This window comes from Anomalospiza imberbis, chromosome Z, assembly GCF_031753505.1.
Source record: "Anomalospiza imberbis isolate Cuckoo-Finch-1a 21T00152 chromosome Z, ASM3175350v1, whole genome shotgun sequence".
Taxonomy (NCBI): Eukaryota; Metazoa; Chordata; class Aves; order Passeriformes; family Viduidae; genus Anomalospiza; species Anomalospiza imberbis.
Genome location: NC_089721.1, coordinates 63947439 through 64198276, shown reverse-complemented (window position 1 = coordinate 64198276; position 250838 = coordinate 63947439). Strand labels below are relative to the sequence as shown.

At 38.2% G+C, this 250838-nt stretch overlaps 2 protein-coding genes and 4 long non-coding RNA genes across 19 annotated transcripts; 1 reads left to right on the top strand and 5 right to left on the bottom strand.

Annotated features, from left to right (window-relative positions):
- Positions 1–53535: 53535 nt before the first annotated feature.
- LOC137464373 (uncharacterized) lies at positions 53536–93907 on the bottom strand. Of its 3 annotated transcripts, XR_010994209.1 has the most exons (5): positions 93618–93907; positions 64054–64287; positions 57038–57160; positions 54478–54627; positions 53536–53946 (listed from the first exon to the last, which is right to left on the bottom strand). It is a non-coding gene; the product is annotated as an uncharacterized lncRNA (long non-coding RNA). The 3 variants fall into 3 exon arrangements; XR_010994208.1 differs by having other exon boundaries at positions 53536–54627; XR_010994210.1 differs by lacking the exon at positions 54478–54627.
- A 1952-nt stretch (positions 93908–95859) lies between these two features.
- On the bottom strand, positions 95860–202819 carry AUH (AU RNA binding methylglutaconyl-CoA hydratase). 9 transcript variants are annotated; one of them, XM_068175739.1, is made up of 10 exons: positions 202511–202810; positions 194172–194239; positions 193987–194074; positions 160557–160643; positions 145606–145698; positions 144636–144692; positions 101073–101185; positions 99775–99825; positions 97946–97993; positions 95860–97047 (listed from the first exon to the last, which is right to left on the bottom strand). In XM_068175739.1, the coding sequence occupies exons 1-10, from the start codon at positions 202740–202742 to the stop codon at positions 96970–96972; spliced, it is 915 nt and encodes a 304-aa protein (XP_068031840.1). In that variant the 5' UTR covers positions 202743–202810; the 3' UTR covers positions 95860–96969. The 9 variants fall into 9 exon arrangements, 5 of the variants coding, with proteins under 5 accessions (XP_068031840.1, XP_068031839.1, XP_068031841.1 ...); XM_068175738.1 differs by having other exon boundaries at positions 101073–101260; positions 202511–202808; XR_010994220.1 differs by lacking the exons at positions 95860–97047; positions 97946–97993; positions 99775–99825; positions 101073–101185 and adding exons at positions 111393–111444; positions 113141–113340; positions 113422–113529 and having other exon boundaries at positions 202511–202811.
- LOC137464418 (uncharacterized) lies at positions 136508–139615 on the bottom strand. Its single transcript, XR_010994228.1, has 2 exons — positions 138842–139615; positions 136508–136900 (listed from the first exon to the last, which is right to left on the bottom strand). It is a non-coding gene; the product is annotated as an uncharacterized lncRNA (long non-coding RNA).
- LOC137464414 (uncharacterized) lies at positions 201355–237743 on the top strand. 2 transcript variants are annotated; one of them, XR_010994223.1, is made up of 2 exons: positions 201355–201534; positions 230724–237743. It is a non-coding gene; the product is annotated as an uncharacterized lncRNA (long non-coding RNA). The 2 variants fall into 2 exon arrangements; XR_010994224.1 differs by having other exon boundaries at positions 230672–237743.
- Positions 226949–229876, bottom strand: LOC137464417 (uncharacterized). Its single transcript, XR_010994227.1, has 2 exons — positions 229396–229876; positions 226949–228318 (listed from the first exon to the last, which is right to left on the bottom strand). It is a non-coding gene; the product is annotated as an uncharacterized lncRNA (long non-coding RNA).
- On the bottom strand, positions 235979–250474 carry NFIL3 (nuclear factor, interleukin 3 regulated). 3 transcript variants are annotated; one of them, XM_068175734.1, is made up of 2 exons: positions 250330–250474; positions 235979–239933 (listed from the first exon to the last, which is right to left on the bottom strand). In XM_068175734.1, the coding sequence occupies exon 2, from the start codon at positions 239738–239740 to the stop codon at positions 238367–238369; it is 1374 nt and encodes a 457-aa protein (XP_068031835.1). In that variant the 5' UTR covers positions 239741–239933; positions 250330–250474; the 3' UTR covers positions 235979–238366. The 3 variants fall into 3 exon arrangements, with proteins under 3 accessions (XP_068031835.1, XP_068031838.1, XP_068031836.1); XM_068175737.1 differs by lacking the exon at positions 250330–250474 and adding an exon at positions 249541–249571; XM_068175735.1 differs by lacking the exon at positions 250330–250474 and adding an exon at positions 248536–248633.
- Between the last annotated feature and the right edge of the window lie 364 nt (positions 250475–250838).

The window sequence follows — 250838 nt, the reverse complement described above, 5'->3', positions numbered from 1 at the left end:
TTGCATATGGCTGGCTAGAGTATATGTGTTTAATTTTTGTGTGAACAGACTATTCTTAGAGATGCAGTGGTATTTTTTTCTCTCTAGTAATTAAACTGTGTGAGCAATTAAATTGAGAAAGGGTGAAATAATTTTCATAGAAGACAGGACTATAAACAAATGTAGAAGCTACTGGTATTTTTTTTTTCTTTTTACTGAGTTTACAGTCTATTTGTTAAATAATATCTGGTGCCTTTTGGTAGTTTAGTCTTGGCTGTCCAGTGCAAGGCACCACAGGCTACTGGAAGATACTGAGTGTAATAGACTGTGCTTCAAGTGTGACCAAACATGACTTAAAGATTATTTAATTTTTGTTTTGTTTTTAAGAAACATTTTTCTACAAGACCAGCTTCTGTAGAAGTTACCCACAGTTATACATAGGAGTTTTTCGCTTTAGCTATATTGCAGAGAATTTGTTATCTCTACATGTGCAATTAGTACAGTTATGGGGATAATAGTTATAAACAAATTGCACAAATCTCTATGAACCAGTGAGTGACAGTACTCAGTTTTCCAGAATGAGAGCTGTATTGATCTCTATATCTCACTCTCTTTAAAAGTGATGTCTGATACAACAAACCTGGAGGATTATTTCTTCTCTTCTGAGTGAATGTCAACATCACTTTCTGGACTTACTTGATTATTTTTAACGTCACTATTACACAATAAAAGTTTACAATGAGAATATAAAGTATAGTGAAATAAATGGATTAGGTTTTAAAATTTTAATTAAAGATACTTTTACAAAATATGCTGTCTTAAAAAGAATCCTTTCATAATTACATGGTCTGTAAAAATCCTGATGCTGTGCAGTGTGTACATGTACTGACTTACTGTGATTGTTGTGGAAGACTGAGATTTTCTTACTGACAGTGAAAGGTACCCACCAGGACAGATAAGGCCATTGAAGCCTGGGCTGCTTTTGGAGCAATTCAGGAATAGCAGGAAACTCCCAAAATATGCACATTGTTGTTGCACCTAAGTCTTTTCAAAGTGATTTACAACAATATTGTGCTAAATCTGGAAGGATAGAGATGCCAGGAGTCAGTGCAGTGTATCAGCTAGCCAAGAATTTCTGCCGTATAGATGTCAGCTTTGCAAGATTTAAGTCACAGTATATGACATGGGGCCTCCTTCAGATGCAGTCAGCTGTTCTAGGTATTCTAAAACAAAAACAGCAACATCCTTGTCTTTCATTTAGCTTTTTCTGCATGCTCATGTTCTCAGGAAAGCTAAGGCTAGATGAGTGTGAATGTGAATTTGAATAATAAACAAGGCAGAACAATAAAAAGGTAGACAACTCTTCAAGCAGCTACTTACCTTCGGGAGGGATCAGTCAGTGACTGACTGTCTGTCCTTTTTGGATGTTTTCTTGCATCGAAAATCTGGCCTAACTGCTGCACCTTCCTACTTGTGGGGCTGCACCATCAACTGATATGAAGGGACTTCTTTTCTTTTAGCTATCTGGATCTGCTTGTCTATTTTCGATTGACTTGTCTCAGAAATGCCACTTGGTGGTGTAGGCCTACAGATGATTGTCATGACAGAGTTAAGGGGCAGAAAATTGCAGCATTTAGCTTGGGAGGCTGGTGTAAATGAAGGACTAGGTGCTAACATACTAAGAGAGCTTTTCACTGGAGGAAAACTGTGTATTTACACCTTTGGTCAGGGCTCAAATTTACAAAATCATGGAGTATGATTTTGAAGTATGGGAAGCATGTGGCTTTTTCCATAAAGACACACCCAAACATCTTAAAAGCCCTAGTCCTTGCTTCTAACACTGTGCAAAAAGTGAGTTTTTAATCAGACAGTGAGAAATACCCATAATTTTCACCCCTTAAATCAACAAAGTCAGCCCTGCCAGTTTGCCAAAGAACCCATCTGCAAGCAGCCTGGCCTGCACAGCCAGGTCGTGCACCAAGGCAGCAGTGTGTCCTCACCCCAGCCCTGCCAGGAGGTGGCAATGCCTGAACATGGTTGGAGTGAAACACTTGTCTGGGCATTCCTGGCACTCTGTACTCTGCCCTGGCTGTTGTTGTGCCTGCGTGTTACAGAGGACACACTCTGCTCCTTGCTGTGAAGCAATGTTGCATGTGAAGACGAATCATCATTTATTTATATGGTGAATAGTCAGCTGTGGATGATTAACAAAGACTTCTAAGACTTGGTGTCCCCTTGTTTTTAAGTGATCACAGCACAAAGAAAGATACAGACTACGCCCCACGCGTGCCTAGAAAGGGAGTGAGGGTGACATATGGATTGAATAATATAGGGAAACATTAAGCAAGCAGTTGTAATTACCAGCCCCAAGTTTAATGAGGACAGACTCAAGAAAACTTGAAGACTGCAAGGCATGCAGAAGAAGAAAAAAATAGATTCCTGTTTAAAAAACAGTCAGAGATGTAAGGCAAATCCTGAGAACAGTTCTCCAATCACTCAGAGTTCCCTGAAGCCAAGACAGAGCTGTGCATCTATGTCCAAATAGGTATTTTATTCTTTTCTGTCACGTATGTAATAATTAAGACAAAGACCCACTGGGTTCCTTGGCATATAATTAACTATGCATGGAGTATAATGACTGCTTCCCTGAGGCAGTGGAGGTGTGCACATTTCTTGATAACCAGAGAAGAGAGGTAAAAAGAAGCCGCTGGGGAAAAGCATTACACTACTGTCCATTAAAATTCATTATTTCAAATGTAAATAGTCCCTGGATGACCAGTCCAGTGTAAATGTGCAGAGATCATTAACCCCCTTGTCTATCCACCATTGCAAATGCCTTAAAATGTCACGTCAGGAAACTGTTAGGTCTTGCTTGACTGTGCCAAAGTGCTTATGGGGGGATGCCACTGCCATGCACCTGCAGCCACACTGTCCATGTAGCACGCTCCACGGGTCAGAGGTTCATTCAGCTGAGTGCCAGGCTCCCTGTGCCTCTGCCATGTTAGAAATGCAACACATTTCTGCAAGAACAGAAAAAGATGGAAAAAAATTTTGCAAAGAACTGTTCAATGACACTGTCCTGTTCCATTGCCACCTGCCAGTGGCTGCATTAACATCAACATCTGTTCTTCCTGCTTTAATAAAGAGAAATTGTGCCAGTTTCAGCAACAGCAAGTCTGTAATTGCATGACTGAGCAGCAGAACAGGTAGCAGAGAACTTTAATAGCTGTCTCTTGAACAGCTTAAAGACTTTCCTTTAAAAATATTACACACTTATGCACATATGCAAATATTTTTTGTCATTATTTCATACTTGAGTTCAATAATGACTTGTTTCTCAGTTGTTACTGCACAACCATTGTAGCTGCATCTTCATGTCTTGTTCTAATTTATGTACAGATTTCACCAGTTACCAAAAGTTTTCTCTCTGACTGGTGTATCAGGTTCCACCTCGAGTAATCGGAGGCTGAGACCAGCTGGCAAGAATTAATAATGTTGGTTTTCAGTGCTAGTTCTAGAAGATAACAAGAAAACTTGTTATCTTGTTAGATAACAAGGAGATGGCTGCAGGGAGCATGAATACATCAAGAAATGCGTGAGAGGTCCAAGCTCACTGAGCTTGTCAAAGAGCAGCACTTTGGGGCGTTTTTCCCACTCTACTTTGGAGCATATGTAAATTGACTGTTTGGCTAGCTTTGATGTTTCTTTTCCCAAAAGATACATATTTAGAGTCAACGTTTCCTTAATTTTCCCAGTAATGACACATCTTTATACCCATATTGGGTATAAAAACCTAGATTATCAATATCATTTTGTTTTAGAAATATTTTCTCTGTTGCCAGTAAATGCCCCAAACTGGGCTGTTTCTATGCATACAGCTACACACCTTGCACTCAGGAACCACCACATTTTTTGCACACTTCTACTACTGCACCAGAGCACAAAATCTTTTTTTTTTTTTCTTTTTCTTCTGTAAATGTGTTGTTGACTCTGTTATGGATCTGTCATGGATATCTTTGGGTATTTTAGAATTGTATATTCACTGGTATTACTGCTTCCCCAGGAGCATGAAGCAGAGAGGTGCTATTTTTAAACTCTTCAGTCAGCCATGACTTCCTTTTTGTCTGTCCACTCTGTAGCTGCCATAGGGAGTGAGCATGGCATTCCTCATCTTTTTGTGGTTTCTACTTATGAGGAATAAGCAGAACAAGTAGTGGTTCTTGTTGGTGCTGGCGTACTACACAAGTCAGATTACAGGAAAAAGCAAAGACTGAATCATGTCTCAGAAATTCACCCTCCAGTGTCACATTGTACCCGACTTAATGCAAACCAGAACTCCTGCTATACAAGCACAAGTACAAAGCTTACAGTTTGTTCCCAAAACTCCCACAGCTTTTTCCATGCCAGCTATATAAAAGAAAAAAAACAAAAACCTAACCAAACACCAAAACCCAACAACATTTAATAATATGACACATTCCGGTGTTTGTTTGCAGAAGTGTATGTGAGCAATTTTATGAGTCATTTAATTACAAGGAAGCCAAGGCCTGGACAAAGAAATGCACTCAAGGTTTGCTTGGATTGAGGACAGTCTCTTTCTTTCCCCCAAAATGAAAAGGTCCCAGTGTGTTTGAAATGCAGCTAGAAGGAATGGAGATATCAGATGCCACATCAAAACTGGACTCTGAGACAGCTGTGAGACTGGTGGCACCTGCATCTTTTGCTTGAAACTGCCTTATTTGGCGGTGGTGCTCTGCCAGGCTCACAAAGCCAGCATGTCCCATTGCTTGGCCCCCAGGCCTCAGCAGGGACATGCTGATTACCTCACATTAACAAAAAATTGTGGAAAAAACACCCAAATTCTGCACCCTCTTCACCTAACATAAACATCGTACATTGAAAATGTCATACAAACTGGGACATGTACTTGGAAGGGAAGGAGCATTTATGCCTTTAAATTTATTTATTCCAGTAAATGCAGCCAGTCTTTGCTCCTTCTTACGCAAGGAGCTCACCTGCTGCCAGCATGCTTGTGTGCTGGCTAGATGTTATTGCATACCTTTTGGGGGTCACCAGGAAATCAGTAACTTCAAAAGGTGGGGTGGGATGAGAAGGGAAGGGGGACAGACACTATACTCATCTCTTGCAAAAAAGCCTATGAAACACACTTTCACTCATAAGCTAAGAAATTTAGAGTAGCTGGAAACTGGGTCTGGAACATTCAGGTCACCAATAGGGCTCACCTTTCAGCCTAGCAAGTAGTACCATGTTTGTAGAGGCAACGTGATAGAGCACAATTTTACAAAGGTCTTTAATTTTGTAAAATCAATGCCTGTGTAAGATTAAATTCAATTATTTGGCTGAATTATTTATTTTCCTTCAGCTGTGCTTAGCAACATGCAATCATGTATAAATATGCCTTACTTCAGAAATATTTTATTCTCACCACTAATTAACAGGCAAGTACCTTCCAGTCTTGCTCTTGGTTGTGGGAAGCCCACAGCAGCAGGACAAAATTGGTTCAGACCTACTCATTTCAAGGAAGAAAACTTGCAGATCCTGCTGCATGCTCACTGGTCCTCTGCTTCTGCATGGCCATTTGTATCCCCATTGGGCTGACCATAACCATAATTCCCTTGCCACCCAGAGAAACTGCTTTGACTCTAGGTAAGTTGTGTGAAGGGCACTGGACAGCTGCCAGCCATAAGATACTTCTGTGGGAAAATGCTCCAGACAATGGTGAAATGGCAAAGAACACCTGGTACCACCTTCTGACACTGCTGGGGAACAGGATCTGGGATCCTGTTCTACTGAGGTGGCAACAGGCCTGGCACAGCCATGCAGCACAGCTGTTCTGCACTACCAATAGCTGCTGATGAGCCAGGGGCAGAGTCTAAGGATGCCAATGCAAACCTCAGAGGAAGGGCTGGTAGCAGTGCTGTTTCTGTCTTTTAGACAAGTGCTGATCAGCCTAATCAATTGTTTCCTCTTCCTGTATTTCAGATGGGCACTTTTGTGGCTCTCCAAGTAGGAATGCTAGTCTACCTGTCTGAGTAAAGAAAGCAAGGGAAGAAATGAGGCTCTAGATGTCATCACAGGAATGATGATGTGCCTAGCAAGTTTTCATATTGGTGGGCATCTTTTGTTATATTTTGGAAAGGTCTCTCTTTTCTGTGTCAGAGTGTGGGGTTTGAGCTGAGCTTTTCACCCACTCCATTTAGTTTAGATTGAAAAACACAGCTAGCTTTAGGTGACCAAGTGAAACTAAAGGACACAGAAAGAAGTCTCTTATAGTGAGTAGCCAAGTGCCCATAAATTTCAAGGTCTATTTTTATTTTTATTTGACCTGCAACTCAAAACCACTTCAAATTGGTTCTATGATGCTTATTTGCTTCTGTTCCTCACAGTCTGCATGTGACAACGAATAAACCAAAAGGTCACTTCCTGTAAAGCTCTCCAGGAAATGCTCCCCAGCCATAAACTCAACAAGGCCACAAAGAAAACCAGCTCAAACCAACCAAGTTTCCACAACTACCAAGACTGAAAGGGAAGTTGGGGCACACACCTGTAGATCAGAATGGCCTCAACAGGTGGTCTCATCCAATGTCTCTCTGACCCAAAGGACAAAACCCCCTTCCAGCCAAAGAGCTCTAGGGTGAAATGAGTGTGCAAGAAGCTAACCAGAGGTCACCGAAGTTTAACGAAAAAGGGAACTGTTATTTCTGTCTTTGTGTGAGCACACACACACACACAAACAAAGAGGCATCCCTGGTCAGGGATACTTACCAGCCAACATGCCTTATTAATAAAAGGCAAATAGCAAGACCTGATTCTGAAATTTCCTGCCTTCTCTATACTCATATTTTTCTAGCAAATCCCTGTTTCTGTTGTCATCTGCAAATTTAATTACAAGAAATTTTTCCTATATTTTCAACTCCACAGTAAAATAATGAAAAGGTATTGAGCCTAACATGAAATGTGTCAGATTCCCCTGACAAAGATGGAAAGGAAAAGCATCTCCTGTCATCTGTCACTTTGCAATCACAAAACTCATTTAACCTAGAGGAAAGGGTTTTAAAGACCCTAGAATAATAGCACAGAACTGACAGATAACACAACAAAATTGTTTTAATACATTCCAGATGTATTGCTTCAGTGAATTTAATACAAAGACTAATCTGAATCACTGCTCCTATGGTTGTCACTCTTCAATTCTCCCAGGGCTACATGCCAAATTTTTTCTTCTTTCAACTGCATGACTTTCAACAAAGTCGGGCCAAGGGAGTACACAATTTGGTCCCAAGTAACTAGTTAAGTATTTGAAGCCGTTGCCAGCCTTTTATGAGCTCAGTTCAAAATGACATTTAGGGAGGTCTGAAGCATCTTAGATAAGAAAGATGCTGAAGAATTAGAGGAGGACCATCAACAGAGAAAAAAAAAAAAAAGAGGAAAATCACTGCTACTGAAATAATAGAAATTACATATATAAACAGACATTTACACATTATTCCCCGATTGCCTAAGTAGGTGTGCACCATTAACAGAAATTTTCAAATGATGAAAGGATATGCAAAGTGGTTTAAATCCTAAACCTACAGTTGTAGGGAAGTGATTTATTCTGTATCATTAAAATGTTTAGCTGCAAAACAGAGAACAGAATTGAATGGTCTGTTCAAATACTTACCTAAATCCACAGTAAAGCTGAAAGATAGCTCTGGTACCATCTGAATGGAATCAGTGTTATTTACTTAAGGAAAAACAGTATTTTGAAAATACTAAAAAAGACCAAAAAAAAAATATAAAAAAGAAGTTTGGGCTATGGTAATGGTGAAGGAATCCAAAAAATCTCTGCAAAAATAGCAGAAATTCAGAAGAAAATATTAATGTCAGAAAATCTTTCGTAGGAAAGAATAATAACTTCTGCTGTTATGAATAAATGAATTGTAAATTATTCTTTGTCTGATGGATTTTAAGAAGTATTACCATAATCACATAAACTTCCTGTCTTTCATATAGAGCTATGTATAACATAAGACTTCCATTTCAGTGCCGTGATCAGAGAAACTGTTTGAATGAGGACATTAAAGCAGTGAGATTCCAATTAGAGTATGAAACACTCTAAATCTGTCAAAATAAGCTGCTTGAATTACTGCTTAACCCAGAAAACCCCAAATGATGGAAGATAAAGATGAACAGAAACTCAAATGTGGAGCTGTACCCATTCCACAAGCCCCTCTCCCCCCACCCTGTTTGACCCCAGATCATGTCTTTTTGCAGCCAAATTGTCCTTTTCCTGGTCTACAGGTAGATGAAGAACAAAGTTTTATTAAAAATGAGAGACAAGGGGAATATGTTACATAGCACAGGTTTGAAAGGCAGTGACTTTGTGTCTTGCTGAACGAGTATAATCTGTCTGATGTAGATGTATATGGAAAGAAGAGAAAAGAGCAATGTTGATGCCTGGGCTTAAAAGAGAAGTTTTGCATAATAGCTGAAAGAGCAAGATTCTTGCACTGAAAAATTTGAAGCTTCTTGTCAGAAATCAGCATAAAGCTAAAGAGACCTGACAAACTGCTGTTTCATGTAAAAATGTTTTATGGGATTTCTTTTCAATATCTTCAGTTCTTTACTGCATCTTTTATGTGTGTCAGGTATGCACACATACACAATCAGGAAATCTTTCATGGATAATTGTTGTTCAAAGGAGTAAATTAAGACAAATTTGTCAACCCTGCACTGAAGTGGCATTCTTCATGCCTCAGTGCATCCCAAGCAAACCCAAGGGTCTTGTCTATTACTTGAAAACAAACATATGGAAAACTATGTTTCTGCACTGTCCTGGGTCTCTGGTGAGCCACAGACCACTCAGTGAGCCCACAGAAAAAATTAAGAAATCATCCACTCTTCTTAACCACTGACCTTACCAAGAATATCTCTCTAGTAAAAACAAATATTTACAAAAAACCAGATTCCTTCTCTGTCTGTGAAAATCACCTGTTTCTCTTTTCAGAGGCCAAGAACCAATACTGTTGATGATTTCTTCTTTGACCTCTCCAGAAAATGTGTGCTGTGGGAGGCCAACATGAAAATGTCATTCTCCTGGGAATTTTTCTCGGCTGAATGACATTTTGCGGTTGTTGCAGTGGGAAATGCCTGGTCCTGGCAGAGCAAGGCTCTGTGCTGATGAGGGCAGGACCAATGTGTCCTCAGCAGTGACAGGATGGATGGCAGAGGACAGGCACCAAAGCCCACAGCACCTGTGCCAGGAACCATGTGGGAAAACTGCCTGTCAGGGCAAGTTGCCCATGTGGTTGCCAGATACTGTCTTTGCCTTCCTTGGCTGTCCAACAGGTGACACTGCAGCTGCTGCAGCCACTTCAGCCGTAGTAAGTCCAAAAAGGAGGAAGGCCTAGTATGGAGGAAAGGTAATGCTGCCCAAAGCAGTATTTAGACTGCATTTCTTTCACACTTCTTTCCCTTGAAGAAGTGAATTTCCTTCACTATTATTTCCTTAATAGAAACATGCACTCTACTCTTTATGTGTTTATAGGGGGCTGAAAAAAAGTGAAATAACCAATTTTCACTATCCTCCCTTCAGATGCTGAGTACTTATATATATTTTTCATATTTTCTCAATGCTGCTACTAGTCTGCCTAGTAGTCATACTGTGGGCCGGACAGCTCTTGGCAGCAGTAAGCAAGATCATGAGCAGTGCTTGGTAGAGACAAATGGTAAGCATGACCTGTGTCATCACTACTCTCCAGGGCTTCCTTGTACAGTTCCTTATAGTATCCAAATTTTATCCTAATTTCACTTCAATACACTCCCTAAGCTGTCTGTAAGAGGAAGTGGACTAAAAAAGTACATAAACATAAGCATAAACATAAACAGAAGGGTAAGGCAGTTGTCTTAGCAAGCTTCAGCCACCACTTTCATGTCTTCTTAGGTACCTTTTGGATCAATGTTCTGACTGGAACAGACCTCAGCTGGACAAAAAAATAAGATTTGCTCCTCAGGTGCCATTCCCACATAAAAGGATCTGGCACAACCTCCTCTCTCCATTATTGATCATAACATGTTTCCCTCCTTTGGTTTTCTCTGACAGTAATACCAGTGTGAAATCTTCTGATAGTCTAGATGCACCTCATAATCTTTACCTCTGTGAAGCTGTTTATTGGTTTAGATTGAGTACTTTTACATGATTAGTAGTTCTACACTTTATTTCAGGAATCGCTGTTAAGCCTAGACAATGTATTCTGGTCACAGCACAAATCTTAGTTTTAGGGACATGACAGCTGTATTTTGAAGCTGCTGTTTTTTATTGGGATATTAGCAGAATAATCATCCTCTCTCAAATTAATTCAGAACCTACCATGGTATATGATATTACTTCACAATGCTGTTGTAATAAGCAGGTGTGCCACTTTGCGGCACCTCTCTTAAGACTTTAAAAAAAATTCTTAGATAAATGCTTTTACAACGCACTAGCGAACTCATTAGGAAATATGGCATTTAATAATATCATAATTGAAAGTGATTACTAACATATAAAAAAGGTATTTTTCGTATATATTGAAAAGGTTGCAGTCATATATCATCTCCACATGAAAGTTGATTTATTTTTATATGATAAGTTGAGTCATATTTATTGCAGGGTAATATCTACCAATTCCACTGAAGCTATACTAGGAATTAATTTTGCTCATGACGTCTTGTGTTCCTATTTTGTATTAGCTACATTATATTATCTCCCTCCACAGGCACAATTGCATGTACGTCAAACTTGATTTGATGTAATTATTTAGGAATAAATTATCTTGTTTTGGCTTGTTTCAACAGCTTGGGCCATTTCCACCCTGTTCCCACAAGATTTTTCTGCCTGCAGAACTCTCTTGGCAGTTATTCAACTCTGATCTAAAACTCAGTCTGAAAAGGTACAAATCCTTTGTGTGTACCTACTGTACAAACACAGTTGTTGCTTTTTTTTTCCCCTACAGCATGTCACAGCTTTTGCAGGTGGCTTATGAGAAACAATAATGTAAAGCATTTTTTAGGACTAATACACTTGCATATGAAAAGCAAGAGTATCAATGACACTTCAGGTGCTTGTGAGAAACACACCTTTAGATATCCATTGCAGCTTAAGCTCCTAAATCGCTTACATCCTTATAGAAAAGCAATCCATATTTGTAAACTATCATTTGTGTGTGGTTGTTCAGACATATTCTGATCTACTGACAGAAAAAAAAATAAAAAGGGTTAGGTTTCTATCACTAGTAGGAAAACTGGCAACCTACTTCAAAACACCCTGCAGCTAGCAGAGGAAGAAGCTGTTTTCTTCACTGTCAGGCAATGGTTCAGACTTGAAACATCTCAGAGAAGGAAAAGAACAAAGACAGTGATCTGGGCACCCTCCCCTTTAAACTCCTCCACAGGGACGCTCTGTGTTGGCTAGCATGCAAATACACACTTCTGTTGCCTTTCTGAGGGTCTAGTGCTGGCAAGAAAAGTCTCAGTTTTGACTCAACTAACACCTTCTGGGCACATCAGGAGCAGAAATTAATTTGGCAGATACATCAGACAAAGCTCTGTACTTCATCTCAGGCCAGAGGGTGCTTCAAAGTGCATCATAAGTTGCTGAGAATGTAACAGGTACTCCTCATTTCTCTGGTTATTTTCTAACAGGTGTTTGTGAAACCTGCACGGTCTAGCACCAAATCAGGCATCCAGCAAATATAGAAAAGGTAAAGAATGGTAGGGGCTATCTACAGCACCCAATGAAATCCGCCTGCTCTTTTTCACTAAGTGTTCTGATGGCCAGCTCTGGTGAGTTGAGCTGCCTTTTTGCTGCATTTGAGCAATGCAGATCAAATCCAAGGTCTTTAGCTACTGCTGGACTAAAACTGATCAATATTATTGATATCCTAGAAGCCAGGAACTCACCTAGGACCAGGACCTGGTCCCAGCCTTCTGTACCATTCTAACCTGGAAGGAAGCTAGCAAGAACATCTGTTTAGTAGTACATATCACTGCTACATGGCACAAGACAAATCCCACTCCACCTTACATCTCTCATTTTCACATCAGTGCTTGGTGCTGACATGCAATGGGGGTTCCCTGTCCTCTCTATTCTTCCATCCTCTTGCAGTAGGCTGAAGAATGCCATCCCCTCACTCAGTCCTCATTTTGTGAAATGGAGAAACGCACCACCACAAGATGCTTTGTGTAACAGAATTATAAAGTTGCAGAAAGCAATTAGGGAGAGCCAGAATTTAAGGTCCTTAAAAGGTCTACTGAGGAAAGAGAGGCAACAACCTCCAGCATGGCAAGTCTCTAAGCTGGTTAGGAAGTCATATACTGGAGAATTCTCTAGGAGCGTGTGTTTTTTCTGGTCTAAGCTTATGTCAGAGACAAGATGTGTGAGTGGATGAATTTTTCTTCCGAACTCATGTGGTGTTGGTTCTGTAGTGTCAGTTTAGTTTTTCTAAAACTAAAGTGAGATATTGCGGGAAGAAAATTAGAAGGGCCAAAGGCCAACTAGAATTCTATCTGGCTACAGATGTAAAAGGGAATGAAAATGCTTTCTATAAATACACCAGCAACATAAGGAGAGCTAAGCAGAATATCCATCCTTTAGTGGATGCAGGGCAAAAACATAGAGACTAATGATGTGGAAAAGACTAAGATGCTTAATGCCTTCTTTGCCTCAGTCTTTAATAGAAAGTGTGGTCCAAGTACCCAACCCTCTGAGTTGGAAGAAAGCGATGGGGAGCAGAATGAAGCCCTATAATACCAAGGACAGTGCTCAGCAACATGCTATATGATTTTCATACACAAGACTGTGGGACCAGAAGGAATCCACCAAATAATAGTGGGTGAAGCTTTCACTGAGCCCCTGTCAACCAGTCCTGGTCAACCAAGGAGGTCCGAGGTTACGTACTGCAGATTAGAAAACGTGATGCCCATCTGCAAGAAATGTGGGAAGGGGCACACACGGAGCAATAGGCTTGTCAGAATGGTCACAGTGCCAGGGAAGGTCATTAAACAGGTAATTTTGAGCACCATCATGCAATATGTACAGGACAGCCAGGTGATAATACCCAGTCAGGACGGACTTAGGAAACACAGATCCTCATTGAACAACATGATCTCCTTCTGTGACAGGATGACCTACCAAAGGATGATGGAAAGGCTGTGAGCATTGTCCACACGGACATTAGCTAGACATTTTACACAATTTCACACTATTTCCCAGATATCATCCTGGAGGAACAGGCTTCCCATGACTTGGGCAGGTGCTCTCTTTGGTGACTTAACAACTGTCTGGATGGCCAGACCCAGAGACTGGTGAGTGGAGTTACATCCACCTGATGCATGGTCATTAGTGCTGTTCTCCAGGGCTCACAATCAGGGCCAGTCCTGACCTGCATGAGGAGATCACCCTTAGTAAGTTCTCAGATGACACCAAGTTGGATGGGAGTGTTGATCTGTTGGAGGGTAGAAAGCATCTGCAAAAGGATGAGGACATGCCAGATCAATGGGCCAAGACCAGTGGTATGAGGTTCAACAAGGCCAAGTGCTGGGTCCCACACTTGAGTCACAACAACCCCAGGCAGTGCCACAGACTTCAGGCAGTGTCTGGAAATCTGCCCAGTGGGAAAGGACCTGGGGGTGCTGGTCAACAGTGGCTGAACAGGAGCCAGCTGCGCCCAGGTGGCCAAGAAGGCCAGTGGCATCCTGGCCTGTGGCAGCAAGAGTGTGGCCAGCAGGACTAGGGCAGAGATTTTTCCCCTGACCTCAGCACTGGTGAGGCTGCACCTTGAATCCTGTGTTCAGTTCTGGGCCCCTCATTGCAAGAAAGATATTGAGTTGCTTGAGCAGAGAAGGGCAACAGAGCCAGTTTAGGATCTGGAGCACAAGTCCTTTGAGGACCAGCTGAGTGAGCTGAAGTTGTTTAGCCCAGAGAAAAGGAGGTTCAGGGGTGACTTTATTGCTCTCTACAACTCCTTGAAAGGAGGGTGTAGTGAGGTAGGTGTCAGTCTTTTCTCCAAGGTAATGAGACAGGGCAAGAGGAAATGGTCCCTATTTCCACCAGAGGAAGTTTAGATTGGATATTAGTAAAAATATCTTCAGCAGACAGGTTGTCAAGCAGTGGAATAGGCTGCCCAGGGAAGTGATTGAGTCACCTTCCCTGGAGAGATTTAGAAGACATAGGGCTTAGAAACATGGTCTAGTAGTGTATTTGACAATGTGAGGTTAATGGTTTTACTCAATAATCTTAAAGGTCTTTTCTGACCTAAATTATTCTACCACTCTATTAACCTATTAGTTTTTTCTGCCATTGCTCACACTCACTCTTGTCCAGTAGTGCTTCTCGTAGAAAATGGAAAAATCTGCTGTGGCTAAAGATTCTTCTGAAACAAACAAACAAACAAACAAACAAACCCCTGGCCTCTTCTAGGCTGTGAAGATTGTAAAAGCCATGTGCACCTGTGGGTGCAACACATTTGAACTTCAGAATAGGAAGTTCAGCCTGCCTGCAAATCAGGCGACAAACGTTTTGTCACACAGAAGCACAAGGGGGCTGTGATGCCATCAGTTTGCTGAGGAAGGTGCCCAGATACTGATTTTCTGAGTGTGGTGCTCGGCCCATTTTCACAGCTTAGTTTGACAGTACACATCCCATAAAGCCAAGAACAACAAAAACACCACAGCCAGATTTCAGTCAGGTCTGAAACCCTGCTGAACAAAACAAATGGCCTCTTCTGCCTAAGAACATCTTGTTTTTAAAAGCAGCATGTTTGCATGATTTCACTGATTTGAATAAAATTGGGAGAATTTGTGACATTATTTTTATAGTGAGATTAGCTGAAAAATATGTGTATGTGGTGGTCAGATGTGGTCACCATCTTCAAATTCTGCAAAGCACATCTCTGCCCCTGGCACAGCTAGGAAAGGCCACAGGTAGGAAACACATGACACAGAAAAGAGAATAATGACCAACAGCAATCTTGACACTAAAAATACTCTTGAGTGTGCAGGCTCCAAATTATCTCATATTCTGCAGTGCAAAACTCTCGTCTTCTGCAGCTCCAGATGCCCAGACAGTGTAAATCATCTTCCCAGTGCTGCCATCATTGATGTCTGCCAGCTGGCATCAGCTGTGGGTTTGACTATAGGTCTTTCTTTTCCTGAAGACAAACAAACACCCCTGAAAGTAGTCAGAAGCCTTAGACCTTGCTGTTTTCCTTCTCCTACCCCTCTGGTGGTAAACCTACATACCAGCAGCCTGCTAGGAAAATGCATGTCAGTTTCTAAAAGTACAAGTGCAAAAATGAAGGGAAAACTCCCACATATTTCTTTCCTTTCTCATTCCCACACAGAGGAACCTTGCCATCCCATGGAGAAAGAAGGCTTGCTGGACAGAAGCCCCAGCCCAAGTGGGATATTTCCAGCCACTCAGCGAAAGGTCCCATTGCTTTCAGGCCACAGCCAATGCACAAACATTTTACACAACTATTTTTGTGGTGGAATCTAATGGCTTGGTAGCTGAGACATCCACTGAAAATCAAACCCCCTTTGTGCACAGCTCAGCCAGCCTCACACTGCTGGTTGCTGAAGCCACAGCTCTGAACTGCTTCTCAGATTTTGTTAATGGCAGAACAAAACAACAAATCAGCTTGCTTTAAAATGCTATCAGTCATGCTTAGTGTCACTGTGTCAGGTGCACCTTGTGCAAAATCCAAAAACCTGCAACATCCACCACATGTCTCTCTACTTCCCCAAATCCTGTTTTTGAGAGAGGAGACAAACTAAAAGCGTGGTTATGGCAGGACATCATGACTTGCAGCCTCTTATTGTAAGGGAATCCTGACCTGAACTAACAGGAAAAACACCCTGCCCCTTTCCCCCCGACCCCTCCTCCCCACACACACAAATTCACACTGGCTTTCTCAAATACTAGATACTCAAATACTTGTTTTCCCTCACTTTAACCATTGCATTATTTTCATAGTTAATTCTTAAGGTCAGTTCTGTGATGTGAAATCCAATACTTGGGTCCCCTGTCCTAAACCAAGGTACCCATTCTCTTAAACCAGTATCTGTCAGCATCAATGGGTGCTCCTAGCAGAAAGCGTGGGCAAGGAAGCAGTAGATGGTTTTTCAGATTGACCCACTATAGTTTTGATGCGAGAAGGAAAACCTTGTCGCAATCTAATTGCTCTGCTTCTTGCAGAAATGGCACTTGTCACTTGTGCTAGCAGCGAGATAAAACACACAGACATTTTGTATTCAGAGCTAATGCTGTTTGAGGCTTTGAGAAGGTAGTGTGCAGTCAAGATCTGTAAGTCCTCCTGAGGTGTTTTGCTTTATCTGTGGCACATATTCTAAATGAAGTCAATGGATTATCTCTGTAAGAGCTGCAGCACCCAGGCCTGGCCTATAGGCCTACTTAGCCATAGACATAGTCCACATATGCATGTATATGTGCACTAAAGAAAGAATAACATTCAAATTCTACTCTACATTTCTACTCTACATTTTGTAAAATTCCTCAAGAAAGGGCATCCCAATATCTCCGCACAATTCTATTTTTGGAAAATGTGATTTAGCTTTTCAATGTCACAGGGGAACAGAGTGGTTCCTTTGGCTTCATGACTCAACCACTTCGCTTCAAGCGACAAGATTAAAGGGCAAAGTAAAATATGTTGCTTACCTAACATGAAAAGAACTAGCCTTCCATTTTTTCACTTGCTCATCTGCTGAGTAAAGATTTGCAGTCTGCGAATCAGCCAGGCTGAGGCATGAAGACCACCCAGATCACTCCATGGTTAATACCCTCCCTATGATCCAACCCATATGTTTTGTGGCTAAAGAGATGGGTCACTGAGCAGCTTCTGAGGGCCCTCAGCTCAAATATACCACATCTTTCCTTGGCAGGACAGTGGCATGAGATTGGTTTGTTCTTTGTTGAACTCTGAATCCAAATCCACATCCTTCATTCCAAATTATGGTTTACTGAAGGGCAGTTTAACAAGGTCATGTGCTATTTTGGATATGTAACAACAAAAATGTGGTTGGAAAATCAAAGAAAATGAAAAACAACTTGTTATACTCAAATATTCAACAACTACATGTGAGTCCTCCATAATACACAATTCATAAAATAGGAGAGGTTAGGCAGAAACCCTGAGAAAATGAAAATCACAGGGAATATACAGGGGCAGAGGGCTAGACTCTGGAAGAGACTTCAAGAAGCCATCCACTCATTTTTCTTAGGAGAAAATCACTATCTCTGTCGTTGTCTACAAATGTTTTTTCTATTTTAGGTGAGATAAGGCAAACATCAAACACCGGTAGTGGGGATGCCACAGCATCTCCAGGCAATCTGTGACAGCACTTTACTATCTCTGCTTTAATGCCTTGCTTAAATCTCTCAACCCTCACTTTGATTCTGTTCCTTCATGTCATAACCAACAGGGACAACAAAATGAGTAGAAATCCATTTAGAGAAATTGCACTGTGTTTTGAACAAGGGACAGCAAACAGTTTTCCTTTAAAAGTTCATTGTTTGTAAGTAGTTCTGGTTTACAGCTATGGGCTTTTTCCTTTTTCTTTTTGGGCCAAATTAATTTCCACATGCTGGCAAAATTATCTGCTTCAGAAAACCCATTAGTAACAGTAAATCCATATAAAGATGTGAAGATGGGTATTGATATCTTTCCTGAACCTATTTAATAGTGTTCCTGTTAGAGGTCTGAATCAGTAAGACCTAGAGGCATGCTGGGGTCTTCAATGGCAACATCTTGAAAGGTGATTTCATATTCTTATCTGTAAGGATATATACTGAAGTTTTTAGATGTATTCTGGCTTGGCCAGATAGTTCTCAGGCAATAGGAGTTTTACCACTGATGTAATTTGAGAGCTTTTAAGAAGAAACTCATAAGAAATAGAGTATAAGCGTAGGCTGTGGCATCGTTGCACTGCATTGCCAAAAAGAAACCAGTTCCTATGCAGCACACAGCAACTTTGCAATAGTTATGGTTTTGACAGCGGTGTTCTATTCCCATGGGAGGACATTAGTCACTGTGGATGGGCACATTCAGTTTGTGACACATTACCCATACAAAGACACAATTGCAGAAGCCAAAAGGCAGATCTGCTGCAGGGAATGAGCTGTCATAGCTTCGCCAACTTCCACTGGGCAGCAGTGAGTTCCATAAATTAAGAAACTTGTTCCCAAACATCTGCATGCTTGATTTCTTTCTCCATTTACAGAAATACTCTCCATTAAATATGCAGGCTCGTGTTAGCTCTTTTTGGATGTGTTCCTGAGCATCTTATGGCTGTTCAGCTTGGCATGATAATAAACATTTCAATACTGCTAGTAGGTACAGAACTGCCAGATCTTTAGCAATTGAATTAGAAAAAAAAAAAAAAAAACAACCCAATGCCTTACAGTCATATTAGTTCTGCATTGAAAAGAACATATTTAAAGTGGAATTACTACAGTTTATATGGAACGTTATAGCAAGTAAGTAGTGTGATGTAAGTTTTGGCATGGGTTTGACAGTCTGAAGTGGGCAGAATATCTTCAGATTTAATGTATACATTACATATCCAATGAAGACTAATAACACTTATACAAAGACTTCACATTTGATTTTATTGAGATCCTACTTAAAGACTTTAACTATGGCATAAAGGTAAGGCTGCAAGATAAAACTGCCAGTCTGCGTGCAAACCTGAGCACTTCAAATTTTGTAGATCAAAATTCTGCATATCACAAACACTCAGGCTGATGCGGCAAGGCTCAGAGCAGTTGGCAACTCTGCTTGCCAAAGCTTCCTGACAGAAATTGCCTCACACCACCTAACTCTACTAACCGCATGAAAGTTTGATGGGGCAGGATACAATGTGCTACCAATCCCTGATCAATAGAAACATGGAAGTACATGTACAACTTACCACCCATGATCAGATCATGTGTAATGTCAAGTCTGTTCACTTACACAACCCAGCCTGAGTCTGAGATTTGCAAGAACTGACTTTTCATGATTTGATATTATAAAGGCAACATATCCATCACCTGTATTGCACAGTATTTTCTCTGGACTGATATAAAGAAAACCAGACACTAAATAGGCCATTTTTCAGAAGTGTATGTGTCTTCTCTTCTCCACGACTTAATGCTATTACTTTCCAAACGTCTAGGGGCACATATCCAAAATCCCACAGCCCTGAGAGACTTTTCTAAGCAAACTGCTCCATGTTATTGTTCTTCAGCATATTGTCTCTGCATAGCTGGAGTAGAATGTGGCCTTGAATCTCTTACCTCCCATTTCTGTGTGTGATTCCTCATCAGTGTTGAAAGGTACTGTCAATGCAGCTTTGATTTCTTTTCATTCAGTGCTAGACACATTTACAATAGCAAAACCTCTAGATGCAAGATCAAATTGGCAAAAAGCCAATAATTGTCAACACAGACAAAAGAAAATACTTTATATTAAAAAACCCTTCCCTGTTGTATTAACAGCGGTTCTAGAAGAGGTTTCATTTTTCCTTCGTTTCACTACAGAACCCCTGTTTGACCACTCAAGGCAGCCAGATGCTCACATACAACCTCCAAGTTCCATGGAGAATCCCAGGCCTCGTGCCCATGCCCTGCTGCATGTTGCAGCAGCATGGGACAGCACATGCCCAGGAAGCCATGCTCCCCCAACCTGTGCTGCCAGAACGCAGACTGGGCTTGGCAGCTAAGGGAAGGAATGCCCAAAAAACCTCAGGGGGACTTCCCAGCATTGGTGAACCCATGGGAAGCTCTGCCAGCCTCCCAGGCATTCATAGCAACAGGCAATAGAAAGCCAGATCTAACAGCGTATTTATTATATTAACATGCAAGGTTTAATAAATGTGTTATAAGGAAGGAGATGCTGCAAAATAAAATGCATGTGTTTAGCTCAGTTTAGCTTGATAGGGCTTCTCTTTAAATTCAGACAGTAGTTCCCAAGCCAAGCTAATCTTTGAGACAACTACCAGAGCTCTAAGCAATATTAAAGACATAGACTTTTTTTATATTGCTCTTTTCTTTGGTAGTTTCACAAATGTGCCTGTTCACACATCCCTAGGGATTTTTTGTAATCCAGCTCCAACAGCTGATTAAACCAAAGCATCAGTTTGTATCTATTTGCCTTACTAATGACATCCCATATATCACAGCTCAGCCGGTGGTGGGAAAATGGCTTTTGAAATACATCTTCACAAAGGACAGGTGTAGAAGGGTGGCTGATAGAAATTTAGAGCTCATGTAAGTTTATGTGCATAACATCTCTGACAAAAACTTGTTATTTATAAACCCACAGATAGAATTAAGATAGACGCTTATTAATACTGTGTAATAGAGTTTAGACATAGGGCAAATAGCTAAGGTCTGATGAGTAGTATCATTGGAAAGATGATTTCTAGACATAATTTGCTTAGAAAAAATAGGGAACGACTAGTGAGTCTCCTTCCATGGCAACATTCTCTTTTACTCCCTGAAATAATCAGGACTTCCTCCCAGGAAACCAGAACAAGGCAATTTTTGACCCATGGACATTCTGGGCTGCTCCCTCTGCCCAGGTCTTAGTCACTACTCTTACTCAAAAGGCAGCAAAACATGCAGTTGCCATGTAACCATAAACATGAATGGTCTTGTATCAAATTACCTATAATTTGCTTTCAGGCTTTTCTTTTCCAGGTGTAATCAGGACTCTCTTCTAAAGTAATCAAATTAATTAGATTCGCCAATAATGTGAGAAGTTTTCTAATTAACCTTCTCCACAGCACAAATAAAACATCTTTCTCGTTCTGTCCCCATAATCCCTGCCCAAGAGGACTTCAGCAGCATCCTGAGCAGGTACACCTTGGGAGAGACATTGAACACCTTACTATAATTAATATTTTTTGACACTTTAACTGGAAGTCTCTGACTAATGGCATTAACTGCCATGAGCTAAGTGCTACAGAGAGCTAGAGGAAAGCTACATTTTGACCCAGGAAATATTGTTTATTCTGCTGAGCAGCAGGGGGTATCCTATAGGAGTCCTTGCTTATAAGGAAGAGAAATCAGAAGAGCAGCCACATAATATCTTGTCATTTGTCAATTAACAGATCACACTTGGATGTTGTTCCTTAAGTCAGAAACAAATTACAAATGTGCAAGACAGTCTGGGAAAAGCCAGCTAGCAGTGCCCTAGGGCACCCATCCATCTCTCCCTGTCCATCATCCTTTCCCCCAAGTGACACATCGCCCTTTTTTGATCTCTCCTCTGGTTTGGAAATCCTTGCATCATGTGTCTTCAAGAAGAAGGGCCCAGAATGGGAAGGGAAGTACAGGCATATCACTTCTGCTGTGAAGGTGTTCCAAGACATGAAGGAAGTGTCAGGCCTTGTCTCTTAGTTTTAAATTTGGGAGCGATTAAGAGTCTGGCAGATGCCCAAGTGTGGCTGGTACACAGATGCTCCAGGTACATCTGCCATGCCAGCTTTATCCAATCATTGGCACACAGATATATGGATTCCAGTTAACATTTCCACACTTAGCAGTACAAGAAAAAATTATTTTACTTCTGTGCTTACTGATCTTCACCTTCAGCTGGGTGTGTCTATGGAATAGAGTCCTTTCTAGTCCATTGTGGAAGACCCTGTCTACCTTGGCACCTCTATATAGAGAGCATTGTAAGTCCAGTCAGATCCCAGGTACCAACTCTCCCCGTGTTGTGTCAGCTTGCATGTAAGCAAAACTGACTTCAACACCATAACCCCACTAGGCTATATTTGCCCAAGCTTACAGGGATCTCCAATCCCTGAGCAGTGGCAACACCTGGAGCCTTTGATCTAACAGCTGCATAAGTTCCCATGTTAACATGACAATGAAGGCAAGGGAGTTTTCTCCAACACAGGTATTCTACAGAAGATTTCTATGCCATGAGTCATTAGCACTGTCACCATAACTATGAAATAAACTCATCTGCTGAATTATTTCAAGAGCATGCTTCCCCCCCTACACACCTTACTTCTAAGGCCAAAGTAAACTAGCTTTTAAGAAATACTGTTAATACTTCACAGTAAAGAGAGGTATATTTTTTCAAGGAAGTAATGGCAGCTTTCCCTGTGGCTGAATGAAAAAAACAATGCTACTTGCCTAGGGAACAACCTTGAAAGAACCAGTGTCTTACATGCAAAGATGAAAAAATATTGTGTAATATGCAGCTGTTCCTCAGCCTTGTAAAATTTAATCATGTCGTGTAGAGGGTGGCTGCTAATGTAAACTGTGAATAATTAATTGGAAGCAATTTATGTGAAGAGACCTTCCAAAAGTCTTGTGTGTTTTTTTTTCCCCTAGTCAGTGACACTGACTTAGACCATAACAGCTGTGCACAGGCTTGGGGTTTACTGAGCTCAGGAATTTAGGCCCAGAAGGAAGAACACTGAGTTACTGATTTTCAGGGGTCTTAAGGATGGGGCTCTTGGTGCATCACAATGCCCAACACCTCTTGGTATCAGTAACGATAGTTGATTTGGGGTTTTTTTCCACTTCTCTTCTAGCAGGGAGAAAAGTGCTAGAAGTCCTGCCAATTGGCCGGCTGCTTCATGCACACACATGCAGCAGTGTTGCCCTGATATTTTTAAGATTTTCTAAAGCCTTCTGAGTTTACATTCTTGTAGCAAACTTTCTCACACACTTTCTGTAAATAACTTATTTTTTTGCATTCCTTCATAGAGGCAGAGAAATTTGATGGACGGGTAGTTTGTCCAGTGTCATTGGAGAGGTGGCACGTTCACCTTCCAATCCACTGGCACCTTTGGAAAACTATAAAAGCTGGAGTCAGAAAAATAAACTTGTCGTTTTTACCTTCACAATAGCAGCGGCACGTGTCGTGTTTTCTTGTGTCCTATAGTGACATAGAAGTGCCATCTTCTACTTATCCACCCATTTGCCACAGCAGACAAAGCCAAACCCCGGCCATGCTGGCAGTACTGATAGCCCCAGGGCTGCGCTGTGGTCACCATAAAGTTGCTTCTATTTAGAGCTCCTCCTTGCTGTAATTACAAATAACTCTTTCTCTCACAAGCCCTCCACATGTGGCTGTGCTTGCCCTCCGTCACCAACAGAAGAAGATGCAGGCTGGTTTCAGTTCTCCTTCCTGCTGCAGTATTCATAACTGACGGCAATTAACGCCCCTCTGGAGCACGCCTTATTCATATTTCTGTAGCTGTAAATACCCAGCATGCAGGCAGGGCAGCTCTCACCTCATCGTTGCCTACAAACCTCTTAGGGTTTGCATTCTGTGGTCAGAGGAGAAACAAAGTGGGATTAGCTCTCCGTGCTATCATGGTTAGCCTAAACCTTCCTTGTGGTGACCATGAAAGCTCTGTTCCTAAAACTGGAGGTTTTAACAGGAAAAAGAGGCATATTTACAAACAGAGGTGGATATTTTAAGTTCCCCTCTTCTCCAGAGAAATATGGCCTTAAGATCTACCTTCCCCCCTCCCCAGCTTTTTAACCAACAGAATAAGTATTTATCTCTGAGACTGTGTTTGCTTTCTGGGGAGACACCTCATTTTTCATCTGTGCCTCAGCCTCCCCACAATGGCTGTTCAGATTTCTCAAAGGCTTTCCTGGGAAAGCACTCTCTGTGTGTCAAATATGATGGTAAAGGCTCTCTGTTCACATTCACTGGAGATCAAGCCGAGCACACTCGTCTTGTAGATGGTGCTGTTGATCTGCCTTGACTTTGGTCACCTTCCTTTAGCTTAAATCCTAGGCCTGAGTCCTTTTGTTTTCCCAAGAGATCTCATTTCATATGCAGTCTTTATTTCCTTATGACCAAAGTCTCAACCATACCAAGATTAAAAATGACATTTTAAAAGCAAAAATAATGATTTTTCCCAGCCATGGTTTAGCCCCAGTAGGCAACTAAGTACCACACGGCCACTTGCTTACTGCACCCTAAACACCAGTGGGGGAGTGGAGGTGGGTTTACATAAGAACACAAGTTTAATAATTGAAATAAAATATAATAATTACATAAATCTAACACTAACTGTATTTAAAAGGGAGTCAACAGAAACAGAAAGAGAAATAAAACCCAAGAAATATAAGTAATGTACGACTCAGTTGCTCACCACCTGCTGAGTGACACCCAGCCCATCTCCCAGCAGAGATCAGCAGCTCTCAGCCAACTCCCCCAGTTTATACTGGGCATGCCATTCAGTTCAGGCCAGCTGTCCTTAAGTCCTTGACTTAGGGTTAGCACTACTTAGCAACAACCAAAACATAGGTGTGTTATCAACATTAGTATCATAATGAATTCAAACCACAGCTACTACGCAGAAAATTAACTGTATCTCAGGTGAAACCAAAACATCTGCTGATCATTTTAAGCCTCCTGCCTGTGAATAATGCATAGATTTATAAGTTTCCCATTCAAAAGGATAGTTAATGGATATTTGATCCATTTTCAGCCTGGTGAAACTTAATCATGAACACCATAAAAGCTCCTCTACACCCCAGTATTAGGTTCATCAGTCAGACCTATTCTGACCATTTTGGCAGGTCTGTCCCAGATGTTCTCAAAAGGGTGAACTGCACCTCCCACCTGCCTCTGAACTGACTTGTTTACAGGGTGAAAGTCTCTGCAGTCCTCTCCTTCCTTCCATATTACATCCTCCTCCTCCTCTGATGTTCTTCTCTGCCTCAGTCTGGAAAGCGGCTACTCAGATCCCTCGGGCTGTGGCCTCAGCCAGGATACCCATCTGCCCAGGCCGTGCCAGCGCCTCTGTAGTAAGAGTGCAGGAGACAACTGTGGGGTAACCTCATTTACTTGACATGTTGGGTCATTCAGGAATGGAGAGAATTTTTAAAATTATGTTTATGTATATTTATATCTGCTGAAAGCAACATAAGAAGGATTCTGGCTGGAGGATTAGGTATGTAGAAACAGGCTGAGAGCCAGCAGGAAGAAATTGAGGGAACCTATGGAGAGGCAGAAGTGTAAAGACTTTTCCATTCACTGTAATGAGCATCCTCAATGCTTTTCTGTCTTAATTTCTGTGTATGTCTTAATCTCTAAAGCTAGAATTTTGGAAGGAACAGTAATAAACACTGTTAATGTTGGTTTACATATAAATATTTAAATTTAATATATGCAAGAGATATGTAAAAACAAGGTGGAAGCGTATAAATGTAATCTCATTTGATAAGATTAAAATCATCAGATCATCCTCAAAATTAAAGTATTTTCACTTTATCAACACTGCTGAGCTATGTTACAGACTGAACATTTCCAGCAGCAGAAAATTTAATTCTTTTAATTAGTTAGGAAGCATATCAAGAGAGCTTCAACTACAAATTCCTGCCATCTCAGATTATGCGAAAACTTTATTCACAAGTGTGACCAGAAAAAAAAAAAACAGTAATAATTTCAACTGATATTACTCTCCTGTATTATAACACTTGAACCTACGGCATGTGGTACTGACATTATGGGCAGAAAATAACCAGTTCAAGCCCAGATACTGCACTCCTCACCAGGCACCCTTTCTTTGATTTTCAGTAGTTTTAAAGGCCATAACTCAGCTTACATGAAGTGCTAATGAAGCTGTGTGCAACAGACCAGATTACATTTTGCATAAAACAAAATACTGAACCCAGCAGTGAGGAGAGGAAGAAAAGAAAGAGCAGGATCAGGAGGGAAACTTACAGCCTTCAGATAACGAGTTTGCAAGGAGAAACAAATGCTCTCCATATGCCTGCTCAGAAAGCTGCCAGACTTCCTGCAACATGGGATTGATATGAGGATGGCAAGAAACAGCGAAATACCACGAACGGGTCTAGAACAGGGAGTCTGTCCTGGTGTATGGCTCATTACCCACCAGATACATCAGCGGTACTGGGGTTAAACAATATGTAGTAGTACCCGGCACTGCCCTTACTCTGTTCCCTTCACAGACCTGATACTCTTTGCACTAGTATGGGGTATTTTCTTTGCCAGCATGGCTATGTCCTGAAATGTTGGTGCTCACCAGGGCAGAAAGCCCAGTGTAGAATAGCAAAACTATTTTGGGAGGCAGGGAAAGCAGCAGAAATCAGAACACCAGCTGACGGGTACAGCACCTATGCAGAAAAAAGTCTATTACAAGCATAGGCAAGGGAATAATTACAAAAGTGAAATAATTTAACATGTATAACTTAACACTTAATTCCTACCATTAGTGACAATGTTTAGAAATGCCAGTAAGAACTAAATATTTAGAAATAGGCTTGTAGTCATATTTTAAAAAATCTTTCTGCGTAAGAAACCAAATTAATTATTAACAGTGGAATTGGGTCAGTAGTTGTGATTTTATTCCAGTGGTCAGTAACTGACATTCATTGCTGTCTAGGCTGAATCTCAATTGCAGACAGCCATGCACCAAACTGTTGTAAAAAGCCGAAAGACTCTAGCAGACCCAAAAATGAAGGGAAAAGAAGACATGCTTTTCACACAAATGCAGGGATCTTGTTTCCACTCTCATTTCAGAAGATCACCCTATGTGCCTCCGGAACGAAGCCCTGCAGGGCTCCCTTTCCAGGAGGCCATGCCCTGGAGAAGGAGATGGATGTGAGGTTTGAGTTACTTGGCCATTAGCTCAACCCTTGCTGTCACTGGCCACACAGAGTTGTGAGCTCTGCGAGCTGCCTTCGATTTTAGCGCTGTTTCCAACCAGGTGCAGTACAGCACCTACGAAGCCTGAGTGAGGCCAGTGCTGCCTTTAGTCACAACCTTGCACTGCCCCTTCCCTTGCACTTCCATGAGGAATATAAGCAATACGAGCAGCTTCCATGAGCAAAATGAGCAACTTCTATGAGCATTGCATACAATCCTGTCTACAGTGCATGTGGAGACATTCACACTCCCTAGGCTGATTATCTACACTGTTTAAAAAACACACACACATATTCACAAAATCCTTATTTTTCCCAAGTACTGTATTCAAATTAAATATTCATCTCCCTTTAAAGCCAATTAAAGCCAATTAAATTTTACTTTAAAGCCAATTAAATTTTACTCTCTAGCAATTTGCAAATCTAAACAGCAAATGTAGAAAAATAATTAACATAGTAAGAAATAAGTTATTTCTCTAATAAGCTCATAAACCCTTTTAATTAAAGTCGCAATATTTTTAATTGCTAATGGGAATATTTTGTTTATCATAGCAAACATTTCTAAGTTTTAATTTAAGTTTCAATCTAATATTTTGATAACCGAGAAACGGCCTCCAGGGGGCAACAGTATCCACCAAACAAAATAACATGCATTTCAACTTTATCAAAGGATTTCCTTGCATCTATCTTCCTGAGACACAGGAAAGTTGTTAGCCTATGCAAACTCTGACTAGCCTCCTGTGAAAAGACACTGAAGGAAGCAATTGTCATTCATTCAAAACTCCACTTATTAAAAAAGATATTATTAACCAAACTACAAGAGCATGCTTCCAGTAACTTTATGCACGCAACCTAAAATTCCTAATAAAAAGTAAAAATGGGCATTATTTGGTTTTTAAGCTTTTAAACATGCTATTTTGAAGTCATCTGAAATATCGTGGAATTGCTGCATTGCGTCACTTTCCCTGTTGACAGCAACCCACTGAGATGCAAAGGATTTACGAAACTTTAGGGCTGACAGAGCTGGTGGCCTGATAGAGGCCACACCACCGTGTGCCCCAGCATAGCCAGTGTGAGGACAGGGCCAGCCACACACGTAGGAATGCTCGGCCCTCACACAAACACAAGTTCTATAGGTGACCCTGTCTCGTTCCCTTGCTGGCTAGCTGGGACGACCATCCCTCAGTGAGAAATGTACCAGTGTACACATACAATATGGATCCCTCCAGCAGGCGGCTCCTGGAGCAGCCACAGGGAGATGGAGCAGGGTCTCTCACAGAGTTCTTGGGGCTCACCACCACTCCAGCAGCACACTGGCCTGCCCAGTCAGGCTGAGGAGTCACACATAATCACATAATAAACCACATAATCTAACAAGGACCACATCCAAGCTGTATGTGTTGGATGACAAGAAGCATGTGCTAGGCCACCAACATTCATCAACCAGAAGATGGATTCTAAAAAACGGCATTGAGATTCTGCCAGGGGTACCTTGGAAACTGCCACTCCTGGGGAATTGATCACAAGGTGCTGCTAGCAGGCCACTACTTACTGGCAGCTTCCTGACAGTAACTTTGTAAAATGTTGCCATCTTTATTTCAAGTAACAGTCACATTAAAATCCAACTTTTCTATTACAGATTAAAAAAAAAAAAAAAAAAAAAAAGGTGTTCATTATTCATTATTTACTGTGCTGTTATGCTTAAGCACTTATTCAAGATCATGCTGCCCTTTTCTTTTTGGGAAAGGAATTATCCAAGAAAGCCTGTAGGACTGAAGGTAAATGCAGGTGTCACCTTGTAAAGCACTATGAGACATGAGGTTAGTAGCTGGGAAATAAAGAAAGGCATGAAAAGGAAAAAGAATATTGTGATATCTCCAGGTGCCATTTCCTAAAATATTAAGAAAAATGTAATTAAGCCAGAAGACTGAATATACAAGGAAATCACAGTAATCAAAAACCTCACATTCAAGGAGGGAGAACTCCCATCTTCCTTCTGGACACTATTCACAGAGATCTGCACTACAGGTACGTCATAGGAGGAGAGGCAGGAGACACACTTTAGTCCAGGAATGTGGTCAAATACTGTAATTTTTCTTTTGACTTTTCAAGATGCTTGAGCAATGATGAGATCCAATCAACAAATCAACTAAGCAATGTTACATTGCTTAGGTAACACTGCTTAGTTGATTTGTTGGTCTGTCTTGTTCTGTTTGATTTTTCTCTTCAATGTCTACATGGCAGAATACAGTCTTAAATTAACTTTCTCATATTTAACTTGGCAGTTTTATTTTTCATCTGGGGTGCTTATGGAATATTTTCTTTCATTTTGATCATAAAGAAGGAACTCTATTTTGAAACACGTTTTAAACTCAATTCATCATGTTGCTTTTGTAGTTTACCATGACCAGGCTTGACAAAGTGTTGATCAATCACCCATTGAGAACATGACTCAGATAGGAGAAAGCACAATGAAAGCTGTGTTTCTCTGACTGTAGATTTTAATAAAAGGAAACTGCGCTTTGAAGTACGCCAACTTTTTTCACCCTATAGCCAAAGGGACGTCCAATAAACCTTAGGAAAAAAAGTCAAAATAACTATCTTCCTCCACATGAACCAGTATTTCAGAGTCCATTCCAAATGCCTTTACCACAAATAATTCAAATTAAGTTGGATTAAGCATCAATTAGCATGGTGTTAGTAAAGCTGTCCTCAACAAAATAAACAGGGTTTTATTGTTGCCATTAGCTAGAAATGGAAGTATTTTCATTGTTAAAGGAGGGAAATTCTGTGTAATGTAATTATTTAAAATAATTTTTGCCTTTTAACATAATTCTGTGTAATAAAATACATACACTATTTGTCTTGGGAAAAAATATTCTGCAAAGACATATAAAGGTATAAATGCATTAAGAGAAACTTGGGAGAATAGAGTCACAAAATCAATATATTCCCATGTTATTTAATCAGATAAAACCTAAGGTAGCCAGTTTTTTCCAAGACCAAAAACATACTGGCCATTTTATTTTGAGAGGTATTCCATAGCTTTCTACTCTGGTAAATTGTACCCACTAATCTGTACTTTGGCCATTTACTTGTTCACAGGTAGTGTTTCTTGTAGCGAGTTTTGATGCGTACAAGATTTCACATTAAAAAAAAATAGGTCTTATTTGGGCATCAGCTATTCATGAACTCTTTCGTATAACTTCTGACCTTTTGTAGCCAGATAGTAAGATACATTAACATAGTCCTTAATAAATGCAATGAGAAAACCCACACTGTTAGAAGACTAAGAATCAAAGGAAAACCGAGCCTTGTCAACGAGCTAAGCTCAGCAGAAACACAAAGAAGTGCTGATAGGTAACAGAGAAAACCAAACACCTGAAGCTGTGTGCATTAAAGAGAACTTATATGAGAACACCTAGAGCTGTGAGGTCATTCTCTCACAACTATTGAATAGCTGAAAAGTGGAAGCTGAGAACATCTTTTGCTATGGCTGGGAGTGTGGGACTGCCTTGCAGGGCATTTCTGCACATATCACACATTAGTTGTCATGACAACACAAACTTTCCTTACATCAAAGTACACCATTACTGTGGGGTTTCCACCTGATTCTCACCAACTCAACATGTCCAATCAACTGTGCAACTTAAGTGATTTTCCATGGACATTATTAAAGTAGAATGTTTACTATAAATTCAGGTCCTGTGCAAATCTTTTCCTCTGGAGAGCCCCCTCATTCACATTATTCATGTTTATTAATTATACTGTCTCTCAAAGCTCTTATTTTCTTACTATTTCCTTATTTAGTAAATGAGCAATGTTGGATAATAGAATATGTCTCTGATCGTTTCCTTTTGGAAATCATTAGTCCAATTTAGTGGGTGTGTCCTTGTGTCTTTTTTTTTTTTTTTTTTTTTTAAGTTCTGGAAGCATCTGGATTTGTTCCTTAGCAACACTTTTTAGTTTGCCATTTGCTTTTATTCAGCTCCCCAAAGAGTGCTTTTAAAGCTACAGTAAGGTTGGCCATTCCAGAGAAGAAGCTTTTATTTTTCCTCTTGAATGAATGGTGAGATCATGCCCAGATATCACAGCCTGACAGGAACATTATCCAGTATATTAAAAACTGTCCATGAAACAATGAAATACTTTTAAACTGAGATAATAGGTGAATTACTGGCAAGAATACTGATAACTTTGTCTATTGTGCTTGGGAAGGGCACAAGAGGAAAAGGACAACTAATTACTTAATGTTCTGTATAGAAAGTTAATTTTGACTAAACGAGAGCTTAGACATTCATCGGAGCCAAAGTTACTTCTCCCTTTGTTCATACATATCTAGCAGCTAGCTTCGCCTTGACACACAGAGGGCAGTCTAGTTATCCAGCATATCACACAGTGGTGCTTAGATATCCCTGCATACTGGTAAATACCAAATCAACAGCACAAACTTTACATGCAGTGAGAGCAAATCACTTGAGAGTTGCCCCCTTTGGACAAAATAGGGACCACAAAATATTTATCACCCATACAAATAGTGAAAGTCCTTCCAAATAATTAAAAGTCAATATGTTGATGCCTGTCTCTGTACTTTGCTGTTCCACTCTTCATCACACGAAGGAGAGTTACACACTGTTTCAAAGGTGAAGTTTTTCACAGCATGCTCAGACAATGGTAAACCTGACTCTTTTAAGTTAATTTATAGGTAAATAATAAAACAGAGCAGAACAAAGAGTGCTACATTGGAAAAATTGTGCCAGCAGAAGTCTGTTCACCCATTAACTTCTGTGGAAAGGCCCTGAGACATACAATGGGCTGCTGTTTAAACAGAGACTCTGTGCTTCCTCGCTGCCCAGAGTCCCCAAAATATATGGTGTTCTCTTTGCTCCCTGGCACTCCTCCAAGTTTAATGGGTGCCATTACAGACTGATCAGTTTATCTATAAATAAATATATTCCAGGAAAAAAAAGTTCAATTTCTGTATGCAGGCTTCAGCACATTTCATGACCTAAACTATTTCTGTCCAAATAAGTACATTACCAAAACCCTGCAATAAACAGTCTCTTTGGCTAGACCCTTGTCCTAGTCTACTCCCCTTCTGCTGCTTAACCAGAACAAAAGCCACTTCACATTTCTGAGGAGAGATACTAAGTTTGCTGCCCACCACAACTCTTTGTGTAGCTGCTTTGGACGTGGTTTCTGGCTGCAGTGTGGAAATTCAGGCAATGAACTCCAGCATGACAAGGAGCAGCTATTATTGTGTGCAATGTGAAATGGCTTTTTGGCATCACTCTTTTGTCCCAACATACAGCATAGAGAAATGCAACTGGAGTTTCAACACACTTGGGTATCTATTTCTTGAATCAAACTGAAATTCAGAAAGTGGTAAGACTGACACAAATCTTCCTTCTTTAGACACACTCTTGAGTATGAACAGAAAATCTAAAGATCCTTCAGGAACTTTTAATCTACAGGTAATTCAGGATGAAACTGTCTTGGAGGGCATTTGACAACACCTAGCTTGTTTCTTCTGTTGAATCTCTGATGTTCATACACACAAGTCTCAGCCTTGCCCCCATGGCAGCTATTAATATGTTCAGCACTGGGATCAATAGTGGCAGAAGAAGGGCCAAAACGGAGTTGTTAACAGCCAGATCTGTAACATATGTTACCTATTAGGTGGTCCTGTGACACGCATCAGCCCTGCTAAAGAGAGATAAGGCGTATCATACCATCATCTGACACAGAACAGCACAGACACAGATAGTCCAGTGTCAACTCTGTGCACTCACTCAGAAGATAAGCAAAATGGAACAGAGAGACAAACGGGATGGATACCTAGCATTATCTTTTTTTTCTGCCCCTACCACAGATATTCCCCTTTATCACCTTTCCAGAGTTTGCTCTTGCACTTCAGTGGAATAACAATTGAAACTCCTCTTACTGTAACAGAATTCACTGCCTCTGAGATGTCTCGAAATTACCGAACTTGACGATGCAGTCTGGTTTTTGCTCCCACTAAAGACCTGGGCTTTCATATTCTGCAGGAAGACACTTGGTGGCACTCATTCAACATCGTTTTTACTTCCTATACCACAGATTCTCTGGGTTAACCTAAAAACATGGGAAAAATTCCCCTTAGTAAGTGTATCCTATGAACTCTGGAACTAACACTAACTTTTGTAGTCATTACTTACTTTTCAACTTAATCATTAATGATGTAAAGAAATACTTCATTTTTTTAAATTAAAAAATCCCTAAAGATCATTTTGTGATAGTAACTGATAACTAAATTTAAGCTGAGATGTTTTTGCCTACCAATTACTTTGCAGAATCTTTATGCTTCAACTTTCATGGGTACTTAAAATTTAGTCCCTGTGTAAAGTGCAAATTCTTTGTCCTTTAACATAACTGTTCACTGCAACTTGCATACAGCTCTTTGAAAACAAACAAGAGAAACAAACCTTGACTGAACCATCTGGTAACCAGGATAGTTACTCAAAGACAACTGCAAAGGAGGTTGAGAGTTTCACTGGCAGTACCCTGTAGCCCTTCTAATTTATACTTCTGAGTGACAGCCATTTGCAACCCAATATTCATACTGTGCTTCGAGAAAGGCATAGGGGAACCAGCAGCACTCTTCATTTAGATGAATACCTGTAATCTCTCTATAAAATCCAGCTTTTCCAGGAACTACCCCAGTAGTTCCTCAAGAACAGTACCCTAAAGTGCTGCCAAGGACCACAGCCTTATCACACACACTTGGCAGTTATTCTTATCAAGGCTGCTGAGAGATCTGACAGTCAGGAGGGGATTTATTTATTTATTACACTTAAGAGGAGGAGAGTATGACATTAGCTAAGGATAATCCAACACCATTAGATAGCCCAAAGCTTGACCGAAGGTGCCTCCTTTGTGGGAGGGGGAAGATCATGTCCAGATGTCCCTACAACTCTCCACTTACTACACTCAAAATAAAACTTCTGCGAAACAGATTACAAATAGGTCAGTGGCCGCTCAGTGGGAATGTGATAAAGCAATGGAGCACAGCTAAGCACATTCTCAAAACACAGATAATGCTCTCACCAACAGTATAAGTGGCCTTCCTCTAGAACAGAAACAAGGTTAGTTGCCCATCCCCACCATCCTTCAGCAACAGCCAAAAGAGTGACCCACAGCTGTTACTCCACGGTCACAGTGACCACAGAGTTTGATTACTCCATTGGCGCTCATTGGTCCTGAACCTATGAAATACATGCTGCTAGGAAACTCCTTTCCTAGCAGTATTACTTTTGTTCCAAGTTTCACCAGCTGCACCAGGGAAACTTCAGCTTTTTGGGACAAAGTGACCATGCCACTATCCTCATGTACTTGAATGCAATTTGTTTGTATACTCAGTAGAATTTACATACTCGAGGAAACACTTTGACAAGTTCCACAGTTGTCTAATAATCTTTACTAAAACCCAGGAGACACTTTTCAATGCACACAAAAATTTTTGCATGTTAGAAGGTGTGCACCCAATGCAATTTTTTTTTTTTTTTTTATTTCAGAACATTTTACTTCTGGACTTTCTAGAAAGAGTATTATATTTTAAAATGTGAGAGTATTAACTTCCTCCTTTCCAGACTTTTGTGCAGCTAAAGGGCTTTTCCTCTAATATTCTTCTAAAAAGAGCAAAAGACAATCCATTGTTTTAGCAAGAACACAGGGAGGCAAAGCGTAATCCAAAAGTGAGTTACAATTAATCAGCTGAATATCATACTGAGCACTATTTGACCACATTAAGCACATGAAATACAAAGCATTTACAATGTGCTCTTCACACCAAGCCAGTATTCAGCGTATGCTGTGTCAGACATGTTTTGTCACCATAATCATACAGCCTTTCCCGCACCAGGTGCCAAAGCATGAGCCACAAAGGGCAGAGCCTCTCCAAAATGCTTTGATGTCCTGTCCCTTGCAGGAAGGTGGGGCTGCATTGTGCAGAAATGCAAACAGCGGCATTTCTGTGAATTCTAGGTACTTCATTGCATTTCATTACAGTTATTATTTGTTTTGTTAAAGGTTCGTTAATGGGAGAAACAGGGGAGACTCACAGGGAGCCGAGATGACACCAGCTCCGGGGAAGCTTAGGGCAATAGCCCAGCGCGGCTGGTCCGTGTCCGCACACTGCCCAGTGGGTGGTGCTGCGGGCAAAGGCTGGTTGGAGGCCCAGCCCGACGAGCCGCGCTCCGCGGCCGCCGCATCCCCGCGGCCGCCGCATCCCCGCGGCCGCCGCATCCCCGCGGCCCCGGCTCCGAGCCCCAGGGCCGGCCGAGACCGGGGAGCCGCGGCTGCGGCTGCTGCGCTTCGAAGGGTTAAAAGCCGTCGAGCCCCATGCGCAGGAGGGGTCGGGGCAGTGTGGAGAGAAATGCAGAAAAAGTAGGTCAGCTGCGCCCAGCGGCAAGGCGGAGCGGGACGGGTCGGGGCGGGGGGCAGGGGGCTCTCCCTTGCGGGGTCCGCCGGCGCTCCCGCCCTGACTCCAGGCGCCTGCAGACAATTTGCTCCCGGCCATTAGCAGGTACTCATAGTATTTACAAACCGATAGCTCTACCGCTCGGTACACATTTGTATTTTGGTAAATACACAGACACATTCAAGGAATTTCGGAGGGGGAGGGGAAAAAGAGGGGGAGGGGGAATAGGAGGGGAGGGGAAGGGCGGTGGAAATTAAAAGTGAAGCACAATTTGAAACTCTGCCTACACCACAGCTTTTATAATCAGCTTGTGACATGCTTGGCACTAGACACTGTTTATGTCCACAATTAATGCAGTTAATACTAGGTTAGTAACTGTGGCAGCCAGCCACGTGCATCGCCTGGCACACGGGTGCCTGCTCCCAGCCGGGGAGGCAGGCTTTGCTCTTCAGCGCACACAGCCAGGCCAGATGAAGCACATCTGGAGCCAGTTTAACTGGGGCCTCCCTCCAGTGCAGTACTTAGCATTGCCAGTGTATTCTTTCGCACAAAATGCTATAAAAAGGAGAGAATGAATTAGGACAAAAATGGGAGTAAGAGAAGATTTAAAAAATGGGAGTGCGAGGCTCGTTCCAGGGGAAGCCACTCTGCCGCACTGGGCTTCATAGCCTGCCTGAACAAGACCCAGCATCAGGGAGCCCCTAACGGGGCCTCCAGAGCCAGTTTGACCAGTTTCTGTTTCTCCTATTTCTGCATGCAGTTGAACATCTCAGCGAGCATGACACACCTGTAGCTGCTGCTAGGCATCTGGTGTCTCCACCTGATGAGGGGCAGTGGCAGGGTTGTTCTTGATAGAAGGTGATTTACATAAGGATTGTATACCTACCGGTCATAAGCATGCAATCCCAAGTAAAGTTTTCCAAAAAAGTCTTTCTCAAGACAGAGTCACCACGTCGCAATGGGAAGATTTGATGAGCTGGTTGCAAAAATTCATTTGTACTTTTTGGGTGGGAGGTGAATTTTGAAACTGAATTTTTTAAAGCTCAAAAGCTCTAGCAAGACTTCTGCATCATGTTCCTTGGGAAATCCAGTATCTTCAACCATTGCTTCTGTGTCAAAGCATGTGCCTACGGACCTGCTCGCTAATACACCAGGCACACCAGTAACATGACCTGTTTTTCTTTTGTGGGCACTTACAACTCCAGTGAGAGCAGAACATACATGCAAATTGGTCACGCATTAAGTAACTTCACTATCATCTGTCACGTGTTTGTTTGCTTATCTGTTCCCCAAGGAGAGGAGTGTTTGTTTTGAGGTTTTACATGCCTCTAAACATTTATTCCAGTAATGTCAAGGTCAAAGAAAGGTGTTCTTCACTTGCAGTCGGAACTGGTGTAATCTGAGATAAGGTCCCAGAGGAATGGAAGCCTACTTCACAGTCACAGCTTGGCCATCGAAAAAAAATGCATTCTGCACAGACACACATCACTCTCCATTGAAGGGCTACCTCATGTTAGAAGAACATCCCTGTCAACCATCATGCTATAACCCAGTTCTTCTTATAGTATGAAATGATCTGTTATATCAATTCCTGTTTTCTTTGGCATGGTAGGAGGAAGCTCTGTTCTGTTAAAAACAAGTCCACAAGGACTACAGTCGTACCATCTTCAGTAATATTTTAATCAAAATTATTAGTATTCTCTTTTTGCTGAGCAGAAGGGAAAATTCAGCTTGTTTGTTTTGATTTTGTTTGGGGTTTTTTTTAATTAAGCTACAAATTCAATAAGGAAATTAATTCTTCACAGGATACAAAAGAATACAAAAGACCACATGTGTTTGCTGTTACTGTTCTCCAGACTTCTTTCCTTTATTGCATTCTTAGTCACCCATTACTGCTTTTTTCACCTGCTGCAAGCTGTAAGTGAAAGGGTAGCAAATTCATGGGAACATATGCTTTAAAGTGTGCTATTCTTTCCTGTTTCAAGGTTTTAGAAGTAACTTTAATGCACATGCCTCCAAAATGCAGCAAGAAACCCAAAATAACTGTCTTCTTACCAGAAAAAAAAAACCACTGAAAATTATCTTCAGCTGAGACACTTTTTATTTAGCCATGCTTAAGTATCACAGAATTAACACTGCATATAGGCAACAAAGGGTCACACACTCATCAGGAATTAAAAAATTAACATCTTGCAATGCAAAAAATGCAAATGTTAGAAAAAGGATTGTGTCCAAACAATGCAAGGATTATGAGGAAAGAAACTTCTATGCCCATTGAAGAGAAGTGGCATCCTAAGCAGTGTGCAATCATTGGGTATACTAGAGAGATATTTTATCTCCTAAATAATGAAGAAGGGGATTAGCTGTAGTCCTTGTTCATTGCTGAGTAAAACTTTTCACTATTTTTTCATCAATGCAAACTTTAGTGTTTAGGAAGACAGGATAGTGTATGACAAATATTCCCTCTACCTGCTGTTGAGCTCCTCACTGTAGCTCAGTGGGCTTCTTCAGGTGGGAAGACTTCCCCTGATTAAAATGTCTTTTCTATCCATTTGCCTACTGAGGATAATCAGAGTGTTTAAGCATGGTGCATAGCCCACACTCCTGGGGACAGGGATGGGCTGACCAAAGCCAATGGAGTTAACATTATTTAGTGGATTTATAAGTAGGATTCCTTGGACTCACTGCTATTCATTATATATTTTAAAACTTCAAAGATGGAAATGCACAAAGCTGAGAATGGACATGGTGTACACTGAGTCAAACCACTGTGTGTCAATTATCATGCCCATACTAATGAAGTTAGCCAGACAGCTCTTCTACCTGCAGCTGGAGGGCACAGATTGCTGGTGTAGCTCTCTTGGATAACTCCTAGTGGGAAGAAATGTGTGGGAAGCCCTGGTTTCAATACAGTGGTGAAGACTATGGAAGTCATTACAATCAATTGGCAGAGAGGTCATTTTAATTTATAGTGAAATCTGAGAGGAAGCCTGATGCATTTATGTGCTCACAGGGAGCCTTTTTCTCTGCCCAAGTGGCTGCAGCATGCTGTGTTTCTTAGCAGCATGTTCAGGAAGAATCAAAGAGTGGGACAGCAAGCTGGAGAACACCTAGGCAGTGGTCAGTGGAAGTGGAACGTAAATATGGAAGGCAAACAATAACAATGCCACCCCTCACAGCCAGCTATCAAACCTATGTGCAGCTATCAGCCCTCAGAATGAGCACTGCCTGTGGTAGTCAGTGCGCAGTCAAACCACATTTTACCAGCTGAAAGAGGAAGAAAGGAGAATTTTACTTACTTTCTACTTCTTCATCCTATTTCCTCAGATATGCAGGAGTTACGAGAGAAAGGGATCATTATAAGATAGTCTTTGACCCACAATATAGAATAATTGCCCTGTTAGTTACAGTTGCAACTGGGTTCTGCTGTACTGTGTGGGGTAGAGCTGACTAAAATGTGTGCCTTCAGTCATTTGTTGACTAACCCAGTCTTTGTGGCCAACTCATGCACGTTCCACTGCAAAAGCTTTTGATAATGCTGCTATAAAGGCTGGTGAATGTCATTGTAGGAGGGCAAAATATTTTGAGCTGCTCAGCTTCACTTTATAAATATTTTTGGAAGCCACCAGTGTGAAATGCTCCATTCACATTCAGCACTGAAAAAAATAATGGCTTCTTCTAAAACAAAGACACATCTGTCAGTGCAGTAGAGTATATGAATTTACATAATCTGCAGCACAGAAAAAGTACTTTCTCAAACAAATTAAGTCAAAGCAGGCAGAGAAAGAACAGCATGAAGCTCTCTATGCAATGTCAACAATAATTAACAGAGTACTTTGTAGTCTGCCAGTGCTTCCCGTGAATGAGGTACTTTCAGACATTTGGTATGAACAGGCTGCCCTCCTGTTTCTCTGCTGTAACCCAAAGCTGCAAGTCTTCACTTTTACTGGCTAGCCTATCATTAACTTTTAAATGTTGTATGCCACCCAACATTTCCCCTTAGAAGGACAAAGGCCAGAGGGCATGAAGTTTCTGTTGCAACTGCTACAGGGATTCATGGGGTTTGCTTTGCTGTACCATACTGGGAAATTCAGGGAATTTGCTTTTTTCTCAGATGCATAAAAAGAAAATTAAAAAGAAAAAACCAAAAAAGAATCAAACCCAAACGTGTGTCACCATGCACAAAACTTGTTAATCCCTTTATTCCTCAGTTTCCCTGATGATACCTAGGGAGAAGGCAGCTTTCTTGTTTCCCTCAAATGCACATAAAACAATTGGAAGTTTCCTTCAACTCCTACTGATTCTCCAGGGACGCAGACTGCAGACATTTTGAATCATGGAGTCTCTTGTCTTAGGCTGCCCGTGCACAAAATGCAGAGCTGACGTGAGGTTGCTTTTGTGCAAAGAATAGTATTGTATTGCTCCTGTACGTCTGATTTAATCACACTGCCTTTGCATGTACTTACAGATTAAATTTCCAGTATTGCCACAGAGGGGGACACTCCTGACATCTTTCTCTCTTTGCAAATGGTAAAACTGCAGCCTTGCCTAAAGCAGAGGGATTTCCACTATTTTTTTTCTTTATAGGCTAATTTTGACTGATTTCTTCCACATGTTAGAGTGCTCAGAAGGTTGTCAGGGAGACAACTGTTGACATAGCTTTACCCTGGTATTTGAAGGGCTTGGGCAGTTTAGTGCTTTTCAGCAGACTGTGCATTCATGCAGATGCAAGTACACTGGCAGACTGCAGACCTGACTTATTCATTTGCTGGTCTGAGCAAGCACTACCTCCAAACTATAGCTGTAAGAGGAGGCCAGCATACCTCAGTTAGTGTTATTTGAACTGGGTTGAGCAACAGAAAAAACCTGGTGACCAAAAGTCAAAGTCGAGTCAGTGTGAGACACAGGACTTATTTGGAAGGTTGGCCTGCAGTGTGTACATTGCTGCTAGTAGCTCAGCTGGTTGTTTAAACTCATCCAGACCAATATAAAACACTGTAATAATGCTTCTCTGATGCCAGCATCCTTTGTAAAGTACAGCCCTGAGCCCAGAAATTCCCATCAGCCTGCAGTCTGTGTCATTGCCTCCAGCTACTCTGTGGATCTCAGTGCTTTCTTCCTTGCCTTCCTGCAAGCTGTGACCAAAATTAAATCAAAACCAGCCATCATGTTCCATGAATTGGTGTAAAGGTTGAAAACAAGTATAATAAACTTTGCACTGACTGTGGCTAATTAGCACACAGGCAATCATTTATGATTAAGCCATATAAAATGTTTGTTATTAGTGAAAGAGCTGAATGCTTCAGTACACAGCAAAGGTGCAGGGCACAGAGAAGTTAAGTGACTTGCTCAGTTTGATGCAGCAATTCAGTGACAGAGGTAGAAATAGGCCACTCAGTTTTCTCTCTCAAAACAGGTCTAATCTCTAGATCATACTTTGATCTCCCTTTAGCAGCAGAAAATAAAACCCCTCTGTTCATGGTATAAGTCTTTACAGAAATTACTTTCAAGTTACAGACTCACCATTATCACATCACTGCAAGATCAAACAAAGAGAGGGGCAGTAGGAGAGGAAAAGAAGGGTTACTTTGTGTCATTTACTTCTACAGTCTGCTCAACAAAGCCAAAGAGGAAAAACAATTTTTTTTTTTTCAGACAGATGTCTTTTACAGCACATCAAACACTTCTCATGGGCGTATGTCAGAGACATTTTACTACAAAGGCTTTGTCCTTTTCGTTCACAGCAGCCCGGATGTTTATCAGGATTTTCCATTCCCTAAATTCAAGATCACATTGGGATCTGTGTTAAGATGGCAGCAGAAGTACATCAACAAAGTACAAAATCCTTAACAAAAAGAAAGCACGAACACAAATTGTTCCTGCACTAAGGCCATGGTGGGGGAGTTCCTGTCATCACTAAAGGAATGCCTAGAGCAGGAAACAGCTTATTTTCAATGCACTAGCTTGGAGAAAGTCAGTATGAGGGAACGATTGTCTTTCCTAATGGATTTACTTATAGTAAATATTTAAGTGCTCCATGCAAAGCATGTGGCTACAATATCGTGAAGACAACATCTCATTATTTACTACATAACATCTCATACACATATTGTACTCTCTGTGTGCCTTCAGCAATCCTCTGATATGTTTATTCATAAGGGCAGTTTGTAATTCTTGAAGTTATCTAGCACAACAAAGAGCATTACACACAGAGACAAACTAAATTTAACATTGCTACATACTCTTCCTCTCTTAGGCCAGGACTCAACGGCATCTTGCATTTCCTCTCTCCTCACCCCATGCTTATGGTGTGCGTAATCTCAGTCCACGGATTACTACAGGATCCTTCAAAAAACTCTTGTATCCTTCCTTGGTGAGGTGTTCTTCTTTCTAGGAACAAAGCAGGTCACTGAGGGTTGCTCTAAGGCAGTACTCCCAGCCTCTCTGCCAGTAGAACAGCACAGTAGAGGGTGGCGCATGTTCCCCCAGCAAGCTCATCTCCTCCAGTCTCTGGAAATGGTCATGTCTGAAGGTTTTTGAATCACCAACATACATCAGCAACAGCAGATAAACATCCAGTACTTTACTCTTTTCACTTGGGATGACACTGAGCTTCCAAAAGACATTCTCTTCTCTGGTACCACCATAAATTGAAATTTCATTGTAAGCCAGAAGGACAGCATGCTCCAGCACTTGGTGCAGAAAAAGAGCATAGGCAGAAATAGCAGAGCTGTCTGAGATCCCCTCTTTTGCTTCTGTTTGGAATACAAACAATCTCACAATTCTTCTCTATGCCAATCCTCTTGTAGGTTGAAGTAACTGTTTTCCTGTTTTAGTGATCCTAGTTTCTCAAGAAGGTAAGACATCAGGTAATCCTGTACTTTACTGTCTGCCTACCACCAGTGCTACTGTGTAGTCTCACATTTGTGCACTGCCCTTGCATTCACTAGCAAGAAATGAACAGATCCATCCATCAGGCTCCAGCCAATGTTTATCTGCAGAGAAGGGAACTCATGTCTGTTACTGGTAGCAGCAGCTCCTTTTCCAGTGAGTCTGAACAGCCTCTCTCTCCAGGTTAAACCAAATGGCTTTGGTTGTCTCTCAGAGATGTGAGTGAATGGATGTGCCACCCCAAAACTCCCAGCTCTCAGATCGTATGCTACTTATGTGAAAACAGTGGGTAAGCTTCTGGCAGCTCTTCCTGTTTAAAATGGACTGGGGAAAAGCAGCATGTAATTTTCTGGCAGCAACACTGGAACAGTAAAACTAATGAGTCCCCACAGCTATTCCCACCTGTTCTTACAGCAATATTATATTGGATATATACCCACACATGAGCCTATCTGTGATGTTAACTCAAATTATAAAAAAAAAAAAAAAAAAAAAAAAAAAAAAAAACCCAAAACAGCCCAATCCAGACCCCAGACTTTCCTGCATAGGAAAAAGGGTGTAAAACAGCAGGTGGATATTTCACCTGTTTTCACATCTCACTTAAGTTGTGTCTAAACTCCTTCCATAGAAGGGAATAAAAGCAGGACAGATGTGCATTGACCCAAAGGTGATACTGACCAGTAATACTGTAATATTGAATATGAAGCAAGATGAGGGTGAGTCAGCAGAAGATGTTTGTCTTCTATGCAGAGTCCTAAAATTTGGCTGTCTGTTTCAGGAAATTACACTAATACTGAATCACAGTTCTGTATGCATCATCATCATATACAGATGTTTTCCATGGTGAGGAAGTTGTTGTTAGGTAGGTTTTAAAATTTTAAGCAATAACTTTATTTCAAAATGTGTCCTAGAGCATCCACTTTTTCTTGTGCATGAAAGTATCTGCAGTATTTATGATTTCTATTCTCTTCAGTAAAAACTCTGACCAAGGATAGGTGCAACAACCCTTCCATATTCTACCTGGACAAGACAAATAGTTTGCAACTATTCTCTAACAAAACACACAGAAAAGAAGATGAAAGAACTGAAAATGATCAGTGGAATGCTCATAAAATGGAGATTTATCTAATGACAAATGCACTAGGATTGCCTGGGATTTTTCTGAGATATCTTTAATTTTTTCCATATGATTTTTTTGTTAGTGGATGTATCTTCAGAAGGAATATACTAATTTAAAAATGCTTCCATTATGATTAGAATAGGCAAGCTTTCTGTGCTCCAGAAACTTTTTTAAAAGTCTTGGGAAATAACTGTTAAAAATTCCCAATGATTCTAGAGGTTGACAGGGAGTAAATTCAACCAATCTATAGCAAAACATGTTTAAAATTTATTTCCTTTAATAGCTATTATGCTGACAGTGCAGTAAAGAGATATGCTGATAATAGAAAAATCATCCCTTTTGCAAATAATAACAGTAATAAAGCATTATTGCACAAGGGGAAAAAGAAGAAAAGCATTTCATCCTGGATACTTCTTCCCCTCAGAAAATATGGCCTTCAGCAAACTGTGATGTTACAGATCTTTAAATAGTGAAGTTTCAAAAAAAAAAAGTGTAAAAAAGATTTTAAGAAGATATATTTATAATAATGATGGAGCTTGGAAGAAGTCCAACAATGAAAGCAATTCTTTTTTTCTAACCTGGAGAACAAGCTTTCTATAAACACACAGAGTGAAGATTACTCCCGTAAAAAAACAAAGTATTGAAGTAAAACAGGGTATACGTACCATAACTGAAAATGTTTCAGACTTTCATATATCCTTAACGAAGATGTAAGCTATCTATCACAGATAGATTTGGGATGCAACATCAGTGGAAGTCTGTGGAGACAACCTTGCTACTATATCAATACAGCCCCAAATGATCCTACTTCCTCTCATAGTTACTTCTGGGTGAAAACAGTTCTACTATATTTTCAGTAGCCTGTAAGTCCACATTGCATACAGTGAAGCAGCTGAATTGCAGTTTTTCTTTTAGTGTTTAGTGTTTTGTTCTCCTGGTGTGTGCTGTTTTTATACATTCACTGCTAGTTCTCTGATTAAGGCTTTAGTCTAAATATAGGGGGAAAGGGAAGGACAGGTTTGGTCTTTGCAAAAGCCAAACCAAAGCTGCTTCAGTTCCAGGTCCCATTTTTTCTGAGCCCTGAAAGTTAAAGCTTGGATGGCTTGGATAAGTGCTTCTAATTCTAGTCTACCCCTATTTAAAACAAGAGGGAGGATGTGTTTTTAAGCAGCTAAAACTAGTATGGCCTGGAATGAAGTCTCTGAAGACATTTAGGGAGGATTCAGATAAACAATTCCATTCCTCTCCCCACCCCTTATATCTCTCATTAATTTTTATCCTATCCCTTCCTTGCTTTCTGTCTCTTAGATATTGTTTGCTTCCCCTCAATTTCCAATGGAGCTTGAAATTAGATTCCTCTTACCACCTTGCTAGTGAACAAAGATCTGAACCGCACATCCTGGTGAAAGTTAACTCCCAGACTGAGCCACTGAGTTATCTTTCACCTCTGTACCTGAACTGGCTGAAACCACACAAAAGAAATTGCTGTGTAGTTCTGTGTCCAACTCACACCATCATTATTTGATTGTTGAAAGGATAACTCTGAGTTTAGTTGGACAGAAATAGAACCACCCAATTGTAATGGATTTAGTCTCCATTTATGACAGCAGAAATTGGGCCACACTGTTACTCAAGATAGAAACAGCACTCATTGTCACAATTTATAACTTCATCAGGAGTTAACTTGGGAGCTGCAAGCTGGCAGCAATTATTCGTACATTACTGCAAACTGTATTTTCATAATTTCTGTTGATACTGGCAAAGTACTTGTTTTGGCTTTCTGCATGTTGCACTCATTAGTATAACATAACATAGCCACTCAGATATATTTAGGGGAAGGTCATTTTTATACAAATTATTACGTACTGGGAAGTTAAATAAACAACCAAGTTAAAGATATCAACAATCCCACTCCTTGATCCATGCCAAAGTGAATTTTAAACACTAGGTGGTTCAGTTGGGGGAAAAGTTATGCAGTGTGTATGTCAGTTGGAAGACAGAGGACATTGCATTTCGTTTTATTTGACTACTCACCTGGAATGCTACTCCTTGAAAATGGCTAAATACATCCGTAAAGCTAGAAGTGCTCAAAGACAAGCTAGAACACACTTGGTCACTATACCATTAGCAAGATTACTCATCCTGTTCATAATAATGAAAATTTGTATTGAGATTTCACTGAGCAGAAAGTACAGTATCCTGACTATTTATTAACAGCTCTTTGGAATGTGTTTCCAAGGCACAAAAGGACACTGACCTTGAAAATAGTGTTTGGATGGAAGTAAATGTCCACACTTCTCATTTTAGAAGTTTGTAGCCGTAAAAGTTACAAGACAAGTCACTTTTGAGAAGTACTCATCTTTTACGCTCATTAGATTGCAATCCAGCGATGACTGAACGTGATATTTAAACAGTAGTGTTTTTGCCAATGAGTTGCATGATCAACACGAACTGCTAATGTTTTCTATTCTAAACCTTCTCAAAATGTCAAGTGTTCTTGTCAGCTGAGTGGAAGTGGCATAAAAGTAACTTTTGAAGTTGTTGTTGATGAGATACCCTTGAAAAACTCAGTATATATACTGAAATGATATTCACAATATTCTCTAATCTCCCCTGCTGCAAAAGAATTAGGCTCCAAACTCACATTTCTATTGATGGTAATGTAGCACAGTCTGGGTCTTCCTTCCAAAAAAGACACTGAGCATTCTTAAATAACACAGGTCTTGTGTCCTGAATTTTCTCAAGTGGCAAGAAAATAAAAACCTAGATTGAAGAAATTAGTTTTGAAACCCTAGACCTGAAAACTACTTCTGTTACAACCCTCGTAATTCCAGCACTGTTAATTTTTAGGGTTTTTTTACGCAGCAGATTACTAGGACAGCACTAAAATTCACAGTTGTCTGAGTCATACTGGCTATAGCAGATTCACAGATTTCTTCAGTCCCAGTTTCTTCTGTGCCTATCAGAAAAAGGTAAGGAAACTGGTGCATTACCTAAGGTCCTTGCCGAGGATGGAAGACCTGGGCTCACTCCCTGCTACTTATGGTTATCATGAGTGAACCTGTACAATCCATACAGAGCTATTCTGAATAACAAACTGAGGCAGAACTTTGATGTGCCTGTTCAGAGGTCTCGCAGCCTCAGTCAGGTGCCTCCAGAGCTCTTTTGGTTCTTGCAGGGCACAGTTGCTTCTCCTTGATTACACCCCATTGCAGCAGGAAGAACCACAGGCTTCTAGGTTTTTGGCCCAAACCAATACTGATGATGTTTGTTACAACTTTTACAGCAAAAGCCATGAAGTAATTTGCTTCTAAAGTTGCAATTAAGTCAAGATCATTACTGACACTGTATTTCCAGTGCCGTGGGTTTCACGTGTTGCAGTTCAGGTGTTTCTTGGAGTCCCCTTTTTGAGTACCAAACACAATTTTTTTACTCAAAGTATTTCCCAAAAATTTAGTTAGAAAGGTAGAACTTTATGGACTACTAGCACAGGTACTGCACACTTGTGATCAGTGTTTGGTACTTTATTCACACATCAGAGAGTCACAGAATGGGTCAGGTCGGAAGGGACCACAGTGGGTCACCTGATCCAACTTCCATACTCAAGAAAGGCCATCCTAGAGCACATGGCACAGGATTGTGTCCAGAAGGTTCTTGAATAAATGAGATCTTCTCCTCAGAAGGTGCTGAAATGCCCTAAAGTCTCTGTTCACTTGTTGAAAAGCAGATTGGTATTTTATGTCGTTGTTCCATGCACATGTGACTTATTACAATAGTAAATAGTATTTTGGACAGGGAAACTCAGTTTTCAGTTTTAGCACACCATAGCAACTACACTGGTGCAAAGCACAAGCGTTTATAAAGATGAGTTTTTGTAAATGGCACTTTATGGGTAAAGTGAAAATATGCATAATCTAAAAGCAGGGTAGAATTTGGTATGTATTTTTATTATTTGATTTTGTATCTGCATTTTTTCACTTGACCTATAGCAAGCATTAGTTAGGATATCAGTTCCATTAAATAAACATTTCAGAATTTGAATGCTTTCAAATTGCTAACTGCTCATTTGTGATAATTTAGTAACACTCGGTGATGGTGTCTCTGTAACAAGCAATTCATGTCTAAACTGGCTTTCACACTGCTGAAATGTAAAAGTTCAAGCATGCTGGTAGAACAAGTTGGCCTCCTAAGAACATTTCAGGGTCATTTCACATGTTTGATCGCATCTGGTTTTGTAACTGTGACACTCCTGGATCTAAAAGCCTGTTTTCACCCGGGTAATATACAGTATTGCAGCCTCATTTGCATTTTATTCACAACCTTAGCAAATGGGTTGAAAAATGCACAGGGATATTCCGCAGATAGGTTAACCCACATCCAGAGATATCCAGAATGTGGGTTATGTACAGGTAGAAGAGGTGGAAGAGTACAGCTGCCACATCCAGGTCAATGAGATGCATCTAGGTTCCTGGCCCATCCTTGCCTCAGCTGGCTTCCTCTGTAAACCAGGCAACCGGGCCAGTTGGAGATGCTGCTTAGCAGCTCGCCCTGCAAGGAGAGCACTTTCACTATTAGCCCAAGCTGCTCACACAGTCCTGACAGCTGTAAAGCCCAGCCTTTTGCAATATTGACTCACTGTCATGAAGTATTAAATTAATATTTAGAACATAAGGTAGGAGCTTTCTTAGTTACTAACAAGGACCACAAACTCCTCAATGAAGCACGGAGACATATATGCAGCAAATAATATCCTACCAGTATGAATTTTTAACTGAAACATCAGAAGCCAGGGGACTGATTAGAAGCAAGAGGCTACTGGGTTTTGTATAAAGTAACAGTAACTTTAATGCTTATAATTTTCAGGCGATTTATTTAATCTTCACACACATCCATAATGAAGGAAGGCAAAACAATTCTGTCTGTGCTACATGGGGATGACAAGGTAGCAAGAATACAGAATCTGCTCAAGGCCAGCATGAGGAGTCTGGAATGCCTGGCTGCCAGCCCCATTCTCAAAATACATAGTTCCTTTCTAGAGAAAGCAGCTGTTTGTTCTCTGACACTTATAGAGCATCTAAGATTATTTCCATTGACGTTAATAATCTGTGAAGTCCAGTGAGAACAAAATTAGGTCATAGATGTTTAAACTGGCCCAATTTCACTAAAGACTCCTGGTAAACTCATGGTTGCACACAACTCTGTAATTATCAGGTTCAGTTTGGGAAGCTGAGTGGCAATAACACAAAAGCTGTGCACTCAGCTTTGTTCTGCCACAATCATGGCCAGTCTTTCAGCCAGGACAATTCCTGTAGTCTGAAATGAAGCTGAGGGTTGCATGCACTCTGTGTATCCTCCTGTGCTGTCACTAGAGGTGTGTACCTTCTGCAAGGAAAATCCAAGCATTTCCCCAGCCTGTGACCAATGAAGGCATGAGAGAAGTGGATGCACAATACCATGGGCAAAAAGGCTTCCTCTAGGATATATGAGCATCCATCTGCACTTCAGTTGTGTGATGGGCTTGTCCATCTCATGACAAAGAGGGCATTGTCCAGGTTCCAGGGAAGGTGGCTAATAAGGATGTATAGACAGGAAATTTGTCCCATCAAAGCAGGATCCAGGTTTGAAGTCTATCCCTAGGTAGGATGTCCTTGTTATGCTCTAGTGTCTTTGTGAGAACTTGGGCAAAATATAAGCATTCAAACTGTTTTCCACAACAAAGCTGAGGATATATATATATATATATATATATATTTTTTTATGCTATGTTCACCAAAATTTTAAAGCAGCAGAATTGCATTGAAGCTGGTGGACAAAACCTTGTGACTGTGAGAAGGACCTCAGTGTTCTGACTTCCATCAATTTCTGCACAAGCAGGACACACAAGCCAGGAGCCATGAGACACTGACATTTGTATATCAGGAACAGTAGCATTTAAATGAACATGTTCATTTCCATTGAAGAAATTTGTCCTTGTTACTTTTTTTTTTTTTTTTTTTTTTTTTGAGCTGTGGTAGGCAGATTGAAAATGGATGTCAATCTGACTGCTTATTACAAACTTTCTCCTGCTTTTTGTACCAGATTTGGCACTTACTATATGTCCAGAGGACATACTGAGACACTATAGGCATTTCACTGGGGCAATCCTGAGTTGCTGCATAGCACTCTGGACATCCTTACTGTCACTGAAGAAATGCAGGTAGCGTGAAATGATAATTAAGCCCACCTAAGAATCCCAAAGTCAAACAGCTAACACTGAGTCTTGTGTAATAACCTACAATTAGCATGTAATGCCCAAGCCATTTGCACATTGACAATATGGTTTAATCCAGTAATAAAGTAGGCTAAAATGATTATTTTAGCTAATAGTATCTTTAAAAGAAGTGAAAATACAGAAAAAAAGCTATAGAAACATATTGATTTCAGTTGTGCATCCCTGACAAGTCTGTATAGATTTTGTTATTTATTGTCCATTTTTTTCAAAAAGGACCCAAGGCAAATGTAGAAATCCCCAGTTGTATGAAATGGATGGTTGTGCATCAAAATGAGGGATTTGCATGTTTAACTGCCCATATTTGTATCCTTCTATCCAGTTTGCTTATGCAAAGGCAAAGATTGTTATATTTATCAGTGCATAAATGAAAGGAGAAGAGATAAATGACCTGGTTTGCAGAGGTGCTGAGCACATGCAGTTTCCATTTATTTCAACTGGAGTGTGAAAAACAGGCCCTAAGTGACTGGCTCAAGCTCACACAATGCATGATTGTCAGTGCCAGGAAGAAAACCCAGAAATCCTTCCAGTCTAATCCTCTCAGTCTAAATCCTCCCCAGTCTAAACTCTAGAAACAAGAAATAAAAAAAAAAAAAATCTGTCCAATAGCCTGACCACACTCTTATTCCTATCTTAATTTGCTAAGAGAATAAAAAAACAATGGGACATGAAGAACTCCTGCATAATCTTTAATGACTAGCAAATAATGCCAAGTAGGGCAAGTAAATATGTGTGAAGCATTGCTCACACACCCATCAACTTGCATGTGTGTCACAGATGGTTTTAGTGAAGAGCCAAAAAGAGAAGGAGAGAAAGAAAAAGGAAAACAAGTCCAGATAAAGAGTAAGTTAGAAAGAGAGACAAAGATATTCTCTGTTATTAAAAAAAAAAAAAAGGTAAAAATGCTACAAAAACTAATGATTTAAAAAAAAATCACTATTCCCTTTCCTTGATAACGTGTAGGCTAATCTCTACATAAATAGAAATAACAGCCCTTTGAAATGGGAATGATTTGCTTGGAAAACATTCATTAAAAACGTCCTGCAATTATTGACTCTATCATTATTTCTTGGCAGCAGCTGAGTCTCACTGCATCTTGTGTTGTTTCTCCAATGAAAAGCAGAGCATTGTTTGGGAAAAAAACCTACAAAAACAGAAACAAAAAAAAAATCAGACCAAAAAAAACCCCACAAGGACATCGTGTTTGAAATATGTGCTTGGTGACATGGAGCTGATTGCCCAAAGGAATCAGGATACATATATTTGTATTATTGTACACGTGAGTAGCTTGAATCATGTACTGCTCGCTCTCTTTGTTTGGATTATGCAGCTTGGCTGGGCAGCCATCCAAAAGATCCACATTAAATTCTAGCTATATTCAGCACAAAAGTCATCTAGCATCAGAGGATCAAAGTTACATCAACCAACAAGCACTAAGGAATTGATAAGCCACTAAAATTAGGTCATCTCCTAGCAGCTGCTTTTGATGGATGAAGTAGAATTTAGCCTCAGGTTTTCTATTTAAAGATCTGTTACAGCATCTTTTCCTGCAGCTACAATGAGAACACAACAAAGTATAATGCTTCTGATTAAATGTTAAATCATTACTCTTTACTCTTCTGATTGTTTCTGCCATGGCACAGATTTACAGCACATACTATTTGCAGCTTTCCTAGCCCTTTTGAAACTGACATTAGAACAGTCAGGATTTTTAATTCCTTAGTTGAAAAACCTAATAAATTATTTTTTAAAAATGTAGATAAAAATCTTTCAAAGCTGTTTACTTGCCACACTTAAAGATACAGACTGTCATTTATTGGAACTGAAAACAGATATCTAAGCAATTATCCCACCACTGTGCCCTCTGGAAGAATCACCACATCACTAGGAACTGTATGAATACAAAAGTGCATATCTGTGCATAAGTACATGGGGAGGCTAAGGAAATTCATATGTTTTTATGAATTTTATTTGTGGCTGCATCTTGGGAAATGATCTCATGAATGAAATTAGCACATACTTTTAAAAGTACTAGCTAGTGCACTAGGTTATCTTTGGTCATTAGCGACCGGCATTTTAATTGCTAGAGTACAACATATGCCCTACCAAGTCATGCTTGTGGTATCAGGGTAATACAAATAGTGCCATCATTATCATCATTAGCATCAAAACCACGAAACAGCTTTAGAAGAGAGCTCAAAAGGAAATAAACAAGAAAAACTGAATTAGTTCCAAATGCATAGAACCTGCCCTTGACCCGTTCCGAAGGTCGGCTGGCTGCAGCCTATGTAAAACACTGTTGTGTCATCATTTCACAAATGAAGCTAATGCAGGATTTCATTGTCAGGGTTTTTAATATCACATCTCTCATGTCTGTTAAAATCACTAGAATCTTATTTAAATAACCTTGAGAAACAGGAAGGGAAAAGTAACTGCATCCGTCCAATGTAAAAAATGAAGTAAATAGTCATCTGCCTTTTCAAGTAAAAAAATGATAGGGGAGAAAGAATGAAAAATATAGTACATGACAATGCCACAGAAAACACAAAACTTTCTACAAATGACAGACACGTGCATGCTGCTCTAAAGCAGTCATCCTCTGTGTTCCCTTCTGCCAGCCTTGTAAGTGGGCTGTTGCTGGGTAAGAGTTGTAAGAGGTTGAAACACGCTGTTGTTTCCATTCCAAATTTGGTGTGCCTGGTCTTTATTGCTTACGAAAGCAACATTATGCACTGTAATTCAAAGTCTAGATCTAGCTTTTTCCAGTTACATACCTCTTCTTCAACAGAAAGCCTAAACTGGGGCGGGGGGGGGGAAGAAGTGGGGGGAATGTGTATGACTGGAGTAGATGACACATCTGAAACTTTTTCTTTTCAAGAAAGAATCTCTACAGAAAGAATGTAAATTAGTTTGATTTATCAGTTCTGCTTAGTACTGTATTCTGCTTGGATCTCAAGCTAATCAGCTTTGTCTTTTGCTTGAGACACCAGAGAAAAAGCCAGCCAGGGAGCCAGCTTGTAGGTGCCTATCTGGCTCATGGAGTAGGACATCTGGTGAGATGGGGATGCTTTGATGCCACATAAATTTCTGACAACCTCAGCTGAAGGCTGTCTGTCATAACATCTGCTGTCTTACTGCACTATGGCCATGCTATGCATTGAGCATATCTGATATTCCACCATGTAAATCTTGGGATTTCAGTCTTGACTCGCCTAAGTAGAAGTAGGACAAAAATGCCTCTTCTGTGCTCTAGCTGGTCTTCTTGGCATATTTTAGGATTAACATCCTTTCTGTTCATTTGCTTACTAACCGTTACCTCATCACCTCCTAATAACTGTGTGCTTAAGGCAAAACTGGCTAAAGGTGCCAGAAAGCAACAAGAGTTTGCTTACTTTGTGAGATTGCATCTCTGCATTGATCTAAAGAAATAAACACAACGTTTTCTGTTGTTAAACAATATACCCAACTCCTTTTCCACTGAATAAAACCACATATTTTCACTAAGTCCACAAAGTTTGTTTAACTGAGGGTAGAAAAAAAGAATAATATTTTCAGGAGAAACTGTATTATCCTGGTAACTTTTTCTGGCAGTGGATCTCATTTAAAGTTAAACCAATTTCTGAATATTTCCTTCTTTCAAATTATTATTATTCTTGACAGTGACAAGCGCACATAAATGACAGTGGGAGTTTAGTTTACATAGTTTACTGAGTCTGATACTAATCTCAGTATGGCCATATACTAATCCATGGCCATATACTAAAACTTGATTGTTCCAAAATGGACCTGAGGCACTTCTGAAAAATCCAATGGGCCAATTTATCATTTGACAGTTCAAAAAATTACTTTTTCTATTATTGTTTAAAAAAAATCTTTGTTTTGCCTCTTTCTTTTCCTGGGGTCACTTGCTTCAACAAATCATGTGATGATCAGAATCTGGGGATAATCTAAGAAGGAAGAATAGCTGCCCTTCTCTTTTGTTCCATTACCAGCTTTATCCATTGTCAATATTCTTGATAAATGGAGATAGAAATAAAACACCAGAAAAAAATATATTAAAAAATAGGTCAGGGCAGTAGTTTCTCATATTTAGGGCATTTGGTATACTACAGTTCCTATTTTTTTTATAAAATGCTGTGTTTTTAAATATTAGATTTGTCATTGTGATTGTGAGAAACTGTACTTTGTTAAAAATAATGTGAGGAACTGAAAATAGATCAAATCACATTATTATGAGCTGTAGTTCTATTCAACAGGTATGAAAGCTCTAGTCGTGGTAGCTCTTCTTGCTTTACCACACATGGTTGCTATGCATTATGTTCCAAAACACCAATGCACAAACCTCCTGGCAAGAGTCAGTAAGAAGAGTAAAACTGTGGTTACACATCTTATTAGATGAAAATATCTGCTTCTTTTAGGTCTCTTTGCCTCTGCCCATGTCAGAAGAGTTGTGCCAGCCTATCCATATCTTCTTGGAAGGGCAATATGTCCTATTTCCACTTAAAGGTTGAGGGTTTGGCAAGGAACGTTCTGATCTTCTAAGAGTGAACAAACATTGTGCAAGATCTCATTACAGAGTTCCCAAGCTGCCAGCCTAAAATGCTTTACCAGGCAATCACTATTTCCTGGGTATGCTTATGTACCACAAGGAACTTGATATTTATGCAACTTGCAGTATGCTGCACATATAAAAATCAGCTACAAGAGGGAAAAAGTGTTTATGGAAGAAGAAGTTGGTATATACACTGACACATTTTGATGGGTTACTAATATAAACAAGCCAAAGCAAAGATTAAGCTGACGGTATGTGGTTCAGTTTGTGGTCATGTGTGCTGAGGAACCAGCTGTGCCAGTTGTCTTTCAGAAAGTGTTCACGTTGTTTTCCATACCCATGAACTGCACTGGAGAAGAAAACTGTGAAAAGAATAATTAGACTCACAAAATCAAGCCCTTGGACCCATGTAAATTAAACAACAGGATTAAGGTTTTTCGCTGCCTCTTAATTGAGCCCCCCCACCATGCTCTCCAAGCTCAGTTCCCGTGGCCAAGTTCAGTTACACACTTCACACCTATAGACAAGTAAATAATATAAAACACAGTCAGATATTCTGCTGGAAGCTTGCCTTCTTTCAGTGAATGGGCAGTTACTCAATACTTATGTTTGTCCTCCTTATTCAGCATGTGATCTCAGGTGTCATTTGCTGCATGCTTTTCAAACCCTACAAGCAAAACAGAAAATTTATTTTTCTCAGGCTTTTATCTGGCTTCTACATCATAATATGTTCACGTTGTTTCCTGTTTTGGTTTTTGTTTTCCCTCTAAATAAACCTGAATACATTTACTAAAAGTGTGATGTCATTAGTAGCATTTTTAGATGCACAAAACAATGAGTTTCAGTGAGAAAAAAGTTAAATTTGTCTATACTGTAAGCTAATTTGTGTGGCCAGTTAGAGTTGGCAGCTCCAATTCTCAGTACTCTAGAGCACTTTATATCTGCCAACTATGATTCTCACTGCCATCAGTTTCTGCTCTGAGGGTTTAGTATTTCTGCATATCAGATCAACACTTCTAAACATGGATATTCCTAAATCAAGAACCTACTGTTCTTCCCCAGCCATCTAGGTCCTTCTCTTCACCTGCTATTTCTCGCCTTTTCACTGATGCATTGCACCAAAGCTGCCATCTTCCCCTCCTACCAGGTCAGTAAGATTTGGATTGCAGCAAGGGTAGCATCTTTACTCTCGTGTCTAGTATTTAGCTCCAGATAACTGCTGACAGCAGCAATTTCAAGGGAAATTTGCAATGAAAAGTCTTCTCCCGTTTGTGTATGTGCATGCATGTGTGTGTGTAGCAGAGGTGACTGAAGTAGAAAATTATCAATTTCCCTTGTCTTTATCTAGCATCTTGTCTAAAAGCCTTTGATCACATCTCTTTCTCTATCCTGCAGCTTGTTGATGGAGGTGTAGAACCCAGTTTGGGGTGCTCTATCCCTTTAACCTTTCCACCACTGCTACCACAGAGGTTTGGGCAGGGGTTGCTTATCTCAGGCCAAGACCCAAAGTTATGAGTGGTTTAAAAGGTATAGTGAGAATAACAAGAAAAAAGAAGAATGTTCACTAAATAAAAAGGAAAAAAATTATCACACTCAGGAATTCATTTAAATCCAGACCTGACTTCTAAATGCAGTGGTGGAAGACCCACATCTCAGTGCTGTGAAATCAAGTGGACAAAACCCATTTTATGTGTGTTTGTAGTGGATGATTTGAACACATTGGACCAGATCTTTCCTGCTTAAGATTCCTAGAATTAAAGCTTATTCTTGTGATGCTTGCAGCAGCCCATGTAAGCTTTGCCTAGCTGAAGTGGTCAAGAAAGGTACATTCACAACTACATCAAGGCCTTTCCAACTTACTTGAAATAGCAGTAATGAGTATACAAAATATTTTACTTCCATTTTCCTTGCCATATATAGCAATTAATCTGTCATTCATCAAATATACACAAATTTCTTTTCATATGTAAATAGACCATTTGCTTCACAGTTCTAGCCAAACAGTTGTGCAGTTCTTTGTTAAGAAGATAATATATTTAATGACGGAGAGCCTTGTTTCCATTGTATGGAACAGGTGTTGTTTAATGGCACAGGCATTGTAACAATATATTCATTTATTAATATGAGTGTAACGAACACATTGTAGAGACATGAATGTACTGGTCCCATGGTTAGGGTTAGTGGTTTCTTATGATGTGGTAAGTGTAGGATAGTGGCTTAGATTCAGACTGCAGAGAAGTAGGAGATCCTTATAACAAATCCAAGTGATGTGGCTGGTTTTGGCCCTTGTTCACTTTTGAAAAGCAGAGAATACATGAAAGACTTCATTGAAAATGTGCAAGTTATTCAGTGTGGTTAATTCTACATTGGCTTCGCTCCCACCTTCTTTCAAGACTTTGTATGTGAACATGCTTTCTGAAACAGCAAAACCAATATGCAATGCATTTATGCTGCTTTTGGATACAGGCACAATCCGTAGTATCCTGTTTCATGAAGTAACCTGTCTTCAAATATGAGGGAAGAAGTCTGTAGGTGATCCACTAAAGCCATGAAACAACACTTGCTTGGATAGTGCAGCTACAGAAAGTCAGTCCTTTGCTCTTTTTCATACATGCTGCCACATTTTAAGAGTTTCTGCTCTGAGTGTTTCTTACCTAGAATTGCTGCTCAGCCAACTGGCAAGGTAGCTACAGCTGCAAAGGCAAATCAAGTGAATGAGTGAAGTAGCTAAAGTATCTGATATTTCTTATTATGTGAAATTACTCATGTAGTATCTGTCAGAGGGCTAGAATTGATAAATGCAGGTAAATGCCAGCAGTGTCCATTTGCTTTGTGGAACTCAAATGCCTGCTTCAGTTTGTTTGGACACATCTAATCTTTTTTCTCTAGTGCCTTGTGCTAACTTTGATGCCCTATATCACCATTATGAAGTGCATTAAAAGTATCTTTTTTTTTAACCTACCTTTTTGGAAACAATGCCTTTAAAAATCAAGGTATTTAATGAAGGGATTCTGTTAGAGTAAAGTTAATAAATGTGACTAAATTCTCACCTCTCTACCTTCTAATATATGGTATACCTTAATTTGTATTTAATCTGACAATTTAATAATCTTAATCATGTTATTTAGTATTTCATTTCAATCTGTAATGCTAATGGGTCCTTTTAGAGCACTCTGTATACATCAGCCACAACCACTTTTCTAGTAAAGCAAATGAACTGAACTCCATCAGTTCCCCAAGTTCACTTCTAGTGAAGGATCAACAAGAGAACAAGGTAGCTGTGAAATAAAGTGCTAATGTTATTCAAATATTTTCTTCACTCTTCTCTTGAATCCTCTTCACATTTTTAAAAGCAAATGACCCCATGAAGTTGCCCGGCTTTTCTTCTTGCTTAAACTGAAAAGCCCTATTTTCTTCTCACTAACACAATTTTTGCAATATTCCTTCTCCACTTGCAGCTGAATTTTCTTTACATTTACAACTACAAGAGGAAAAACAGATTCATCATCTGCTTTCCAATTTTCTCCCATGAGGCTTGGGATCAAGGCAGGGATTGTTCAATTCCAGCAAGAGAAGAAATCACCTCTGTTCATGGTCTGTCACAAACTGGGGAGAGTGAAAAGCCCCCACACATGATGGTCCTTAAGCCCTGGTAGCTCAGCCCAGATAAGTGTGGTTGAAAATGCCATGGGAATGTAGGACAGGCAAAACATTTGGTACCTTTATTTGAGCCACTTCACAGATTTGGTGCTGTATGTTAAGTCAGTTGCAAACACTGCCTTTGCTCTCAAACCAGGCTCGGCCCCACATCCCACACCTCATCGTATTTCATCCTCTTAACTCAGGCAACAGCATCAATCTTCTTGTCCCTCTCATTTCCCTCTCTCTTCTCTGAAGACCTGATTTCTTCTATGAAAACTGGTTTTACTGAGCCACCTCCCAAACCTACTGAAAGTTACAGAGAGCAGGGGAGTCATCATTCAAGGGCACATTGGTTCATTTTGCACTGTAATAGTGACACGTGCTACAGATACTCATGCACGATAGGGGTTCCTGTCTTGGCCATGGCCTATGTGGACATTGTAGAAGCCACCCTGAAATAGAGCCTCTTCTCAAAGCAATTTGTCTGCCTAGCAAGTAGGACTAACAATGGATTTGTTTTGAGTGGAGGCATGGGCAATTCACCTACTGTTACAAAACATGACAGAAAACTGGGAGCAAATGCATCTTTTGACTTCCAGACACAATACTGTATCTGACAAGCTATGTCAGGCTGCTCTACTTAAATAGTTTTTAACCAAATTATTAACCAGAACGAATTCTATAACAAGATGGGAAAAGTAGCCAGCAGCTACCTGTGGCAGACCACATAGCCTTCCTAGAAGCCTGGCTGCTGCTCATCCCTCTGAGGACACAGACCACAGCACAGGATTGATCACAGAGATTGCATTATCAGCTGTTCTTTTTACTAATACCTCAGTTTTGTCTCCTGCCACCAGAGACCTCAGGATCTCATACTTTTTTAAGTATGCCTGTCATGTAAATCAGATTTAAAAAAATCATGCTCTCCAGGGTGAAAATGGACAGCACAACCAGATTCACCTACCAAATCACTCTGCAACCTGGACTTCAAAAGGAGAGGCAGCAGGGACAGTTAAATCCATACATGGCCCTGAGTGGACCTTGCTCAGACATTTTTGCTACAAAAACTTCAAGGTTACATGACAGCTTTATACCTGAACTGGAACCAGAGTGGGCAAAGTAGTTCTCCTATCTCTCCCGTGGTAAAGATAGGGTAAAACTTTCAACAGCATCCTCTGAACTAGCTGTCCTATGAAATACAAACATAACGCCTTACATGCCAGTTAGACACATGAGGTATCACACTCAATTTTTCACAGAGTACACTTCTACCCACATCAGGAGATCATGCTGTTATCTGCAGCAAGCACTTTTCTTAACTGATGGAAAACTAATTTGATGTTGGCCAAGAGAAACACTATTTCTCTACATAGGAAAATGAAAAGAATATATTCTTTAATGTCAGCAATGTAGCTAAGAGCAAATTCTCACCAGTACCTATGTTGCATTTTATCTTTCTATAAAAAGAATTACTAGCATGCAAAGTGATAGCAAATCACAGCAGTGTAGCAAAGCAGGTAGGTAGAGAAGACAGGTGATATAAGGTTTTCCAGAAATAATTGTCCCTGAACAATAGAGGTTCTCTGTGCAAAAACTTTCTAGTGGGAAGATCAGTATCTTTCAACTATTATTTTGAAAGCACTACTCTTCCTTAATAGAAATAAACTATTAATATTGCCCTGGAGAACTTAAGTGACAATAAAGGCCTTACAGTATTTTAAGAAGAAATCCTCTGTCTCCAAATTTGTGTTTTCCACCCCAAAAGGAATAATATTATTAAAAATAATCAGTACAAACTTTCTTTTAGGAAATTTCTAATGCCTTTTCTTCAAAGGTTTATGAAGACTGAAAAAGGCTCAAGCATCTGTGTAGTGATTCTAGAGCCTATACAGCTGAGGGAGATGTAGTAATCAGTGAAAGTGTAATTCCCTCTTTCTAAAAATTTGACTGTGCCTGAAGTGATGTGACATACATGGGTACAACGCAGCTGTTGCATGGTCTCAGGCAGAATACAAGGTAGAGTCAAGTCATATGGGTGCTAATATGGTGTCACTAAACATAGCTATCATTAAATTATTTTTAAAGTTTTAACACGGAAACATGATACTACTAGCCAACAGTTACTGGACTGACCAGCTAGGGGGATCTGCTAGCAGCATAATTCAGGACATAGACATTCAAGACATTGCATACAAATCTTAAAATAAGCAAAAAGCAGGGTAGAATTCCAGAATTATTTTTAAAAACAATTTCATAACAACACTCTCCATCATGCCAGCGACTCAGTGCTTCAGGACACTCCCTGGTAACTGCTGTGGGCTTGCTATCATGATCTCATCTTGAATTGTCATTACATAATAAGCTAAAAAAAAAAAGTATCTTGTTATCAGTGCAGAAACTCCCCTTATATTCTAAACAGAAAATGCACTCAGAATTTATAGATATTAGTCAATGTGTTTTTTTCCATCAACTTCCTAAAAATCAACTTGCTAGTGACCTCATGCAGTTTAAATTTTCTTCACCGGTTGACAGCTGCTGGGTGGCATAGAGGCTAGAATGGATCAGAATGGAGCAAATGGCACAGCAAGAATTTCTACAGCAGCACCACACGAGGCACATTTAGCAAGGAAACTCAGAGAAGAGGTTGTGCTGTGCCAGCATGTAGTATGAGCATTAGAAGGTGACAGGACTCCAGAGCAGAAGGGTTTCCTTGCAACATCTACCATTTCCTGGAGCTACTATGATGTTGTATTGTGAGAACACTACTTAAGAAATACAGCCTTTCTTTTTTGTTGTTGTTTTTGCAGTGATAATAATCATGTTTACCCATTCTCACACTACAGACTTCTAGTCAATGACCTAATATATTCCTCAAATTATGCAACACTCCCATAAGATTTTTCAGATTACAAATGGATATTTTTCTAGACACTATATTGCCATCTAGCCCCAAATTATCAACTGACCTGCATTAATTCAGAACTTCTGAAAAGTCATTATGCAACGTAGCAACAGAGGTAAAGGAGCAGAGGTTAGTCATTACCAAGCCCCTAATTGAAGTGACAGCACTAAAAGCACATTAGGGAAGAATTTCAAATGGTTACACCTACAGTGTCTAAGTAAAGAATGTAAATGAAGTGTTAATTGAAAGTCAGAGAAGTAGCAAGTTATGAAAATAAGATAGTAAGAGTTACAGAGGAAAGAGAGACTCTGCTAATTGAAATTATTTATAAGGCCAACTGCTGTAATTCGGATAAAAAACCCTCCAGGAGGGTTATCAAATCAGACAATTTGATATTACCTCATCTATGTTGAATTGACCACCATGAGAGATAATTCCTAAAGATGCTAAATCCATACACTGGGAAACTCACCAGGGAAGGCTGACCGTGCCTGACATTTAGGATAAAATGCCATGAGGTTGCACTGTTCTTTTCATTTGCCCTCTCTACTCCTCCATTACTGCCTGCTCAGAAGGAAACCTGAGCTGCCCTCAACAGTAATGAAGTGCCATTGTGTTTTAACAGCATGCTAAACTTACATGTTTCAGTGTTATTTTTGGCAGCCATGTGATAAAACCCAAAAACTCTGTGTGTGTGCGTGCGCAAGTACATTAAATTCAATTCACATGAGCAGCAGGCATAATTCTGTCCCAGAAATGAATGTAGTATCAAGGCTTAAGTTTTCTAAAAGTGTTCTATCCTATCTGATGCTTATTTGGGCAAAGAGAAATCTGCTTGTCCTGCTGGGAGACACAGCAGCAATTTGCAGTAGTACATCTGCCTTCCCTCCCACCCCAGCCTTTAGAATTTTCCCAGTACTGCTGCACTCCTATATACAAATTAACCACAGTAGTGGAAGCAAATCTAGCCCTTGCCTCATGCCTCCTTTACCCCAGGACCCAGAATAGTCTACAATGGATCACTGGGCTTCAACACAGAGCTTCAGTGCTGCAGTAGGACTGAAGCAGTGTTCTGTAGGTAAGGGTAATGCCATTTCTAATGCAAATATAAGTTGTTTGCGAACCCATCTGCATTAATGCTGAGAAACCCAAGCTGTCACTTAGATTTCCTCCAGGCAGGGCAGCATCTGAAGAAAAAACGGTGTGTCTTCCATGATTACTCCTCTCCACGGTCTCAGAGTGTCCTTCACATGACGGATAGGTCAGGAAAGAAGAGCAGTATGAAAAAGCATCAACTATCAGCTGCCATATTTAAGGCAGGTGAACAGAGCAGGATACTACGGACAACCCCAGGTTAACTTCAAACAAAGCCATCTCAGGTATCAGGCTGCTTTGGGCCACACCACCTGGACCTCTCTGCAGGCTACTGTGCAATCCTTCTTCAGCAGCATGGCCTCATTTCTAGCAGAAACAAAACAACCAGTGGCATTTGGAAGATGCTTTCCTTGTCATGGCAACACAAACAACCTTTGTGGATGGCAAGAGATTGCTGGGCTTGAACAGGCAAGGCTCTCCTCTTCAAATAGCAACAGATGAAGATTTAAAGAACGCAAAGAGCAACATAAAAAGCAGGAATGTGGAGCAATGATGAGCTCCAGGGCCTTTGGGAAGGAGAATATTCAGCATGGCTAGACATATGGTGAGTGAAGATGTGTGTAAGCTGCTGGCCACATTGGCCTGAACCAGGGCAGTGATTGTCCTCTTATACTCAGCACTGGTGAAGCCACACCTTGAATCCTGTGTTCAGTTTTGGACCACTAACTCCAAAATGACATTGAGATGTTGAAGATTGTCCAGAAGGGCAGTTGAGTTGTGAAGGGTCTTGAACGCAAGTCCTGTGAGCTGAGAGATCTCTGTTGTTTAGCCTGGAGAAAAGGAAGCTCAGGGGAGACTTTATGCTGTCTACATCTGCCTAAAAGGAGGTTGTGGCAAAGTGGGGGTCAGCCTCTTTCACAGATTTTACGTGGCGGGCTGAGAGGAAACAGCTTCAACTTGCATCTCATTTTGGGGAGGGATTGTATATGGGAAAAAATGTATTCAGCAGAAGGGCTATCAAAGTTGGAACTGGCTGTCTAAGAAGTGGTTAATCACCACCATCCGTGAGGGTATTTAAAAGATGTGAGGATGTGGTGCTTAGGGGTATGATCTACTGGTGGGCTTAGCAGTGTTAGGGCTGTGTTTGGGCTTGATACTCTTAAGGGTCTTTTCCAGCCTAAATGACTGAGCAATTCTAAGCTACCTAAATGTCTATATGCTGTACCTGGTTGATGCTGAGTCATTTGGTGCCTTTGTGCAACTCTAAACTCTGTGAAGAAAGTGTCTCAGATTCTTCCCTCTGAAAGCAGAATAATGTTTACTTAGCCGAGTAAACCTCAAAAACACCGAAAGACTGTCCTGCACTTTGAAGCTCACAGATACCTTTTTTTTTTTTTTTTTTTTTTTACAACAGTCATTCCCTATTTTCCTGCTGCTGTTTTCCATATGAAAATGAAATTATTCCATGAGCACTGAAATGAAACCTGGTTACTAATGGAGGTCAAACCTTTGTCCCTTCAGATTTCTTTCCCTAGTCACCTGTGCACAAACCTGCCTTATCAGTCCTCACTGTGTTCCTTTATGCACAAAACTGTGTGTACTGTCCCATGTTGACTGCTGACAATTTCTTTATCTGCCTTCCCTTCTGCAGAGGTACTACCTCTCTTCTAGAGAGAAAGCAGTTTCTACAAATTTAGTCAAAATATAATTATTGTACACACTCTTCAAATTCAGCTGAAGACTGAACAAGTTCAGAAGCTGCTTGTGAGGGTAAATAGCAGACAGACAGACTGATCATAAAAAAAGATTGTGTAAGCATAATTTTCTTATGAAACCAAGCTACAGTAGAGTTAGGAGATTCAACGTGATATTCCGCAAGGACTGTAATTCGTTCACCTTAAACACTTTATTATACACTAAAATTTTTCATTTCACAGAGCAACACAAAATATTACACAAGAAAAAGAAGAGCTGATCCCTCATTACAGTTGTTCTAGGGGTCATGAACCTCATTATGGGTTTTGCAAGCAAATATGAAAAGATTAACTACTGCATTGAAGAATTTCACTTAGACTTAAAACCTATGGAAAGGTGAATAACTGGGATTTGGATTTATCATCAAATCAGTATAAGGCTAAGCTACACTATTTTAACTAACTAAAATATCAATGAGTCACAGACACTTACAGGAATACTAGTCACCTTTCTAAATTTCAGTAGATACATCATAGTCTTCCTCACAAACAGTCATGTCTGTATACCTTAATGTGGTTCCCACAGCTGAGCTCCGTTCTGCAGCTGTTTTGCAGTGGGGTACGTGATTTATATTTTGGTATTATGCACACTTCACTCTATAATGTGTGAGCTTTCTGTTTAATTTAAGTTCCTCATTCCATTTGTGGTTGCCATCAAAGTATTTACCCTTGTTTAAAACTCACAGAACTGAAGAGCTACCTCAACAATATTGAAGCCCATGCCTTCCTGATGACCTGCATCCAGCCATTTTAAATCAACAAACAATGTCTTTTCCCTGACCCTTTTGAGCTTTTGTTCAAAAGTTTGAAGGCTGCTTACTGACAAGTGATTTGTTTCCATTAGAACATGCCTCATTCCAGCCATCCGTGACCATTTTGTACTTAGGGCTTTATAACCAGCACGTCTCAACATTCCTAAAATCCCAGAGAGGATCTGAAAATAGAATAAGAAATGAGCATTTAAATTAAAAGCAACAGCACTTGCATGAAGCTGCCAGGTTTTTATGGTAGATAGTGTCTTTTTGCCCACACCCCGCTCTATCTACTCCCCCTTTTTCTCAGGGTAGTAAGCCATGTTTTTCATAATATTTTGCAATGCCACCTAGGGTTACATTCCCTCTATTTATAGGGGCCTGTTTTAAAGTGAAACAGGTGTCAGATTGAATGAGGCTGTTGTCAGCATACAAGTCCTCTTAGGGAGGGGATGGGAGGTTTACTACTTTCTGTACTTGGGGAATTTACAGTCTGATCACTAATCTCTCTGCAGGGCTCAGCAGGAGGAGGGGGAAAGGCAGAAGAGCAGTGGAAGGAAAGGTTAGCTTTCTGCTGGAGCTATGCACTGCTGCCTCTCCTCCAGATCTATGCAACCAGACTTTTGCTTTTTTCATGTGCTGAAACTGATCTGAGTGTTTGTAAAAGGGGCCAGACAGACAGCCTGTCTTGAGGAATGAAATCCTTCCACCAGACATGAAACAGGCAGAACTCAGCTGAGAACAGGGCCACTGAAGACCCCTGTCCCACCTGTATCGCACCCACCCCTTTCTGTTGATTACACCAGACACCAGTTCCAGGGAATAAAGATCAGCATAATGCTTCCACTCCTCTCCAACTCATGCCACCCTTGCTATTATTATTTCATGAATAGCAATCCATTAACATCACAATCAGGAACGCTGCAAGGACACAAGCTACAGAACACTGTGCTAATAGTGTGTAGCAGTAAATACCAGCAAAGAGTCCCTGGGACACTGTGCTCAGAGTCAGACCAAGAAGGCAATGAGTATGTGAATACTTGAAGGGGGTGGCATGGGAAGATGAGGTAACACTTAAAAAATAGCTTAGAAAAAATAAGTCACAGCTTGTTGCTCACCTTCATTTTGCGGGATGACCATGCTTATTGCCAAGACCACTAAGACATCTGACACAGACCAGTAGCTGTTCAGTAATTGTTGAAACTATTAATCACTACCTATATCAAAATCAAGACACTGGAACATGCCAGACATGCTACAGTGGCAAGGAAAAGAGTTGCTACTAATTCATCCAAACTGCAGAAGTCAACTTGACACATAGAAGTCAGACAGCTGACATGAGGAAGGAGAATGGAAAAAGAGAAAGCATGAGTGGATTTTCTTTCTTAGAACATTTAATGCAGCAATGAGTGCCTTTTTGGCACAGTATAGAAAGCAGGTCTTTGGAAAGTGCAGGAATTAGAATCTCACAAATGGCATCAATGTGTAGGGAGAACCTGAGAGATGTGCAGCATCAGTGCCAGAGGCATGGTGTGCATCATGAAGACTGGAAGCAGAGCTGCCAGGGTGAAGACAGTGTGGAAAGGCAACAACAGAGACTATTTGATAAGATGACAGTGGTGGCAATGATTTAGAGGTATCTTGGACTTAACTGGCATCACCAGTGTACCAGTCTGGCCATATGATGTACATTTTTTAAAGTATTCTCAGGTATTTATCAGTAATTGGAAGCTAACAGCTTCCATAACACCTGAAACTGAGAGGATCTTTAATTATTCCTCTCTTCCAGATTATTCTTGAATGTGGGTTAGGCTACCATACTGATTTCCATTGCAAGAAATTAATCTGTAGTTCTTGGAAAGATGTAAGTCACGTAAAACTGCCATATTTATCCAAGGAACAAGGCGTTAAGGCAAATGGATTTACATATGCAAAAATCCCAGTTCAGCATGTGTTTGTGGATTTATTGTGATTCATCATTCATGTTAATTGGCTATACAAATAACAACTTACATTTTAAATTTAGTAATTGTACTTGGAGTTATCACTACTGTATAACTCATCATGGTATTTGTGTTTTCTGTTGTGTACTTATTTATGAACACGTGGGGTTTAAATATAATGAAAATCACAAAATTATGAACAAATAATCACAAAAATATGAAAATCCCATTGCATAGAAATGCAGTGGGACTCTTGCAGAACTATTTAGTTTTGTTTATTAAGCAAGGAAACAAACTCTGAAAATAACAAAGAAAAAATACCACATAACTTCATGGAAAATGGGACTGGGAGAAAACACACAAATACTTAAGTACAAAAGGTTACATTTTCAGAAGAGCTCACCAGCTTCCATTCCTGAAAATGAACACCAGACTCATTGGATGCTGAGTGCTGTCAAAAATCTAGCCACTTCACTGAAGAGCCTAACTGGGAGCTGAACTGTATTTGTAATCTGATCCCATTTGGGAGATGTGGCATACCAAATTCTTTGGAAAGAACTAGATCTTATCACTTCCATTCCTGAATTAATAGAACACAGTTGATAGAGCACTTTGTGCAATATAAGTAATTTTAATAACAAATTTGCATACAGCAAAAACAAACAAGCAAAAGAAAAATCTCTGAAGAATCTAAGTGGTTTTAGCAGGCTGTTCTTACATTTGATAGGGAACTTCAAAACAGGCAGCTGGATAAATCCCTATGTGCTCAGAAACCCTGGGCACAACTTCACTGGACTTTGCCCTTCCCAGACCTCCAGGGCTTCTGTCTTTTCTTATGCACAAGAGCAGAGGGAGAGTGCTGGGGACTATTAAAACTGCCATGGCTCTCTTGTCAGCTGCACTGTCTTCCAAAGGATAGTGCAACCATTTCTTCCATTCCATCATCTCTAAAGCTCTTGTGCCCGCCCCCTCCCTCACGGCACGGTTCAGGTGTGCAGCATGTTCATATGCATATATGTTTATGTATATATACAGATGAAAATACAAAAGCTGAGATATTGCAGACAGGTTATCCATAGGGGATTACAAAGCCATTGCTTCCTCTCCCTGAAAAATGTTTGGGTGTTGAATTCAGCTGTAACAATGGAAATGCCTTCCAGGTAAGGTCTACTACCAGTCTCCTGCATCCCTTCAGCTTTTGTCAGACCTCATACCTTTAAGGAAATGCTCATATCTTGAATTACAGGAAACAGAGATGACAATCACTGTAATCTTTCTTGTCCTTCTTAGGTTCTTATCCCCAATATTCTTGGCAACTGATCACTTCAAAATTATCACTATCAAACTCAGTAAATCTGCTGTCTGCTCGCTGTAGCTCTTTGTTTTGCTCTACTCTCCTACAGAGTCACATGATTCTGCATTATATTTCATTGTGTGACAGGCCTGCATTCTTAAGGGTCACCAAATCTGCATTTGAAAATTCCTTGATGGCTAGAGCAGAAGCTTGTACACCACTCCTTGTGCTGTAAAAGAAACAAAATAGTAAAAGCATCACTGTGCAGCAGGAACATCACATTCACCTTTCAAAGGGTTCGCCACCCTTATGGAGTTAATTTACATTAACATAAATATTCCATTAGTAGAAATGTTTATAACATACTTCTCTCTCAAGAGGCATTCTGCAACAAGATTCTTCCACCACTTATGTTTAACTAATGTGTATCACATTTGAATAATATAAAAAGACAACTGAGTTAAGTGATTGAATGCCTGGAGAAAACCAATGTTAATTTCCACTAAAAGCAAAGCATATTCCCTTCATTTTGCTGCTTAATTACTGCAGTATTTGGCCCACAAATAAAAAAAATGGTTCAAGAAGTCTCCAATAATAGCTTGCTGACGCTTATTTTTGCCCTCCCACATACCTCTAAAAAGGATTTTCCATATGTATTATTTCAAGCCTATTCCTGTGACCCCGAGCAAGGCTGGTAAGGTTGAATACTTGCTTTCCAATATGTTGTTGATGTAATCTGATAACCTTGCAGGAACTTGGCATGGGGTGGCTTCTGCATCACAGGCTACATTAGTGCCAAAAATCCACCCAAAGAATACGGAAAATAATCCTCTTCTCCTCAGTTCTGATAGGATATTCTCCATGGTTCTCTGGAATTTTTCCAAAGAAGCTTTATAAGCAAACTTTAGCAAAGAACTGATCCCCATGCTATTCTGCTACTGTGACTTGTTGGCCATGTACTTTTAAAAACAGTAGCAATGACTTCTCAAAGGTAGTTGGCTAAGATGAATTACACAGTTTCACATAAATTTCAACTCACTGATATCCAAAATAGATTGGGTTAGTTTTCCAGCCATATAAAAGGCAATATTTAAAAAATTCCATTAAGATGAAGAGAAGGCAAAGGCAAGTCAGTAAGTAAAGAATGTATTAAAAACCTTAACCAGCCTTCTAGTTTATGCAGAGAAAACATATCACTTGCAAAGTTCAGGCAAGCTCAGAAGAAACTCATGGCCATGAGCAGGATCACTCCTTTGACTTTGGTAGGATGAGGGCAATTTACTTTATCTGGAATAAAGCAGTGTACTGATGTCTTACATCATTGCTCAGTGAAGTTGTAACCCAGATTTCTACTTCAGGCATCTGGAAACTTATCATAAGAGTCACTTAAAGTGTAATTATTCCTACTTTATCATGGTTATAGAAAGTTAACTTGTTTTTTAAGAACTTCTGTGAAATTTCTAAAACCCAGTCACTAAAAATTTAGTTCTAGAGTCTGATTTTCAAGCAGTCAGATCAGCATGCAAGAGAAAAACTGAGAAAGATTAATTTGAGCCTTGTAAAGTTTTAATTATTTCCTTTAATGCTTTGGCTGTTAATTATTTCTTTCTGTAAGTAGTAAAATATTTGATTCTTTACTAAAGTATATGAAAAAATCTGCAAAATGGTATTAGCAGGAAGCAAATGTTTAATTTCAACTCAAGCTTCAGTGACTTTTAAGAAAGAGGGTATATTTCCATGAATAGAACATATGATCTTGTGTGCTCAGCCCACCCCAATTCTCTAGTCTCTTATCTTTGTGTCTACAGTGCACACAAGTGCATTCTACAAAGAATTCACAGGACCACCCTTTAATGCAAGTGGACATTCAACTTCTGGCAAGACTTTGAATTCCTGATACTGTATGTGGTACATTGAGATGGCTGGCTTAGATTATTGACTTCTATGGACAATGTATATTGAGAAATGGCTGAATAGCAGATCTCAGAGAGTTGTAATCAGTGGCACAAGGTCTAGCTGAAGGCCTGCCGCTAGTGGTGTCCTCCAAGGTTCCATACTGGGCGCAGTATTGTTCAGTTGTCAGTGATTTGGATGAAAGGGCAGAGGCCTCCTCAGCAATTTCACTGATAACACAGAGCTGGGAGCAGTGGCTGATACCCCAGAGGGATGTGCAGCCCTTCAGAAGGACCTCGAGGCTGGAGGGATGGCCAGAGAAGAAACTTCTGAAATTCAACTAAGATACATGCAGGGCCCTGCACCTGGGGAGGAACAACCCCAGGCACCAGCAGAGGCTGGGGCTGAGCTGCTGGAAAGCAGCTCTGTGGAGAAGGAGGGGGGTTCCTGGTGGACAACAAGCTGTCCATGAGCAAGCAGTGTGTCCTGGGGGCTAAGAAGGCCAATGGGATCCTGGAGTGCATTTGGAAGAGCATTGCCTGCAGGTTGAGGGAGATGATACTGATGCTCTACTGTGGCCTGGTGAGGCACATCTGGAGTGCTGTGTCCAGTTCTGGGCTCCTCAGTACAAGAGAGACATGGAGCTCCTGGAGCAGATCCAGGTTATGAAGAGATGATCAAGAGACTGGAGCATCTCTCTTTTGAGGAAAGACTGAGGGAGCTGGGCCTGTTCAGCCTTGAGAAGAGACAACTGAGATGGGACATGATCAATGTCTGTCAGTATCTGAAGGAAAGGTGTCAGAGGATGGATCCAGGCTCTTCTCAGTGGAGCCTAGCAACAGAACAAGGAGCAGAAACTGATGCATGGGAAGCTCCACCTGAACTTGGGGAAGAACTTCTTTACTGTGCAGGTGACTAATCACTGGTATAGTTTGCCCAGAGAGGGTGTGGAGTCTTCCTCACTGAAGTTATTCAAGAACTATCCGGACACAATCCTGTGCCATGTGGTCTAGGATGGCCCTGCTTGAGCAGGGGGGTTGGACCAGATGACCCACTGTGGTCCCTTCCAACCTGACCCATTCTGTGACTCTGCAATGACTTAATGCAGCATGGGTATAAAAAAGTGCACAAGGATAACACCCATTAGGGACGAAGGACTGATGAGAAACAAAGGAATTAATGTTAAAAAATAGATGTAATTTATTTTTAAGAGCCTCCCATTTCTGATATCTAATATTTGAGGTCAGTTTAATACAAAGGCACAGGCAATTTGGTTATTTGTCTGCTCATACAAGGGGTTATTCAAAGCAATCAAGCAGTGCTGAGAATAACTACTATGCCCATGTAGAGATTGTCTACAACTGTGTGCAAAAGGGTATTTATGCAGTTACTTTCAATTATAGCTTTTGTGTGTGTGAGTAGGAATGTTTTTTCTAATTTGCAGAGGGTTCCACAAGTTCAGAGATCCTTCTTATTTCCAGATATCATACCAATTATTATCTGCTGATTGAAGCAGATTACTTATTTTCAAGAGCTATTGAAGGAAACTGTTATATCTTATATGACTCCTACCCAGTATTTTTGTCTTTGGGCATGTCAATTGGATTAAAGACCAAACCAGTTTTGCTGTTCTTCTGAACATCAATCAAACAAGGAATCTAAGTGTATGGCTGATTTTACACATGTAAGGATATTGATGAAATCTGCTCATATTTTTGAAGCTAGACAGGTACTACAATTCCTCACATGAAACCAATTTCTTAATGATGGTGGACTGAGACTAGACCTTGGAAGAAAAACTTGGGGGTGTTCATGGATGAAAAGCTCAATGTGATTCAACAATGTGCACTCACAGCCCAGAAAACCATCTGCATACTGGGCTGCATCCAGAGCAGCGTGGCCAGAAGGACAAGGGAAGGGATTCTGCCCCTCTGCTTTACTCTGGTGAGACCCCACCTGGAATTCTGCACCCAGCTTTGGGGTCCCCAGCAGAAAAAAAGACATTAATAGATCTAGACAAGAGCCACTAATTTTTCAGAGGTCTGGAGCACCTCTCCTACCACAGAGAAGAGAACACTCTGGGAAGACCTTAGAGCAGCCTTCAAGTACCTAAAGGGGACATACAGGAAGGCTTGAGAGGGACTTTTCACAAAGACATTTAGGAAAAGGACAACAGGGAATGATGGCCTTAAGGTGAAGGAGGGTAGGCTGAGATTAGATATTAGGAAGAAATTCTTTACTGTGCAAGTGGTGAGGCTCTGGAACAGGTTACCCAGAGAAGTTGTGGGTTATCCATCCCTAGAAATGTTCAAGATCAGGCTGGATTGGGCTCTGAGCAACCTAGTCTAGTGGAGGGGGGTCCCTGCCCATGGAAGAGAGAATTGGGACCAGATGATCTTATCATTCCTTCAAACTCTAACCATTCTATGATTCTAATTAAATTTTTATTCTTGTGTATAAAGCTCATTTAAGTATACTACCATAGACAATTCGAAAGAGTAGCCGCATGTTTCATGGCACTTCTGCAGACCCCAGATACTTCCCATCTGCCAGCTAGGTAGTAGAAGAATACTTATTTTGCAACTGCCTTATTTTGCAGCTGAAAATATCTCTGCATTGGACAGCACACGCAGTTTCTTTGTTCTAGTGATTACTGGAGTCATTAAAATGTTGCCATTGAAGAATGAACAATGCTGCTTGCATCAAATGCAGGATAGCACTGAAATAAAATAAAAACTGTGATGTGTGTTAATGGAAATAAGAATTGGGTTATAGAAAGAAAGAAGTCCTCAATCTGATTTGGTAAAACACAGGGCAGAGTGGAGGGATTTCTGAGTGTTCATGGAAGTAATCAGCATGAAGCTGTTGTGAAGAACTTTCGATGCCAGCAGGGATTTCTAGCATGGATGGAGAGGATGCACATCAGATCAGGAAACATGATGGCACAGCAGAGAGCTGGGGGGAGATACGTAGCAAGGGTCTGAAGAGCCATGGGCAAGAAGACCTATGTACCCACCTCTGCACCATGAACCACATTCCTCCTTTCTGGGAAAACTAACAGTGAGCTCCATGCCACAGTCACAGCATCATCCATCAGACGTCAAAGAAAATCACAACTGAAACACATAACCACAAAATAAAATAAAACAGCAATTCTAGCACTTAAAGAGTACTGACACTTAATACTTCCAAACAATAGACCCTGTGCAGCCAGATGTTCACGGTACGCTTGATCATAAAGAGCAGAGAAGCAGTGTCAAAAAAGATTAAGCCTTCCAGCTTCTTTGTAAACAAGCCTGGTGAAGGACACCTGTCTGATAGCTATGTGAAGGATTTAAGCCTCAAATTTATTTCAGCAATGCACAGAGGTACACTGTTCTGGAAGCTTCACTCTTCCCTGGATGGTAGGAAGCAGAAGCTATAGCTGCTGAAAGGACTACACACACTTGAATCTCACAAATAGAGATAGATAGGTAGATAGATAGATATAGATGTGTGTGTATGCTTCCCTTTTTTCTGCTCACAAAAAGGGAAGCATAGAGCTACCTGGCCTTCTCTTTACACATCATAAACTCTGACACTGGAGAACCACAGCCTTAGGAAGAATCACCAAAGTGCCCTCTTGGAGAAAAGTATCTATGAGGAGACATCACCAAGAAGCAGCTACCTTCCTAACAGGCATATTTCTTTTTTTATTTTATAGGAGAAATATATTCTTAGTAGTACTTATTCACAGTAGTACTTTCTCAAAGACAGGTTATATAAAGCGATACAACACACACACACAGAAGCACACAAAAATAAAATATGAATGACTCACTGCACTTATGCAAACTAAGTTGCGTAAGCCTGTTTTTCTCAGCTCTTAAAAAACCCCAAAACAGTACATACACAACCCTACAAAATGAGCTGAAATGCTCAGTTATGAAAGCTAAAATTGTTGAATAAAAGCAGAACTCCCTCAGCTTCTCTGGGTCCTTCACACCCACTTCTGGTATAGTGTTTACTAATGGATAAAAATAGAAAGTTGAAACTTAACAGACTCTAACATTTATCACAGTATTTAAGAATCTAAACAAAAAACATCTAAGTGGCATTCACTTCTCGGGCAAAAGAAACCTAAAGAGGGAAAGATCAACAGCTGCCTTTTGAAAGGAATCCAGTTAACTCTCACTGAAATTCTACCCTCTAGGTACTTAGCAAGGACAAGCTAGAAAGAAAATAATCAACTGTACTTCTTAATTTCAACAGCTAGGTAATTTTAATGTAACCTAGAAAGAATTTAATTTTTTAAAAAATCTTGCAGGAATTCCTCTAAAATATTACATGCAATCTGTTGTTGGCAGATGACCCCACAAGACTTGATTTCTTTAAACATGCACAAAATGCATTTTCCTTGCAAAAGAGCAGGTTATTTTCTTATCTGCCAGAACCAGCAGATGACAACATGAATGGCAGAGGTGGGACATGAGTACATGGGTCACTGTTCAGGGATTCAATAACCATTATCTGTCCCATGAGCAAGATATCCCTAATCAGCCCATAAAGCAATAGCTGTTCAATTGCAGATTTGGAAAGGTTTGGCACACCAACTTTGAAAGCTGCCAAATCATGCTTTTGAACAGATAGTCCACAACATTTAGATAAAATAAGCCCTGGATTAAGGAAGGTGTAGCATGAAATGAACCTTCTCATGTATTCTCATAAGTGTGATCCAAAATAATAAGAGAGCTTTTACAAATAATCCTTTTAAATTGCAGTAGTAGCATTACTTTGGTGAATTATTCAAATCTATTTCTGATGAGAAGATGTCAGGCTAGAAAATTGTACGAAACAGCTAACTCGCTCACAGGATCCTGTTCTCTCTGTCTCCCAGACACAGTACACAGATACATAGCACACAGGTGGAGCATGCCATTGATTAGCCATTGGCTCCTATGAGCACCTGAATGTCATAGAATCACAGAAGGGCTTGGGTTGGAAGGGACCTTAAAGAACATCTTGTTCCATCCTCTCTGATATGAGCAGGGTTACCTCTTATTAGACCAGCTTGCTCAGAGTCTTGTCCAACCTAGCTGTGAACACTTCCAGGGATGGGGCTTCTCTGGAAGTGAAGAGAACCACTGGACAACCACTTCTCTGGACAACCACTCTCACAGTAAAGAATTTCTTCCTAACATCTAATCTAAACCCACTCTCTTTCAGTCAGAAGCCACTCCCCCTTGTCCTGTCACTACAGTTCCTGAAGAAGGATCCCTCTGGCTTTCTTCAGTAGGCCCCCTTCAGATACTGGAATGTTGCTGTGAGGTCTCCATGGAACCTTCTCTTCTCCAGGGTGAACAGCCCCAGCGTCCTCAGCCTGTCTTCACAGAGAAGGTGCCATTATCAACTTTGTGGCCTCCCCTAGACTTGCTCCAGCAGTTCCACGTCCTTCTTGTCTTCGTGGTACCAGAACTGCACAGGTGGGGTCTCTCTGGAGCAGAATAGAGGAGAAGAATCACCTCCCTTGACATGCTGGTCACACCTCTTTTGACACAGTCCAGGATCTAGTTGGCTTCATCAATCAACACCCCCAAGTCCTTCTCCTCCAGGCTGCTCTCAATCACTTTGTTCAACCTGTAGATGTGTCTAGGACTGCCACAACCCAGGCATAGGACCTTGCACTTTGCTTTGTTAAACTTCATTTAGTTCAGGCAGGTCCAGTTCTGAAGCATGTCCAGGTCCCTTGTCCAGGTCCCTGTGGATGACATCCCTTCCCTTCCATGTGACTGCATCACACAGCTTGGTGTCAAACTGGCAAACTTGCTGAGGGAGCAGTCAATGCCAAGTCTGTGGCGCTGCTCAGAGAATGGGCAGGTGGCAGACCTGAGCGTACCAGTGTCGGTGCCAATGCTGAGAAGAGCTGTAGTGCCAGGACAGGCAGACCAGGAGCACCCTGGACGTGATGGGAGAGAATGCTACAGTGGTAAAGGACAGCAGAGAAGGGAACAGAGAAGGGAGATGGCAGGATGGCTCAGGAGGAACCTGAGGCTGGGCAACAAGAATTTTTAAAGGTGAGGCTGCTTTACAGAGAATACTAAGCAGGCACTAGAATAGTACATATTATATGTAGGAAGAAAACACTTACCACATCTTGTTGCATCTCTGTCTCAGGATTCCAGCATCTCCGTTCCAGCCCTGTGACTGCAGAAAAAGCCCCTGATGGCATCCTAGCCTCACAATTGAAAGAGCTGCCTGGTTTATTTTACATGATACATGGGACACAAGTCCTGGTTCTGTGCCCACTGCCTGTTACTTATTCAACATGACAGACACATAGAAAACAGAACAGAGTATATTTAGAGGAAATAAAAGCCTAGACTTCAAGGCCACAAGCCACAGCTGATTGGTTTTGTAAGATATCTTTAGAAAAATACCATTTTCTGTGTTGTGGTAAATTAAGAGTTTCTATTTGAAGAAAATATTGATTTTTTTTTTGAACTGCAGAGTTGGCAATAAAAAAAAAAAATCTTGCTCTCTGTCACAAAAGCAATCAAAGCAACCCTGATTTTCAGAGAGCTCATGGATGACCAGACTTCAGTTTTAAACTGTTGCCAGTACATCAGCTTTGAAGTACAGGTTTCCAGCACATTGGTAACCCAAAAATCTGCCTGCACTACTGCCTCAGCCACAAAGACAGACAGCACTCAGGAACCAGTTCTGTCTGGTCTGGTAAGACAGCCTAAGGCAGAATCAGCAGTTCCCCTGCCTTCAAATTAATCTCACTTAACACTAGGAATGCAAAGAACACCTACATGGACTCCACTGTTTCCAAGATGCTTCTGGTGCTAGAGCAAAATGTCCTTCAAAACTGAAAACTAGCCTAGGTTTAGTTATAGAAAAGAGTCCCAGGTATCACACAGTGTCAGCTGCTGCATGACTCTGCCTTCCACTTCAAGACACTTTGGGTCACTGCAAGGTGAGGTTGATCCAGGGCCAGTACACCATGCTAGGCAGCAGCAACACCAAGTCAGTGTCTTGCTAAAGATCTATCAGTAAAACCCTGATGAACCGTATTTCAGTAATAAAACCACTGCAAAATATTCCATTCTGGAGAACCAGATGAAGGCCAGTTTGTACTGCTGACTGCTTTAACATGTTTTAAGCAAGTTGTCACAGGTATCAGAAACTTCTAGCACTGCAACACAGAGTTTTGCGTCGGTCATTTATGATACAATGTGCCACGTAGATCAGGTCCAGAAATTATATAATCTTTTCAGCTAAAACAAACAAAAAGTAAGTCCTTCTATTAATGGAACTTAAGTGCATCATCACAGATAAATCCAGCTTGACTGATATGAACAATACTATGGTTGAGAAAGACACAAGGAGGAGCTGAAAGAAATAAGGTGACACAAATCTAAGACCTATCCTCTAATCTTAACTCTACCCATTCTGTCCTGTCAGAAGTCGTATAAATTAACTTTCAGATCTTAAGATGCTTTTTAATTCTGGGGAATTAAACAAAGCAGAAGAAAGTTCTCGTCCTACCAAGTGGGTGGTTATTTTATTTCCACAGTCTGTCAAGTCACATAAAGTCAAATCATACATAAGTTTTTGCATAACACAAATTTTCAGTGTTAGGCTTTTCAGAGAAGGAAACATTTTGAATAACTAACACAAGCCAACATATTGTGCATGTACAAGTAATACTATTTCAGTATAATTTGATTTCCACTCAACTTTTGTCTTTCAATAGTGTCACAAATAACCAAATCAGTTTATTTCCTTCATTCTGTCTTTCAAACATTAGAGGACAAAGACAAAATGCCCTGTGAGACAGGGCAAAATTCAGTTTTATAAGAATCTATTTTACTGAAATCTGCTAAATATATACACTTGGATTTCACAACTTCATCCTGACCAATGACAAGGAGTTCAGAATTCCAGTGGAGACAGAGAAGATTACATGCTGGTACTCCATAGTGCTTACACTGATAAATTAACTTTATTTTTAGGAAGTACAGACTTTACTTTCAGAAAGTACCACCACCACTACACCCAGGTTCTATTTTTAGGGCCAGGCAAAAATCTACAAATTCAAACCAGACAGTTATGCCACTGATTCAAGCCAAAGGTAGGGATTTTTCTCTGTGTTCTTTACCAGTTCTTCCCATCATCCTGATCTTCCTTCCTTCTGAGCAGGAGTATAAAGAACAGGAGTATCATTTTATTCATTGTGAGACTACATGAGTGCAAAGAAGCAATGATGACTGAAAAAGGAAACTGACAACAGCTCAGAAATTTTGTATTCCATATTTACCGTGGACAAAAGGATGCTTTCTCTGAAAATGACAGTCCAGCTTCCAGATTATGCACTGGGGTTTTGCTGAGGCTGTAATTTGAGTAAAAAGGAGCTGACATCACAATTACAAATGCTAGATGGCTGGCCCAAGTCAGAAGGCAGACACCCTAGCCCTGAGAAATGTCAGTCTGAGTGAAGCCCGATAGCTGGAACTTACTAAGTCACACACACAAGGTCTCTGCTGTTCCAATCCAGCCAAATTAGGTAAATCAGTTCCTGACCAAAAAGCATCACTGCTGGGCACCCTTCTCAAGCAGACAAGCCCAAAAGTATAATGATGGGAATTAAACTTTTTTCCAGTCCCAGAGGCAGGGCTGTGCCACACTGGCAGAGCTGCTCTTCAAAGCTAGAATGACTCTGGTATTGCCAGTCTTGGTGTTGATGGAAGTTGTTGGGCTCGGCAATTACACTAGACATGTCACACATGATGTCCAAATTCACTTCCTGGTCCTAATCAGATAGTTGAAAAGTCTGATACAGAGGCTGTTTTCTTTCATTAAAAAAAAATACAGTATGCTCCACACATGAGGGTATGATAAGCACACAGATATATATGTGACTACATTATTACATATTCTAAACATATAGAAGTATAGTAGGTTTTGCACATGTATTTCACAGAATTACATATCACTCCCTTTTGTAATCATCACCTCAGTGCACACTCAGTTAATGCTCATCTGAAGAATGCTTGTGCCCATTCTTTTGAAAATTTTAGTGCTAAAATTAAGGTATACTTAATTTTTAATGTTAATTAAGCCATTCGAGATATTAAAGCCACTGATATCTGCTAAAACTATCAAACACTATGTACCACACAACATTTATACTGTTTAAACAGACCCTTTATCTAAGAGGAAGAGATATAAATGAGACCCATGTATCCAAGTACCCAAGTGCACTGCACAGGATACTCTTCAGAATATTGCTAGCAGCTTAAGCAATGCCACACAGCCTAGAGCTGCTTGTGGCATTGCTGAGTGGTGTAGAGAGGCTGCAACTGAGGAACAATGACAACAGAGAACCCACCTATAGTTTAATAAATTTTTTTTGTGAAACAGTATTTGCTTAGCATATAAGCATAGTTGAGTCTATTTTTTGCTGTGCTACCTTAAGCCAGTTACAGATGCCTAGTAACTTACCACTACAAACTAGCACAAGAACTATTTTCACCCTTTTTATAACCTGATGAGTAAACTTTATCTGTGAGTTCATCGTAATTCCAATATAAAAGGACTTGGATAACAAAAGAACAGCAACAGTTTGTGTGAATTCCGACTTTACAACTATGAAATAGACAGAAACATATATGCATTGCCCACAGACAGACGGTATATTATGTGACATCTTTTAATATACACACCTATTATAGTCTCATTTTCAGGGATGAAAATTCTGATAATATAAACAATTATATGAAAAGGTGTCATCTATTTGATTATTCAAACAGTTGACAAGTGCAGCCCTACAAGTCAGTTCAAAGAATACTGTAAGGTAAGCCTCCTCAGAGGAATGGTAATGAAGTGGGTATGTGCTGGCACATCATATGTGCTGTGTAAGCAAGACCCCCTCTCAGCTGCTGCATCTCTAGCTCCCTTCAATCACTCGCAAATTAAGTCCAGTTGACTACCAGCTGCAATTGCAATTGCAAGTTCTTTATAAAGACTTCTCTGTTAGTAGCTCTGGGTAACTTGACCAATCTGGGAGTTTTTTCTTCTCTCCTGTCTGCAGAGGTATGCTTGTGTTTAGGGTAAGTAAAGAAAGAAAGATGTGACAGACCAGGCCTGAACAACAAACAGGTCAGACATGGTACACCAAGTTACAAGTTTGATCCACCTCTACCAAGTGAAAATATGTCTCGCATGGTCAGACAGATGGAAGCCCTCTGACTTCTGAATGGACAGCCAGTGAAATACTGTCTTGCAGCTGGCTGAGATGTGGGGGCACCTGGAAGGAGCTTTGGGAGAAGGGTACATGGAGACCCACAAGGCAGCAGTTGTTTTAAGATACAGATCAGAGGTGTGGGAAATATTTGGATGGTGCTAGCTGCCACAAAATCATGCAGAACTTTTAGTTGTGCACTTCTATAATAACATCTTCTGATGTGTTTCACAAGAAGCCTGTGTTATGTGGAAACAGGTAAATGAGGACAAGCACAAATTATTTCCCAGCACAGCCCTGCTAAAGCAGTACGTACTATCTTTCTTTGAATTAGAAAGCCTTAAGATGGCATAGAGGAATTAAGTCCTGACATCCTGGGGTGAAGTATTACTCTTTTTTTGCATATGCAATGGAACAGCAAGCACAGAAACATCATTTGTGTCCTGACTGCTAGTGTCACTCCTTAAGCTCTAGGCCAAATCTACAAATCATAAAGACCCCTCTCTCAACAGATAATTCAGCTGGAGGAGAAAGATGGCAGCAGAGCACACATTTGCTCCCAGGTTGCCTTATGACACTTGACCAAGAAGGGACTTCCTGACCTGTGAGGGGAATTCCTCTGACTAACAGTAAAGTTTCCATTCCACCAAGCTAACTCCCCCGTTCCAGCTCAGCAGGTGAGAATTTAAGGCAGTGGAACCCACTGCCTTAAGGTGAAGGCACCTTAAGGAAATCACCTTAAGGAAATCACCTTAAGGAAAAGGTGATTGCAGACAGTGTCCTCTTGGCAGTTATCCAGAGCCTGGTTTGCCCTCTGAGAACACTCCCTTGTGCTGGTGTTCCATGAAAGGGATAGAATGTCCCAAAAATGGCACAGGATAAAGGGTCTCAAGGAGACAGGGACAGAATATCCCAAGTATCACTTGTTTCTTGGTTTGGTTTTTTGGGGTTTATTTTTTAGTTTCACTGTATTAATGTAGAATTCTGGAGAGAAGAATAAAAAGCCCTAAAGGCACTTAAAAATATATTGTTCAGACCAGATGCATGTTTCAACTTAAAAATCTTGAGGGTCCATTGCCACAATGTGCTACATCTCCCACTGGTATACCAGCCATCACTGTCATCTTCTTGCAGAGTTCCTTGCCCTTTGCAGATAGTATTTTGTATTATATTTCATCCCATTAGGATCACAGAATCACAAAATATGCTGAGTTGGAAGGGACCCATCAGGATCATCTAGTCCAACTCCTAGCCCTGTGTACGACAACCCAAGAATAAATCACACCATGTGCCTGAAAGCATTGTCCAAAAACTTTCTGAACTCAGATGGCCTTGATGCTATGACTGCTTCTCTGGGGAACCAGGAAATTGAAAAATAAGCCCTATTCTATAAAAGAATTAGGCCTAAGTTTGTATAAAACCCAGTATTTTGCAAATCCCATTTGTTCAAGCAAATTCTGACTCTCTGAGTCAATAAAATAACTATGTATCCATGTTACAATCCTCAGAACTAAAAACCCCAAAATGCTCAGCCCTAGTCTTGTCCACGAAAACACCTGAAGCCTTACAGGATTGTGTTGGATTCTGCATTCCAGAATAACTTAAAACTGTCTCAATCAAGCTGATTAGACACCTCATTCATGCCCAAGTCCTTATCTTAAAACATAGAAGCCAGGTGTTCCTCCTATTAACCCTTGAAGAGGTTGAGTCCGACACACATCAGTGTACATCTACTCCACTCATTGTGTCAAGCTGGTACAAAAAAATAATACTCACTACGTTCTTCACTTTCTTTTTCAGCACAGCTGCAAGTGAAATGCTTTTTACCCTGGATATCGTATAATCATAAGTCACTGCCTCTTTTCCTGAAGTGCTATAGGTCTTCATTTCACAGGAAAGCCTCTTGAATGGTGCCTCAGCCTAGAGGGCCGAATTTTCAAAACCACTGAAGTTGCACTAGTGACCAGCAAATCACTGGTGTGGGTATGGGATATGATGAACACATGTGGAAAAAAATGAGCCTAGATGTATAGGACACCCGCCTGAAGGTGATGAGTTCTCCATTTTGGTCACTAAATGAAGTATGGAAGCAATCATATGAGCAGGAACAAGAACACAGGTCTTCTTCTCACCAGTCATGAAAAAAAACCCCACCGAAATTCTATACACTGAAAAAATCACCAACAAGGAAAGGCATAGTAGCCAAGTAATTGTACTATTGTCATTCAGCAAGAAACAAATGTGGATTTGAACAGAGGGGACAGGTAACTGAATTAATTTGTATCAGAAGCCAGTAATCCACTTGCAGTCTAGAGAATGCATGTTTAACACCAATGTCTGGATTCCACTTGGAGACCCAAATATGTGCTCTTCACCAAAGTCCTCTGACTATGCCTATGATAATCTTCCACACAGCTGCTTTCCCTCCAAAAGAGCTGCTTTCCCCTTGACTTAAGTGGTCAACATCAGCCCAGTAAGCTCATTATAATCAACCGTGCTGGTACTTCCTGCATGACTTCTGAGATTCTTGTCTGTTGAAACTCCTCTGACCTTGGGGCTGTATCCCATGGATCCTGCTTTAATCCACCCCTGTTTTTCCATAATGAGGTTCATATAGCCCCACACAACAAATACAAGCACATATACAGACATTGTTTTAAATAATTAGTAGTTTTCCCTTAAGGGTAAAAATGTTCTGTAATAGTATTTCTTTTTGTTATGAAATAATGTAAATGATCTTGGTGTGGTAATATTTTGTAATATGTCTATGTTATGCAATTAAGGCTGTAGGATTCAGTTGACTTACGTGCACCTGGAGATACTGACAGATAGTGGAGACTTGGAGCTGTTGAAAAGCACTTACATATCCTTGTGCTTATATAGATACACAGATAAACACACAAAACAACATACCTATCATCAGTCTACATCCTTTTACCAAAAAAAAAAAAATTGGTACAATAAGGTCTGTGTAGTTTAATTTCTGCTCATTTACTCTTCTCTTCAAATGAAGTCCCCTTTGTAAATCTTAAAACCCAGTATTTGTGCCTTTTTTTGGGGGAGGTAGATCTCTTTCTTGCCTTCTCTACTGCTAAGACATGTAAATCTTGTTGACTTCAGCTAGGCCAGGGCAACTCAATATCCTCAACTTTCGTCAGCTTTCAAATCAGCTTGAAGAGAAAATGTAGAAACTTGCCAAATGTTCATGTTTGCAAAGAAAATCATACTGCCAAGAACAAAACAGTTTGTTTGTTTAGTCACTTCCTTCCTTCTAAGATCATTGGGTTAAGGTGATCTGAATGACAATATTCGCATGAAAAGCAGTTTCACACTTCCTCTTTAATTTCAGCAAAGACAGTGTCTGACTGCCTAACCAAAAGTTTATCTCAAAATCATCACAGACCATGTGGTCGTGCCTAGGGAAGTTAACCCTTAAGCACCAGTCTGCTTGTTGCCTCAGCACATGCATCACAGTTAATCACATGCCTGTCGTGGCAGCAGGCATTTTTTCACACTTTCCATCATCCCATGGATTCTCTCATCTCAGGATTGTGGGATAGCAAATCTGTGTTGGAAAGGTAGGTTTTTAATATTCACCAAAGAGTTGGTGTGAGAAAGGAATTAATTTGTTACTGCAGGGAAAGGCAACAGAAATATCAGTGTTTGGAGGCTAAGGAAGATGATAAGAAGGTTTAGGATCAACCTTAGTAAATAATACTGAGACAATGATAATTGTGGTCAAAAAGTGTCAAGCCTGTGCAAGATTAAAAGGTAAAGAAAGGCTTTCTTAGAACAAAATTTTACTCGTTCACAGCTCTAAAAAGAAATTAGACTGTTTCCGTGTGGTTTCTGTTTTCCCCCCTAACTCACAATCTGTCCCACTTAGTCCTAGGGTTCTGCGTAGGGCCAGATCCAGGTCAGGCCATAGTGTGATTATACAACACATGCAAACACACAGATGTGTGTGGCACCAATTACTGCACAGTTATAAATCTGAAACACAGAGCAACAAACTGACACCTGAGTATTTATATATATATATACACCATACCAGATATGACCATTCCTTGAAATGGTCTGTAATCTACAGCACTTCCATCACCCTAGCACACTTTGCTGATGTCATGCATGTACAATCTACCTGTCCTTGCAGCAAGCAGCATCAGGCTCCTCTGGGCAGGATCTCATACTGCACTGTACACTCAGTGTTGGGCAGTGTGAGATGGATCTGAAAGCTGAAGCCATAGGTCAGGACAGAGTTCAGGGTCTTCAGCACAGCACCTACACAGGAGTGTACTCCTCAGTGCACTACAACAGAGTGCTCTGAGTGTATCAGAGACTCTTCTCCCACCTGTCCATGACAGCCTGCATGCTCTAGAACTTCTGTTCAGGAGTACTTCAGTCAATTTGGTTTCCAGCCCAATGGATTCCACATTGCAGTGCCATGGCTGCCAGCATTACTGATAATATATCTACAGAGAAAGCTTTTCCAAATGAAACACTGCGGCTGAAGTTCAGGGGCCTTGAAGAATGGTCTGCTACGGAGCATATGCTGAACTCTGACAAGAAGTGCCACACTGCTTGCTGTAAGCATGTAACTTATGTGTGAATGAGGACCAAACTATGGGGCCTCCTCAGGAGTCAATGGAAAGGAGTTGATACTGTCAGCAGGGATGATGCACAATTACATCGATCCGAGCACCTCCAGATAGACAGTGAGCATTCGCAGCACTGAATTAGTAAGATAAAGTATTGATCTGGGGAATTCTTGATATTGCCAATCTCCAAAAGATAATAAGAATTCTTAATACTTCACAGGATTTGGCTCTAAGGAGCTGTACCTCAGAAACAAATGCTGCCAGCCAAAATATTTTGCACTGAGACCACTAAAATGAAATACCTACCTTAGAGAGCTGGTTTTGGTTTTCTGCATCCATCCTTTTAGAATACATTCATGTGACATAGAGAAAACAGATACCACATTCTTTTACCTGTACCCTTATATTTTATCCTTATGCCAAGAGTTATGCCAAAATCATTTAATACTGAAAATACTTCTGAAAATACTGTACTCTCAGTCCCTTGTTATGTCAATCACCTGCACAGGGAATCCAAAAGTCTTATTCATTTCCCATTCAGTAACTTTGTCAAACCACACTTTTAATACAAGAAACGTATTAAATGATAAAGTAAACATAAGAGCTCTATTTGACTCAAATGCATTACCAGTGGTTTCTTTTTTTTCTGCATGAATAACTGTCATTTTCATTTTCATTTTCGTAATTACAGAAAATGGGCTGATTTTTAATGTTCCAGCAGAGCTGAAGATGTTGATTTCAGACTGATTCAGACTTTAAAGTCTAATTCATGCAGTTGATCCACAAAATGAACCAGAGTATAGGTTTCATCAATTTGGTAGAGTGTCTTTTATAACAACAGATGGTAATTTTTTGATATGTAAAGCATTAAATGTACTCTGTTACAAAACCACTTTAAATGATTTCTTTTCAAAAAACCACCAACCAACCAAACCAAAACTCACCAGGAAACTACAAAAATTGCTCCCCCCACAGTGCTCAGATACTTTAACCCAAAGAAATTGCTGACAGATTTGTTTTCAGCACAGCAAAGAGCTGACAACTTATTTTTTTTTTTTGCTGGATATGGTAACCTAGGTCTATTTTTAGGGCCTTCTTTCTTTTTTTAAAGTACACCAAAATAGCAGTGGGCTTAAAAATCACCATCTGCTTCTAGGAATTAAATAATTCTCTGAAGAATAGATAATAGGCATAAAAAGCCTACTCCAAACTCTCAGATCTTTCACAGCAGGATTGAAAGTCACATGTTACTTGTAAACATAATTTATTTCATCAAACAATACTGCAGGGTCACAACACCCCTGTAAGTGTTCAATATACCTATTTATCAGTTATCACCAAACATAAACTGTTTACATTCTAGTCATGAATAAGTGACTAGCAAGTGCTATTGCTATGGCTTTTATGACTTAGAATAAAGCTGCTGATATTTACAGCACAGTAAAGACTCTCCCCATTTCTTTCTTTAATTTTGATTTAGTTAAGGTGGAAAAGATTCTAATTTGTAGGGACTTTTTTTTTTTTTTTTGTATTGCCCATTAGAGCTATTCTGCAATTAGCATGTTAGCCTTATTTGCAAATGCATGTAAAGAAATCCGAACTTGTTTGCATCCGGCTAGTTTGGATCCTGCTTACAATGAATCACTATGTCAGTTCAAGATGGCTCAGGACCTGGACACTTGTTCGCTGGCTGAAGCCTGTCAGCAGTTTCCCCATCCTCAGCATTTGTGCCTCTGACAGCTTGGATGACTTAATGCTCAACAAGATAAAACGTGGCCCCTATCTCCTATGCTCTACCTATGCAGCAATAGCCTTAGAAAATAACATGGTACCATTCCTATCTGTCAGTCCCGACCCTTGTATCTTTTGAACTTTACAAAATGTAAACTGAGCTTGAAAAAGGTGGAAAAGGAGGTTCCATTAGTTTTCCATGAAAAGTGGTTTGATGAAAAGAAAACAGCTCATGCTAAAGTCCCTGTTCCACTTCCTTTCTGAATTAAAACTCCCGCAACTTGGTCATCACACTTTCTGTGAGGGCTCCAGACACAAACAGCACATACCCAAGGTTAGATGGCACATATCCCCTCTCCTCAGCAAGGAATACTGGGGAAGTGGGAGCAGAGAGTGTATGAAAGAATGGTCAGAAGGTGGCAAAGGCTAAAGAGGAGGAGAAAACCAGTTTCACTAGTATGTATGCTGGTGGGATAGTGTTCCCTAGTTCAGTAATTTCAGTAAAGATGACAGATGTTCAGTTGCAGTAATTTCAGTTTAAAACATTTCAATGTTTTGAACCACAGAAGAGCATTCATCTTTTTAGTATAATTTTCAAGAAATGCGGTTTGATTTGTTTTTTTTCCCCCCATGATATTCCATTAAAAAAACAATGTCTTTTTCAGAGAATAAGACTAAATCTTCTAAAATAGAAAATGAGATAAGACACTGCAAGATACTTTAAATGACACATAGGATGAGTAATAAACAAGTTTACAAAATGAAGACATTTTGGAAGTAGTAGTATTTAACAAGTATCATTTTTTAACAGGTTTGTCTTACTGTAATTATTTAAAAGTTCACAACAGAAACAGTTCAAAAAAGGAGACGTCCATTATTCATATTTATACTTGGTAGATTATAATTTTTGTGAAATGAGTTGTCTAATATTTAAAAGGCCTGTTAGTGACCACTGTAGCAACCGTATTTAGACTAACATTTTGACAAAAAGAGAGCAGAAAAATCATGGAGAAACATATGCTTTGTTGGTATATCCTGCTTTGGCAGGGCAGGAATTCTTCAAAGTAATGTGCAAGAACCACCTATTTCTAGTAAACAATTAAGAAATATTTTATTTGTGAGGGAAAGTAATTCTTATTTTTTTCTGAGTTAGTAGTCACTAACTAAAGAAAGAAACTTTTCCAAGAAAGAGAAGAAAAAAGTAATTAAGGCAAGCAGCGGGTTTGAAAACTTTAGTGTTCTTTGGACATTTTCAAAGGGGACCCTCTTTACTGAAGAACAGTTGCAGAAAAAAAAGAACAGATTACAAATAGCCAAGCTTCTTAGTGATCTCACTGGGAATTACACATTTATTTGGAAAGCATTAAAGGAATAAGATTACAGAAGCAAGATCTGATCCAAATTCCATTATGTAAATGGAAAAAGAAAATTTTGTTGTCTTAAAAGGAAATTGAATTGAGCCTTTAGTTCCCAGTTAATGAGATACTAGTAAATGTTGAGAATTGCAGGGGAAGTGATAAAGGAGAGATGCCATTTTGGGTTGGGTTAGGGTTTTTTCATATTAAATACTTATTTAGGTTGTGATTTACTCAAAATTTATCATCATAAGACTCTTCCTCCTACTGACTACATCTATCTAAAGTGCTATTCAAATACAGAGGAAATGGGGCATACCACAGATTCTAAATGTTTTATTAGAGTCTATGGGGGAGCAAAAAAGCTATTTAACCTGCATAGGATCCTTTCCTTATTCCAGACAATTTATTCCTTTCTTCAATAGCATACAGTTATTGTTGGTTCTAAAGGTATTACCTGGTTTGAAACAAACACTTCATAGGTTTCTCCTTCTTTTACAGTTGGGACACTTTTGTGATTTGTTTGATTCCACTGAAGTTGCTTTTGTTAGTGCATGGAATCACCTAAATGAGTGACAAGGCTGCAAGATCTCACAAACAGGTTTTCCCACCACTGCTAAGAAACACTTAGGCCAACTAGGCTCGTACTCTGCACACATGTCCTAGAATCTGAACCCAACTCCAGCATCAAAGATTAACCTTTTGTCCTGCAAGGTTCTCAAAACTCTCAGCTTTTCCTGGACCCAGAATAAGTTCAAGGCACTCAGCAATTGAGTCTGCACAGCAGGACTGTTCTAGTAGCATATCAGAGGCATGAGACTTTTTGTTTCTTCTCTGAAGTTATAGGTATACATAGGGGACTACAAATATGTCAATTTCAAGAGAGAAAAAGAGACATTTTGATCTATTTTTCTTTAAAATTAATAAATTCAGGCCATGTATAAACTATCCAGTCATATCCTTTAAAAGTTTAAACAGTGAAACCACAAGGGAAAATAAACTAACATCTCTTCCCTTTTTATCTTAAAAGTGTCTGAAATGAATTGGTTGCTAAAGAAACCTGATATAGTTGTGACAGAGTGTTTTGAAACCCTTAGTGGAGTTCATCTGAAACCTCAGCATAACAAGTGGCCTCTTATCTGCATACTATTCCAGGAAGAAATGCATGGCATTTCGTCATCACAGCTGAAAGAGTAGCTGGCTCTGCACGTAGGCTAAGCGAGAATAAGAGCCCTCAGCTAAAATGAGGGCATGCTGGTAGCTAATGCTTAGTCAGAGGCCATTTCCTTTAGCCTTTGCTACTGCTTGCAGGAGTTGGAATGCAGGAAAAGGCAAAACCTAAAGTGAACATACTGAAGGTCAATGTTTACCTCTGTACTTTTTCTCAATGACGATTAATTCTGAAGACGTGGCACATATGCATTAATGTGGTGACATCTTAAACCATCTCCCCCACTACAAGGACTTTAAGTAGCTTTATTTAATGTGGCAGTTCATGAGCAGAATTACTTAAAGGAGAGAGAATCATAAAAAAACATATGTCTTTTTTTTTTTTTAGTCTGACATTTAAAGGCAAATTAGTAAGTGGGAGTTTAATATAGATATTTCCTTGTGAACACTGATGTTGAATTTCCAAGCAGGCAAACTGACTTTCTCCTCAATAAAGCTCTTGAAACATGGATAACTTGTAGCAATTACTTCAAAACCAATTTTTTAGATAGCTTGTAGCTATTACTTCAGGGATGAATCTTTATATGTGAGGGAATATGGTAAGGAACATTTCTTTTTATAGTCTTTTCCTCTTCTGTACATCCTGAAGATGATAATATGAGTGATGTACTGTCGTGACACTTTTTAACATAGGAATCTGCATAATTTGAACACGGAATGATTAATCATTAGAATATGAAAATGTTAAATATGAATGTGTAGCAATGTTCAGGCTGTAAGTTTGCAAGACATTTCATTCAGGACCACATTTTGCCTTCTTACTCTGCCTGCAGGAAGATCAGCAATTATTGTTATTTAATGAGCTATCACTATGCTAATTTAAGCACACAACTGTATGTACTGTACTACTGAACACACTGGACTGAGTCATTTTACATACATGCAGTTGCTGGTCTAAATAAGGGCTAGATTCGACTTGTTCTGTTTAACTCACTGGCTGAACTGAAAATAGTTGGCACAGATTTTTCTCAGGAAATTCAAACTTACACAAGCAGAGGAAAAACACAGCAAATGAGATGCTGCTGTGTGCAAAAATTCATCTTTGGTAAAACTTTAAACCCTAGAAATAAATCTTGTTTTCAGTTCTCACAAATAGGCTTTTCTATTCAACTCTGAAGGTTTAAAGTAGTTGTTAATCAAATACTGTACACAGTACTAAGCAGCAAAGTGTTCAGTTCTTTCTGAAACACATTATTTTGAGGCTATGTTTGAATCTTCCATATTTATGTGATGAGAGTTATGTCACAAAGTTAATCATTCCCAGGATGCTAGCATTCGGGCTAATGAAAAACTTCTTGTGCAAGCAGTCATTAATCAGTGAGTCTAGCATTGCATAATGCTTTCTGAAGCATGTGTTATGTGATCAGAGTACAAGGCTGCATAATACAGCAAAGTGTTTATGCCATATGCTGACCTTTTCTAAAGTAGAAATGGAGCCATGTGATGTTCTGCTTCTGCCAGGATTTGCTTATTGCCAATAATTAAGTTTGATGATATGAAGAAACACAAACTTGTATTGCTTTAGAGTTCTAAAAGGAAGAAGCTTTGAAGTTTTTGGCACTGTAAAGCACAAAGATAGCCAACTTGGCTTGGATACACTACTGTTGTCCATTATAGGCACCGCCCATCAAAACTGGAATCAAGTGCCCTGCTCAAGTGGTTACTGGCATTTGTGTAAAGGAAAACATGTGCATCGTTACAGGGCTGCTGTACTAACCAGAAGAGCATAAAGGTCACAGAAGCAAAGCAGCCAAAAGCATGCTCGGTACCTCAAATCTCAGAACATCATTATTACATTTGATGTTCTTGTGCAATAGTGCTAGTAAGCAGCTATTACTTAATCTCCTACCAGTATTACACAAAAGTATACTTGCGAAATACTTCAGATAAATATGCTGTAATTATATGAAATATAAAAACATGTATAGGGCAAAATGTTTTTGTAACTCTCAACACACATACCTGTGGGGATGTGGTTTGAGTGAACTATTTTAAAAATTGAATCCATGCTTGAAAAGCTTCTATGAATAACCTTAAAACTATGTGCTGGAAGAAGAGCAGACACATGGACGTATATTTTATATCCTATACACACACAGAGAATGTGATCAAAAGCTCTGTCCTGTATACAGCTACTTTGTGTCTGTTGGCTACTGAGCTGTAATAACCAGCTTCATACAGCTATTTTAGCACAGCCAACTGTAGCTATGCCACTGTTGTTCCAACATCACTTCTCCTTTCACTTGCCAGTGTTTCCTTCTCTCCCACTGATGTCTGTCTTTTCTACTTTGGAGAGCTAGTACAGACCGGGGTAGTCAGTATCTGTAAGTATTATCACCTGTTAACAGCAACTCAGTTCCATGATGTGATCTATGATACGGTACCAATGTCTGAAAAGTGATTTCTGATATCCCTTGCTTACACTGAGGAAGTATTTTCAAGCTTAACTAAGAATTCTAAAGAGTAAAGCACAATCACAAAACTAAGACATCTCTATACAGACACATAGGTGTCCTAGTCCAAAATTCAGATTCTCAAAATTCCTGCTGAGATTTTGCATTAGGAAGTGATGATATTAGGCACCTGCACTTAGAAAGTGCTGTATCCAAGGCCTTTTGGGATTAATGAATTAAACCTTCCACACCTGAGTCTGACTCATAAAGGATCTTCATGTTTAGCAGACAGGAGTCTGTACAAAGAAGATGCTGGGGAAAACAGCAAAGTAAGCAGGTCTCCCATCCTTGCTACAGCATCTATTATAAAACCAGTGTGGTACTTGCTGCATGAGGGAACTGCAAGGCAGACCTTACCTCTATAAACTATTAGGTGGATGTCATTATCTCTACATCCCAATAAATTAACTTGTAGAATAAATAATTAAAGTAGAGAAATTTCTTCTTGTGTAACTTCAAAGAATACAGTGAACGGGTCACTACTGTAGGAAATTCTGGCTCAGGTCAATTAAGTGAAAGGACAGAACAGAAACTGAGTTCCTTTGGCGTTTCACGACTCCTTCAACTACTGAGCAGTTATGCAGATGGAAGCACGATAGCATATTATCTTCATTTTTTCAAAAAAGGACTGATATCAGCTAGGATTTCTAAAATCCAAAATGGAGACAGGAATTTCATTCCACCCAAAGTGGAAAAAACCCATGTCCATGTGTTATTTATGAACTAGTAACTTAGAAAGAATCCTTCTTGCTATGCTGTTTTTGTGGCTCCCGCCCCCTTTCATATGTTATACAGACACTATGAATCATGTTTGGGGGTTACAATCTCTACTAGTCTTTTGGATACAGAATTCAGGAGCTGTAACCAACCAATACAGAAAGATCTACTTTGTGTCGCTGCTCTTGAAGATACTAGAAATGACTGTATTGAAATTAACTGTGACCTAAGTATGCAGCCCGAACCCACCCTACAAAACCTCTTTCATATACACTCTTCCAAGACCCACTGCTTCTTAGAAGCATGCCCCCTGGCTCTTCTCCTTACATCTCTGCTTGGACAGAGTGGCCAAAAGATGACAACTAAAGGACAACATGAACCATTCACCTGAGGGTTCACCAGCTGGGGATACTCACATGCATTTATAAAAATACTTCAGCTTTGAAGACAACAGTCCCAGCAGCAAAGACTTATTACACGAAAGATGCAGAGTCAAACTCTTTTCACACAAGCCTACAGATGTATTATTAATATTTATAAGTCATGAAAACACAACCTTCACAACTCTATGCTCACAATTATATTTCTTAACTTTGTCTTTCTAAGCTGCATGGAAGAGACACATTTTAAAAAAACTTGTACAACTGGCATCAGAATTTTTAACATACTGAAAAGAATTGAGCCAAAGATGATATCACAAAGTCCCTTATGCTTAAGGGAAAATGTTAAATCAATTAGCAGTTGCCAGAATAAAGAAGCAACAATTTGATGTGTAAGTTCCTCACAAAAATAACAAACTTTCCATGTTCTTCTGAAAGTGGTCATATTATGCAATAAGAAAACTTCACCATATTCTCAGCTCTTTAATGTTACAAAAGCTTTATTAGCATACGCTTTAGAAATTATAATCAGAGGATTGTACTCACTCGCCAGAACTTTGAAGAGTTTATAAACATACATGTACAGACTATGCCTTTAGAGGGTTAATGTACTATTTTGAACTCAAGTATTGCAAATAGGAGTTAGCTTTGACACAGAATGTTCACACCCTCTGTAATAAATTCTTTTAACATACTTCATATTTCTTCTCATTTGAATGAGTGTCCTTGGAAGAATTATCTACTAGATAAAAGCTGAAGATGAAATCTAAGTCTAGACTTACTTAAAGGGGGTAGACACTGATCTTATAATCTGTGACAATGGCTGATTAATGAGCTGTTCATGATTGCTGCAGGCCTCTCCAAACTGCAGAAGCAAATGATATTATAGGACCGGGAAGAATGTGCTATCTGGGTGCCACACCTTTGTTGAAACATAAGAACTCACATTGACTCGTACTACATTTATTCTAGCCTTGAACTACCATATGTACATGACCAGATACAAGGTAACACATGTGCATACTGTGTGCTTCTGCAGCAGAATTTCTGTGCTACAGAACACACAGTAAGTATGCCCACTTGTAGCACTTGGTACGTGCTGTGTGGCATCCACTTTTTTATTTGTTGTAGTCTTGCATAAACAAATTAAAAACTTCCTGAAGCAGAACAGTAGTATCACATCCTGAGGGATTGATTTGGTCTTGCCTGACAGTCTGGATAATTTTATTTACATGTACACACTTACATAGGTACATACACATACACATGCATGCATATGACATGCCAGTATACACACACACATACTATAAAGCATAATGAACACACTGTGTAAACACAGCACATTCTGCATAACTAGAGAAACTTATATTCAACTGTGTTCCAGGGTTTAAACAGAGCATGATTTAAATATATAATAAAAAAGGCATATTACCTAATCTTTAGTGATAAAACAGTAATTTCTGATTACATCTTTCAAACAACTTTCAGCAATTTTTTTCCAACTCGACTAACTTTGCTTATAAAATACCAATGTTCTTAAAGTGAAAAAAACCCATACAAAATTTTAAAACTGTTCCCTGCACATTTATGTCCGAGACTTAGAGGAAAGAAAATCCAACAGGAAAAAAGGGCAAAATAGAAAAAAACAAAAGTCATTTTAATCCCACAAAGTAGACAAGAGAAATTTTATTACCTTCAGCTGAAAACAACTCTTCTTTTGGTTTATCTGCTTGCCATTTTTCTTTTTCTCGTTTTTGGAGATAGTTCTCTTTCTAGAAGTGTGCAGAAAAATAACATCTTAACCACATCATCATGAACTTTATCACACCTTGAGTACACAGACTGTATCAGCCTCAGTAGACAATGAAGCCCTATAGCTCGTCAGCAGTGCCATTAGGCTCGAGAACAAGGCTAAAATTCCAAAAATGAGACATGAAAGCACATCTTGCTCAATGCACACCACTCAAATGAACAATGATTTTTTTTTAATTGTAAATAAATCCCCTCTCTAATCTCAGCAGACATCTTTTCAGGGATTTTCTTGAATGAAAAAAGTGTAAATAAAGACTGTGCAGTGATAAATTAAGATTTCAATTACTCTTTTCACTTTGCTATGAGTTGGGTTTGGTATGTGAAGTGCCACTAGTGCCAAAACCCCTTACTTTACTCCCTAAGTTTCCCAAAACCAGATTCCAAGTAGCATGATACTCTGCCCTCTCCTGTGGTGATGACTATGATTAAATGCATCAAAGAGCAATGAAAGAGTGAATGATCCTGATGTTTACTATTCTAAATGTAGCTGGTTAAAAGCAGTTCTAGAAAAGCATTGACATGAACGCTGATGTAGGATTATGACTAATTGAACATAAACTGACAGAATTTCAATGAATGCAAATGTCATAAAAAGGTTCCATAGAAAACATCTCCAAAAGCACTTAACTGTATCATTAATTAATCTTAGAATAAATAAAACACACCTTTTTTTCATTACAGGTGAGCTACTCAAAAGCATTGAACTGGCTAGAGCCATGCAGATATTTAGTATTCAGAAATTTAGTAAAGCTACTAAGAATGTGAGTTACTTTATATTGAAAATATAAACAGTTTGCTACATTAAAGACTAAAATTATATGTGTTATATAAAGTCACACATTAATTTCTGCATGAAACTGAGAATTTCTAGGCAATTCAGTAAATTGAACTTAAAAATGTTGAGAAGTTATCAGCTGATAACTAATAATGGGTAACGGAACTACCTGTGATATAACTTTTCAATATCCAACTCAGTGAAGGGCAGAACTCACTATCCACTTGAGCTCAGAAGAAGCAGGAGAAAAAGCTGCTTACGTCTAGGGACCATGAGATAACCTTTAAGAAAACCAGTGGAGACCAGGGCTCACTCATCCATGAGGTACTATGGAGAAAAGCATGGCTTTACCTGGAACTGAAAGAGTTGAGCCGAAGTGCTTGAAGGAGGATTTGCCAGATTATACCTTTCATAAGGAAAAGTCAGCCTTTTATATGAGCATTTTTGTTACAAATAACCCTCTCACGGAAGCAGAGTTCTAATACTACTATTAATTATGAGCACTGCAGCCATCATAACATGTTGCTTAATAAATGAGATAGTAAGTGGTTAACACATCTTTTGCTAAAATATTGTTCCTCCAGAATTAGTTCAACATCACTCTAAAGAGCCTTTAAAAACTGTCCTACTGATACTCACTTGGTAATACTATTCAAACTGTTCACTTCAAAGATGGAAGTCAAATTGCTATGATATGACAATATCTTCTCCTGAGAAAAAGAATGCAGAGACCACTGTGACAGTAAAATTATTTTCTGAGATCAAAACTGCTACTTAAAAGCATGAATCTATACAGTCATACGCCACAGTATTTAAAGTTATTAGACGTTTTTAAATAAACATTCACAGAAGCTACTTAATCAGTGCTTGGTAGAAACAGAGACAGCTCAATAACCACAACATATATCAAAGTTAAGCAACTGAAACCCATCAGCAAATGCTTAATATTTTTTTTCCGATTAACATAATTATTTTGTAGTCAGTAAAAATGAAAATGACATGATAGCATTTCAAAAACATGAGAAAATGACCCTTTAGGCTTTATACAACTACCAAAACAAGTACCAATATTTTATTTGCAAATTATTGTGAAAGAAATGATTGACTCAGCAAGTTTACCAGTCAACAAAGTGTGAGCTCTACCAGTCATAATCAATTTACATGTAATGCTATGTCTAAATATGAATTTAAATGAGTTCTTGTCTTTTCATGTTGATGAGCTGCTTTATCATCATAGATATGGACAGTGACCATAGCTAACATTGCAGAAACAGCAAAGTGTGCACAAGTTTCATGAGCCAATGGTAACCCAACACAAATAAATTTGTTTTCATATAAAAAGACAGCCTTGGACTGCTAAGCCATGTTTATTTTCCAGTCAAATTAACAAAAATACTTTCTACGAGGTTATTTCCAGACATTTGCTGTATATGCTGCATCCACTTCAATAACACAGTATGAATCACAAGTTTTCTTACCTTGAAACTTACTGAATTTCTCTTGCAATGCATGAAAAGAACTCTGAGGCCAACACAAAATAAAGAACTTTTCAACATTTTCCCTGCTGTATATAAATATACATTCATAAAACTAGCAAAAGGAATATTCTGGAGATTAAGATAATTCTAGGTTCTATTACAGCACATTGGTCATATCCCCGCACAACCATCTTTAGTACAATCATCAAAAATTTAAAATAACTGGGGCAAATGAAATAAAGCTCCATTACAGTGCTGATCAGATGATATGTTGGAAAAATGCAAGACAAAGACAGGTTTAACATACAAGAATATATAATTAAAGGCTGGCCTTGAAATGTCTTCATTTAATACAATTAAATGAATATAATGGCAACAACTTTATCAAAAGGACACCATTAAGTGCTAAAGTGAATTTCATTTTGCTTAGGATAAAGTAACATAAACAAAGCTCAGCATTTTCTAAATTATAATCCTTTTCATTTCCCCTAGCTTTATTAATAATATAGATATTCTGATAGAATACTCAAATATAATTTTTACTGATATACAGAATCATTTAAATGCATATTTGGTACAATTTCTTATTTTTGGTGTTCAGTAGTTGCTATTGTTTTGATAAAATGATATAGCAGATTTATGCTTAACATCACAGATACATTTTGTCTATGTAAAGAATTACAGAGTTTTTTCAATTGTGGAATGGTATGTTTCATACATGTGAAATCTTAAAAATGCTGCACGAACCTGTGACTTTGGCATTACACAGATCAACCATCAGAAACTGTAATGAGCATGAGCTGACACACATTTCTACCTTGGCTTCGTACAAGTATGGACACATTCAAAATGTTGTAATATCTGTATGATTTGCTGTTGCTTTGGTGATTGTGATATTCCAGGTGTGGATGCAAAGTGCACCTTAATGGTCCTCATAGAAGTACTTTTATCCCCCTGTATTTTAAAGGCATCAGATTCTTTTATTCTCCCTTGTAGCGCGGAGGTCTTTTCTCCTTAAATGCAAGAAGGCCTTCAATTCTATCTTTTGTTGGGATAGTCTGCAATGAACAGAGTAACAATTCATTACTGACACCAAAAATAATACCGAGAAAAATATTTTCATAAAATCTTAGTTCTTCAATGCATCCAAGATGCATCAGAAAAACTATAATACAACGGAAAAATTAAAACTATATCGTCAGATATAGGAATGTTTCAGACACTGCAAGGGCATGACAAAAGGCTGATGAAAGGGTGGAGAAGGAGAGTACCTTTTCTTCAAGCAGATGAGTTTAAAAAAATCTGTAGGGTTTGAGGTTTGTTGTGGTATTTTTTTTGGGGGGGGAGGGGGCGTAGGGAGAGGAGAAAGTGGAGTTTGAGTTTCTTGGGGTTTTTTTTGTTGGGTCAGTTTTGGGTTTTTGAGAGGGGGAAAAAGGTTAATAATCTGATTACCACATCTTAAATAAGAATATAATGCTAATGCTTCTATTTCCATCATAAAAATCTTGTCTCAAAGTCCAAGAACATATAATCCCAAACATCATTCCCATGTTTCACTGGCAAAGAGGTTTGTCTCAAATTTTTATTGGTTAGCATATATGCCATTAGCACACATGTTAGTGAAGTGTCCCTTGTGTAATTTCACGTTAAACCAAAACAAAGCAAAAGCAAGGCAGTCCTTGGACTGGCATGGTAGTGTATGACTGGCTAGGTATATGACTAGTACTGCTTCAGTACCTTCACCCTAACAGTACTGGTACAGATGTCTCCCGAACTACACCTCCTCCCTTAAATTCCTTACAAAATCAGACCAAGTAGATGGAAGTTTAAATAAAATGCCTAAAAGTTTGCAGAAGAAATCACAAAGCAATTTCTAGTTAAATTTCTGCATGTTTCATAACAGGCATCAACAAAGCCTGTTTTCTGTGTTTTCTTCATGTAATCATATTTACATACCTGAGCATAACAAGCTTCTTCAATTGCTAAACCTGTTACTAAGTCGACCTGAGGAAAACAATACAATGGTTTTTACAAGAATTTTAAAATTTATTATATATTATTTATAATATATAAATCACAGCTCACAGCTAACATAAATATTGTGTTTTGATATGCCACATATTAAAATACTTCTGCAAAGTTCTTCTACACTACTTCAATATGGAAATGCTACACTGACATATGGTAAGAGTGGTTATTTTTGTAACAGACTCCTGATTTAGCCATACAACTAGCATGCACTACACTCAAAAAATGTCTGCTCTTTACTATGAGTCATCTGGTTAGGTAAAAACCATTAGCTACCTGCACATTTATAATAATTTCATTTACTACAGAGGAAAAGATGCACTGTATGATTATGTAAAACAATACAATTATGTAAAACAATTTCTGAAACAGTGTATCTTCAAAATGTCATATAAGAACAGGATAGCATGCCACAAATCCAAGTTCACAAAGATTTAGAACAGAAAAATAAAGAGTCCTGCATCATCATCGTCATCATCATCAATTTTTAAAACATTTAGTTTCTTTGTGAGCTGTCCTGAATAGTTGAAAAGGCTGAATTTTGGCCTCACTATTTCTCCATCTGTCTTAAGCACCAGATGCTACAGCATTCACTAACTCTCCACTAGACTACTGGAAGGACTATGGCTATGCACCACAAGCAGTTTTCAAGGGAAGATAAGTTATAGCATAAGTTATCAAAGGAACCCTGAAGAAATCTGTGAAGTCTGTGCCATGGTAGTTTTGTAACAACAGCTGGGATAACCATTTGGCTTGATTGGTTTTGATATAGTAGATCTTGTCTTGAGCCTCAAGACTGAACTAGAGATGATCATTCAGAGTCCATCTAACCCAATCATCCCTAATTCTATAAACACCATTATTTTGACCTTTCAATCCACTCTATCTGGTAGTCAGATAACTTAGCTTGTAGTATTTTGAACCTTGGATATTGAAATAAATCTCAAATTCCACCATTACTTGCTGTGGAAACCTAACATAGTCTGTGCAATGGCATCTGAGTTTGATTCTCAGGCCACCACTTACTGGTGTTATGCTTTGCTGAGCTCACTAGTTGCTTTTGTGACTTTTAAGAAAAAAGGACAAATTCATCTTGGATTCAGATGCTGTACGTGGTATGATCCTCTTTCCCTTGTACCAGATGGAGCTACAAGGTGTCTTGGTGAAGAGCCTGACTTTAGAAATGAACAGGCCTGCTGAACTCAGCATTAGGATATGTACACCTAAAGTAAAACACATGTCCAGAGAGGATTTTAAATGAGCTTTAGAGCCAGGTCAATAGTGTTGCAATGGAGTGGCAATCAGAATCAAACATGAAATCAGGTTCCAGGTACAATTTTAACACTAACTACTACTGAACTATTAAAAAAAAAAAAGAATATGTCCTTCAGCCTTTAACTTTATTAGTTAGTAAACACTGAGAGCTTGACAAACTTAACAGAGTATGACTTTGATCATCTTTCCCACCTGAGATTTGACACACAATTTGTTCATAGTAATTTATGCTTACTTTCTACTATTAATAATTAGCAGAGTACACTAGTCTTGAGGTTACTAAGCCTGTTACAGAAATCAGCATCTCAGGAGTCTGAGATTTAAAAAATTACATTTCATTCTTTAGAAAGTTTTGACCAAAAAGACTTTGAAAGACTACACAATGATATAATAAAAACAGTTCTAGAAAAAGAATTTCACCGCAGTACAACTGTTGCCAACCTGACTTCCAGCCTACTGTCATGGACAGCACAGATCCTTACCTCCATTCCCTGATTGATAGCCAGTTTCGCAACTCTCATTGCTACTGGTCCCTAAAATGAGAGAAAAAGTTTATTGACATGTCATCAAAACCTGCAAGATTTGTAATTGAAGAGTCTGCACATCAATAATCTTATATTAGGACCATCTAGACTTCGGACTTTTGTTAAATTTACAGTATATAAGTCATAAACCCTAGTTTTTATCATTATAGTAGACATTGCTTCTAAACTGATAGTTTGAATATTAAGAAAAAGTAAAATATACTATTTTCAAAAGAACCTAATTATTGTGTTTGGTTTATGTTTCAAAGGTGCTGAGTGTGTCCACATTTGTCAAGCTTTATCAATTTCCTTCAAAACAAGGCTCAGAATGGCCACTTTAAGATACATCATTATAGGTCGTTGCAAGGTCCCTCCTATATCCTACTATTGCACAATGGAGAAATGTGAAAATACGTAATCATGAAATAAAATTAACTGATGCAGGCTTCAAACGTACAGTATGCTATTGCAAAGCCTGTTCCGGTCAAGTGATGACACTCTTGTGAGTGGCTGAGATTCCCAGTAAGCAGAGGGATTCCCACACTCGCCTGCCAGTTTGCTGCAGAACTGCAAGACATCTTTGGGAATCATCTCAGTACTGTGCCTATCCATCAGCATCAGCTTCTGGATATTCAGGACTACTGATATGGGAAAACCCAAATGCTTATAAGGCAGTACTAATAAGAAGTTGCAACCATCAATCAACTTTCCAGAACTTTTACTGTACTTTTGATTGTCTTTCTATCAAGGTGCTCAAGACACAAATAACCACCAATAAATGCCATACCTAAGCTATAACATTTTACATTTCCAATGAAAAAATTTAGCTGTTACACTTGTGATCCAATAAACTAGTTCACTAGTTCTGCCTCCTATGAATTTTCTACCCAGGATCTTTTTGCCTCTGTTCTGAGGAGTTCCACTGCAACAAAGTAATCTATTAAAATATATAATTGCTATACTAAAAAATACAACCTGTATAATTTTTTTTTCTTGTTTAGAAGTTGAAAGCCAGCATATATAATGAAAACACAGACCAGATCATGGCAAAAGACTGATGGAGGTTTTATCCTTCACTATGAATTAATTACCAAATAACATTATTCAATGCAAGAGAGAAAAATTCTGATTACTTGCTACATAATTAGCATGGCTTTTTGATACATATGTTTGTGACAGTTCTCTTTAATAAAGCTGCTTCTTTTTCAGATTATTTGGTAAAAACTAAAAAACGAAATAAAAATAATTTGTTATACCTGAGGTAAGAATTCTCTTGCCAGAGCTAATGCTCTTCTGTATGCAGCATCCCCTGCTTCATTCTGTTCTACCACATGGCTAATCAATCCTATTGATTTTGCTTCCTCACCATCTACAATGCGTGCAGAGAAGATTAATTCTTTTGCCAATGACACTCCAATTGTGCGAGGTAATCTTTGTGTCCCCCCTAGAGTTTGTAAAAAGACAAAATACAAATATTAGTTTCCCATGTATCTATACCACAAATGTAGATGCCTTGCCCATTTTAAGTATTTTCATTTTAAATTCCATAAACAATTACATAGACATACAGAAATTCAACTAGTACAAATGCATTATTAAGTACTTTCTTCAGTTTTTCACACTACATCTAAATTGAAATCAATTGCACTGTTTCTTAGAAAGACATGTAAATAACTGACTATAGGTACTATTAATAGAGATTCTGTTCTATTACAGACAAGTTACCTTACTTGTATCAGCCAAAAGCTGAACAAAATCTACTTGACGGTAATTAACATATCCAAACCCTCTGTTTCTTTTTAACACTATATATTTTAATGATATAAATCACCCCTTCCAAAGATATAAATATACCTTAACAAGTCCATTCTAAAATTTGCACTATAGGGACAATATTAACATGTAAACTAAACTAAAAGAACTACTAGACAAGGTCTCTAAGAAGCCATGGTTTTGCCTTGTCTTACTCCCGTATAATTGATGCAACCTTAAAGTGTGAATACAAAAACTAAGGAAGAACAAGGACAGGTGCAGATCAGCAGAGAAAAGCATCTAACTTTATAACAGTTAGCATTTTTAGCACATTAAAAACTTCTTTGATGAAGTTATGAGCATTTTCAGAAGGTCAATAAGCAGTAACTACATTAACCAGAAATGAAGATTGCTTAGCTGGACTAACAATTAACTTTTGAGAACTAACAAACAATGAGAATGTGGGAATAATCGTTCTGAAAATGAAAGATGTAGATTTAAATCACTGAAGCACATCTTTATGAATTAAGACAGTGGAAATGGCCTTTATCCAGGAAAAAGGATTTTGAAAATCACAAAATCTACCATTTTGACATGGATCTGAAACAAATACTTAATTTATACGAAGTCTGTAAGCAAAAATTTCTTTCCAAATAGTTATTTCTGCAAAAGTATGCTAATATATTTAAATGCAAATATATGTACATATGCAAGAGGAATATTTAAAGGAGTTGTTCAAAGTGGGGTGGTATAACACTGTGCAAATGTGTGTTCAACTAACAAAATATTTTAATTTCTACTACATAATGTGGACTAAACCACCAGTATTTAATCCAAACCATTCAGTTCTCTTACTGATCTTTCCTGAAAATACTTTCAATGTATTATGTGATAAATAAACTGACTGGAAACAAACTAAGTTTTTGTGATTTAATGATTCAGCTTTCAACTAGTACTTTTCTGAAGCACAACCTTCAGTACTACTGTATTCTTTTCTGTAAAATCAGATCTGCCTTTGAACACCTTATAAAATACAAAATTGTAGATGATTTGGAGAATTTCTGCCTTATGCCTTTCTAGAATAGTATAACATGATGGCCTATAACAAAAACTGAGTTACATTTTCCAGGCAAAAACTAGAGGAATAAAAAAAATATTATAACAAATAAAATAAAATTTGTAGAACAAAAGCATTAGTAAATACAAATAATGTGATATTCTCTATGATCCTGCAGTGCCTGAGGGGATTTTATCAAGTCAGACTTAATGGTCAAGGGCAACAGATATTAAATAGATTCTGCTAATTCTGCTAATTTCTAAAGCTAGCCAGTGATAGTGCTAGGGGTAAAACTTTGCTACCAGCACAATTTAGAGACATTTTTAAGAAAGAGGCAAGGGATGCACATATGTGAAAGTAACCCCACACTGGATCCCGAAAAACACTACAAACCCTGAAGCATAAGCCTTCCCTTCAGCCTTGGCTTGCCTCACTGGTGACATTCATGGAGAATGACTAAAGCTGTATGTATCAATTTTATATCAGACCAGCATGCCAGAAAAATGTGAGCTGTGTTTTCAAGAAACTCACTGCTTCTGATACTGAGCTGTTCACCACCACCACCCCTACCAAACATTTATTGGATTTTTTATTTAAACACTGAATGTCTTTTAATTTCTCATCCAAATAAGCTGTCACACTAATCAACATCTATTCTTATATAAATTTTAAGCACACATTGGAATATAGCAAATGTCTACCTTATTCTCCTTAAGAATATTTTAGTCACAAATTATTCTTTTCACAGCAGCCATGGAATCTAGAAATGCGTCCAGTTTGGCTTTTGATTAAAGAAAACTATTTGTCCAAATCATAAGACCTGAAACCATATGATGCTGTGTTTACTGACTCTGCATCTCCTGCTTCTTTCTTGTATGTATTCTTAGTATTTTTCTTTCTTTAATTATCTGCCCCTTCCTTTACTGTTTTATCTCTTCTATTACTGCTTTACCAGGAAATGCTGAAAACAAAGTTTCATTGAGCAACAATATTTCATAACTTTGACCAAACAATGGATATGTTGAAGCATGAAATAGTCTTTATAGATAAAAAAAAAAAACAAAACTGTTCTTGCCAGTGTCTTACACAATAATGATTAAAGAGCAAAAAAAAAAAAAACCCAAAAAAAGCAGACTATAGTTGTTTGGCTGCCTCCTACACTGAAAAGCCATTAAGCAGAGGAGCATACTCTTTGATTAATATTTACAGAACAGAAGCCAACAGTTCACGGCATCAATCATATATATTCAGTAGTAGGGGTAAAAAACTTGCACACACAAAAGCTATAAGACCAAATTAATCAAATGCAAACAATACACTATAATACATCCAACACACTGAAGTTGCATCCATTTATGAAGAAAAGATGGAGTATGCCACAGATAGACATTCTGTTTTGGTAATACACAAAGAACACATAGTGTCTGCCAACTATAATCAGAGCTAAAGGAAGTAACACCCAGTCTTCAAAGACGTTACTTAATCAAGGCATTTCATCCAAATGTAGTGCAGAATTTGATGGGAGAATAGTTGTTTCATCTTCACAAATTTAATGACATGTTATTTCAAGGACTAGTGATCTGGTATTACTCACTGTGCTGATAAAAGTATTTAACATACAGTTGCAATGTAAATGTATGCTTACCTGAAATGGTATAGAGTCAATGTTGTAATAATTGTACATTATTTCATATTTAAAGTTTGTTTACTGTGAAAAGACACAGTAAACAAAAGACTGCTAATTTCTGGTACAAAAACTATTAAATAGTGTTTTTTTTAATTTAACAAATAGTTGATTTTGTATGAATATTTATTTACTATGAGTAATTCATCATTTACAAAATATGTACACAACTGGTTTGAATTAAGGGAATTACGTGATAAATGCCCAAGAGTATATGCAACAAGATGAAGCAACCAGCTTACTGGAAATAGAGTCATCATTCTACAGTCAGTAGTTTCTCATAGCTGATGGCACTGTCAAAACATATTGGAAAAAATCGTGTTCTGACAAAAAAAATCCAAAATTTAATTCAATAATAATCCTGTTTACTAAATCAAGTAAAAACCAGTCTTCCTATCCTATCCTATCCTATCCTATCCTGTCCTGTCCTGTCCTGTCCTGTCCTGTCCTGTCCTGTCCTTTGTTTGATTCACAGCAGATGAATTTAATTGACAAATTTATAGCTTTCTTCTTTTAAAGAGTACTGTGCACATCTTATATTTTATTAATAATCAGTGGTAATACCAAAATCAGTCATCCACAAACCTTCTTGTGGTTCTTGAAGTAAAATGTATCCTTGTGATTTTTTTGGTAGAAAACTCTAAAAAGATTTTTCACTCTTCCATCAAAACTCATAAAAATATGGAAAGCAGAAAGCTACTGTTTATAATAGTGAATCCTCAACAATGTAAATCCATAAAAAACCTAATATGGATAAAATTATTATTTTAGTATAACACTTTTCAGTCATGTTATGTCCTATTTTAAAAACCTCTGTTACAAACATAGCTTCCACTTTTAAAGTACCTGCCATCTGTTGCTAAGTTAAGAAGTTTTCAAAATACAAAACATACTAGAGGTCTAAACACTGTACCTAGATAACATTTAACACCGATTTTCCAACAGACTATTTCCAAGATTAGGTCTTGATCCTGAGAAGTTGTATATGCTTTAGTTAATTTAAATCCAGGTATAAATCTTCATGGGCTCAGGCATCCCCAGTTTTATCTCAGAAGAAAACATGAAGAGCCCTTCTCCAGCACAAACCAGAGAACCGACTTACAACCAGAACCAGCTTAGACTGGGAAAGACATCCATAAAGATGCAAAAAGATGGCAGGGTGAAAACGTGATGGGGAAGAAAAGAAACAAAACACTATTTCTGTAAGACAAAAAAAAGCACTGAAATGACAATGAGCAGGCGGTAGGTAAGGCCACTCTTATATACGGCCATGTAAGTCGTTGTTTGGAAGAAGACTGGAGATCTGAGGAAAGAATGAGACAGTGGCCTGAGGCTGCCTCAGAGGTTGCACCAGTGTGTGTATTAACTAAGGAAAGAAGTTTTTTGAGCAAAATTTCATAGTAGAGGTTGCCCAAAGGGCTCACACAAGTCTGGCTTGTCAGTCAAGCCAAAGAAAGCTCCACATGCATGTCAGACACAATCTCCCTAGCTGAGGTCCAAGAGGCAGGACAACTTGCTGTCTATGCCAGCATGGCTGTGGCAAACCCCATCTCCAAAACAGCCCACTTAATTTGCAAATCAGTCCTTAACTTTCACAATCTGTTCTATTCATCTGCATCTGTGGACTGGTTTATTTAAAAACCTATCTGAAAAATACCTAAACCAAACCAGCATGTGTGGGTGGCTTGAAGATGACAGCTTAAATCAGAAGAATGCAGTACTTGGCTTGAAGATGTATCAATGCTTAAGATGCATGAGAGGAAGTGTAAATATACGTTAAGAATTCACTAGCAGTTAAATAATTACAGCTTTTGTACTGAAAGATGACATGGTCATGTAAATTAGAAAAACTAATTTATTCTCAAAATAAGTAATTGTCTTGTAGATTGAGAAAATAGAAGATGGTTTCCTAGCAGATGGCTGCATACGTGAAATGGATGGAACCAAAGAAATGCATTTGGAACCCAAAGTTTATAAAAAGGACTCCACTTCAAAAGGGTTTCTGCACCTGGCAGAAGGAGCTCACTCCACATTTCACTCACAAACATGGTACAAACAACTCCACTGTCAGACAAAACATTGTTTGAGAAGCACAGATCTGTGTTATTCCCCATGGACTCCCAGGACTTGCGGCTCCAAGCAAAGCTAATGCACATGTTGACAATATTATTTGGTTTTAAACCGAAATTAATTGAGAAAAAAAAGAGAGAAATGCCAAAGACTGTTCATCTACTTATTAACTTTCACTTAAGTGTACACAAGTGCAACAAGCATGAGCACACAGTAAGACCACGTGCCTTCCTATTACTCCATATAGGAGCTTGCTATTTTGTTTGATGATGCAATTAGTCACCTTAAACAAAATTCAGAAGTAGAAACACATTAAAACATAAGTCTTCTTGCTGCAGATAGATATTAATGGCCCATAAGAAGGCATTTTCCAGTTTCAAAATTACACCCACAGATTTATGAAGTCATTACTCAGCTGTAACAACAGGTAGGAGGTTTAGACCGGTGCTGCACTGTATGATCATACTTCATAAATCATGTGGGATTTATGTGTAATATTAAGTAAGAACTTTTATTTAACTTGTATTTTAAACAAATAATTTTACTAGTCCATATTCTTATTAAAAAAACAGACAAAGCAAAAAACAGACTAATAAATCTGAAGTCTTAACTGCTTAAAAGCAAGTGTCTTGAACGTTTTCCTCACTTGCGTGCTCTTCTTACAGAAGTCTTCCATTTTATTCTTCCACACAGCAAAGAAATCTCCTAAGCCGCCCAACCAATTCCTATTCCTTAACTCTATTCTTTCTCCCATCCTGACTACTATTAAATTAATCTGCTTTCACCTCTTCCAGAGTAATGGGTTTTTAAGAATTGATGTCTGAAATTATTCATCCCTGAAATTCTGTGACTTGAGCAGCACTAAAGAAAGAAGAATTGGTAGCTAATACGATGGAAGCTAAGGGAAAAAGTCAATGAGACAGCAGGAGGACACAGTCTCACCTGGTTCAGCCACCAAATCCCAAGAAGGTAGAGCACTCTCTCTACTGATAAATATATGCAAAATTAACTTGTACATACAACGCACATCTTTCATCTTAAGTTAAATGTACTCCCAGCAGAGGAAGCATACACTACAGCTATACTGCAGCTAGTACTTAGGCTATAACCTAGTATCTACAACAATTTGGCGGTGGCTTTGAAAACAGAGATTCTACAAGAAAACTGGCCAAATCCTTCAATACTGGCATGCATTAATATAGCAATATGCAATGCAAAAAGGAAACTCTTCCATAAATTGGACTATGAGATACATTGGTATCAACATTTCAGTTTAAAGCCAGTTCCTGTGCAACAGTGAACCTACTCCAATAAGCACAAACTGGTATTGTAACACTTAATTGTCTGGGACTACTCAAACATTTTTCCTTAACTTCAGCTCTTCCATCACTTTCTTCATATTTTTAATTCTTGAAAAAAAAAAACCCAGAAATCAGTATGTGAGAGAAAATCAACAAATAGACTAAATAAGCAATTATTCCGAGTCGTCATCTGTCAGATGGTTACAACACTACAGGAATGAAATACATTAAGAAAATACCTTCTATGTTCCTCTTGCCTGCTGCTGTGACATACCAATACAGGACAGAAGTCACTGTATTTATGGTTTTAGCATGCAATGCAACATGTGCAATGGCAAGTCTTTCCCCCAGTGATGAAGAAACTAGTGCTAATTATATTCTTCTGTCACCCACTCAAGCACATGTGAGTTGGATTTAATGGACCTTTATGGTTTTAAGGATCAACAAATTAGGCACTAATTTTGCTTTCTTTACATCCTACATCCAAATTCCAGGAAGAAAGACATTAGGGGCTATATAGGCATGAGGTAATGAAGAAATGAACCCATATCAACAGCAAGAGCTAGAATAGCTGACCTGCATCTGTGGGGCCCTGCACTGTACTTATTAAAAAACTTAAAAATATATTTAAATTAATATAAGTAATTAAGAATAGTTCGTATAAAAAACAAGATAGGGAACATCACTCATTTCTGACTAGCTGGCTTCATCCTGCTCTTCAGGCAGGACTGTTCTGAAGTGAGCAGAGCCCACTGCTGAAAACTTTGTGCTTCTACTTGTGGCTACAGCCCAGCTGCTGGCTCCTAGTTTCTGGATCTCTCAGGGCACTCCTACATGCAGATCCTTTGACCCTTTTCTGGCAGCAATCCATCTGCTTGACTAAAGATTCAGTGCTAGAGCACTCCCAAATCCTCAGCAGGTTAGGAACATTTTACTGGAGTCTGGAGACATCAAAAGCTCTCTTACTGCTTAAGTCCTTCAGAGAACACATGGCATTTGAGCAATAAACTAAAAAAAAAATCTTTAAATAAAGGACACTTTTCTCTTGAAATCTGAAGAGAATCATGGAATCTTTGAGGAAAGAAAAAAAGACAAGCCTTGTAAGAGTCCATTAGCCTGCAAGGCCAGAAATTTGATGAGCAAGTATGAACCCACATCACCTTCTTGGCCTCAGTCTCTTTTCTCTTTCTTTCTCAGATAAAATGGTATTTTTTAACAGACCTGCTACTTTTGTTTCATTTTAAGCCTGTGATGTGTTTCACCCTAGTTAATGCCAGCCTTCTTCCCTATCCAGACTCAGCTGTAACATTTATTCTTCTTGGAAGTAGACCACTGAAACAGCTCAGAAATTGAAAGCATTTATCACACCTCCATTTTTAATCCTAGTCAAACAGGATTGTATCTTATGTGCACATGTAATTGAAGGTCACCCAGAGAGCTGTAGGTGTTTTGTGGAGCTATCTGGTGAAATACCAAAAGTAAGATAAGCTTGCAATGTGTTAGCATGCCTTTTTACGTTACAAAACATAAATATTATTTAAGACATAGCTCTCTCAGTCTCTCTCATCTATTTCCTTGTCATACGTCTCTATTTCTTTAGGTGTTTTTAAGATTCTAAAACAACATTTCTGGTGAAACAAAAAACCAAAAAATTAATCTGATACAAAACATTATAGTTTTACAACTGTTTTCGGTTGACAATTAAGTGGAGGCATTGAACTGAACCCTCCAAATGTTAATAGTCCTACCTACACCTGAGAAAAACTTACTAAAGTGAATTTATCCCTCCCTTCTAGCCTGTTGCTTGTATTCAAGCCACGTACTAATTCATACCAGTGAGAACTTGTGTGAATAAAATCCCGGTTTTTATAATAATAAATAAATATAATAATTTAATAATATAATACTAATAAAATATAATTAATAAAAATCAGACCATTAATGTGACAGTGATCTTACATGGTACTCACACTGAATGTGTGGAGTATCCTCGAACAGAAGCAATTTTAATTTTTTTCCGCAGATAATTGCCCAGCCCTGGTAATAAGTATGTCCTCTCCTTATTGGTTCATAACAGAACAGAGGGCTAGGTGCAGCTCTGAGCTCAGGCTGCTACGTTTGAATCCCACAATCTCACCCGCCTTCGACTAAACACAGTCATGATCCCCTACAATAGTCTGGCTTAGGTCCCTAAATATGAGAGCAATGGTGTTTTCTTGCAAACATGCTGAATGGGAAAGAAACAACTCAAAAATTAAGAAACGTTTTCTGCAAATACAAACTACACACAACTGATGCTCAAGGCACACAGAAAGGAAGGCAGGGTATGGGGCAAAAGACATTTTTGAAGAAAAAACACTGGGAAATTGAGGGTAGGGAATAAGCCTGAAATTGCAGGGAGTTAAAATAGATGACTGTAATAGGAAGAAAAATTTTCAGTGACCCTGTACAGAGCTTCTAAATGTCTCCTTTTTGTGAAAGATCATCACTCTATTTCCTTTTTTCCTAGGCAAATAAGGTTTCCTTTAGCTTGGTTGTTTTCTAGAAATGTCTAGAAAAAAAGTCCTAGGAACATCCAAATTCCTTCTGGCCAATAAATATGTCTCATCATTCTGCATAGTCAAGGAAGCCAAGAAGCTATGAGGACCACATAAGGCCCAAGACAAGAGGAGAATTTCACTCTATTCATAATGAACTAAGAAACTCAGTCAGGTATTCTTCATATTAGCATATTGAACTAAAAGGTCAAAATTAAACTAACTTTCTTCATCCTTTTTAGTTTAGATAAATCAAGTTTCAAAGTAGTTATTCATATTTCTTGATGCTCAGATGCAAAATAATATCAAAATATGCACCAGTCTCGGCTTCTGAAAGACTGAATTCTTAAAACACTGATGTCTATGTCAAGTACGTTGCACTCTGTTCCAGTTTTCTTTACAGTTTCACAAAACTGCCAGAGCAAGAATTAGCTTAGAATTACTCAAGAGAAAAATTAGATTAACTTAGCCATCTGATTAACACTGTCTTCTCAGATCTCAATTTCTTATTAAAATAAAAATAATATTAATATAGAGTTGTTAGCATAAAGTTACAAAGGATTAACCGCTTTTGTTTTGATGATAAAAAATGGAGGTAAAGAATGAAGGACAGGAATCTACAATTTCTGGAATTCAGAGATTTGCAATAGTTGGCTCAAAGAAATCTCCAGAGCCAGAAAGCTTCTGTGAAATAATTGAGGAAACAGTACTCCATAAATCATTTTGTTCAGCTTGTTTTGTGGTGAACTAACTTGTGCAGCTGTTCTTCTGAGGCAGACTACACAATCGCCATTTCATTTGCTGAATTTTCTGTATGCTGAAGAAAAATGCCAGACATAAGAGTGAATTCATTAGGAGTTTGGAAACTATTTTTCTTTCTCATAGAATACAGTCATAAATGAATATGAAATGGAAATAATTAGACTCTATACTCTTATTCAGTAATGACAGATCTTCAAATAAGTAATCTATTCAATTAAAACAGAGCTACACAATTCATACTAATATAAAAGATATATTTTTAATTTCCTTCAAATTTAACATTGACCATAAGTAGGCCAAATGTAGTGTTTTGTCTTACGTTGGCCTGACACATTGATGAGACTTACTTCACAGTCATCAATCCTATGGTAGGGGGCAGTCTTCAATCCTATGGGGCCAAAACAAACTAGAAAGCTGTGCTCCCATATCAGAGATGTCAGATGTTTCATTATATCTTTACATTTCCTAGCTGAGAGATCAGGAGATTGCTTAGTTGTGTTTTCCAAGTACCCTTCAGTGTTCTATAATGCCGTGATGGCAACCATAAAATATCATTCAAATATTTTTGAACAACTGCATTTAATCTGTTACAGGATAAATGATGCATAACTGTATTTTGTATGAGTATCCTAAATTCAGTTACTGTACCTCTGAAACACATATGTTTGATTACCTTTTAAGCTTAATCAGGTAGTTTTGTTTATTCATTTTAGTAGATACATATATAACTTTTGATCTTCTGTTCCTCAAAACACTTAAGTATTTAAGTGTTATATATAACACTTATAATGTAATAAAAACAAAACTTTAGCCTAATATTTTCTATCTTCTATGCCTCAACAGAAAATGTCCACTTGTAATATTCATAAATGAGTAGTTGTGAGGGTTGCTATTTTTAGGTATTTATTGACACAAAAAAGTGCTAAAGCTTGTATGCACTAACAAAATCTTTTTTACTCCCCATTTCCTCCCACTGAGTAACAGCTCATACTCTTACAGTTCCCTACATGCAAAGACATGGTTTTCTTTTGGCTAAATTTTCGAATTCAAACCAACTGCTCTAGAAGTATAAAATAGGTTTAATATTTTCAGTTTGCTCTAACACATTATATACATATCTGTGAACAAGGGAAGTGAGACACATCAGAATCTGTTTTGCAGCCTCTGTGATTATGACTAATCCAAGTCCGGTAATCACTGTGTAAAGGCTAAATTGGCTCTTCTAAAAGCAGAGGGGTGGAACCCTATATGATAGGTTACAGCAGATGTGGAAGTTTTAAGTTTACTAATCTGATTACACCTGTTAAAATTTACAAACTACCCAAGAGAATACCTCAGTGCATCACAAATTGACTAACGTGAATTTATTTAGAAAAAGTGAAGATTAGTGTTTTTGTTGCCCACTTAAAATTTTGTCTAAAAAGTCAGAGCAATTAGGGGATGAAGGAAGCTGTTTGCTGGATTTTCACCTTGTTAACAAAACAAAGCTGTTTATACTTCTTCACTCCACAGAAGTTTTGGAAAAAGCAAACTTCTTATCATCACCACAACACAATTTCCTCATAGATACTACTGAAATCTATTTCCATAACATTCCTGTAGGATGAAGCATTATCACCTTCATGTAATTTTTACATAGAGAAATGAATAATTGTTTTCCCAGACCTAGGCTAAAAAATGTAAAGGAAAGAAGGAATTATGTTAATTTTACATAAGCAGGAAATATAATATACAAAATATTGAGTATTAGATGATCAAAGGAGAAACACTTTATGAAGGAGGGGGGTCAGTGAAAAAATGTATAATGTTTTATAATGCTTATGCACAAAGGAGATAATTTCAGTCAAAAGGCATTATAGTGACAGTTGAACTTGTTACAGTTTCTCCAACTATCATTAGAAAATGTGAATTTACCAGTAAGTGGAGTATTCAGACATATTTTTCTTTGAGCAGAACACAGGTGGGTTTTCTGTAAAAGCAGCTCTGCTTCCTATCAGTTAATGTGTGTAACTCATTTAAGTTCACCAAACTCTTCATTTGAAGGAAGCTTAGCCAAGATGATTGTCTGGCCCCACGCTGAAGCATCAGCAAGATTATAGCTCTGCAGTGGTCTGGCCAAGATAAATATGTTAGGTTTAAGAAGAAAGAAGTACTAGGCTACCCGGACAGGTGACTGCAGTACACCAAGCTCTGGACAAAGTGAATACCCAAGGCCATTAGCCAAAGGAGAAAGCTGGCCAAGAAGCCTGGCAGCTCTTCAGGCTTCTCCTAGAGGAGGGCCCAGGATCAATGGCTGCTACATTAGCAACTCCAAGGCCCCATTTAAAATAATTCTCAGGCGTTAGATGTGGTGAGGAAAATCTATGTATGAAGTAGAAAGGTTGCATAAACATCTAGCCAAAAGTCTAGAAACCCACAGACTTCATACAATTAATTTCTTACCTTTTTATTTCATTTGCTTATTACTAATTCCTGCCTTAGCTTAATGTGTCAAGAATTTTCCTACTTCCTTCTGCCATACCAGCTATCATTCTTAGACTCTTCAGTTGTCTTTATCATTCACCACAAAAAAAAAAAAAAAAAAAAAAAAAAAAAAAAAAAAAAAAAAAAAAAAAGCCTCCAGTGCATTATACACAGCTTTGTTTCCCTACTGGAATTACTGTCCATTTTGTTTCACCAATCTGATTTAATTATGAGATTAAGTTTCCTTTGTAAATTTAGCAGGTTTAAAGTTGAGTTCTGCAGATTTGTAAGAAATGGGCTGAGGCAGCATTTCACACCCTACTGCTCAAACTCTGGAAGTGAATATGAAACCTGTATATGGGGATCAGGTAACAGTAAGAGAGTCTGCGAAAGAGTAGATGTTAATTATCTCTGGCAGGAGGAGAAATAGCTAAATGCTACTTGGTTCAATTTTCTAGTACCCCCCCGCAGGTTAATACAAAGGAGTAGCATTTGGCTTCAAAGTGAATGGCATATATATCCTGCCTAATTAAAATGAAAATAAGACCAAAGGCCTTTTATGTTGTTATTAATATTTAATAAAAATTTTCTAGGCTTCTGTGTGAAGAGAATACCAAAGGGAGTTCTGACTGTATTTCACCCATCTCCTCAATTTCAGAAAATGATAGTATCTTTTGCACAATAGCATAGTACCTACTATTATTGTTGGGATTATACTTAATAGTCTTCCTTGTTTTCAGTTTCTTTGTATACATATCAAGTTATCCAGACTACTTACACTCCTTTGGTCAAAGAGATAACATTGACAGTTCATTTAATTTAGCTACTTCAAGTGCAAACTAATATTTCTAAGATAAATTCAGGATTCAAAATAAATATGGAATTCTGTGAGCTCTCTGAACTAAGGTGCTATATTTTTCATTTCTTATTGCATTGTCTAACAATCTTGCACTTTCTACTATTGCACAATCAATTTTCATTTCACACTCATATTAATTTCCTTTGTATGAAACAATAGTGGAAGCAGATAATTACACATCTCATATTTTGTAAGTGCTAAAAAAGTTAAAATCCATTTAAAAGTTAACACAATATAAAGAATCTTATCGTTATAATGCATTTATAGGTCTATTTCTGGCAGTGCTGGTAGCATCACCTATATTATTATAATATAAAATTTTCCAATACAAAATGTTATTTTTATTTGAGCATAATCTCTCAAGTTTTTTAAAAGCTCTTCCCGTCATTAGTATTATTAAAAAATCCAGCAATCGGTTCATTTTGCTAGACTGGTCATCGGTTCTCCTAATTCAGCCAAGAAAGTTCAGCCACACCTAAGGATGAAACTCATTGGAAAATGTGACTTGCTCAAAAAAGAAAGGAAATAAAGAAAAGGAAAGGGAAGAAAAAGAAAAGGGGGGGGGCGGAAGGGAGGGGAGGGAAAAGAAAGCCTTGTTTTGAGTCACTGTAACATTTTTACATTGGAATAGAGAGGTAAATTTGGCTTGACTTTGGTAGCAGTGTCATTTGCAAGCAGAACAATATATTTGGGGAACCTTCAGTCTTCAAAAATGTCTCATTATTAACTGCACCAGTATATATGCCCATGAAATGAAAGAATATACAGAATAAAGAATGAAGAGCTGGCTTAAAACTTTACAAGCTATATTGTACAGTTTTGTGCAAAATTGCATCTAAGTAGCTAATTTTTTGGGTGCTTCAATTTTCAGTCTTTGCCAAAATGCATTTTACATCTGTCTGTATAATCTTCAAGGAGTTGTACCTGTTTCAGTTTTTTCAGAATCTGTATTAGGAACAATGTCGCCCTGTTCTTTTGAAAGTTTTAAAGTTCTTTTAAAAATTTTAAAGTTCTTTTAAAAGTTTTCTGTGCCTTCTGATGTTTACATATTTCTACTGAAGTTTCTCACACACTATCATGTAAATAATGATTATTTTGCATTCTTCTTTGTGAGAGGAGAAAATTGATAGACTGTTGGTTTGACCAGTGTAGTTGGAGAGGTGGCAATTTCATCCTCCAATCCACTGCCACTTTTAGAATTCTATATATTGCGAGGTCAGAAATAAAGTTCCCTCCTTTTGCTTCCTTTTGCTCTTTTGATCTAAGTGTGCACGCGTGAGTTATTTAGTGTTGTAGTGCAACAGAACCATATAAAGTAGACTTTTTGAGGAACCATATAAGGCATATTATCTTCACCTGCAAGGTCCCGGATTTCTCTGCTGCTAAAAGGGAACAGTAAAGTTTTCCTACAGCAACACTGAATGCCATGTAGAGCACAGTACATACTGCAGTTGGGACTGCTGATGACAGAAGAGTAATATAACCTGCAGGATGACTGTATGGGAGCATTCAAAAATATCAGACTGATTTATATTGAACTAAGGAAATTCAAAGTTAATTAAATAAAGCAAGCTAAGTCCATTCTAACTGAAATCATCCACACAGCTTAAGTAATACTTAAAACAAATAAATTTTGAAGTGACTCCTCTCTTCCAGCATACTTAAGTCTTCAAAAAACACTAGCTCCATACCCAGCTCCATAAGATTGCGTTTTAGCAGGCACAATAATCTCTGGTATGTTCCCATCCAAATATTTTTGATGTACCATCTGTCCATCTGGACACTCTGTGCCCTGCTCTTTTCCCATTTCCTTGCTGAGTTATCAGGCCCAGTCCCCTCCTCAGTGATGTAGCTGTTTAACTCCCTCAGCTTTTCTCTCCTTCAGCTACTAGTTCCTTAAAACCTTGTCCTTTAAGTTCCAGGATCACCTACCAATTTTCGCCTCCTAAAAAAGCGAATGTAACTCCTCCCAAAACCCCATTTCTTCTCCAATATATCTTCCTATTGAAGTACAGTTTCCTGCTAAAAAGCTCCGTCTTCCTTCCATACAGTCCCTAAGAGCTGTGAATATCACTGGGGTGTTCTGCATTCGTCCATATGCTGTAATATGGTGGGCATAGCAAAAGGGTAACCAAGAGCACAGGCAAAAGCCTAAGATTTCTGCCCTGGCACCTGACTTCAACCTCTCTATGCAAGGAAAATAATGCTCAGGCCTGGACAAAAACAAATAAATATCATTAGGAAGCAGCAGAAAAATAAATAGTATGTAAAGACTCAATTTTTTTGCTTCAGTCTTCAGTGGCAGCCTCTCTTCCCACACCTCTGAAGTGGACACAACACAAGACAAGGACTTTGGGGACCAAAGTTCCTCCACTGCAGGAGATCAGGTTCATGACCACCTGAGGAACCTGAGCCTACATATAAGTCTGTGGGACCTTATGAAATGCTTTACAGAGTCCTGAGGCAACTGGCTGATGAGACCCTGAGACAAGATCAGTTGGTCAGAGCCTGGTGCTAGTAACACCAAGATTGTGGGTTCAAATCTCATATGGGCCATTCACTTAAAACTTGGTCTTGATAATCCTAGTGTGTCCCTGTCAACTCAGAATATTCTGTAATTCTCTAATTCTGTAGTTGCCAAACCACTCTCCATGGTATTTGAAAAGTCATGTCATTCAGGTGAAGTTCCAGGGGGGTGGGAAAAGGGGAAACAATGTACCTACTGGGGAAGTAGTGACCCAACAGCCTCACCTCTACTCCTGGGCGGGTCATGGAATGGATCCTTCTAAAAGCTCTGAACTCCCTGTGGGACAGGGAGGTGATTCAAGACAGCCAGTACAGCTTCATCAATGGTAAGTCCTGCCTGACAAACCCAATGGCCTTGAATGATGGAATTACTCTGTCAGTGGACAAAGAAAGCTATCATTTATCTGGACTTACGTAAAGAATTTGACACACTCCCCTTATACATCCTTCTTCCTAAACTGAAGAGATGGATTTGATGGGTGGACTGTTTGGTGGACGAGGAATTGGTTGGACAGTCATATCCTGAGGACACTGGCTAACAGTTCAATGTCCAGATGGACATCAGTGACAAGTGACGTTACACAGGGGGTCTGCATTGGGACTAGTGCTGTTTATTATCTTCAGCAATGACACAGACATCAGGATCGAGAGCACCCTCAGCAAATATGCAGATGACACCAAGCTGAGTGGTGCTGTTGACACACCCAAAGGTGCCATCCAGAAGGACCTGGACAAGCTCAAGAACTGGACTCATGGGAATCTCATGAGGTTTAACAAGATCAAGTGCAAGGTGCTGTAACTGGGCTGTAGAGACCCTTGCTCAGGCTGGGGATGAGCAGATGGAGAGCAGCCCTGAGAAGAAGGCCTTGGGGGTGCTGGTGGGTGAGAGGCTGGACATGACCCAGCCATGGGCACTCCCAGCCCAGAAAGCCAAACGTGTCCTGGGCTGCATCCAAAGCAGTGTGGGCAGCAGGGCCAGGGAGGGGACTCTGCCCTTCTGCTCTGCTCTGGACAGAGCCCACCTGGAACCCTGCATCCAGCTCTGGGGCCCCAGCACAGGGAGGACATGGACCTGTTGAAGTGAGCCCAGAGGAAGGACACAGGAATGACCCAAGGGCTGGAGTACCACTCTTATAAGAAAAAGCTGAGAGAGTTGGGTGGGAAGGCTCCAAGGTGATTTTATTGTGGCCTTTAATTACTTCAAGGGGGCTTATAAAAAATATTTAGTAGGGTCTGTTGCAGTAGAACAAGAGTTAATGGCTTTAGACAAAAAAGAAAGTAGATTTACACCAGTTATAAGGAAGAATTTTTTTTTTTTTTTTTTTTTTTTTTTTTTTTTTTTTTTACAGTGAGGGTGGTGAGGTACTGGAACAGGTTGCCCAGGGAAGTTATTAATATATTACCACTGAAAGTGTCCAAAGCCGGCTGGACGGAGCTTTGAGCTCCCTGTTTTAGTGGAAGGTATCCTTGCAAGCTTTCCAAGGAATCTCATGTCCTCCTCTGAATATATTAAAGTATTCAGAGAGAGGTAACATCCACTCAAGCTGTTCTTTGTATTTTTATTTCTGTACAGAGTAGCTCTTTATCACATATCCAGTGTTGTTTCTTGCAATAATCTGACTTCTTTAGAGAAGAAATGGAACCACACAGCAATCTCTCTTCATCACACACAGCACTGCAACCAGAATCAGTGTCACAGACATTACTCTGTCAAACAATTCAACTCATATATATATTTATTTCATCACACCATTTTAATAATTTCAGATAGAAAAAGTTAAAACTGAGTAAATAATAAGTATCTTTAATTTATTAAATTTAAACAGGAGATTAGTCAACTTGTAGTGTACTTTTTCAAAATCAATCTTGAAACGCCAGTGCCATTGAAACAATAGAAAATCTAGTTTGCTTTCTAACTGCATATGTCTGTCTTTCCAAATCAAGAAAAATCACAGCTGCAACAAATATATGATATATATACATTATGCATATTCACATATTTGAGTCACTTTGAGATAGCATTACCGATTACATTTTACAGAGCTCCTTCTGGCTTTCTGAAACTCTTTGTGCCAAGAGGAAATTATAATTTTTGTTGACATTCATAAACAAACAATGGCTTATGTTTAAAGCAAATTAGTGAACACTACATAGAGAAATGTAACATCATATTTGCACTTGTTAAGAGCTATTGCCCTTTGCATTTGCAAAGTACATCAGTGTTTGACATGAGATGTTGGAGATGCATAGATCTACATCTCCAGGAAATCAGTTGGTACCTTATATTCAAAACAATCACTTGCCTTAGCAATTTGTTGAATTGAAGCTTTGCAACTTTTCACCCTCAAGAGCACCAAAGTAAAACTGACTAACTGCTTCAAAATATGTACTTTTTAGACCACAAAGGGTCTCAAATGCAAAATGAGGAAATTCCAACTGGAAAACTAAAAATATGGCAAGAAATCCTGAATATAATGATCAATTCCTTTTCCCTTCTGAGCAGTCCCTCAGATGGTTTCTCCAAAAACCTTAATTAAGAAAGGTTCACTTTTCACCACATAGAGATTTGTATCTATCGAAGTGTTTCACTTTCATTTCTGAAGCTGAGATATAGCAAAATTCACCAAAGTTTTGCTCTCTCAGTCAAGACAAAAATAACGCATGCTAACGTCATACTTAAATATATCATGACCCTAGTACAATCTTGACATATGTTTATGTAAAAAACCCATGTACCTACTGGTATGATAACCTTTCATGCTTGCATTCTCTATGTGTCACAGAATTTGTCAGCACTGGGGGCTTTCCAGTTATTTTCTTATTAAAATGAATGGAAACGGAAACTTAAAAGGGCAAGCTCAACATAACTGTGGGCATAGTGATGCATATGTTAACAGGAGATACTAAATATCTTCCAGAACAAGCTATACAAAGTGCATTTTCCTATTCAGTACAATCTGCAGCAACACAGTTTGATGATAAAATGTCATCCATCTGCATGCTTCTCTAAATGCTCCAATATCCTCCTGCATGTCAAACACCTTCTCTTCAAACTTTTAGCTTCTGTTGACACTTCATTAGGGAACATTTTGAAAATCCCCTTGATTTTAAATATATGCATTTTGAATGCCTCTGGAAGGCTTTTAGCAATTCTTTCTTAGTTTTGGATATGAAGTTTATCTTCCATCTTTTAACTCTAGTTTTTGTACACTCGAATAATACAAAAGCCCTCAAACAGCAATTCAATGAGCACTCTAGAATGCTCCTAGTCTCCTAGCAATTCATATATTGATGACAGGGCTGAACTAAGGACTTTAAGGCCTCCAAAATTCATTCCTCTGCAAAGTCTTGGCATACAGTTTTTAGGCTGAGACATCAAATTAATTCAAACTCCCTGCCGCAGAGCTAAGAAATCTTACAGACTCTACTATGAATTTAAAAAGCATGTAGATTTCAGAAGGAAATTATCTTAGTCAAGCAAGTAGGACACCTAAACATATAATGGTGGGTATTAGCTCTGACCAGAAATAAAAAAAAAGAAAAAAAATTAAAAAGAACCAGCATCATCTGGTCTGCTACGTTTCAATCCAGTTCTGATTAGGATTTAATTATTTTTACTTGCATCAGCCTTGCATGCCATTACTCATCTCAGAGCTCAGTGAAGTTGTACAGGAGTGCTCCCCTAGCAGCACAGTGTAGGTCAGGATGCTCATGCTACACAACAGATACTCTGTTTGCCCTGATGTTCAGGCCAGGAATTGTCAGAATCCAGAACTCAAGAGTTGTGCTAAGAAGTCTAAAATTTTGATGCAACTGGTCCAGCACTAGTTTTCAATTCTCTGATAAATTTGCTGCAGTTTTTTTCCAATGCCACAGATAATTTCTGAAATTCTAATTGTAATTCTGACACATCATTACTTTCCCCACAATCATTTAAGATTTTTAACAGATACACTGCACATATTCATCTACTGACTACATAAGGGTAGTCCCTGTAGAAAATCAACAACTGAAAGGATATTTTAGATAACTGGATATTATTTGTATTTTCTATCTGTTCAAGATTTTTCTTCTGGTCATTACTATCCTAGATGTAGTGTATTTTATATGTCTGAATATAACTTCTAAAACTATTCCTATAATTCACAGATGAAAGTAAAGTGAAAAAGGATACACTTTTCAAAAGTGACAGGACTAAAAGTATACAAACACCAACTGGAATTCCATAATGGCAGATGTCAGTATTTTATCATTCATTTATCTCCTAATTCAGAAGTCCCTGACCAGGTGACTGAACAGTAATATTTTTGTCATCAGTTTCTTTCTTATTTAATCTCTAAATTAACTTTCAAAAAAGAGATTTTTGTAGTACTTAAAAAAAAAAAACTAATAGAAGAGGCTTTTGACCTCCATACAAGTAACTACATCTTAGGTTCAACTAGAAGCTGAAAAATGAAACAACATACTGAAATTCTTCCTTTGCTCTTGTTACATGTCAAATGCAATTTTCTACAGTAGTTACACTGTGACTGTATTTTGTTCCTTTATCACTGAAAGATCATCAGGAAGCGATTTCGATAATTAGACTAACATACCTGTGCTTTAAGTAGATTACAGAAAGAACAAGTAATTTAAAAGCTTCAAAATATAATGTATCTGCTTCTTTATTAAAAAAAAAATTGTATATTTCAATTTCAGCTGATTATGAGGGTAAGGTTAACCATTAAAACATTAATTACTTCAACTGCGAATACAGTGCAAAAGTTGTTTCACTTATTCCTACAGACTTCCCAACATGTAGCACCATTCAACAAGTTACTAAAACCATCATGTTCTGAACCACAAGTGAGTCATCACACACATTCCATCCCTGAGGATCAAAGCTGAAATTTTACTTTGTTCAACATGAAGTCACCAGAGTTCAAAATTAATTTTAATTCACCACATAAAGCTTGAAGCTGTCACTGAACATCCTACATGTCTGTAAACTATTAAATCAAACCATTTGAAGAATATGATCCATGCCTTCTAAATTGCTCTACACCAACAGTGCAACCTGCCTTTTCAGACAAGTCATCATCTCATAAGACAATATTAGGGAATGTGTTCTTTTTAGGAAGGGCATGAATAAACAGCTTTGGATGCAGTTAAACTAATTTAAAAAAACACTGAAGTTGCCCAATTTAAGACATTGACAAAAAAAAAATCTCTGTACTTCTTCATACATCATACAAAATGTAAATACACAATTACTGTACATGATAAGTGCTGCAAACACAATAACATTATGAGAAAATTGTGATGAGCCCATTAAACTGGTTAGTGAGCCCTGAACTGTGTTAAACACATATCCATTAAATCTACAGATAGCAGTAATTAAACTTTCTGCATTTTATTGCCATAACTCTTCATGAACAGTACAACATTTTATAAATTTCTTTCAGTGAAATAAAATTAAATATATATTTGCTAATAAAGCCATTATAATAAGGATATTAACAGCTATCTTTCAAATTCTCTGAATTGCTGTTAAAATAAATTTACTTATCACAGAATGATTGACTGATTCTTTAAAAAAAAAGATACAAAACAGGTATTCAGAGCTGCTGATTTTTTAAAGAAATGTCTCAAATACTGAAAAAAGAAAAGAGATGGAAAACTGCTTAAATATGCACTTGAAACACCTGAATGTCACTCCTAAGGTTTGAACAAGAAGACTTACCTTACAATTGCCTTTGTCCATTTTATGAGCAGACTAAACAGAAACAACCAGTCTAAAAATCAGAAAAAATGTTAATCTGATTTTACTATTCTATGTAAATTGATAATTATTATATGTTTTTGGACTGTACCCTAGCTCTCATATTTCAGAACATACTTCTAGTATCACATTCCCATATAAGTTAGCAGCAGCTGCAATTCCATTATGGAACACAGTCAATTACTCATGAGAAGAGACTTCAGGTTATTGAACTATTTGTTCAAAGGTAAGCATTTCTCCAACTGAATGCAACAAAATTTCAGCAGCAGTCATCAAGTAGAAAAATTGGGCATGCAAAAAGCCTCATGAAAAATTCCCTCTGCAAATATAAATGCAGCAAATACAACATCTCAAAGGAAAATGAGGGAAAACCCCAGAATGTCAGAAAGTGTATGTAAAGTGGAAGTGGGAACAGTCCACTTAAGAACAACACAGAAACATAACCACACGAGCACAAGTGGAAGCAAGAGCCGGAGTTAGAGGGAAACAAGAAGATCTTCTCTAAGCATGTTAACACCTTAAAATTTTGAACAAAGTAAATACATGGGTCTCTGGTGAATAAAGCATGAGATCAAGCAAAAAATGACAGGGAAAAAGTACAGCAAAGATCACAGAAAGGTTTCGATATTATTCCGTGCTTTCTTCACCTTGTTTTTCATTGATCTGCTCCCCGGCTCATCAGAGTTCCTCCTGAGCATCACAGTGGCATCTGTGGGACTGAAGTACCACACACAGTAGCGGATGACTGGGTCAGGGACCAGATGAGCAGAATTGGGAATTTCCAAGTCTCCAGGGACAAGACAGAATGCATCCAAGGGTGCCAAGGAAGTTGACTAATGTCACTGTGATATGAGTCTCTTCTTCCGAAGGTCACAGCAGTCAAGTAAAGTATCCTGGAAGTCATTTGTATTTCACAGGAGAGGAAGTGCCTAACTAACCCAACAGTGAGATGGTTGACTCAAAAGATAAGGGGAAAGCAAAGACTGTAATTTACAACAAATTTAGGGAGTTTTTGGCAATCTACCACAGTGTCCTTGTTGTTATCCTCAACCACCTAAATGATAGTTATAGAAAAAACAGAGACCAACTCATCTCAGAGATACACAGCAAAAGACTCAGATGGCAAAAGCACAAATTGCAGCAAATTAAATTCTAATAAATAGAAGGAAAAAGGTCTTCACAAGGAGGGGGATTAAGCCATAGAACTGGTTGGTCAGAAAGGTTGAGGAATTACCTATCTTCATGATATACCAAATGGCAACACAAGGCCCTGACTAACCTGATCTAACTTCAGGGAATTGATCTAACAGGGAACTGAAGCATATGTCCTCCAAAGTAACTCTATCATTCTAGAACACACAAGAGAAATTCATCTTACATGGCATCAACCTTAGTCAACCTGACAGGTCCAGCTGTTCCAATAAAAGAGGTTACTGCTTCTCTAAATGCCCATGAAGTTGCTTCTACAACTGATCCCTGGACTCAGAATCAGATTCTCCAATTGGTCTGGACATCTTAAATTGTAGCTCTTTTGTAGACTTTTTTTTTTTTCTTTACTCTCATAAAGAAGAATTTGAACAGGCTGTTCTACAAGTACATCTAAATGGGTGATGACTTCTGGCAGGAGGGCAAGACATGCAGCTGAGGATATGACAGCAAGCAGTAATCTCTTGACACAGCTGCTTGTAATATGCTGACACCCCTCCATGTAACTCTTCAAGTTGTTTAACCAACCACATCAGGAAAAAGTGCATCATGACTAGGTTGCCAGAGCTAGCATTCAACAAAACAACTGTTCTTTGTCAGGTAACACAGACTCAAACAAGCTAGTGTGAGTGAGGTAAGGAGCAAGGAGCAAGAGAGCAGGAAATCAAAAAAATGCATGAGTTTTGTCAGTACTTCTCTTACTGCTCAGAGAATCCACAGTTGCAGGCATTGGCAATGATGTAATGGTCATTTTAAAAAAAGTGGTACTTAGATCATTCAATCAGTTAACTATCAGGTCACTGTTACAACAGAATCTACAGATCCCTCTGTGCAAAATCAGCTCAGCAGCTCAGTGGTACAAGTTCTGAACAAAGCTTGTAACAAAGCAGGGGCTTAAGGGGAAGAGAGATCAGAGAAATTCATGGAAGCAAAATCCCACAAGAGTTATTAAAAATATGTAAAACTCATCCAGCTCAGAAAACCCTGAATCAAAAAAACAGAGACTGGGAAAGTAATAAAGTGAAGTTTCATTTATAGACGCTTGCCCTGTGGGAGACAAGACATGAGACCAGTCAGACCTTTGGGGTATGCAATACAATCTCTTTGGTTCTAAAGTCTCACTTGCTCAAATAAGCCCTATCCATAAGTGGAGAGTCATATGTGGAAAACTATAGCCTCTATTCACCCTTGTACTTGAAAGTTTAAATCTGAGCTTATGGACTTCAACTAGTTCTTAAACTTCTCTGTGAACCAATCAACTGTTGAGGAATGTTAGACTGTTTGTACATGAGAAGACAAAATATTTAACTCAAAAACATTTAGTCTACTGCTGTTTCTTTAGCAATGCATTTTAAATTTTGTTTGGTTTTAAATATTACTCTTGTTGCAATATAAAGAAAACAAGAAAAGTGTAAAAAATTGTAAATCTGTGTCAGAAACCAAAGTTCTAATAATATCTTCATCTGTGCCCTAAGGGACTCATTAAGGGATCAGATAGAAAAACGAGGCTATGAAATGGTTTACACAATCACCTCAGCCAGTGGAGATTCATAGCTCAAGCTGTATTTACTCAATCAAATGTAGTCTGATTTCTTTTAGTAGTTTCCTATAAGTCCTTCGCCAGTTCAAAATGTTGTTTCCATACTTCCACTGTGCTTCATTTGCAGCATCAAAAAACTATTCTTCAGGTTAAAAGGTTTGTCATAAAGATCATAAGTAATGTATTGAGAGAGTATTGAAAACAGTTTATTTTTTCTCCACCTAGAATATCTTGGGAGTGTCAGAGGCATTCTTTCCTAGTCCTGTTGAAAGATACAATGGGTTTAGATTACAGTATCTTTTTACAATTATCTTTAACACCTCTGCTGATCAGTGTATGAGGATGAAACTTCAGCAAATTCTTCATTCTCTAAATGTCAAAGACAGGATCTCTGCTCTGTTTCTGGTCCCGACATTCTCCTCTTTGCAGTTCTTGTTGACTCTACACTGCTTCTATTCAGTAAAAATATCAACGTAATGCTTTTAGTTTTCCATTTTATCTACCCGCGAGGTCTCATTATGTACTGTGAGATTTAATCTGCTCTTTGAACTACAGGAGTAACTCCCGCCTTCTTCCTTCACACACCTCCTGCTGGAGAGTAGTGCGGACACAGTAACTATCATCTTCAACTCAGGCCTTAAATTTTCTTCACTCCGATGCCTAAAGAAAAACTGAAGACTGAAGAGATTCAAAACATTACCTATCACACCTATTCCAGTCTCATGGTTTCCTTATATTTTGAGACAATATATTGCACCTTTTCTACATTTATGCTTACACACATAAATATTTTCCATCTAGAGCAATCACCTTCCTCCACTTTGCAGCTTGCCTTAAAATACAGGCTTCTAATCTTTAACCAGGCTATTATTGTGCTACAATAGTAAAAATTAATGATATCAAGTAATTCTAAATGTATTCTTTGATATTACAGATTTTAGAAAATATTCAAATTTACTTAGATCTATTCTTAGTGTGTTAGATTTACAGTTATCAGAAGAAAATCTATCTTTTTTTATATAAAAACAAATGGAAAGTTCATTTAAATCCCTCACCTAAATACCACAGAGATAAAGTAGGACATGCAAATGATTTGTGTTTGGGTAGGATTGATTTTTTTTTTAATAATCATATTAAAAATTGAAGTAGTTCAATGAACTTTAAAGTAAATGGCAAATGAACAGACTGCTGGCATTACATCATTGCAGAACAATTGTCCAGGTATAAATATGTAATTTTTTTTCCAACATGTAACACAACAGCCTAATTCTACTGCACTGGCTTCATGGTATGAATAATATAATATCCAAACACTGATTCATATGACTATAAAACAAGAGGCTGCTGTGGATCACAGTTCAATGAGCTTTTATTCCACTGAGACAAAGTGATTCATATAATAGACATTTTCTAAACTTCTGAGAAACTATGCCACATTAACTCTTCCATAAAAGAAGGATTAAAGTATGATACAAAGCCTTAACTGTGCAGAAGGCTTGATACAGAGATGTTTGCTGGGGTCAAAGAAGTGCTCTAACACAAAAGGTATTTAGTAAAATCTAAACACTTTATCACTTCTCATTCTGCCAGTCATAAAAAGACTTTTTTGTTTTCTTTTTTTGAATGAGAAGAAAAAAGAAACTGGGATTGTAGTAACAGTTTATTTAGGTCACAGAGTCAAGTTGGCTATGTTCCACTGATGGACACATCACTGACAATGTTTCACTTTTCACAAGTTTCACAGAAGTTTTTGAGCTCCTCCATTTCAATATACAAGGTTTCATCTATAAGGGCTTCACAAATATGAGAAAAAAATTTTATGTTGTTTATGAGATTACTATAAATCCCTTTGAGCTTCTCCCTTGATGGTGTTCAAAAATTCCTATTTTATCTTTCAAGTGTGATAACAGTTGTAAGGTGACTGCTGGTGCCTGGTCAGACCAGGCAATTGATCTCCTCCTTAAAAAACCAAACTTTGAATAAAATGTCTCAATCCTGAAGCGGGTACAGAAATGTAACATCACTGGCTTAGAGTGATCAGTAATAAATGTGATCACTGATATAGCTCAAATGAAAACAAACAAGCTGCATATCGTAATAATGGAAATACCACTACTAACATCCTGCATGCAACAATGAACACCACTATCACTTTTGCACCTATTTTAGGTTTGAAATTTTCACAGGTAAACTTTTAAAGAAATACAAATATCACATAGCACTAGTCAAAACCAGACACTTTTCTAAACTTTTTGAATGTTTAATTGTCAAGAAATTAACAAAGCATTTATTTATACTTCTTCATTGTCAATAGAAGTTAATAATGGTCACTACAAGCCTCTGCTGCCTAAATCTATTTTCTTTCCTAGCAAACAGATACTTTGGTAGCTTACTCTTTCCCAAAGCACTTAATAAGAATTTTGGAGTTATTGTCATTTAGATTTTTCAAAATAGTTCCACAAACTGTTTCTAAAACAAAAAATTCAAGCTGGAATTATGTTAAATTCATCTACAAAAATAGAAGTTAAGAAAGAAAAAGAAAATTGTGGCTAGTGAATTAACTAGCTACATTCACCTAAAAGCATGAGTGTATGGATGCATGCATGGGTATACAACACTGCACAAGATGAAAGCAGAAATTATTTTTCTGTTAATTCTTACATTTACAATAAGTGCAAGGGAATGGCAAGACATACCTTTATTCAGAGGCATTACAAATTTAAACTTCCATATATACAAAAAAAAATATTTTTTATACACTCTGTCCTTCAAAGTGAATACTATTTCTAAATGAATCACAATATATTATACTTTCTTTTCTGCACTTATCACTTTTATATGTCTTTACTACAATAAATCATTCAATAGTAAATAACCACTAGACTTGATCTTAAAAATCTTTTCCAACCTAAATGATTCTGTATTGCACCATTCACCAAGCATTCACTGAACTACTTTTCATCACCTCTACTTAAAGTCATTTAAAAGAGCAAGTACAATAAGCAGTAGTCTGTAAAATGAGCTAGGCATCCTACGGCATGACCCTAAGACAGGGAACACTTGAAATTAGAGTACACTTCAACTAAAATTACTTAGATATAGTGTAATATTATGGGTATATATATATATATATATATATATATATATATAAATATATATATATATCTTCTTTACTAAGTTATCTTGTAAATCTACATTTAATTAGACTCATGAAAATACAACAACTATGGTATCAGCTTCTACATTTTTAACCTTGGTTAAATAGTTCATTGGAACCTCAGTTCCAGGTAAATTATAGAGTTCTTAGTTGTGTGAAATTCCATTCTAATTACTTGGAATCATTTGAATTTGCCTAGCATCACAAGGCAAGCTCAGTGATACCAACCACAAATAAACAGTATGTACTTTTTAGTAGATATATACATATATATATATATCGATAGATAGATAGATAGATAGATATAGATATAGATATAGATATAGATATAGATATAGATATAGATATAGATATTCTTGTTTATCTTACCTACAACGTTCTACTGACAAGTTTTAATGATGCTTCAGATGTCTGGTTTCTAAGCAGAATGGAAGTAGAAGACCAAAAGTACACTGAAGACTAAAAGTATATATTTTTTAATGTTGTAAGCATAAACTGGAGCTAGAATAATTAAATAAGTAGATGACTTCTAGCAAGCTTCTCCATTTTCTGCAAGCTGTAGGATTTTCAAACTGATTAACTATTTCATTGGTTATTTTCTGCTTCTGCACTATTAAACTACAGGTATCATGGCAAGGCATTATGAAATAGTCTTTGCAATAACAAAACATTACCTACTGTATGAAGCCAGATTCCACCTGGTTTCATATTCAATATCATGTTTCTTCCCCAGAAAGACACAAAAAGGAGTATGGTGCATCATTGAATCAATGTGGATTTTCCTTAATTACACGTTGTAAAAGATTGATTTAGCAATCAGTCAAGACAGAGAGGTTTGTAACTTAGTCTAAGTATTTGGGAGTCTACAATACAACAAATAAGTAATTTTTTTTAAATCTTCCTAACATCTAAAGAAAATAATTTTGTAGAAATAAATACCTTGCTTAATTCTGATTGTGTTTAGAAGTGGTAGATTTTAAGATTTTGACTTAATCAGACACATACTTGATTATGAGGCTAAGAAATGTGCAAATCAGCCCTTTTTACCAACCATTAAAAGATCTTGGTAAATCATAGTGAAAGATGACAGATAAATCTGCCAGACTGACCATGGAAATAACTAATAAACAAGTGCTAAAAATATTTTATTCATCATATGATGCAATGAAAATCAGAATAAGGCGTATTTTTTTTTTTTTTGGTGTAGAGAAACAAAAAGTTAGCAGGCCAATACTCAAGAGATGGAATAAAAAGCAACTTCTCACAAAGAATGTCAAGAAAAATTAAAATATCAGTCATATAGTGGTGTCTTCTATTTAGATGAAATGATATTCAAATGTAGTTAATTCTTGGGAAAAAATTTCCTCCTACACACATTCGTAAAGCTGACTTTTTCATTGTGGAAATGATTATGACTATTACATTACTTCCATATTTCTACATTGCCATCTCAGTGATTAATGTAATTTACTTTAATCAGACATTCAAAAATCAATAAGCTACACTGTGAACAGTTCATGTTCCAATATCCCAATTCTGTGGCAGTGCAGGTTAGTCTGGAGTTATTTTACATTTCCAAGAATAGGCATAAAAATTCTGACTCATACTTTACTTCACACATATCTGAAGATCAAAAATGAATCAGTAAAATTTTTTATGCAAAAAAAAAATTCAAGTTATTTAAAGATAAAACATTTTTCATAACTATAATATTTAGAACAAAGTGACTATGTCATTATACTTTGTTAAAGCTGCCCTGTCATGGCTTAAATTCTTCAAACATATGTTCACCTGCTTAAATCTCTATACAAAAAGGAAGTACCAGGAATAAAAATCAACATCACTTCAACTTTTCCCCAGAAATTACTTCAATTTCAGTGGGCATCACTATTTTGAAGAGGAAAGGGAAAGTAAAGACCATGTGTACAGCTGTGGAAACTGCCAGACCTGTCTCAGTAAATGTCAAGTCATGTTTGGTCACGTAGAGTCACCCAACCAAACTCCACACTTGGTCTGTGCTTACGATACTATTACTAGTCTACTAAAAATGTATCATTAGTGTAACCTTACCATCTGTTCAGCTGTGCACTAAAGATTAACTGTAAAATATTATCTACACTCGCCCTTTCAGAAACCTGCGATCTGATAATAATGTTACAGGAATAACAGAAATATTCATTATATTATTAAGTATTCATTTCTCTCAGTGACAAAAAATCTACATCATCACACAGAGAAATGATGGATCTATGATTTTGAAAATGCACGTCCCCTAAGCTAAGTGCTTATTGATCTGTTTATGTAAATGCCTCACAGTAACACTGTCCCTGACAGAATTAGACCATGTACACATAAATAAGAGATTACTCTTTTAAGCAAGGAAAATTTGACACTTGCGTTAGTTGTGGGTTTTTTAATATCTGTTTACTTTGGCATTCTTGATGGATTTCAGTCACAATTCTTTAGGCAATGGAGAACCTTACCTCTATCAATGGCTACTTCAGAGAATGATGAAAACTGCAATAGCTAAATTATAACCCTGATAAGAATAAATAAATAAAACAAAAAAACTTCTCATTTTTCTCCTGAATATCAAAACAAAGAAATTATCTCATAATTATTTTCAAAAGATAACCTTTTAGTTAAGATCATTCCATATATTCTTTGCATCTGCAGAGGCACTAGACATATGCTAAAAGAAAGATTCTTATTTGGTGTTTGGTCCTACTTAGAAACAAATCCTAGAACAATCTACCCAATGAGACCCAGCAAAACCTGGAACAAGTGTCCCAAGGCAACTCAGTCAGTAACGTTAGACATGCTAGAGTACAGTAATGTTAAGTTCAGATAAAGACCTATTACTCTAGAAATTGACCACCAGTCTCAGAGTCCTTCTTAGCAGCCTCTCTACAGTCTGATGATACACTTTGAAATTAACTTCTACAATTTGATCCTCACATCTATATCCTCATAGACACTTAAATCAAAATTGGATAAGGTGCTGTACCAAGGTATCTCCCCATTCCTTTTTATATATTCTGCTACCCTCTGGGTCAATAATTATTGGACCTTGTGAATCTCTTGTTCTTTAAATGTGACTGTTCACAACAATCACATTTTCAGTAAGATACAGACATTTTTGAGATAATCTCAGAACATATTTCACTTTTAGAGCAGGAAAAGATCTTCAGCTAAACAGTCAAATTCATCCCAACCTTAGCTGTAGCAGTATTATTATTTCACTACTCCACATTTATTTGTAAGGATAACTTCTTTTCCTTCCTCTTACTCAAGCTGGCTTCCTGATGTGACAGCTTAAGCCAAACTCCCTTTGGCAGCAACTCAGTAACTGCACTCATCTTACATACCTTATCCTTGGTTACGTAGGAGCACACTGAAGATCTGCATCAAGCCTCTTACGATCAACAGAAGAGCAAGAAAGTGAGTTTACTGTCCACATCACACAGAGTAAGAAGAAAGAAGGTAGAAATCACAAAACACTCATTTCAAAGACTAAAATTCCTTTCTTTGAAAGACTAAAGTATGAATCATACATGTAATGAAACCTTTGGAGTGGGAGTTTTGTCAGAAGTAATAATATGAAGTTCTATTACATCAGGAAACAAGAGAATGAAAAAAATAACAAATCAGAAAAATAGAATGAGACTGCAATAATATTGTGTTCTTTGAACAATGTTTTCAGGAAATTCAGTGACTTTTCCATTGACACATCATACTTCACCACTGTGAAGCACTACTTCCCTTTTCTATACAAGCATCAGGGGAAAGATAAAAAAACAACCAGATTTAGACTCACATACATATTTAACATGTTACTTTATGTTGTACTGAAAAGGAAAGATGTTGATTCTGAGAAATAAAAATTTAACATGTATTTCACTATTTTTTGATACTTCACTGAACTGCTAAAATCACAGAATCACTGAACGCAAAGGAAGGAATCTCTGGTGATAACTTTGTCCAATATCCATGAAAGGTCACCTAGAAAAGGTTCAGGACCATGTCCAGATAAAGGAATTCTGAAGATCTGTTTTTTCTAATGCAGTAGCTATCTCCTGGATGACAGGAAAAGCTAGCAGACATCTACATAAATCTGGTAAAATATATGGCACATGAAAAACATACTAGTGTATATTAGTCTGACAATTATTTTATTTGGCCTACCAGAACAAGAGATGCAAAACATAATTTTCACTGATTTTTTTTGTCCTTTTTTAAAAAATAAACACTTCTTTTCCTAGAGAAATAAACACTGGGGGCTTGGGGGGGCTTTTATTACAGGGGAGTTTGGGTGGGTTTTTTCAAAAGGAAATAACTGAGAAATTTTGTCACTATCATTGGTTCCATTATGTATAATCACTTCTTCTCTAGGAATAGTAAAGCATATGTCTTTGTAGATATTCAACCATACCAAACTAAATTCAGGTTTTAAAAATAAAAAAAGGTATTGTAAAGATAAACTTTTAGTAAAGGCCAGAGTAGAGTATACCTCTCTGACCTGGATAAAAGGTGTTGTCTAGAGACATTACATATGTATTGCAGGTAATTCCAGAGTATCAGAAAATCTGTAGCTACAATACAGTCTGTATTTACATTCCATACTCTACCTCTTTTACAAAAAATGGAAACAATTTACTTGGAGTTTAACCCCTTTTAAAATGGAGAAGCAACAGAACTGACAACATTATCAGCCTTTTTCACTATTTGGAACTTTGGCATTTCCAAGACTACCTTAAATCCTTCTTAATTCACAGAGGCTTATTTTTTCCATATGAACAATGAGTAAGGACAATAGCTGCTTCCTATGCTGCATGTACTATTATTTTTGTACTCACAGTGTTTCTTTCTTCCTCTGCATTTCTCACTTCAAGACTAAAGAAGAGAATAAGCTTTTTAATGGCAACAATATTATGCTCTGGGTGACCTCCTATTCTGTTGAAGAGATGGATATCCAGAAATCTAGCACATCTAAGGTGTTCAGTATGAAGAGTTTTGATCATCTGGAGTAGTTATAAAGCTGGCTAGGCATAACTGCCTTTTGAGCAACTTAACTATCAAAATTTAAACACTCATTTCTGCCTCTAATCTTAGATAAGCAGTAAGAATTCTTTCACTGCTATAGGTTCAGTCCTGTAGGAAGTGATAGCCCAATATAACTGCGTTAAAACTGTCTATTAATTTCCTCAGGTGAAAAAACTTTCAAGAACATGCTACATATTGCCTTGCTCAAACTCACAGCAATTAGTACACGCACCTAGTATCACACTTAGGAATTTCAATAAAAGACCAATAGCTACCAGCTAATTTTCAGACAGAATTATCATAGCAGAGAGCATTTGGTCTTCAAATGATCACATTTCTCTTCCACATTGGAAGCAGTCAATTCTGTATCAACTGTTTTCTTTCTGACCTTTTTTTAATTTTATATAAAATAAGACTGAAATGGAAAACAAAATAATAAAAATATGAACATTTACTCTACTTTAATGGCTTATTACTTATAAAAGAGTTGCTACAATCTTTTATGTGAGCTTTTATATACCAAAATTCAGAGGAAATAACTGTCTACAGCCATGCAACATACACTTATTAAATATTTATTCTGAAGCACACTTTTTCCTTTTGGATTTTATTTGGCATATTTACAATGGCTATGTGCAGACCTATATTATACTTCTGTACCTGCATGAGTTTATCAGAGCAAATCATACACACAAAATTGTATACTGCCTGTCCCTTTTAAATATAGAAAGAAATTAAAAAAAAAAAAAAGAATCCAAACCCAGACTCATCCATTTGAAAGAACATAAAACCAATTTGCTCTTACATTCTATATTTTACAAGAAACTCCCCTTAAAGCCCTCTGTGCTTGAAGCCTTTTAACACTGAGATTATGCATGAGATTCAACTTCAGACATCTAAGTCTGAAAAGTGCTTTTGGATGTCACAGTATCTGTAAGCTCCTGTACTGACAGCAAGACCACAGAAGTAATCAGAGGCCCAACAAGACATTCCAAGGCACAGGGACACCATGTTTAGGGAACTGAGTCCCACATGCTATTTTCCACTGGTGAGAACTGCCATTTTAGGAACTGCCTGAAGGAAAAGGTTGACTTCTACTTCAAGGCATGAAAACACAGAAACGCTTAGGTCCTTTTGCTACTGCGTACCTTTCAATCTCAATTGTCCTGACAATTAAGATTAACCTAGTTACTGGATGTCTGAATTGAGACTTGTCCAACCAGGTAGCAGGGTACATGGAAAGAAGCTTTAACTTTGGCATGCCTATGTTTGACTCCAGGTGTGGTAGCATGCTAATATTCATCCAGAAAGAGGAAATTATACAGAAAATATCAGCTTTCCAGTCAAAGTAGCTACCCTTCACTGATCTTTTCTAAGAGGACTACTTCTCCCATGTTTATTGCTACACTGAGACTGACTTCACTACTTCCACTACAGAAAAATGGTGGGGAAGTCTGTGATCTAAGATGAATTTACCAGAATTTTTTTTCTTCTAATTCTGCTAATATCCACCAAGAATCACACTAATTCATATAGGCTAGAAGAAGTGACTTGGGAGAAGTTTTAATTTTTCTTTCTGTTTAGAAGACATGTGAATTCACTGAAATTTCAGATGCAAGGCTCCTGAGAATGGCTTGATGATTTTGAAGGCAGAGTTACAACAATAAAGTCTTATAGCGTACAGTGAAAATTCCACACCTAAAATGTTCAAACCTATGAAAATTTCCAATATTTTTAATTGGTTCTAATTCATCTGCCTTCTGCAAGACCTACTTTTACTCACCTGCTGACTCTTTACTAGAAAACAGAGTTAAGAGAGAGATTTTCCAAAGAACTTTCCCCAGTAAAAAAAGGTGAAAAAAGTGACGTCATGACAGAAGAGGAAAACTGCATTTAGTTTGTGTTATTGGTAAATGCAGACATTTGGCAAAAGTGGCATAGAAACACATTTGAAACAGTCAATAAAGCAGATGCCAAGCTCAGCAAAATGAAAAACTTCTGTCACAGTAATGACAAAAAAGCCACCAAACCCTTAGCATACTGATATTTTCAAGAACAACATTCATACATATGTTTAGAAGATTAAACTGTTCCATTTTACGTATCTTACAATACAGGTGAACTAGTGATTCAGGCTGAGGGATTTTCCAAACATGCCAGTTTCAACATGCCAAAACAACTGTGAGTTTAGAAAGTCACCAAACATTAACATATTTCTCCATTTCTTTCTGAAACAAAAAAAAAAACAACCCCTCCCCCCCAAAAACAATCATGTGTATCCTGACCACACTATGTATTAGTAACGTAATAGTATATGAACATTATAAACTAATAATAAATAAATAATTTTCCTAAAAGTAATTTAAAAATTAATACAACCAAAAAAATTTCAATAGTATGTTTTTAAGAAAAACACAGGTCTCAAACACAGGAAGATGTATCCAAATTATTTTCATTTGATCTACCTAGCATAAAATAGTAAGTATGTCCTGCATCCATGTGATTTACTAGATCAGAATGTTCTTTCACATGGTTCATCTCTGGTTTTTGTTTTATGTTTTATCACATTAGAAAATGAATCACTAATAGTTTACTTTGTTTTTACTCTTTTTTATTACAAAAGCTTTGGGGAGCAGTCAGAAGATACAGGGAATAAGAGAACAGCTTAATTTAGTGTCACTTGAAAGATTCTGAAAACAAAGGAGACATCAAAACATGCATTAGACCAAGTCATCAGAATTTGCTAGCATTCCATACACTAAAACATTGATATTATGCAAAGCAGCCAGACCTTTCTTTGTTCCATGCAAGGAAATCATATAGTTAGCATTCTGATAAGATAAATATCACAAAACAGAGGAGTATGCAGTAGCTACTGCCCTTTATACGAGTCTCCAGTGAAAATACTGGCTTTAACAGGAGTCAATGAGAAAGCTACTATTTTTTGCCCTATTTTGCCATTTTATAAATTAAAAAAAATGCATTTCCTATTAAATTACAGAAAAACAACTACCCTTTAAATTGGATTTCATAAATTCTCTTCCAGCACTACAGAGGTGCTGGATAATACTTCAATGGATATAACAACAAGATGTTTAGCACCTCAAGAGTGTTCAGGTACACTGTATAAAGTTGGAATTTTAAAAGATACTACATTTTTAAATAAAAGTTATTGTTAAAAAAACCTCTTGTGTTTTTCAGTCCTTAAATGCCATTAAGACATTTCAGGAAGACTTGGAGAAAATCAAATTAGAAATAAAAATAGCTATTCACTTACACCACCTTTCCAAGGCACTATGAGGAAGGTTTCAACTATCATTGCTCAGCCATGAAAGTTCAGGCCACAAGTTTAATCTGAAAGTAAAACTTCAGAAAAAAATCACTACTGATTATGAAACCTCAGACCAAAAATATGGCCACTCTTTCCATGCTTGCAATAGCAGTGATAGCAGATCAGCACTATGCTATGCTGTATGTTCTGTAGGAAATTTAGTATCTCAAATATCACAAGAAGTACCCTAACTCAGAAGCTCCTCAGCTGTATTGAATTACACATCAAAATCCCTCAAAACCACAACCCTCCCATAACAAAAACAAACCAAAGAAACAAAAAATTAAAAAAAATCCTACAAAAACCTTTTTCATTATTAAGCTTTAATCTGTGCCCAAAGATCAGTTTGGTACGAGTCTAGAAAAGCTTGTCCCCAAGAGCAGGGTTTACTACTTGCAGTGATGATGCCTGATACTTTAATCAGAGCCATCTTACTGCTCTAGGCAAAATTTAATTTTTAAAGATGGTGGATTGAGGGCCAGGATGCTGTGCAGCTTGTACCGTAGGGAATGGTAAATGAGGAACAGGAGAAATATTCAGATCTAAAGTAAGGTAAAAGGCTCAGAGCTAGGATGCTCACGGCAGGGTGTAGGGCGGGATTCCTGTAGAGCTAGGTTTGAAGCTTCTCTACAGCAGAAACAGAAAAATTGAAGACAGCAGCAGCATTGCTAGGAATTGCTAGCCAGCTGTGTTACTGCACAGTAAGAACTGTTTTCTGACCACTGAACTCTTCTCCCTCACCGGCAGCATCAAGCTTGTCTCTCCAGGGCTCTGGCTCATGTGAGGTAGAAAAGGGCTAACAGTTATTTTGCTCTGCAGAGTAACCCACTGCCACAAGTGACCGTCTCCCATGCCTGCGGCAAAAGACAATCCTGATTTCAGCAAAAACATTGTAGAGATGGGGATGAGAAGAAACCTTAAACATCAGGAAATTCAAATGACTAAGCTTCTTTTTATTTGACAATACTGCTACAATGTGCTTTTCCAAAGAATTATATTTCATCTAGAGATGCTGAATTTCTGTACTTTTTCAAAGGTAACCAGCATAGTTTTCAGACACACTGTGGTTTAATGTAGGGTAAAACCACTATTTCAATCTCTCTCCCATATTTACTAATTACATGTATTTTCCTTTTGATTAAGTTGCTGGTTTGTTTTCATTAACACTCAGACTCTTCTGCGTGATCAAAACCAAAAAATATTACATTGAACAGCAGTCCTGTAACTGATCACCTGGTAGGGTGAGCATGACTATTTCCAGACACTTCCTCAGCCTCTGTTAAGCCAGTGACAGATTGCAGTTATTAACAGGTCAGTGAATAAATTAATTCCAGGGCACTGAAAATGATGTTCATGAAATGAAAAGTGGCCTTGCTGACATTGCATCACTGTTTCTAGACAGTGTGCTTGAACACCAAATAAATCTCACAACTTGGATGAGTGCCAAAAACTAGTGACCTGGTTTCATTAGTGTGGGAAAAAGACTAGCAATTGGCCCTATGAGAGCAGATTACCAAAATAACTTCACACAAAAACATTCCATAAAGAATTTTCTTTAAATCAGACATTTTCCAATCTAACAAGTCACTGAAAATCCCGTCTCCCTTGAAATATCAGTCTGAGATCCATTAAATTCTAAAGTTAAAATGCATTTATATTGCTTATGCTGACATTCCTATACAACATCTCGATTAAACAGAATAAATATTATCTTCTTTCCATCTCATTATCTCTTTCCATCTCATTCATAATAATTTAATACTGTTTTAAATCAAAACAGCTTTTGAATTTTCAGTGAAAAATGTAACACTTCAGGCTTAAACAAAAAGTTTTACTAATAAAAGTATGTCTATTTTTAAGCACACAGTAATCTACTCAGTAATCTTCCTTGATTAAAAATTCCTTGGCTTCTCTTCAAAAAACACACTGAGTATAGATGAGCTCAACAGCTGTCAACATAATTTTTAGGAACTTACCAAGTATTGTTGCATCTATACTAGCCCCCATTTATACATGCCAGCTGGTCCACCAGAGCCCCACACTCCCAATCTTTCACCTCCAGTAACATCTATATTGAGATGAAGACATTTCGAAGAGGGGAATCTTAATAACAACACAAAGTAAAAAAAATACTTCATCTACTTTTCATCTTTCCAAAGCCTGCTCTTTCTGAAAACTGCTTTCCATTCACTAATCCAGCAAAGTGCAGAAGACAAACTGAAATACTGTAAGAAAACTATTACAGCACTGGTAAAAATCCCAGAACATTCTTTCATAAGTCAGACTTGAACATGACATAAGTAATGCAATGCAATTAATTTCACCCAGCAATCCCTGCTTACAAGTTCTTACTAACACATGCCAATGACAAAACTGCAACTGTTCTCTTCATGCCACGTGCAGTGAGGGTCACTTGCGCAATGACTTACACAAAAGGTCTAGAATTTAGAAGGCTGAAAAAAATCCCTGATCATTTAATCTCCTCAAAATGTTGAGTTTTCTTTTATCCTACGGATTTCCTCTGGATTCATGGCTACTGAAAAAATCCTAAAGGATGATCATAGCTTTTGCAAGCTTTACTGTGGCAAACACTCATGGAAATTTTGAGTAAATAATGTCATGAAGACTGGTGACTGAGTTTTGGAAAGACATACCAATCATTTAAATTTCAAAAATGCTGTGGGAGTACCTAGGGGAAAAATAAACAGAATGAAATCACATACTAATAACTTTCTTCTTAATAAACCACATATGTATCAATAGGAAAGTTTCAGCATCTTAATTCTTTCTCCTCAGTTACTAAAAACTTTCAAAATCCTTACGTAAGTGTAAGTGTAACAATAGGAAAGTTTCAGCATCGTACTTCTTTCTCCTCAGTTACTAAAAACTTTCAAAATCCTCATGTTTTTATCTCAAACCCATTTTGTTTATCTGTCAACAACCTCCTGATCAGTGTGCGTATTTTTTTATTCTTTTTATCTCCTACACCTCCAGTCTCTGTGTCTATGAATAATGTCTTTGTAGACTACAATCCCAGCTATGCATACAGGCTGTGGCAGTATCATAACTAGGTGCTGTCAGCTGTAGACTTAAAAAAAATAAAGGGCAGACATGGGGACAGGGGGATGCACCAAAGAAGCTGAGTCACTTTAAACCTCTTAAAAGTGGCTTATAAAATGTTTGATGCCAATTTATGAAGGTTGCTTACCTCAGCCATAAAAATCATGCAAGTCTTCTACACATACTTTTTATCTCACAACTAAAATGCACGTTTGGTCACAGAAAATGACCAAGCGATATGTAATATGATCAGCTACATGGGTTTGCATCCAGTGTCCCATACTCAGCATCTTGTACTAAATTGTGTCTATCATGGTGCAGATTAACAAGCTTCTTCACAGTACAAGGAGTATTTTCATCACCCCTTTTACACATCTCATTTAGTGATGCATCAAGAACTAAAATAAAGAGTCTGTTTCTAGGGCTGTCAGTGCAGAGAGACAGGATAGGCACTAAGCCTCCCAAAATTACCTAGATGAATAATCTTCTTTACTCCTTTTATTTTGCTGTATTCCACTGCCCTGGTATGTTTTTCATGCATTTATACCGGTAATTTGGTAATAATATATATCTGCTTAATTCTATACTAAAAGATAAAATTAGATTTTTCCCTCACAACCTCAAGGTTTTAGAAAACAAATTCCAAACCCAGAATAAGTTGCTTATGCATTTTCATCTTTATTCTTCATTGATTATTTAAGATTAATAATTTTCTATACTTCACCTGCCCATTTTTTCTACCTCTCTTAAAACTACTAAGGAGTTTTTTCTCCTTACTACTTTTGCTACCATAGAGAGAGGAAGAATACAGAAAAAGTTGCTTTAGTTTGTAAAATAAAGTAACTGAAGCTGCAGGAAGAAAGGACACTATTGAGACAATATTTAATCTCTGACAACAAGCTTAAGTAGCAATGAGGCTCTTTATAGAAGAACTTGGAAAGGTAGTCAGAAAAGGTAGAGAACCTTAAAATTCAGACTATAGAAGAGGCTGAGCCTAGAAATCTAAGCTAAAGGTTTTTGGTTTAGCCTCTAGGCTACTAGAAAGAGTCAAGTCTTTAATTTGTCCAATATTTCCTTCCAAAATGAATTTCTTTTTAATTTAAAAACAGAAGAAAACAACCAAATCATAAATTTTTAACAGAAAATTTCATGCAATTCTGTTTTCCATGTCCAGGAAATTTTTATTTCTCCCATGCCCCATTTTTCCCCAGAAACATCAGCTACTATTACTTTGTCTTCCTTTTGTTTTTGCATAAGCTTAGAAATAGGGTAGAATAGAAATAAAAAAAAAAAACCCTTCAGATGAAAGAGTGCCATTAAAAGTTCCTATTATGATTTTCAGTGGACAAGAGAGCTTGAGATAGACACTAGATTCTGGTTTAGAACATGTCTAGGGAACAAAAAGGGTGGTCTTTTACAAAGTAAAAAAGTGTGGTCTTGTACATAGGCTTTGTACATCTTTTAAAATTAAGTCCAAATTTAATGCAAGGGGAAAATTATTTTATCAAAGGCATTCATGAACTCGGATCGATTTGTATGAGTCAATAGAAAACTCATTTAATTGATTATGTGGAAGTCTGTACACAGGTAATTTTTATATTTTAACTGGCTTTGAAAAAAATATAAAGTTCCTTACCTAGCAACATTTTAGATCATTCTTTTCTCTATTTACTTTATTTTTTCTGTGTCCTCTTCACTTGAGCACCCCAAGTGAATATAACCTACTTTGCACCTATGTTATGAAACCTAGTGTGAATTTCATTCATATTGTTACAGTTGGCCTAGACCATAATTTCTATTCAGTGTCATACTATTTTAATTTCAGTGGTAAGAAGAACCAAGCTGCAAAAGCAAAGTTTGTGTTTGCTTTGTTTTCAAAGGTTCACTGCGTAGTTCCCTGCAGTACAGATATGGCCTGGAAATGACAGTACCACCCACGCTCAGTGAAAGAGTACCTGAATGCAGCTTAAGTCTACATTAGTTAAGAAGAAAACAAATAACATGTTGCACTTTTTCATCTTTCTGGCTGTCATTCAAAAATGAGCAATCCATTAATCTCAGAAAACAATTTTCCAACTCATGAAAGCTTTCTTACAAACCCATGATAATTAGGAAAATAATTAGTAACATTGCTCAGGTTGTAACAACAAATTTTAGTAAAAATAGCACTCCAAAATTCAATCTTGATATACCACAAATAGTAACACTTTATTTTTCAGCATCAAATGCTATTCCTATTACTGATGAAACTGAAATACAGAAATATAAGGAATATCCTAGCAGTCCATTGTAATGTGCATTGGATTTCAAGTTGAAATTGACATTCAATTTAACCTTTATACTTGGCTGAATTGGACAACTACTGCTGTTAGCAAGGAACATGTTCTGTGTGAGTTTTTCCTATGCAGAAATTCCCTTGACATCTTTCTCATCCAAAATAGAATTTTTTTTTTTTTTTAGCTTTAAAGTATGCACTGCAACAGAGACCATAAGGATGATTTAAAAGCAAAGAATTAAGGCAAATATACTATGATTACCTAAATTTACTTTTCATTCTTACACTGGTTTTCTTCCTATGCAAAAAACCCCTAATATTTCAGTGTTCCTATATCTTATTTTATAGTCTTTTAATCTGCAAGCTCTGTAAGTCTCCAAATACAATTTGAAGTCTAGAAAAACAGCCAAAAATATTGTTACCAAAGTAAGGGAGAACAGAGAAATGCTGTAATTCAATCTCTCCCTTCTTCTACATTTTAAAGACAAAACCAGTCCAGACTCCTACAGCTTGAAGCTTCAGTTTCACCTTTGGAACATAGAGTTCAAAGCAACTTTTAGATGTAGAAAGAATATACAGCTTATTTACAAAGACCTTCTTAGAGAGTTGTAGAGTTTCTTTTTGTTTCCTTCCCTTTTTTTTAAAGTCTTCTTCATAAAATATGGTTTTCATCTGAATGCTCTCAAGGAAAGCACAATCAGTTACTACTAGTATGACAAGAAGCAAAAAGGAATGAAACACTGTCATTGCTCAACAGGACTGGTGTAAGCACAGGCTGATCAGGAAGAAGTTGTGATTTAGAAAGGCTGATAGGAATAGGGGAAAAAATTCATCACTGAACATACCCCAAAATGTTGTAAGTTGAAAAGTCAATGTAACAAGATCAAATCTGTCACATTTCCAAGGACATACACCTGAAGACATATACCTGAATCATTATTTTAGGATGAGGAAAAAAAGACTTTTTTCAAACCTCAGTCTTTGAATAGCAGTAAAATATTCTGAATGCAACTTATAATGAATCAGTTAACTAGCATTTTAAGGTTAGAGCACAGAAGCTTGAAACATCTATAATTAACTGAAGAAAAGGAAATAAGACAACCTCAAAAAGTTGAATACAGAGAATATATGGAAATTTTGAGCTGAACTTCTTGAGCTGGAGAGTTTTCAATACTATCCTACAGAATTATTTGGCAAGGAGGGAATGGGAGGACAAGGAGCAAAAACTGACAACAAAGAGAAACAACATAAACTTCTTTCTTTTTCTTCACAGGGACTTATTGCCAAGGCATATTATTTTATGACAGCACCATTACCAGTAAATACATCTTTAAAATACATCTTTAAAATCATCTGCATTATTATCTTTATCCTACACAAAAAAGAAACCAGACATCAATCATAACTGTTTTCCTTATGTAAAATGTAGCTCTGACCACAGAAAAGTGTTGATTTAAATCACATCTCAACAATAACCAAAATAATATAGCAATTGAAATTGTACAAAAATTGTCCAGATTAGTCATAGGATGGGACAGTTTTATATACAAAGTTCATACCACTACTGCCATTATGGTTGATTTTACTGTTTTTTTTTATGTGACCTGCAATGGTATCCACTAGAATTGGATATAGTGCTTTCAAAATAGGTTCCATCCATTAGAAAGAAAATGAGAGCAAAGAAACAGTATAAAGTTCCCAAGAAGTCCCAGAAATGAAGGCAAAAAATCACATGGATGCACTTTTTCCCCCAGCTACTGCCCTTTTCCCAGAGCAGCAAATACATTAATTCAAGTAGCAATGATTTATACATAAAATAAAAACATAGGTTTTTAAAAAGTTTCATAACAACTTCTTGAAAATTATTTATTACCTAACTTTCATTCACCTTGAGTCTATGAAAAGCAGGTCAATTGGCCTTCCAAATAAAGAAGTTTTTGACTCAAAAAGTCTTGGCAAGGTAACAGATTTATTCAGAGCTACACTTTCCATTCTTAAACTCTTTGCAACCAATATACAAGCAGCTTAAAAATAGAATTTCAATCCTAAAGTACCAAATGTTATGTAAAAGTGGATCTTCATTCAAATAATTGTTTTTGCACACTGACAGCTAATCCTTCTTCCTCGCTTGACCCTTTACAAAATTATTCAGCCTTCAGATCAAGACATTAAATGTCACTTACAGAATCGCTCAATGTTGACTTGGTTAATAAAGACTTCGCTTAAAAACATAATATACAGGTGACTGTCCCTGAAGATAAGAAATACACTTTTAAAATAATTTTGGTAAATAATACAAGCAATAAGCAGTAACACATGCTATAATACTTAATCGACATATAAGAATAAGCAGGAATCCATAAACAATTCAAAACCTAATACTAAATACATGTGTTATTTAGTTATCTGTGGTAGCAAAAGTAAAACATTCATACCTGCACCTGGAATGATCGCCAACTTTGTTTCAACTAAGCCCATTTTAGCAGAAGATGCTAAAAAATAGAATGTAAAGGAGTTCTTACTCTAAAGCAGAAGGAAAAAAATCTGTGGAAAATACATAATGATGACCTAGAAGTTTGCTAATATATTAAGTTTTCTTCAAAATGAAAAATAAATCATTTTTAAAGCACTTGTTTATTAAAAAAACAGATTCAACTGATCTGCTTTTAGTGAAAGATCCAACTACTTCCATCAAGGCAAATTCAGTACTTTATTAATTTTCACATAGCAAGTAAGCAATAACAGTGAGTAACAGAGACTTGTTTTCAAATGGAAAGTATTAAAAGGAAATGGATATTATTGCTTAACATCTCAGAATGGGGTAGAATTCTGTATCTGATTATTTAAATTCTTTAGGTGACAGAACATTCTCAAAAGCCAAATAACTTTTTAAATCCTAACTTAGTGGCTCATAACCAAGTTTCCATTTACTTTCCATCAATAGGCTTTACAGTTCTGGCAGCTTATTAGCTCAAGGTTCCTCTTTTCAAGAGTTCCTGTCACTTTTATAATTTAATTTCTTATGTAACAATACACTTATTAGCAACTTCGTTTTTTCCCCCTGCACCATGTTTAGATAAAATCAAGTCTCTGCCTTGAGCACTTTCAGATGCACAAGAATCAAAAAAAATGAAAATAATTGCATGACCCTTTGGCAAGACTGATAAAATTAGGGTCAGATGAATCACATAAACGTTTAACAAAACCAATCCAGCTAAGAGGGTTAAGTTGTTATAAATGAAACATTAGCATGTACTTAGACAGGTTTCTGCTAAAACTTTTTAAAATAATGGGTTATAAACAATGTCAAATATAAAGTATTATAAGACTGTTGCCAACAGACAGATTAGTCAAGCCAGCTATAACACTAACAACCCTATATTCCACAGCAGTATTCAGACCTACCTGCCACCCGTATATCACAGGCTAATGCAAGTTCTAGGCCACCACCTAAGGCAGTTCCATCTATTGCAGCAATAGTAGGTACAGGCAGATTAGCTGAAAAAGAAAGTACCAATTAACACCAACCTCATAAAGAACACCTCTGGAATGTGATTTCATTACATTTTGCTCATTCCATAGTCATACATTTCACAGCTAGAAGTGAAATGTGTCTTAACATTCTCAGACCACCACTGGCAATAATGGCCACAACCATTGCCCCTTTTCTCCTGTAAAGCAGAAGCTAACAGCTTAATAAAGGTGGGAAACTCTTAAGTTTGACAAACAAATGCACATACTGCCAGCACACATGACAGGTAGCAGGGCTCCAGAGGCCTGTGCAACCATAGCATGGTTTGTGTGTAATTCATCATCGGTGTTCTGACACAATAAAGTCATTTAAACAATCAGCCTAAAGTACTGCTTTTCACCTTCTGAAAATTCAAGTTCTCTTCATCCCTATTCACCAGAAACTCAAAGTTTGATGAAAAATGCATTTTCATTTTAGAAATACACTTGTATATTACAGCTTTAATTATATTTAATGTAACAGTTAACACAAACTATCCATTTTAAAATATACTCCAACAGTAGTCCAGTAGTACATTGTTGCTACTAAAGTTTCAAAGATAGCCAAAAGCAATTCATTAGCTGGACACTTGGGTGTACAGCTTGTTGAAATGTTAAATCAGCTCTTGACAACAACAGCTTTTTTTGTAGATGTTAAAAAATATTTTCTTTGTTTTAATGTTTCAGCTAATTTAATTCAGCGACCAGTTCACTCAGTTTCTTTAGCCAGAAATAGAAGAGAAAAAACTCTTCTGTCAACATATAAATTAAAATGATGCATGAAAGACTTTAAAAGACTTATTTCATTTTAAAATCTAGAAGGGTAATATGACAAAAATTATTACTTCAATGTATTAATTAGAGCTTTTCCTAGTGAACTAACTAGTTCTAAATTTAGAAATTGTGCTACCTAGCTTACCTTTTTCTTGTCTGATAGCTAAACTTCCAATAACTTCATTCAACAAAAGAAACAATTAAATATTGGTATACATCAGCCTGACAATTATTATAAGCCCGTAGTCTCTCATTGGGTAATAAACAAAATACGTAATTAAACAAAGTTTATTTTAGCTGCAAAATGACCCGCTTTTATGATTAACAGCTAATGAAAATGCAATTGTCTTTAAAAAAAAGAACAAAAACTTAGCAATTATTTTCAAGATTCTAACAGATGCTTTAAAACAAAGTCCCTGGGTTGCTGCTTTAGATCATGATTAATAGTGATTATCTGAATCAATTTCAGTGCCAAAAGAGGCTAATGATTAGTGTTTTCAAGAGCTCTTTCAGTGACTTAAAAGAGCTCTAGGTATCCATTATACCTGCCATCTGCCACAGAAGGCATAGGAGACAGAGGAATAGTAGAAAAATCTGCTCTTTCTCTGTTTACTTCTTCTGAGATATATGGAAAGGCAACTCTCATTTCCAACAGGGCACGGTTGCTGACAGAAACTTATAACCCTGTCAACACAAACAATTTGCCAAACAGTCTTGCAATGTTGCTAGCTGACACAGCTAGCCTTTCTCTTAAAGAAATATGCCTTTGCCTTGGGTAAATAAAAAATAGTTTGCCTGAACATGAAGGCACATTGTTAACTGCAGTTTCCAGCAGTTACTGCCTGTATGAATGTTCCATTTATCAGAGATTAGCAAACAGTATCTTGAGCACTATTTGCATGGCTTTTGCAGTACTCCAAGGCAGAATGCTTTCCTAAGATAAGCAACTTCTGGAATTAGCCATGGTGCAATTCAAGTAGACTATTACACATGGAATTGGAAGTTAATGAATGAGTATTATAAAACAGCTTGGTTTCAATAATTACAGCAAGCTCCTACCATGAAATAATAAAAAATCACAATTCAAGGGGATAAAAAGCAGTTTGATAATGTTAGAATCATCACTTCCCAAGGATATTAATTTGAAAGGATCACCTGACTTGAGTTGACAACGAATGAAAGGCAAAAGACAAATTCTCTGTAATAGCCTTGTGTGTATCTCTTAAATGAATTTAAGAAATTAATCCTTTTAACATGTTCTCATGAAGCATCAGAAAAACTAGCATAGAAAAAAGTTAGTAATCACTTGGGATTGTAAACTGTGTTTCCAGGCTGCTAGAACTTTTTAACAAGGGTAAAGCAGAGATGATGTTTGACAAATAATGCCCTGTAGGGTTAATTGAATTGTATGCACTCAAATTTTAGGAACAATAAATTACATATATAGACAGGTCAATCTCCACAATGATTCTACATGAAAAGGCTCATTTGCTATGAGTGATAAAAAAATATTTAAAGCTTTGCCAAGAGGCCTAGTGGTTTTATACTTTAACATTCTACATTTTTGTTACAGTTCAAATAACAAGATATAAATTTCAAGCAATTGTACTACTACTCATTAGTCCTAAATTCTAGATGTGATACAGGTTTATCTGGGTGCAATCATGAGCTGCATACTGAAATAAAAAAGGAGTTTAAGATATATATAAAAGAAACAGATTAGCTAAACTAAATGAGAGAGTACAACACAGAGACAAGAGTAGACCATGTATACATAAAGATTAAAGTTGTTAGAAGTAGTTAAAAGACTAAGTAATGAGCAGCATTAAACTTTAGTTAGAGAATTTCACTGAGTTACCCTAGTATATCAAAGTGAGGACTATGAAGGACACTAAATAATAAGGTAGTTCACACAATTAATTCAGAAAGGATTACTTCACACATATATTCTAATGTAAAACATGCTGCTTATTCTGTGAATGCAGTTGTATTCTGCACATAAAACATGTCCCAAGTAAATGCCAAGTCACATCCTAATGTAACATCAATGCTTAATTATATTACAGAAAAGTAAGGTTCTAAGTAAGGAAAGAAATAGAAGGGTCCAATTCAGTTTATGTTATGTCAGCAACAGAGCCAGACCTAAGACAAAAATACATCCCTGTATTAGAGATCACAGGAGCAGACACTTCTAGCTAAAGAAAAGACAAATGTGAACAAAGAAATCACAATAAATTTTATGTATTAAGTTGTTTAAGGAATAATCTCTTAGCACAGAAGCTGACAAAACCTGTAAAAAAGGATGTTTATCGGCCATTCAAGACATGATACAGATAGAGTGACCAACAGGTAAATTGAGGAACTTCAATAAGAGAAAATAAACTCAGTAACATTAGATACCTCAACTAAACCCATAAACAGCTCAAACAAAATAGAAAATATGACATGCAGGAATATAAATATATACGGCTTCCTACTCTGCAGTAACTGTGAACTTTCAGCTCAACTTCATAAATACGTCCCAGGTAAACATACATGTCACATGTAGTTTTAGATTAGGGGGACGAGCAGCATCTTGTAGTCTTGGGATACCGCCTGTGACTTCATTACTGATAGGTGTAGAATAGAGTAAGTGAACTCTCCCACAGTTTTGCCATGAGTACAGAATGTGACAGGGGGAGCACTTTGCGATTAAGTACATAAAAATACATGCAATGTGTTGGAAGTAATTTCAAGTTGTTGCGAGGCAGGTAATTGTTATTTCATCTTCAAGTGACTTTCCACATGATGTTTACTGCTGCTGACTAACAAGGTATTTCTCTTCTGCTTAGAGACCATGATATGACAAACAACAGGCCAGCATATGAATACATGCACCTGGTCTGGAGGATTTGACCATTAAATAGTTTCTCAGATGTGTGCCATAACACCTACACAGCTGATTCATCTACTGCAGACACTGTCATTCCCCAAAATGAAAGCAGAAAATGCCTGGATTCTACTGACCTGAATCATAAATTACTGTTTAATCTTCTCACTAATTTATTAAGGAAGTTCCTATAAAATTACAGATATGTAAGATAATAGCTGGGAGGAAACAGGATTACATGTGACATTTTCTCAGTAACCCTCAAGCAGTCTTTTTTTATTCCTACACAGCCTCAGTTTCTCATTACTGATAAAAAATAAATGGCCTGATCAACAAGAAAAACCTACTTTCCAATTTAGTAAGGATGAAGGAAGTAGGAAGAATTAATATATATAGTAAAACCAAAATGGCAACAATTCACACATGAAAGTAGCCTTGTTTTTATGAGACATTATTATACAGTAGATTTCATGTAACAGGCAAAAAACCACTTTCTTTACCTGGTGTCCAATTACTCAAAGGAAGGCCTATTACTAATGCTGATCCCTTACTGTGAGTTCTTGAAACAGGAAGAGGAAGAATAATATGGTTATCCAGAATTCCAGACTGATTAACACAAAATATTTAACACCCAGAAAAATAATTACGAATTCAGAATATATAAAACTCAAAAAGACCAACCTTCTAGGAGTGTCCTCCTTGCTTGCTAAACAAATTTATACATGTAAGATTTTCTGCAAGCAACTGTACCACATACTCTCATAAACAGAAAAAAAAAAAACCATTCCTGAGCTATACACAAGATTTTGAGATTTAGACTGTTAAAGTGCCAATAAAGTATATGAGAATCACCCATTTGTAGCCTGGCAGTTGTTTCAATCAACCTGAAGAATACCTGCAGTACTACCTTCCTTTAGCCAAGATGTAGGAGTCATCATTAAAGAACTAAAATCTAATAGACATGGAATTTAATTTCTCTAAAATAAAAGGTCTGCACTATTACTACAGTACCACTTCATGATTCCCATAAATCAGAAAATTCCATGGAAGTCCACTCAAGCCCTACAATGCAAAAATTCTACACAGATATAATTAGATACAATTAGATATAATGAGATATAGATATAATTCACTTCTTATATCTTAGTTAACTTAGATATAATTAATTTCTACTTTTGAAGTACTTTTTACATATTAGAGCAAATATTTTCAATTTAACTAATTATAGCAGTCAGAATTTGGTACCTACAAACATTCAAATGAAGCCCCAGTTTAAAGCCTGCCTTCTTATGCATTTGATACGAAACATTAACGAAATAAAAGACAGTCACCTTAACTTCCCTTGCTATTCCCGTATTTTCCTGTACCTGGACAATGTTCAAAAAAAGGTCCTTATTGTTCCTTTCTCATCTTAATTCAGTGACCTCTGGCAACCAGTCTTCAGAAAGAACAGCTATTCAGGTATTAACCAGAAGCTTGTCACTATCTCTAGTACCTACAGAACCAGATTCAAAACCCTGACTTGTCTTTAATTATGAACAGAAGAATTCTTGTTACCCAGAATGAAACTGAAAGTAGTGAGCATACTCTTCCTGCCTCAAAAACTGTATCTAAGACAGCAGTAGCTACAAAATTCAATTTTAAATAACAACAAAACTGAATTGCCACAGAACAAAGAAACAGATTGTCCAAGCTATTTATTCCACATGTGCATTTTTGATTATTTGACAGATTAGCTTGATTAGTGAACAGCTTACTAGGACAAGCAACTTCAGGGGGCATTTCCAGCAAGTAATTTTTCCTTCTGAATAAAGGATTTCATAAATCATAAAGCCAGGAGGATGAATTGTATAAAAGTATCTTGCATACTGTCAGTATTACGTGGATCACTAGAGGAAAGTATGCTATAAATTGAGGAAAAGATTAACAGTTCCACAATTTGTTATTTAACTCTAGCAAATTAAGGAAGTGTGGCAAACATCTGCCTACGTATGTCTGCAGCAGATGGGAAACCCTTAAATCACAGAATAGTTGAGGCTGAAAGAGACTTCTGGAGCTCACCTTGTCCAGCCTGTCTGCTCAACCAAGCATCACCTTGAACAGGTTGCTCAAGCTCATGTCCAGGTGATTTTGGAAGATCTCTAAGGAGGGAGACTTCAGTACCTCCGTGGTAACCTGTATCAATTCTCTGTCCCTTCATAGTGAATAAGGACTTCCTGATCTCAGGAAGAATCTCTTCTGTCCCATTTTGTGCCCATTGCCTCTGGTTGTGTCAATAGACACCACCAGAGATAGCCTAGCTTAATCTTCTAACACCCTCATATATTGCTGACATCACCTTGTGAGCCATCTCTTCTCTAGTCCTAGCCTGCTCAACCTTTTCTCGCTGAAGAGATGCTCTGGAGCATTCATCACCTTCAGGGTCTTCCACTGGACTTTCCAGTAGCTCTGCCTTTTACTGAGGAGCCTAGAACTGGCCATAGTATTCCAGCAGTGGCCTCATCTGTGCTGATGAGAGCAAAATGATCACCTCCCTCAACTCTTGATAATACTGATCCTAATACAGCCCAGGATACCACCGTCTTTCCTTGCCACAAGGGCACAGTGCTATCTCACATTCAACTTGGTGTCCCACCCAGACCTGTGGGCTTTCTTGTGCGGCTGCTTTTCCTATCATTACCCCCATCACGTACCTGGTGCATGAGGTTGTTTGCATCTTCCTTTGTAGAAATTATTGATGTTCCTGTTAGTTTATTTCTCCAGCTTGCTGAGTTTCCTCTGAATAGTACCACAACCCACTCCTTAAGATTTTACATCATCAGCAAACTTGCTGAATCTACATTCTACCCCATCATCCATACCATAAAAGATGTCAAACAGGACTGAATCCAGTGTTGCCCCTGGGATACAGACTGGCTAGGGGCCTCCAAGCAGACTTCATGCTGCTGATGCACAGTCGGGACCCCTTGATTTAGCCAATTTTCAATCAATTTCACTGCCTTTTCATCCAGTCCATACTGACCAGTTACTCTACAAAAAACTTTACAAGAGGTACTGTCAAAAAGCCATACTGAAGTCAAGGTAGACAATATCCAGGTTTCTCAATCTAACAAACAATGTTTCTCATCTAACAAACTTCTCATTTCATCATAAGTTGTCAGACTGGTTAAACATCATTTTCCTCCTCTGACTCCACCTTACGACTCCACCTTATGACTTTCTTGTCCCTTGTGTTCCCGGTAGTAGTTTAGTTTCCATGTTTAGTTGTTCCAGAACCTCTCCAAGGACAAATTTTAATCTACAGATAAGAAAGCTCCCTCCCCATTTCTCAGTACATTTATTTAAATTTAGTAATAATGGAGACTTCAAATTAATAAAAAGTCACATGCTCCCAAAATGTTTAAATACCACTAAGTGCATATGTGTAGATAGATTTCATGATTGAAAGTCACCCATTAGGAAAGCAAGAAAGAGGAAAAGAGAGTTCTATCTTAAGAGTGAGAATGTCAAATAAAGAATTACAAATTTTAGTCTTGTTATTACAAAGCAAGGCACTTATTTACATGCCATTTATCTTTAGTTTATATTTCAACTAAAAATAGCTTAAACCCATATAATACTGCAAGTCTATGGGCTGATTCCTACACTAGCATTGAAAGGATTGAGATCTGTTACTTTACAGACTTTCTTTATGAACCCAAAATCTCCAAGTTGTCTGGTTACAAGTTATAACAGAATTTTCAAAAGGTCACAGACATAAATAGGAATTTTTAATCAGCAGTAATGATTATTTGAAACTACATCCTAGCTTGCATAATAACTGGGAATGGATTTTTACTTTGTTTTTAAAATAATTAAGTTTATACCTAAATATTATTATTTTGTAACTCAGAATAAATTTCTCTTCCACCTCTTTACTACCCAGATTCTTGATGTTTCTTGGTGATGTGTCTCTTGTTTATAAAAAATAAGATCTTTTACCTTAAAAAAAATAAAGGGGGGTGCATAAAGGGCATAAGCTTTGCCCCTTGACTGGCAATTAGAAGCAGTCCATGTGCAGTTCTGATAACTGGAATACTCTTTATACTAGGAACATTATGTTCACAAAATTACATTTAACATATTAAATAATTTATGTCATAGGAAATCAGGAAAAAAATTACAACATAGCACTGTATCTTGATTTCATTTTGGGGCACCTTTTCCTGAAGAACAACATTGTGATGGCATATAACCTTTGTGATGAGTTTTGTTTCAGGCAGTTACCTTGCCTTGCAAAATCTGTAATCAAGACAGTGACTACAACAGTTTGCTTTCATTTTCAGTTGCAAGCACTACTGTCAAAAAAAGATTAATCTATAGGGAAAAAAGCTAACAGAAACAAAACATTTCAACAAGTACTTGCATCCATTCTGTAACACTAAGAAATCCAACCAGTGTATGCAGCAACACTTGAAAGTGGCTGAGAGAGACTGTCAAATCTTCCCAGATGAACTTCAGGGTAAAGAAGATTGGTCAAACCATTCTTGCACAGGGCAAGTAATCAAATGTTATAAAGCTTTACCTCTCATAAGTGCAAAAATAATGATAATGTGATTGTTCAACTAATTTATCTCTGTATGTTTCAAAAATATATTCATCTGCAAAAACGACCACACTTTAAAGTCTGAATACAGAATTCTGTGCCATACATTTGCTTGTCACAACCGTGAAAGGCTTTTAGGTATCCTCTAATTCCTGCGCTTTAGATAAGAAGCTTAACAAACTACAATTGTTGATAGACTTGAACATTACTGTCTTTGCTTTAATACCTTCAAAGTTCAGGCAGATAATCAATAACAGTAAAGAGCTGCACAAGAAAACCCCATTCTTTTTAGTATTTGTAAAGAAATTTTGCTTTTTAATGAAAATGGTTACTGCACATTACAGCTGATTATTAAGCAAAAGGTAGTAATAAAGCTTTTCTTCCATTTGTTTTGACATAGGCTGAAGCACCTCACTCAATCCTATTAATTTCCCAGTTTCCTTCTTTAATCATTCACTCTCATATGTGACATAGAAACAATGGTTTTTTGAATTAAAAAAAAAAGTTTTAACTTTAATAGAGGAATATTATATTCTTTATTTTTAAATTTTCTATTTGGTACTTTATTATGGACAAGTAAGAGAGACGGTGTGTTCTACATTCTTGATAATAGAAACAGAAACTGAGAAACTAATGGGAATGAGAGGTGGTCTAATTAAACCCTTCAGCTACTGTTTTCTGTATCAAACTCTTCCATTATTTTCTTGTACCATAGAAAATCACTTGGATATTTCAATCATCTCTCAGTCTGATAAACAGATTCTGCCATTTCTTCATATTTACTAACATTTTGTCTTGTAGTCTCATTCTGCTCTCAGTAAGACAATAATGAAGTAAAACCTAGATGATGGAATCGAATTTCTGTATAAATGAGTGAAAACTTTGGATAAACGAAAAATGAAAATTATTTATTTTATTTTTTACTCTTACTAAATATATTTAAGAACTTATTACTCACACAAAAACAGCACAGTATGTAATCAAGCTACCAGTCTTGTTTGACACAATACATTGCCCAGTCTAGTGCTAAAATATTTTATTTCTAAATTAGCATAATTTACCAAGTAATAGTTTCAAGCCGGTTCATTCACAGAACACTGCAGAAGAAACACTCCCTAACATTTCACAGTAAGCTTCTTTTTTTTTTTTACAAACTAGCTTAGTAATATCATCAAGTCAGAACCTACCAAGGCGAAAGGGGTATTCACTACAAGACTTGACAATTCTGAAGTCAAAGCCTTGTGCTTGGCCCAATCAGTGAGCTCAGGATTTCTTCAATAGAAGATCAACATTATGCTTTCAGCACCATGTCAGGAGTTGCTACCCTTTGAATACCAACTCGTTCAAGGAACAGAGCCAGAGACCAAGACAGGCAAAGCAAAGAGCTAACAAACTTTTGTTTCTCATTCAGCAATTGAAACATGCAATTTCATACCTGAACAGGGTGAGGAAAGGATAGTGTTACCAAAACATCAAACATGCACAGTGTGGCTCCCAGGGGAGGGAATGGAAGCCCTGGACAGCAAGTGATACTGGAGGCTTGTTTTAACACAGAGCAAACTGGCTATATTGATCTCAATAAACCATTTGAGTGAGCAGCATTCTAACTTTGATACAGTTACCTTTGTGGAAGAAAACTTTAAGAGCCATGTCCAAAGCATAGGCTCTTGTCCTCCAGAACAACATTAGGAATTACTACCAGAAGAAAAACTAAACTACTGCTGAGGTTATGTCTATTTTATTCACTGCTGTACAGCAGCACCAGGATCAGACAACAGTTAGTCAAAGGCTATCTTAAATTAATTCGATATCAAGAGAAGAAATAAATCTACCATTGGAAAACAACAAAGAACCTAGCAACACACTCAGAATGCTTGCACTCAAGGACTGTATTAGCTATGCTGTAAACTTAATCAAACAGGCAACATCAAAATACACAAGCAAAATACCGTGCTAAAATCTGTATTTCACTGTGTTAGCAACACAGAAATGATGGCAGAGGCCAGCTGTTAAGCATGGCTCTGCTAGCTGTAATTTTTCCTTTTTCAAATTTGATAGCTATCTGAAATTTCATTCATCTTCCTGGTAAACACAACTCATCGCCTGTATCTCTCTTTCCCAAGAGAGAATTCCACAGTTCTTATCAAATGATTTCCAAATTAGAGTACTACATTTTTGATGGCCAGATCTACTTCCAGCAAACACAGATGGATTTGGTGGATTTGGTAAATTTTGAGTGTTCACTCCTAAACCAGGATTTAAAATGCTAACTAAACCTCCACAGAAGCCTCACAGATTCAAATAGTAAAACAAGACACAGCACCAATCTCATCATGGATAACTCTTGATTCTTTTTAAGCCTTCACAATGGAAAGGTGGGGTAACAGCAGACCAGCAATCAAGTGAAATTTTTTTTAGTCTTGATACCATTCTTGGGACTTCTGAAACAAATTTTTGACAGCCTGCATCGAAAACCAAACCGCAGCATATAATGTGGCATAAAAAAATGCGTGTATGTGCCATCGTCAATAGTCAAACTAGGAGCTTTTTTGATAAGAGGATGTTTGTCTGAAGGATGAACAAGTGTGTTCTTTTAGGTAAATTAAAATTTTGGTGATGACTGAAAAGCCAGAAGGACAGAAGAAATGTTAAAGAAGGAAAAAAAAAACCCTGTAAATATAGAACTGCATCTCCTTTAATAAAATAAAAAGCACACAATAAAAACACAAATGCAAGCAACTGACCACAAGGTGCTTTCATTCCAGATGATCTTATTCAAAGTGAAGTATGTTAAAACTAACCATATCTGACTGAATTATGTACAAACAAAGTTACTAAATATCACCACTTATTAAAGTTGTATCATTTATAAGTTAGCTTATGCATAAACACTAATCAAATAGTTTCAATAAAGACCTGTAACATTTGTTACAATGCAATAAAACCAAAGAAAACAAAGTAACTTTAGTATTTTATTAAAAAATCATTCTTAACTTAGTCCAGCTCTAGGTTCCATCAGGCCATGAGTAAGGTGTTCTGTCTCCAAATGTCAAATAAAAATCAAGCCTGACCACATGTAAATTTTAAGAAGTAACCAAGAAAGTCAGTTTCCAATTTTTATTCCCTGTTTATGAGATTTGAGAACTTACGCCTACATTCTTTGGAAAAGTTTTGCTAGTAAATGACGTTTCTCACTTAATAGAGGTTGGAGCTAAATGTCAGTTTGAGTAATTACATGTAATGGCTGAGTTGAAATTCTTTCTAGAGGTTCAGTTCTTATTTTTATTAAATATGGTGTCTTTATTGAGGAATATGGCTATTGCATTCAGCTCCCTACATAGCCTCAGTCTGTTTTGCAACTGAAATCTCAAAAGACAACATATACACACTATCACAGCTCTGACACCATAGCTAGCATAAAGAACAGCATGGATTTAATAAAAGGCATACTATAAAACACATATTGAAGATCTGACCCACATTGTTGGCCTTTTTTTCCTCCCCAAAGCCTCAAAAACAAGGCTTCTGAAAATCATTGTCATTTGACTTAATTTAGCCAGGCCTGTCTTGTTTTGGATGGTTACAATAAACCTATTAAGGCTTTTCTTTCCCAATTTCTTTAGGGTAAAGACAGCCTTACTTCAGTAACGAAGCGCTTCAAGGCAGAATACAGTAATGGACAAGTAATCTTATAATTCTTACTATTAAAAGAAACAACAACAAAGAAAAAAGTAGAAAAAAACCCAGACACATACACACAAACCCAAACCCCAAAAAAACCTCCACAATTTTGGTATAATTTTAGCAAAAGCAACCACTGCTAAAAACAGAGGCCATTTTCATTTCCCCCTCCCCATCTTAAAGCTCCAAGTGCCACAACTAATGGGGTTCTATTCCATTTTTTCAGCTCTTTTTTTAAGCATTTATTTATAAACAAAATCATATTTATTTCAGTCTTACTTCTTCACCCAAATTTAGCAAGAAGCTATAAATTACTCCCATATAAATAAGTGCAGTATGCTTTTAATTTCCAGAAAATTCCCTTCTGCAGCTATATTCCAAAATGATACTACAGCTTTTTACAGAACAACCAGTGTAAGGGTTTTAAATGCAATGACATCAACAGAAATTAAATAAAGCCAAAGGATGTTAATTCTAAAAAGTTAAATTTATCCAGTTGTTGAAGACATAATTAACCTTTACTGTAATTTGTCTATAAAGGTAACTTAATGGTCTTCTTTCTGAAAATATAGCTAAAAAGATGTAACTCCTTACTAGGTCACACATCTGAATATAAATGCAATTATCAAAACATGACCTAGTTCTGAAAAGCAGTAAGTAGAATATATTTTAAATGAGATTATAGTATTAAACTCAGACAGAAAAAAAAAAACAAAATAGGAGATTGGAAAAATTGTTCCCTAGCTACATTACATTATGCAGTGGTAAATATTAATTTGAAAATTGTTTCCCCTCTTTAACTATCTCACAATATTCTAGTTGTTGCTGGGCAAGAAAAATACCATAATTCTTTTCAATCAGATTAATTGCAGTGAACAAATGCAAATACAATGTCCCTATATTTCTCTATAAATTACATTTTGTAATGACTTGCTGTAAATTAATATTCCCTTCTATTCATATTCACCAACCAATCTAACCTGTATATATTTTTCTGATACCATCTACCATTTCCTGATGTAGGGAATGGCATAATGAGACCCCACCTGGGGTAACGCATTCAGCTCTGGGGTCCTCATCACAGGATGGACATTGACCTGCTGGTGTGAGTGCACTCTGGAGTGAGCCCAGAGGACAGACACCAAGTTGATCAGAGGGATGGAGAACATCTCCTATGAAGGCTGAGAGAATTGGGATTGTTCAGCCTGGAAATGAGAAGGCTTTGGAGTGACACAATTGCAGCCTTCCAGTACCTGAAGGGAGCCTAGAAGAAAGATGGAGAGGGCCTTTTACAAGAGACTGTAGCAACAGGACAAGATGAATGGATTCAAACTGGAAGAGAGTAGGTTTTAGGAAGAAATCCTTCACTGTGAGGGTGGTGAGCAATTGGCATAGGCTGCCCAGAGAAGCTGTGGATGCCCCATCAATGGAAGCGTTCAAGGCCAGGCTGGATGGGGCTCTGAGAATGGTCTACTGAAAGTGACTGAGGCAAGTAATTCACTGCACGCCTTTAACATAACACTGAAAATTTGCTTACATATTCAGTAGTTAAATACTCTCACAGGAACTTTAATGAAGATGAAAACAATCAAACATTTTTCTCAGGGTTTCTTCAACCCTAAGGCTAAACAAAGCATCAAATAACTGAACATTTTCCAGTCATTCAGTGAAGAATGCCAAATTCAAATATTTCTTCAGACTTTAAAAATATTCTTATTTACAAATTTGAAAATAATTGATTAAAAAAAATCCTACTTACTAATCATAGGAAAATCTTGAAACCAGTTGCTCATATTTAAACACTAATAGCAGCTTAAAGGATTTCCAGTAACTTCAAGCCAAGGAAGGCTAAAAAATTATTATTTAATGATAAGTAAGCCTCCCAAAATTCTTACAAAGAAAATGCATGGAACAACTTGTTGCCACTTGCTTGGCATTCCAATAAAAAGACAAGTACTACCATGACATATAGTATCAGCTGCAGGAAATTAATGATCTATTCACGTCATCTAGGTATTTTACAGATTTCAGTTATTTAAACAGCCTTGAGTGTCTACTTCACTTCAAAGACATGACAGTCATTTCAGGACATAAGTATCTGCATGAATTACCTAATCAAAGTTTCATTCTTCAGCAGGTGGTCATTTAACAAAAAAAAACCCTGCTATCCTTTCATAAAATTCTGCCAAATCAAAATGTTACAGTGTTCTTAAGGAAATGCATCTAAAAATATTTTAGAAGTTAAATGCAGAAAATTAATTCCTTAAAACATGGAACACTACACTTCTCTTTTCAACAGATCATATTGGCAATAACCTGTTGAAAAGTAATTATATTTAAACTGATCAGCAGAGATGTAGAAATATAATTACTTGATAGTGAATTCTTAAACTAAAACATACAGAGAAACTGCTATCCTTAAGAATTGGTACAAGTTGATTAAAACCAAAAATTATTAACAGGTTTTACTACACCAAGACATATTGAACAAAAATGCTTAGTAGCTAAATTTCTATTAGCAGCTGATGTTTAACATGCTTCTAAAATATATTAGACAGTCCTAATTATAGAAACCACAAGAATGGGATAGTAAAAATTGAATTCTAAAGCACTTTGATGTCACTGAACAATCCATCCTTTATGAAAACAGCAGGGCAAATCACCTCCATTTCAGCTGATATTTAGCCTCTCTAGCATTCTTTTAAAAAGTCTAACTCAGTTTGGAACATTTTAAAGGAATAAATGCACCATGATTCATATTTACAATATACTCCTTAATCCCTATACGTTCTTTCCAATTCAAGATCTGTGATGTGATACTACACAGTTAGGGATACTCTACTACCTGTCAAGAATTAACTATGCATGTTTATGTCATTCCTCTGATCTAACATTCTCAGGTTAAAATAACATTTTTCAAAGGAGAGGGTTACTTACCCAATTCATTAATAGTTGCTCTTGCTCTGGAGACAAAAGAACTAACTTCACTTGAGTGCATTTTTGCCCTTTCCTTAAGGTCAGCACCTGTAAGTGACATTTCATACATATGTTAGGAAACTAAACAGTATTGTAGATACATTTTAAAAAGTAAAATATTTCTTCATTTATAAAAATTTTAAGTCCATTTCTAAACAAGAGTTTAAATTGGTCATATAAAGTTTCCACAGATTTCAAGGAAAATATGAATTATTTATCAGGAAAGAAAAAAACAAAACAAAAAAGCCCAAAACAAACAAACAAAAATGAAATTATCCATAACCAAATTTTCAGTAAGTATATTCTTCCCAATGACATTTCTTTTTCTCTTATTAAAATAGTTTATGAACAGTAGCATTTATGCTTATAGTTCATCTGTCATACTGTTTTATTTTCCCAACTGTGTCACAAAGTCTGATAAATATGTGGTTTTCATATTATATTTTTGTTATTCTCTTATTGGTAGATCATACAGTACATACATTACATGGTTTTACATTAACAGGCTATATATCTAAATTAAAATGCTACAGTGGACCAATTTTTCAGTTCACTTTCCACTCATTTACTTATATTTATTTTGGAATAAGTTACATACCATCATTTTTTGTTTGTCAAAAAAAAGCCACACCTCTAAAATGTTTACCTATTTCTTCATGTGTATATAAAAATTAAGTTTGTTTAATAAGCATACTATAGCTAGATATGGACACAAATGTATTTTTAAAATCTCACTTATAGGAAAAGCTGACATTTTCTCTCCTGAGTGTGTAAAAAAGAAGAAAACTAACAGTAATAGTAATAATAATAAAAAGAGCTAAATATAAAAGTCTGTCTTTCTTATAGATGAACAGTACATTAAAAAGGCAAAATCTGCATAGACACATTCTCTAAAGATGTGAAACAGTCTCAAGTGTGCATTTGTTTTATTTGGTAAAAATTAATCTCTTGAGCTAGTCTCTTTGCATGCCTGAAAAGGCTAAACAAGACAATAAAAGAAAAATTTAAAAAAATATTTATTTTTCTCAACCTGGAGAATACTATTCATTCAGGAAAAAGCACTAAACCCAGATAAAGTGAAGACTGTAGCTCAGAATTTTAAATTATGCAGTCATAGGTTTCATTTCACCATTTAACTTTCTGGACTTAATCCATGATAGGCCATCCTGACCCTCTTCATCATACATAGTTTTAGACATACTTTTGCTGACAGCATTAGTTGTAATGCTAAACAACTCTAGGCTAGCTCTGTGAAAATCAGTATCTCAATCTGACATTTTCTGATAGACAGCCAGTTGTTGCTTTAAAGTATCATGTCTAATAATGCAACTCTACATCTTTCCTTCTTCTTTTGTCAAAGAGAAGCTCCTCATTTAACTGTGATTTCTCCTCTCCTTCTATATATGTCAATATAAAAACAATGAAGCATCAGTCCTCACTGCGTTTGCATATTTCCTGCCAAGTAACGTTAAGCCTAATTTACACTACCAGGCACTTCACAAAAAACTTCCAAACAACCCTCTAGAACGTGCCCCAACGGAGACAGTAGGACAGGCCAGTTGACCAGACAGTACAGAACAGGAATTACTTAAGTCAAGCCTGCACTTTAGAAAAATTGCAACTGCTACCTTAGTAATTCACAATCAATGCATAAAGAAATTTTGTCAGGAACCCAAAAAGCAAATAAAATTTGCACCCATAAACCTGGATAGAACTCCAAGTCAAATAAAACTGCAAGCAACTTTCACAAATCCATTTACATATAGAGTTCTGGAGCTAAAAGGACCTTTTGGAATGTCATGTTTAAGAAGCTAAATGGTAAATTGCTGTAGAAGTCACATCAGCAAGGATGCAAATGAAAAAATATCATTCATTTGATATCAGTTAAAGTCTGGATCTAGCATCTTCAACTCTGTTCAAATCACTGCCTAACTAAGAAACTGTATGCTTTATGTATAAAAACCTGAAATCGTGCTCACTGGGCATTCCCTTGAAAAACATTTTAAATAAAATATCTAGCATTATTGCAAAGAAAATCTTCCGTCAATATAAGATTAAAGCCATTTTTAGGGTTGGATTTATTCAGACTAGAATATATGCATAGTAAAATGGACTCAAACCAAAAGAAACCAACTCTTCTAAAACAAAAAATACACTGTAGACTTCTTCCTTCAGTTAGAATACACATTTCCTTGAAGGCATTTACATAAATTAATTACATATTTACCAAAAACCTTGTTTAGGAATGGATTAAAATATAGCTGGTAATTTAAAATTAACAATACGGACTACGGTAAAGAAATTTCAAGAACATAGCTGATCTTAGTGCCTTAACCAACTTTTGTAAACTAACATTTCCTTTTTTTATGTGTTTCTCCCGCACAAATGTCAAGGAAATGGAAAGAGCCCTTTTGGTAGCCCTTTTTCTATTTTAGCTCTCCAAAGAATAGAAATAGTAACTGAAGCTTTTTCAGTGGAAGAATTTTAGTCAGAAGCTATTCACTGCACTCCAAAAGAACATATGCCTTGGTATCCTCTGGGTCACAGGAGATGGACCTGCTACCAACTTAACACTTTTGTTCCTGTTATAAGATTTGACTGGTCAAAGAATTATTGATGAATTCTGACCCACACAGCAAAGAACTGTTCACATATTTCTTCAAAATCTGTTCTTAAGTCAGAAGGAGAAAAGGTTTCATTTCTGAAGCTAGCCATGAAGGAGAATGCAAGTTGAACCAGAGAGTTCTGCTCTCTCAGCTACTAAAACCAAAGACCCCTCCTCTTACCCCAGGTTTTCTACTTCAAAGTAGCTGAAAATAGTCTTTGCTTAACTGCTGAGAGCAACAAAGTAGCTATGGTTTGCAAACCACAAAAAGTCTGACACAACAAAACTGCAATTTTTCTATGGGCTACAGCTGAAATCTGTGGACAGTTTGACCTATCTGTGCCCCCACATCCACTCCCAATAGACTCCAAGGACTTTACTGTGGGTCCATTCCTTCCTGCCACACCGAACACAGAACCCTCTAAGACCTCCTACCCGAGAAGGAAACAGGCAAACCTAAGGTACTAGGGAGTGGAGGCATATGAACTGTTGCAGTTTTGATGGTACACTGTAATTATGTCCCCACATCCATCCAGTTTGTACTGGAGCATGAATCGTTGTTTTCCCCATGTTAAGCTTCCTGGTATCTCGATGCTTTGTCCCAGTAATTGATTTTCATCCACTCAGAACAATAACAGAAGCTGTGATTTTAGGAGTTATGCTCCCCAGTTCTCACCTCACTGCTCCCAGCATTTTATGAACGACATTTTAAAGACTGTGAAATGCCATTTTCAAATTACTTGCTGCTACTGCAGGATAAAAGAGAAGTGCCACAGTGAAAGACTACATTGACAGTACCATCAACCACTCCCTCCTACAGCTGTGTTAGTTAGCATTCGGTCAGGTACTCTCCACTTGTGAATAAGCTCTTCTTGAATCAACTTAATTCACAGAAGTATCACTTCAAAATTTACACAGCAAACTGGTAGAAGAGAACTTTTCTGATGACTTCCAATGAGAAGCTGTGCTTGAAAAATACCAGTACAAGCAGATGTTGTTTAGCGGTCAGCTGTAATCTGGTCTTTCCAGATCAATTCTTGAAACTGATGTAAGGAAGATGCATGCCGTTTTAAATACTACCTACACTTGTATTGAGGTTGGTCAATCCAAAATAAAATCTCTGTGGGATTTTGATCTATCATTTCCTCATTTTCCTCCTTCTATATCAGAAGAAAATAGGAAGGTTAGTTTGTTTCCCTTTTTTACCTTACTTTCCCTAAATATGAAAACCCTGTCACAGTAACTCTCTTTTGCATGGTTTCAAATATTCAGCTATTCAATGGTCGGCTGTAATACACTGTCAGCTGAGAGAATTATCACAGCAGGTGCCTGTCTTCCATTTCACAATGATGCCAGAGAAAATGTTTATTTGAGAAAGCCAAGGGCAGTCTAGCAAGATAGGGATATTGCTGTTATTCACTAGAATTTTCCCCCTACACTACGAGCCACTTTGTATGTATGACAAGGCTTTTAACTCAGGGAACACACCAAAGGGAACCAACTTTTATAGTGATTACTCTGACCCCATGCCTCCTGCCTTATTTGGATATTTTTACAAACTTGCTAATCAGAATTTATACACTGTTGAAAAGCTGTATGTTGTGTTTGTAAAATATGTTCCAATAGAAGCCTCACTTTCCAAATAATATAAATGCCTAGAAATCTTCTTGTACAGACTATTCTATGCAATTTAAAAAACACACCTCAAAATCTCTAACTGAAAAAGGCATAAAATGTCAAGGTTTGTATGTGATACTTAAAGAATTTACCTTTATTCAATAAATACTTTGTATTAAAAAGTAGGTGTTTTAGGAAGCTGGCACACCAAAATTAAACAGTGAAGTTATTCTATCAAGTGTCTAAAGGTGCTTGAATTGTCTTTTGTCTGAGAAGAGGAAAGGAAGTGACACATGCACAGGCATTTTAGGTAGAATAAAGTATTAAATTCTTAGCACAGCGGTGTTATTGTGAGCTTGCCCTTTGATCTTACCAAAGATCGATCATTTCTGTCAACACACCAAAATTTCACTAAGGAGGTGACATTGGGTAGTATCAGAAGATACTGTCTTGCATACTATATCCTATTATTCTGTATCTTGTCAGCAAGAGCTAAGAACACTACAAACAGCAAAACACAAAGGCACCGCCAATCCACTCAAACAAGTTAAGGAATTTATGAAGGAAACTTAAAATGCATTCAGCTAGAAGTACAAAACACACACTACCTCACTGATTAAAATGCTATGAATACCTATGAACCTAAATCTTATTCCCACACAATGCATTTAAGCAGACTGTGAAGTAATATTCCTCCTTCTCCATACATACGGAACTAAATAAAATACTGAGGGCAAAGGGCCAACTTTGACATACATTATAGATTAACTTAAAACCACTGAAAAACAAATCCACTAAGGTGCATGGAAATATCTTTATTTAAAAGCAGATGTATGCAACTTCTAGAGAAGCCATTCCAAGAAATCCAAGAAATCATTAGCAGAACACAAATAAACTTCTACAAGGTTAAGAATACCTCAAGAGGAAGCTGTACATACATGTGAGGACAACATTACAGTCAACTTACTTTCAAAACCAGAAAGAATTATCCACATTTCTTTTTCTCCAAATTGCAAAGAACTTCAGAAAGAAAGCTTTTAGCCTCGAAATCTATTTATGACAACTTAGCTCACAATTTTAGAACTACAGTACCTCATGAAATGTTGTAGTTCAGACGGACACACGACATGACACTCGAGGTTCATGCAATAACAGCCAACTTTTATTGAGTTCTCTTTATATGGTTTTCAAAAGCGTACACAGTTGCCCCTGACTGTCTGAATTTAGTTGCCACTCAGCTTACTGGCCATAGCTGTCTGCATCCCCAACGGCCTAAACTGGCTCCCCAATGGCCTAGACTGGTCAAGTTATATAATCAGGGTTATCTATAACTGTGAGGCCTCCAGGCCAGCTGTTAGCCACTACAGTTCCTCCTTTTTGTTTTGAAATACAAAGGCAGTGTCTGTCTTCCTCTGCAGAACCCTTGCAGACAGGATGACAAATTCGGTACATGATGCACAATGTACAGAATAATGATGATGACACAAATAATAAGCCTAGGTCGAATGAAGATCTTTACCCAACATGACAAGTCTAACCTTACCAACCACTGGTTTATCCCACATACCTTCAAGAGATTTTACAAGCATTTCCGGAAGCCGTCAAGCACAGCTTCACAGTGTGGTATGCCACAGTTTATTTACATCTATGACCTAATTACACAAACTTAAGAAAGTTACAAACAAGTCAACTCAACTGTCAGAGATAACATTCAAGAAACTGTAAGAGATAACATTCAAAAAACTATAAGGGGTAACACGTCTCTGTCTTGTTTCCACTATAAAATATGTATCCTTCTACTCAGTCCTGTCTTTTAAATGTCCGATTCTTGAAGTTAAAGGAAGTCAAAGGCAAACTGTCACATCAAGGGCATATATCCTTCTACTTCATCTTGCCCTTAAATAGTTCGACTCTTCAGGTTCAAGTGAAGCAATGGGCAAACTTTCCCACAATTGCTGACAATATCCTGCATTTGACAACAGTCAGTTTGGTAGGCCGTGATTGAGAATTTTAAGAACATCCAAGGCTTTCATGGGGGTATATACTATCCCAACACACCCCCTTCTTTGTTTTTTAAACATGCATTTTAAAACGTCATGGGCATGCTCGACAATGTCTTCCTTTTAGCTTCTACTGGAATTATTTTCTTGTATTCTTTCCAGCAGCTCATACAAGAAAGAACTACATGTTCTCATGCTACTCCATTTTTTATATAAACAATTCCATAGCTGCTGTTTAGTAAAGCCTGGTTTCTTTTAAACATGCATTGTGATATTGTTCAGCTGTCTCTAGCACTCATTTGTGGTACATAAATCAAGTTGGACTGAATTAAGTTCGGGTAAAAGACCAGATCTATAGCGGTAAGGCACATTAATTTACTGCTTAACTATTTGATGCCATATTTTTACCAATAAAATTCGTAGTTCTCACAAAAAGAAGAGAGTTATATGCTAAAAACATTAGGGCAGATATTAAAATTAATTTAAACTCAGTGATAATTTCATTACTTTTTAATTACCTTTTGCAGATGCATTAAATAGATCCTCTTCAACTGCACATCTGATACATGCAGACCATTAGTGCATGTTCAAATTTAACCAGAATTATTATAATTTAATGGTTTTCAGTGAATCTCCTCTAACTGAGTTCAAGGAGCTGCCCACTGTAAACTTTGCCAATCAGTTTTTCTGACATTTGGATCTTACTGACCTAAACTTGCTGAGGCTGAGAGACTGATGGCACGGATTGTGATGGACAGTCAGTCTACCAAAGAGAAGAAATAGTTAATGCTGTCCATTGCAATCAAGGAGAAAATAGTTCACAAATCAGAACTCCACTGATGTTTTAGTTCTTTGACAATTAAGGCAATTACTATAAAAATTCAGTTCAGCTTCAGTGTTATAGGTAAGGAGATTCTCCTCACAGGTAACAGTGTCAAGGCAGCTGTTCCATGCAAGTTCAGCTGCATAGTCTGGTCCAGGTGAGTTAGTGATAGCAGCTTACAACAAACAGTTTGGGCTACTGAGATAAATACATGTGATTTTTGGTCAAAATTCTGTTAGTCAGCCTCACTGATAAAAAATTCACTGGATTACGGTATCTTTCGATAATCCTTTAAGAAGCCTTAAACTTACATCCAAGATGAATGCTGGCTGTCAGGCTGGAGTACAATAGTTTTTTTAATAGAGTAATTTAAAAGGTTTCAATGGTCATGCAGGCCTTGACCTGGTGAACACTAGTCAATCATAACACATATTTGTACATAGTGCCACTTAGATGTTTTCAGGTTATCAGTACCCACTTCTGTTCTCAGCCTTAATAATTATGATATCAACATAATTCAACCTATTAAATTCAGAAGGGTGTTCAGGATAATATGCACCGATCCCATTATGGAGAGTAAAACAGTACATTCAGCAAAATAATAAGCATCACTGAACAAAAATACCTACAACTTCCTAAATGTTTACCACTACCCAGGGTCTGCCATAGCTGGGGAGCCCCTTTTCCTAGCAAGGACTTGGAAAGTCCCTCCTGGGAAAGGTCTCCAAGTCTACCTCGAAAAAGGGGGTCCAGTTTTTATAAGACCAAATTTACAATTCAAAATCACTTGATTTCATTTTTAGAACAGAAACACCTGGGTTTGATGGTATACTTCCCTTGCCAGTCAGGGTCATGGCTTGGCCAGAGCCAAGACCTTGGCTGGGAGGTTTTCCCTAACATATCTTAAAAACAAACCTCTATTAATATCTACTGAAAATGTTTCTTAACATAAATAACTTATGAATAATCAAAGGAATGCACACAAGTAACATTAAATATGTTATGGCTGGATCCCAGTGTGTGCCAGGCATTGAGTTTAAAGCTTAGCAAAAATACACACTTAAGAAACAAGATGATGTTCAGATTTTGATTTCAATTTCGTCAGATGTTACTAAATTTTGCAATTGTGTCATCAGTATACTTAACAAAATCCCTCTCTGGAATCTGCAGCTGACATGATCTCTACACCAATTCCAAAAAGGCACCCTTAAAAACCTTTAGCTTATTTCTTTAGCAGGGTCTCCCAGCTGCTTGGGCACTGACAGCAGCACTGGCTGCCTTGGTGTTCTCTAGGCTTCTCGAGCCCCGACTGTGGACACAGCAGAATGTGGTGTTCCATGGTTCTGGGTGCCAGCAACCTCCTGTCAGCACTTCAGGGTTTGGGCGCACACAGCTCCACGTCAGCATTTCCAGTGCTGGGCGCCGCTTGATTTCCAGGCTCTGCCTGCACACCAGGCTGTAAGTGGGCATGCCAAGCAGTGGCTGGGCTGCCCAACCAGCCGCAGGCAGGGGCATGCCAAGCAGATTGACAGTGATGCGAGGTGTAAAGCAAAGTTCCTATGGCTCCAGCAGCCATGACACAGGCGAGCCTGGGTGCTGCGTGTGCGCACTTGTTGCCAATGGCAGTGGTTTGGGCGGCCACAGCACAGTCAGACCCACACACAATGCAGACATTGTCGATAGCGGCAGCAGCAGGGGAGCACTGGCAGCACAGCAAGGCGGCACCACAGGGACAGGGAGCTTGGATAACAGTCGTTCCCCCTCAGCTTCTCACCCTTCCTCACTGCCTGCATACCTGAGATAGCATTCACTCCCCCCGCCACTCCGCTCTCCATCTCTGCTGGAGGTTCTGGTGGGCAGCGCCCTCAGCTGCGGCTCTCACCTGTTTTAAGGAGTCCAGCACCAGCCAACAGGTCATTAAAAGTCTTTATCTGTTGTGTCCAGTCCATGGCTCTCCCATCATGACAGCAAGGTTTGTAGGGCCTGTTTGTATACACATTTTATCCCCCGTTCACATAGAAAGAGGGTCCATATCTGTACCACAGCATTTTCTTCAGTGGAAACTTGTGTCCCTATGTCCACAGCAGCTTTTTCTATTTATACAGTCTGGATCTTTGCTACTGCTGGCAGCTCTCCCCAGCTGCCCTCCTCCACTGGGGTTCCATCTCCGCTGCTATCCCCATGGCCTGGCTATTACCAATTACATCGAGGTCACCACTTGCTGAAGTTGAGATGGACACATGACACGACACTCAAGGTCCATGCAACAACAAGCAACTTTTATTGAGTGCAGTTCCCTCTACATAGTTTTCAAATGCCCACACAGTTGCCCCGACTGGCTGAATTTAGTTGCCACCCAGCTTACTAGCCAATAGCTGCCTGCGTCCCCAATGGCCTAAACTGGCTCCCTAAGGGCCTAGACTGGTCTAGTTATATAATTAGTTGTATAATTAGTTATCTATAACTGTGAGGCCTCCAGGCCAGCTGTTAGCTACCACAATGAAACAAATACATTTATTTAAAGACAGTGTCAAGTCTAACACAAGCTGAACTTTGTTAACACAGTAGTAAGTAATGAGAATTATTCTGTTTATATATACTTCCAATTTATATCCTTAAAATACCTTTAAAAGCACACAAAAGCATAATTTAAATTTGATCATAATATTATTGCCATATAATGATTTTTACTTTGCTTTCAACTAACGTTTTTCTGCGTATAAAGCTACGTGCTTGACAAATCACAGTACAAAACAATGTCAGTCACTACTGAAATCTCTTGCCCATGTAAAACATTTTATGCTTTGCAGATAATATACGCATGCATACCCGTAATAATTCCATTGCACCTCCAGCACAGCCAGACCCAGGATACTCAGACCATTAATCTGTAACCATTGGGGCTATTACTGACTATAACCCTGAACATAAATGAGTTCAGGCTGCTCAGTTAAGGACAGGCAGAATGCATCATAACTATTGACACTCTGGAACACATTCCACGAAATAACAAAAAAATATATCACCTATTTGATAGAATAATAGACAAGTCTAGCCTGGAGATTTTATTTTTATCTTCTCAAATAAAATCTCTAGAAATGACCTGGTCCAAACTTCTATCAAATGCACAGCCCTAGATTAGGTTGTCCGAGGTCCTTCCAAGTCTTTAATAATGTTGGCAAGGGAGATTCCACCATTTCTCTGGGAAACCTATTCATATGATTAATTCTTAATTAATCTTCTCACACTGATTTTCTTTTCATTTGGATGGTATTTCCCTAGAGCAACCTGTGCCCATTGCCTTTTCAGTCATTGTACAAATTCTTGTAAATGCAGTATTTTTCTCTGAATCTACCTGGCACAGGAAGACCAGTTATGTCTCCCCTCTCAGCAACCTCCAAGCCTCTAATCATGTTATGCTGGCCTATGAAGTGCTGAGCAGAATAAGCACATGCCTTGATCCACTAATGATTCTCTTCCTGATGCAGTCCATGACACTGTTCGCCTCCTTTACGCTGTATTATACCACTAGCTCATATTAAGTTTGCCTTCCCCTAGAACCCACAAGTGCTTTGCAGCAGAGCTATACCTCAGCCAGTGTGTTCCCAGCCTGTTCTGCCACTTAAGTTTATTCCATTTGAGATGCAGTTCCTATTTATTTTTGTTAAAACTCATGCAATTCTTGTTGGTCCAATTTTTCAGCCTCTCAAGGTTTCTAAAAACAAATGGTGGCCCCTCCTTCCCAGACATCTCCCCCTCTTTCCATTTTGAAGTCATCTGTAAACTCAGGGATGGTTCAGTCCTATCATTAAAATATTTACAAATATACTGAATCGCATTACCAGATCCAGCATCAACTTTCAAGGAACTCCACTTCAAGGACCACTAACAATTTGACTTTGAGCCACTAACATCACACTGCCCTTTGATCTCTAGTGACATGACACCTTTCAAAGTCCATATGTCTAAATTGTAACTTACCAACTTGTCTACAGGAATACTGGGGCAAACATGTCTAGTGCCTTTTTAAAGTCAAGGTACAGAGCATCTGTAACTCTTCTTTCATCCACAGAATAAGTGGTTTCAACAGAATGCATCATGTTGGTAAAGTACAATTCACCCTTGGTAAATCTGAGCTGGGCTTTCCCAGCCATTTTCTTTCTTGTCCTTCACATTCTTGGAAAAAACTTCCACAAACACTTGTTCCACAACTTCCCCCAAAAATGTAGTGAGACTGACAGCTCTGCATTTTCCCAAATTTTCACTTCTGTAGATGGGTATAATATTTGACTTTCCAGTCACATAGGCCTTCAATGACCTTTTAAATAAGATAGATGGTGGACCAATTCAGATGCATCCCACCAAATCCTGTTCATATGTATGAGTCCAACTGCTACAGCTGGATCTTTACTTAGTCCTACTCTAACGGTGTTTTGCTGTTAACTTTGTTGCTGCTTCATGTCACAGAAACTTGAGACCTGAACTTTCCCATGCAGACCAAGGCAAAGAGAAAACTGAATACTTCTACCTTTACTGTGTTGTCCATAATTAATCTGTCAGACGTGTGCAGCAGCAGGCCTACATTTTCCTTGACCCTATGTTTGGTACTAACATACCAACAATTTTTTTTGTTACTCTTGACACCTGCCAGTTCAAACTCCAGCTGAGCTTCTTCCATCCTAAACATATTTCTGCCGCACTTTGGAAGTCCGTCCCATTTTCCAAGGGATAAACATATAGATATAAAAATCCAAAAATATAAAAAGGATATGCAAGAGATTAAAATACAAGATTTTTTTTTTCCACAATAAAAATGAATATTCAAATCTAAATGTTTAAAATATAAAGAATACACAAAATAAACTTAGAATGTACTGAGTGTTCTGTATTGTATTCCTAAATATTTTCAAGATTTTAGATTCAAACTGACTCTCCCAATACTTCTAAATCAGTTACTATCTCAGAACATTAAGAAATGAAACATCATTTCAGAGAGAGATCTGAAAATTAAGGACAAAAAGTGAAAAAACATTCCAAAGTATCTACTAAAAAAAGAACTGCTAGCAACTTCCTTCTGAGGATCAGCTTCTTTTAGGAGTACAACTGAAAAGGAAGATCTTACAAAGCAGTACGACTTACTCTACATTTTCTGTGCTCTAAGATTTTATATTTAGATTTGAAATCAAATGTGCATGTAACACATAAAATTTATATCGAAAGATCATTTCCTCAAAGAACAATCTGTAAAAGAATAATGTATTGTTGTTAAGACCTGGCTTTGCATAACTTTTTGTTTGGTTGGTTTTGTTTTGTTTTCTAATTCCTTAAGGATTGATTAAAAAATAAGATTCACATTAAGTTTGCCCATGCTGCAGAGTACATTGAAACTTTTAATGAGGAAAGAATCTCACAACATTTATTCTAAGTTTCTTCAAGCTCTCACATTTTCTCATATGTAATTTTTCCTTTATATTTATTTCTTAATTTGAAGTTAAACAGACATGAACACCACTTCTATGTAGCAAACATGACTTAGGTCTCTAGATTTTAGTGCATTTCTGTTGTGGTTTAAACCAAGTTGGCACCTAAGTATACCACACAACCACTCACTCACTCCACCTCCCTTGCCAGTGGGATGGGAATGAGAATCAGGAAATGAGTTGAAACAAAGACAATTTAATAATAAGAGTAAAATAAGAATAATCATCTTCATAATGACAACAACAACAGCAACTGATATAACAAAAAAGAGAGAGAAAAATTAAGGCCAAGGAGAAAAGCCACATGATGTACAGTGTGCACCATTCACCCCGCCTGTCTTCCAACAGCAATCAGCATCGCTCAGCCAACTGCTCCCAGTTTATAAACTGGGCATGATATTCCATGGTAGGAAATATCCCTCTGGCAATTTTGGGTCCTGGCTGTGATCCCTCTCAGCTTCTTGTACACCTGCAAAACCTTTGGCTTAGGGTAATCACTACTTAGCAACAACCAAAATATCAGTGTGTTGTCAATATTATTCTCATACTGAATCTAAACAACAGCACTGCTACAGCTCCTAGGAAAAAAATAATTCTGTCCTATCCAAAACAAAAACCACATCATGATTTCAACCACGTCATTGTTTCAACAGGAAACAAAAAACACAATGATAAAGACATCAGTAATATACCACCACAAAATATTAAGCAAGTGCTTAAAACCTCATATAAAATGGAATGGAGAACCTCAAAAGTTACATAAAAGTATGTGGAACTCAATTTTCCACATGCACAAAATTCTTAGAAAGTCAGCAACTCACAAAGATCCAAAATTATTTGAAACTAATATAAGTAAGGGCACATATGTTCACAGGCATTAGGAAGATATTTGAGTATGCAACACATAAGGAACCAAAAAAGTAAAACCAGAGCACTAACACAAGATTCAGCTTTAACAGTGAATTAATATACTAAGATCAGGCTCTGAAGTGCCTAAGAGCCATAAACAAACAGTCGCTGGCTAAAAACACAGCCCTTGGCCCTATGCCTATCTAACTGGGTTATGTCTCAGTCTTTGGTACTGTTACACAAACATACTAAGGAGTTTATAACATATTTTTAATAATTGCCTGTTAAATATCACTATATCTAAGAAATTAGTTCACAATATATGGTTAAAGCATCTTTCATAACTTAAGAGAAAGAACCTTTCATAACTTCAGTGTAACCATCTCCTTTCAGTTGTAGCCATTTTCTTTAAGAGCAACCATCAATTTCGTTGCACACCTGTACAGACACAAATATTTGCAAACACTACTAGAACTGAGTACAAAGGAATATGAATTTACATATAATGATAATAAAAAGCAAGTTGTATTCTAAATTTCAAACCAAAATGGGAAAGATGTTCACTGCACTATTGTAGTGGACAGAAAAACAGTTTGACATGAAGGCTGCCACGTATATTTCCTACATAAGAAAGCAATTTAAATTAATAAAACCAATCTTTTCATTATATTCCTGAAGTTATCTAAATGCAGATATATGATTTTTAACCCAAAGTGGATATTGATATTCTTCCGTGTAAGATTAGCTATCATAATTTATTAGCATGACTTGATATTTGCAGTTTTTGTACACATGCCCTCTGTGTTACAGAAACATTCCTGAGAACCATCCAACTGTGAAAAACAAACAAAATGTCTGCAATTCCTATATATTTAAGCCTGTGGCAAGATGCCAGTCCTAAATATTCCCTGTGGTAAAATGGCAGCATTATAGCTCCACTCTAAGTTATCTTAAATATCTTGCAATAATTTACACGCAGATCAGCATATTTAAAGTACTATCTGCTATATCAGTTCTCTTAAATAGGATATTTCAAAGGACTGAGGGGGAGGGGTTGCCTATTTTTTTTCTTTAAGCTTTTGAATTTTGAGACTTTCTGAAAGGCCCAGGTGATATTTCACACCGGTTTCCACCTAAAATCCAGGAGTCCTGAATTTAAACACGTAACTTCATATTTAAAGGGTCGACAATCTTCTTACAACACCTATGCAAATTCAGACCAGCCATAGATTAAAGTCAGCTGACTCTTTTTCCATCCTGTGCATCCAGCTCTAAATTTAGACATCTACAGCAATATTCCTCCAGCTAACCTCTTCAGCTGCATAAAAAAAAAAAAGACAGATTACACCTCACACATATTTTCTGAACTCATCTTCACTTGCAGAAGCAGGGGAAAAAAGGAATCATTATAAAGACACAAATCTCATCTCTTAAAAATAAAGTCAATTTTTTCCCAAACACTAACCAGCTTTCTCTGTGAAACTTCCATCATCCAGTCACTCCCCAGTCCCTATTCTCTTACAGCTCTTATTACAACAGGACTTCCTAAAGTTTCCCCCATTAAACATGAAATAGACCAGTTGGTTTTGGCTGGGGTACAGTAATATTTTTTTTCTTTTCAGCTTGAATGGGGCTGTGTTTTGGATTTGTGCTGAGCACAGAGTTGATAATATAGAGATGTTCTTGTTATTGCTGAGCAGGGCTTACACAGAGCCAAGGCTTTTTCTGGTTTTCCTACTGCTGTGCTGGTGAGGAGACTGAGGGTGCATCGGAAATTGGGATGGGACACAGACAGGACAGGTGACTACAACTGACCAAGGGGATATTCCAGACCATATGACATAATGCTTAGGATATATAATGTGGTGAAAGGAGGAAATGAAGAACATTTGGAGTGATGACATTTTTCTTTCCAAGTCACTGTCACACTTGATGTGGCTCTGCTCTCCTGCCGAAGGCTGAATGCCTGCCAGTCCATGGGAAGTGGTGAATGAATGCCTTGTTTTAGTTTTCTTGTGTTTCTTTTGATTTCCCACTTACACTGTCTTTATTTCAGTCCATAGGTTTTCTACATTTTACTCTTCCAATTCACTCTTTAATTCCACTGGTGAGAGCATAAGCAAGCAGTTGTGTGTGCTTAGCTCCCAGTGGGGTTAAACCACAACACCAGTACAGGTGGAAAAGTATGATGATAGGACAGTTACATGTTTCCAAATAGTAAATTAAGACATTATTTTTGAGTCTGTACTATGTCTCAGTTATACTGATTTCTGTCAGGAAGGTTAACAAATCAGGACAACCTGAAGACCAGCACAAAGGCTGCATAATTTTTGACTCTCAGATGGATACAGAATCAATGGAGAAGATCCAGAAAGAGAAAATGGTGGTAGTAGTAGTGAACATCAACTGATAAGTTGCTAGGACCCCCATCCATGGGCTTTTAAAACAACCAAATCATGACAAACTTGTGTGCTTCCATCTTAAAGTAGTATCTTATAAAATATCCCAGTTACAGGACAAGATCATGAGTTTACAACTCACATAATGGTAAAGATAAATATCAGCATTTAATAAAAAACAATGCATGTTGCAATCATGCAACAGAGCTTTCTCTTTCAAAAAAAAAAAAAAAGTAAAGCTTTTTCCTACAACACTTGTATTTCTACATTATTTTCACAACAAGCATTACAGAAGTACTGACTACTTCTTTAGTCATTGTGGTAGTCTGAAAATTCAACTTCAACTTCCCCAAACAACTTTTCATTTTCAAATTCAGCCTTCACTAGGCAAACTTCTACATTAAACATAACTGAATTCTTATACAGAATAGCAAAGTTTAAGCTAGACAACCACAACCAGCTGTATTTTTACCCTACTCTTTACCTCCAAACTAATGGTGCAATTATTACTTGTGATTTCTATTAATACTACATCTTCCAAAACAAAATCCTCTGAAGAGATCATCACCAAAGTTGTTTTTTTAAACAAAAAATTTGAAATAATTTACTTAATAGAACAATCATATATGGCTATTCTAACAACACTACCACTGAAAAAAATAGCATTAATGTAGTACCACATCTCATCTGTATAAATTGCAACAGCTTTGCAGTAAAGTCTGCTAACATCTAATCCCTACAGTAAAAACTGACACACAGTTTTCTATCTTCTGATTCACAAGAAAACATTCCCAAAACTTGCTAATGGTGAGACTCTTCATCTTTCTTCTCAAACCTTAAATGAATATTCAGACCAAATATTCTTAGTAAATACTACTAAGCCTTTCAACTCAAAAAAAAACTATGAACACATCCAAAATTCTCAGCAACCTGTTTGCTCCACTTTTATTTCTAGTAAATTCAGTAATCAACAAAAAGACATTTCATAGCACTATCACAGATGACTGACTCAAATATTTAGCATATACTGTACATCTGAGCATGGCAGATATGGGGTTTTAACATTAAAAGGAATCAATACTGATGGGTCTATCTTTTTTATTAGCAATAAGTACAAAAATAGTTTACTAACAGCACACCCAGTTTTATGAGCTGTAAACAGAAAAGGAGGAAGTGTGCTATGTGGAAGAGAAAGAATTTCTTCTAAAGAAGTCCTGAAGTCAGTATTCTAGCATAAATGCTATTTAAGAAAGAAGGATCTTTTCCTGATAAAAACCATGGTTTGAACTGCTAGATCATTTGAATGCAGACAAACACATGAATGAAATTATTTTTCTTCTTTTTCACTACTTTTCATTCCTTCCCTTGATTTTGCAGGCATTACCCTGTATCTCTTTTTTTCTTCTCAAATGATCTGTATTAGTCATGATGGTATATTAGCAGTAAACTTCCCAAAGGTCATGATTCAATGTCACTGAATTGTGTGCTGCTATGCAGCAAGTGATACTTTCAGTGGAACATTTAAAGAAGCTGGTAAATAATACATACAGTATATGAAAATACAGACACCTTCTAAAGAATATCTGCAACAATAATCACATTCTGTTATCCTCAAACAGTTGTCCCCAAATTACAAAATAACCATTCTCTGCACACATCAGACTGCAAACAAACTTGAAGAAAGACTTGAAGTAATGGCCTTAGAAAGACTACATGAGGTGAAAACTGAGTTTGAATGGAAACCTTTTCAAGCCACACTAGGTAAGAAGAACATGGATTTTTGTGGGAAAAATCAAATGGGAGAAGAAGCACCTTCTGGGTTAATGATATAGAGCTCAGCTTTGGCCACTCTAGGCCTACTCAGAAAACTTAAATCTTGGACTCAAAAAAAACCAAAACACAAAAACATTAAAATTACTGGCATTCCTGCAGAAACATCTCTGGCTCAAATTAATACTGGGACAGCACTTAAGGATAAAGTCTTCCCATTATACACAGCAAAATGCATTCTTCTGGATGAAACTAAGGACAAGTAAGTATTTGAGCCATGAAAAGGAACAACTCTTAATTATCCTTTGTTCACACAAAACTCAGACATAAAAACAGCAGCTGCAATTCTATTTGTCAGTACACCAAGTTAAGCAGTTCACAAGCAGTACTTCCCCTTACTCCCAGTGTCCCCAAAGGCTTCAAACTGACTCAGAAAAATAAATCAAACAGCTTGCAAATAGCAAAATTTCCCATCCACTGAATATATTTTCAGCATCAATATTACAAACTGAATTATATTTTCTAAGGACTTGTTATTTTAAAATACTTCAGAGATATTTGATCTCTTCTATTTATGAAAGACCATCCAATAGACTTGTCAGCAAATTACTTTAGAGAAAGAAAAAAAAAGAAAAAAAAGAGAAAAAAAATGGAAAGGAAAAGGAAAAGGAAAAAAAGGAAAAGGAAAAGGAAAAAAAAGGAAAAGGAAAAGGAAAAGGAAAAGGAAAAGGAAAAGGAAAAGGAAAAAAGGAAAAAAGGAAAAAAGGAAAAAAGGAAAAAAGGAAAAAAGGAAAAAAGGAAAAAAGGAAAAAAGGAAAAAAGGAAAAAAGGAAAAAAGGAAAAAAGGAAAAAAGGAAAAAAGGAAAAAAGGAAAAAAGGAAAAAAGGAAAAAAGGAAAAAAGGAAAAAAGGAAAAAAGGAAAAAAGGAAAAAAGGAAAAGAGATCCAACATGGGAGTATTACTTGCTATCTGGAGGGATTTAAGAAATTATACAGATGGGTGATATTTGCACCCAGAGCTCAACCACGTAAAAACTATGTCCATCCATATGCATTCAGTAAGTTCCAGCTGGTGACAAGAACCCCACAAAGAAATATTAAAATATAAAAAAATATTATTTTAGATCTAATTTTCTTATATCCTACAAAACCCTGATGCTTCACTATTAATATGAACTACATACATTAGATTGGAAGATGCTGAGGGAAATTGTAGACAACTAATTATCTACCTGCTGACTGACAACAGAGAATAGAAATTTTCAGTTCCTTGAAGTTGCAAAATAAAGCTCAAAATTCTAACTAGGTAATTAGATAAAAGAATGTAAAAGCAGACACACAGGACACTAAACTAGTAGCTGAAACCCAGAGGATAAACAGATAATGAGGAACAGAAGTGGTTTTTGTGGCAAAGTTATGTAACAAGAAACAACTGCGCATGACCTAAGAGAAGTTCAAGGCAAAGTCATTGCAACATTTGGGGCACCCAGTGAATATAACCACCAGAGACTCCTATGGACGAGCCTCTCAGATAATAAAAGGACTTCCAGTAGGAGGCAGATGCATGCAAATTAGTTCTAGGAAAAGTGATGTTTATGTATTACCTAGGAAGTATGCTGTAATGAATATGTATGATCACGATGGAATAAATACCCTGTTGTAAAGTTTCATGACAGACATTCAATTAGAGGAAAAGCCCTCCAAATGTGTCCAGACCTGCAATAAAGAATGTCTGCTTTCCAATACCTCAAATTGTGTTAGAAGTTCATTCTTAGCCAACTTCAGTAACAATGCAGCCTTTTATCATTAAATACATTTGGGGGAACTGCATTTTGTTGCAACAGGCAAGATCTGACTAGAAGTCACAGCATTTCTTTTATTGTCTTATAAATTTGGTGCAAGACAACAAAAGAGTCGCCTGATCTATATAAAGAGAAGCACCCATGTATTCCTATTAATTAATCACACACATGGAATGAGTGCTTAACTAGGAAAAAAAGTAAAACTTTTACAAGGAGAAAATCAAAATAGAATCTTCAGAATTTATTAATTTTCATACTACCTGTACTACTTTTAAAAATAAATTTTTAATGTTTTAATAAATTTTAAATGTTCAAAACAAACGTCCACAGATTGCACATTAAAAAAATCTACACAGAAAATTCAAACCATTTTCACTATGTACAGGTCTCTACATTCTCTGCATCACTCCATGAACATATTACAACGGTGATGTTACACACGCATATATATAAGCAATTCCATACTCCATTTATGTAAATTCAGTTGCTTTTTTTCTCCTTCAGCTTTCAAGAGCTGCACATTTAATTTAGATGCTGCCAAAAAAAATATTTTACTGCAGTAAATATCTAACAAAGGTACTCTTAAAGTAAACAAGTGTCAGTTGCAGGCCAAGACGAGAGAAGAGAGTAAAAAAATTTTAATTATTGAAAGTTTTTCTTCATATTTGTGGCAATTAACACACATATATATAGCTGCATTGTGTCCCATTCTATGCCATTTATAAAAGTAGATGTGAAACTGACTGTTGCAAACTGTCATAAGATTAAAATATTCTAGATTCAGATAAGTCTAAGTACCTCTGCTACATGCCACTTTTATTCACTCTTTTCAAAAGTAAATGGGAAAGAATTCTTTACCATGTAGTAACTATTTTTGCCATGTGTTGTGCACATGTATTCTATTTCTAGCACACTACCACCAAGCACATGAGATCAGATTATTTTTGCCAGCAGGTTTTCTGTGCCAAGGATATAAACAGCTAAGCAGGTTCAGTTCCCTCATCAGTAAAGAAATCAGGTGCCACAGGCACTCAGTACTCAAGAAAAAAGGTGTTACTTAACTTATACAATGCACTGCGACAATCTGCCTCAGAAAACTGTGAAGAAAACTAGCATCCTTTCTTCACAAATCAAAATGAAAAATTCCTGCAGATGTGAAATGAGCATTTCAAATGGAAGTGACTACTCGATTTGACATAATATTTATGGAAGAGATCTGGACCTTAGACACTGCAGTGGAAAGTCAAATATTCAGAGGTACATAATAGAAAAAAAGAGGAATTAAGTTCCCCATGTAAGAACAAATGCATTTACCAGGGCCTCACCAAATTTATCTTATTAATTTAGTATGATCAGGACTAATCAATAATCCATAACTTCCTGTTAAAATGATCTTCACATGTTTTTAGTCCCTTTAAAACCACAAAGTTTTAAACTATTTTATATGGATCATAGATGAGTGAGTTTAGGATCTGAAAAAGAATTGATCCACGAGCATGCTACTGCTCTCTTTTTAACTAAGATTTGAACAGTGAAAATTACATTAACTAATGTAGTAGCCTCCACCATAATCATGTCAAAATGGCTCTTGTATCATGAAATCAGAGCATTGTTTAAGCTGCAAGAGACCTTCAAGATCATTGAGTCCAATCATTTACCTTGCCCATGTCCCTAAGTGCCATAGCTACACATCTTTTAAATACCTCCAGGGATCTTGCTGGACTCGGTCAATTTGTTCAATACCCCTACTAACCCATTACAATCATCAGCAAACCACGAACAACATGTTATTACAAAAAGACAGAATTCTACCTAATACAATCCTCTATGTTTTCCGGGCAATTATATAAAACTTTATTTCAACATATTCAAAGTTGTCTTGGAAATCTAAAAATGTATTTATTATAGAAAGTGCAAGTAATTTGAAAAGATAAAGTTCCTGGATTGTCTTAATGATTTGTTATGATACTAACTCAGCTCTGAAGAGATCTGATAAAAAGAAAAAAAAAAAAAAAGTGAAAAATTAGATGTTTTCAATCTTAAATATAGATAACTTTTTCTCTATTCCAAGATTTGAAATGAAAAGCTTAAAGCTAAACCTCACTGCTGATGAAGATCTACAAAGAAAGACAGTCAAACAATATTTTGCAATTCAGGAATATATCTCAAATTCATAATCCAATACCTAATATTCTAAGGTGCTACAATTCCAGACTCCAAGAAAAAAATGCAATATGTGAAGCAGTGAGATTAACAATACCCATAAATCATCATTCAGAATTTCTCTAACTGCTAACCATGAAGGGTTAGAAGTACAGAAAGAATCTTTTTCTAAAACCTGTGTTTCTACCGGAAGAGTACTAACAGTACTTTTGGATTAAAAAACACTAAAGGGTACCTCCCTAAATACTAAGTTCTCAATTAAGAATTCACCACTGTATTCTGAAAATAGAATGGGGAAAAGAATAACCCTCTAGGACTGTAACACCTGTCAAACAGGCTTAAAGTGACTTCAAGCATCCCTCTAGCAAAACTAAAATGAGTACAGTAGCATTATAGCAATGTTGGTATTCATAACCATACAGGACATTTTTGGAACTAATCTAGCTAATGATTGCACATTTCATTTTTCATGTCATACAAAGCCACAGTTTTGTACTGCTTGACTCTGGACAAAAGGTAAGTCCCCATTCACTTCCACTGCACGGCAGGATGGAGAAAAGAACCATAAAAGCAGTGGGGAGGGAGAGGGGGACCCACCTTGCAGGTTGAGATAAAGGCAGTTTAATAAGTACAAGGGGAAAAAAGAAGAAAACAGATGATGCAAAAGTAGTCATTCCCCACCAGCAGACCAATGTCTCTCCAGTCCTGAACAAGGTCTACTTTGGAAAAAAAACTACCCAATTTTACCACTGAGTATGATGTCATATGCTACAGAATATCCCCCTGCTCAATTCACATTGTCTGTGCCAGCTGTGCCTCACCCCAGCCTCCTGCTTACCCTCAGCTGACTGACTGGCACAGTGATATGCATAGGGGACCTTGATGTTGTGCAAGAACTATTCAGTGACAACTATAAAACAATGGTGTCTTTTCAACACTGTTCTGGTCACCAATCTATAACACAGCACCATATGGGCTGCTACATGGGAAGTGAACTCTAAACCAGACATGTCCAGTACAAGTTTTGAAGATAAGACCATTAGTAATTAATGCATTTGTTGGTACACACATCAACCACAGAGGAAAAAACTCATATACTTCAAAATAGCTACAGAGAGATACAGAAATCTGAAAGTTGATATATACAAGGATATCAGAGGACTCATCTGAACTGCCCTGTGACTTCAAAGAGCTTAAAGATACCAACAATGACTACACAGTTATTCCTGTAGGTTTAGGTATCAAATCAACAACATTTAATACACCTGCAGGACACAGACTGTAGCTTGCTTAAAGATGACAAATTATACCATACTATGAATTTTTCTGAGCAGGAGAATCTCAAGACTTTACTCATTTCCATGGAAACAAAACTGTTCAGATACAGCATCCTGTCCACTAATCTACCCTACCAAATCAAAGACTTAGCAGCACCGAATTCCACAGTCCTCTCTCTTTGATCCACACACAAACATCAGAAGCTCTGGTGATAGTTATGCAGTTTTCCAGTTAAGTCTTTCTTTACAACCACCAAATTAATCTACACATCTCTAACATGTAAGCAATTAGAGGAATTTCTTACATAGTGTCATGTATGCCAACAGTCTTCCAATTACATGCTTCAACAATACAAGATAAAAAAGGAGGGGGAAAAAGTGTGATGCATGTGAGTACCTATACATGAAATTCAATGCAACTCCCAAGCACTCCTAAGCCGTGCCACAAGGACTATATTCCAAAAGTCAAATCCAACTGTAACAACTATATAAAATATAGGAATTCATCTACACATGCAACCTAGGAAATACGGGTTTGGATAAATCTTATAGAAATAGTATAAAACAACTTTTTTTTTAATCAAAAATGAAAGACGTTGCACTTGCAGCACATACACAGCCATTAAAGATACATTCCCAAGCAGCAAAAACTGCAAAAAGCCAGTGACATTACTAAAGACATCGGAGGAGCAAACTCTTGCAAAGCATATTAAAAAAAAAAAGACAAACAAATACAAAGGAAAACCATTTCTGATTATTCTCAAAATATTTACATAAATTATTTTAAATATTTTATATCTAGAAAGCACAGCCTCTTTATAAGAGCAAATGGGAAAACAAGTGGTCCAACCATCTAGGGACACTGCAGAACACAGTTTTCCCAATATAAAATCTTCTGCATCATCTGGTATCTTTTCCGTTTTAATTTATAGTCTGTTCTGGTATATCCACTCCAGAAAATATTCCACTGTTTGAAAAGTCATTATAGCATTATAAGTAAGGTCTGTATGTGTGTTTCACTGTTCTAGGTAGTCAGGCGAGGTACTCCAGTGAGGTACCTTTCATTGCTTCCTAATTATCAAGATGTCACTTTTTTTTAAATTCTGGGATATGCTGAAGTTGCTTATCCCAGATATTCACGATTCCTGCCTGTGTCAAGTTTGGACAACAAGTCACTACAAATGTCTGCTCTGGAGACTTTTTATTATTTCTGTAACAATCCAAAAGGTCTAGAGCATTGCACCAATTTCAAGCATCTCAAGAAACTTTAGAAGCTCTCCAGCTGTTCAGGATCATACTTGATTTACTTATTTGTAAGCTATATGGTTATAGTTATTTTCATTCATTAGGTTATAAAAGTCTTAGCTCCAAAGTTAGACCCAATCCTCCATTTACCATTATAAAAAGCAAGCTACACCTCCAAAATTTTTACTCAACCTAATATAAACAAGATGTAGGAAGGCAACCCAACTGTTTCCGTCAGACATCTGTCTCCCAAGGTTTTCTGTACAACTAATCAGAGAATATCCTAAGCATGACTCTGACTGCCATATACAGAGTCCAAACAAAACATTTCTCTTATCACCAGTTTATTTATTTGTAACTACTTCTCCAAACATAACAAATTGTTTTGTACTGAATATTTAAATTTAACAATTTTAGGCACTCAATTTGATCAATTTTTTTCATGCTTTTATAATTTTTCATAGCTTTAGGAAAGTCACTCCCTTTCTTGTTACCCTCCTCTGATAAAGAATTAACCAAATACCATTACCTCAGAAATATATCTATTACCTAGAACTTAGTATTTTTAGTATTTTAGGTGGCTTTCACCGGAAAAAATATTTCCATAAAATACCACATTAATTGTGTGCATTTGTTGTAATGGACTAAAAGCCCAAGGCAATTTGTTAAACTTCTAAAACAGAAATTTTTTTTTAAATATGTTTTTTAATCAGCAGGTAAAACACACTCACTATGTTCTTCAATAGCCAAAGATACACTTTAATCCTGCTTGTATACTTCCCAGAACACATAAGCCAGCTGAATGACACCAAATATAGGATAGCCTTCTGTTGCTCAAAATGAGTTCTAAAGACAGATATCCATCACATAAATAATCCCACATTTCCAGTGATTGAAGTAGGTACTGTATTTCTACATAACTGTGTTACAGGGTCCAGCCTTGGTACATATTATACCAGTAAAGCACTAGCTTGATCAATCAGACCAGGTAACTGTCTACAAAATGTAGATTTGGTTTCGCAAAGCTCACCACACATCCAGAGAACCAACTCAGACAGATTTGGATCTTTTTAATTAATTTTAAGTAACAGCATGGATCTCAAATTCAAGATGGCTTCCATCTTATTGAGGAAGGAAAAAGAAGAATGCTTGTATCATTGGAATACATAAACTTTTACATTTCCATTTTTTAGCAGATGTCACAAGCCACAGAAGAGAAGGAATGGTCAGATGTTGTTTCACCAGCTTGAAAAAGCAAATCTCTAAAGTGCATCAATCAAGGAAAAATATCGCTAAAAAGATGAGTCCCTAGCTGGAGCTCACAATTTATCTTTCATTAATGGCCTGATCTTAAATTTGTTTTTTTATTTGTGTGCACAAATCACAGTAAGCTATAGTCTACAGCTCATTCAAGACCAAAAAAGGAAGAAAAATGGCATAGAAATATCCACAACTAGCATTACAGCTGAATATATCCAATTACCATAACCTTTTTTTTTTTAAACTTTATGCTATGGTAATATTAGCTATTGATTAAGTTATCTTTACTTTCACTAGACCCTCAGAAATCTTTGACACAGGATACAAGTACACACTGGTTGAAAGTACTTTCAATTCAAACTGTCTGTATTCAGTGAAACAATGGAATCCCTCTCAGACAGAAATACAATATTTTTATAAATTGCTCCTGATACGAAAGGAGTAACTAAACTGAAGTTGTCATTAGAGAACTTCAAAACCAGAGAAGGACACACAGTATTTCATACACAAGTCTTTAGAGCACACAAGGTAGGAAGAGTGAGTCATCTAAACAGAAGTCATACACACACCTTAAGAAAAAAATCCCACCCCTTAGATAAGGAATAGAAAAAAGAACCAAGTAGTTACAGATTTAGTCTTTTCTGTTGAAGTTATTCCACTTTAAGTTCTGTACCATACTTATTACACAGCTCTGGTCACTACTCACTCAGGAGAAAAATCTTCCTGATTACTTTTATTTTAGACCATTTTTTACACAAGTCCTCTGAGACTTTATATAACCAATCCACCCTCAATTCATAGCTCTTCAAAAATAAAGGTCTTCCCTCAATCTTACTTTGAAAAATCCATAATAACTGGATGTGTAAGTTAACTTAGGCTCTCTGCCAGTTCCTTTCCTCAGTAGGACAGGGAAGAAAATGCAATTAAAAGCTCGTGGATCAAGATAAAGACAGGGAGATCACTCACTTGCTACTATAATGCAGAAAACAGACTGGACTTAGGAAAGATAAATTTAATTTATTGCCAATAAAAGGTAGACAGTGAGAAACAAAAACCAAAATAAATCCATCTTCCCCCCACCATTCTTTCTTCCTTTTTTCCTGGCTTAACTTTGCTACTAACTCCCCCACCGCTGTGCAGAGCAAAAGGGAGGGGGAATGGGGCTTGTAATTCAACCATAACACTTCATCCCTGACAATCTTTCCTCCTCACTCTTTTTCCATGCTCCAGCATAGAAACTCTCCCACACAATACAGTCTTTCCCAGGACTTCCCACAGGAGAACAGTTCTTCAGGAACTGCTTCAGCATGGTCCTTTCCACAGGGCACATGCCTCTAGAAACAGACTTCTGCAGCATGGGTCCCCCATGGGCCACAACTGCCAGAGCATCTGGTCCTGTATAGGCTGCTCTCCCACAGGTCACAACTCTGCCAGGACCCTGCTCCTCACTGGGCTCTTCATGGGCTGCAGTTTTCATCAGGGTGTCTCCACCTCCTTCAGCATGGGGTTCCTCATGGCCTGCAGTGTGGACATGTGCTCCAGATTGGTCCTCCATGAGCTCCAGGATGACAACCTGCTTTGACATGGTTTTGTCTTTGGGCTGCAAGGGAATCTCTCCTTTGGCACTTGAAGCACCTCCTCCCCTTCCTTGCTGCTGATCTGGGGGTCTGCAGGGCTTCCATTTTTTTTTTCTTCCATTTTTTTTCTCCATTTTTTTCTCACTCCTCTCTCATGGCTGCTGCACATGGTTATTTACAATTTCTAATATATATGTTATCACTGAGGTGCCACCAGCATGTCTTAAAGACTCGGCATTGGGCAGTCACGCGTCTGTTTTGGAAATGGCTGCAGCCTGCTCTGTCAAGTACCAGGATAGCTCCTAGACTTTTCACAGAGAGGCCCAAGTGAACTAAATACATTAATTTAAAAGTTCGAGTCCCAGCTCGAGAATAACTTTCAGAAAGCTGAACAAATGAAAACTAAATTCTATCATCTTCTCAAGTAAGGCATTGCACCAACTAATGAGAAGACAAACAAGTGATTCTTATCTTAAAATTTCCTAGTTGATTAGATGCTGATTTGAAGACTGCACTGTTGAGTACAGTACCACCCAATTTCCTATCATATTCCTTGTGCCTGCTTCCTCATCAGGAATCTTCTGTAAATCAAAAAAAATGAACATTGTTAGATTTTCATATTCTTACTGAAAAACCTCCTGGAAAACTCCTTTTTGCATTTTTTAGCTCTGAAAAATTCACTGTCATTCCAATTACTTCTGAAATTTGGTATGCGTTGTCAGGTAGTAAAGGAGCATTTGGCATTAGATTACTGAAGTACTTCCAAAAGAAAGATACTTAAACTGGTTTTTCTTACTGGGATTTTTTTTTCTGTATATAGACTAGAGGATCAAACCACAATCCTAACTGCACTCTCTATTGGCTCAGTTGTTCAACATGTTCTTTAGAAAATAATGACAGGAATTAATCATTCCAGAAAGACAACATCAAAATTAAGAAGCAAAATCATCTATGTCGGACAAAGCAAGCTGTACAACCCAAATGCAACAGATGACTGTGCACACTCACAAGACAGAGCTGCCACATGGCTGACCAACCGAACGTATTTCATGTCACTGATGTTGCCCTAGGAGAAATGCAACTGTTGTTGAGTCTAGTAGTCTACAGGCAGCTAACAGCACTTGGAGTCTGAACACTGGTGAAAACTTGGAATGAGAAAGAGGAAACAACCTAGCTACAGTCTACATCATAAGGCATTTATCTGGGGGAATGAAAGGTACATGCAGCAACAGAAATATTCAGAAGACACTAAAATATTTTCATGTGTGATCTGAATGCTTAAGAGGGAAGAGTGGAGTAATACACAAAATCTTTTCTCAGTTTCTGGTGCAGGAGCTGAAATCTGGAGAACCAAATATGGTCTGGTAAAATATACACTCCTCCTTGCTTACATAACAGAAACTGCAAGAAAAAAGGAGATTACACCCACAGTAATACCTCCCTACTACTCCTGCTAGTTCTATAAAAATAAGAGTAGGTCAAGTATTTGAGAGCTATTATGAAACTCCTCTACTCCTCCACATCAAAATCTCATAAACAAAGAGTCTTCAAGGATCTGCTTTACCAGGATTGTCTGCTTCATAAACTTCTGCCAAAAAACTGCACCAGCTGGAAGTGGCAGCCTGGAATTAAACTCCATATAGCCAATTCAACTCTGATGGAAACAAAATTTTGATGCAGACAAATTATACCAACAGGAAAAGCATTTGGGTTGGCTTTACTCATACCACAGATTCAAATGGTGAATTTTTTCTGGCACAGAGATTTCTTCTGCTTTTCCAAGAAGGGACTTCATTGGCCAAGTTGCAGCAACTTCTAGGTCAAAGTGGTTTAAAGAGCTCAAATACCAAAATTTTTCAAACTATCTTTAAAGCGTGTTAAAACAACAGCAAAAAGTTAACTGTCTATATTCTGATATGTCTCAAAGATCTTTGAAATAAAGCCTCCAAGGAACATTTTTCAAATATGTCAAATAAAAATTGTTCCAAAGCTTGCTCTCTTTGCATGCACACATATACAAAGTAAATAACCCATCAACCACACAATCTCTATTTCACATAGTCCAGTTCACTTTAACAAAAAAGTGTAATTGTTGTTAAAAAAACAATACTGAAGAGAGACAGTTCTAAACAATTAAACTCTAAACACAGTCACTACAAAAGTCTCAAGAAGTTACAACGGAAAGCTCTTCTAACTCTCCCAGGCAAATCAAAATCCAGAAGCAGCATCTTCCTCTAGTCCATTTCTCCTTTAGGAGATAGTATGATTTTTTTCTGCATATCAACAGAGGACAGATGGATGCAGGGAAACTGACAACTCACAAGTGGATCTTTAAGAGAAATGATCTCTGACTGGACTCGGACAGTAAGATTTAAGCAACTGTCCTGGTTGTTCAGACACCAGAAGTACTACTCTGAATGGCAAAATGATAGCAAGGGGTTTTATTTATTAGCATTAGCTACAAATGGAACCAATGGACTATGGGCCAGTAAGTTACTACGTGAGACAAATACATGAAGAATACTTTTTCTTTAATGCCTTCTTGACCAGACATCAAAAGACAGATGAAGGAACATGACATTACCAAGAAAAACAACAATACAAGGAACAGCAAGCATAAAGGTAGAAGGAAAAGAATATAATCAGAATCTATTTCTTTAATCAATATAGCCATCAACACATAAAACTGTTTAAAAGGAAAGATTATTACTTGATCCCATAGTTTTCATTTGCAAAATCTAGCATAATCCCTATTTCACGTCATCAAACATACTGACAAGAGTGGGTGAGATGCAAAAAAACAGAAGAAAGCAGGAGACCTAGAACTATGCAGCAGTCTTCAGCTTCAGCCAAAACATATCCAAAGGTAAAATTCAATAATAACTAGAAGTTCTATAAATATTATCTCAGCTTTTATTCAAAGCCTTAGAAAACTGAACAACAAAAGCTTTAAGGTGCAATTTTAGCTTGTTCAATATTTTGGACCAAAGCCATTCCCAAATACTCTCTGAAAACAAAAAAAAACTACTCTTAAAGTATTTTATTTGTACCTTTTTTTTTGACCTCATGCAGTTAAAATCAGAAGAAGCTTTAAGACTGTCTCCGGAATGACTCTGATTGAGCAGTGAGGTTGGACCAGATGACCTCACTGAAGCCTCTTCCAACCTTATCCATTCTGCAAACACACCAACACAAAATTAGATTTTGCAACAGCTTGTGGATACTGGCTCCTCTCTTCCTCATGGTACTGTATCACCCAACACTATTATGCAGACTTACTTCTAGAAATATTTTGAAGATAAGAAAAGCCTAAAAATCTGCTCACAAAAAGTACCTCAGCAATATCACTAATATACCTATGTTAAAATTATATTAATAATGAAAAATCAAACTATTAAAACTGCAAATGTGAATGCAATTTGGCTCCTTGTGTGAATACAGCACAACCCATGATTACTTGATCACAGACATTTTACCCATGGGACACCTGACTTATTCCATGCATAAGCCTATGCCTTCCTCAAGAATGGAACATTGTCAGGAAATAAAAAGACTCCTTTACAGACTCACCTACTTTGGCTGCAGAATGGTGCAAGTACACAGCTTTGACTTACATAGGCCAGGACTGGTCACGCATGTTCACTTCAGAAAGACCAATACTTTACTTATTTGATTTCAGACGTAGAAAGAAAGGAGCCAAGAAGTGACTTAGTGCCAGAGCATTTCTAATGGAAGCACAAGAAGCCCTTACAGACAAAATTACTCTAAGACATAGCCTATGCAAAATCATAGACACCCTTAACCCCAGACACGCAAGGCTTTGATTTCTGGGCATCCCTTTTGATCAGTGCTAGAGCATTAATGAGGAGCTTTCTGCACCCATGCATGTATAAAATATTAAAAAGGAGACACAAAGAAATGAGTAGGTAAAGACTCAAAGTTAATTTTTATGCAGAAATGAAAGAATGTGATTTCTGGCGCATCTCTACATTCTTTTATGCAATTCTATTTTTGTCCGTCTCCAATTTCACCATGTGAAAATACCATAATTTGAAATCATACTCAAATCTATATCAGTCATCAAAAGAGTTTAAATATTTTAATCAGCCACACTGCTATTTTGAGAAAAATGGTTGGATGTCATGTTTTGTGGACTAGGCCTTAGAAGGAAACAAGACACTTGGCTTGTGGCTTTCACAGATACATGTTGATAGCTAAGGAATGGCAGGATTTAATGATCTTGGACTGCATTCCACACATAAAAGGGAACTACATTCTAGGACAAAGTTTCCCAATAAGTAGGCTGTAAAACATCAGATGGTGGTCCAAAAAATAATCATAGAAGTGTATTTTTAAAAACATACATTCTCACACATATTAGCAAGAAAATATTATTGAGGAAATACAAAAAAATAAAAACATTCCGGGTTTAGCTTAACTAAATAGCACTATAAGGCATAAGAAAGTGTGACATTTCACAAGATGATCCTTGCATTTTTAAGGAAATTAAATGTTCTTGAAGTAACATATTCTCCTTTAATATTTAAGTTTGAAAACAGCTTCTTGTGTTTTACTGAATTTCCTGAGTCCCCTCCAGAAACTGCTTTATTACATCCAGTATGTTCCTCTCCTCATCTTACTTCCCTAAGCTGTTAACCTGTTTTTTCCAGATCTCACTCTGCTTCCTCTATTATCACTCTCTTTAGAGATACCCATTAAAGTCACCTACTGAAGCCATCCATCCATCCACTGTGCAATTTTTGTCTATTTTCATTAACAAACTCTGCCTCAAATATTCTATTTCACTCTGAATTTCAGTTACCACTGTTGGAACATCCTTTATTTCACTTGTTCAGCTACAGGAATCTCCTTTCTTAGGACACTTGTTTTACCCATCACTTTTTTAAAATTAGAGACACCTAGTTCACACCCTATATCTACTCCCTGGGTTAGGATCCAAATATAGCTACCCAGCCCTTGTCTTTCACAGTCTTCTTTTCAGGACTATTTTTCCTTCCTAATGTCCTTGCATCTTCTCTGTTGTTATGTCTTAATACATATTCTGAATTGCATGGTTTTCTAAGCCAGACAAACAAGCAGCAATGAGTATGCTAAATCTATATACCAAAACAGCTCAGAAAAGACAGCTGACAAAGAATACTGAAGACGTACTGTAAGTAGAATAATAGTAGCATACCTGAGATACTCTCCTTCAAAATCCGTATTTCTGCTCTCCTATTTCCAATATACCACTATTACAAAATTCACGAATGTAAAATAAAAAACATTGTTAAAAAAGCCCAACAGCCATCTTTTTATTTCAAGTACATAACATTTAACTTGAAACACCATTTGCATGTGTTGCTCTGATGCTTCATTCTTCACCAGTTTAAAAACTACAGTTTTTTTCTGAGATGACTGAAACTTAAAACTTCTTGATTTAAAACATAAAACTTCTTGTTTTAAACAAGCTTTAAATTAAACATGCTGATTGATACATAACCATTTAACCAATTTATATGTATTACTAAGTACTGAACTGATTATTCCCTTTTTTCTAAGACAATTATTTTCACAAGTCTTGTAAGTGACGGACTGTACCTTCATGAGAGCGGGCTTACTAAAAGCCAGAAGAATTTTAAACTCAACTGAAAGTGCTTAGATACATTACATATTTAAAAACTGGAAAAACTATTTTGCATTTGAAACTAAACTAATTATGTTATTTGGGGCTATCAAGAATGACAACTACATAAATTATCAGAAAAATAAAATTTCAGAACTGATCTCCTCTTTCTTGACAGTTCTATTAATGTATTAGAAAGAACAAACTGCTTTACGTCTGTTTTCTGTTTCAAATGGATGTAAATTAAATTTGAATAAAGTAAGAACTGGTTGAAACATTTTTAAATAACAAGACTATTCACTTGACAGTCGTAAAAGATACTGCTGTATGAATTGATCTTGACATGTCAGCAAATTCTGTTTCCCAGCATCTGGTAGCTGAGAGCTCTTGGTTTTCTGAGCACTCTGGCAAGATGCATGTACTGTTGGATATCTGGACTGGGATGTGTGCTTTTTGTTTTGACTTGTTTTTAATTTGAGAATACATTCAGCCTGCAGTAACATGTAAACTCATCATGAAATTTTAAGTTTGCATATGTTTCTTTAATTAAAAGTTCAAGTTAATGCATTTAAAAGAAAGGTTTGATACAGCTTTTTACATTATTTGCACCTTATTCTGACATACTTGCAAGAGTTTCTAGATCAGTTAAATGATTTTTCACAATCACGGTTAAAAATCACATATTTTATATTATATATTTTGAAATGCTTTATGACACAGAAAGAATAAACGAAGTATTTAATTTGTGTTAGCAACTGAAAAAAATAATTTAAAAATGTTTTGTTTGTTACTGAGATGAATATATGAAAACGACATGTTTCCTTGGAATCTGGTCCTTTTTTTTTTTTTAATAAGAGAATATGGATTTCCAGCTTCTTAGGAAAATTAAGTTTGCATACCAGCACAGAATATCCCCGGGACTTCACTCCGGAATACAACAGTTCGTACTTTCTTATCAGATTTCAAAGCATCCACAGCTTTTGACATCTACAGAGAAAAGGAGGAAGGGGAATCACCAAACACTTTTTAAAGTGTTTCATTGCAATACTTAACCTTTATAGTAAAAACTATACTTTTCACTTACCATTTTTACAAGATTTTTGCTAAGTGCATTCTTGGCATGAGATCTGTTTAATCCAAGCACCACAATTCCTGGAGAGGAAGAAAGATCAAATCATCGTTACAATGTAGTGAAATATGTATCAGCTATGTAAATTATTATTATTATTATTTTGAAATTATACAAAAGTCATTGAGGACTGAAAAAAAATGCTAGTGTAATCACTACTGAGTTTCTGAAAGAACATAAAATTATTTATTCCTTTCAATACTCAACAGAAATTACACTTACTTTAAGAACAAAAATAGGGCTGTAACATCATCATGTGGAAACAGTGCTTAAAAAGGTTGAATGTAGAATTACACAACTGCATGCACAAATTTCATGTTTGTGCATGAAGTGCTGGCAGTCCATCAGGAAAGATGCTTAATTGTAAAGCACATATTTCCATATTTAGAGAGCCTATATCCAGAGACTTTTTAAAGCATGAAGTGCTATCAGAGCAAAGACCAGCAACTCCAATACAGGTAAAAGGCAGTCATAAACATAGAAAAAATGCCACCAGTGGGAAAAATTGTTTAAAAAGGAACAAAATCAAACAAAAATTCTCCCTGAAACACAAAAATCAAGCTCAATGCTTGGTACATGGTTCCAAAGACACATTCACAGTTCCCTTCGTCCAGTTACAGATCAATTGTCTGACTGATTACCTGTGCATTGGTTTGAATGCTGTAGCAGAAACAAAAATTGTCCTTATTTTGCCCCCGTCACCTTAACAGGCATGAATATCAAAGAGGAAAATTCTGAAAAGTCTGTTTTGGTAATGCCTAAGTTTACCACAACCATAGCAATCTTTTAGACAATTACTGCCTGAACCCACACAACTGCCTGAGTTCAAAACACCAGCACACAGTCCTTCCTGATCCTGCCCTGGTAGCATTTTATGACTCAGGACCTTTTATGGAGAAAATGCAAGGATAAGGGGAAAAAAAGGACTAGGGCAAGACAAGGAATGAAAGGCAGAAAGGAAGCTCTGTCTCAAACAAAAATGCCCACAGTAGTGCCACCAACCTATGATATGAAAAAACAGAATTCCAGAAACTTGGTGATTGCCCAGATGATTACTACTTCACGACTTAGCTTTGAATGTACAATCTATACATAATTATGCTCTTGAAGACCTCCTTGTCATCTCAGTGCATACTGCTTCTTCTATTTCTGGAAAACCTGTTCTCCCTTAGGACTGACCCATTAGTGTCTGAGCTCCCTTCCTCTCCTTCCTCCTGCATGTATGTTGCACACACATGCTCACAAGACAAGACTTAAAATAACTCCTGCTCCTTCTTCAGTTAACAATTTGAAGACGAAGTCTTCCATTTGCCAGCTACCACTATCAAGATTCAAATAAAAATAGTGTCAAATGCAGTAATAAAGCACACATGACCTTCTTGCACTTAAGGCACAGTCAATTATTAAGTATAGATACCTCCTAAAAGGGAAGTGGAGCCAGGTAACCCAAATGACCTTCATTCCCTTGGTCTACAAGCCTGAATTCCCACGCTTATACCTATGGGTGGAGATATTCATCAGGACCACCTGCAAAGGTCATTACTCAGCACTTACATAGGAATCTGTTTATATTCTGTTAAGCAAAAAGGAGTGGTGAAGTAGCACTTTTCTTCAGCTGTTACAACTTCTTCTACAACTTGGAGGAGGATCACTCCAAATTCAAATATTCCATAAGTTCAGCACAAGCAGATTAGGCAAAAGCATCATCCTACATTAAAGCAACAAAAAGACCCTTCACCCTGACTTCACTTTGATTACAGGCACTACAAATCCCATGCTTGAATAAACTTGAGACAGTATTACCCCAAACCATTCATCAGTCAGGAAATAGTGTCCTTTTCAGAAGCATGTTATATTTAATGGCAATAACACTTAATGACACTTGAATTTTTCTTCTCCCCACTGGAGCCCAAAGACTGCTACTCCACCACCACCAATAGTGTATTCAGAAGGAAGCTCCACTTAACACTAAAGAACTTTAAAGATTTTTTCCTACAAAGAAATTGTCCTTGAAGACAAATCATACAAGTCAATTTTTCCTTAGCATCGTGTCGTATCAAGTCATAAAACTACCACTTCTGCTTCCTTCTACAGAAATAAAAGATAAAGATGGCACCCACCCAGTTGTTTTCATTTAAGTATAAAAACATATGAAGCAAGAATAGCAAGAGGAAAAGTATAAAAGGTTTGCAAGGGTTACCTACATATTGTAGTGGTATATATACAAAACACATGCCGTACAGTCACATTTGAATCATTATTGTTCTGATATGCCATTACTACAAGATCTGAGCATCCTGAGGACAGAAGGGACCTTGAAGATCATTTTGTTCCAAGCCTCCTGCAAGGACACCTTGCACTAGACCAGACTGTCCAGAGGCCCATCCAACATGGCTTTGAACACCTCCAGGGATGGGGTATCCACAGCTTTTCAGGGCAATCACTTTCAGTCCCTAAAAGTAAAGAATTTCTTCCTAACATCTAAACTAAACCTTCTCTCTTTCAGTTTAAAGTCCCTCTCTATGTTTCTTACAGGCTCCCTTCAGAAAATGGAATGTCACAGTAGGCCACTCCAAAGCCTAGCCTTCAGGATGAACAGTTCCAATTTCCTCAGACTTTTTTCACAGGAAAAGCACTCCATCCCCCCAGTCATATTCATGGTTCTTCTGGACTCGCTCTTACAGGTCCATGTCCTCCCTCTGCTGGGACCCCAGAGCTGGATGCAGGGTTCCAGACGCAGGTGGGCTCTCTCCAGAGCAGAGCAGAGCAGAGCAGAGCAGAGGGGCAGAATCCCCTCCCTCCCCTGCTGCCCATGCTGCTTTGGATGCAGCCCAGGACACGTTTGGCTTTCTGGCTGGAAGTGCCTATGGCTGGGTCATGTCCAGTCTCTCATCCACTAGCACCCTCAAATCCTTCTCCCCAGGTCTGCTCTCCATCTGCTCATCCCCAGCCTGTGCTGATACCAGAGGTTACTCTGACCCAGGTGCAGCACCTTGCACTTGGTCTTAAATTTCATGAGATTCCCATGGACCCACTTCCAAGCTTGTCCCGGTCCTTTTGGATAGCGTCCCATCCTTCATGTGTGTCAACAGCACCATTCAGCTTGGTATCACCTAAAAATTTGTTGAAGGTGAACTCAATCCCCTCATCTATGCCATCAATGAAGATATTAAATTACAGTGGTCCCAGTATAGCACACAGCTATAGTGGTCTCTTGAGGCACACCGCTTGTCACTGACTTCCATCAAGACCCTGAGCCATTGACCACTACACTCTGGATGCCACCATCCAACCAACTTCTCATCCACTGAACAGTCCATCCATCAAATCCATCTCTCTCCACATTAGAAAGAAAGGTGTTGTGGAGAATTCCACATAAGGCTTTCCAGAAGTCCAGATAATATGTTCTCTACTCACAAGCTGCCCCTGTCAAAAGAGAAAGCTGCCTGTAGTATAATTCTCAGTGTTTAAGAGAAAAAGGAAATTAAACTTATAAAAGTTATATGATAAAAATGAAAGTTATTTGTGGATTATTCATTATATAATGAATATATTCATTATAAAATGAAAGCATAGTAAAGCATAGTAAAGTTATATTATAAAATGAAAGCATAGTAAAAGCAAGAAATGTCTTTCACAGAAATAAGGATAAATATGTATCTAGAAGATAACTTCGAAGTACCTGTAAATTCCCAGAAATTGCCTGGTATCATAGCATACACTAATACTTGAATAAAGTGAAGAGATTAGATCCTGGATTAACTCTGTTTGTATCAGCACACAGGAGATCTTACTTTTAATAATGTTTTTTATCTCTTTTATTTTGCACATTTTAGAGATCAAAACATTCATCCTTAATGTTGGTAGAAACACATTTAAATGGTTACTGAAAAATTAATCTTGTCTTTAAACCAATACTAGACATTTTGCAAGAGTTTGAAAGATTCACTACATCTGCATATAAAGTAGTTGCAGAATGCTTTGTATTTATTATTTATTTGCATTAAATACACACACACAGGTCATTTTCCATAATTTAAAATTATTTTTTAAATGTCTGAATTATGCCTTGAAAAGTAGAAGGGGATCAAAGTTATTTTTAAACTTGTTTCACTTAACTACTCAGATACACCAAGGCAGACAAGTGGACTTAGATGTTTATTATTCTGAAGTAGTTTCTTAAGGAAAACAGGAACATATGGTGAATACATCATGCACAATTCTGGTGGCTTTCATTAATCATCTTATCAAGAAGTATTTAAGTGAAAAATCACACAGATGTATACTAACCAGTATTTTTTAAAAGCACCAAAACACTCTTCAAAATCCCCTATGAGCCTGTTTCATCTCTAAATTCTGATTTAACTCTTTTCCACACTTTTTAAGTTACTGGATCTCACCTGCTCAGCCCTGCTTTAAACACAGGAAAAGAACAGGAAGTTTTTCCAATTTATCAGCTACCTATCAGTTTCCATCCTCTAAGCAAACAACTTAAACCAAGACTGTATTTGTTTTTGCCCATTCCATGTACATTAAAATTCTAACTGATGAAGACCAAAAGCTGTCTTATTCTAAACTGAACCAAAACCAGCAGGGAAATTTGACCATAAGGAGTCATTCTAGTGTAAAATCGAAATTTTAAAAATATTTTTATTACATTCCAGCAAGTGACATTGCCACACTGGAGTCAAGACTAAAAAGATATTTCTCCCAATTGAACATATAACTTAAAAATCCAAAGCACTAGAGTCATTTAAATTTGTAATGGGATCACTAATGCAATTTGGCTAAGTTCTGAAATGTCAATAGCTGTAATACATTTCAGCCCTAGTGATGATCAAATAGAATCTCAAATCAAGTAAAAGATATATACTTAATTTAAAAACACTGACAGTCATCTTTACTCACAGAAAACTGACACTAAGAGCTTCACAAGTTGCAACATGGGCAGAATATACAGGTATTTTTCAATTACATTCTTCAAAAATCTCACACCTTTTGTATTCCAGTTCCAGTCAAATTTCAAATTTGGAAGCTGGAAAGCCTTGAATTAAAATTTCAATAACTAGCCTTTGCAAACATACTTTCATTTTACTTCATGTCGAACAACTTCCCAAGACCTGGGGTACGCAAATTACATGGAAGTGAAGCAGAACAGTTTGCTACTTTGCCTACAGGCAAAGATCTGTCTAGGGCTACAAGACTTGTGCCTGTACGTCAAGCAGGTACAGCCAGTTTTCCCTCCTCCCCAATATTCACAGTCCTCTCTGAGCAACATGGAAACTCTAGGCACATGCAAGAGCACAACCACAGCATCAACAAGCATGTGTGTGCCGTAGAAGGTAGTCAGAGAGCAGGGTCTGAGCGTGCATGAAGTCAAGAAGTATGTAATGGGACGGTGTGATGAGGCCAGGGGGGCACCAGAGTACCATATTGGAAAGTCAAGAACATGAAACGGTAGCTCAAGGAATGGCAGGGTAGAAAAGAGCAAGAAAGACCACAGGGGTGTTTACAGAGCCGGTGTCCTCATTCAGCAGAGATATTACATGCGTAAGCAGATTAATATAGATGAACTTGGTATACAGGGTGAGGAGGAAGATGTGTGGTAGCACTACAGGGAGGAAGCAGAGCCATGTTTCTTTTGCAGAAAAGTTGCCTGCTCTTTGTGCTGCTGAAGAAGGCATATGAAATTAATGTCTCCTTCTGGCCTATTTCTACATCCCTGTTCTTATCTTTTTCTAACAAACAGTGTTAGTTTCTGTGTCCTTCTGAAAGACAATACCAAAGAAAATTCCTTCCACTTAGAGAATTCATTAATTATAAATATACCAATTGAATCCTTCTTTATGAAAGCGACAGTTGCTTTAACATTACAAATACTATCTCCAAGTTTTGGGACATTAGGCTACATATATAGTATGAAACACCTTCATAACATTACAAAAACAATGACTCCTCACTGATTCAACAGCTGGAACAACACTGTCTAATTCCATGTGTAATAGAAATAGAAGTTGATTACTATGTAAGATCATGATATTTTCTAACGCTTCTTGGTAAAGCACAAAATAAGCAAGGAAAAACACTCTTCTAACATTTCAGAAACTCTCCTTTGCTCCTGTCTTGTCTCTTCCTTAACTTAAAATAATCCACAAAAAATCTAAATGGATGTTTTAAACTAATTCAAAGTTCTGCAGTCAGATGGAAAAACAGGACTAAAGTAGTGTATTTTAAAGGAAGTGGAAAGAGTTGGGAACAGAACTACAAGACAGAAGATAATTTCAGGATCAGATTATATCATCTTTACTATCAAGCCTAAATACTGACAAAAAACTGCCCTGATGAAAGCTGATAAAAGCACATCAGTTTTCCCTTGAAAAAGAAAGAATCTTCTAAGATCAAAATTTTGACGTTACCTCTCTGTAACTGTATACAAATCTATGTACAGGCATACTCAACTCACAGGCATTTGCCTGAATTGGCAGCAGGTGTGAAATAGCTGAATTAATGTGCTCAAAGACGTAAACTAAAGTGTGCATCTCAACACATGGTGGTTCCAAGATATATTGTCCATGTAAAGAGATTCATGTGCTGCAGATAATCAAAACCCTATACTATGGCCCCTCCATAAAAACAGGTATAACATCATGTCTAGCTACAAGTATAGGCATACATCCTCAGGAGCAGAGTTTGCACATCTTCTCCACCATTCCTAGCCCTACTGCATCCACAGGGGAAGGAACTGACAAACACCAAAGGAAGTGGAACACTTCCAAAATCCAGAGAGCACCACATCAGAAGAGGAAGAAAAAGTGTCCATGCTGCGATTAACTGGCTGCATGCCACTAAGGAGCACAGATTTTCTTTCTTTTTTTTTAACCAGATGAGTTAAAATAAGACTCTTGGTATAGTTGAGTAGAAAAAAGTGAGTAGCAGTTGACAACACTAAAAGCAAGGAGGAGGAAGAGATGATTATTAGGACAGGGGCATGAGATGAGAGAATAATGAAGACATACTTTCCACCACAGAAAACATGGATATCAGTCTTATGCTCTCTGCTCTCTGCACACAAGCACAAAACTGATGTCTGAAGCAGCACGACTCTAGACATTTGCTGCTAAACTTCATTTTCTCACAATTAGAGTGGCAAAAAGATCCAGAGGTGTACCTCACAAACACAGTATATATGCTGCAGTACTCTAGAAAGAGTGATGCTGTTGACACACCTCAAGGACAGGATGCCATCCAGAGGGACCCAGACAGACTCATGAAGTGGGCCCATGGGAAACTCATGAGGTTTAACAAGACCAAGTGCAAGGTGCTGCAACTGGGTCAGGACAATCCCCAGTATCAACACAAACTGGGGATGAACAGATGGAGAGCAGACCTGGGGAGAAGGACTTGGGGGTGCTGGTGGGTGAGAGGCTGGACATGACCTAGCCATGGGCACTCCCAGCCTAGAAAGACAAACGTGTCCTGGGCTGCATCCAAAGCAGCATGGGCAGCAGGGGAGGGAGGGGACTCTGCCCCTCTGCTCTGGAGAGAGCCCACCTGGAACCCTGCATCCAGCTCTGGGGTCCCAGCACAGGGAGGACACGGACCTGTTGGAGTGAGCCCAGAGGAGGCCATCAAGATGATAAGAATGGGACACCTCTCCTATAAAGAAAGGCTGACAGAATTGGAACTGTTCAGTGTAGAAATTAGAAGGCTTTGAAGTGACCTAATCACAGCCTTCCAGTACCTGAAGGGAACCTACATGAAAGATGAGACAAGATTATTTACCAGGCCATGTAGCAACAGGACAAGGTGGAATTAGTTCAAATTGAAAGAGAATAGGTCTAGATTAGTTAATAGGAGGAAAATCTTTACTGTGATGGTGATGAGGCACTGGAATAGGTTGCCCACCGAAGCTGTGGATGCCCCATTCCTGCAGGTGTTCAAGGCTCGGCTGGATGGGGCTCTGAGCAAATCTGGTCTAGTCCGAGGTGTCCCTGCCTATGGTGCGGGAGTTAGAACCAGATACTATTCATGGTCCTTTCTAACCCGAACCATTCTACAATGCAGCGAAGAGCCAAGAAGGACCAAGCTGACCCAGTTCTGCCACCGCCACGCCGGCTGCTCCCAGCACTGTGCGACGCAACCCCGGCCGCGGCGACAAGGAGAAGGAGGAGCCATCGCTCTCCCCCCGCCCCTCGCCGCCGGGCAGCTCCCCCAGGGCCGCCCTCTCTCTGCCCCGCAGGGGTCACCCCGGCCAAGCCGGGACAGCAAGTGCAGAGCCGCCTTCCCCTCGTTACCTTTGTGCTCATCATCCAGGTACCGGACGCGCAGCTCCTCCTCTTCCTTCGCCTGGGAACCGTAGCTCCTCCTGGCCGAGGGGAGAGCAGCGGCGGCGGCGACGCCTCCCCGCAGCGGGGGCGCGCGGTGGCCGGTTCGGCCGAGGGCGGCGGAGGTCGCGGCGGCTGCGGCTGCGAGCCTGAGCCGGGCGCGGAGGAGGCCGAGCCCGCCCAGCGCCGCCGCCGCCGCCATCGCTGCTGCCGGCGCCGCCTCAGCCTCGCGCAGCCCCGGCCCCGGTCCCGCCGCCCACGTGACCGGCTGCGACACGCACGGGGCGCCGCTCGCCCCCTCCCTTCCCGCGCCGCGGCCGGGGCGCAGCTCGGCCCGGCCGGGCCCGTCTCTTGCGCCGGCCCCATCCCGGCTGGGGAAAAGGCTGGTCAGTCCGGGGAGATACGAAACTTGACATAAAACCAGCCCCATCCTGGGCCGCGTCAAAAACAGCGTGGGCAGCAGGGCGGTGTTCTGCCCCCTCTGCTCCGCCCTGTTGAGACCCCACCTGGAGCGCTGCATCCGGCTCTGGCATCCCCAGCAGAAAATAGACAACAAACTGATGAAGTCCAGAGGAGGCCATGAAGGTGATAAAGGGTCTGGAGCACCCCCTCTACAAAGACAGGCGGAGGGAGCTGTGGCTGGTGAAGCCTAGTGAAGAGATGGAAAAAAGAAGGCTGTGTGGATACCCTATAGCAGCCTTCCAGTGTCTGAAAGGAAATTCTTCAGGATCTGTAGTGATAGGACAAGCAGTAGTGGGTACGAATGAAGAGAGAAAATTTTAAGTGAGATTTTTGGGAAGAAATCCTTCACTGTGACAGTGGCTGAGACGCTAGAATGGGTTGCCCAGAGAAGCTGTGTGTGCCTCAGCCCTTGCAGCATTGAAGTTGTATAAGGCCTTGAGCAACGTGGCGCTGCAGGAGATGTCTCTGCCTATGGCATGTTAAGGGGTTTGGGACGGGATGATCTCTAAAGTCCATTCCAACCTCTTGAGATTCTGTGATTCTCACACACAGCTTAAAATATGCAGGTGCATAGACAAATTTCTTGTCAGTAAAAAGCAGATGTTTAGTTTCATCAGGGCTTCATGATACTGCAGTTTATTTGCAGTGAAATTGAGATCATGCCACCTTAAAGGCAACATGCTCAGGCTCTGTTGTGCTGTGTATGGTGGCACCAGAATGAATACTCATGAACTCTGCAGTACTTGCTTCTTCCCCCACATCAGCCATGGCAAGGCCTGGTCATGGCATCAGCACTGAACAAATAAAGGAGCTATAGTCAATAACAGAAGCCAGGTAGCACATGGTTCTGTATGCTGCGATAAAAGACTTCTTGGGTTGGCCATCTTCCTGTTTTGGGGCTCTCAGAATTACCATTGTGTTGCAAAACTAAGGATCAAATTAATATGCCTTGGAGTTTAGAGTTGAGTTTAGGTCTCTAAGCAACACTGCCATGGTGTCTGCTTTGCCCTCCATGCACACCAGCAGACATACCAGCAGGAAACAAGTCAAACAATAAAAGCAGTAACAGTGGAGGTAGGAGGTAATTGCTGTGTTTTGTTGTAATTTCACATGATTCAAGACTGCTATGATCTGTTTCAAAATGGTTGAAATTTCAGCAATCCGTGTGTTAATACCATAACAATTCAGTTGAGCCAGAACATGCATTAGATATAAAAGAAGTTGACTTGTTTCCTTGCACAGGACCTGGCAAAGGTTGTTATAACCGTAGTTAATGCAGGTCAGTAATGAGGCTCTTAAAAGCTGTGAAGTTTGTCTTCTTCAAGTTTATTTCCTTCAAATTAGGCCTTGAGAAGTAAAAACATGCCTTTGAGCCACCCCCTGCCATTTTCATAATTCAGTGTTACTTAATTAGGGAAATAAAGCTGTACTGCTTCTGAGCAGAGGCTCAGATGGAGCCATTTTGTTTGTTGTTTTGGAGAGCTAGTTAACTGCATTCCTTCATGAGGAAGCAGCTCCTCCATGCCTTCCTTCTGGAGAAGTGAAAGTATAAAAATTATGTCCTGTTTGTTCATGTGGAGCACCATGAAAGGCAAATGTATTGGGGGGGGGGAGGAATAGACAGGTTATCACCTTGCATTTATTATGTTTTACTATTTAAACAGGGCGATAGCTCATGATTCACAGCCCTTTCCAGTACAGCCCGCAGTATGCCAAAGACTTCCAGTAGAAGGAAATAAGAAAATTTTGTTTGCAGTTGAAGAACATTTTCGTTTATGAGAATGCATTTTAAAACGTCATATCGAATTACATCAATAGAAACAGAGAGACAGTGCTATTCTAAAAGATGCAGAAGATAAAAAGGCATTAAAAGCTGAACTAAGTTCACTGCCGTGTCATAATGTTGCCTTGAAGATGAAGGCAGACATTTAGTCATATGCAGTGGCTCCCAGACTGAAGAACTGGTGAACACGTTTCTGAGCAGAGGTCAATAAGTGCAGTCAAGTCAACAGATTTATCTCCATTGTAGAAACACCCAATCATTTTTAAAACAAAGAATTTTGGAAATGCATTTTTCCTTTATATGCCATTGTTTGATTTTACTTTCTTTGTGTAAGAAGTGAAAAGAAAATTTAATTTCTGTTTATTTTTTCTCAATGTATAGAACTGCATGATGTGATATGCATATATGTGTGGTTTATTGCAGTCATTTAAGACTACGCTGCATTTTGTAATACTGTGTATTCAATTCCTCCCATTCCCTGACATGTAAGCATAATTCAGGATTCAGATGAAAGCAAAGTTTCCATATTCTCTTGTTCCCTGATTTTTTTCACTGTAGTTTACTTCTAAAACACAGCTTTGAGGTCACAGTAGTACATGAAAGGTAAAGTATGTTGACATGGAGATTATTATTTAAAGATATATCCCAATTTTAAAAAATGGAGCAACTGGAAAACAATTTTTAGTAACTACCTAAATAACATAAGGTTATGGTAGCCTGATTGCTGCTACACACAGATATCCAAATACTGATACTTGGTGATGAGTGAAATAAATTGATTATAATAAATCTTGATTCAGCCTCCCTTATGTCCACAAGAAGCATTGAATGAAAATAGAACCACTGTAGATGGAGGCTAGCTCACCAAATTCTCTGTACTCACCTGCAACGTCTAGTACGGTCCCTTAGTCATCATCTAATCCAAGGGAGAAAACTTGAAGGTCCTTCACCTAATTAATGTTACATGAAGTTGCATTGGAAAGCTTATTTACATCAGGTTACAGGCTCTCACAGTGTACAGGACTGAAACTGGCAGGTGAAATGTGCAGGGGCTTTTGTAGCTTGATTAGGGCCTTTGTTTGATAATATAATCTGGAGAGGGGTGGTTGAAGCTTGGGGTCAGGACAGTACTGTTGCAATTTACACAGCACAGGGCAGAGGTACAGAAATTGGCATGCTGTTTATGTGGTTTGTGGAGAGAATTTTTTTCATAATATTGTTCTGCTTGTGTTGGTGCATGGCACCTGCCATGGTTCATTTTCTAGAGGAACATTCTCACTGTTAATTAGGTATGACAGAAGCATGTGGTCTCTAAACTTCAGATCTAAATGAAGTGCCTAAAACCAAAGTGTGTGAAACTACTTGTGGATGTTCAGTTAGGGATCTAATGCAATTAAAAATGCTAATAAATCTTTTGAAATGAGACAGAAAAACAATTGCGTGTGTATTTATATAATATGCAGTTTTAATGTGAACAATGGAAGGGTTCAGAAGGTATGTACAATGAAGCAGGAATCTCACCTAGTTCTAAGTTGCTCCAATTTTCTTACATTGATTCTTGTAGATGAGGTGTAACATGCTTTCATTTTCTCTGGATGAGCATATCAGTGTCAGTGAGTAAAGTAAAAAGGGAACACTTTTTAGAGGAAAAATGTAGTACCTAATTTTGGCTTTTCAAGCTAAGTCCTTTGTCTTGCAAATGGAAAAATAATTGTCTCTGCAAAGGGACTGTGATCCCTCAGCTACCCATCCTCTAAAGTTGGTTTGCAAAGGTTGTTTCAATTTCACACCACCCACCAGAAGCATTTGTCTCTTCTAGTTTTCACATATTTGCTTTTTATCAACAGCAGGATTTTTCTTATTATTGTGTTATGCAGTTAGTACACTTGCCTTTTCAATCGTGATTTTTAACTTTTTGTAAAACCTTTTTGATATTTTAAAACTGATAATAAGAAAGACATAACCCTTGTTATGTATTTATTATTAGTAAGCATATAGCACACACAGCATGTTCCCTTTTTGGCACTGGGCTTATTCAATATGTTTTGCAGGCAGCTGTTTCCTTAGATTGTCTATTTTCTTTCTTCTCAGTGCAGCTTTAAGACTGTAATGCCAAGTATAAAATGTTTTTACAACTTACTTTTTCTCTTCAGGAATTAATCTTACTGAACTTAATCTACTTGGGTATCCTTACAAGCTTGCTTACTTGGACCTTGTTACCAAGCTCCATCACTTATTATTAAGAACTCTACCTATGTGTGACTCATGTCTTGGAGCACAGAGCAGATTTTGGCTTTGAATAATGTCAGCCCCATTTATTTGTGCAAATACTCCTTCATCTTGAAAATAGAGACAACTACATTGGATTAATATAGTGGAAAAGTACATGGCATATGTGAGCCAATTACAGAGACTTCTTAAAATCCTGCTTCCCAAAATTGTCTGCCCATTCTCTTCAGATCACAAACAAGACATAATGCTAAAACAATTACAGGAACACAAACATGCTGAGCAAGGCTTCTTCCATGAGTAAATTGGCACTAGCAGCCACAGGGCTACAGCTCTGTAATAGTGAAAGATCAGAGCCTAGGGAGGCCCTTAGGTATTTGAAACTGGAATTGAGCAGATATTTATTAAATAAAATTTATAGAATGCTTTATTTTGAGGCAGGGTGCACAATTTATCCCTAAAGGACATGAAACAAAGGTATTTGTTTTTATGAAGTTATACCTAAACACAGATACTGAAAACAGAGAATTTACAGACAATGAAGATCCTTTAAAAATTGTATATTTATATGTAGGTACAACTCCCAAATATGTACAGGCTGATACATTTCCTTTCTCCAAAGCTTTTAAAAAGCTTTCTCTTGTTTTTAAAGTTGTTCAACACATCAGAAAATTTACTGAGCCAGCTAAATAACTATGCATTCAGGCAAACTGCAAACCAATTCTAACATCATTGAATATTTTTCTTACAGTGATTGTGCCCCATTAAGATAGTTAAAATCATTTATTTTCTTTGTGATCAGGCAAACCTTTGTCTGAAGCAATACTTCCTTTTCTTATCTGTATCCTTCTGGAGAACTTCAGAACTGACAGTGGTGTTAACTGTGCCTGAGAGAATCTTCGCTTTGGCCTGAGAGAAGCTCTCCTGTAGTGTAGATGGATCAGTGAAAGCTGCACAAGAAGCACAGAAACCAGGGAGAACATGACTGATGTCATCAGCATTTAAGATATTTTGACATGAAATTCTAGTAGAAAATGGATTTCCCAATTTTATCAGGGTACTTTTATGTGTGGTGAAAGGCTATCAGGGCTGCTGCTAACGAGGCAGTCAAACAATATTGTCAAATCTGTGGTATCAAAAAGGATAAAATAGAACTGGGCGTTAGCCCACAGAAAGAAACATTTTGCAACAAACAAATACGATCTTCATCAAAACAGTACCATCAACAGTATCTAAATTCAGAGAGTGGGGTTTTCAACTGTACAAGCATTTGGTGAAATAAAAAGGGGAAATTCCTGAATTACATTTTGTTTAAACACTTTTCAATTAAAGTAATAAGGGACATTTCAGTACAATTGTCAATGAAACAATTTAAAAATTTCTATCACCATTACAATGAGGAGATGAAAAACATTTTAATATATCTGTCCTCATGTAATGTGATTTCTAGTGAAGAGAAGTTACCAAGAACCTCTGCTCTGTTTGAAGGCAATCGATTTGTCATGAAAGCCAGCTTACTATGAGGAGCTAAGAGAAGCCTGGTGTTTTATGCTCAAGTAATGTAAAAAACCTAACAGAAAAATGAAAAACACTACATAGCCTGTTTTTGTTAGTTGTAATTCTTTATGACGCTCCATGAGCAGGCCAGGAGTTAAGATGTATGATACATTTCTGAATACCATAATTACATTTCCTTTCTGTTTAGCTAATTCTCTCTTTTTTTTTTTTTTTTTTTTTTTGTTGTTGTTGTTGTTGTTGTTGTGGTGGGTGTTTAAAAACAAAACAGCTCTCTGGTCACAGAGAGCAGGCACAGACTTTCCCAGGCATTTCCCCAGGTAAGATTGTGAGAAGATCAGAGAAAGGAATGAGAAACGATTCTTATCTCCACTCATTGCACCTGCAGTTCTGCACATGTAGCATGTGTCATGTGTCATGGAGATTTGTTTACCAAAGGGCACTGGATGGTGTTTAGATTGTTTGACTAATTAGGTCAAAGCTATATTGGACTAGCTAGAAGGGTTACTGAATTTCTCAGTAAGTATAGTATAATATAGTATAAGATGATATAAGAAAGCAATTGACCAGCCTTCTGCAATCGTGGAGTCAATGCTAATTATACCCCAGTTGAGGGCCTACAGCGACAAGCTTACAGTCAATGTACTATAGATAATACATGAAGTTTAAAGTATTGTTCACGTTTTTGCGAAAAACTACAGCATTTTTAAAGAAGATAATTGCATAATTACTGCTTGAAAATATGATGCATTGTGCACAAATCACTCTAAAAAATGTAAGCTTACATTTTACAGTATAAAATGCATTTGTGTTCATTGCCTTTCCCTTTTAGTCTTTTATGATTAACAGTATGTTGTGCAGAGTTTTACTGAATATATTGCATTCTTTCTAAGGAATGCCTCACATTGATTTTCACACTGTATGGGGAAAGCATAGGAATCTTTTTTGATCTCCTCTTCATTTTCATTAGACTAAATTACCTTTTACATTCTCGCTTTAACTATATTTTCCTGCATTCTTTATTCTTTACATACTGATACAATCAAGATACTCTAATAAGCTGAATAAGCATTTTCAATGAAAGCATATTCAGTCCTATATAGAATTCTTCTAATGTCACAAAGAATCTGCATGACTTTATGACCCAGATTTCCAGGAAAGAGCAAAGATTAAAGAATCACAGTCTTCACATCTTACATGCATTCAAGAACAGATGAATTGGGAAACTACATAAGCAAAGGGCTCTGCTTTGTCAAAATGGATGCATCATGACCTTTCTTCTATTTAATCACCCCATTGTAAGTCACTTGTCTATGTAAGAAAGCAGGATCCTTAAGATGAAGAACAATGAACCTAGCAATTGGTATAAGAAAAACAAAGAAAAATATGTACTTGGTGGCTAGCATGCACTTATGTGCCTGGTCACAGATTCAATACAGAGTTATTCACCAATGCCAGTGAACAGCCACTTCCAACACAGCATTTTTCAGACTTCTAATTTCTAAGCATCCTGTTGTATGTAGGTAAAGCCTTATAAAATAAGGGCCTTGTCACCATTGCAAAGTCATGGTTCAGGCTTGTTACTTAGGCTAAGTAGAAGGGAACTTTGGGAGAGTGACTCAGCTGGAATGGGGTGGAGAGAAGTGAGAGACGTGAGAGATGAGCTGCATGACTGCTGCGTGTCCACATCGTGGTGTATGGTGATTGGTTGTGCCTTAAAACTATGTAAACTGATAACCAGCTAACTTCTTTAAAAGGTCTGGCTTTTGCAATAAAGCAGCTCTCCTTTGCACCTGCCTGGGGACTCTGTGTCACTTTGCTTCATACAGCATTCCATAAGGAATTTGTTTTTGTGGATCTGTAAATAATAGGATCATATCTAGGAATCAATTTTTGCAATTCTTTAAAATTAAACATCAATTAAAGAAAACATCCACAAAGAAAAAAAGAAAAAAACCTGTTTGCAAAATCATAGTTAACATTTTCTTTCTAGATAGTATATCTTTTTGTGTATATCATTTTATGTCTGGGAGGTGAAATTATAATCCTGTTCTTTTATGCATGGTGAAGTATGTTTTACCTGCTAAGCAGAACACAATATACCATGTCTAAGACTTAAAAAAATGTAAACCAAACTTTCTAGACTAAGTCAGTATGTTGAACTAATATTGCCCACAGCCTCCTACTTCAAAAATGGCCCCTTACATTCAGAAACTTTGCAGCATATGTGCTGTTTCAAAAGTGTATTTGAAAAAAAAGTTAAGAATATGGTTTTCCTCTTCATTTAAGTCCTTCAGACACGCCATTATCCTGTGGATGATGCAGTCTACCAATAGGTGAAAGAAGTAAAAGTATGAACAAGAATGTGGCATTTCCATATTCTGAAACAGTATTTTAAAGCTACTTAGTGAAAAAAAAGGTTCTCAAGATGATCAGAAGAGCTAGTAAACTGGAATATATATTTAATACAATTGGGTATATTGGGACAGTTCTACATATTATTCTTAATCCATGTATTAATCAGGCTCTAATTATGACTTTACATTGATATTTTTTGCAATGGAGATATGGAATATCCTCGGCATCTTTTCTACTATCTCATCTGGGCACCCTCTGCCAGTGAAGTTCACAAGGAATATGTCATAGTTCTCTGAATTCATGCATCTTGAGCAGAGCAGGACTACACAACCCTTCCAGTAGCCACTGCACAGAAACTTATAATACCATAGCTTCACCACAGAATAAAATTTTTGTAGTTTTCTTTGTAGTTTTAATATAAGCACAGCTTCGGGTTCCTCAGTGTTACTATGAGCTTTGTCAGTATAGCTTCAATTGTATGCGCTGTAGGATGAGGTTGGAGCAAGATGGAACCACTGAAGTCTGCTTTGACCCTGGAATGAGATTTTTACTTAAATTTCTTATGCAGCTTGTAGCTCTTTAGTCTGGAAAACAAAGAGAAAGAGTTTGACCCAGCAGAAATCTACTTCCATGTGTGTATCTGAATTATACTCAAGGTGCTTCATAACAACAGAATTCAGCTACAGAGAGTGCCATTTACAGAAGACAGACCTTTTGACCTTTTTTTTTCTCATTATGTAAATTGGATTGGGCTGAACTAAAAAGATTTTTTTAAATAAGTGCTTTTTTGATTCATTATGTTAAACATGTATAATTTCTTAACATAATCTTACTAAGACAAATTAATCTACAGCCATATTTCCAAACAGTTGCCTGTGTTCCAGTTTTTCAAAATTAAGCCTGTAATGTTCCCAGCATGATTTTTCAGAGGTGATGAGAGCCTACTACCTCTACTGAGCCTATGGAGCACTGTGGCAAGTCGTGAAAACCACCATGTTTTGAGTTAAGTACACATAAATAAGACTAATTAATATGTCTGAAATTTTTGGCAATGTCTGAGTTCTACAGAGGTTACATCAAATATTGTGAGCATCTGAAATAAATAACCACTATATGGTCCATCACACAGAATTTTAATGCTAAAAAGTGGAAGTGTATTCAACATTTATATTCCTTTCTCCACTTTTTTAACATTCTAATGAAATCTAATGAAATCTAAACTCTAATTAGTCTAAAGAAATCTAGCTTGCTCATGGTCTTGTTTCCCATTTACTGAGTCCTGTGCTGGATTCATCATAATCTGTGTTTAAAGCGTCAGTCTATTGTCATGTAAGTGATTGATGTCACAAATTCACTTAGAACTTCATAACACAATCAAAATTTTTTTTTAAACTGACTAGAGAAGAAGAAAATAATTGTTCAAATAATAAAGCTTAGATAACAAGCTAAAAGGAAAAAGTACATAGGGATATACACAGAGTAAGTGTTTTATTACTGAAGTCCATTGGAGGAAATTTCTCTTTCAAACACAGAGTGTTGTTTTTAGAGTTGTATGTAAAATACATGTACAAGTGCATCATATAACCAGCCTTGAACTATTATATATACAAAAACAAAAGTACACAAAATAGACACAATAGTGAACAAGAAGTAAAGATGATAGGTAGGGTTTTTTAATGTTATTGATTAGGAAATAAATACATTTTAATTAAGAGTTGGTACATATACTCTTTATTCATTACTCTAAAAGTTAATTGAAGTACCATTTAAAGATTTATTCAAATTAATGTTGGTATGTTCACAAAATGACATTTCTCCGAGATCAGATTTTGCATGTCTTTTTAGTCAATTTTACTGTATCCAAGTCTTCAATTACATGTGTTGGCTGAAACTTCTTGCTAGCTAAATTATGTGGTCTGTCAGACTTGTCAGATACAGTATGTCTTCGAGTAAAAATGCGCTTACAAGATGCTCAGTGGCACCAAGTGAGCTACATTCTCATTTCCACCATAGAATGTAACCAGCTGTTACACTTTTACTAATAGAAAACTAGCAACAAAGATAAGAAACAGATAATTGCCACCATTTGAAGACAGCAATTTTGAAAAAAAGAAATTTAAGGAGATGCTGCAGCCTTCTGAATATATTTGTTCAAATACCAGTAAGTGGCAAAGCAATTTGTTTCTTCTTAATAGGACTAAACAGTTTTGTGGATAGGATAAAGTATTTAAAATACATTTTTTCCTCAGTATTTCCCTATTGGCTAGCTTAGATTGTTTGCTACTTACATTGCTTTTTGGACTATCCCAGTCTTAAAATGCCCACCTTTCCTCATGGAGGTTCCAAAAGCGTGTAGAGCCCAGCAGTGCACCTAGGTGTCCTAAATATTGTGTGTTTAAATATTCTCTATCATGATATCTCTATGGTATTTCTACAGAGTAACAATGGCCAAAGTGCTTACATTAAAGATATGTCATACAGGCAGGCCTCATAAAGGGTGCAGGTGGAGATGTAGAATGTAGACCCTTTTTGTTCTGTACCTTTTCTAAAAGACCAGATCTTTCCTAATCTTGGAGCCAGGAACCAGGTGGAATGTGCAATTTGATCTGAATAGATGGAGAACCACCAACTACGTATGACCTGGGAGATCTAAGAAAAAGGACTAGATATCCTCTTGTTTCTGTTCTACCTCCAGGTTAGATTTTTGTACAAGATAGATTTATAAACCACTTCTTGTACTGGTTTTGTGTGGTATTTCAATACTTACCCTGTAATAGCAACAGCTGCACATCTAAGACACCAATCCAAACCTCATTCGAATCAATGGAGAGTCCCACTGAAAAAAAATATTGGCAATGTTTTAAAGCTGGGAGGCCAGAGGTTGCTGATAGCCAACATAATCCATCTTCATAATAACAAGGAGTTTATGCTGCCTAAGCTTATCTTATTAGTACTTAATTGGAAGCCAGGCATAAACTTCTTTCAGTCAGCACTTCATTAAATTTACAAGCATTCCCACACACACTTGTGTGTGGGATGCAGAATAGATGACAGACATTTGACTACTTGGAGGCTGACTTTGGCACAGAGCTATTCATACAGACACACTGTTTCTTTTCAATATTTGAAGAGCAAAAGCAGAAAAACTATTTCATGCTGTACACCAATGCTGCCTAAATTTGTCCCCCTGTACACACTATGAAACAGTTTACTCTTGTAAAAAATGTAGCCATTCAAACTAAGATTTGAATACCTGCTACAGGTTTTGTCCAAGTTTAAACCCAAATGGCCCAGCAATTTATGAGATTTTTTGGAGGAAATTAATTGTCTTGAAAGATATGCCAGCTAGCCCTTTTATCATTTCCATGTCATTTTACAGAGTACTACACTTCATCAGTGACATCACTGGAGTGCCAAGAATGTGCCTTTTGCTGGCTTTTCATCCTTCTGTCAAAAGTCATGCAGACAGGATAGGTTGTAGTATTTCCATCTTGAAGGACCTAAAATTTAGAAATAAGCCATGTTAAAACACAAGTGTCTTAAAGAAAAGTGTTGCCATATGGTAATATTGAGGCAGTATCATAGAAGTAATTAAATCCACGCAAATATCTGCTAAATATGTTTGAAAGCACTTTTAAAGCTACATTTTCTATATATTGACTATAAGGACCAAAACAAGGTTCTGACTGTACACATTTACAGCTTTTTTTTTCCACTTGGTGGAACAAAGAACTGCTCTAAGGTAAGAAGTTATTCATTCAAGCTATGCAAGATTATCAAAAATAATATTAATAACATGGTATGATCTATTAGCATCAGTTTGAGCCATGTTCTTACATAGAAAGGTTGCCTGAGCTTAGACATAAAAGGGGAAAAAACCTTTTGCTTCAAGGTGGCATAGCCACCTATATGAGAGACATCAAGGATGGAGGAAAAATAATTAGCAAACTCACTCTAACTCTCAATTTCTGTTGTCCAAATGCATCCATAAAAGTTTTCAAGAAATATCATGTAAGATCAATTAATTTTCTGGGACACTGGGCTTGTCAGTCATAAAGGACCTGTAAAATTTCTCAGGTAATTTGTAGAGTGACCTTGCTTTATTCTGCCTCTCTAAGAATACTTTGTATGCAGGAATCAGAGAAACAAGATTTCCATGAGGCCAAATGGAAAGTAAACACAGTCTTGATCTCAACAACTCCCAAAACTGCTGCAAGACGCTTGCTACATAGGGAGAGAAAATTTCTCACCCTCTCCCAGGAAAATGCCAAAACTGACTGTAAGACCTGCAATTTTCCTTCCTAATAAGCACTAAAGATACAGGAATAACTTTTTATAAAATTAAACTTTCACCTCTGACCTATTTGTTTTTCACTACTTAATGACAAATTACACAAGCAAAATTATATGCATTTTGCTAATGCTTTTTTCCCCTAAATGGTTTCATAGTGTGCTCAGATTCAATTCCCCAGTTATGCCCTAACATTGCTGGCTATAACTTTTGTTATACTATATTGCTACTGAATAATTTTCTTTTATACATGTAGGAGTTTCCAAAGATTTCCAAAGAAAGTAATTCCTTTTACAAGACTTGGCAGACAAAAAACAAAACAGTATTGGAAGAGAAAGAAAAAAAAGAGAAAAAAAAAGAGAGCGCTGTCTTTTAACTGACTAAACAGAAAGAATATATATTCACTTTTTATATACATCAGAAACTTTTACTACAAATTACTGTAAATTTTTTAATTTGGGGTTTTAAATTATATCAGACAACTGAAACTGGATTGCTGTTGGGTAATTCTTAAAAGATAACATTTTTATTCATTCATGTCTCTGAAAAATAATTGTAGAAAACCCCCACTGTGTTTTCAGCTGAAATTAAAAGTATTTAATATGTTTCAAGTATTAACACAGTAAAAATCCTGATACTGCTGAACTGAATGGCTATATCCCTTATGACTACATTAGGAGCAAGATTTTACTTTATTTCACCCTGGGAAAAAAGGTTTCTCAGTTTTTTGTGTATCATTTTAATCTGAATTATGAATATTTCTTCTGCCTCCTCTGCCTTGAAGTTAATTTAGATGTATTTTCTCATTAACTGTGTTACTAGAAAGACATAATGCAATTCCAATTGCCTGCATTTGGAAGTGACTGTGGATTATAACTGCTTAATCTGAGTACATAAAAAGGTCTTCATTTTAGAAATTTTTAGCTCCTCACTGTGAGAAACCCATGTTCATTAAAAATAAGGTAACTGAGAAGGGGTGACTCATAAAAGCAAGGAAGGATACCGAGTCTAGGCAGATCTGTGTTTACAGTGGTACATGGTACAGTCAGAAATGGAAAACTTGTATTTAAATTGTATTAGGAGAAATCGGATTCATGTCAATGAAAACAAGTAAGGGCATTTCTACAATATGAACAATGCAAAAAATTGACAGTTTTTATATTATCCTGGAAAAATAGTGAAGAGTATGTCCTTTTGCATTGGTGGTAGATGTGACTTTAGTGGATTTTTCCAGTGCTGGTGTCTGTGCTTCATTATCTGAAATCAAAGTAAGGAAAAGGGTTGGAAATAAAAAATTTATGTCTAGTCAAAGGTATTACAAATGCCTTGTCTTAAGAATGGTATTTTCCAAAGTAATTCCTATGTATTTCTATTACTACAGTCTAACTAATGTTTCAAAACCATCTTCATTGGACTGTACAGATTTTTCACATTATAAATATGATTTATTACAGCTTTCTGTTTATCTACATTTTTTAAGTAAATCAAATTCCTTCTTAGATTTGTAAGCAAATTTTCATCCAATGAGCAAAAGTTTTTTAAAGTGATTGGGTTTTCTTACTAATTTATTTCTTATTGTTAAGCAATTAAAAAAATAACAATGATTTGACATTTCAAATAGGAATTGATGAGGTGAGATAAGTGTTTCATTAGGTAGGAGTCAGATACAGTGTAATAGCTAATCTTAAAGATAATGAAAATAATTTATAAATCAAATATTCCCTTCAAAATGTGTGATTATAAAAAACATGTATTTTTAGAATAAAGCCACAATTCAAAAAGCATTCAGAGAGCAGAGATAGCTGAACTACTGTCTGACATTTTCTTGTATTATAAGAGAACAGTAAATTTTCAGTAGTGCCCGAAGTCAGACCCAGAGCAAATCATAATGGCTCTATATGTATTTTTGCATGCTATAAAAAATAGCTTGCCATCCAATTATATTAAACTTCACTCTGTAAGTTTTTACTTATAACATAAGTTATAAGTAAACTGAAAAATAATAAACTGAAAAAAAATTAAAAATTGATGAACAGAATGTGGGGATAAAAGTAAAACGCTAACAGTGTAAGACAGTCAACAATACAACCATCTTGCCCCTCTTAGTAAGGACTGGGAATATTCCTTTTTCTACATTCCATGGCATCTCCACTACTACATAAAATTTGGTTATACATTTATTTTTATGTAATTCTATGGTGAGCAGGGAGTTGGGCTCCATGATCCTTATGTGTCTCTTCCAGCTTGAGATGTCCAGTGATTCTGTGAGTCTATGCCATTGCTGGCAGTGAAGTACAGCTGAGCCTATTTTCCCAAGCAGGGGCCCAAATAGTTTGTATAGCTGTAAATAGCTGCATGAGTTCCTTGAAAATTATCAAAACATTGATTCTTTATTGTACTTATAAAACAGCAATCTGATTAGCACTGTTCCCAAGTACATTGCAAATACTGATTTTTATACATTCATTCTGGAGTAGAGAAGGTTAATTGAGATAAGCAACTAGAGCAAAGACAGATTACAGAACTGCACGAAGGTTGGTTTAAAGGAGCTTCAGGAAAGACTATTTATCCCCTTTTCCAAAAAACTAACATCCTGACAAATCCTTATCTAAGATGCCTTTAAATATGTCTGGCAAGGGACACTTCCTAGCCTTCACAAATTGTCTGGTCCAGCAATTTTCAACACATTCTTAATGTGAGTTGTTCTTATTGAGCAGTTCTAACTTTCCTTGCTTTTGTTGAAGCCTATTGCTTCCCATCTTATCGCCATTGAATAGACACTGATTATCTTTATCTTTGCAGTAACATTTTATGTACATGAGGATTGTTGTCTGTATTATTATTTAGTCTTTTGTTTTTTTCAGGATAATTAACCTTAGTTTTCCCAGTTTTTTGTGTAGATCCTGCATTTGGTGAGTTTTTCATGGCCCTATTCTGGGTTCTCTGCTATTGTTTGGATTTTGCTTTGTATTCTTCTTGAAAATACTGTCCAAAACTGAAAAAAACCAAAGCCATAATGATGCAGAATTTTTTCTACATCTTTTAAATTGTTCCTCTGTTTGTATGTCCCAATATGCTTTTCTTCCAACATCATGATCTTATTAACTCATGATCAACTGATAAGCCAAGTCATAGGTCATACCCATGGAGGCTTGTTGTGAGGCAGTTTATGCTCATCACACAATTGTGCAATTGAACATACTCGTTTGAATAAAGTGCCTTGTGTTTACTGTTGAGTATCATCCTTTCACTTGCATATCCTTTTTCCAATTTAGCCAACACCATTTTCAGTCTTAAACCTCTTTCACTTTACACAGTCTCTTATGGCTTCAGATTGTCTCCAAATTTTATAAGCACATTATTACAATTTGTAATTTTACTGAAAATATTTAACATAGGAAACTAGGTGCAGGCTACTGAAAAATACCATCTGCTCCAGGTTTTGTTTAGATTAAAAAACTCGTAACTCACCATGAGTTTTCATGTACGTGCTTTTGCAATCCCCATCTTAGCAATTTCATCTTGAGCACCCATCCCTGGCCTAGTATGCAATTGTCATGTGAGAAAAAAGATCCTTACAGTAGTCAAGATTATACCATCTATTTATTCTTCCCTTCTTCATAGCCATCAGGGGCTGTAGTAGAGTAAGAGAGATTCATGTGTTCATTATAATCTCCTGTGTGCTTTCACCCATTTCCTCACTAACTTGGTAGTGTTGGCAAGTAGATTGATTCATAATTTTTCAGCATGCCTCCCATTTTTAAAAGAAGCAATCTATTTTTTTTTCTCCCTAGGGTTTCACCCCATTACTCAAGAATAGCTACTATGAATTCTGAGATATCTTCAGATGATTGTTTGAGCAAGGATCTCAACAATCATTAGCTTGAAGTTGTACTAATGGGTTGTATTAACAGGTGAAATACTTGGTGGCTGCCAATTTGGAAGTATCAAGCTCAGTGAATTATTCTCATGCTGTCCTGTACAGATATTGTCTTGACCTCATGTTTATCTTAATGTTGTTAGAGAATACTAATCAAAAAATATGAAACCCATGAATTTTGTGTATTATCTATCATTATTTTCTCTTCTTTTTCTTGAAACAGAGCAACAAGTCTCTTCTCAGCCTTACAGTGCTGATGTTCTTGTTCCTGGTGATGTATTTCACTCATTTTCTACCTCAGATCTCCATATGTGTTTACATACCTGAACTTAATTTCCACCTTTGGTATGTTTTGCTTATGTTTGGTGCCAGTGAAATCCATCATTAAGCTAATTTCTCCCTTCCTACATTTCCCTACTTTCTGTCCTTAGTATTGCTGTTTTACCAGTTTTACTAAAACTTCTACTACTTTGACTTGATGTCCTGATTTCTGCCTTTTTTTTCAGTTTGCTGATTCCATATTACATTGCACCATCTTTTTAAAAAGTAAATCAGCCCTCATGTCATCCATAGTCATTTTACTTTGCACTCTCAACATCCTCCAGCTCCTTGGTGAGAATGAAAGTTAAAATCTCTTTCACTACTGCATACTTTGCTCTCTGCACCAAAACATTATTACTAACACATTCCAAGAACTTGCTGAGCAGTCTGCACACTGTTCTATAACTTCCCCAAAGTCACACGAAATTTCTGCAGAATTTAGCTGAAGTTACCTCTGTTAACCACAGAACATCTTTGTTGTGTGAAAACCGAAATAAAGAAAACAATGCATTCCTTGATCTAATATGTACTACACACACCTACATTGCCAGATCCACCCACCCTTCCCCACAACTTGGAGGGTTACAAGTAGAACCATTCTTCACATGTTTGGAATTATTTTTGCCTTTTCCATACCATCAGCCCTTCAAGATGAAAGGCAAGGGAATGTGAATAAGAGAGCTTTTGTCAAGCCTAGAAGGCACAAAGGTTGATTGGGCTCACTTCCTTTCTGAGACATTTTGGATACAAAAAGGAGAGTACAGTGCAATGTTTAGAAAACAAAACCCTTAGCTCTACATCCATCTCATACTGTTGGTAACAGCAATATGAGACAGAATACAGTGTTCAGTGTACATTCATAGGTCTGATCCACATGTTTTAATGATGGCATAGGAAATTAGACCAGTTGGTTTTCCTTACAGTTGGTTTTCCTTTTCTGGAATGTGTCTTACTTAGTAATTTTTCACAATGAAAATAATGAGATGATAGACCCTACAATTATTTTCTTAACCATACATTTCATTTTATCTCATTTTATTTAGTAAGACAAGACTTTAACCTGGGGTCTGAAAAATTATTAAGTGGGCAAAATTCTCTAGTTAAAATGTACTCTTATTTATAAAGTACTCTTAATGTTCCCTAATTCTTTAGCTGATGATTAAAATGTGTTTTGGGTAATGATATATGCCATTTTATCTAGTTTAGGGTCTTTTTCTCTATAAACATCTGTGAAACAGAAGGGATGAGTTTTCTCTTAAAAATTGTGGGAACACATAAAATATACAATGCACTTCCTGTTATAGCAGGCTATTTATTAGTCTAAATACTTGTGCAATATTTGGCAAATATCAAAACTAGTTTCCCCTAGGGTGTTTACAGTGTTCTAAATCAAAAGCAAAGCCCATGTTCAAGTGGCATTTGTCATACAAACTGAAATGTTTCTCTCATGCTGCATGTCGTACTTTCTACTTGACAGGGTAAGCTCCAAATGCTGAGCACAAAAATTGCAGCAAAGCTTGTAACAAAGTTCTTGAGAGAATTGGACTTGCCATCTAGCAATTCTTTTTATAGGAACCAAAGGAGTCCTTTCCCCTAGTGTAGGGTCTTTTTTCTTCTAAGACTGTATGTTTACTTAACTTTCTGCCTGATGGTGTACTTAATCAGCTATACTGAGGGAAAAATTCTTTTGATTTCATTGCAAATTCAGTTGCTCTTTATCCCATTTTAATGTTCTTTCCCATAACCTTTGAGTGGTAAAATGGTCACAGACAAGAACATCAGAGCTCCCATTTCTCTAGTGAATGCCTCAGAAATGTAGTAAGACATAAATTTAGCAAAAGTTTAGAACAGACACTGCTTCTGCATCAAACTCTGAAAAAATAGCTTGGAAAGATACAGAAATGCACTTTCAGTGAAACAAAAATTACTCCCCACCATTCTCTTTTCAACTCAGGTTCAAAACCTGATGGAACAATAAACATGTTTATTAATTATCATTATTATTACTAAAGGGGTTTTGACAAGTTTGAGAGAAAACTGGGTCAGTTCATAATAGCAGATTTTGAGTGTATTTCACCATTACCTAAGTATTGAAAAGCTGTGCAACACTTAATAAAATGTTGCACAGGAAAAATGTGCTTGGGTCATGTTTCATGTTATAAATAGATAGGCAAACACATACACTGTACCATTTCCAAGGAAAACACCTCCTATTCCAGTAACCTGTCTCTCTCTTCATATCTCAGATTTAGTAATCTTTTTACTGAATTGCAGACTGCCCTTGGACTTTCAGTCATCCTTGAATTTAAATAAAAACTATTGACATCTGTAGTTATATTTCTTTTTTCCTTTACCTAAGTACTTTAATAACCATGAATAGTCCTGACTGAAATTCTGATGAGACACTCTACTGCACTTCAGGAAAACTACCATTTGCCATATGCAGTCAACTGGTCTATGGATATTTTAGGACTGTGGCTTAGGTGAATCAGGGATACTTGAAAAGAGAATGAGTAAAAAAACGTGTGTGTGTGCAGCCTTCTAAAAACAAACCAGCCTTTTGTCCAAACACTTAAGTACCTTTCTAAGAAGTACCTGCTTCTCAAAGGACCATTTGCTTATGATCTAAAGGATTCAATTGGATGAAAAAAAAGAAGATATAACTGGAAAGCATTCCATGTAACACACCATAATTCTCAGCTTGATATTGAGAGGTATAGTCTGTAGAACAGGAATAAACAAGGAAGTCAGCTTTCTTTAGGATCAACTCTAAACATTTTAATTTTTAAATTTAACTAGGATTATTCATTTATGCTTAGAATGCATAAATGTTTTTTGAGGAGAGGCTGATAAGGACCATAATGATAGCAGAAGAAATAAACATTTCAAACTAAGCAAGGATGCTGAAATCAAGGCAATAGGCTTTGGCTAAACTGAGATTTTAATCAGCAGTTACTCATAGGACTGAACTAATATCTGTGATTTCCTTATTTCAGGAGATATCTTCAGCAACCTATAGAAAAATTGAGCATATAACTAACTGCAATAGATGGGAAAGTGAAACAGCTTCATGTAGTTCATTACTGCTGCAGACAGAAACTTTCTGAGATCAGCCCGTGGGAATCGACAGGAGAGAAAAAACACTTAGTCAACAACTGTGGGACAGGTGGAAGTCACTCTGGAGTGGCAGCAGTGTGTCTAAGTCCATTGTTACCCAGAGAGACTCCAATGCTCTTCTAAGAAAAAAGGCCACTTCCAGTCAATTTTTGAAGACATAGTATGTACAACTGAAAAAGAGAGAGAAGATTGGCGTGTAGTCTCTGGAGTGTATCTATAATCTCTTGAGGCTACACATGAACAAAAAGAGAATATTTTCCTTAAGAAGCATTATGACGTGGATTTAAGATGAGCAGGATTATCAGAGGAAAAATAAAATTAACAAGGGCATGAAGCAAGCTAGTGAGTGAAAACATCAGATTCACAAATGTCACATCGACAGATTGAAACAGTGATAACATGGAACCAGGAGGCTCTCAGGCATTTCTTACTACTCAGATTCATTATATGACGTCATACTTATAATCTTTTGAAAGCAACCTGACTTTTTGTACAATCTGACACGGTACTTAACTGTTTCTTCAGATCAAACATAACACATGAAAGTGAGAAGTTTGCAGCATTTTTAACAGGGTGTCCTGGTTTAGGACAAATTAGGGGAAAATTTCTAAAGGAGCCCCTTAAAGGAAACAAACCTCCACAACTCCTCCCCCCTACCACCGGGTTCGGGAGGAATTTCCTCGGAGGAAAAGTGGAAAAAAACTTGTTTATTAAGCAAGAACAAAAAAACCACTCCCCAACACAAGAAAAGCAGCCCGAGATGACAACAAACGTTTTCACCAGTCCAAGAGAGGCCAGACGGCTTGGGCAGTCTGCTGGGGAGGGTGCTGAGCTTCTCTGTAGTGCAGACTCCGGAGGAGTTCCTTGACGTTCCCAAATCAAGGTCCGAAGCAGGTCCAATGTCTTCAGGGAAGGGGAGGAAGGAAGGAAGGAAGGGAAAAACAAAAATAGAAAAATGGCAAAATAAGGCAAGCAAAGACAAAACAAAAAAAGCAAGAGAGCAGAGCAAGCGAAGCAGGCCTAAAGCTAGCAGCAGCAAGCCAGAGCAAGCAGCCGGGGGAGAGGCGCGGCTATAGACAAAACAAACTGAGAGCATGGGAACAGGAATACACGATTGGGATACAAAGCATGAAAATGTCCTGTCACCCCAGGACATTCCACCCCTTATCCCATATCGTGAACATGTTAATGAACACAATGTAAAAACTTTCATCTCACTTGCTCAAATCTTCCACACTTACACATTTCCTTCCATCTTACTTGCTCAGACCTTTGACACTTTCACGTTTCCTTCTGTCTCATGTTTGTATGATCTAATGTACAGACAATGGTGGTAACGTTCAGCAAACAATGATATCATCCCACAATCAGATTTCCCTGAGGTACACAATGGGTTGTCCCATCTTTCTGCATTATCCACCAGGTATAACCTGGTCCTTGAGCAAAGACAATCCCATGAATGGGTTTGCCCGTACTCGAGGCAGGATTAATCCATACTGTCTTCCCCAGCAAACCCCTGACATGGGCCACTGGGTCTTTATCTCCATCCACTATATTAAGGGGCCCAGACTGGGCAGGACCTGCTCGGTTGGTGGAACTTTGAGTGTTAGCTAACCAGGTGGCCTTTGCTAAATGCTGCTCCCAGTTCTTGAAAGACCCCCACCCAATGCTTTCAAAGTGGTTTTTAACAATCCATTGTATCTCTCCACTTCACCTGCAGCTGGTGCATGGTAGGGGATGTGGTACACCCACTCAATGCCATGTTCCCTAGCCCAGGTGTTAATAAGATTATTTTTAAAGCGAGTCTCATTGTCTGACTCAATCCTCTCAGGAGTACCATGCTTCCAAAGGACCTGCTTTTCAAGGCCCAGCATGGTGTTGCAGGCTGTAGCATGAGACACGGGGTAGGTTTCCAACCATCCTGTGGTGGCTTCTACCATGGTTAGTACGTGGCGCTTGCCTTGGCGTGTCTGGGGCAGTGTGATGTAATCAATTTGCTAAGCCTCCCCATACTTGTACTTGGACCACCACCCCCCATACCAGAGGGGCTTCACCCGCTTAGCTTGCTTAATGGCAGCACACGTCTCACAGTCATGGATAACCTGAGAAATGCTGTCCATGGTTAGATCCACCCCTCGGTGTCGTGTCCACTTATAGGCGGCATCTCTACCCTGGTGGCCTGAGGCATCATGGGCCCATCGTGCTAGGAACAGCTCTCCTTTGTGCTCCCAGTCAAGATCTATCTTCAACTCCCCTTTCTTTGCAGCCTGATCTACCTGCTGATTGTTTTGCTGCTCCTCATTTGCCCTGCTTCTGGGGACATGGGCATCTACATGGCGAACCTTCACAGGTAGTTTCTCTAACTGGGTAGCGATGTCTTTCCATTCTTCAGCAGCCCAAATTGGTTTCCCTCTGCGCTGCCAGTTCGCTTCCTTCCATCTCTTCAGCCATCCCCACAGAGCATTGGCTACCATCCAGGAATCAGTATAAAGGTAAAGTTTTGGCCATTTCTCTGCTTCAGCAATGTCCAGGGCCAATTGAACAGCTTTGAGTTCTGCGAGTTGACTCGATCCACCTTCTCCTTGGATAGCTTGTGCAACCTGTCGTGTGGGGCTCCATACGGCTGCTTTCCACTTCCGGTTCAACCCAACAAGGCGACAGGAACCATCGGTAAAAAGAGCGTAACGTATGTCTTCTGCCGGCAGTTGGTTATACGGTGGAGCTTCTTTGGCATGGGTCACTTGCTCTTCTCCCTCTTCACCAGTGAGACTGAAGTTTTCACCCTCAGGCCAATTTGTAATTACCTCCAAAATCCCAGGACGATTTAGTTTCCCAATTTGGGCGCGCTGTGTAATTAGGGCAATCCACTTGCTCCATGTAGCACTGGTGGCATGGTGGGTGGAGGGAGTCTTTCCTCTAAACATCCACCCCAGCACAGGTAGTCGAGGTGCCAGGAAGAGTTATACTTCAGTACCAATCACCTCTGAAGCAGCTTGGACTCCTTCATAAGCAGCCAAGATTTCCTTCTCCGTTGGGGTGTAGTTACTTTCAGACCCTCTGTAGCTCCAACTCCAGAATCCCAGTGGTCGGCCTCGGGTCTCCCCAGGCACCTTCTGCCAAAGGCTCCAGGACAGGCCATGGTTCCCGGCTGCAGAGTAGAACATGCTCTTCACATCTGGTCCCGTCCTGACTGGGCCAAGGGCTACTGCATGGGCAATTTCCTGCTTGATCTCGGCAAAAGCTTGTTGCTGCTCAGGGCCTTAATGGAAATCGTTCTTCTTACGGGTAACCAAGTAAAGAGGGCTCACAATCTGACTATACTCGGGAATATGCACCCTTCAGAAACCTATAGCACCTAGGAAAGCTTGTGTTTCCTTCTTATTGGTTGGTGGAGACATAGCTGTGATTTTGTTGATGACATCAGTAGGAATCTGGCGCCACCCATCTTGCCACTTCACCCCCAGGAACTGGATCTCCCGAGCAGGTCCCTTAACTTTACTTTTCTTAATGGCAAAGCCGGCTTCCAGGAGAATTTGGATGATTTTCTCTCCTTTCTCAAAAACTTCTGCTGCTGTGTTTCCCCACACAATGATGTCATCAATGTACTGTAAATGTTCTGGAGCCTCACCCTTTTCTAGTGCAGTCTGGATCAGTCCATGACAGATGGTGGGACTGTGCTTCCACCCCTGGGGCAGTCGGTTCCAGGTGTACTGCACGCCCCTCCAGGTGAAAGTGAACTGAGGCCTGCATTCTGCAGCCAAGGGAATGGAGAAAAATGCATTGGCGATATCGATTGTGGCGTATCACTTTGCTGCCTTGGACTGCAGCTCGTACTGGAGTTCCAGCATGTCCGGCAAGGCAGCGCTCAGTGGTGGTGTCACTTCATTCAATGCACGGTAATCCACGGTCAATCTCCATTCTCCTTCAGATTTACGCACAGGCCAAATGGGACTGTTGAAGGGTGAGTGGGTTTTACTAACCACCCCTTGGCTCTCTAACTCTCGAATCATCTTGTGAATGGGCATCACAGCATCTCGATTCGTTTGATACTGCCGGTGATGTCTTCAGGGAAGGGGAGGAAGGAAGGAAGGGAAAAACAAAAATAGAAAAATGGCAAAATAAGGCAAGCAAAGAAAAAAACAAAAAAAGCAAGAGAGCAGAGCAAGCAAAGCGGGCCTAAAGCTAGCAGCAGCAAGCCAGAGAGCAGGCAGCCGGGGGAGGGACATGGCTATAGACAAAACAAACTGAGAGCATGGGAACAGGAATACACGATTGGGATACAAAGCATGAAAATGTCCTGTCACCCCAGGACACAGGGGCATTTTCGTTCTCAACCTGCACTTGTTAAGATGAGAGACATGAAAAAAAAAAAAACAGAGTGGTTTCTAAAGAATTCAGACTGCAGAAGTGGTTTTCCTTCCATGAATGTCATCTACAGACCACGCTTTTGGGTTTTTAATATGTGGAGATACTAGTGCAGAGATATTACATGAATCATATACAAGTATAGATTGTGTCATATTCTCAGTATAGAAAGAGAAAATTCCCTAGTGGACTCTCAGAAGCAAACCATTCTTTTTGATTTCCGTGTATGTATCACTGGGTTGCTAGGACTTACAATAAAATTTATTGTTGATACAGAAATTGATATAGATTAATATATAAACCAAAAGACTGTACCTGCCTCCCATACTCTTTTTAACACTTTCACTGATGAGTTATTCTATAGGCAATTAAGAGAAATCTCTGGATTGTTAGCCCTTGTCCTTGTGGGAGACTTCAAGTTCACAGTCCAGACATTTACTGGAAATACCATACGGATGTTACAAGCAAGACTGGGCAATTCCTGGAGCTGCTTGAAGGTAATTTCCTGCCAAAAATCCTCCAACTAGAAAAGATGCCTTCCTATATATGTTATTTGTTTATAGAGAAGTACTCATGCATGTGGTGGTAGGTGTTTTTCTTGACCACAGATGTGATGAAATGGTTGAGTTCAAAATTCTTAATGTAATAAGAAAAAAAGTTAAACAGTGTTTCTACTGTGAATTTCAAGTGAACAAATTCTCAGCTACTCAAGTAGCAATTTTGCAGTGTCCCCTAGGAATATTCTCTGGAGGCCTCTATGGGTGCTGGTCAGTCTTAAAGAACCACTGTTGATAAGTGTGAAAGCAGGCCATCCTATTGTGTCACAGGTCAAGCAAGAGGGACAGAAGACCAGCTTGGCTTAACAGGGAACTCTTCTTGGAACTCGGGAAGAAAAAAAGATTGGAAGATATCTACAAGTAAGATCAGAACTTGCAGGAAGATCATATATGTTCACAAATGGCATGCAAGGCCAAAACTCAATAAAAGTTGAAAATGGCCAGTGTTGTGCTCAGCAACAAGAAAGAACTTGTAAAATATGTTAGTAGCAAGAGGAGGCTCAAGGAAAACAATGGACCAATTCTTGTTGAAGATGGTTCTGTGACAAATAGAAATACAGAAAAACAGGAGGTATCCCATGCTTTTTTCCCCCAGCCCTTAATAATACTGGTAAAACCTCAGAGTTGAAGGACCACAACTGCAGGAACAGTGACCCTTCCTTTGTGCACAGAAATTATAAGGTGCCAGCTGTATCACCTGACTGTTCATAACATCATGAGACCTGGTGAGATTCATACAGAGTACTGCAGGAGCTGTTAGATGTGACAGCAGGACCCCACTCAAAAGTCATGGGTGTTTGAGGAGGTCCCCGCTGACTGGAAGTTGGCCAGACATTGCAGTTTAGAAAGGTGTGCTGGAAGACACAGGAAACTACAGATCTGAGAGTCTAACCTCAGCACCTGAAAAAATTGGAGAAGATACTACTGGTTATGAAAGGCATTTCAAGGAAACAAAAGCATCAGGCATAGCACGAGTTCACAAAGGGAAGCCCTGTATGACTAATCTGAGATGTTTCTACAATTAGGTCACCTGCCTAGTGGTTAAAGAGACAGAGGTGGATGTGGTTTTCCTGGATTTTCATAATACTTTTGATACTACCCCTTAGAGCATCCTTTTGGACAAGTTGTCCCGCTGTGAGATGAACAGGTGCACATTGTGCTGGGTGAAGAACTGGCCTGTTGACATTCAGAAGCATTTCCTACTGGGAGGGTAGTTGCACACTGAAGAAGACTCCCTAAAAAGATGGTTGATGTCCCATACCAGGTGGTGCTTTAAAAGGAGGCATTTGAACAACACCCTCAATAATGGGCTTTAACTGTTGGCCAGCTGTGATCAGGCAATGGGACTAGATGAGTCGTGTATGCCCCTGCCAACTGGAACTATTCTATTCTCTCCTAATTAAAAATTTGTGAAAGCTGCTGAATCAAATGCAACCAGAAAGTAAAAAACTTCTCAAAGCTGTTGCTCCTTTGCTGTGTGTCCTACTGTCAATGCTTTCTCTTCCAGGACTTTGGCCAGCATCCATTCATGAGCTTGCGGCTCTTGTGCTCTGGGTTATTGCCACTCAGGATTTGAAGACCTGGGCAATTCACTTCAGTGCTTCGTGGTTCTTACAGCAATTTTGTTTTTATTCCTTATCTCCAGTTTGAAACTCTCTAGTTGCAGTAGATGCCACCATCTCTCACCCTCCCAGGAATCTGTTCCAAACCTTTAGATGTGGGATGTCCCCATCTTTAAAACACTGGGTTGTGCATCTCACTGTGTGTGAGATGTCCCAACACCTTGTCTGCTCCATGTTGAACCAGCCCCAGCTTCACAGAGCATCCTTACTTTAAAGGATGGAGCCTCTCTTATCTGTCAATCTGACTCCAGGACCCCAAAGAGGACACAGTCCCCAGATGAGCTCTAATGCATGCTGAGCAGAGGAATCCCCCTAGCTCCTTCCAGCTAGAGAACAAAGATAGGAGAATACATGCCAGAGCAAGCCAAGTGCTGCCTGTGACACACTGTGGGAGAAAGCAGGACAGACCAAAGGGGTGGCCAGCAGTGTGGAATGTGTGGAGAGCCTGTGGGACTGTGTCCAGCAGCCTCCCAGGGAGGTACAAGTTGCTTCTGAGTGAGCCCTCATGCTTTATGTGCCTGGAGATGTGTAGAGGTAGCACCAGATGCATGTACTGAGACAGTGTACCATGATGACCCATTGTGATGCCACCTAGAGATGGATTGTGATGTCCTTGAGGGTTGGATTGTGACCCAGCATACCCTCACTGCTTACAGCTGAGCACCAAGTTTCACCCAGTTAGCTCATTCCCAGACACATCTGAAGGACAGGATGCCATCCAGAGGGACCTAGACAGGCTCATGAAGTGGGCCCATGGGAAATTCATGAGGTTTAACAAGACCAAGTGCAAGGTGCTGCAACTGGGTCAGGACAATCCCCAGTATCAACACAAACTGGGGATGAACAGATGGAGAGCAGACCTGGGGAGAAGGCCTTGGGGGTGCTGGTGGGGGAGAGGCTGGAATGTCCCAACCATGGGCACTCCCAGCCCAGAAAGCCAAACATGTCCTGGGCTGCATCCCAAGCAGTGTGGGCAGCAGGGAAGGGAGGGGATTCTGCCCCTCTGCTCTGCTCTGGAGAGAGCCCACCTGGAACCCTGCATCCAGCTCTGGGGTCCCAGCACAGGGAGGACATGGACCTGTTGGAGTGAGCCCAGAGGAGGCCACCAGGATGATTAGAGGGATGGAGCACTTCATCTATGAGGAAAGGCTGAGGGAATTGGGATTGATTAGCCTTTGTAAGAGATGGCTTTGCTGTGGCTATCACAGCCTTTCAGTAACTGAAGGGAACCTACACAAAAGATGAGGCAAGACTATTTACAAGGGCATGTAGCAACAGGACAAAGTGGAATGGGTTCAAATTGTAAGAGAGTAGGTTTAAATTAGATATTAGGAAGAAATTATTTACTGTTAGGGTGGTGAGGCACTGGAATAGGTTGCCTAGGAAAGTTGTGAATGCTATGGATGTTGTCCCTGGAGCTGCTCAAGACCAGGTTGGATGGGGCTCTAGGTAACCTATTCTAGTTGAAGGTGCCCCAGCCATGGCAGGAGGCTTGGAACCAGATGATTATGAAGGTCCCTGTCCAGCCCAAATTATTCTATCAATTTGTGACTCCTGCTGAGCATTTGGAAAGGTTTGGAGTGCCGAGTGAGGCCTTTGATGTTGTCATTGCGCAGAGGTGTTTGTTGCAGCTTTCTGTGCTCAATCCTTCAACCATTGAAGGATTTTCCCCCTTCCTGCCAGGTTCAGGCATCTGGGACACGCAGGAAGTGCACTTGCAGCCGCAGAGGTGAGCTGGGAGGTGAAACCTACTGGGGAGCTGAGATGGTTTCCCTCCTGAGGAACCAGGGCATTTCTACCACTCTTTCTGGGTCCAGGCAATAGCCATAGTGCTTCTTCCCCTTCTAGAGTAAAACTTGCTGATGCAATGCTAGTGAAAGGGAGCAACTCATAACCCCAGCTCCCCTCAGGCCACTGCAGAGAAGAGCATGACCACAGAGACAAACAGCTGCTGTCCCATCTGCCTGGACAGCTTGAAGGAGATCATCTACATATTTCTGTGCCTGCACCAGTTCTGTTACACCTGCATCCTGCAGTGGACAGAGAACACACCCAAGTGCCCCCTTTGCAAGAGGAGGATTCTATCCATCCTGCACTCAATGGAGACAGAAAATTACTACATGGAGCATGTAATTACACTATCTGAGACACCATCCATCATTGTCCACCAAGCGAGGGGAGACCCAAGACACCTTGACCTCCATTTTTCTGGAGCATTCCAAACATGGGCTGCAGAAGGAGTGCCCAGGCATCCCATGGGTGGCCTCCAGCCTGGGGAATGGATGGTACTTTTCCGGGACCACCCATGCCTCCTAGATACCCTGGTGCTCTGGCTCTGACCAAGGCTAAGGCAGATCTTCAGGAACAACTGGATGGAAGCAGACCTAATGGAGGACACTGTCCTGGACATCCTGACCAACCATGGAATCAATGAAGACCAGCTGGTCCAGATGCTGGGGGTTTCCCTCAAAAACCATGTGGTGATATTTGTACAACAGCTTATCGGTGTTGCTGTGCAACAGAGCAGCAGGGAGGCCTGTCGTCTGCTCACCCACCAGCCCTATCTCCCTGCCCTGGTCCCAGCCTTTCTGACAGCCCTGCAAGATGCACCATGGGTGAGGTGCCCAACACCGCCTCTTCTGCCATGGATAGGGATTTCAGAAGATACCCTTCTCTACCCATTACCATCGCTGTTGGAGCAAGAAGAGGCTCAGGAGGAGCCAGAGGAGTCTGTTCCTGGGTCCTACACTTCCAGACGGGGCAGTGACTCCTCTCCTGAGGGGTCATAGTGACCTCTGAAGAGGCAGGCAAGTGGCCCTGGGGCCTCTTCAGCCACCCCTGCATCTGGGGCTTTGGAGGATGCCTCAGGGGTTAGCTAAATTGGGGCTGGGCCACCAGCTGGGGCATGCACCAACCCTCTAGGGCTCCCAGCCCCTCATATCCAGCTATCCAAATAAAATGAATGCTTGGAAACTCAAAAAAAGTCTCAAAGTTACAAACAGGACAGTGGCATTTCTGTCTTTGTTGTTCTCCCATCAAACAAGTAATGGCCAGCACCAAGCCCATTCCTGTAGACAGCCCCAGGGCAGATATTTGCAGCAGGGGTGTCTCCAAGTCCAGATTGTGCCCCACAGCCCATCACCCCAGGCCACTCCTGAGCTCTCCAGTGCCAGCCTCTGCCCTCACATCCTGGTTCTCTGCTCTCCTACCAGCCTGTGCTGCCTGGTGCAGCCTTGCTGTGGCCACGACCAATTCCCTCCCCTGCCTGGAGTTACGACTTGGTGCTGCTCTCTGTGTCACCCCAGGGTCATACCCTGCCAAGGCAGGAGCCCCCAGAAGTTCATGAAGGAGAAGTGTCAAGTCCAGCCCCTGGGGAGGGACAATGCCAGACTGGCACATGCATCAGGCAGCACAGCTGGTGAGCAGCCAGGACAAGGAAACCGTACTGCCCTTAAGCGCCGATTTTCCTCCCACATATCCAGCCTCAGTGCTGGTATTTCTGCTCTGCTTAGAGACGGCCTGTCTGTGCCAGATGGATACCAAGCAGCTGAAAGCTTTGTGTTTGTCTAGTTTGGAGAGAAAGAGGCTGAGGGGTGACTTTACTTCCTGAGGAGGGAAAGTGGAGAGGGGTTTGCTGATCTCTTCTCCCTGGGATCCAGTGACAGGACATGTGGGAATAGTTCAAAGCTGCATAAGGAGAGGTTCAGACTGGACAGAAGAAAATATTTCTTTACTGAGAGTGTGGTCAGACAAGCTCCCTGTCTGCCAGTGCCTTAAAGGAGGCATTTGGACAATGCCCTACCTGATGGGCTTTAACTTCTGGTCAGCCCTGAAGTGGTGAGGCAGTGGATTATCATTGAGTATTATTGTAGGTCCCTGACAAATGGAAATATCCCATTCTGATACCTGTCAATACCATCAAATAAGTGGTGTTTGCCTTCTTCCTGTTTATTTTCAGTGACATAAATATTATTTCATGAAGAAGCTAAAAATTTATTTCTTAAGTAATCTCATTACAGAAAATGAGAAAATGTAAACAATTCCTTCCAGTCCCATGCAATACTGATAGTTCATATATGTTGTCTGTTATTGTCACTTGTCCAATATAGTTTTGCTTACACAAATATCTATGATGTTTACTTGTTCACATTTTTAACCATGAGGCTTTTGTAGAGCATATGTCACCAAGTCTTTTATTGAGCACATGTATTATCTATTCATGTGTATAGTGTCAAGAACACAGAGAAAGGAAAACAGTGTTCCACTACAATGGCCCTCATTGCATTTTATCATCTTTTCAGCTCTTAGGTGTGATACATTACGCTTTGATATTTTCTGATTTTTATACAAAGCATTAATGTCTCAGCTTTCAAGGTTTCATAACAGAACTAGCTTGAAAATTACTGCATTATGTTCTCAGTATATTTATATACCAAATTTAAGAGAATTTTTAGAGGTCCAGATTGTTAGAAACTTGTTTAGCATCATGCCTCAGAATGTAGACATAATGGATACAGATGCTGGCACATACAGATAGCAGGGTAGCCTGATTGTTTTATACGTGTAGGTTATTGAGATGCCCATTTGCACATCTAAGAATCTGAATAACACAAAAAGGTATAACAGCTGACCAATGTTTTGAGTTGTGCATTGACTTGTCGGGGGAGTGAGGGATGGTGGAGGAAATACTGACCTTGTTATCTGAATGTTGGCAGTATTAGATGGCCATTTAGCTTCCTCAGAATGTTTGGACTGATGCAGACTTTTTCAGATAAGGTCTTTTTCAGATGCACTAGAAGCAGGGAGGATGCTTGCATGCAGGAGACAAACCCACATCAAATCATAGCAAGTCCCATGCCCTGCATTCTTCCCAGGCACTTCTGTTTGTAATCCTGTGGAGCTCCATAGTGTTTCAGAGGGAATTACTGTAACTCTAGTGACAGCATTGTGATCAGTGCATGGGTAATAGCTGGTCAACTCATAAAAAGCATAGAAGCATTCCCACTATTTTTCTGAGTCCTGAAACCAAATGTCTTCTGACACTTTCTCTTCCAAGCAAATAAACTCTATGCCTCTACTCTGACCTTTTGCTCCTAATTCACCAAGACCTTCTAGAGCTCTCATTGTATAAATAATAGCTGAGTATCTGGCTACCTTCTGTTTCATAGTGAGGAAGTTCTCTACAGTTCCAGTGGTATGTATGAAGTGACATATATCACTGTTTTGTCATGAGAGGTAGCCTTAGAGATAGAACAATCAGTAGGAGTTTGTGCCAGGAGGGAACTGTAAAGTGTCTATCCTGGTGATGTTACTTCTGTTGAGTGAGTCCCTTATTGTACACAGAAAAAGTCTACTTCTTCAAGGGAAGTAGAACTTAAAACTGAGTTAAAAGCCCTAGGATTCTGCCTGGTGTTCTTAACTTTTGATTTGGCACTGAAATGGAACAATATGTTACTCATTCTTATGCAAGAAATACCAAAAATTCTTTTGTTGCATTCTTGTAGTTACCAATCTTGTATTGTGCAATAACCTATAAAAGTATCTTTCAAACAATATGGTAATAATAAAGGCCATATTAATTGGATTCTCAGAGATTCTTACTAAATTCACTGTATGCAATTTTCAACAGCATATTCATGTACTAGCAAGTAGAAAATATTTTTAGCAGTTGTTTTAACTAAACTTTAACTTAACTAAACAGGAATGTGTTTATTGCACAATTTTGCATTTAAGTTGCACAGATGTGGTTTTGGTCTCATAAACTACTCAAATAGACATTAGGGAGAAAATAACAAGAGAAGAATAATCAGTAATTGTCAGCTGTCTCCTATTCATGATCAAGGGCATATTGAGCTGTATAAAGTATTAATAAAATTTAAATATATCCCATGCAATACATAAGTTTTACTGAAGACAGAAATTTGAGAGTATTCAGAAAATTTTAATATTTGTGCTCAGTATATGTATGGGCATATCCACAATTCACCTCTCTATTAATATTGATAGAACATGGGGCTATATTACTGTGTATATACACAATTAATTAGGCAGATTTAATGAACGAGCTGTACTCACACTTGCATTGCTAATTAGCTACTAGTTGATATCACTAGGAAAAAGTTTACCTTGCTAATCAACAGTCATTTTTCAGACTTCTCTTACTTTCCATGAAGCCCTTCACATTAACAATTATCATGAAAGAGAATTTATACTGATAAGTCTCAGAATTACCAGTTTCTGTATTCCTTAACATTCTGTATTCTTCCTTAACATTTGTAATTGAAGACACTAAAATGAGAAAGATTCCCCCTTTGCCATATTTCATGTAGTTTTGTCAATTGCTGACACTTTTTATAACTTAGAGGATGTTATGCCAGTTTATTCACACTTAGATAAAGCTCATTTTGTGCTCAGAAGCAACCTTCTGATTTCCCATTGAGAAACTAGATGACCAGCCAGGGATACTTTTTCCATTGAGGCTGATTCTGTTTCCTGCAGTGCAAGGAAGGCAGGTTGGAAGAGCACAGCACTTAGATAATTATGTACCAGCTGAAGGCTAGAGCAGGGCAGTCTCATTGCACTCTCTCCCTCCCCACCCCCACAGGGTGACACTCCATCTTTCCCATTTCACATCCCAAGGGGAAGCAGGCTGCAGATGGGCACGCAGGGTGAGAAGTCTGCATGAGGAGGCCATCTACACAACAGTTACTGCAACTGAGCAGTTCAGAGTCAGCAGCTGTAGCCAATAATGGGGCTTTGGATGTACCACCCACACTCTAGCAGTTTGTACTTTTAATAGGTAGGTGAAAGATATTCCAAGTATTAGATGGAGAAACAGCAACTTCAGCTCAGGAAGATCGGTCGTCAACCCAAATTAATGCCCCGTGTTGGACTGTGATGATGAACATAATAGAAAAGCATGTGGTAGGTTAGATCTGGTTTTGAACAAAAGACAAATTATTTATTTCTTTCTTCAAATGAAGCATAACACTAAGGTATAAAGGGATTATAAATAACATCTGATTGTGCTCCTAAGCTCCATGCTATAACTTTCTTGCAATGACATCCTTCAACAAATTAACTACATCATTACTGTTAAGTATTAATTGCACAAAACAGATACACAAAATATATCATGAGCTAGAAAGAGGACAACATTCTTCCATTATGACAAACAATTCTAACAAGAAATGGAAAAAAAACCAATAGATCTAGGCTTACACTGATGGCAACACTGAGAGTTTTAAGTCCTCTCCTTGAACACATTACATGTGATAAATAATATGCAAAATATTTAAAGAATTTTATTGTTGCTTACAGAAGATACTTAGCAAGCAAGGAGACAGTAGCCATAACTGCCTTATGTCTCATATCCCCATCATTCAATGCAAATTTTTACATTTCATGCAATAATCCTGAGCTTATTTTCAGTAACATTGAAATGTCATCTATGTTAATTACCAAATACATACAGAGCCCAGCTATGGGGTCTATTGTATTATTAAGGCATGAAAAAAGAATAGCAGTTTATCAACTCTGAATGCCACAAATACAGCACAGCAGTTAGAAGGCTCAAAAAAGCTCAGAAAGTACCAGTGATTTCTGTGCGGAGGTCCTCCCCGAACACAACTGAATCATCAGTTCCTGAAAAGGCACAGAATCAAATCCTGTCCTTACTGACATCAGGGAGTTCTGCCATTGCCTTGACTGCTGGACCAAGCTTCAGAGCTATCAGGAGTGACTCAGACTCCTCTTCATATCCCCAAAAAATTGACAAACTTCCTCTCACTCAAGTCAAGTATTAATTAAAAAAAAAAACAAAAAACAATACCTACATATTGTTTTGTTAATTAGTATTTTAAGCCTATGGAAAGGTTCAATTCATTATACAGTATGGCAATTAATAAAAAGCCTTTTCAGAAAAAGCTTATTTGTTAGTCTGATTTATTAGTATGTTAAAAGAAGGGGGAAGTATCATGAAAAGAACCTCTGCCAAGTAAAGATTTTGGTAAGCCAAACCAAGGATATGCGATACAATTCTAGACTCCGTGGCTCAATGGCTCTTCTGAAAGACAAAGAGCACCACAGCCCTGTCCAGTCATCAAGTGAAGAACTCATAATCTGCATAAGTTGTAAGGGGCTAGCAGTGTCTAGATTGTGCAGTTCTTCACACAGTCTCCATTTTACATCTGAGAAGCTCTTGCAAAATGCCCTTAGCAAGCCAAGGTATTCCAGTTCAGTTAATTAAGCCATTGAAACCAGGGACAAATTGCTGGCAAGACTTACTTCATGCATAATTGCATTATGTCCCATTCAGGGAACTAAAATAGTAGATGATCTTCAACTCTGCAACTGCTATTGCCTAGCCTTTGTGTAAGTATTTACCTAGCTGAGCTCAGAGTTTACAAATCCAGTAGCCTTATACTTCATGTACAGGTGGCCCATGGTCTGCCATGGACAGAATGCTGGTATGCAAGAGGGGTTGACTTTCCATGCCTGCACCCCTTGCAGATGCAAGCGACCCCTTGGAAGAGATGGGGCTGTCCAGTTGTGCCACTGCAAGGCTCTGAAAACTTTGCAGATGCACAAATCTGACTTAACTAATTTCACCTAAAACACCAAGTAATAATATTGAAAAATTGTTTGTCACACTAAAACATCCAGGAAACTCATTACTGTCTCATTTGACATTGAAGGAGAAAATCAAGGTTGTTGATATTAGTTACTGGGTTAGAATTTGCAGGGCTTTTGGTTAATTTCTACTAAGAAATAAGTTAAAGAAGGCTAAGGCTATAAATTGGTACTGTTTCATGTATAAATATTCACTTTAATTCTCTTCTAAAAAACATGTTAAGGAAAAAGGTGGCCAGAAGGATCACACATGTTGTAAATTGTAATTTGGTTGTTAGGCTGCAAAAACCAAAAATGTAAGTGAAGTTGAGCACAGTGTAAGAAAAAACCCAGTTTTTAATTAACAACTTATTTACAAGTTCATAAAATCAACTGAACTGGAGTAGATGTTCTATGTTTGTCACCAATATTTTATTGTAACTGGTAACTTGCACGCTTTGTAGTAGAACAAAAGAAATTAAAGTCCACTATATACAGCCTTTGTACAGGCTACTTGACTATACTCAAGGCATAGTGATCATAGCACAACCTAGTCTTCATAATAATTTGTGCACAAAAAGACACCAATCAGACATTATGTGAACATTACAGTGAAATGACATCACAAGTCCAGTGAAAATTCAGCATCATACAAAACATATTGATCTACTGCAAATGACATCCTTTGAAACAATAAGCTTTTTTTCAGTAGTAAATTAACCAGAGTCTGATGCAGAGATTTGTGTGGTTATAAGTCTTTTAAGTGAAGCAACCTCTGCAGATAAGTTTGCTATGCCCTGCTTCAAATAGAGATTCTCTGACTCAGAGACATTGTATATATTGTCTTTTATTTCAACAACTCCAGTTTTGCAACCACTCTGAATTTTAACGTTGAGTTCCTTCTGATGCCAGAGTTCTGGTTTAAGTGACCAGTCTTGGATATTAGTCACTTGAACCGAGAAAGGAGTGTGAGAAGAATGCACCAAGTTTTGTGCACCATGTTTTTCAAGCTCAAAATGTCTTTTTGAGGACATGTCAATGGGTGACGACAACTTCTGCGTTGCATCATAGTCATTATCCATTGCTTCCACTTTAACTTGCATGGCTTTGGCTTTGATTCGAAGTTTGTGAGGCAAAGCTGAAGAATTCACTTCTGGAACTTTAACTGTTGCATGAACATTTTTATGTTCAACTGGGGAATGAATTGGACCCTTAGGAACCTGCTGTTCATCTTCTCCATCAGATGACTTTCCGACTACACCATCATCAGTTTCTGACGTTCTCGGGGAATTACTGGAGGACCTATTAACTTGCAAGAGAGGAGGAGAATGTGAGTATACATTAAAGGTAGCTCCCATGTAGTTTGGATATATGGACGCTTTATATGAACTTCTGTCATCCCTTGGCTCTCTCTCTAATTCAATAGGCTCCTGCTTTATAATCTGGAACTTATTTTCGGGACTTCTACAGTTGCTTTGTATACGACTTGGTTGGGTATGTTCTACAGTTGATGTTTCAGATACGTCAGACATTGAGCTTTGAGGAGAATGTTTAATGACAGAAATACAACTGCTACCAACTATAGATGGTTCATGTTCATCTACAAATGAGTTAATATTTGATTTGGAACTCTGATAATCTTGAAAATACACAGTTGTTGAGCTACTAAGTTTCTGTATCTCTTGGGCATAGGCTGCAGAACTAATTAAACCAAACTTTAACTTCAATGAAAGCAGCTCTGCCTTCAAAGTGGCATTCTCTTCTCCCAGTGCAATTAGTTTGTTCTCTAAGACAAGGTCATTCAGTCGTCGCTTTTCACGAGATCTTTTGGCAGCTTCATTATTTTTCCGCCTTTTCTCCCAATACATAGCATCTTTCTTTTCATCTGGAATGAATTCTCGCTTTCTCCGGCAAGCTGAAGATTTGCTCTTTCCACTACTTGCTTCAGTAAGTAGTACGTCTTCATTTGTAGACAATTCTTCAGATACTTCTGCTAAGGTTGACTTAAGTACCATGATTTTGTCCACATTGCTACTTGTGTCAACAGGTCCGTGCTCCTTTTTAAGGGTCTGCATTTTTCTCAGCTGCATCAGAAACAATTTGTAGAAGATCTACAATAAGCAACAGAGCAAACTATCTCCCCAGTACTTCTCACTCCACAACTTGATAAATACAGTAATTTTAAATCCACCCACATTCTTCCTTTTCTTTCATAATCTCAGAGAGAAGTTTCTGTCTAGAACCAGTTTTCTTAGCAGATTCAATGGGAATCTTCTTAAAAACCTGAAATAAATAGAGAATTTTATTACTACTTAGGAACTGCTGGATCAAAACACACAAAAGTAGCTATTGACAAATATTTGACAAGAATTTAGTTGATTAAACCTGCTGTGATATGAAGACAGCTCAACACTGAAACTATTGATATTCTAAATTTCCTGACACCTAGAGGTAGCAGATTTGCTTCCAAAACAAATATATGATCCAAGGAAGAATCAATTAAAAAACATTTGAGTTTTGACCCTACAGTGATGGTGTCACTGAACCTCCCATGACATCACTGGTCAAATTAAAACTTTCTGACACTTTAAACTGCAGGACACACTGCATGTTGATGAGCAGCACTGTAAAGTATCCTGTTCCACATTAACACATCTCTTCTGAAAACAGCTGTGGTGTATGACAGAAATGCAATATATTTAGGTCCTTCAAGAATTAAAAATAACATAAGCTGATTTAGAGAAGAAGGAGTGCTTTCTATTGTCTTAAAATACCACCATTATCCAATGCTTATCTATTAAGCATTTAATTGCTGCTTTTGAATCCCGTAAAAAAAAATCTATATGTAAGAGTTTGTATCCATCATATTGATTCAAACTAGCAAGCTCAAACACATAATTTGGGCAAGTACCTAGCTAAAAAATATTGACAAAAAAAAATGATGTAGTTTTCTAGTATCTTACAACGAAAACATTAAAATCAGTATTGAAAAATACTTTAGAGAAATGACATTTAATTAAAAATTTGCATTTGACAAATAGTTGTATTATGTCAAAGTAAAGTTTAATACCATTGGGGCATGTGCACCTACAGGAAACAGCATTTGCATTGAAGTAAAAGTTTAGACACAGAAGTCTTACCATTAACAAATAAAAACTAGCTTAACCTTTAGCTTCAGACATTTTAATCATCAAATTTGAACTTAACAGTTTATATTGGCCTTTGTTTTATTTCATACCTTTTAATGCAAAAATATTAAGATCACTTATCTGGGTATAAGATCATCTTGATCTTATACACAGCTTCTCAGTATATAATTTTCTACAGTCAATCATGTTCCTGTTGAAAAGAATGTAGTATGCCAAGTGCTTTTATAGAATTGACTATCAAGTCAACATTCTTGCCTGTACAACCAGAAAACAAAAAGAAAAAAAATCATCCACTTCAGATTAATGTCTCTATTTACTGGGAATGTTTTCACAATGACTAATGAAAATAATTTTAACATTATCAGTCAAGAAAGTTATAAAAGAATTAATGAATTGTATTCTGCCAGTTTCTCTTGTCTTTTCCAGAAGACAAAGTGGAATGAGTGATGTAGTAACAATTAAGCAAGGTCATTAACACTAAGGTTTCAAGCTGGGTTCTGTTCCATCAAACCATGCCAATTCTTCATGAAAAATGAACACATTTAATAGAACAACTAAGTAGAATTTCCTAAAATCCATGGTTAATTACTAACATGTAACTATTTGTCTTTGATAATACAACCCTAATGAAAAATAGTTAGACACCAGCCACACCAAAGACAGCATTGAATATTTTAGTGCAAAAGCAGCACCACAAATTGTCATGTTTGAAAAGAAGAAACGTACCTCTAATACACAAACAGTTACATAGTTAGACCCTGATACAAAATTCCAAGTGGAATCAAAAGGGAGATTTCTGTCAGGACTGAAGGAGCTGGATCAGCAAACCAGGAGCACTACAGCAAAGCAACATCTGTTTCTCTGAATTTTCAGTACAGTTTGATTTGCTGAAGTAGGTGTATAGATATTTTGCCCATTTCACTGATTCAGGGAACTAAATATTTAATTAATATGTATACCATTTTAAACCTAGTGTAAGTCAACACTTAAAAAAATAACTGCTGAAACTTTAAAACAACAACAACAAAAAAAGAGAAGACAAGGCCACTTGACCCTTCATCACATTTGTAGAATATTTAGTCTATGTAGCATCACTTTACATTAATAAAATACTGGGATTTCATTTCATTATCCTGTAGAACTGGGAGTACACAGTTACTGATCCGTAATTGTCTTGATCCACTACAATCACTCTATTCACCTGTACCAGTAGCAGACACCTTCCACGGCACACAGCTGGAAACTGTATCATGTACTCAATACCTATGAAATCATCACTTGTCTCTTAGTATGCATCTCAGCCAACTCTCACATGAGCAAAAAGTGCTCAAAACAACTTTTGTGAAATTCCATGTCCTTATCAGTTCACAGCTCTTACTGAATTTAACAATACCGGAGAGCTACACTCAAATCAAAATATCAGAAAACACGCACTAATATGCATATGTCATCATTATTGTTACCACATATATATAGATGCGCCATATAGCCTAGAACATCTACACTTACTTGAAGTGGTAGCATGAACAAGGAAGTACTTATAGAATCATTGGAAATTTTAAAAGAATAAAACCACACCTACACAAATTAAATCCTTTTTCCTCTATAATAGTCCCATCTTTTATTTCCACATGCTACAAAAGTAATGTTTAGTCTTGAACAAGACTGTATCAGGATAAGAATTTGGATCTTGTCTATCAGTATGGTCTCCAGCTCAAAGCTATTCCACTTCAGTGTTTGTCCAACACTGTGGTCCAGGAAAAATACTAATAATGGTAATAATAATTAGCAAAAAGTTTCTGGATTATGGCTTTTTGCCTAAATGAATGTAGACTAATGACATAGTTCATCAATATGACCATACTGATAGATAAAAACTCAATTGCATGTCCAAATATCCTCCCGCAAGCCTAAGACTGGCACTGAGCTGAACTTAGCCCTACCAGCTGCAGAGTTCATGTCCCTTGTTCCATGGGACATCTGCAGACTGTACACTGGAATGGCCCAATCTGCTCACTGTAGCACTGTTAACTCCTGTTTTGGCCAGTCTCCCTCCTGTACACATTGTTCCTGTTATAAACAGACAGAATGTAAGTAGTATGCAATCCACAGTAAATATTAAGCATGTATCAAAATGACTGTCTTTTTGCATGCAATATACAACTTTGCTCTCTGCCAGAGTCCATCAGTAAAGCTGTCAAGACAGACATGTAACCCACTAACATAGTCATACAGGTTTGCTGTTTATTCAGTTACACGTAATGCCATTTACTTTTGTGAATGAGCAGAGCAACAAAATATCTTTAACTCTTTCTGTATTCCTTGAGTGCTTTTATTATGGTAACTGGAAATGTGGCTTTACAAACAGGAGTCAAACCCCTTGTTTAGTAGTACTTCTTCACGTGGATCAGCCCAATGCTGAGTCTGTAAACAAATTAAATTCCATCTGACGATAATGGCAACATGCCTTCAATGGAACCAGCCATTTCACTTCACTTGCATTTTATAATTCCATTGGAAAACATGAGTATTTAAACATAAATTAATGAACTGTAATGATTCCTCTGACTACATTTCAAATACCAATATTTTCCCTTATGATTAATTTTTCAATTGCTTTATCACTCCCTCATAAAGTGTTATAAAACCAACATTTGGTTGGTTGATGTTAATGGCATTGAGTGCCAATTCTACAATGTAATAACACTCGACCCTATTAACTTAATTACAAAGCCAGATTTGCTCCCCCAGCAATTTTGCCATTGACTTAACAGAAACAGAATACAATCCCAGTTCCTGCTGTATAGGACTCATGCTATTGAAGCAAAAAATTATGCATGCAGAAATCACAAAAAATTAATTTATCCATGGGACTTCAAAAAATACTGAAGTGACAACATGGCACATTTAAGATCTGATCCTGGGGATTTACGTATTCACACTGTAATAATTGAGAGGTCTCAAAATTTGAAGGACAATGCCACAAGCTTGCTCTCTTCTGTGTAATTTAATTGCATAAATAATGTCTGTTTTAAATAATGTATGGGAGCCTCCTCATGTACCTAAGCTTCTCCATAGAGTAACTGCATGCTTTCATTTATATTTAGCAAAATAATTCATGCTATTTCCAAGCATAATTTATCAAACATATCTATGATAAAATGACTGTTTAATTCTACAGCTCTAGCATTTTGACAGTGATTCTATCACACTAAATGAAATCCCATTTCTAGCATTGGATTTTCAAACACAATTCAGTTTTTGTATCATTGTGTCTACAAGAGGAATATATATCAGCCCTTAAAAATAGAAGAAAATAACAGTTGTATATAGCTTCTTTTGCTCTAGGAAAATAAATCTAGGAAAAAAGTCATGCCTCTATCATCACCACCACTATATGGCATACTCACGAAAAACAATTGTGCTTGTCTTAATGTCTCTGCTTATTTTTAGCTGATGTCGTCCATGATATAGGCATAGGTATCTTTAATTATATTACTGTCACCATTCTGCCCCACTTTATCAATTTTGAAAATCTGGCTACATACCAGATGAGCTGCTATAGAAATTGTTCATAGATTCAAAAGTTACTAGTTTGCATTCCAAATTTTGGAAAACTGAAAGACATATTTTGCACTTTATCTTCAAAGTATTCCAAAACCAGATGCTATCTCTCTCAATATTTTTATAAGGTACAGAAAAAACATCATTCTCATCACATACATAGGACTTAGTTTAAGCTCAGGTGGTGTATGCACAGCCTCCCTAATCACCGCTGAAATATTTTGGAGATACTCTACCTTTACTGCTTTCTACAGACAAAAATTTTGCCATGAAACTCTGCACCTATCATTATCACTATCTATCATAATTCAGAAATCCAGAATATTTCCAATCTCCACTGAGTCCTTCAACATACTTTTTCTTGCCTTTTATCTACAACAGTTTGTGAGTTCATGTTCCTGTTGAAGAAAAGCTTTAATGCTGGATACACTGAAACAGTGATATCCCTGGGACAGATTTGTGGTCCAGAGGATCTATACAACATAGAGCAAAGGAAGTTAAAACTTTTTGATAAAATCTAGGTGACTGCATTTTATGCTATGACGGACAGGTTATCCACAGTCACAATGGGGAAAAGCATTTACAACATTAATATTGCCACCAATTTCTGCTGTTACATAGTAATGTGCATAAGGACCACGAATGTGCTACAGCAGCATGAAGCAATGCAGAGGTATTGATCCTGCACGCAGTTTCCTTTTCCTACAACTTCATGAACATCTTAAGTGCTTACTGTTTCAGGACCAATGTGTAATTAGGTCAGTAGAACACTGATGATGATAACTTTGTACAAGTTGACCCACTTTTGCTAAAATGTTGATCAAATTATTGAAGGAAAAAAATGGAATATGTCCACAAAATATATTCCACTGGGCTCACCAGAAATCATTTATTATGGCACTGTTCAATCAACTGTAAGGAAAAAATAAATAAGATTATAATGGAACTTGAAATACTATTGCAAATTTATATTACCCAACTCTACGTTGTACCCAGAAAGCTGATGTCGTAGGTAATTTTTACAAAAGGCTTTCTTTGTTGGAAAAATTACTTTAGTTACAGTTAATCTTAAGAACTACAAATTAACTCATTAAAGTACAGCCTGCTTACCAAAGGTAAATTACAGAAATAAAATTTCTCTTTGGAGAGCAGAAAACATATGTTAAGGGTAGCTGTTCAGGAAAGGTCAGTGAAGCTTAATAAGTGCCAATTTGCCCTACATTTTCTTTCATTTCCTTGTGAAGACAGTTTGATTCTGCAAGATCAGTTCATGTTTCCCAAAACAAGCTATTTATTGATCTGGTTAAAATGATAAAAAAGAAGATCTAAGAATATTACTGATAGCACCAGGATAAAATGTAAAACTGAGAAGAAATATATCTTGGGTAAATATTTAATTCCATATATATAATATATATCATATACACATGTAAACATGCAATTTAATAATACCATATCACTTTCCAGTATTTTAATAATGCCTCAATAGAAACAACTGTTACTGAAGTTACAGTAGCATCTATGACAGTATGTTTTTCATTTCAATAGCTACTTGACAGCAGGAAGAACTAGACTGTGAAAAGCTATAACTTAATAGCAACCATGTTCTGGAAATACAATTTCAGGTTTCCATTAGTTACAAACCATTAAAAATAAGTCCACAAAATCAAATATTAATTATTCTGATAATAGCTTTCTATTATTGATCTGTGTTCTTAAAATGCCAACCATGGACCAGACCTTCAGCTGACCTAAATTTATATGGCTTTATTTAAACGCAGCAGAATTATGTCAATTAATCCCAGCTGATGCTCTAAACATGCATCTTGTTATATAACTGAAGTAAATATATAAAATAAATGCTGGCTGTAAATTGTTGTTATCTACCACTCACAGCAGACGGAGCAGAGAAATAGCAATCCTTAGAGCTCCAGTTCTGTGAGATGGTCCAGACCACTGCCCATGCTGAGCTTTATTTTCTTTGTTGGGTTGCATTCCACTTGCAAAGAGAAGTCTTGCAGCACTGGCAGCTGTTGTGCAGACACCTCCGTAGCAAAAACTGGTTAATCATTCAGATACTGCAGGACAGACTGAAAATTACACCAAGGTGGAGCAACTCAAGAAAGGGAAAAAAGCCATGTCTTAAATAAGGCATTTTTCCTAATAGAATATATATTTAATATCGGTCACAAAATTCCATCTCATAGTATGCTATTTTGGACATGGACCAATTCAACAAGTGAATTAGGAAAAAAAAGCAGGGTATCTAAGGTGGCTTTAGATTTATTTCAGATCTACCATATAATACAATTTCTTAATAACATTGCTTCTACACAAAAAATGTGGTCAAGACCAACTATTCCCTTGTTTACACAATCTTGTTTTAACAGTCATGCTTACCATCAGTATTAGACAGTTACATTATCATGTAGCTACTAAAAAAATATCTTCAAATACTGTAAGGTAATGCTTTAATACTGTAAAATACTAAAACGGAAATCAATTGTCATTTTCTTTTAGATTGGACTGCAGGAATTGGCCATCTATTTGCATTTTTTTTCTATTACATAGCCTAAGCACATTTATATCTCATAACTGCCTGTAATGATCATGGCAAGGTCACCTAGAAGAGTCAATTAAGCTGATGAGTCAGATACATTGCTTAACAGTGTGTAATAAGACTCAAACAGAGGATTTTATTGTTCACATTATTGCATCACAGTGATGTTATAACAGCAGCGAGATTGCCATCTGGAAAAAAACTATTGCATAAGCCTAGTTTGCATAACTATTTGTTAAAATAAGTCAATTTAAAATGAGTTAAAGGTTTATTTTTTTTAAGAGTTTTATTTCAAGATAAAGGATTGGAAAAAAGCATGCTGATATCTTTCTCAGACTCTTCTGACTCTACTGCAATTGAAAGAATGCATGTTCTATAAATTTCATCCAAAGCAAGGCAAATACTGTTCCTTCTTAAGAAGAGACAAGCTGTTTGGAGGTCATGTAAGTTCATACTGCCCATGGGAAGATTCTTAGCTTCTTGACACCTCCGCATCAGTTTCTTAAAAACAAAAAACTAACACACAAAAAAAATTCCCTCCCCAGACCTCAAAACAAAATGCAAAACAACCCTCACCAAAACAGCAGAAACTTGAGGCTTTGGATGCAAATTCAGGAAGCTGGATATTTTGAAAGCTAGTTAAGAGTCCTTTGGAGCACGAGTTAAAAATATAAAGTAAATGAAAGTGGAGGCAGAATGTTCTAAAGCTTATTAGCATTTTAACAGTCAAAGACATCTGTAATGTAACAATAAGAGTTAGTGCCAATGTTATTAACGATCCTTATTCAGCAGTCCTTGAACTTGTTGGTTTAAATCAAGTTTTTGGGCCAAAACACCAAATCCTAATACATTCGAGTTTCCCATCAAAGTCAATATTTTGATTGAATAAGGACCATAAAAGCAATGCACAGAGCAGTATTTCAAACGAGGCTCTGGATTTAATAAATTACTGAGGAGGGCAAAGATAACTCAAAGTAGGTTACATACACACTGGAGCAAACACAACGAAACTAAGTGCAATCATTCAAGCTACAAGGACAACAAAAAAAAAAAAAAAAAAAAAAAAAAAAAAAAAAAAAAAAAACCAAAAAACCAGGGTTGTTTTTAACAAAACAGTAACTCCAAAAAAGCCTCACTGTCAAGGCTGTACTTGGCCCCAACAATCAAGTAGCAAAAAAGTTTATGCAGTTACCAAGAATATTACATTTTTAAAATACTTTGCTGCTACTTCCTATAGCAGGTACAACGAACATAAATCCTGTGGCTGGGGTACTCGGTTGGGAGGTTTTTGGTCAGAAGCACAGTGATGTTGGTTTCACGTATTGGAGAACCGTTTTAGTAATTAAAAATTAAAAAAAAAAAAAAATTTAAAAGAAATTAAAATTACCTCAACTTGAAAGGCAAGTTATCGTCAGCAACTTTCAATCTATGCTCCTATCGAGGACACAGCACAAGCTGGCCCCAGAGTACAAAACATACAGCCACTGCGACGCCGAACTGACTTGGGAAAAAAATTACAGAATTAGGCAGTGATGATTTTTTTTCCCCCCTTTATGATGTTGTTGTCGTTCGTTACGTAAGAAGCGAAAGAAAACGCTAATCTCGTGCCTACCTGCGAGGGCCTTTGTCTGGCGATCCCTGCCTGCAGGCGACGGTGGGACTGGAGGGGTGATGGGCAGCGGAGCGGGGACGCTCCGCAGGGCGCGGTGCGGGGCCGAGCTGCGGGGAGACGGCGTCCGCCGCCCCTGCGCCGCTCGGCCCCGCAGCGCGCCCGCCACAAAGGCAGCCCGGCTCGGCCCCGCAGCCCACTACGTGACCGGCGGCGCATGGCCCCGGCCCGCTCGGGCCCGCGCTATCAGCCCGCCGCCCCCCCGCCGCCGCCGCCGCCCCAGCCCAGAACAAAGGGCTGAGGGGGAACGCCAGCGCCCCCAGCCCTCGCTCGCCCGCCGCCGCCGCGCCCCGTCGGCCGCCGGGGAAGGGAGGCAGCGGCGATCCCCGCGAGCCTCCGGGAGCGGAAGATGGGCGCGGAGAACTCGTCGGGCTCCGCGCACCCGCTCCGCTCCACCGCCCATCGGATCTGTCACACTGACCTACAACCGGCGGCCGCCCCCGGAGCCCGGCTCCGCTGCCCCACGGGGGCCGGCGGCACCTGGCCCCCAGCCCGCCGCGGCCGTCAGGGCACGGCCGGGACGGCTCTTCCTCTCCCCTCTAGCGCGGCTGAGATCTCCCGTAAACGCCTTTCTTCCTTAAATTAAGCCATTCTCGTTTGGTTTGTTTTGATCTGATGTTTTGTTTGGTTGGCTTTTTTTAAAATTATTTTTCATTTTTTTCCCCCCACTGAAAGCCCGTACCGGAGAGATGCCACGGCGTCTGGGCGAAACGCCTTCCCTAAAAAATAAATACAGTCTGATCTAAAACGCCTCCGAAGGCGTAGAGTTAAAAATCCGAGCAAATGCCTCGAACGTCTTACACACGCACGGCTCTGGAGAAAAGACCAGAAATAGCACATGAAGCCACAATTGCTAAAACGCGAAGGGGCTAAATATAGACCCAACACAAATCTCGTTTTAAGGCACCCGGCACGCAGCCGGCGAGCGCGCCTCGCCTCCCCACTTACCCAGTTGTGTAGTTGCCTTAATAAACACACTTTAACAAAACCTGTTACAGTTACGGGTTTAGGGGGCTTTTTTTTTTCGGGGCGAGATTGTCCTAGTTTCTTTGTAGAGAGATTATAAAATCGCATAATTAGCTCCCTTTTCCCAGCCCCGCCGCCAGCATATTTTGTGGTTACATAATGCAACATTTCCAGGAACTATTATGCGATCGGTCCCGCAGCGCCTAGAAAACAACGACAAAAAGTGACGGAAAAGGCTGGCTGAGACAAGCGCAGCCCCGGTCCCGGGCCGCTGCCATTGATCGCGACTGTTCGCGGGCAACATGCCCCTACGCCGCCCGAGAGAGGACCGGGTCTAGCCGGCGGGCTCCGGCAGCAGCCCCCGGTGGTTTTGTGCTGGCGCTGCCCGGGACCCAGTCCTCCGCCCCGCACGGCATCCGCCGCGGCAGCTCCGCTCCCCGCCGGCATATTACGCAACGCGGGACAGCCGCTCCGGCGGCGCTGCCCGGGGCTCGCTGCGAAGACGCGCGGGGGGCAGCGCGGCACGCCAGGAACGAGCACGCCCCGACAGCGGGAGCAGTCGGCCGGCACCTCCCGGGCCGCCTCCCGCGCCACCACCCCTCCGCCGAGCCGCCCGCCGCCGCGCAGAGCGGGGCCGCCGGCGGACCCTTCCCCGCCCGGCGGCGGCCGGAGCTGGCCGCGCTCCCCTGAAGCAAGAGACCACCCCCGCCCGAAGCTAGAGCGAAGCACCGGGCGGGCACCCCAACTTTGTACGCGCGCCTTCCTTCCTACCTGCAGCGCGCCGCGGAGCGCCGGGCATTCCTCGCCCCGCGCCGGTCGTCGGGCTGGGCGGGCCGGGCGGGCGGGCGGCGGCGCGGAGCGGGCGCGGTGCGGTGCGGTGCGGTGCCGCGCCGTGCGGGCGGCGGCGGAGCGGCGGAGCGGCGGGCGGGAGCGCGCGGCGGCGGCGGCGCGGAGGGATGTGTGTTAGTAGGTCAGCGCTGCGCGGCGCGGGGCTCATAGCCCGCATGCCGGCCGCGCCGCGCCGTGACTGGCGGCCGCGGCCAGCCAATCGGCGCCGGGCGCCGAGCGGAGCCGGCCAATGGGGGCGCCCAGGGGCGGGGCGGGGCGGGGCGCGGGCGGCGCGCGGTACAGTAGGTCTGTGTGCTGCGATTGCATAACCGCCGGCGGGGGCGGCGCGGGGGGCGCCCGCGCTTACGTAATCGGCGCGGCGGCAGCGCGCTGGGGGGCGCTCGCCCCGCGCAGCCTCCGCCCGCCGGGGCGCGGCGCCTCCGCTCCGGCGC

What these genes read in the sequence shown, in the direction of transcription:
- AUH (XM_068175738.1), bottom strand. Translation starts at nt 202,742, where the DNA reads ATGGCGGCGGCGGCGGCGCTGGGCGGGCTCGGCCTCCTCCGCGCCCGG. An exon ending in CTGTGATATACGGGTGGCAG is followed by an intron (nt 144,693 to 145,605) that starts GTAGGTCTGAAT and finishes TCTATTTTTTAG; the next exon opens with CATCTTCTGCTAAAATGGGC. An exon ending in CTATCAATCAGGGAATGGAG is followed by an intron (nt 97,994 to 99,774) that starts GTAAGGATCTGT and finishes TGTTTTCCTCAG; the next exon opens with GTCGACTTAGTAACAGGTTT.
- NFIL3 (XM_068175734.1), bottom strand. Translation starts at nt 239,740, where the DNA reads ATGCAGCTGAGAAAAATGCAGACCCTTAAAAAGGAGCACGGACCTGTT.